The 269,906-nt window shown below is 41.2% G+C and overlaps 4 protein-coding genes across 11 annotated transcripts; 1 reads left to right on the top strand and 3 right to left on the bottom strand.

The window, feature by feature from the left end:
• Positions 1-2,812: 2,812 nt before the first annotated feature.
• Positions 2,813-53,051, bottom strand: LOC146392006 (uncharacterized). Of its 7 annotated transcripts, none has more exons than XM_084940182.1 (16): positions 52,748-53,051; positions 23,617-23,696; positions 20,077-20,251; positions 18,134-18,260; positions 15,362-15,496; positions 15,203-15,262; positions 11,865-12,014; positions 11,269-11,356; positions 10,408-10,690; positions 9,828-10,320; positions 6,365-7,658; positions 6,033-6,136; positions 5,735-5,897; positions 5,346-5,464; positions 5,155-5,248; positions 2,813-4,751 (listed from the first exon to the last, which is right to left on the bottom strand). In XM_084940182.1, the coding sequence occupies exons 1-16, from the start codon at positions 52,810-52,812 to the stop codon at positions 4,303-4,305; spliced, it is 3,879 nt and encodes a 1,292-aa protein (XP_084796308.1). In that variant the 5' UTR covers positions 52,813-53,051; the 3' UTR covers positions 2,813-4,302. The 7 variants fall into 7 exon arrangements, with proteins under 7 accessions (XP_084796308.1, XP_084796302.1, XP_084796330.1 ...); XM_084940176.1 differs by having other exon boundaries at positions 23,617-23,699; positions 52,748-53,050; XM_084940204.1 differs by lacking the exon at positions 52,748-53,051 and adding an exon at positions 47,272-49,510 and having other exon boundaries at positions 23,617-23,699.
• A 1,793-nt stretch (positions 53,052-54,844) lies between these two features.
• Positions 54,845-58,646, bottom strand: dcps (decapping enzyme, scavenger). The gene is made up of 6 exons (XM_084940166.1): positions 58,406-58,646; positions 57,988-58,138; positions 57,761-57,906; positions 57,562-57,675; positions 56,269-56,379; positions 54,845-56,157 (listed from the first exon to the last, which is right to left on the bottom strand). The coding sequence occupies exons 1-6, from the start codon at positions 58,607-58,609 to the stop codon at positions 55,891-55,893; spliced, it is 993 nt and encodes a 330-aa protein (XP_084796292.1). The 5' UTR covers positions 58,610-58,646; the 3' UTR covers positions 54,845-55,890.
• A 1,276-nt stretch (positions 58,647-59,922) lies between these two features.
• On the top strand, positions 59,923-70,091 carry ids (iduronate 2-sulfatase). Its single transcript, XM_084940157.1, has 13 exons — positions 59,923-60,117; positions 60,491-60,627; positions 60,709-60,886; positions 60,997-61,085; positions 61,722-61,922; positions 63,892-64,062; positions 64,162-64,288; positions 64,842-65,000; positions 65,272-65,378; positions 67,263-67,379; positions 67,800-67,910; positions 68,113-68,238; positions 68,314-70,091. Exons 1-13 carry the CDS (start codon positions 60,042-60,044, stop codon positions 68,392-68,394), a joined length of 1,680 nt encoding a protein of 559 aa, XP_084796283.1. The 5' UTR covers positions 59,923-60,041; the 3' UTR covers positions 68,395-70,091.
• An 8,334-nt stretch (positions 70,092-78,425) lies between these two features.
• On the bottom strand, positions 78,426-268,359 carry aff2 (AF4/FMR2 family, member 2). 2 transcript variants are annotated; one of them, XM_084940141.1, is made up of 26 exons: positions 268,115-268,359; positions 213,532-213,652; positions 204,612-205,275; positions 202,962-203,395; positions 165,383-165,427; positions 161,617-161,703; positions 159,073-159,109; positions 156,388-156,448; positions 150,728-150,782; positions 138,354-138,391; positions 121,479-121,596; positions 119,627-119,732; positions 119,349-119,499; positions 118,986-119,201; positions 117,480-117,684; positions 108,483-109,559; positions 108,268-108,383; positions 102,200-102,440; positions 101,765-101,898; positions 98,468-98,531; positions 97,747-97,883; positions 96,398-96,469; positions 93,966-94,059; positions 91,207-91,259; positions 88,762-88,982; positions 78,426-86,959 (listed from the first exon to the last, which is right to left on the bottom strand). In XM_084940141.1, exons 1-26 carry the CDS (start codon positions 268,165-268,167, stop codon positions 86,838-86,840), a joined length of 4,722 nt encoding a protein of 1,573 aa, XP_084796267.1. In that variant the 5' UTR covers positions 268,168-268,359; the 3' UTR covers positions 78,426-86,837. The 2 variants fall into 2 exon arrangements, with proteins under 2 accessions (XP_084796267.1, XP_084796274.1); XM_084940148.1 differs by having other exon boundaries at positions 102,200-102,437.
• Between the last annotated feature and the right edge of the window lie 1,547 nt (positions 268,360-269,906).

Raw genomic sequence — 269,906 nt, 5'->3', positions numbered from 1 at the left:
ACAGCTTCATTTCACGTTCAGCTTTCTCATCACTACAACAATGAGTACAACATCACCATCACTGGTTCACAGGAAAGGATGGTTCAGTAGTGGAAACCTCTGCCCACGGCTTGTCTGTCTACCTGCAGAGAGCATCTGTTGTCAGATGGGGCAGTGATCACTCTGTCCACCAATCAGCATTGGATCGATGCACAATGACGCTCATGTCGAGGATCGTGCAGTCGGGATCATGGAGCACTGCATGGAAGCATGTTTACACTGGCTGAAAATTTCTCTCTTTAGGCACATATATACACAAAAGAACAATCGCAGCACCAGATATTAACCATTATGCAACACCAGTCTGTCAGCCTCATGCTCCACTGAGATACTTAAACTCTTCCACATGGAGCAGGAACTCGGAGTGGACGCTCCACCCTTTTCCTACTGAGAACTACGACGTGAGACTTTTAGTCAGAAAATATTTATGTTTAAATCTTTGCACATTTATAATATTTGAAGTAATTTTATGATCCAGTTCAACAGACCAACTTACATCACGCTCTGTTGCCCAGAGATCAACTTGGCCACACAATATAAAGTTACACTAGTCAATAAAACACTTTTAAAGGCTTTGTTGTGTTCTACTTATCACTCCTCTGTAAATGAAAGTCCAAATTTATGATGATATCTTTATAGCAGTAAGAGTTTCAGAGCAGGAGGATTTTTCGGTGACTTCTTAGAAACTGTAGTTCCCCGAGTCAACCTCAGTACCACTGCCCCTCTACCCACCTCCTCACCTCTGTGCCTCTGACTCCTGCCAACCCTGTTGGTTATATAACCTGTAAATGAGAAGGTCAGCACCCAGCTGTCATCACTATGGATACCTGGCATGGACTCACACACGCACTGTACATCTTGGCGGGTCCACTTTAGGCGCCACATGTGCATGTGTGCTGTAGTGTGTGTATCAGAAGTAGGGCAGCCGCAGCGTTACCTAACTCGCCCAGAAAAGACATCTGGGGAATTGATTACAGCTTCCTGTGCGCAAACACAAGGCAACCATCAATCATACGCATGCAAGCGGCCCGCTCACACCCGTTCATGCGAGCAGGCGCGCACAAACATTTGGCTCACATTTTGGCCACACACATGGAGAAAGGTACACAAACAAATAAAGGCCGCATGTTTGCAGGCATGTGTACACGCCAAGACGTTCAAGTGAGTCCATGAGGCCGCGTTTGGGAGAAATGAAAGAAAAGTTTCTGCTTGAAAAATGAGCCTAAGCTTCACTTAAACAATGCAGGGAAAAAAATATGTTACCCTACTGTACAGATCGACGTCTCGAGTGTTTGATCAGTCCACTCTGCCATAAATCACCCACAGTGGGATCGACTCGCTTGTGTTTTCTGGACTAATTTTCACATTAAGCTATTTTCCATCTGCAATAATTCCACTAGTTTAGAATCTAATCCCATTTCTTTGCTTGTTTGATGCTTACAGTAAGAGGATTGATAGTTAGGAAGGCATCAGTCTGTTACAAGAAGCACATCTGAGTCGTCTGTGTGCAGCTGAATAATAATAATGAATCATATTTGTTGGCATCTTACAAAATTAACAATAACAACGGCATTAAAAGCAATTGAAAATAAAATGATAGTAAATATGTGAAACATGTTTTTAGCTGGCGTGCTGATGTAAACAGATGTGTTTTGAGCTTCTGATATGAGCCAACAAGTCTGAAGTGAGGCGCTGTCAGGAGAGCAGCTGAAGCTGAGCGGAGGAAAGATGATGTTGTGCCAAGTCAGACAGCTTTCAAAGGCAGAGGAGCAAAATCTTGGATATGTTGAGAATGTGGAGCTGGATGAGAACTGGCTTAATATGGTCAGCAGACTCTATACCAGTGAGGACTCATTTTATCTCTGTTTCGTTGCCAATATTTTAAAACTCATACTTGGTTTTCATTCATATTTTAAACATTAAATGAATTTTTTTTCCCCACTTTTTTTAAATTTCTGTGATCTTGAGCCTTAAAGGGACACTGAGATAGTGCTCCTGATGCAGTTCAGTAAGGAAGCAGTCACTGTAAACATGCAGCCCATCAAACAACCTGACAAAACACCGACTCAGTCAGTCCTGAGCAGCACTTACATCCCAGTTAAAGACTAGAACCAGCTGCACACCTGCCTCGACTGCCTTCGAGTCCGGAGACCACACTGTCAGCTAACCTTGACCTTCATTGTGTGTTTTTTATCTTCGACTACAAACCTGTAAAGGCGTCGTTGGTGTGTATGCACGGTTCTGATTTTATTGACATGCCATCATCTGTCTACAAACACAAACCAGCCAAAGTTAAAACCTGCTTATGATTCACTTCCTGTTTTTGCTTGAAAAGGTTTAAATGTGATGACACATGGAGAGAGTGAATTCAATTCAATTCAATTCAATTTTATTTATATAGCGCCAAATCACAACAAAAGTCGCCTCAAGGCGCTTCATAGATACAGAGAAAAACCCAACAATCATATGACCCCCTATGAGCAAGCACTTTGGCGACAGTGGGAAGGAAAAACTCCCTTTTAACAGGAAGAAACCTCCAGCAGAACCAGGCTCAGGGAGGGGCGGCCATCTGCTGCGACCGGTTGGGGTGAGAGAAGGAAGACAGGATAAAAGACATGCTGTGGAAGAAGAAGACGAAGAAAAAAAGCTACCAAAACTACTACTGAAACTCACAAACACGCCTCCTGCTTCCAGAACCATTAGGAGGTGTGGCTGATCCGCAACTATATGGCTGCCATAGTGAAATGTGAGGATGTGATGGAGGTTAAGAAAATACACACAACCAAACTGAAGTTTTATTCTACATGAAATAAAGAACAACAGGTCACACATCCTTTGTTTTAAGATCAAATCTGCAAAGTTAAAGAGTTAGGGATTAGCAGTGGACCAAACCACTATTAGGCCTGTGGGGGTGGTAGGGTGTCTGTTTTAAAGCCTAAAACATTATGTGAAGGTGAAAACACAACCAGGCCGGGGAAAAGAATCCCGATAATGTCACAAAGTCCGGGGAATGAAAATGCTGTACCGGTGTGTCCAGCCTGCGAGCGTCGGACACACCGGTCATATTTGTGTTAAAGGGTTCAAATCAAACTAAAGTTTCACAGTTAAGACATCACATTTCCGACTGTGCTCCACTCCTGAGGTACAAACAAACAAACACAGAAACATGCTTTATAATTTGTTCTTTACTGCGCATTATTATGTACAAGACAAATTCTCAAAAGGCAATACAAAACGAGTATCACATATCTGCATATGCTTACTGCCAGACACACTGAAATGACACAGACGACGCATCCCGCAGCAAACCCAGCTCTAAGTGCCTAAGTAGCTTTATACTTATGTTTCATTTACACTGGAAAAGGATTCATAGTCGACAACACTCTGCAACGCAGCGATGCATTAAACAATTTCAAACAGATGACTGTGAACGCAGCGGCAGCGCTCACTGATTATCAGCTTTTTGGGGGCGGGGTTTGGGAGATTTCTGCAGGATGCTTGGAGTTGATCAAAATATCAAAAAGAGAATTCAAAAATATCAAAAGTGAAAATGAAAAAATATAATTTACACGGACGAGCCTGAAACAGGAGTGTCCACGGACCTGACTGGACGTGCTTCTCTAAAAGTAGATCTGATTAAAAACAAAGAACAGCTCTGGATGTAATCCTCATCTCACTCTCAGACCACGAACTATTCCATTTTCCTCAAATATATCAGCATTTATACCTGCCTTATAATAAACACACACACACACACACACACACACACAGGCCGGCAGCATCGTGTAGGTCCATTCTTAAGAAAGAACAGAAGATTTTTTCTGTTACTTTATCATCGTTCTGGGTAAATGAAGTGTTCTCATATAAAATAACATCTCTGTGCTCCCTTTCCTGAAATGTTTAGTGATGTGAAGTGGATTCATCCGAGTTAAAGTTAAAACGTACTGGTGTGAGGCTGCAGGTGTCTCATTCCGGAACCTCATCCCAAACTACAAATCTTTAAAAGCAACCAAACAAACAAACAAACAAATATCCTCCTCGAGTAAGACGCGTTAACTTTCAGGGTCCTACTGTGTCATTTAGAAAACAGAAATGAAGGAGTAAAAAAGAGCCTGCCTTCAGCTGTGGAGCTGGGCATTTTACACCAATCTAAAGCCTGAAGCTCAGGATTAAAAGATATTTGTGTGCAAACCGGTTCTGCTCCATCCTGGAGCCTTTCAGGTCCCACGGGGGGCGTGGTTTCTCTAAATCTGACCTGGCCTGTCACTGGACTATCTGGGGCATCTCGCTCCAGGCTTTGGCTTTCTTCTTGGCCAGCGCCATCCAGGGGGGCTCGTCCTGGGCCAGAGTCGTGGGAGGCAGGTTTCGCTGGGAGGGCGGCGTCTGTCCAGGAAGCCCCGGCGCTCTCAGGACGGGCTTTTCCGAGGCGGTCCTCGATGGAAATGGGGAGCAGGTGAGCGGGGGCGGAGTTTTAGAGGGAGATGACGGAGTAGCAGGAGATTTTGGAGCGTCTGGTGTTGACAGGGATCGCTGGGGAGGGTTAGGTTGTGGTGGGTACTTTGCTTGGGGTGGAGGGACGTAGGGTTTGGGGGCAACACAGGGGAGGGGCTGGGATTTTAAAGGCTGAGGCGGCACTGGAGTCGGAGGAGAGAAAGGCCTTCTGGCCTCCTTGTCTGGAGACACTGACGGCTTGCTCATCTCCAAATGAGCCCCTGCGAGAAAACACACACACACGTAAACAACAAACCCGAGGAGAGACTTTGACAGAAATGTATTTTAAAGTTAAAGCTCACAGACTATTTACTTCTGACCTCTGTAAATAGTCTGAAAGACTTCAATACTAACTTCAGGCTGTTGTGCAACACCACCTTTAACCCTACACCACCCACGTGAGGCCAAAATAGTGTCTAGTGTTTTCTACACTGTATTGTTTATGTGTGGATTTCCGCTAAATTGTTATGCACAATCATTACAATCAGCCTCCAACACAAAGTGTTAATTATTTATCTAGTGTAGTAGCAGAGGCTGACCAGACGAGGGCAGCAGTGCATAGTGAAACAGACATTTGCTGAGGTTCTGCACAAATAAGGAGAATGGACTGTGTGTGTGTTTGACCTTTGCCTTTGGTTTCAGCTGTTTTGCTGCCTTGCTCCTTGCTTGCAGCTGAGCAGACGTATGTTGGAAGTGAAGACTTTCTCTCTTGGTCCTCCTGAAAGAGCAGCAGCAGAACAGTCACATACAGATCACGTGGTGGCGGCGTACTCTGCACGCATGCATCCTGTTTTTGTGCGTCTCTGTAAGTCTACCTTCTTGACAGTGATCTCCTCCAGTGAGTTTTCCTTATAGATCTTCTGCTTCTGTTTGGCCACAGAGATCCAGCTGGGAGGATCAGATCCAGCAGAAACAGCGCGGCCCGCAACTGAATCTAAATTAACAACACACACAGTTGTTACGCCACAGGCTGGCTCGCGAGCTGCTTTCTTACACTTGTCGAGTTCAGGATTGTTACGCTCAAGCAGATTAATACGGCGAGGCTGCGCAGCACTCGTGTGATCTTGTCCGTGAGCAGTTCGAGCGGTCTTTAGTCTGAGCCGTGGCCATGTGAACATCCACCACTGACACAGTGTATACATGACAGAAGCAAAGAAGAAGCATGATAATTCCTCTTTAAGTAAAGATGAACGTGGACACACACCTGAGACGCGCTTCAGTTTCCCTCCACTGTCAGCTTGAACCTCTGGCTTCTTAGGCAGCGCAGGTTTGATGCTGACCGGTGGACAGATGGAGGGCTTAACACTGACTGGCTGCGGGGAGTCAACTTTAGAGCTGGGTGGCTGAGTTTGTGACTCAGTCGGAGGCTAAAGGATAATAAATAAAACACAAATAATACATTTGACATGAATTTAAGCTTAAAGTTTCAGGTTTCCTGCATCATGTTTGAGAGGTAAGAAGTTCAGAGTGTCCTAGAAACCCTTAAAAAGCTTTTCAATCACCTCTGTGTTTTCCTCCTCTGAGCTGAAGCGCAGCAGAGCCGACGTCTTCCTCAGCCGAACTCCGAAGGGATTGTCCGGGTTTCCTTCTACAATCGCTGAGCTCTCTGCAGGTGGCAGCGTAGGAAAAAGTGGTTATAATTTACCCTCCTGTGATACAGATTAGGACACTTCAGACAGCAAACATCCAGTGTTTGCAAGGCTCACTTTAAAGCATACACAGCATGCACGTGCTAGTCCAGTAAATCAGCCTCGTCTAAACACAACCAAAGTGGATCCTGTCCCTGCAGAAAACGGCTTCATCATCTACCATCACACATGTTCAGCACTCTTACCTTCAATGCTCGCAGAAGTAGAGATCTTGGGTGGAGCCGGTGTCACACTGCTTTGTGGTTTGGCGGTTTTCACCCTACTGGGGCTCAGCACCAACTCGACCTTTGGTGAAGTCGCCGGTTCTGCTTTCGTGACCGAATCCTCGGTCACAGTCTCCGGCTCCTCGCAGCTGGATGGTGCGACAGCGAAGGGGGAGGAGACAGAAGCGGGTGGGGAAGGAGGAGGGTTCAGACTTTGTGATCTCTGCCAGGCGGGAGCGATCGTGAAGCGGACTTTAGTCTGATCGGGGCTGCAGGGCGGCTGGCTTGTCTCTTCCTCAGCAGGTGCAGGAGATGCAGCGTCTTGATGCGTTTCTTCTTCTTCTTCCTCCTCCACACCGTCAGCTTCCTCTTTATCTGCAGAGGTGGACTCTGTGTCATGTGAAGCCGCCTCACTGGCGCTGTCACTGGAATCTGCAGCAGCTGGAGGCAGCTGGAATAAAGACGTGGCTTTTTCTGAGCTGGGAGAAACTAGATTTATGTGGACGATCGCTGTGCTGGTCTTGGTGGGACTCCTGGCCTCGCTCTTTGGTGACTGCAGGGACAAAGGAGAAGGCTCGGGGGAGCCGTCATCTTGTTCTGCGGCTTCACTCGGACCCTCCTCCATCTGTTTGGTGTCTGACTGCGGCGTTGCTTCCTCACTCTCCAGCTCCTGTTCGCTTTGATCTGCATCACTCTGGCTCGCTCCCACGCCTTTCTCCGATTGGTCTAACCCCACGCTGAGGTCAGCCCCCCCCTCTACTGTGTCTTCTCCCTCTTCAGTCTTGTCTCCAGAGTTTTGGTTGAAATCTTGCTCCTTCTGCTCCTGAGTGAGTCCTTGATCGCTCATCTCTGCCGGGATTTGATCATCATCTTTGAGTTTTACAGCGCACACGGCGTCACCTTCAAGCGCCACACCTTCATCCGCCTCCTGCGCCACCACCTGAACTTCTTCACCCGGCGTATCCGGAAGCATCTCAGGCATCTCTTCTGCGCCTCTCTCCTCTCCTTCCACTGCTTCCTCTGCCTCCTCCACTTCTGTCCTTTCAGTCGTCTCGACTTCCTCATCCTCTTCCCTCATCTCCCGCCCTTCCTCCTCCTCCTCCATTTCAGACTTCTTCTCCAGCTTGATTACCTCCTCCTCGTCCCCTCCCTCACTCTCCCCATCTTCTTGTTCCACGTTGTCGTCACCTGCCTGGCTGATAGTTTGGCATGAGAGCACGCTGTCGTCCTCTTCAGGCTTGACTTCTACTGCCTGCTCTTCTCCTTCCTCCTCATCCTAGCAAGTGAAAAAAAAGGAAAAAAAAGGGAATGTGACTGTGGCTAAATGGCATGAAAGAGATTTAAGAAAACACGATCACATCCATCCATCCATCCATCCATTCGCTTCCGCTTATCCTTTTTAAGGGTCACGAGGGGCGCTGGAGCCTATCCCAGCTGCCTTAAGGCGAGAGGCAGGATACACCCTGGACAGGTCGCCAGTCTGTCGCAGGGCTAACACACAAACACAGACAACCATTCACACTCACATTCATACCTATGGGCAATTTAGAATTTCCAATTAACCTATCCCAACTAATTGCATGTCTTTGGACTGTGGGAGGAAGCCAGAGGACCCAGAGAGAACCCACGCAAACACAGGGAGAACATACACAGAAAGACCCCGGCCTGATGGTGGAATTGAACTCAGAACCTTCACATCATATGCTTCCCTTTATTCCTGCCACAGTGCGCGTTTATGGGCTCAAAATGTGGTCATAAATATTTTGTACTTGTAAAAAAGATTTGTGTGTGCGTAAAAAAGATTTGTGTGTGCGTAAAAAAGATTTGTGTGTGTAAAAAGAATTTGTGTGTGTGTAAAAAAGATTTGTGTGTGTAAAAAGAATTTGTGTGTGTAAAAAAGATTTGTGTGTGTAAAAAAGAATTTGTGTGTGTGTAAAAAAGATTTGTGTGTGTAAAAAGAATTTGTGTGTGTAAAAAAGATTTGTGTGTGTAAAAAAGAATTTGTGTGTGTAAAAAAGATTTGTGTGTGTAAAAAGAATTTGTGTGTGTGTAAAAAAGATTTGTGTGTGTAAAAAGAATTTGTGTGCGTAAAAAAGATTTGTGTATGCGTAAAAAAGATTTGTGTGTGGACTTAGCCCAAAAAACCCCCTGCAAGTTACAAGTACGAATTTTGACCCTATTTTTCTTCCTTTCATCTGATTGGTCAATGTCATGTCAATCACAAATGTAACAATCCAATCAGAGAACAGATGGGTTTGGCTGTCGGAGGGGCGCTTTTTTGAACTGCAGGTCCTTGAAGGGTAATACAGTTTGAAGCTGGAGGATCTCTATATAAATATCCGAGAGCAGCTAGGTCCCCTAACTTTCAGCAGCTGTTGAAAGGATAAAGTTGTGCTATATCAGTGGTTAGAAACACCATTATTACTTTAGGATTAGTTTAACACAAAGTCAGGGCTGACCCAGGACCATTGCTGTGAGTCACAGTGCGCAGCATAAAGGTCCTTTCACATCGGACGCAGGATGTGCTGCTAATGCTAACTGCTAACTAAAAGCAAAGGATCCAGAATTTGTTGCGCTGGCTGCTGAGCTCTGTGGGTTTTTGCAGCAGCTCTACCTGTACTAGATGCACCTGCTCCTTGTCTTTTCTATCTCTGACTTTATGTCCTCTACAAGAGTTTGTTTTTTTTGCTGGTTCTTCAAATGTTCAATAAAAACATGTATGCTAATTCATAACGAAGAAAGCTTTGTAATGAAGACTGTCATTTCCAAAACACTGCCCGCCCCCACCCCGCGGTCCGCAGCGCTGTTGAAAAGGCTGTGGAAGTCCCTATATTAAACACATAGACCTGTGACACAAAAATCACCAAACTCGGACGACCACAGACTGTTTTCCTTCGTGGTGATGAAGGAAAACGCTGGGTTGGCATGTAAAAGGGCATTTATTCCCTTCAAAGACCTGCAGTTCAAAAAAAGCGCCCCTCCGACAGCCAAACCCATCTGTTCTCTGATTGGATTGTTACATTTGTGATTGACATGACATTGACCAATCAGATGAAAGGAAGAAAAATAGGGTCAAAATTCGTACTTGTAACTTGCAGGGGTTTTTTTGGGCTAAGTCCACACACAAATCTTTTTTACGCACACACAAATCTTTTTTACACATACAAATCTTTTTTACGCACACACAAATCTTTTTTACGCACACACAAAAATTCTTTTTACACATACAAATCTTTTTTACGCACACACAAATCTTTTTTACAAGTACAAAATATTTATGACCACATTTTGAGCCCATACGCGTTGGCTGACATATAAACTGCCTAATATATGGAGACACTCATGAAGCAGCGTCAGAGGAGTTTAGGGTAAGTGAGGAAGGCATGGGGCCTTTTATCTTCCACACAAAATCCATTTAAAATGTCAAATAACCAAAGATTCATACATCAGATCGAATAAATCTCTCCACAGCTGGTTCTTCGTCCTCTTCCTCCTCCTCTGTTTCTTCCTCAGCATCCACTCCTCCTTCTTCTTCCTGCCACAAGGAAGTGACAACCTGCTCCTCTTCCTTTGTGGTCTGATCTGACAGCATGGAGCACGAGGGAGCAGCCTGAGAACTGAGGGACTCATCCACCTCTTCCTCTTCTTCCTTAACCTCCTTTCCTTCTTCCATTTCTACCTCTTCTTCCTCCTTTTCTTTGACCTCTTCCTCCTTCATCTCCAGGACGGCGCCCTCAGTTTTCATATCGAGCGAGGCAGACACGAGGGGCGTCTTCAAAGAGCTCAGCACCTCCTGTAAGAAGGAGTTCTCCTCCTCCCCGTGGTTCTGGACCCCATCTTCTTCACTTTCAGATGCAGAGTCACTTACATCCTTACTCTCCGCTGCACTGGAAGCCATGCTTGTGTCCGTCAAGCCAGAAGGGGGCTCTGGTGTGGCCCTAGAAGCAGAAATCAAGAGATAAGATAAAACAAACCAAGCTACACTCCTGGGAGGGGAAAACCAAAAGGAAACCATTTCTATTCACCTGGGACTATCCAGAGAGGAGGCGCTCGAGCTGAGCTTGGAGGAGGGCAGGGGCTGGCTGTCGGAGTCTTCTTCCTCCGAGTGACTTGGCTCAGGAGGACAGGAAGTGTCCGGGCCGTGAGAAACATCCTGTTCAGCTTCGGACTCATCTTCTCCCTCCTCCTCATCTCGCAACAGGGATTGTATGGAATGTTGTGGTTGATCCTTCTCCTCGCTCTCCTCGCTCTCCTCCTCCTCATTTTCCTCCCTCTCAACTTCTGGTTTCAGCAGAACATCAGCCACTTCTGAATCAAACACAAAAAAGTGTCATCTTATCATCAGACTTATAAGTAACAAGTATATGGAAGCTGATGGCAGCCAATATAAAACGTAACCACTTCATTATTATTTGTGTGAATTAGCTATAAAAAAATAATAATAATTATAAATAAATATAATGAATATTAAATAACTTTGTAAAAGAAATAAAAAAGTAAAGTTATATTCATGACTGATTTTGTATTATTCAACTGTTGCAATTAAAATTATTTACACTAAAATGTGTGTCTGGTTTCTTGTAAGGTTATGCAGTAGTTAAAATTACTCACATTAGAAGTATATCTTTGTTTCCTGTAAAAACCTGATTTGTTCTCCCCTTATTCTTGTGTTTAAGTGTACGTAAATATAATTGCATTGTAATTTCACATAAAATACAGTGATATTCCATTTAATTACAGTGTTACCAAAATAACTTAAACAAATACATACATGTATCTTTCGCACTCATGTGGACTATAACCCTTCTATTTGATTAAATACTTTTGTTTTAATATTGGCATTCACAGGCTTCCATACTGGCAAACTAGGGGCTTTGTGCGCACACCTTCTGCCTCCTGCTGGTCCTGCAGTGGTATGGAGGTTGTCAGCTTCGCCTCCACCTCAGACTCTTGCCCTGCTTTCTCCTCTGTTCGCTGCACAGAAACAAGACATTTGTGGTGACATCAGCATCATCAATCGGCAATGAACAGTCAGCTAAGCAGTCCTAGAAAACCGTAGCAGCATACATGTGATAACATCCAATACAGCAACAGGTCTCATGAATTTGTATCAGTAAAATCACTTTTTTTCTCAGCATAACTTCTTTGAAAAGTTTGAATGACTGAGAAGGACAAACGCCTGTGCAGACAGGACCACCTGACCCATTCTCTGGCTGCTGTACTTTTCTGCACTGACTTTCAGTTTAACCTCCATATAAAAAGGTTTTTAGATAATGTGGGGAAACTATTGACTAATCACTTTGATTGTCCCACTGTTTATGTTTCTTTTTTATAGTTGGGGGAATTACTTTGTTAGGTCCAGTTTTATCACAAAACAGACTCTATGCAGTGAGAGGCACGCCATGAAAAGCTATAAAGATCCATTTAAAGTAATGGGAGTATTAGTGTTTATTCATGCTAGAGCTTTTGTCCCCCCTCTTACACTGGCAGGTCTCCTCCTGGCTTTTTGCCTCAGGGCCAGCTTGTGCTTGGCTGCAGAGTTATCCAGACAGACAAAAGGACTGGCCGGCTGGCTGAAGTCTCCTGGAACCACCAGGGGGCTCACTGCTCTGCTGGAGGCTGCGCAGGACAGCTGGGAAGACAGGAAACACTCATTTAGCATTTAGCAACACTCAACCAGGAGAGATCTCTGGGGACAGAATTTGACCATCCATCCAATTGTCCACCCCCCCAAGTGGGACGGCTCCAAATAGAGGTGGTCAACTCTCAGACATCAGCCACACTTGTAAGAAGCTTAAAAGCACAAACATTCAGAAATCCCCCAAGGATGCAAACAAGTAGCCAGAGACTGAGCAAGAGAGGGGGAGTCCAGCTGTACAAACATGAGCAGTCCTTATCTGCAGAACCAACACTAGTCTGTCATCACAGAAACTTACCTCTCTCACCTCTCACAAACTCACATTTTCACTTATTTCAAGACAAAACTCACAAAAACACTGCTCTTCTTCCACTAAACACACACACACACACACACACACACACACACACACACACACACACACACACAGTTTAACACTGCAACACACGCTACATGCTAATGTCTGTCTGCATCTGTTAGACTGTAAAATACCATTTCAGAGTTTTCATTCTGCATCTAAACCAAAAACTGTGTTGTGTTGTATGAACACATGGTTTGTTTTATGATCTAACTGAAATTACCCTTAAAACATATTCATGAAATATCGCATAACACAGTACTTCTTTAACAATATATAGGTTTCCCTGTGTGTGTGTGTGTGTGTGTGTGTGTGTGTGTGTTGGAGAGGCAAACTCTTAATGCTTTAACTACAAGCAGACATGCTGACTGCCAAAGAAACCATTGGAATGCACTCTGAACACTCAACACACACACACACACACACACACACACACACACACAGGGTCCGTGGAATAATATGTACTGTGGCTGGAGAAAAGAAAAAGAAGGTCAGAGAGAAGGAAAGGGGGAAAGCAACATACAGAGGAAGAAGAGGTCAAGCTGCAGACTTCCATTTAAGGTTTGAAGAGAAGCTGGAGGATTGGTTATGACCACACCCAGACAGACAGACAGACAGACACACACACACAGAAGCCCATCTTCCACTATCACACACGGCACATGACAACTATTTCCTGTGCTGCAGATATGTGTTGAACATAAACCTCTCCATTTATGTCCGCACAGGATTTAAAAACACGACACTGTTACTGAAAGAATTAAACAGCCAATCACGTTCCAGTCTCCATGGTGAGAAAGGATGCTGAGCCAATGTTATGTCTGAAGCACTGTTTCATCACCGAATCTCAAACAGTGACTCACAATTAAAAAAACACTGATTCCTTAAACCTGCAATAAGTGTTACACTGTAACCTTATATGTTAGTATCCATTCGTCTCCAATTGGCCACCTGATGTTATATCCAGTATTGAGTCTCCTTTTAATTCATCAAGATCTCATCTAATAACAATAAAGATTATGCTGTTAATCAGCTGGTTGCTAACTCTGTCAGTGTTCACTTACATAATAGATGGCTTCATATACATGGCACTAATGGAACCTTTGAGGATGCTGGGAAACCTTGGGTCCTGCTTTGACACGAACCGCCTAACTAAGCACTGCTGCAGACCATGTGCAGCCTTTCATGCAAACAGTTATTCCCTGATGGCTGTGAGCCCTTTCAGCGGGATAAAGGACCCTGCCACGAAGCAAAAATAGTTCAGGAATGGTTTAAGAAGTACAACGACGAGTTTGAGGTGTTGATTTTGCCTCTAAATCCACTTAAGCAACTGTGGGATGTGCTGGACAAACGAGTTCGTCGTGGTGCCAGATACCACAGCACAGTTTCAGGGGTCTAGTGGTTCCTCGATGGGTTAGGACTGTTTTGGAAGAGAACAGGGGACCAAAACAATATTAGACAGGTGATTATGATGTTATGTCTGATCTATGGACAATCTGGCTTCTTTATGCAACTAGCAGAGTCGCCCCCTGCTGAGATCTGGAAGTATTACAGGCATTTGTGTGCCGGCTTCACTTTACAACACAATGGAAACAATAGACTCAGGAGATCATCTCATTCTCAAACGATGTTCTTTGCCTTACACAGTTTGGTCATCCACTGCTAATAGAAACAGGCAGTCTGAACTCCTCTAATGACCAACTTATATCCACAAACTACAGACAAGTATGTGTGAAAAGATGACAAAGTCTGCACTCTTTATATTTACTGTAAATGCATTTAACACTGGCTGACCTAGACCCAAGTCTCCACAGTGACGTATGCTGACAGCGATGGTGTGAGTCAAAGCTTGGATTGTTGCAAATAAATCAAATTCATTTTCTAAATAAAGCCTGGGGGGAAAAACAAAACAAAAGAAAACAAAAAAAAAAAAATCCACAATCAAGTAAACAATTGATGTCTTAGTGAATTCTCAGTGGATGGATAAACTGCACAAAGTGCCACTGTAAGTGCAGTCTATCCTTGACCACATTCCTGTGTGTGGAATTGACTTTAAAGGGGATATTTTCAGGGTTTTGTGTGCTTGTCATTGTAGCCAGCCATTTGTGGCTCTTTCCAGTGGGAGAATGACCAAAACCAGCCTGAAACTGCTAAAAGTACACTATCATTAAAGGCTCCTTTGTCATAGTTTGCTGACTGTGCTTCTAGGCCATATTATAGTCAGTGAGAGTAATTGGATAGCTGATGTTCTCGGGACATTTGCCTTATCGTGAACTGGCACTGTGATTCTCTGGATCCATAAAAAGGACTCAATTGAAATTATTGTTAGGGAGAATATGAGGCATTCTGGGTAACACTGGTTAAACCGCAGATTTATACGCAGGGTCAGGAGGACGACAATTTAAGGATACAAAAAAGAGAAAGCTGTAACAAAAAGACTAAAAGCAACAGAGGGGAAAAAAGAGCGACAAAGAGAGGGAACATAGGGAAAGATGTCACTTTGCATGAAGGGGCTTTTATTTAGAACCAAGAGCAGCGTTTTAGTGATTAGACGGGATCATGAGATTTGTTCTCCGCCACAGTCACATGAGGAGCAATCGCACACAGCTCCAACACATCCACAAAGATTCCTCCTGGCTTTTACAAATCGCATCGATCTTACTTGAATCGCTGTTTTGGTTGTAATGCCACACGCAGGACACGGTGCAGATCGTAAAGCATCGCAGCGTGGAAGTTCACTCGTCGGTAAATGTGTCGGTTGTGAATGGAACAAAGCATGAAATAAACAATGCAGTATCTTAGTTTTCGTTGCACTGACGCTTACCCGGTCCTCATCGCTGTCTATTCCCTCCAGACTGATGGAACTGTTCGCCTGAGCCTGATTCTGGGAGACGCACCAAGAACAAGGAGAAGAATGTTAGCAGCCAAACTCAGGGGCACTAACAGAAGGAAGGCATCATTGAAAGCATGTCTTTATCGAGACCGTGTGAACTGTTGTGTATTCTGGTGGGCTGCAGGGTAGGCCGTCATCCTCAGACATGGTCGCAGGATCTTCTGCCCTCTTCACACACATCAGAGACGGTGGAGAGCCCAGTTTGATGGCCTGCTTCAGCTGAAGCTGCAGAGGAGAAAAAAAGAGCACATTTATGCCAGCAGGGTTAGTGCCTGCACGTTTCAGGCATGTGCTCACGTGTTTGTTTTACAAGGAAGTGAAGGTGTTTATCATTACTTACAGTTGAGGAAACACCATATCTGAGACCCTGTTTAATAAACTACAGCTCTGTATGAAAGGCTAACAATGGCGTGTTTGAGTACACGTTTATTGAGCATTACAGCTGTTTGCAGGGGAAAAAGATCTTTACTGTGGTGGAATATGACTAACAGGGAATGACCAGTGAGGACTCATAGCTGGGCACTCGACAGAGAAGCGAAAGCCCTTTGAAAGTGATTGTGTATCTGTGTGTGTAGCTGGTATCGCAGAAACTCAAACAGTCTTTATCTGCGTGCTTCCCTGTAACAGTCAGTCAAGGACTCATTTACTCAGTTTCACAGCACAGGACAATACAGCTTTTCTGTAGCAGGGCTGGACACTGACACGCACCAACACACACAGACACACACGGACACACAATACAAGTTTCTTGATAAAGTCACAAAGAATCTGCTGTTCTAAATGTTTCTATTTTAACATCGTCAGCTTATATACTGGAAGCTGTTTGTGGGTGGAAGTGAAAATTAATCTCAAATGTAGTTTTTTAATTTAAATGTGTGTGAAAATGTGTCTAAAGGGAGGGTTCACCTCAAAAACCACATTCATGCATTTCTCCCTTTTAGCACTGGTTTGCCCATATCAGCTGTACACATGTCTGCTCCCTATTGAATATAATGGAACTAACTGACACTTGCACAAAGATTCTTGTGAGCATTTACCCTTCTATTAAACTGCACCTGCCAATCATATCACTCTGCTCATGATGCTAGCTGCGGTGTGACAGGGTGGACATCCTCAAATTCATCCTCTAATAGTGCACTGGTAGTCTATAGGTCCAACGCAGAGCACAGCAGAGCTCCACCTGTAGTAGCTGTGTACTGTCACCAGGGGGCAGCATCAAAAATATGTTGAACCAGTGGTTAGTGTGTTACAGTTGTTAGTGTTTGCCCTTTAGCCACGGTCCCACAGAAGACAAAAGTCTTTGTAGTGGAGTGAAAATTGTCCACTTGTCGGGCCACAGTGTAAAAGATGGAGACACTGTAGCTGCAAAGTTGCATTCTCTTTAACGGCCACCAGGGGGTGATAGCTGTGGTTGCTCCTGTATACACCAATGAGAAATCGGCTGTCAGCCGTGACCACAGTAAACGATTTCCTGATAGGTTTATGGACCAGGTTACTAGTTTTGGGTAAGAGTGAGCAAAATTTTAAACTCACTGACAGAAAGGAAGATGATCCAACGTTAATGACTTCTGATAGACTTCCCGGTCAGATTTACCCCTCGACTGCAACATCCAGCTTCAAAACACCAAAGAAGGCAACGTTGAAACATAACACAACTTCATAAAGCAGTGGCTGACCTCACAGCAGCTACACCTGTCTTTTATATCATCTCAGTTGGCTGGTGTCCTGTTTTTGTGTGTTTTTTGTGGTAGGACAGGATGCAATTGCATCTTTGTAGCTTCTGTATTGTCTGAATTCCTATACTTAAAGAGCTATACTACTGGACAACAAACACAGGCCCAAAAACGCCATCAAATGGAATTTTTTCTATCTGAAGCTTTCTGGACCCCTCACAGTGGCAACACCCTTGTTTAGTGAGTTACTACATGACAGTCACTCTCCTGTGCATCATGTTAATGGCCTTGTAGTGTATCGATCCTTACATAATGTGCTTATTTTTGGCTCTGGAATGGCCTCATTCTGCTTATCAAACAGGCAGCACAGCTCACAGCGAGGATTAAGGTCAGGAAATCTCCATCAGATTGTTTTTCCACAGTAAATTCACTTTATGGAAATCAATCTATTAGCAACTTGCATCTCGCCAACATATCTGTGGCTGTTTTGCCTGAAAACTCTCTTGGATTTGATTATCAGGCACTCTGCCCGTGTCCGTTACACACTTTCTGATCTACAAAGAAGCCCAAATCAAACACTTCCTCGGTTTTATTTTAGCTTACAGGAGAAAGTGTTTCTTTTTAGCAAAAATTGCTTAAAGGAGTTGTTTGAGTCTCACTCCTCTGTAGCTCAGCGGAGCCGTTTCACTGGAGGTCAGCACGTCCGTCTGGGTCTCATGTCTTCCCCTTTTAGCCCACTGTTGTGACAGATACTCTTTCTATCTGTCTGCAGTTCTTCTCATCACGCGGTCCTTTCATTTTGCTTTGACAGAACTTTAATCTCTATTTGTGAAACGCATCAGTTCCGCCTGTCCAAACCGCTGCGTTTATCACATTACACATGGATCAAAACTTGTGTGTAAAAAGTCAAAGCTTATTTAATGCCACTTATTACTCGTAATCCCACAGGCTTAATATATAGCAGATCTGCTGGCAGCACTTTGTTCACAGTGCCCTGGGGCATAGAAGTGCTCACTCCCAAACACACTTAAATGTGTCAGACTGTGAATCTTTATTTGTTTATTATTCCTTAATAACCCCTGTAGTCAAAGGTCAAGGGGTCGGGGGTCTCTGGTGTACTAGACCTGAGAGGACTTTAACTTTAACGTGGTTTATCTTTGATCCGGTAACTGCGTTTGTGTGTGCATACCTGGAGTGATTTCACCTTCCCATGAATGCTGTCTTGCGATGCCCCCAGAGCCTCGTTCGCCTCCGATGAGTCAGAAACAAACACGGAGTCATGTGACAAAGCCTTGCCTCCCAGACTGATCTTCGACCTTTGGGAAACAGGAAGACGAAGAAATAAACACAGCACAGAGTGACGTTTCGCAGCTTCTATAACAAGACAGGTAGAAGAAAAAAAGAACCAGATGGTGGATCGCGACATAAAACAAATACCATAAACTACCCATGCAGAGTGTTTGGAATGTGTTCGCCTCGCTTCTGTCGTATAAAAATATATATCAACTGAAAAGACACTTGTAGTTTTTTAAGTGATGGTTTGTTGTCTCCCAGTAATTAGGATGATGATCAGAGAAATCAGTAAAATGTAACTAGATATTTCCTGTGACAGACTGAGACAAAGCAGGAAGTGGCACCGCTTAGGAAAACAAAGAAATTCAGGACTTTTCCACAGGAAAACACACATTCTTCTAATTGTTACAAAAACAGGAAGCGCTGAGCCTTCGCTGAGGTGAGTTTGACAGAACAGGAGATGGATGTTAAAACACAACCTTCCTTTTTTAAATGAACTCATGAGAGACGTTATTGACCTGAATGGATGGAGGAGCTCCAACAACGTGAGCAGAAATATATCATTTGGCTACAGAACGGTGCGGTTTCTTGATGAATCCCTTAAACATGGCAGTAAGGTAATGATATAATATTCTAGATTCATATTTTGCTGGGCTCAATTAAACCCCATAATAAGAGCTAGCATTTTAGATGCTTTACATTTGAAAGGGAAATGGGAGGAAAATTGTTTTGCTTAAAAACACACCGTTTATGTAGTTTTAGTTCCATTCCACTTCCTTCAAATCGATTTTTGTCTTATTGTCCTGTCCCTCACAAACAGAAGGTTTGATCAACAGGTCGGTGGGCTAGTCACAGCCCGAGATGTGTGCTACAGATGACCAGTTTTTAGATATCTCTTCTCTCTGACATCACACACAGCCAGGAGTAGAAAAAACTGTCTAAAACTGAGTGTTCGGAGCATTCTGAAGCCTTTCGGCTCACAGGCTTTACTTACTTAGGTTGACCTAATTATTTGAAATGTTGGTCCATGCTTAAAGGTAAAGTGTGTAAAATCTCACCATTGGATGTCATTAGACTAAAAATCGCAATCAACTGAATTTTGTCTTTATCCTGTCTTCCTTCTCTCACCCCAACCAATCACAGCAGATGGCCCCGCCCCTCCCTGAGCCTGGTTCTGTTGGAGGTTTCTTCCTGTTAAAAGGGAGTTTTTCCTTCCCACTGTCGCCAAAGTGCTTGCTCATAGGGGGTCATATGATTGTTGGGTTTTTCTCTGTATGTATTATTGAAGGGTCTACCTTACAATACAAAGCGCCTTGAGGCGACTGTTGTGATTTGGCGCCGTATAAATAAAACTGAATTTTATTTTCCTACTCCTTCCAGTTCTCCCAGTTCATGGAGAGAAATTTGCCTCAAAAGGGTTGCAAATGATTATGATATGATCCACAAGCATAAAGTAAGATTTAGAAATGTGTACAATGATTTGTGCGTAAGGACTCACATCCACACACAAATATGAAGCAGTCTGAGGACACGTAAAACTATTTTACAAATGCGTCCATCCAAACCTGAAAAAACACTGAACATTTATGCACGATTTATCAAGTTCATGAATCCGGAACAGATTAATCCAAGTTTATCGATTTGTTGGAAGATATATGATACACACTACTCAATGTATATTTACGAGTATTTACAACCGACTGTAGCTTTAATACGAAGATATGACAAAATGAGCATATAATAAATAAGTAGAGGCGTGACAGGTCTTAGTTGAGCACTGTGTACTTTTGTCAGATTGTAAATAAAAGCATTTCATTCAGCACACTTGTGCGATCTTACCCAGAGCCTTTATCCTTCTCTGCTCGAGTGAGTGTGTTGCTCTCTGATGCTTTGCTGACATTGTCACTCGACTGGCTGGCTTTAAGGCTCGCGTCCGCTCCTGCAGCTGATGGATCCTTTCTCTTCTTCCTGGCGAAGAACCTTTTAAACGTTTGGAACTTGGACTTTTTCTTTCCTGAGAAGACAGAATAAGGAATCATTGCATGGTGGTGCACAGTTACATGCTGATGAGAACATTACACACACAGCATCTTTACACACTGCCCCAGTGTGAACTCAAGTTATAAAGCAATTAGTCCTGCGGTGGCTGTAAAGACACAGGTAGGCAGCCCAGAGGGAACCACACAGAGCGAACGATGTGAGCGTGTGTTTGCAGAGGCCAACATGAAAACTGAAAATACACATATGCATAAACACACACCAACTCAAGCTTGTAAACCTACCCCCACAGTGGGTCCGTGTCTATTAGCACCACAGAGGAAAAACTCAACAGCTCTTTTATAACTTCTTAAACAGCTGTCATCAAGAACCTGAAATGGTCCTCGCTCCATCTCACATGCAACAGGGATGTGGGCTGGCTCAGCACTTATACACTACGCATTTGTCTTCAAACCACATGATCAGTATAAAGAGTAGCGCAGAGTTGGTCTTTTTTTTTTATTCATCTGCATAGTAACAATGGTAACATGAATAGCACTTACAATGTTTACTATGTTCATTAGCTTAGCCAATATTTACTGGGTCAAACCAGAGACTGTATATAAAAGATGAACACAGCCTGTGGTTTTGAAAAACAAGGCCATTTTAGAAGTGCACATTGTTTCTAACGGCCAGCAGGGGGCAGTGCTTCTTGTTTCAAAAAGAAGCCAGAATGACAACGTGGTGTAAGACAGCAGTTCATAAACCAGTGTGCAATGCATTGATTGCAATGGTAGAGGTGTAGACCTGTATACCGCTGAGGATGATGGGAAAAAAACAAAATCTGAATGTAGCTAGGCTTTCCACACTGTCAGTGGTTGAGGAGCATTGTAGGTAATGTAGGTTTTGTAAGGTGGGGAGAAAAAAAAAAGCAAAAAGCATTATTGTTGTATATTTTGAGTAAACTGAAGTAGCCATCAAATAGAAACACTTGTAATCATACAAAAGTCATCACAAAGTGCAACATCTTTCATTGTTTTTACAGCTAGACAGAAACAGGATTTTAACAGCAGTAACAACATTTGGAGATTTAGATTTTCCAATATATTTCTTTCAGACACACTAAACATAAACAGATTTCTAACATTAAGTTTATGTAGTTTCTTTACTCGTCCACATTCAGCCCGACTCTGCTAAGATCAGCTGGCTGCTGTGTTTGTAGCATCCCAAACAGAGAAGAGTGCCCTCTGGCTGGCAAACTATGTAAGACCCATAAAATGTTTGAACAGTGTTTTTTAATGTTTCTACTCTACTTTTTAAATTTTCATTTTGTGGCCTTTAAAATCCTGATGCCCATAGGAGTGGCAAATAGCTAATATCACCTGATAATATCGGCCAACCTATAAATCGGGTGGACTATTTGTTACACGCACCACAGGAGGCACTTAAAACATCCCCAGAGAAAGGAAACAGAAGCTGAGTTGCAAGAAAGAGAAACAACAATGAGAAAGAAGACGTCGGGAGCAAACAGAACAACTGTAGTCAAACTATTTTGAGGACTCCCACCCCTGAGCCATCCACAGACATTCTTCAGTAGAGATTTCAAAATAAGATGCATTTTTGTTCCACGAGCTGTGTCATTTTCGTCCTCCTCCCTGTGGGGAATCCTTGAGCATTCCTTCTTTTCTAAAAATACACTTTCTGGTTGGAGCTAAATCCCAACTGAAAAATGTTTGGAATCCAAACCTGGTGCTGAGGCCACGATGCTTTAAATCTCTGGGTCACTCACTCAAGATCATGTTAAGCACATGCGGTGCATTTTCTTTTGGGATTTTTTGTGTAACACAGAAACCCAAAGACGTCACTAAAATAAAAGTCTGTCAAAATATAATGAAAACCAATTTTAGCGTCTTAATGAGATGCCATTAAACCGCACACAGAACAAGTTATTGTTGGATAACTGCAGTCCACAAAGTGCTGTCTTTACTTGAGGAGGTTCCAACCTGCTTTTTGATGAAGCTTCAGAGGCCTTTCTGCATGGCCAAGATGAACTATCAGGGGGAAGCACCACCCAACAGTACCATTTATTGTGCTATTTTAGGCACAATACTCTATTAAAGCCAAAAGGTCTGCCTAGAAAAAGGCAGCTGATTCAGTGGAAGGTCAGCGTAGAGCTGAGATATTATAGTTTCTCCATATGCATTCTGTTAAGACTAACAGGACCTATACACAGTCCTGAGCTCAAAATTAGGGGCAACTCAGCTGAACTGTGAGAGGATGGTGACCTTTGAAAGGGAAACAATATCAGGGCTGGGATCTCTCTCCATAAAAACAAAACTACCAGAAAAATTAGAGACTGTTCATTTCTTGTGAAAAGCGAGTGAGCAAACTTGAAAATTCAGCAGGATTATTGCACCAGCATTAGCCCAAGATTCAAAACCGAGAGCTTCCTGAAAACAAACTTCTGCCTGTTATTCACTCACATTATCTTGGACCTCAAGCCTGGGCACGAAAGACCAGTTTCATCACGTCTGCTTAAGTCACTCTGTTCACAAGAAGCTCACAACTTAACCTTTCCACGTCGACACACATCTACATTCTGGTTCCCACTCTGTTTGTTGTTAATCTGTGTGCACGTTTGTGTGGGACAGCCTTGTGTTTTCCTCCATTTCCTGCCACAACCTGCAAGGAGATATTTGTGTGCGATCGTTCGAGCTGATTGGATCTTTGCTGGGAGTGAGTAGAAAATCTCATTGCTGATATCGCTGGCAAGTACCAGCATCCAACCACCTCTGAAACAACATGTATTGTCATCAGAGCTGAAAGCACCAGGAGTTTCTGTGTGTGTTCGCACTAAATGAGACCTCAGAGATTTACAAAACATGCACTGATAAGATTCTACTGATTTGGAAAAAACATGTATTTTCTTTCAGTTGTTGCAAACTTTCAAAATAAAATTAAGCAAAGTAAGCAAAAAGTACAACGTTTGTATTAACACAATCTTTTCATGCAGAAGACTTTCATCTAGAAAACTGCCAAAGTGCCTGGATTATCTGGTTTTCACTGCTCTGTACTGTGAAATTAAAGCAAGGAAGCCTCGTTAGCTACAGCCCGAATGATTACAGGATGGACAGTAACTCATTAGCTGTGCAATCCATAGAAAGTATGAACCATCTGCCGAATAGAAACAGTTGAAAGGTCATTTTCACATTCTCCCTGTGTGTCGATGACCTTGCAAACTCCGAGTTGAAGCTGAAAAGAAAAAAGGTCGAAACGATGCAAATTACAGACACGACCTTTTCATGCGATTACAGCGAAGACAGCCACTCAGCATACATTAATACTGAATATTCCTGGATTCCCAATCAAACATTTACAGAAAACACTTAATCAAACTGTTACCTGAGCACTCTTCCTGGACTTCAGCAGGCTCCTGATTGGTCGTCACGTCTGGAGTTCCTGATGCCATGGCAGCACTGTCACTGCTGGGAGGGAGACAGATGATGAGTTTGATGATTATAAAGTCTTTCATAAGTTTCATGAACAAGACCAGAATCAGGCTGGCTGCTATAAATCAGTAGAAAAAAAAAAAAAAATAGAAAAAAAATAAATAAATGTCTGCATTTATCTAAACCTGCTTCTGCCTTCTCATTTGACTCATATGGCAGCTACCTAGTTGCAATGTGATCAGATTAAAAAGTGATTAAAGTCCTACTTAGAAGTGTCATGACTGCTGGTAAAAGTGGCTTGGCGTGGTCGGACCGAATGGACAGGCGACTGTTGGGGCGGATTACATCCATAACAAGTCATCACCTTATAAAATCCCCCCAAAGCTCATTATGCAACTCCTGGATGCATTAACGGTGATGTAGTTGTTCATTCATTAAACACGTGGAAACGTGTGAAAAGTGCTTCTCTTTGCTATTTAAACTTTAATCTCCGTCTGATGTGTCTCCACAATCCAAACAGTCCTAGCGGAGGCTATGTTTCCAGTGTACTGCTGCGCCATTAACTCAAGTGTTCATCACGTCAACAGCAGGTGCCCGGCAACCGCCGAACACAACCTTAAACAGATATGAAATCACATTATGAGCTGGTGCCTTGTTAAGGCTCTGTGTGCAGCAGGACTGAGGGCTTCACATTCGGGCTGCGTGTCAGCCCTCACTCTACAGTACAGTAGGTTCATTTGCAAGTCATCATTTTATCATTATTCTTATTATTTTAAATCACTCTTTGCACTGCACAGAGCTCTCTCGAGCCCACAGGACGTCTGAGGCCAGGTGAGTGCAGTTCCAGCATGCTGAACCAGTTAGACGAGCCTGTATAAAAGTTTTACTCTAGTGTCAAATCTAATTAGCCATGCACTGTGCTGTGTGTTGAGGATTTCCTGAGCCGTTTGGCAGGAAGTGGACTCATTGCTGATATGGTTTTCAGCAAACATGTCTAATTGTAGCTGTGCCACCATTTATTTCAGGTTGGCGGAATCTGTGGAGGTCAGTTTGTCAATGCATCACCGGACCGAAAACAGAAACTCGATGATGTATCAGCGTGAAATTTCATAAGGATGTTTACAGTTTCCAGAGATAAATCCCAAAGATTCTGGAGATCCCCTGGCTGTTTGACAGCTAACCCCATGATCTGACTCAATACAGAATAAACTACATTAACATGATGTATTCATTGTGAACAAGTGCAGGTTGTCTAACCAAAGTAAAATAACAATAAATGAACGAATCTCCTTTGGTTTAAAGGTTTCTATGGAAACTGTGATATGTTGTTTTGGTTGAACCCAAAATTGGTGGGAAACGGGCACTATTCAAAACCCCTTTTTGTTAATCACAATAGTTTCATTTATTATGCATATAAAACCTTAAACTTGATTTCTTGTGCATCCAGAACCTCCAAATTTTTAGTTTAGCAAAATCAAAGACAAGTCACATAGTTGGATTTTATCACGGATCAACTTTAACCTTTACCCCAAACTATCTATCTATTATCTAAACGTGTGATTTCTGGCTTTTGAAATTAGTTTTCCCAAGTCCGTATTCCTCAAGCTCTTTCCAACTCAGATTCCCAGAAGTCCACGGCTCACACAAATATTTCTAAAACCAGTCACTAACAATAAAAAAGATTCATGTTTAATTTTGTACAAATAAAATAAAGGTCAGCATGATGTTTTTCCCCTGGTGATCCACGCTCAAACTGCAGTCCCGATCGTGGCTTTACCACCTTTTTAAGTCTCGTCAATCAGCAAACAACAAACACTCAGAACCTATTTGTACTTTTCAAATGGTCCTTTAATGCTTCTCTAAAGCATAGAGTTTACTTAGGGATTAGGGTTACTGATGCCTGATCCCCGGTCTGATGATTCACAGTGTCAATGAAAAGCACCCATGAAATAAAAAAAATAACAGGAAATTAAAGAGGCTGAATGTTTATTCATTTTAATTATGAGGCACACCCGTAAAACTGCTCATTAACACAGCTATCTAAATCAGCCAATCACATCGCAGCAACTCAGTGCAATTAGATTATATAGACATGACAACCTGCTGAAGTTCAAACCAGCAACAAAGTTGCTTCAAGGGACTTAACAATTACCATGGTTACAGCCAAAGGATACAGAACAGCATCTCTGAATGCACAGCGGCCTGAACCTTTAAGCTGAAAGGCTACAACATGCTAAGAACAGGAAATTAAGGCTACAGTTTGCGCATGCTCACCAAAACCTGAACATACAAGACTCGACAAACGCTGACTGGTCTGATGGTTTTTCATTTCTGTTGTGAAATAAGGATGGTAGGGTCCGAACTTTGCATAAACAACATGAAAGCATGGATCCATCCTGCTTTGTACCAACAGTTCAGGCTGCTGCTGACGTAACAGTGAAGAGGATATTTTGTGGCACACTGTGGGCTCCTTAGTTCCAACTGAGCATCATTTAATCACCACAGTGTACACACCTTCTGATGGAGGATACCGTGTTATGTCATAAAGCTCAATCATCTCAAACTGGTTTCTTGAACATGACAATTGAGTTCACTGTACTGAAATGGCCCCAAGAATCACAGGATCTCAACCCACCGGTCCATGAGTCTGTTGGTACCAGGCCGCGGGAGTTGAGACTCGGGTGTGAAATTTATGGTTTTCAGGGTTTTTATCGGTTTTATCATTAACTCAGTTTCCCTGGGTCTATTCCCGTGTGTTATGAATAAATCTTCCCTTTTTTTGGTACTGGTACTGGTTTTATTTGTTGTATTTATCCGCGGCACCTTAAAGGCCGGTCCGTGAAAATATTGTTGAACATAAGCCGGTCCGTAGCACAAAAAAGGTTGGGGACCGCTGCAATAGAGCAGCTTTGGGATGTGGTGGAACGGGAGATTTTTGTCACAGCAGCTGACAAATCTGCAGAAACTATGTGATGATCTTTTGTCAGTATGGCCCCAAATCTCTGAAACAGTGCCTTGTTTAATCTATGCACAAAGAATTAAGGCAGTTCTGAAGTCAAAAGGGAGTCAAAACTGCTACTAGAAAGGTCTACTTAGAATCTATATCCATAAATAATATTGCAGTTAATCTTAAACCTCACGTTATGTAAGCGAGGATCATGGGAAAAGTCAAACCATGAACACAGTTTACTTAACAGCAAGCCAACAAAGAAGAGAAGTCCTTAAAGAACTATAAATACAATCACAATAGGCATCAAGTTCTTTTTATCAGCACCCCGTGTCCATGACTACAACTGACCAATGTCCATCTGCTTATGAAGGGTGTGTCGTGACTGCTCCAGGTAAGAGCTAACAGGTTAACACTGTGATAGAATCGTTTGTGCTAAAAAAAATTTAAGGTGGAGAAACCGCCACTGTTTTTTTCCCCAATCGTGTTGTTAGTGTGAGAAGACTCTCTCTCTGTTAAGGAAGCAGCTGGAGAACTTCTTGTCAACTGTGTTTACAGTGAGCTGTGTGTTAAAGAAACAGAGAACATTCCAGAGGGTCTGTTGACGTACTGAGGGCCTTTCACCAGTATTACTATTATATAATCATAAGCTATTATTGGTTTGTTAAAGTCGTGTGAATCATCATCTTATACAGACTCTGGAGTCTAACACCTAGTCTTATCAGAATTTATTTCAAAGCCACAAACGACTGAACCCCACTGATTTGTATTAAACACACGGTGGTTGTATTGTTTTGCTATATACATTATTTTTATACTTGAAGTATTTTATTTAAATGCCATGGTTACAAACTGGTATATGCCAATGTTGTTATCAGGTGAGTTAACTGCATACACACTTACATAGACTCAAGCGTATCTAGAAAGCAGCTACACGAGCAGAAATGAGCATAGACACTCATACAGTGTTGTGATATGAATAAAATCAATACCAGGTAGAGGTAAGAAACAACATCAATGTTTACAGGTGAGGGCCAAGGTATTGATGTTTAAGAATTAAATGATGGGGTCCAAACTGCTGCTCTCATGTCTGGGTATTAAGGATTTAATAGAGCACCATGTAGTTAGCATAGAAAAATCTAGCATTGTTTTCTGCAAAAGACTCATGAATGCACATATTGTATCCCAATATGTATCTCAGGGCTTCATGACAGGACATTCTTAACCAGTGAATGATGTCATGGTGGCTACAGCCATCTTCATCTTTTTTATACAGTCGGTGTACTAAAAACATAGAAATTTATATAGGATCTTTGAATTCCTGGCAGGCTGATATGTTAAAGCTCAACTTTCATTTTAAAGAATGAGCAACAGAGCTTAAATCCTGCACCTCCAAGGGACGGATCCAACAAAGTAAAAAAAAAAAAAACTCTTTTACAGTGAAGCACACGTGTTAGGATGAAGATCAGATGGTCAGGAGTCACAGTGACTGACCTGTGCCCATTTCCAAAGCCGGATCCCCATGGTGACATCCTCCGCTTCATTAGAAGTACAGATAGACGACGAAGGCAGGCGAGACAGAAGGATGGATTTGCAAACTCAATGAAAAGTGCAGATGAGACGAACACAAAAAGCGAGAGGGAGTGAGAGAAAAGAGCGAGAAAACCAGAGGAAGGGACAAACACAAGAAAGCGGGAGGGGACGGGGTCAGAGAGAGGGGCTGTGGGAAAGAGCAGCATGAAAGGAAAGATGAGTTGGTTAGATAAACACAAGAATACTGGGACGAAGAGAGAGACAAAAGGGAAAACAGACTTACAGTAAACACAGAGGCTTCGCAGTGGAAACAAAACACTGAGACTTGCAACCAAAGATGGTAAGAAGAGCCTGGACAAAGTTTTCCCTCACAGAGACATTTTAGTAAATAAACAAAAGGCCTTAAATCACCATTTTAAACAGATAATCTAGGAGATCACGACCTTAATGCAAAAACTTTTTATCCAACCATATTCAGAACAAACAACAGGACTTTTTCCATGGCTACTGTCTCTGCACTGAACTTGCCTGTGTTCTTTATGTAACCTTAATTTGAGTTTACAATGAAGGACTTTTTTCACAGTCTATATCAAAGAGTTGTTGGGGTCAGCTTTGGGGTTGTAGTAAAACCACATGATTGTAACTGACTTATTGCATTTCACTTTGAAGCCAAGTCTGTGGCACACAGAGCCAAGGTGGCAGTGGTGCAGCTAAGATCATCTCTGGGGCTTCAACCAGTGGATTCAGAATATAACCCAGTACTTCTTAATACACACCATACACCTAAAAAAAACAAAAAAACAAAACAAAACAATAATGCAGGCTTCACATGTCCATCAAGATTCTTTCTCCACAACAGGCTGTTTCACTGTACACTGATTTAAATGAAAAGAGCTGCTTCTGCCCACTCTCCTTTTAACAAAGAGTGCTGTGGCTTTTCTTGTGTTGCCATGGATATCCTACTGGAAAATAAGGAAGGGAAAAGGATAGTGACTGGAGGTTCCTCCAGTAATATAAGTGGAAATAAATATTAAAAAAAAACCCCAACCAAACAAAGAAAAACTCCTGCTAAAGTTTTAACAGCAAACACAGTTACCATTTTTAAACTGACCATTTATTAAAAAAAAAACCCAAAAAAACCAAAAACAATCTAGGTCCTGTCCTTGTTTATTGCTGTCAAAGTCTGTGTTAACATTTCCAGAATTTCTGACTAGATTAGAACAGCGGTCCCCAACCCCCGGGCCTCGGACCGGTACCAGTCCGTGAGTCGTTTGGTACCGGGCCGCGAGAGTTGAGGCTCAGGTGTAAAATGTATGGTTTTCAGGGTTTTTATCGGTTTTCAGCGTCATTTTGCTATCGTTTTTATCGTTAACTCGGTTTTTCTGGGTCTTTTCACGTGTGTTATGAATAAATCTCCTTTTTTCTGTACCGGTACTAGTTTTATTTTGTTGTATTTATCCGCGACACCTTAAAGGTCGGTCCGTGAAAATATTGTCGGGCATAAACCGGTCCGTGGCGCCAAAAAGGTTGGGGACCGCTGGATTAGAACAGTTAGCTCTGGAAGCTAACGGTCATGTTAGCCACATTAGCCACATGGCATGCTAACGCTAAAGATTTTGGCATAACAACAAAAATGTGAGTGCTCCGCTGGGTCTTTCTCAGATGCCAGGAGAGCATCAAAACTCCTCTGCTCGCAGAGAGGAACAAGTGGGCTCGTAGCAGGGACATGTAGAGCAAAAGATAAACAGGCTGTAGCGACGGGGTAATGCTGGACTGTTAGGCAGGTGCTTATTTGGAAGAAGTGGGCCATGCCTGAGGTGGTAACTGTGTAGCTTTTATACTAAAGAGGGCATAAAGACTGTTATGAGTCTAAGCAGAGTGTAATCTCAGAACACAAAACTTATATTTCACAGCAATATTTACCCAGCAATGCCACAGGAGCCATCATAAAGCCTTAATTGCTACTTTTGGTTTACCGTATTTGAGGCTTTGTTTCCTTTCAGATTAGTTAGATGTTACGGGCTTTTCCCCCAAGGTTGCACTGCTTCATGAGAATCTTCTGGCAGCTGTTTATTAACTTATTCTTGTTTCATACTTATCCTTCAGCAGCCTGACTTTCATGCAGTGCAAACACTCTCAAATATATAATTAGCTTTATTTGGAAGTGCATGACTCTATGGATGGTTGACAAGGAGTGTGTGTGTGTGTGTGTGTGTGTGTGTGTGTGTGTGTACCTTATTACATAACAATGGATTAGCATGAAGAGGTATTCAGACCAGCAGGGAGTTTGCCTTTATTAGACACCTGAAATAACCTTATTAGCACCCACATAGAGTGAGCACGCACACAGTAAACATGTCCACATTTGTCTGTCATTAGATTGTTTCTAAAAACACACACAAGAACACTTTAAAGCCATACTGTAAACTGCTGGTGTGGACGAACACTGACCAAATTCAGCCATGACAACGGGATTGAACAGAGCCCAGATTACACAGCAAAAACACTTCATCTAGGAGCTGTGCGGAGACCATAGTGTCACTGTAAGCTATACAGAAGTAACTAAATATAGATAACTGTGGAGAGTGGTGCCCACAGAGTTCAACAGTAAGCTCCGATGACTCCAGCCGGGTGTTGTCCATGTGGCTTCTGTCCTTCTGACGTAAAGCAAATCCAATATCGCCCAGCTTTAATCTCTCAATGGATCCAGTGTTACGAGACTCATTACACTACAGGCTTATGGCGCTGACTAATTGGCTACTGTCAACAATGACATTCAATGGTACTGACTCAGAAAATAAGCTTCTGATGTGATTAATAACCCACTCATGATTCCGAAGTTGTTTGTCCGTGTTAGAGCCTCTCATTTATCTGAAAGGACTAATCTAATCTGTAAGTTGCTGTAGGTCTTACATAAAACAAATCCACCCTGCTCTGGGCCCAGTTGTTGTGAATCAGCAGTTAAACTGGCTAATATCAGCCTGATTACATTACAAACAGCAATTACGCTCTGCAGAGTGAAGGGACGGAGCCCAGAAGCTTAGCAAAGTGTAGCGTTTCAAAGCTAAACACTACTGAAACCAGGCTTCTGTCATTGCAACTGTGTCTGTTCGAGGGACTCTTGTAATGGTCCGTCTCCACAGACTTAAAGCAGGGACTTCCATTAGCCTCAAACAGAACAACCCCCTTAGCTGTGTGGCTGTACGTAGCAAAAGCAGAGCTAAACCAGAGTCACGCGGCGGCTGTTAGAGCTGAATGAGTTAACAGTGTCTATGAATGAAAATTTGTTTTCTGCCTTACATTCCAGCCCCTGAAGTAGACGCGTTCATTCACAGAGCATCAGCAGAGGGCTGGTATTTCCTCCTGAATTCAGCATTTCTGAATTCTTTTTATTTATTTTTAAGGAAGGCAATATAGACCAACTCTTAAATAACAATTCAAATTGATAAAGAGACTACTCAAAATGATTGCAGTGATTTTTGGAGCAAGTTTCAATATCTGTGATCGATTCTTAGCACGATATTCAGGCTTCTGACTTGAGCAGGATCACCACCGACCCAACACAGCGTGGAATCCGTCACGAAAAGCTAAAGAAAAGAAAAAAGAAAAAGAAAAAAGAAAGAGCTATTTTTAGGTGCTTAGCCAGCAAATCTAAAAAAGGACATTCCCTATACTGTATGAGACACAAAGCGAGCCTTAGGAGAAGATGAAAGGCTTGAGTGGAGGAAGCTGGCCGAGGGAATAAGATGTTAGTGGGTCTGTGACGAGCCGAAAGCCTTCAATTTCCACAAAGAGAAAAAAAAAAAAAAAAAAAAAAGAGACAGATGCAGGAATGAATCAAGGCAGAACGGCGAAGGAAGAGAAGGACTTTTTTTCCTTTTCCAGGCAGCTGAAACGATAAACTTGGCCGAGTGGATGAAGCGCTCTGCGCAGAAAAAGTTGCAGACTGCCATGTTGTATACACAGATAGAAGCAGCATGGGAACTTCACTGTGTTTGCACAAAATAAAGCATGCAATCTGTGGTGGTGTACATTTACCGCTTTTTTAAAACTAGAATTACTGCCTTGTGGTTATACGCTAACCAACAAGATGCATATTACATCCCTGTCTGTCCTGACTTGACCTTTGACCTTTCTGATGTTTTCACTTAATCATGTTATGCTCGTTTTATCCTAAACCTACAGCTAAAAATGTGGTTTTCTTGAGGTCATGGTGATCTTAACCTTTGACCACCAAAATCTAGTCAGTTCATTCTTGAGTCCTTGCAGCTTTTAAAGAGATAAATGGTCCATGGCAATGGTCATGGCTGTCATCAGCATGGAGTTATAATGACCTGTAATCGTGTTGACGTGGTTTAGACAGACATGCACATACTCACTGTGGAGAATTATAATATCTGAGGTTTAAATCAGGCTAATGCCTGTGGCTAAATCTGCCTTTTCCTTTATTTTTCTCTTCTGTGCACATGCAAAAAGAATCATAGCATTTTGCTTTAAATGAAAAGTAATGATGAGGTCAAATTATAGAGACTGTAGTAAACAATGTTCTTTTATTGGAAACAGCTGGAGAGGGTTCCAGCATTGTAGAGAAAATACGTCGTTTTACACAGAACTCTGTACTCACAAAGCTTTGTCATTGAGCTCTATACACTCGTCACTAACCGAGCAGAACCAGTTTCAACAACGCAAGTGTTTTCACTGAGGACAATGACTTGTAGAAGACAATGCAACTGAAACAAAATAGAAAATCAAACGCAAATTATGATGTTTAGCCTAATGCAAAAGTCTTGTGGAGCAAAACCGAAGTCAAGTCCACTGCTTACAACAGCAATTAATCTAAATACTTAAATGGAAGTGCTAAAGCAAAGGCCCAGCCACTCTGCTCATTGAACTGAGTGAATGTTTATATCTGTACAGTAAACACGAAGCAACAGCCAACACACGATAGCTCAGCTTAGTATGAAGACTGCAAAGATGGATGAACTGCTAAAAAAGGTTAGAAAATGAGCCTGCCAGCACCTCTAAAGCCCAGGAAACATGCTGTATCTTGTCTTTTGGCAGGGACCACATGAAGTCATGCTGTCAGTCTAGTCTTTATGCTTACAATAACCTTACTGTCTACAGGTTCTACAATTCTAGAGTTTTCTCATTTATCTTACAAAGGACTACATTTATTAAGTGTCTGAAGGCCTGGTGAGTTTGTGCTGCTCAGACTTTAATATCTTTACGGGATAGATAAAGCAGTAGTTCTTCCTGGGTCTGATGCCCCATCCAACACTGCACAGGGTCCAGTCTGGCTGTTTGATCTGCCATCTTGTCACATGCCTTTGTCTGCATTATTTAATAAAAGATTAATGGGGGAACAGCACGGAAAAAAGGCAACGTCCTCGCAGGATAAACATCTTCCATTCTCCCACTGCTCTCTTCCCAGATGTTAAAGAGCTTTTACATGACTTTTGTTATTGTCTAACCCATCTCTGTTACACGAAGGCGCTCAATGCGAGCCAAAGGGCCATAAAAGGACATGAAAAATGTATAAAGAATGCATCCAGATAACACAGCTCCACATCATCAATGCATTACCCCTCCTTTCTCCTCATTCTTTTTACCTCTCATCTCATTATCTCGCCATCCCTTCCTTTCTCCATCTTTGTGCGATTCCCAGTCTCTTGTCCAGCTGCGCATACCTAACTGGGAACATGGCCTTTAAAACTGTGGTATTTCCTCTTGACCCATTCAGCCAGTCCACGCCTGCGCGAACAGCAGGAGAAGGTGACCGAGAAGGAAATTAGTCATGAATTTTTACTCCTGAACTCCAAAGAATGTGGCTGTGACCTACCCTTGCAATGCAAAACAATTTGAGAATGTTTCAGAGCCGTGAAAGGCAGCATTATTTGAATTTCTGGTTTAAAGGTGTTGGGCGACAGATGTTAAAACAAGTTTAGGAAAACCATTGAGAAAAAATGTCACAGAGTTATTCAGTACTCATTAAAGTCAAGCTCAAAACTGAACAACGTACCTACACCTTTTATGAAGAAGCTAGCATTAGCGCAAATGCTCGGCATGCTGTGAAAAGCAGCAAAACAAAATGCAACAAACTTGATTCAAATAAATTCCTCAAGAGTTTATCTGTCTCCAGCCCAACTGCACCTGCCGAGTGACTTGGCAGGACTGTTGTGAAAAGTGATTCTAGAAATAGATGCAGCTACTGTATAATGAATCCATTAGCCATTAAGCATACAGATTGCTTTCAGTAGCATGTCAATGAATGGGAAGAGAGCCACAATAACCATGCCTTTAACCATAGCGGTGTACCATTTACTATTCATCAAGTTCAAAACCAGTATACTGCAACACCTCTATGCATATGGTCTCAGGTTACCGTGCTGTTTACTACTGGAAATCCATGCCACATTAGCTAGCCAGTGCTAACACGCTGATACCGCCGCGTATTAGCCCGTCAGCTACTAAGAAAATAACAGCTTTAAATAGTATCTTGACTGGTCTCCAGCACAAAATAGACAAAAAAATATTGCTGTTGGTTGGTTGTCAGTGGGAAACCCTATTAAAGATAATGAAAACAGTCTGTCTAACTTTATCTGCCCCCAAACACAAACCTTGAAATTCCCAGCAATGCATTTAGTATTCAAGTAGTCACAATTTAATCCCATCAAGCATTATAACAAGCCGTCGAACTACAATGACCTTTAACACTCAATATGATGCTGCACTGCTCTGCGTGCTTATATAACAGAGGAGCACCAACATAATGTCTGATATTCCCAAGCCTTCAGTTTATGTAAACTTAGAGCCTGAAAAATAAGTTACTGGGAGACAGTGCAGATGAAGCATGAAGTGGCAGTTACAAAATGTGGTTTCATTTGAAATGACTGAAATAAAACAAGACACTGCTTGTTGCAAAGCAATTCAGAGTCCCAGATAAGTCAGAATAGACAGCTAAGCTTTTTATTCCAACATTGCATTCATCTGAAACAAAGTGATCAAGCAGAAGATAAACATTGGTGACAAGACATTGGTGTTTGAATCCATTCACCAGTCACTAAAAGGCAGCTGAATGTTGATCAGTTATTTATTGCTACAGAACATATATGCTCGTCCCTGTTTTGCTACTAACACAACTACAACGCAAGTCTTTGTAAAAATAAATAAACTGGACCTGCGATCACGTCCAGGTCACTTCATAACTCTGACTGTTACCAAATTAAAGGCCGGTGCATAAAATGTAGGGATATTGATTTTATGTAACTTTGAGTTTGAGTGGTTCAGACTTAAAATAACCTTTTAAACAACAAACTGCAAAATGTTTTTCATCCTGAGGTTTGGTTCAAATTGAGAAACCACTCCTTTGCATTTGGAGGTTCCTGTCAACATCCGGCTCTCGTTTTCTTTGCCACATTCTCTCCTCCATCTCCTTTCCTCGTCTGTCAGTGCTGTTAGCAACAAGCCTTACATGGACTCAAGACAGCAACTGACCAAACACTTTCAGTCACTCTACACAGTCTACATTCATTTCCAGCTGCATCACCATTTCTTCTATACAAACTCAACCTACAGTAGTTGCATAATCAGTCTTGGACCAGAAAATCCCAGTGGGGACTGGTGGGAAAATGAGAATATAACTTATCATCAGCTTTGATACTTTTATTGTGGAGTTCTACTCTACTGCTGAGCCAAACTGAAAAATGACATCAGATTTAAACAAAAAACTATCTGGGTTAGGGAGATTTAAACATTAGCTTTGCTTCACTTACTAACCGCAGAGATATATTTACCACAAAAAGGTTTCTGGTTTGACAGACAGGGTGCTTCGCCTCCGTGCTAGGGCTCTGGCTGGGCCTTGGGGGCTTAGGTCCTTGTTAGTGTGTCGCTGAGGTTGTGGGCGGGTGGGGGCACGGGGGCTCAGCCCTGGCGCAGGCGGCCTCTGGCGCATCGGCCTAACTAGGGGGCTCTTGAACTGACAGGGAGTTTGTTCCATCCTTGCAGGAGTCCACTCTGCAGGTGGGGGAGAGTCACAGGAGAGGTGGAGAATAAACTTAACCTGGGTGTCTACTATCTTGTGCAGTCTGGGAGATGATTGCATGTTAGGGTGGGTACAGTTTCCTCTGCGGTGCGGTCGGGTGGGCTGCCCCGGGTCCTGTGGGGCTGGGCGGTCCTGCTGCCGTAGGCCCCGTTCTGGATAGGCCTGGGCTCCCTTGCCTTGGTGGGTGCCAAAGGACGGGGGTGCCTACTGGGGTCAGCGGGGGAGCTGAAAGCCCATAGAAGTCGGAAACATTTAAAATGTTTAAAATATACAGGGCATCCCATAGTACTCCAACTATAATGCTCTTGTAGCCACTTAAATACCAAATGCTTCAGTTTGCCCTGACTGAAATAATAATCTCATGACTTCAATTTAAACGCAGGCTCAGGCTTAATTTAGTGCATTCTGCCAAAATGCACTTGAATAAAATATAGTACAAAAGTCTTTTCTCATTTTTCCCCATTTCTAAGTTGTAAGTGATCTTTAACAAAAGCTACGAATTCATTAATATGGATGAAGGAGGTCAGAAGAGAGACAAAGTGAGTATCTACAGTCATCTGTACAACACAATAGAGCCTCTGTCATGGTTTGGTGGTTCAGCCAGTGGTGGAGATATTGATGGGATTATAAACAGAAAATATTTAACCATCCTGTAATGCAATCTAGAAAGTGTCTGATTGGCAACGGTTTCAGTTTTCAACATGACAAGAACTCCAAACACACGGCCAAGGGGCTAAAAGCATACTTGACAGCAAAAAGCTTCTCCCCGGAGCCCAGACATCAACATTATTGAAGCAGCGTGGCATCATGTTAGCAAAGAACAGAACAAAAAGGCAGAAACATCCAAAGAAGAGCTTGTCCTTCAAGAAGCCTGGAGAACTATTTTCAAAGACTACTCAAAGAAATAACAAGAAAGTTTGCCTAAGAGAGTTCAGGTTGTTGAAGAATAAAAAGGTACCCAGACTAAATATCGGCAAGCTTGTTAAAATTGTACAAACACTGTTTTTGCCTTTTATACTGTTGTTACATGTATGTTTACCCGAGGTGGGAAGTAACAAAGTATTTCTACTTCGTTACTCTACTTCACTTGAGTAGTCATTTTTCTGACCAATTTTTACCTGCTAAAAACCAAACTGAGGTAGACTGTGTTATTTGAAGTTTGCATGAAAACAATGTTTAGTACAGGATAAACAGGTTACTTTGCTGTACTGTGATGGATTTAAAGCATGTGAGTGATGCACAGAGGCTGTAGTGCTGATGGTCAGAGTTAGGTTACATAAAAGGGTTGCAGAGATGAATTTGAAGTTAAACTGATGACCCTTAGATTCATTTACTGAATTCCACCTTCATATGAACCTTATACCATCTAGAACAGGGGTGGGGAACTCCAGGCCTCAAGGGCCATGGTCCTTGATTCAGCACAGCTGATTCAAATGGCTAAATGACCTCCTCAAAATGTCTTGCAGTTCTCCAGAGGCCTGGTAATGAACTAATCATTTGATCCAGGTGTGTTGGCCCAGGGTGAGATCTAAAACCTGCAGGACTCCGGCCCTCGAGGCCTGGAGTTCGATGCCTCTGGTGTAGAGGGTGGAAATCGGATGGAAATCAGCCAGGACCACTCATGAAACAGCTTTTGACACAAAGAGAAGTAAAACTCAGCGCAGCAGTAGCAGCAGGTCAGCTGACCACAGCCTGTACATGAGAATCTAATGAGCCATTACAATTGATTTTAGGGTTCCTCCACCTGCTGAATCCACTGTAAACGCTTTCCTACACATTTTCATGTTGAGAGGCAAAGTCACCCTCTACAATGGAGACAACAGAAAATAGAGCTTTTTGTTCTGTTTCCCTTCTTTTTCCCTGCTCATGTTCTACTTACCTGAGTGAAAATTTAGACTGAAATAAAGTTCGTTTCCCATCTACTTATTTTATTTAATACTTTAATATAGCCCAAGGTTCAGTTTGCTTTTCATAAAAATAAGAGGTAGAAACGTTCTTCGAGGAGCTACCTTTACTTTCTTTGAGTACGTTTCAGAGCCTGTGCTTTTTACTTTTACATGAAGTTGAATCTGTACTTTAACTTTCTTAACACTAGTATCTGTACTTCTACTTAATTACAGGATGCTTTTGCCACCTCTGATGTTTACACACCTTTCATCAAGCTGGATGCACTCATTTCCCATTTTCCCGGCAAAACACAAGAAAAGAGGAGAGACTCAAGACTTTTGCTCAGTGTTGTATGTATGTGGCAGTCATTCAGCTCATCTCCACTTCTTCTAGTTCATTTTATGTGTGTGTCTCTCTCTCTCACACACACTATATTTGTTCAAGCTCCACTCAGGTGGCTGTAAAAGCTTTCACTGTTCAACTGTCATGAGGCTGGGAGGACAAAGAAAGTTGAAGGGGGTATCAGTGTAACCAGCACCACATCTACACAGCTCTGTTACAAAAAAAAGACACTTTACTGTAGTCACAAAGCTAAAGGCACTCATTATGCTGAGCCTCTGTGGTCCAATCACACTGCCAAGCCCAGCGTCCTATATTTAGCCAATTCAAAGCATTAAAATCACAGAGGACTTCAATCAGCAAGAACAGAAACATGCATCCAAATTTAAATGAGGAAAAAACTCTTAACACAGCCACAGCTATGCAGCATCAAACCTTAATGAGCAACACCATGAACTGATCCTGTTCCAGGAAAACATACAGGAAATCATGCTCATCCACCTGATTGTAGTGTACAGCACACATGACAAAAGCGAGTTTGACTCAGAGATTTACGGACTAATCACTGACTTCCAGTCAAAACCCGTCTTGCGAGTTACTCAGTTGACCGTTTGTTCCTAAGCGAGTCACTAACTGTAGTGACAAAAAGAATACAGACTGATTTGACCACTGCATTAAAAGACGGTGTGCAGGATGCAAATGCAGGTCAGTGCACTCTAAGAGTTTTTATTTTTCTTGCTGCACTTGTAGTCATACTGTGGAAAGCAGAAAATGTGTAGAGCGCAACAAAGACAACACATTTTGTGGTACTAGCAGCACTCAGCGGTCTGCATTATGATTGAGTTTTACACTGAAAATGACAAATCCCGTGAAAAGGGCCGACACCACCCATATCCTGTGACACAGGTTTGCAGAGACTGTGTTGATGACCTGAGTGAGCAGTTTGATGAAGCAATATCTGTGAGCAATACAGTTTTTTTTTCCTCATGTGATGCAAGAACAAGGTGTTGCAATCTTCAGGTAATATTTTACAACTGAAACTTACTTGCGACCCTTAAAGCATCCATACATCCCGGCCATGGTGTAACGATGAGATGAAGCCAAAACGTGATTTGTGCGTTTTCCTGATGATGCCCCGTTTCTTCTGGTCTATGAATTTAAAGCTCTCAAACCCCAAAACTTGAGGTTTTTGTCTTCCTTTGCCCCCTGTATACTGAAGACTTCTCGCTCTTCGCAATAGAAAAGCTGCCACTCCACAAGAGAAGATCGCCTTCCTCCAAGTCAAACCATCCTCTGAGGTTCCTCCCACTTTTGAGTTCCACTGAAGTCAAATTTCATACTGACCTCTCTCCTTTCATAAATCTGGCAGGAAAAGCACCAAAGCTAGCCAGTCTAAACCACTCCAAGACTCGCATTCAACTGCAGCCAAAGTGGGACGATCATAATATCGTGCAAGCAGCACAAAAATAGAGTTAGAAAAACTGAATCGCCCTTTAAAAATGAACAATTCACCAGAGAGAGAGGAAAACGTCTCTTCCCCCAACGACCACGTCCCACAAAAGAAGAACAAATTCTTTGAGTGGTACAATGCAGTGATGAAAACAATGAACTATAAATGACTGACTGGCTGCTGCATGCTTTGCTCCTCTCCTCCCAGTCACCACGACTGGTAATGCTGCTGAAGCACAGAGGGAGGAAAGATAAAGAGGGAGGAGAGAGGGAGGGAGGAGGCATGTGTGAACAAGATACTCCCCCCACGACCTTATCCTTCACTGTCTCTTTCTACTGTTTAGATGTAATTAACCAGTGAGTGCCAAGTCGTTTATTGTTAATGTTTACTTTTACTAATATTACCTCAGATGTTTCCCCATAAAGACAGTGAGCAAAAAAGTATAAAGTGTGTTGTTACTTGCAGTAACAGCACACTTTATATCCAATATAGCCTTCATAGTTAACCCTAAAGACAAATGATTACAAATCACTGTCAGTTGTTATATTGATACAGCCGGTTAAGACCAAACCTAAAGAAATGTTTAAACTGGGCACAGACATGCCACTGTCCTGTCTGTCCAATATGAAGCTGGAGCCAGCTAGTTCTCTTAAAAAAGTAAGAAAATCTACTAGTCTTCACTGCTGAACCTCATTAGTCACCATGTAAATTCCAAGCAGCAAGCTCCAGGACTGGAAAAAGAAAAACAGAAATCAATCTGAAGAGGAAGTGATGGAAACTGTGGTTTTGTAAATGGCCGATTTACTCCCTTTTTATAACAGTTTTGGTTCTTTTTGGTAATTATATCCACAAATAATAAAAAATATATTTAAAACAAGTAAGTGCCTTAACCTGCATTCTTTTTAATAGCCACCAACAGATGATAGTGGTGGTTGCAAAAAAACAAAACAAAAAAAAACTCTGGCCCTCAAACTTGATTTCAGTAAACTCTTTCCTGGTGAGCCATTCAATTTTACTAATTAAAATATTAAGTCGATTTTGTATATTTTTTTTGTCATTTTGCATTTCAGAAAAGTAGACTTCCCTAGCTCAAGAACTAGAGCATCTACGAATCAGAAGTTTGGTGATTTGATCCCTGATCCATGCCAAAGTTTCTTGGGCAAGATACTGAAGTTAGTGTGTGTGCGAATGTTAGATAAAGACACTTAGAACAGAAAAAAGTGCTTCTACGAATGGGTGTAAATGACGCATAAAGCGTCTTGAATATACTAGAGTAGAAAAGCGGTACATTTCTATTTACCATTTAGCTGTGACGGACAAATTGTTAGCTGGTGAGCATGCAGGTTCACGGTCTCTTATCAAGACAGCAATAATAAAAAATGGTCATCTTTAAAACCAGACTTCCCGACTAAAACCTGTCACAGAAATTGCAAGGCTCAGTGTTTTGAATTAGCAGGGTTTGGCTTCTTCAGCAATAGCTTTAGCTGCTAGCTATCTACGGGGCTTCACCTATGCCAATTCCAACCATGTTTGCTACCTTTAGAGCCATTTAAATACAATTATCAGACAAATAACAAGACTTTGAGCACAGTTAAATTCAATAAAAAACCGACCAATGCTTGCTTTAGTTTTCTTGCTTTAGTGAATGAAAATGCTGCTTATCATAAACACAGAGACATTGCTAATCCTAAAAAAGCCTTCAAAACAGAACTGTACCATCACAGTAGGCACACCCATGTTTAGCACATCGTCTGTGGTCATTTACACACAATGATGATGTCCTGACTTCATATCCTGGGCTACTTTAGTGCTTTTACTAAGCTATTTGTTTCTAGTTTTTATGCTAAGTTATGCTAGCAGTCTGGCATCACCTGGAATTAAACCATAAACTCTCCCGTTACAATACATTTGACCACATGTCAGGGTTAAAAATTAGTGGAGCATTTCAGTGTCCTTCAAATACAAAAGGACAGAGCCCAGTGTTCTCTCCATCTCAGTAGGAGGCCTAGCGGTCGCGCAACAGCCTGTCGCAGCTAATCGCTATAAGTAGGAAGCTTAACCACCAACAGCCACTACAGCTCAGAGCGCTTACACTGTGTGTGAGTGGCTGTGAAGTGACTAGGGGCTGATCCTGAGATTTCCTGCTACAACACTGAGTCAATTTTAGCTAAGTGGCCAATTTTTTAAAATGATTATTAGAAGATCACTATATATCAAAACAACTAGGAGCTGTATGCCGTTATCTGTAACAGAGCATGTGTTTACATGTTTAAACAGTTAAAAATGTTGTCGCAGTGATAAGAGTGAAAGTATAAAGTCTTGCTTTTGTCACACTACAGACAGTTTTATCTTAGTGATCTTATAGAGACACAAACACACAAATCACATGAATCATCAGGGTGTTGACATAGTAATGCTGTTAGTGGAATGGATTTCTCAATCCCAACATGCCCAGACTGAATACTGTCTGTGTGATTCAGTATTCACTTCAGACATGTCAAAGCTTTAAAAGTCACTCTGTGTGTGTGTGTGTGTGTGTGTGTGTGTGTGTGTGTGTGTGCGTGTGTGGCAACGCTGTATCAGTTCCAGAGCTCAACAGCTCCATTTCAACACAATAATACACAAACACACAGATCAGTTTTAGCATGCTGGGATTGTTGGGAAATGTCTTCACTCATGCGTACACACCCCTAGCATAAAGTCCTACCACATGACAATGTCAATGAACCATCACGAAGGACCCTATCAGGCTGAAGTTGTGTAGACGGAGGATTTCCACCGATTTAATCTACGGGTTAATCGGCGTTTCCACCAATAAATTCACTGCTGAATTGGCTTTAGTTGAGATTAATGCCTGAAGCAGGCTCTTGGGATTTCCCATCCTGGTATAGTCTGTGCATTTGTTCATTTCTAGTCTGTTTGCTTTGAATCGTGTCTCTCCCTGACACATTTGTTGTACAAAACATAATTCGTAGAACAATAATTCTATCACCTGCATTTTTTTCATATTTTAAGTCTTTCGAGGAACTTCAAAGTGCCGTTGGATGATTCAGTAGTGAAATAGAAAGAAAAGGCTCAAAATTTAAAGAAATCTAAAGTCTGCTTCCTGTCAAAAAAAACTGGGTCAAACCAATTAGACAAGTTAAGTTGGTGCTCGGCTGCCAGGCAGCAGGAAAGGAAGTGATGTACAATTTTGATTAGGCAATACACCAAACGCTGCACAGACAGCACTGTAGTAATTAGGAGGCTATCAAGCTGTGTAGGGCCCCAATGTTTATGTGTTTTCTTATTCATCTTCTCTTTTTCAGGCCATTCATACTCATAGCCCCTCAAACTAAACAGCAAAAGTTTAGAAAATAGCACGCTTATTGGTAATACTCTCCTGGTGTTTTTCACCAGTTTTCGTGACTGTACCTCGAGTCTCGCACCACCGAAAGGTCAAAGGTTAGAGATGCCATCGTTAGGCTTGGGTGCCGAACTCTGTGATTTTTAGGGTAATAACCAAATTATGTCCATACTGAGTGTCAACAACCATAAAACTACTAATCATCCAAGTTAACAATGACCAATTTGAGATTTGAACCTTCATAGTGCCCTAATGCACTGGTTGTTCATAGTTGGAACAACCAGTGCATTACTTTTAGCTTTTATGAGTCATGTAATCCAAGGATGTCAAACTTAAGGTACAGGGGCCAAAATTGGCCCGACAAAGACTTCAATCAGGTCCACTGGAATGCTTTGGAAAATGTAAACGAGTATATTTTTAGAACTTTTACAGCTTTTCTTGCCAATAAAGACCTTTTTAAAAACTTTTTGAACAAACAAAAGCAAAAACAGTCAGTCCGTGGTTAGAAAGAAATTAAAAAAGAAAAATTCTGTGAATAACCAAAAACGTTATCTTTTACAAATACAGGACTATCTGAACAATGAGCTGTCAGGACTTTTTCTGTAATTTTACACATTTATCATGCAGAAAAACTGAGATTTACTGTTGAAATTTGTTGTTTGCATCTCAGGAATTCAATGTTTAGCTAAATGTCTTCACTCGACCCACTTAAGACCAAAGTGGGCTGTATGTGGCCCATGAAGTTTTATAGCGGTCACAGAACAACATCAGCATTTATGACCTCCGCTAAAGTTTGGCAGCGTTTGCCTGCATGTCATTCAGTCTGTAAACACAATAGATCAAAAAGTTTTGAATGATTCTGATAAAACTTTGTCGGGGTGTAGAGTGGGGTCGTGTTAACGAGCCATTCAAATGTAACTTTCTCTACCGAGGTCTTCAAGCTCAACCTAATGATTTATTGGGTGAAAGCTGATTACAAGCCTTAAAACTTAGAAACTGTGATTCTTACAAGTGCAGTGTAACAACATATAGAAAGTAACGCATAAAGATTTGAAATATCATGTCACATTTGAGCTCCGACCTTTCTTCAAAGTCAGTGATACCAATACTATTTAAATCTGTGTTACTTACTGCCATTGTGTTTATCGATAGCATATAGACATAATTATTTATATATTATCTAATTATCACATTACAGTTTGCATCCAAATATGATGCCATTGTGTCATTTACATTTCAAATCTGTCTTTCAAGTTAACTCCACAATGTGTTACATTTTTAAAGAAAGTACCATCAAGAGAAAGAGCTGCATCGTTAGTTATAATAATACTATATAATATTTCTAAGCTCAGGTTACTCACGTCCAGTTATTTACAAATCAACACCTGTTATGTGTAACCAGAGTAGACATCGGTCATGTTACCCTCATCTAATTTTTACTGCACTACAAACTTCTTAAAGTACCTTCTAAGAAGAATAAAGAAAACAAACTTAATATATACAACATACATACTATTCCCTTCAAAGTAAATACTGCCCTGAGTGAGGCGCTTTGATGGAGGTTTGCACTCTGAGTGTTTCTTGTTTAGAAATGCATCTCTGACTATTTGACGTATCCAAGTCCAATATTCACTCTTCCTTTAGCTCTGTGTTGCTTTCCACCAGGTCCTGAAAGTGATAACGTGTTCAGGTTTTGTGATGTATGAAGCTGCTGAGTTTTTATTTAAAGTCTGGTGCTAAACTATTAGTACACAGTAGGTCTATAAGTTACATTAATATAAACAAAACTGGAATAAAGGCAATTAAAGTGATCAACAGGCCATAAAACCAAAATATTAATGAGAGCAGCTTTAACTCTACAGGGAGTGCAGAATTATTAGGCAAGTTGTATTTTTGAGGAATAATTTTATTATTGAACAACAACCATGTTCTCAATGAACCCAAAAAACTCATTAATATCAAAGCTGAATGTTTTTGGAAGTAGTTTTTAGTTTGTTTTTAGTTTTAGCTATTTTAGGGGGATATCTGTGTGTGCAGGTGACTATTACTGTGCATAATTATTAGGCAACTTAACAAAAAACAAATATATACCCATTTCAATGATTTATTTTTACCAGTGAAACCAATATAACATCTCCACATTCACAAATATACATTTCTGACATTCAAAAACAAAACAAAAACAAATCAGCGACCAATATAGCCACCTTTCTTTGCAAGGACACTCAAAAGCCTGCCATCCATGGATTCTGTCAGTGTTTTGATCTGTTCACCATCAACATTGCGTGCAGCAGCAACCACAGCCTCCCAGACACTGTTCAGAGAGGTGTACTGTTTTCCCTCCTTGTAAATCTCACATTTGATGATGGACCACAGGTTCTCAATGGGGTTCAGATCAGGTGAACAAGGAGGCCATGTCATTAGTTTTTCTTCTTTTATACCCTTTCTTGCCAGCCACGCTGTGGAGTACTTGGACACGTGTGATGGAGCATTGTCCTGCATGAAAATCATGTTTTTCTTGAAGGATGCAGACTTCTTCCTGTACCACTGCTTGAAGAAGGTGTCTTCCAGAAACTGGCAGTAGGACTGGGAGTTGAGCTTGACTCCATCCTCAACCCGAAAAGGCCCCACAAGCTCATCTTTGATGATACCAGCCCAAACCAGTACTCCACCTCCACCTTGCTGGCGTCTGAGTCGGACTGGAGCTCTCTGCCCTTTACCAATCCAGCCACGGGCCCATCCATCTGGCCCATCAAGACTCACTCTCATTTCATCAGTCCATAAAACCTTAGAAAAATCAGTCTTGAGATATTTCTTGGCCCAGTCTTGACGTTTCAGCTTGTGTGTCTTGTTCAGTGGTGGTCGTCTTTCAGCCTTTCTTACCTTGGCCATGTCTCTGAGTATTGCACACCTTGTGCTTTTGGGCACTCCAGTGATGTTGCAGCTCTGAAATATGTCCAAACTGGTGGCAAGTGGCATCTTGGCAGCTGCACGCTTGACTTTTCTCAGTTCATGGGCAGTTATTTTGTGCCTTGGTTTTTCCACACGCTTCTTGCGACCCTGTTGACTATTTTGAATGAAACGCTTGATTGTTCGATGATCACGCTTCAGAAGCTTTGCAATTTTGAGACTGCTGCATCCCTCTGCAAGATATCTCACTATTTTTGACTTTTCTGAGCCTGTCAAGTCCTTCTTTTGACCCATTTTGCCAAAGGAAAGGAAGTTGCCTAATAATTATGCACACCTGATATAGGGTGTTGATGTCATTAGACCACACCCCTTCTCATTACAGAGATGCACATCACCTAATATGCTTAATTGGTAGTAGGCTTTCGAGCCTATACAGCTTGGAGTAAGACAACATGCATGAAGAGGATGATGTGGACAAAATACTCATTTGCCTAATAATTCTGCACTCCCTGTACATGTGGGGTCTGTCTGTTTTCAGGTATCAGTAACACATCCAACTGAGGCAGCTTTTAAAATGAACTCAACTCATTAAATCTCTGAGGAAAAATAGACTCCAGCCAAAGGAGATTTGAGTAGGTTTCCAGAGTCTCTGTGTACACAAATTTCTCAGTGCAACTCATCATGGCATGGCGAGTGTATGCTGCGCATGTTCGTATGTGAACAAGCATGTGTGAATCAGACAGCTTTCTGTTTATAGAGGCACAAGGAATGTCGGTCAGTTTCCCCTGGAAGAGGGGGGAAAAAAGTGGATACTGGTATTTCCTGAAACGACCCCGAGTCTGGACCCACAGCGAGAGAGACTGAAACAGTGACGGAGAGAACGGACGACTCGCAAAGAAACTAAGAGATATGAAAATGTGTCATCTGGATCCATCGGGGATGAAATACATTGATAGAAGTGAGCAAATTATAAGTTCAGCATGTTTTCAAACCAAAGTCTAAAAATAAAACTAATCTTTTTTAATTTAATGAAACTTAACATAATCAGTGATGGACACCTCCATTCATTAAGCTGGAGCCACCCTCGGCACAGCTATGGCGTCTTCACTGAAATGACTGATGGTTTTTCATGCAGTGCTTGTCCCTCCTACCTACCGTGTTGCCAGAAAAGCCTCCACTCGGCTGAAATGCCCCAAGTTAGATCTCTGGACTTGTGGTCAACCCGGAGGCCTTGCTTCTCTTCTCTATTCTTTCCATCCCCTTCCTCATCTCCACCTCCTTTTCCCTCGGCTGGCTCCGGTTCTGCTTCCTCACTCACCCTCAGCACAATGCATTCTCCTTCCCCTCCGGTTTGTGGTTTCTGCGCGTCGCCTATTCTCTCCAACACAACGCACACAAGCTGATCTAGATATCTCTCCCTGTATAGAGGAAGAGGAGGGGAATCACATTGCTCTGAATTCCACCTCACATCTGGAAACCATCTTCTTCCTCTCCCTCTTTTTTTCCCTTTTCTTGCCAGTCTCTCTCCCCCCCCTTCTCCATTGCTCTATGCTGTAATGTAAATAGGCCTGTAATCATACTCCTGCCCTTAGCCCGCCGTGCTGGGTGGTGGTGTGTGTGAGAGAAATCTTACACAGAACACACTTCGCCAACAAGCGGAGAACCCCGTCTTCCTTCTCTCTATCTCAGGCCCCAGCTGAGCTTTATGGGGTGATAAAAACAAAACCCTATTCTTCAACTCTATTTGCATCAATTGCATGCGTGTGTGTCTTTGAGTACTAAAGCAACTGGAGGCCCCTTAGCCACCAATACAAAGTATATAACTGAATGCCGATGACCTAATGACCCGAGAGTGAAGATTTTAAGAGCGTCATCTCATTGCTCCATAAACTGAACTCAAGGAGAAGCAAAGGTACCTTTGTTTAACTGAAGCAGTGAGGGTTTATTCGTGGGGTACAACACACTGTTTTTCCCCTAAAACTGTTAAAGAAGGTTTTGTTTGGGTACAGTTGTCATGGCAAAGTGAAGTGCTTCTTGGTTTCCCAGCAAAACCTGGCAAGTCCATCATTAACACTACACGTTTTACTTTCTTAAAGGACCAAACCAAAGTTTGCTCATTACTGCCTGTATGTAACCAACACTTTAATTGAACACAGACTGCTAAATGCTGCCAAAGATATCAGTATTTAGCAACTACTGTGCTCATCAGCTAAAAACTTAATGAATCCCATTCGGTTTGAGAGACAAATTACATTGAACTTAGAAATTCTTCCACAATCTCAATAAGCTTTATGGGATAGCTGCTCATGTAGTCGCTCAATACTGTAGCGGTTCACACATTCGCCCAACAAGTTAAAGAAGCCGGTAAAAGACCTACCAAATCCAACCGATGGAGCTATTTATAGTGTAGCTGTCCATTAATAGAAAGTTTTGATGATGACATTTAAATTTCCATCATTTCTATTCCCTCCACACGACACCAGCCCAGTGTGCAGCGGCATTCAGTGCGAAAACAACCTGAAAGTTTCAACAACTATAGTTCCTCTAATGACCACTTGAGGTGATCGATCCCCAGGGTACAGAAAAGTTTATCACTGAAGCTCCCAGTGAGCACAGTGGCCTTCATCATTGATAAATGGAAGAGGTTTTGAACCACCAGGACTCTTCCTATAGCTAGCCGCTCAGCCAGTCTCAGTGATCGGGGATAGAAGGGCCTAACACTGACACAGCTTCAGCACTGCTCTGTCGGCGTTAGACGAACATCCCAGAAGGACAACCATTTTTGCAGTGCTCCACCAATCAGGCCTGTATGGAGGAGTGGCCAGATGGAAGTCACTCTTCAGTCAAAAGATGAGGAGACAGCCAGAAAATCTGCCTGGAGTTTGCAAAAAGATACCTGAATGTTGAAACAAAATTCTCCGGTCTGATAAAACAAATATTGAATTCTTTTGCCTGAATGCTAAGCATCATGTCTTTAGAAAACCAGGCACTGCTCATCACCTGCCCAATACCGTCCCTACAGGGAAGCATGGTGGTGGCAGCATCATGCTGCAGGGATGTTTTGTGACAGGGAGATTAGTCAGGGTCCAAAGTTAAATGGAGCAATGTACAGAGACACCCCTGATGACATCCTGCTCTAGAGTGCTCTGGACCTCGGACTGGGTGAAGATTCATCTTCCAACAAGACACAAACCCTAAACCCACAGCCAAGATAACAAAAGGACCGGCTTCGGGACAACTCTCAATTTTGGGTTCTGGCTAAGACATTCAACCTGAACATCCCTGCAGAGATCGGAAAATATCTGTGCACTGATGCTCTCCATCCAGCCTGATGGAGCTTAAAGGTTCTGCAAAGACAAACGGGAAAAACTGCTCAAAAACAGGCGTGCTAACTCCTGCCACAACCGCTCAGTAAACTACTGAGTAAAGGCTGTGAATACTTATGTGCATGTTATATATATATATAAACACCCATCTTGCCCCTGCGGGCGGTTTATCCTTCAAGCTCGGGTCCTCTACCAGAGGCCTGGGAGCTTGAGGGTCCTGCGCAGTATCTTAGCTGTTCCTAGGACTGCGCTCTTCTGGACAGAGATCTCCGATGTTGTTCCCGGGATCTGCTGGAGCCACTCGCCTAGCTTGGGAGTCACCGCACCTAGTGCTCCGATTACCACAGGGACCACCGTCACCTTCACCCTCCACATCCTCTCGAGCTCTTCTCTGAGCCCTTGGTATTTCTCCAGCTTCTCGTGTTCCTTCTTCCTGATGTTGCTGTCATTCGGAACCGCTACATCGATCACTACGGCCGTCTTCTTCTGTTTGTCTACCACCACTATGTCCGGTTGGTTAGCCACCACCATTTTGTCCGTCTGTATCTGGAAGTCCCACAGGATCTTAGCTCGGTCATTCTCCACCACCCTTGGGGGCATCTCCCATTTTGACCTCGGGACTTCCAGGTTATACTCGGCACAGATGTTCCTGTACACTATGCCGGCCACTTGGTTATGGCGTTCCATGTATGCCTTGCCTGCTAGCATCTTGCACCCTGCTGTTATGTGCTGGATTGTCTCTGGAGCATCTTTACACAGCCTGCACCTGGGGTCTTGCCTGGTGTGATAGACCCCAGCCTCTATGGATCTTGTACTCAGAGCTTGTTCTTGTGCTGCCATGATTAGTGCCTCTGTGCTGTCTTTCAGTCCAGCTTTGTCCAGCCACTGGTAGGATTTCTGGATATCAGCCACCTCCTCTATCTGCCGGTGGTACATACCGTGCAGGGCCCTGTCCTTCCATGATGGTTCCTCGGCTCCCTCCTCTTTCTTGGGTTTCTGCTGCCTGAGGTATTCACTGAGCACTCGGTCAGTTGGGGCCATCTTCCCAATGTATTCTTGGATGTTCGTTGTCTCATCCTGGACTGTGGTGCTGACACTCACCAGTCCCCGGCCCCCTTCCTTCCGCTTAGCGTACAGCCTCAGGGTGCTGGACTTGGGGTGAAACCCTCCATGCATGGTAAGGAGCTTTCTTGTCTTTATGTCAGTGGCTTCTATCTCCTCCTTTGGCCAGCCTATTACCCCAGCAGGGTACCTGATCACGGGCAGGACGTAGGTGTTGATGGCCCGGATCTTGTTCTTACCGTTCAGCTGACTCCTCAGGACTTGCCTGACCCTCTGCAGGTACTTGGTGGTTGCAGCTTTCCTAGCGGCCTCTTCATGGTTCCCATTCGCCTGCGGGATCCCCAGGTACTTGTAACTGTCCTCTATGTCTGCAATGTTGCCTTCTGGTAGTTCAATCCCCTCAGTTCTGACTACCTTCCCTCTCTTCGTTACCATTCGACTACACTTCTCCTGGTATATATATATATATATATAATGAATTTTTTAATAGGTTTGCAAGAATTTTAGGCAAACCCTTTTCCCATTAGCATTATGGGTATTATTTTGTGTGTAAAGTTTTGAGGTAAAAAATGAATTTAATCTATTTTGGGAGACTGTAACACAACGAAATGAGGAACAAGCAAAGTCCTGTGAATGCTTGATTGAATAGGCTGTCTCAATGCTAAAGAGGTTTTCCAGGACTTTAACTGACACGGACTTGTTTTTCCTGACTTTGATGAGCAGGGTGGCAGATGAAACCATCCAAAAAGATTTCGTGCCTCCGAAGTATAATCGATATGAAAAGATAACGCTCACTCAGGCAGCACAGGAAGCAAGAAGTTAGGTTTTAAAGACCATCCAGTTACACTCCGAGTCAGACACACAGGAGCATGTTCTGTCAAATTATGAATGACTGAATTGTCATGACAGCACTCCCTCGCAAAGACAAACTGTTTTTTTTAAAGTGACCTAGTGATGGACGACCTAATCAGACCTTTAATAAAGAAGACTTTGACAGTTGACAGGCCACACACACTCTCACAAAAGCCTATTTCTCCAAGCTTCTCAATCCGACAACCAGCAGACAAACTCGTGCATCTTCATTCAGTGTGATCATGCTAACTGGATTTACTGCCAAGTATTGAGTGATACCACGTCATTATTCATCAAGATCTCAGAGCGCTTTGACGTGTAATGGGAATCTGCTTTGTCGTCACTTCCAGAACAAAGAAACGACGCAGTCAGAAGTCAACATCGTTCTGCTGCACGTCAGCCTGTGGATCAGATCAGCTGATCTCAGATCAATAGTGTCATTTATTCAGTCACACTGACAGACAGCATGACTCTGTTCTGAATCAGTCAGTGTCTGTGTTCAGGATTACGGTGGTGAAACGCAGCGAAAGATAACTGTTTAATCTGGACTGTCCTTGACCTGCCTCCACCAAACACTGAGCTCACACGCATGCACTGTGTGTGTGTGTGTGTGTGTGTGTTTTCTCACTAAGTCTACAGGGTTGTAGAGAGTGACTGATCAGGACAATAGGCCTAATATGCCTTTAAAGGCTACAGTAAATGAATTATATGGAAACCTTGCATGAGAGGTGGTGCATGGATGAATCACAGGCACTGAGCTGCTGAAGGAGAAAAGATCAGCTGCTGCTTATAACCAGGGTCCTTTTGACAGGTTAGCCAATTAAAACTAGTTCACTGAAAACTTACTTGGAGAATAGATTAAAACCTCAAATGCATCTTAATGGTCCCCGAATGTTTCACAATAGATAACAACAAGTGGCAATCTTTGAAAGAACCAGAACAGCTTTGCTGGTGTTAAATCATGTGATGGAAAAAGTGCCTGACCAAAGTTGATTTTTGAGGGGGATTACCACCAACCTACTTCCAGTTTAGCCAACGTTACACACTAATCCAAAACAGAATGTAGTGGAAACACCAGCAAAAAACAAAAAGTACATAAAAACTAACTAAAAGGACTTCAGGAACTCCAAAGAATAGTTACAGCCCACCTACAGTGCTGTCTGCAAATCAGAGCCCAAAGAGAAAAAAACTAAAATAAAACGTTTTATCCCCTCAACTAATTCAGTTCACACACAAACAAGCACAGCAGCGTGTCCGGCACACTGTAACAAGCACATGTATCGATTACTACCAGTCAGACATCTCCATCTCCGGGCAAAACAAAGCTAAAGAGTCCCAGAGATGACACACAGTTGGCCGGGAAAGCTTGTAGCCGTTGCGGGGATACTCACTGTGTCTGCTGAATCTCAAACGGCCTCAGGGTGAAGTCATCCCTCAGATACTGAAACCAAGACATCTGCACCGTCACTGGACTAATGATTGGATTATTTGTCTCAGTCGTGCGCTGGCGTCCTCAGCTCCGTGATGCTGCGTTCAGGAGACGCCCACGGAAACTCCGCTATCCCGTCTCACCAACAAATCATTAGTGTTTAGGTTTACACTCCAATCCTATTTTTTTAATATATAAATATATATATAGTTTAATAGCGACCTACACTACCGTGATATCTTCCTGCTAATGCTATCCTAGGTTGGGTTCAGGAAATAAAGAGGCGTTAACCGGTTCTCGGGGTATTTAATTAGCGGGTTTTGATGCCTTTGTGGAAGATTTCCTCTGGGTGTTCTCAATGTGGAAAATGCTCTAATTGCACTTACACAAAAGCAGAAACATGCACTCTGCTGGATATATCGTAATACGTCCATTCAGCAGCGATCCTTGTGCTTTTTCCAGGATAGGTGTTTACTGAACAAAACAAGAGTACACACACTCCAGCGTGCCTGTGGTTAATAACGTTAAAACCAACTCAAGCATGTAACCCATGAATCCTATTAGTATACTTAAAAGAAAAAAACCTGGAAAAGCTTTCGAAACAGACAGTTAGACGATAATGAGAGGATTAGGATCAAGTTACATTAAACAGCTTCCCCTTCAAGTTTCTATTAAGCACAGGTTGTAACTTATTAAGGCTGAACAAACCACTAAATGGTCTTTGACGTGGGTCCCAGTAGACTGGTTGCTAGGCTAAGGAACAAATCACAGGACGGTGTAGTATCGTTCCTGTTGATCAATTCGCATTTTTCCAAGGGACACTTGAACGCACCTTAAGCACGAACTGAACACCGCCCAGCTGACTTTAGATCAGATAAGAAAATTATGTCTGCAAGAAATGATCTTTTAACAAAGTCACAGCAGCTCAGAGAGGCAAACTGAGGTGTGTGTGTACAAACTCGCAGTATACAGCTCCGACTGTCAGCGGGGGTGAAGGGGAGACACAGGTGTAGCTACGAGGCACAGGTTCAAATGAGCGCAGTACTTCAGATCCAAAAGTATGTATGTGGTGTTAAGTTAAAGAGAACCTGCTATGCTTATTGCTAGCTCCATTTTTCATTGTGTGTGTATTATTTTTATTCTCGGAATGCTACAGCAGCTTTGTATGACAATTCGATATAATCCTTATTTGTCTCATACTGACCCCCCCCCCCCCCAGTTCATGGAGCCTCCTCTGACTGGCTGCTCCTCTCAAACAGAAGGTTCGGTCGCTTTAAACTGAGAGTTTCGAGCAGTCTAAAGCCTGACCTTCAGGATTACTTCTACTGTACATGCACTGACCTCACCACTTGAAACACTGTTTAATATGGACATCAACACTGTTAAAGTGTATATATGACAGAAAATGAACGAAGTGCAACTTCATTGCGTATTTTGGTTAAAAGTGGTTGTGTTTATATGCAAAAGAAGGTTTTATAATTTGCTTTCTTTTATGACAAAGCGAGAAAAAAGTGAGACTCATGATATTACCCAGACTGGAGATTTAGTTTTACAGTCTAGCACATGCACAAGAATGTCTTATCATCGTAGGATTTATACTACCATCTAGTCCAGCAGCTGAGGAACTGTGGCTTTGGCTTCTCTGCTGTTATACATGTATTCCAGTTTTATGATAAAGAAGCATGTCCAAACACGCTGCCAACAGTGAAGCTATAGAGTGCCCCCTGTTGGACAAAATGTGCAACATCAACCATCACAACATGCTTGCATGGGTTTCTTCAAAGGCTTCTTTGCATTTTAATTTTTGACATATCAGTCATTATAAATGCAGATACAGATGCAGCAGCTAACAGCTAATTTTGGTTGTTGGTATTAGTTGGGCTCTTGGACTGTACCAGTTTAGCTTTCCATGATTCACAGTTTAAAATTGTCCGTATAGATCTTATCCCGGAGCTTGGTGTAACCCCCTCTGTTCATTATGTCAGAAAATAAGGCAAGGATAATAGGCCTGGTTATAATAAACCCAATTATGTCTTTGAGGGATTATTGAAACCAACACTGCAAACTTAATACATTTTATTAAATTGTTAGAAAACAAACGTACTTTAATTTAGTTGACAACATTCAGTCAAAAAGCACATCAAACACACTGATTAAAAATGCTTCATCTACTGTTGTGTTTTTTGATAGGTTTGTAGCTTGAACCTATTCGCTGGAACGTTGAAGACAATATAATTACACAGCAAGCAAGACATGAAGTAGGCAAAGTTCTTCATGTTTCTCGTGCACGGGAGAGAACCGGACAAACGCCGTTCCTTCGCTTGACCCCAGTTGCTCTCGTCCGCTCCCCCGTAACACTGCTCTCTTATTGAGGTTACATGAATATGCATAGGTTCATTAACATATGACGTCTACATACAAACAAAGAGTACCTTGCCTGTGTGTGTGTGTGTGTGTGGGGTCAGAGTGTGACCCCATAAATGACTTCCCTAAACCTGCTGGTCTGGAAGTCCAGCAGTTCATCTAAACAAAAGGCACTTAGACTAAAACAGATATAGATACGTTTATCCTACCATAAAACAATAAGAGAAGGTACGACCTCTTCCCATGCTCCCAGGATGTAGGTGTTTGCAGACTATTAAGGATCAAACCTCTACCAATCTAAAACTAATTATAAAACTCTAAGCATATATAAGTAGATATTTCTAAGCATAAATGACAATCAACAATACAAAACCTAACATTTTTAATCACAAAAAGACTAATAACAATTTCTGACACGACTACAAAAAAACATCAGAAATATACAAATTACTTTTGAAAAAACAGAAAAGTCATAAAAACAGACTACAAACCGGATCAGATGGGAACAGAGCGTCAATAACGTTGTTCTACAACATGATGAACAGAGCTGTGAACTAAGGATGATCCAGTTTACAGAGACAATATTTGATATGGATTAAAAGTTATGGGCTGGAGTAGCGTGAACATTAGCATGTCAAGCCAACTGATAGCATTCAAAAACAAAAACAAAAAAAAAAGCTGTAAAGCTCACGGTTTGGATGGAGAGAGAGAAGCGGTGGATGGTGCTCTGAGTTTAGTTCATTACAGCCTCCCTGTCTCCTTGAACTTACTGAGCAGTCCATCATCTGCCCTCAGGGGGAAGTAGAGTGTCCGGGTTTTGTAATACTGGGGGTCTGACTGGAGGTTCTGGATGACATCAGCGATGAGATGGGCTCGCTCCACACCGCAGCCCGGCGCGTCATAGCCCAGCTTGGTGAAGTGGACGTGCAGGTGGTAATAGGAGGGCTGGTAGTGCAGGTAGACTCTCAGCTTACTGGCTGGAAGGTTGTAGCGCTGGAGGATGACTTCCTAATTTACACAGATATCATCGCAGAGAATGAATGAAGCCACATTGAGTAAAGATGATTGATATGCATATAGCTCTCTTTAACTGAGACCTGAGGATCACTTTAATCCCACCTTTCCTTTCTGGAAGATGTTCTGCAGCAGCGGGACATGCTCTGATGTCAGATCTCGAAGGCTCTTGATGTCTCTCTGATGTGCTATTGCAATGAGGTACAAATCATCCACCTGAAAGAAGACAGATGTGCTGAGGCTGTTAAGTGGTCTAAAAATCCAAGAACTCGCCATCCAGTAAGCTTTTGAGTAAAAAGCTCCAGGGGCTGAAAAATGAAGCTTATACTTCTTTGAATGGCTGCTTGAAGCTGGCTCACTAAGGAGTTAATCCACAGTGACCCCATGTTAGAGAATACAATTTCAGAGCAAGGGAGTGAATTTCTATATAGCTAACCAGTTTAAATTGCATTAAGGGTTGTATTAAGTTATGCAGTATTGGTGCTGTGGCAACTTTAATTGACAGGCAGATGCTTTTTCCAGTATATTCGCTGTACTGTATCGTACGAGTACATTCTAGGGAAGTTTTTCACTAGCAAAACTTGCCTTGCTAACCAAGCTAGCCAGTCCCATGGTTTAGTTACTATGACCTGAAAAAAGCGACTCAGCCCAAAAATGTCATTAGGAAGGTTTTTCTGAGGTCACAGAAGTGGGAACTTAGGGCCATTTTTCCATAGATTTCTATGAAGTTGCCCTCTGCTGGCCAGTATATGTGCAGGTTTAATCACACCTGCACATATACTGTGTAAATTTACACTCTTAACATGAAGCCTTAAGCCAAAAGACTTACTATATCAGTTACACTGTGTGTCCTCTTCATGAACTGTAACCAGTGTAGGGCAAGTTCATCATAAAACTCAAATAAGTTACTTTGTCCAAAGTTTCATTTTCAAAAGACACATCAGGTTTGGGATATTACCATTTATCACAATCATTAAGGAAAACTGTAGATCGATCAGTCTAATTGTGTTAATCATACAAATAATGGCAGACTGTGATTTATTTACTTATTTTTCAATAAAGGGAATATTGCATGAAGATGTTCCATAAGCACATTGGTGCACTCCATTTTGGGTTTTTGTGCTCAAGCACATTCTTTCCAATCTTACCACTTTGCATCTAAATGTGTATTATAGCGTTAAAATGCTCCAGCCTGGAGTTGTCATGCAATGCTAAATGAAATATTACAGAGGTACAGAAGAATAGTGTTTGTGCCACTGTAAATATATGATTGTGTGCATAGAAATGAGGTCTGCAAAACATGCCAGAGCTTTAGTGTAAAATCATGTTCTAGTTTATTCTGGTTGATCAAGAGGTTTTAAAGTCAGTGAAGCAGTGTCAACATTAGTGGCCTCTGACCTGTTTTTGGTCCCACTTGAAATCCGGAAGGAGGACAAAGCCGACGTCAGGATCTGGATCTTCATAAACGATCCGTTCAGCCTCTGCCTTCTTCTCCAAGATGTTGTAAACCCACTGGAAGGTAAAAATCAGGGAAAAGTGAGCAGAGTGCACTCCAAAGAGCAGGCTGGAGCAGAAGAGGTACTCCAAAGAGACTGACCTGCACACTAAAACTCTGCTTCAGAATGTGGGGTAGAGTAATATTCTTATAGTCTTCCTCCGTTTCCTCGACCAGGAAACTCTCCTTACGCTGGTATTTCTTTATATGCTTCTCGGTGGCTGGACACACCACTGTGGTCTTAATCTCTGTATAACAGAAACAGGCAGGTTATCTGACTGACATCACATAACATAACATTCAGACAGTTTACTAGCGGGGGACCATACCATTGAGATGAGGGGGAGCTTGGAGCCGATATGTGCTGTAGATGTCGTTTTTCATCTCCAGTTTGAGTGTGGAACCACTAAAGAGCTCAGCCAGTGAGTCTTCTCTGATCGGGGTCTTTTCAAGAATAACCACAGCATCCTGATCTGCAACCTTAAGATCATAGTAAGATACCATAAGATCAAAGTTCCTATCGGGCCTGGTTTGCAAAAAACAAAAACAAAACAAAGGACTATTATTTTGAAAAGTCAAACCGGAAGCTAGTGTGGTACAGTTCCTTACAAATCATTCAAAAACCACTTTCAAAAACGGCTTCCTTTAAAACGCCGCTTGCAACTCTGTAACAATAGTTACAAGTAACAAATAGCTGCATATGGTCTGCACACTGAACAACGGTAGCTAACTTTGCAACAACGCTACCTTTCCGTGGATAAAGATGTTTTTCTCTCGGGCGGAGTCACTCAACACGCTTGAGGTTTTGAACCCAGACAGGACATTTTCCTGGACCGACTCATTTCCATCTTCTCGCCCATTCTCATTGTCAGTTTTCCCCCTCTTGACGTCTGGAGCTGGTTCACCAGTTTTATCGCTGTCGAGTAGACGTTTGGCGCTCGTGTCCGCCATGTTCAGTGTCGCTGCTTCGAAGATCGTGTATTGTAGACGATGTTTTCACCCCGACTCAAAAATAAATAATATTAAATAACAAATATGCTATTAAATGCATGTAAGATAATATTAAGAATGTATATTAACATTGTTTTCATTTTATTATCTGTAAAATGTAATAAATTGATATTTGTATTTGTACTTATTGACTTTAGTATTAATTCTCCTGTTTATATAGTTTCCAGTTGGTTTATTTATTTATGTAGTTAGTTTTTTTTTATTATTTTGGATTTATGATTATTATTATTATTTATTTTTAACATCAGACTTCAGGTGATTCGAGTGGTGGTTAGCTAATATATCTGAAAAAAACCCCAAACAAAACAAAAATATGTAAAGTAAAAAAATAGATCTGGTTATTTTTAATAATAATAATAATAATAATAATAATAATAATAATAATAACAATAATAGATTGCATTTATATAGCGCTTTTCGAGACCCTCAAAGCGCTTTACAATTCCACTATTCATTCACTCTCACACTCACACACTGGTGTAGGCAGCTACAGTTGTAGCTACAGCTGCCCTAGCTGTGGCTACAACTTTTTATAGTAACTCTCATGTTTGTTTGTTTTTTGAGTTGTTTATTCAATAATTAAATGACTGTAACGTCAAAACAATGACTTTGGGCGTTTTTTTTCTCTCACACTTAGCAAACAGTAGCTTTCAGGGAATGTTCCCTATAGATTTTGCAAAATAAATCAATCAATATATTTGAAATTATTTTTTCCCGCAACACTGCAAACACTTCAGCTTTCGTTCTGTTTGTAGGCAGATCTTTCTTCTTTGGCTCTGGTACCATCAACAGCAGTTTCTTTCTTTCTGTTGGTAATTCGGTTAATTTCAACAATGTCAACAATGTGCGGAGTGAGACCTCTCACTCGCCTCCTATTTTTCAGTTTCGGATAGAGATCATCGCCCCTACTTATTCTATGAAAATGAAAGCTGTGAATTTCTTCTATCTCTTTTAGGGCTACCTACTCCTCAGTTGTTTTCACGGCTCTGTAATTAAACTGTATTTTCTTTATTCTGAGCCTGTTGTACAAATGAAGCTACACGGAGGCTGACTGGCAGATACTCGGGATGTAACTGATTTGTTCCAACGCAAAAGTTTCATTAGACTGCGGCTATCATCTCATTTTAATTAGACTGGGTGCTGGTATTCAGCGGGACATTTAATATGACTGACACGTGACTGAACTCATCAAATGAGCCGCGGGCGCCGAGGCCGTAGCCAATGAAGAGTGACAGCTGGTTAATCAGGAAGTAATTAAATCACTCAAACGGGCACGCTGTTTTGTTTTGACGGGAGTGCGCAGGACGGAAGTTTGAACAGCAGGAGGCTAACGTCAGGATATCGCGCTATAGCCGTTTTTGGCTCCTCTAAAATGGACATATTTGTCCTGAAGTGTTTTTTCCTGCTGGTCCTTCACACGTCGACGTATCCTGCTGCCGCGGGGAGAGGTAGGTGGGGTTTGGACTTCAGGTGTAATCTGATTGCTGCTAGCAAAACTTCATAGACTTTCTAATGACTGTAACTTGGTTAACTTATATTGGCTGTAATGAGTGCAGAATATTTATTGACTCAGTGGCTGGTGCTACTGTTGGCTGTTAGTTTAATTTAATTTACCAACTGAATGGCGCTTTGTTTGGTATGTTTTTACGCGTCCAGCTTATTTTCAGGTGCAATTTTTAAGTTTCTGTTCTTGGATGTTTAAATGCGCTTACTTTAAGGTTACTTTAGTGTGACTCTTTCCTGGAAACTGTGCCATAGCGCTCCGTGGCTGATTTGAGGGCGTGGAGAGAAAGAGAGTAATCTGTGATTGTTTGCTTTCAGAGAGGAAAAATGTCCTTTTCATCATGGCAGATGATTTGCGGACATCTCTGGGGTGCTATGGGGATCCGGTGGCTAAATCGCCCAACATTGACCAGCTGGCATCCAGAGGCCAAGTCTTTCTCAATGCCTTTGCGCAGGTCAGTTGCATTGTTCGTGTTAGCTGTGGTGAATTGAACTGCATTGCTTAACCTCACTGGATCTCTCTTTTCCTCTCTCAGCAAGCTGTGTGCGGTCCCAGTCGGGTATCCATGTTAACCAGTCGCAGACCGGACACAACCAGGCTCTATGACTTCAACTCCTACTGGAGAGTCCATTCTGGAAACTACACGACCCTGCCACAGTACTTTAAATCTCAAGGGTACTTCACTATGTCTGTGGGCAAGGTGTTTCACCCAGGTAGGTTTAACCAGGTGCATTTTGAATAGAAACCCACAAAGAACTGCACATGCACCACTTTCCAGTAGAATAGCTGTGAAAATAATGGTTGTTTTTTTTCCACTCTGTAGGCATTGCCTCCAACAATACTGAGGACTATCCTTACAGCTGGTCCATCCCAGCCTATCACCCACCTTCATTCACATATGAGAAAAAAAAGGTACGACTTTCACCGTGTTGATTATAAAAGGAGCCTTTCAAATGGAGAGCCTGTTTCTCAATGTTAATGATCCTTTAGCACACCGTGATTCATCAGTTTTCGAGAGGTACCCCCTCAGGGAATAATTCACCTGTGTCAGAATACACGCTACCAACCAGTTACCTCCTGGGCTACACATGCAGTGTCATGTCCCATTGTCTGGGGCAGCTGGAGAAGTTTTAGCATCCCCGAGCGTGTTATTTACTTATTTTCTGTTGTCGACTTAAACCTGGGAATATCTAAAGTCTGTGCTGAGCACAGACCTTATTTCATCCATCTAACCAAAATTCCAGGGATCTAAATTGGTTTAGAAAAAAGGAACTGGGAGTATAAAGTGCAACTCATTTCCTTGTGACTCTTTTCTGTGGCAGAACTTTGATTCTATTTATGACTGAAAACTGTTTTCAACAAAACCTCTAAACGCATCATCTACACTGGGTATCAAACTGCTTCTAGCAGCTAAAGATGTCACTTGTGAACTGATGGAAAGTACAGCAGAGCCCAAAGACATTGGTACATAAGCAAGTCGATTCTGGAGTCTTTGTGGCCACAACACAACTTCAGATGTCACATAATTTTCATAAACGTTGTTTCCAGATGTGTAAAGGGAAGGATGGGAAACTCCACGTCAACTTGCTCTGTGCTGTGAATGTGACCGAGCAGCCTGGGGGAACCCTCCCTGACCTGGAGAGCACAGAGGAGGCGGTGAGGTTACTGAAGAGTCGAGTCAACGATGACGATCCTTTCTTCTTGGCTGTGGGTTTTCATAAGCCGCATATACCTTTTAGGATTCCACAGGTTTGTCACTTGTTATCCTTTCCTACTGTTCCTCTGGACTGCTTGAACTCTACTGTACATGTTGGTTAGCTACATCACTACAGTTACAAAGTATTGATATGACTTCCCGGTGACTCTTCTTCAGTCCAGTCACTTAATACTTGCAGGTTTCGCATAACTCAGTTTCTGACTTGAACTAAGACTTTATAAGTCAGATGAATCCTCTTATATTAAGCACTGAGGAGTAGAGCTGCACCATTATGGCCAACATGATTATCCCCATTACTTTGATCTATATTGAGATCCTGAATATTTATTATGATTATTCTTTTATTTTTAGTGACAAATAGCACTTTTACAATGTTGCTGTGCTGCATTCCTGCTAATGTGCAAATGCTAAATTCAGTCAATCCCTGAAGGAAAATATAAATAAAAAAATTGCACAAAGTGAAATAAACAGGTCACTGCTTTCATTTTTGCACTGTGGTGTTTAAACATGTTTCTAAATAAAGTTGCAAACGCACTCAGGCCGAGTGAAACAAATCTTTTGTTCTGTGAGTTGACCGTTTCCCTGAAGCCTTCAGATTCACCGCGTTTAGTGGACGTGATTGCGGCGGTGATTTCCGTGGGTCTTTGTGAGGTCGATGGAGTGACGAGCTGTCCGGCTTGTGTTTATGAACACAGCCATAAGCAACCACTGCACTGGTGGCAGTTTGATTGGTGTTTGTTGCTGTGTGTTGCAGACGCAACTCTGCAGCTTTCTTTATGTGATTTGTTGTTGGTTAGTAACGCTTGCCCTAAATCTGAAGTATTTCCAAACGGTGGATAATGAGCCGCTGTGTGCAAGAATGGTCCTCGTCAGTGAACTCGCCGAATGATGCGGTTTGATTGAAAGGCTCATTGTCCTTATAAAAACATGCACAATCGTGTCAACTTTAATGTCAAGGATCAGATTTGAGTCTTTGCCTACAGTCCACGGGTAAAACTGCAGTTCACTGAGCCTGAAGGAGATGCATCGGCTCAGGAGAAGCATGAAGCATGCCTGGTGTTTTTGACATTCACATGGTTGTGCACCATGAATTCGCCCTCGAGGGTCAGGCAATTCTGATCTAAGCTGTCAAAGGGAAAAGGTTTGTGCAGACGACCTGAACTGTAGCAACCTGCTGTTCAAACAAAGGATCTCGCTGCTGTCCTTGACACAGTGAAGGAGCACGTCACAAATATGTTAGATATGGTCTGTAGCAGCAGGAGAGCTGGGACTGCTGTATAGCTTCACGAGACGATAACCCTGAAGAAGATAAAAGGGACATCAGAAGCATTTTGAATAAGTGTGGAGCTTATTGATTGCACTTTATATCACTATTGTAGCTCTAACTTTGAATGAGTTGACCAAGATCAACATGATGTAGTGAACCTCGACTCAGAGCAGTGTTTTTAACAAGATGCTACTAATTTTATTTCAGTTGCTTAATATTTTATTACTCTAATACTTGCTAAGTCTTGGAGTTTTGTAAGACCTGACTACAGAAAGCATTCAGTTGAATATTTCGCTCATACTGACGGAGTTATGAGTTTGCACAGTCCTGGAGTGAGCACTACAAGTCTGATTGGCAGCACTGAAAAGAAACGCAACGACTGCTGATGGAATCTGGGTTATTCACACCACAAACAGTAACTCACTGATGGTATACTCTATGCAATTCAGTTAGTCCTCAGCCCCTCAGGGAACAGCCTGTCCTTAGCACAAAGGTGGCTCAGTGTGTGAAGAGTGGAAGATATTGTTCTGCTGCTTAACAGTAATGTTCGTTTGGACAAAAGAAGCCTATAAGAATATTGAAAACAATAAAGTACAACTGTAACGCAATAAAAACCAATGAGATCGATGTCTTGTGGTGGGTCAAAGGCCAGGGAGTGTAAATTTGTTGAGACGAGTTTTAAAAAGAGGAATACGTCTAGACCCGAATCAAATAATTCTGAGATTTTTCCACAGGAATACCTGACCCTGTATCCTCTAGACCAAATGACTCTGGCCCCCGACCCAGATGTCCCTGAACGCCTTCCCACTGTGGCCTACAACCCCTGGACAGATATAAGGAAGAGAGACGATGTGCAAAAACTCAACATTAGCTTCCCCTACGGATCTATACCGAAAGACTTCCAGGTATGAACCAGCTGCTCTCAGCACCTCCAGTTTGGTTACCCTGGTTGTTCTTCCTGAAGCGAACAGCAACACTGTAGTGTTTTATATCCTGTGTTCCAGCTGCGTATCCGTCAGCACTACTATGCTGCAGTTTCATATATGGATGCTCAAGTTGGTCGGCTGCTCAGTGCACTGGAAGAGCTGGGGCTGGCAGACAACACTATGGTGGTGTTCACCTCTGATCATGGTGAGGAGACGCGTAGCTGGATGAGATGTAGGCAGCTAATGTTAATCAGTTTGTTTTGTTTCTTTCTTTTTAAGCGTTTAGAAAAATAAGTTGCTAAAATATCTTTTATCAGGCGTTCTGTGCAAATTAAACAAAATATGGTTTATTGAGCTTGTCATGTTTATCTTGCACCACCAGATGGCACTGTTGTAACAGCAAATTGTGCCATGATTTGTTCCCATAAGTGTTTTTTCTACTCTCTCTACCCTCAGCTCTTTCTCTGCACCACTTACCTTTTTTGTTTTTTTTCAGCTTTGTGACTGGAAAACTCTGTTCTCTTTTAATGTCTCATTCAGTTGAGAGCACTAGACTGAATCCTCTGTGTGACTGTTTGATGAATCACTGCGTAAAGCCCAGTCAAATGCCATCATTTTCATGACTGGGACAAACATCAGTCAAATGTGTTGCCTTAAATGAAAAGTATTATTTGTATGACTGAGACTGATCAATTTCTTTGTCTCCGGTTTGCCCGAGTCTTAATGAACTGTGTGCTACTGGGTTTCTGTTGCTGCAGGTTGGTCACTGGGTGAGCATGGTGAATGGGCTAAATACTCGAATTTTGATGTCGCAACACGCGTACCTCTGATCTTCTTTGTTCCTGGTGGCAATGAAGCCGGTACATCAACCTTCCCGTTTATAGACGTCTTAAGGGAATCTGTGCACAGCATCAAAAGTAAGACCCCCCCCCCCCCCCCCCCCCCCCCCATATTATTAATAATATGCTTGTTTAACATTAATACAGTCTTTGATTTCCATATAGAGCTTAAAAATGATTTACACAGGGATACACTTTGATATTTTGCCTCCACAGAGCTTTTACTTCAAATGCAAGTGATGCAATAATCATGAAATTTAAGTGGAGGATGTTTAGGAAATGGTAGTGGAGATCTTGACTGGCTTCGTTTTTAAGGCGTCTGTAATTGGGTGACTTTTATCTGTCTTAGGTGGCAAAGTCAGAAGTAGGCTGGTGGAGCTGGTGGATGTCTTTCCTACTGTGTCCTACCTGGCCGGCCTCGAAGTTCCCGTGCAGTGCCCTGACATTTCTTTCCAGGTATCAGGATATGAACATCAATCTGTTTCTAATCACAAGAACAAATTGTAATCTGTCTGCAGCTTTGACCTGGTTACCTGCAAAACGGATGATATTCCCATCAGCCTTGAAGGCCAGTGTGCTCGGGACAGCACCTTTGTGCTGTCAATGCGACTTTAGTTGGATATGAGCGCCTGAAGTGTTCATGTCGAGCTAGATTTTTCTTCAAAGTAGAAAATACCACAGCTGGTAGAAGTTCCTGATGCCTATAAGTCTTTAAAAAAAACTGAGGTTTATTAAAACTGAAAATAAATTGATGCTGTGAATGTCTGCTGAATGCTAACATGTTAATTGTTGCAGTAAGTGTGGCTGTAATCAGACAAACCTCTGCATCACTGCTGCAACAGAAGAACTCTGAACTCTGTTTTCTCCGGGTTGCAGCAGCTCCGTCTGCGTAATCTGTGCTTCTGCATTCATATCACTGAAATGGCCTCAGATTTTTCTCACCATTGTTGTTGCGCACTGCAAAAGTGACAGCGTTCCCACTCCCAGGCTGTACAGTTCGTCGGCACATATGCGAAACAGCTGAAATGGTTCACACGAGTCCATTAGCAGCCTCACTACGAACACGCCGGACTACTACAATCGGCTTTCATTGATCTTCAGACTGTGTTCATACTACACTCTCTGCCTAACGAGACCAGAAGAGAACTCCATCCATCTATCTTCTTAACTGCTTATCCACGCAGGGCTGCAGAAGGCTGGAGGCTCTCGGAGCTGACAGGGTGTGCCCTATCATTCGGATAGGTCGCCGTTCCATCTGGACTCTAACACAGAGAGGCAGATAATCAGGCAGCCAATTAAGAACCATGAGTGGGCCTAACATGCTCGTCTAAAGAGCGTGGGGAAAGCACAGCACCTTCTCTCAAGCAAGTGTCTGCTGTTGTGAGGTCTAGTTTTAATCAGCTGCGCCTCATTTCTAAGGCTAAGCGCTATATTCCGCACATTGACCTGGAAAAACTCATTCACGCATTCGTGACTTCCAGGTTGGACTACTGCAACTCTCTTTACATTGGCCTTTCCTCCACCCTTCTCGTTAGATTGCAGACTGTCCAGAATGCGGCGGCACGCCTTTTGACAGGTAGCAGGAAGTTTTCTTCCATCACTCCTGTTCTTGCTGGCTTGCACTGGCTTCCAATTAAATACTGTATTCAATTTAAAATATTACTTTTCACCTACAAAACCATTAATAACTTGGCGCCGAGCTACCTCAATGAGCTTCTCAGGTTACACACTCCTGTCAGAGCACTTAGATCCGCTACCCAAATTCTTCTGCAGCAACCTCGTTCTCGGCTGAAGTCTCGCGGTGACCGCGCGTTTGCTGTAGCTGCCCCAGTCTTATGGAACAACCTTCCTGTTGCTATCCGGACGTCTGACTCTATGCCACTGTTTAAATCACGGCTGAAGACTTATTTGTTTAATCTTGCCTTTCCACCTAGTTAACACTTGGTGTGCGTTGGTACATTTTTATCTGTTATGCTTGTGAACTACTTTTATATCTTATGATTGTCAAGGTTTTTATAATTGATACGTGCCAGGTCCTTTCTCTTTTCCCTCCCATCTCCCTTTGCCTATTTTCTTCTTGTCAAGCACCTTGGTATACCCTTGGCTGCTGCTGCTGCTGCTGCTGCTGCTTCTTCTTCTCCTTCTTCCTTCTTCCTTCTTCTTCTCTTCCTTTCTTCCTTTCTTCTTCCTTCTTCCTTCCTTTCTTCTTCCTCCAATCGGAGTTCAAATGACGTTGCGTTAATATGACAAAGGAAGCCAAAAGACAGCAGGCATTAATGTGATCCAACTACCCCTGATATCGCCTCCCTTCACCTGTTTAGCCCGTTTTCTTGCCTTCAGGTGGAGTTGTGTACTGAAGGAGAAAACCGTGCCTACGCTGCGCCACAAGGGCGACGCGAGAGGACTCCAGAAGATGTAGCTTTCAGCCAATATCCTCGCCCTGCTGATGCACCACAGGTAGGTAGTTTGTTTCAAAAAGGGGGAAAAAAAGCTCTCATTAGCCAGCTAAGGTTAACTCATTATTTTTGTATCAGTGTGGAAGTAATTGCAGAGCAGAAGGCAGGCATGTTATTAATACAGACGTGTCTTGATGCTGCTTTAATAAGTTGATTATGAATTTGCAGTTAAATGTCTGCATTTGCAGAGGTCAGCCACTGACGTGTGTGTGTGGGGGGGGACTGGAGCCGCCATCAAGCAGTCGTTGTATTAAAGTATCCAGGCCAGTGCTGCTCCTGCTGTAGGTTAATCTCTGTATGCAGGAGTTTGGCAGTCTGTCTGCAGCTGGCTCGCAGTTTGAGCTGGCAGCTGCAGATCTGACAGCGCTGCATGAGATTTCTCCAGCTCAAAGATGCTTTAAACTCCAAATTCTTCCCTTAGGAGAACTCTGACCTCCCTGACCTCAAAGACATAAAGATCATGGGTTACTCTCTGCGCACCTGGGACTACAGGTACACTCTGTGGCTGGGCTTCAACCCCAAAACATTTCAGGTAGGTAACCACAAACTCATCCCGCGTAACGGTCGTCTTCCTTTCATCAGCATCGGCCTCTTTATTCTCCCCCGAGTGAGCGCGTTAGGCTCAGCCTGGGGAGTTGAACGTGATGGATCCATCCATCTTGTCTCACAATATGTTGGAGACGGAGAGAAGCAGATTAAATTTGTCTGTATCATCCATCCCGCTCTCCATCCAGGTGAATGTGTCTGACGTCCATGCTGGGGAGTTGTACATGTCAGCAGACGACCCCGGTCAGGACAAGAACATCTTCAATAACTCTGATTACAGTGAGATAATGAGGAAGACTGCCAGCCTTCCTCAGGTAAGTTGGATTTTATAGACGTTTCTCCTCTTAGACATTCATTTACTCACTTCCTGACCCGTGGTTGTCGTCCAGACTGTTGGTTTGCAGATGAGAATGAAGCTGCAGTTCCACTACCTCACAGCGGGGATGAAAACGAGCAGAGGGAAGCCATGAGGACGGGAACGAAGCACAACAGATGGGGACGAGTAAAAAGGGACGATGGCGTGAAAGGGAAAAAGGCTTGAACATGTAATTTGTGTGCACTTGGTTCTTCAGGCTGATGTTTGTGCTTGAGAACTCGTTGGAAGGCAGATCTCATGCTTTGACTTAGAAAACATTTCAGAGTGGAGTCCATGCTTAGCAGAATAGTTTGACGCTAACAAAAAGAAACGCGCCTGTTTGCAGAAACTTGTAATTCATACATGATATGAATGCAGATACTTTATTTTAACCAAGCTCACCATATTTGTGTTACCAGTTAACCCCAGAGCTGGCTTGGTTAGTAAGGTACATCCTTACATGATTCACTGACACGTGTGGTTGGAGGAAAACTGGGCTTAGAACAAAATGTACTCAGTGGAGAAATGAACATTTGACTCAAAGCTGCAGTTTGAAGCCTTAATGAAATGTCATCGTGTGAGTCACGTTAGGATTGAGCCACCATACTGTGGGCAGAAGCAGGGACACCGGTTACCAAACCTTTTTTCTTTTTTGGTATCAGCGTGTGAACATGTTTTTTTTCTTAAAGTTGGGCATTTTAACACGGGAATCTGTGGCAACAGACACAACCTTTGGAGCCGGCCACAAGTGCATTTTTGGTATTTGCTTGTTTGCTTCATTTTCCCCCCATACAGCTGTGTAGAGTTGTGTAGAGGAAGTGTAACCTTTGGAGCTCGAGCTGACTTAGTCACCATACTAAGAGTGTCCCGGTTATTCAATCCAACTCTATTTTCCCTGGAAAAACAAAAGCAAACCATCATTCCTTTAACACGTCCCATTAAACCCACAGGTGTCTGTGCAGCTGGACCACTGACGGGTTTCTGTGGAAATCTCCACCTCAGACTAGATAAACGTGGCATCTGGAAGTGTTTTCATTTAAAGGAATATTGAGGAAACTAGCAGAACTCCTTTTAATCAATGTTGACACCCATGTTTGACTTCAGTGTACTGGTAAACTGCTTTAAGGGGAAGTCTCTCAGAATAGCAGCCGATAGGGACTTTTGTACTGTAGTGTTAAACAATATGACATTTCTATTTGCACTTGATGTTACTTGCAGCTATTTGCCCCCACCCCCCCACCCCCACTCGTAAACAGTCAGTTCAGATCAATTCAGAGACCTGGAATGAAGGGAGTAAAAGCCACCCATAATTAAATGCAAATGAAACAGACTGTAGCTACATTTACTGTGGTTCCAGTGCGTGAACACTGTGCCGTGATAATTTAGAAGAAAGCAATTTCAGCTTGAACTTCAGGTCCAACAATGAATGGAAGGGATTTGCTCTGTCGACTTGTATTGTTGGCTGCACCGGCGTCATGTTAATGAGATCTAAATGAATCTTTTATCATCAGCTGGCTTCTGACAGGAGTGAGGATGTGGAAGAAATCTTAAGGTGGTTGCAGTGATTCGTCTGTCCTGGTTTCCTGTGTGCTGTAACACGCCAAATCTCAGGAACAGTAATAATCTGTCAGTGCAGACTCTCATTAGCATTAGAGCATCCTGAAGAGTTCTTTCTGACGGGGGGGGGGGCACAGGATTAACCATATTTCAGGTTTTGCGAGAACACACTGTGTGTATATTTGTTTATTTTGATTATTAAAAATAAGAATAAAAAAAATTGTTGTGCGTGAGAATTAAAAGTTTGTGATCACAGCTCCTGTGTGCGTGTTTGTCCTGCAGAAACACTTTGCTGCCTGTCCACGCGCCCCGCTGCTCTGTAATGCGTTTTGTGTTCACTCACAGCAGAAGTGTAAAGCTGCAGGCTAGTGAAGCAGCTCCTCGGGGACCTCACCAGTCTATTCTGTGTGCTCGCTCTCTTTACAGAATGAACGCTGCTCTGTGGCACTGGGTTTTGTTTTTTTTTGGGTTTTTTTTTTGGCTTGAGCCGAACATCTGCTAATTTGTGTGTGATGCCACCGAGTCGATCTGTCTGCGTGACACAAACGGTTAAAAGCCTTGTAATTGTGTTTTGAGATATCGAGTAAATTCAGTCCCAGACTTTTTTTTTTTTTTTTTTTTTTTTTCCTGCCGTTTTCAATTTTCAAGCAATCATGCAGAACAATTTGTGGAACTCGGTTTGAAGTGAAGTCTGTACGCTACACATGAAAATCAAAAACCTCTGCAAAGAAGGCCAGGAAGGCACTTCACATGTATCCCCTGCCAATTTCACACATGCTCTGATCATTTCCACTCCTTTTCATTTCATTTACTTCTCTTCATACCTGGTGAGTGTATTTTTTTTTTTTTCCCCCATTATGAGCCTCCATCTGATCACCTGTTGAATGATAGTTAATTGTTGCACTCTGAACAGCTTACCTTTGTTTCCCGTATCAATGAGTCTGATTTTTGGTGCCTCGCTCAGCAGCAGCTCACTATCCACTCTCCACTATGACGAGCTTCACGCTCATACTCTGAAAATAGGAATTAGGTGTGAGTGAGTGAGAGCAGCTGCAACTGCTCTCCTCCACTCTTTGTATTCATCACAGCTCATATTTCTGCCTCAGCGGTTTTATCAGATCAATATTTATCATCACAAGCGGTGATCTCTGACCACCATCAAATTGATCTAATGGCAGTTACACTGTTTACCTGGTTCTTTGTTTTGGTATTTTTCCTCTACCTCTCCCGCTGCCCTCTTTCCCTCTCACTCCATCTTACCTGCTCCTTCTCTCCAATCCACTCAGTCTTTGTCTCGCTCTCATCGTCTATCATTATGTTTCATACGCTGGTAATCGCGTCACCGCTACGGGCTCGTATTTTGGCAGGTCACACTGCCTTTCTGTTAATGGTGGCGACATGCACAATTACATTAGCGAGAGGGAGAGGGTGTGCACGCGTGCAGAAAGCGCTTAGCTCAGCTGCATTAAGACAAGAGTTCGTCTCAAGGGTGTGTGAATGAATCCAGGAACAGTAAACAAACTGTACTGTACTCCATCTCCCAATTACTTGATGAAGTGGACCTGAAGAGTACTTTGTCAGAGGAGCTGTTTTTCAGAACTGCCTGCTAATTAGCTGCTCTGCTGCTGCATGCAATACTGCAACTAAAACTAACTGCAGAGTCACTTACATGTTGGTCCTTTAGTGGTCAGTACCACTGCTAATGACACTGTTCACCCGTCACCTGTACAGTAATGTGAAGCCATTAAATATGTGGAAAAGAAAAAGAAGCAAAATGTTTTGCCTCTGTTCATATCGAAGATTAATTTTAAATAAATCACAACACCCTTTGTGCCACTTTAATATTTTTGATGTTGGATTGTTTGGTGTTTTAACACTTAAAAGGTGCTGTATGTGTTAGTGTGTATTTATATCTTCCAACATATTTATGCATTCTCTTGTGCTTAATTTGTCCATTTAAAAACACACAGGAGCAGGTTTCTGGTAGCCGCCACGCTGCGCCGCCATCTTGAGTACAATGGCTGAGAAAGACGTCGCCTAATTGCATTTTATGTAGTAATCTAGAGAACGACCACATCTGTAGCGTGGCTCATAAGTTACTTTTACATCAAAGATCACAAATAGCTGAATACTCTGCTATAACCAGAGATGGGCAGTAACGGGCTACTGTAATCAGATTGCTTTTTTTTTTTCAAGTAATGAGTAATGTAAGGGATTACTATTGTAAAAGAAGTAATTGGATTACTGTTACTTTCCCGTAAGCACGCTGCGTACTTAAAGTGTGGACGTAATCACATTACTTTGAGTTTGAATCCGTAAAAAGTGACACAAACATTAGCGTCAGCTGTTCACTCTGCGTGGGAAGAAAACTTCTTTCTACAGCGAAAAGTTAATCTTCAAATCTGAGCGAGCAGCGAGCACGCTGCCACGGGAATGTCACATTCACAGAGAAACCCCCGGATCCCCCCACTGACATGACCGCTGTGGGCAAACCTCCACCCGCCCCACTCCTGATAAACAGGTGACAATAGATTTAAGAGCTGCTGAGTCTTTGATTTTATTTATTTCTGCTGTGTTTTACTTTCATCTGTTTGAAAGAGTTTAAACACAAAACATTTTATTTTATATGCTGGAATATGCAGACAGTAGATTTAAATGTTAAACAATTTCATTAAGTCAAAGACTGTTACATATGATTTAATTTTTGCTTGATACAATGTGCATAAAGTTAAAAGATTAAAACAACTGTTTAAAAAGTTTCAATTTTATATGATGGGTTATGCATAAAAATTAGAATTGGGCTGAAAGGTGTGTTGCTTTATTATGTATTCAGGTTGTGTATCATGTTTTTGAAAAGTAACTACTTAATTTTGAAAATAAGTCATCAGTAAAGTAATGGGATTACTTTTTGGAGAAGTAATCAGTAATTAGTTACTAATTACTTTTTTCAAATAACTTGACTAACACTGGCTATAATTTTATTATAATTATTATGTCTAATTATAATTAATTATACTCATATTGTATATAGCATTTGTATTCTGTTTTATTCGATTGTGTATACAGTATTTTATTTTTATTTTATTCTATTCTGTGTACAGTATCTTATGGATATATTATTCCAGTGTTTTTTTCTTCTAATTTTTCTATGCAACTTTGCACTGTCCGCTGCTGTAACAAAACAAATTTCCCACGCGTGGGACTAATAAAGGTTATCTTGTCGTATAACACACAAAAGCGTATGTAAATAGCAGCTAGCTATAAGCTAATGTTATGCTAGGCCAAAGTGTCTTAAAACCTTTCACGTCCCGCATGATAAACGGCTTCATTACATTTTCACTTTGTATGAGAGTTTGTTCACTAAGTGTAAAACAGTGTTAGATGCACTTCAAAGACTAATGTTGGCTTAGAGAAGCTAATAAAAACTAACGGAGACAGAAACAGCAGCGCCTACTGACAAAATATCTGCGACAACTCGCCTCAGTATCACAAGTTTTACAGCCTAGTCCAGAGTAAAGAGAGGTGGACACACAGTATACTGATAACTGAGGTAAACAGCAGACTGACGGCCTGCACTCACTACAGGTGAATGGTGGCCGGAGTTATTTGTCCTACAGCGGCCACTGTAGCTGGGATTATACACTTGAATTGGGAGGGGTAAGAAAACAGAATTCAGGTAACAGCAAACTGCAAAAAAACTGCAGTTTTTGGGCGTCTACCACTAGGCTAATTTTTCAGCCCTGTTGAGCAAGCTAAAATTTGCATCAGGATAACTAGACAGGGCTGCGCTACCTTTTAAATATGGCAGGGTTTAGATAGACCAGCGGTCCCCAACCCCTGGGTCACGGACCGGTACCGGGCCGCAAGAGTTGAGGCTTGGGTGTGAAATTTATGGTTTACAGGTTTTTTTTTTTGTCAGGTTTTTAAAGTTAGTTTTTATCATTTTTAACGTTAACTCGGTTTCCCTGGGTCTTTTCCCTGTGTGGTTTTTTTGGTATCGGTACTTGTTTTATTTTGTTGTATTTATCCGCCACACCTTAAAGGCTACTACTTCTCTGTTTGTATTTCAGGGTTTAAAACATTTCTAACATGCAATGTGAGACTTTAACTGGTTTTCCGAAGATCTTTTCAGACCAGAGTAAGTGAACAGTTGCAATGTAACAAACACTTTCACCAAGGAAACTGGGGTCTGCAGGACAAGCACTTTAAATGTGGCTTCATGTTCAATTGTTCTTCTAAGACAGTCATGAGATAAGTAACCTGAATGAATATTGCCTGAAATCTTATATTGTTGATTTTAGACTCACAAAATGTTACAGCTAGTGTAAAGTAATAAAGTAAAATTCTTTCTTGACATTCCACTTATTTGGGGCTTTTGGTAAATTAAAATGCACACTGTCGTCATTAAAATAAACAAAGCATTATCCTGGACCACAGCCTTTCCTGACCCTGAACGCAGACATCTGCATGGAGCATTGCGGAAGCAGCTGATTAGAAGTTGGACAAGATGCAATATGTTGCCTGTCAGTGTGAAACTAGTTTAATCAGGAGTCATTCAATTACAGCTGACGAGCTCTTACCTCGTTAGCGCCTCTGGAGCTGCGAACCACAGAGCTAAATAGAAAAACTCTCAGTTTTAACAAAATCACTTGGCAAAGAATGAGGGGGAGGGGCGGCCTATTAAAACTGCCACTCTGCAGATTGAGACGGAGGGAATGGATTAGTGAGTGGGTTTCTGTAATGAAACTGAATGGCTGTAATCAGATCTTTGGTGGTGACTGGTTGGTGGCTTTAACAAAAAGGGAAAAATATATTTTGAGTAAGATGTTAGAGCAATGTCAGACTGTTGTTTGGAACATGAAATCAATAAATATGAGAGAAAAAAAGAATTCAAGATGTTATATCAGTGATTCAGGAATGCAGCAGGAATTTGTTCATTTATGGTATTGAAAAAGGAAAAAATTATGTTTTGATAGCACAAAAGCTACTTTCTTCTGTCGTGATCGGGGTTAGGGTGGGTGGGTAGAGAAAGGCAGCTACTAGTCATTTCTACGAAACGTTGAATTCCCATTAGCATGAAATCACTCAAAGCAGTTGTTCACTTTGTTCAGCATAACCATTAGAGAGTCTGTCAGCTGGTAAGGAAGCCGCGGAGGTGCAGTATCTGTGGGTGCCGTATCAACACATAACAGCAATTTAAGAACATGTGCCGAGTCATTCTAGTGGCCAACGAACCCTGAGGTGTGATACAGCAGATCAAAGCTTACTGTTGCTATGCGGCACATACAGTAACATTTTTGATGAATTATTAGGAATTCTGGTGGGTGATGGGCTCCACCAGGGCTGCCCTTTGTCACCGATTCTGTTCATAATTTTTATGAACAGCATTTCTAGGCATAGCCAAGTGGCGGAAGGCTTTCACTTGTTTGGTCTCAGAATCTCATCTCTGCTTTTCACGGATGATGTGGCTCTGTTGGCTTCTTTGGGTGATGGCCTCCAGCTCACACTGGAACGGTTTGCAGCTGAGCGTGAAGTGGTGGGAGAATCAGCATCTTCAAATCGGAGGTCATGGTCCTCAGCGGGAAAAGGGTGGAGTGCCCACTCTGGTTCAGGGACCAGTTCATGCCCCAAGTGGAAGAGTTTAAGTATCTCGGAGTCTTGTTCTCGAGTGACGGGAGAAGGTCTGTTTTGGTGAAGAGAAAACTGAGTGTAAAAGCAAAGCTCTCAATTTAACGGTCTATCTACGTCCCTACCCTCGCCTATGGTCACGAGTGATCGCGGATACAAGCGGCGGAAATAGGCTTCCTCCGAAGGGTGGCTGGTCTCTCCCTTAGAGTTAGGGTGAGAAGTTCAACCATCCGGGAGGGGCTCGGATTACTGTGGAGAGTCCTCCACATCGAAAGGAGCCAGTTGAGGTGGTTTGGGCATCTGACATGGATGCCTCCTGGGTGAGGTGTCCGACCGGGAGGAGGCCCCAGGGCAGACCCAGGACACGCTGGAGAGTTTATATCTCTCGGCTGGCCTGGGAACGCCTTGGTGTTTCCCCGGACAAGCTGGAGGAGGTTGCTGGGGAGAGGGAGGGCTGGGCTTCTCTGCTTAGGCTGCTGCCCCCGCGACCCGGCCCCGGATAAGCGGAAGAAGATGGATATTAGGAAGACTAATGGCGCAAACTTAAGACTCCGACCTTTTCTACATATAAAGTTGGTCACTAGTAGATGTTCTAGGCTCCAGTTGCATAGGTACCTGTTTGTATGTATGTCTTACCACCCTGCTATTTGCACAGTAATGTGAAGTTTCATCTGGACTCTGCAGTCCTGTGGAAAAGCCTTCCACATCATTTTGGAGGACTTTTTCATTTTATTGATTTATGTTGTTTTACAACATTGTTTGAGGTTTCCAGGCGTTTGATTATGCACAGCTCCCTCACTGGTCCCACTGCAGCATTTTAATTGGTTGAAGTCTGAACTTTGGGCCATTTCAACGTGCTGCTGCTGTCCTGCGGATCAATGTTGGCCTCACATTTGAATCTAGAATCCAGTTCGTAGTCAATTCAATAACTGCAAGGTGCCCAAGTCCTGTTGCTTCAAACCAAACCATCACCCCTGCACCAGTGGGCTTGTGAGCTGATATGCTGTGTTTGTTTTTCTCTACTTATGTCTCGTCTGTCCAAAGGACATTGTTTCAGGAGTCCTTCAGTCTGTTAGCCCTTTCAAACCTCAGCTGTGCTGCCAGGTTCTGTTTAGAGAGAGAAGAGGCTTTCTCCTGGTGACCCTTCCAAACAAGCTTGTTCAGTGTTTTTATAATTATGCATGAACTTTAGTATTTAACATGCTAACTGAGGCTGACTGTCTGACCTTGGGGTGAATGTGCTCAGACAGAAGATTGTGGTATTGTGTTAACACACACCTGAACTGGCGCTAACACTTATTGATGATCAGTTAGTCAAGTGCATGTCATCAGCAGCACCTGGCTGCTACCTAGCTCCTTAATCCCTATGGAAGTAGAAAGAAAGTGCTCAGTTTTTCACAGTGCTGCAGAGTCCTGTGAAACATTTCCAGAAAATTTTCACTATAAATCTCTGTATGTATGTCTTTACTATCCTGTCATCTCTCTATCAGGGGTATGCTTCACTGCCATTGGTATTTCATGGTTATTTCATGTGGGACATGCCCACATGAAATAACCATTAGTGACCTTGCTGTCACAGCAGGTCACTGACTTTCACTTTTTCTGGTGTCTGGTTGCTCAATTGTTGCTAGACTCTTCCTTGACTTGTTTAGCTGAAAGTTTCCTGTAAACCCACAGAGCTGGCCTATTACTGCTGTTAGAAACAGGGGGAAAAAAATTATTTCTGAAACGTACAGATCTCATCTACTAATATTTATTCTTCTCTCCACTTACAATCTAGGCATTGTTTTTCAAAAAGCCTGCATTTGAATATACATTTAAAATGGGCCGTCTGCTTCTCAAAGTCAAGTCTAGCATTCTTTGATGCCAGGCTTTTATTCACACAGTCTGTAAGAATATAACATAGGAATGGATAATGAGCTTTCACAACTCGTCTGTGCTTTGGGACCGCTCACAAAGGGGGTGGAGGCGGGTGGGGGTTTGCACATCGGCTATCTTGATCACAGCGCCAGTCCACATGTAAAAGTCGATAGCAGCAGCGCGCATCAAGATTCCAGTGCTCATGCCCCATTAGCTGTGTTTCTAACCAACTGTCTCAACACCCTACGGAAACATCACAGAGAATAAATCCAAGGAGTTTTTGGTAAACACATAGGTGGACTTGTGCTGCCTTCCATTACTTAAACTAATTAATAAATGATGTGTTAAAGATATTGTGATCCTTGGCGGCGCTCGTTCGATCGTGCATTTTTGTCTTCTATTCAAATCATGGCTACTTCTTAAATGTAAGTCTGTTTCTAAGCCGTATCTGAGAGCCTATTTGACTGCATGGTTACCTGTGGCAATTAAAGCTATAAATCTAAGCTGTCAGTGTTTTGCCTCTGCACCAAGGACATGCACATGCACTGAGAGCAGGATATCTGAAGGCCTGAAAATAGTTTCCACCTCCTTATTCATTTATGGAAACACCAAATTAGACGGGATTTACGTCTCTGAGAAAATAGACTTTTTTTGTCCTTGGTTCTTTTCATTTCTCTCTCACACTCTAAGGTCCATCTCTCTTTTCCGCCATCACGCACATGGCCCGCTTATTCCCTCTTGAATTCTAATGCGCGGCTACATTCAATGAATTAATCATGCATGGTGAAGTAGGCTAATAGTTGCTATGATGTAGGGTAAGAGTTCATTAGTGCTAATAAGAAGACTAGCTTGGCTCTTAAAATCTACGTCAGTGCCGCTCTTTTATTTATAAAAGAATCTTGAGTGTAAAATTTGGCTGATTTGGTTCATTAGGGAAAAAAAACACACTTGCTGGAACCTTTGGAAATGTCTCAGCCTTCTGCTGTTGCCTCTACATGCAATGTCAAAGGGAGGTTCAGCACATCCTTGCAAGGCAACTTTAAAGACCTCAGCCCGAATGCAATAAAAAAAGACGGAAAGAAGACAGTGAGTACGGCAGGATGGCTGCTTCAAACAGATTTTAATCCATATTTTAGAGACATTAAATATTTAAAAACAATGGAACTGCATCACAACTTTTGATCATCACATAGAACAACTTCATTATAAAAAGAACCATAGAAAAGGCCAAAAGATAGCACTGATAGAAACAGAAAAAACTGTGCAACACATTTAGAAATACAATGCAATCCGTGTTGGACAGAACTTTTATTTCGTTCTTTACAATGTTTCGTTATGCCAGTGATGTGCATCAGATTCACAGACAGATTAGTCAGGCTGGATCAGAGGCACTGTGCTGCTGCTGTACCACCAGTGTCAGGCTTCAGATACACAGTCTTAAACTTATTTGGTTGCCTAACTAACACGTCACAGTTTGGATTTAAGCATTTTAACGTCACTGAATACCACACGTGGCGTACGCTGTATTCATGCGGCGGGAATTCAGCCATGTGCTTTATTGCACTAATCAGGACGATGGCGCTATTCTTCCACCGCAACAAAGATGAAAGAGAAAAAGTCTAGACGAGCTGATGACAATTTTTCACCAATGAATCTTGAGCAATTACACTGTTATAGTTTAAAAGCTGCTGCCCTTCTCGAGATTAATTTGGACATTATTAAGAGTCGCGGAGCAGAAACGAGCTTATTCGAGCAACAGTTTTTCACCGCAGGGAACAGAGTGACTGAAAACCTTAAAGAAACTTCCTGTTAAATGGGTCGGTTACACTTGGACCGTTTTGATTTCCCACATGATTTACCACTGTTATGTTCCAGGAAGAAAAGCAAAATAGCAATCACAGAAATGCTACACACAAGGCAGTGAAGGCTTCATGGTAGAAGGTCACGTGATCGTAGAAGGAATATCATGGACTATTTGGAAATATGATTTGCTTTTTCTTTTTTCCACTTTTCCAATTTACTGTAAAATAGAGAACATGATACAACTGAAGTGCTGATGAAAGTATTAATAGAAATTTTATTTTAGAATAGTCAGTGTTTTATTTATCCTCGTCAATTAATAAAACACAAGTGCTAATTTACAGAAATAAAAGGGCATTATAGGAAATGTTCTTGTTGCTTTTCTTTTCAGGACACCACTTTCATGCCAGATGTTTAATATGGGCTCAGAACCATAAGCTCATTAGCCTAGCCTAGCTAAAATGTTAAAAGTGGGGTTAATCTTCTAAAATGGGCTAACGATACAGCCACTTAGAACTGCTGGACAGAGACTCCGCCCTCTCTCTCCTGGGGTGTCTCTACTTTCCACTATGAATACACTAATTTTAACTCAATTGCAGAGTGTCTCCAAGAGATGGCGCGTTCTTTACTTCTATATTTTTCAAATATTTTGCTATTAACAAAAAGTGGCTAAGTATCGTACTGCAGAGATATTATCTGAAATCGCAGCATGTTTGTGGCCGCCCATGTTTTTAAGGGCTCTGGTTTCAGACAGGACTTTCCCACTTCCACAAATTCAAGCCTTGAACAAAATGCTTGAATGTTTATTCGAGCCTTGAACCAAGCAACACAGATATGAAGTGAATCATGACTATGCAGAAGTAGCAGACTGTGTACATAAATACTTTTATTGGTGAACTACCCATCCCATAACTCAAGGCAGGCGACTTTAAGGCCCCTCAAATGTAATCCTTTTCTTTTAGTGTTGTATAATAATAATTGTGAATATTATGTTGTAGTTTGTGTTGTATGTCCACAAGATGGTGCAGAATGTCAGTATTCGTATATGACTTAGAAATTGTACCAAGATATTCATTTATTGTATTTTTCGGACCATAAGGCGCACCGGATTATAAGGCGCATTAAGCGAAACAAAACAGTCAGATATGTCAAACTTTACTCAACTCATTCTTCTTGCTTCCTCCACTGCTGTACCATTGATTCATTACTGCTGAATTCTCTGGCAGCTGCTCTATTCCCATGTTGTTGCAGTATATTAATGACTAACCTCGTATTGTGGATGGATTATCTCAGTTGTTCTCCTGACTGAAGTTTGGTCCGTTTACAGCATCCTGCCATGCGATTGCATTTGTCCCTAACCATCGGGAACCCTCATGTTAACTTTTATCCAGTGGAGAAAAGTTAGCATTATGCTAACATAGCACATCATTATATACCAGCTAGCCCAACTCCAGTAACCTTACAAACGTCACTGCTGTTTAGTTTTCTGTCTTCATTTATGTTGGAAGTGATAGCAGAGCTGTACGTATTAGTTTTAGAGGCGCAGTTTTTAGACTTTGAATAGAGATATGGATGTAGTTTTCCACTGCTTTCTAGCTTAATGCCAAGCTAGGCTAACTTACACTGATGTGAGAGTGGTGCTGATGTATTCATCACTTTGTAAGGCAAATCAGAACATTTCCAGAAATGCCAACTTTTCTTTACTAAAGAACAGTCAGAGAGATGCTTGTTGGTTATCTCTTGATTATCGATCATATTTCTTGTTTTTGTGAAGAGCATATTAACGTCTCCTTCCACTAACCTCAACAAATTCTTATTTATTGGATAATTCTTATTTGTAACACTGCTGCATGACTCTGACAGTAGAACGAATGAGGACGAACACAAAAGAAAAGAAAACATCTCTCTGGTAGATTACAGGAATTTGAGAAGAAAAAATCAAACCCTTTATTATCCTTTTAAATCCTGCTAGTTCATTTACTGTATGAGACAGTTTTGGCAATCAAAGCGAATCTGTGATTTTGTGAAATGCAAACAAATATTAGAGACACTCGTCACTACTGGAGAGATTATCAGTGTATTATCGGCTTGCTACCATCTGCTGTCAAAAAATAAATCAGTGTGTTTAGCTCTATTGTAATCACAACAGCAGTGATGATGTTTCTGCCTTCGATAAACAAGTTGACAACTGTAATAATGCAACAGGAGCTAATGGGATATTTAATAAGATGCCAGCAGAATAAAAGGCCATGCTGAGAAAAGTCTGTCTTCAAAATGTTTCAGAATATACCCACATATTGACATTGCATATAAATAAACTGTTGCATGAATTCAACATTTACCATAGCTGTCATGTGACATGTAGCATAGTGGAATGAAACTGATATTTCCCATGTCACAAATGCAATGTTTCTGACTTTTTACAGCATATTATTGTATATTGTACCGCTGCATACAAGAAGAATAAGGGACCATTAAGTGAACTTAACAATAACCATATAGTAACATCACAGTTTCACCATAAAACAAAACAACACCAAACATCATTGAATTGGACTGAGCAACACTGCGGACCAACTATCGACTTGAAACGACTGAGGTCAGAGAGAAACGGTTTGCGGGTAGTGTTTACAGGTTGTTGTAGAAGTTCAGTGGCTCGCTGGGACAATCCTAATTTGGCTTCAAGACCTCAAATAAATACAAAAAACAACTGTAAAAAGCGTTAATGTTAAGCAACAGAAAGTGGAGCTTGGACAGCTGTCTAAATGGTGATTAGTAAGCATTTTAGTCGTTCAGATGAAGAACCATGAGTCCATTTTAAAGGAACAGTTTGACATTTTGGGAAATAGTCTTATTTCCAATGTTTAAACAGTAAAACGCTAGATGTAGCTAGCATCAGCATACACGTATAAAACATGAACGTAGCTTCTAGGTCAAAAAATTAAGCCTTAAACCTGCATTCTCTCTGAAGGCCACCAGGTGGCACTAGCTGTGGTTACTGTTACCGTATGGTGTATTATGTAAGCAGTTAGCGACTTTGTCGCTATATTTAGCGAGTTTTCAGACACCCTTAACGACTTTTTTTCTAAAAAGCGACTAGCGACAAATCTGGCGACTTTTTCTGGTGTTATTGGAGACTTATTTATGACGACTTTTTGACGTGAAAACGCGTATCGCTCTTATTCTCAACAAGCAGCGGTGATGCCATGGGCACCTCACCCGTGCCAAAGCGCTCACAGGCGGAGGATAGTCCTCCCCTCCGCTGCTATCAGGGCAGCAGATGTTCACACCTGTGCGTCCAAACTGCAAATGAATCGCGCATGAGCGAAGCCGCTGCTCCCGCACTGACTGTAACGCAGTCAGTTTGTCTTTTACTCTTATGCCGTTTTGTGGATCACAAGGTTTAAAATTACTTATAAACACACACCCACTCACACAAAGTAACTCCACCAGAGTGCCATTTTCGGGTTACTTTTGCCGGTCCAAGCCCGGATAAAGGAGTAGGGTTGGAATTGTGACATTAAAAAAAACAATAATTGCTAAAATAAATGTAATTTGTAGTTCTAAATGAATTCTAAATGCAATTTTTACTCACTTTGTCTCTTCCACGATGTTGTTTCTCTCTCCAACAACGTAGGTTACAATTACATTAGCATGACCAATTATGCAAATTAGGCAATGACGTCATTTAGCGACTTCTAGCAACTTTTAGGACAGCCAATAGTGATTTTCCTTACTGAGGAGTTGGCAACACTGTAAGTCTTGGTTATACTACGTTTGGATGTGTAGGATAATTTGGTTCCTTAGCTAACTTACTTAGCTAACTAATTTATGATTAACAAGTAGTTCACCAGTGAGCAAGTGGTTTCACGTTTAAACTCACCTGTCCTTGTGACATCTGGTATTTTGAAACTAAAATCGTGAAAATGGTAATGTTTAGGATCTAAAATGGGATATCATGTTAGCTACGTCCATCTTTTATACCGTTTAAAAAGCATAAATTTAGCGTACAACAAAAATAGAGATGCCTTTTATTCAAATGTAAACCATTTAATTTTTATTTGTTGTATTAAAGCAAGTTATGTATAGGGTGCATAACCACTTGTTTGATATGGTTTTCGCCTACTTTGTTTTAAGCTAGTAGCAATAGCTAGTATTAGCTTCCCAGTTATATCAGTGAATTGTCGATATAGCTCGCTAAAAAGGCTAGCTTGTAACTACACAAGCTAGCTTAGCCTCTTCTTTTTTAAAACATAGTCACATCTGATTCAAAAACAAAGAAAGATATAAAGCTTCAAAACTGTAGTTTTTGAAGACTGTTGGATGGTTACGTCAATCTTTTATATACATTCACTGAGCTTAAATTTTTTACTAATTTACATAAACTAGCTGCTAGTTATAGGTTCTATATTTCATATACAAATATGAGTTTTTATTCTCAGAAAGAAGTAAGAAAAATATTCCCAAAATGTCCACTTATTTCTTTAAGGTTTAATGTTCTTGAGGTTTCAGACTGTTAGCTGTAGCGTTGTGCATTTAAATGGCTGTGTATTTTCATGAGACGTCGACCTTTTCAACACTGCATGTGACTTATGTAACAAGAAATATACTTTTTTTTTCTTTGTCAAAATGGACACAAGTAGTTCTTGGTCTGAAGCTATCATTTATTGCATGCGATGACTTAAAATTTTCAGGCATTTCAGACAAACCTATACTTGCTCAAACCGTCAAAAAGAGAAAACACAGCAACAGATGCTAATTTGGCACATTATCACACGTTTGTTTGTTTGTTTTTTTCTTCTTTTTTTTTTAAAGCCAAACCCTGGTGTCTTCATAAACGCCAGTAAAAAGCTTATGGAAACATTTGATTTTACGAAAAACAATCTCATATTTATACCAATATGGTATGGAAAATCATTTAGATTCATTCTTTGTTTTAAATAAATAGAGCAATTCCCACCGGACACAAATAGAGGCACTTGAGTTTCCTTTTTTTTTTTTTCCTTTTTTGTTTTTGTCAAAGTGAAAATTACATTTCACATCCGCATTGTCTTCCATACACATTCAGCGATGGTCAAATGATCCAAAACTTAAAAATTCATGCTTAATGTGCTGGATTTACAAAGACCATAATAAACTGATTTGGAGTCTTGATGGCGAACGTGAAAACGTGGAAACAGCGTGGTCTCTTGTTTTTAATGCGCCACGATGACTTCAAAATCACTTTGGCGCTTTGTAAATGCAGCTATAGCCTGCGCGCTGGCACACACACGTAGATGCCCCATTTACCTGCTGCACTTCCTCATTCGCTCACATTGAATCATTCACAAGACACAAGAAACACTGTTTTCAGGAGTCACAGTCTGTACATTATTGTACACAAACATCGTTATTGTTCGGTCAGGTAATGATTTTAAACAGACTTCACAATAAGCTGTACACGTATACACACTAACGACACAGCACAACAAATGTGGGGAAACGACTATAAGACACCCGGCAGTTGATTTGATCTCATTACGTGCTGTACAAAGTCACAGATATAGTTTTTGTTTCTGACATCAGGGCAGAAAAGCCGACGTGACAGTTTCACCCTGTTTACTTGCTCTGCATGTGGGTGGGGGCTTAATTAGAGCCAAATCATACTGAATCTTGTAGTTTTTTCCCCCCAGTAAGTGTTTGACGCCTTAGTTGGTGGGTTACTATGGGAACTAGAACTGAGTGGAATTTCACAAAAGCTCATAACCAGCAAGAGAAGAACCAGACAGATGCTTTATGTGATGGAAGAAAGCCCTTATTTGTAGGTCCAGCAAACTGGATGTTTGTTCTGGTAGCCCACAAAACTGAAACTTCACCCTATACTACAAGACTTTAGATATTTTTGAAGCTTTGCCCTATCGTACCTTTAATGTAGTTTACAATTTTATTTGGTCAAAATATCCTCATTTAAATACAAAAATCTCATTAGCAAAGATTGCCTTTTTGCTAGTGCTCGTTTGTTTAAACTGTGTGAATCTCGGGCTTTGTCGGGTGGGAGTGGGGTAGACTGTGTGTGTGATACTGAGGAGAAACACAAAACCCAACTGCACTGTGTGCTTTTCAGAAATTAAATGTGGCATAAAGGTTCTTCCTGAACTGCCAATAAGTTAATTTTGCCATTGTTGAGAGTAACAGTTTAACTTCGTTACTCCCAAATTAAACCAGAGTAATAGATATTTTTACTAAACCGAAATGTCATCACGTCACACTACAGTCACACTAGGGAAACTCTGAAACGGTTGCTCTGAAGATGGCGACCAGGTGTCCGACTGCTCAGTCTCCTACTTTGGTGCAATACGATGGTGAAAAACAGGGAGTCACTTTGCGATTGTGAACGGGGTCAAGCTGGCAAATACGTGCAATCTGTTTGTGATAATACAGGGATTAATGGCAATAAATCGGTGAAAATATCAAATCTGTTGCCATCTGTCACAAATATGTTGCCGTCTACAGGCACAGAAATTGACATGAACTGCAGAAGATCATAGACTGGAAACTCAGAAATTCCTCCAGCAAAAGTCACGTAGCTCGGCAGTCTTGCTTTGATGTAGGAATATCACCAGAACGCAACAACCATTTGAGCCGAGTTCCCTGTCGCAAATATGTCAAGTTGTGCTCATCTGTGCAGACTGATTGCAATAATCGAATCTGTCTGAGAGCGACTGCAGTCAGTCTGAGTTGGACTCTGTTTGGAGACAGGTTGCTGCTCGACGGGCAACCTGTCAACTTGTGCAACTGCCTTGCAACTGGAAGTGGTGAAGCAGAGGTTGAGTGCTGCTCAATCTCTGGGCAACCAGCTGATTGCACCGACTCACTGTAAGTGGAACAAGTTCAGTGCAGTCACCGATCAACAGCTGATCCCCCCCGTCACAAACAGATAGCTGTCCTGTTTTTTTTCTCTAGTGTGACTGAGGCTTTAAATGTAATAAAGTAACTCTGTACTAACTAATAACTGCAGTAACAAGTCAGGCATAACTGTGTTTTAGACTTTATACACAGTACTAGCAGGTTCTAGCTTTTGGTTGGTTGTTGAGGATCCCACTTTAAAGACTGAAGATGGAGTGAAATAAAAGAAGTGCAATGAATTTAGCCTCCATTAGTGGTTGTAGCTGAGCCTCTTTACCAGTGTGGTCCCTAACTAATAGATTGGACTGGTACTCTTCCACTTGGATCAATATCAGCCTAAAGCTTTAATTCTTTCCTAATCATTGACACATTTCTGGTCCACTGCTGGAGGAGATGAGCCTCTGTTGAGCTCTTTCCCTACATTCAGCCTCACACCTGTCTGTTGGAGAATGAACCCATCTCAGTGAAACTGGGAGATGAGGTTGGGAACATGTGCAGTCCCTTCAGGAGTTAAAGCTACAATCACTTGTATACTGTTGCTCCCCCCCAAAAAAGCAGCATCAGCCAAATTGTTAATATGATCATTTGTATTCTGTGGTTCACAGCTGAAATTCCCAAACTTAGTTACTGTTCACTCCTAATCAAAGGTGATTTCAGCCCAATTAATCCACCTGGTGTAAGCCATTATATTACCATGCATGGTGTTAAGACATTCAAAGGATCCCAGTGGGAACTGAAGCATCGTTCTGGGTCTCATCTCACTTGTTACCCGAGTTCTAGCTCCCAGCCCATTTCTTCTTTTTCTTAATGTTGGCTCTAGTCCAGTCTTCACAGCAGGTGAGCCTCTATGCGGAGCCAGTGCAGTCCCTGCCTTACGTAGCGAACCAGCTCTGTCATGCTGCTCTGCTGACTCAACGGCTCCATCACAGAATCCAGCTCCTGGAAGAAATCTACAGGAGGGAAGGAGGGAGACAGTGTTACTGAGAGCGCCTCTGTGCTTAAATGAAACACACAAACTACAGCTGGTGTTTTTCCAGTGGAGCTGTGGGCAACATGGGGCAAAAGTCAGGCTCGTTCTTTATTCATTGCTGGTCCTACAAGCCACGCCTGGCGTCTGTTTTCACTAGTCGACTAGTGAACATTTCTCTGCAAAGGTTTTAAGAGCTTTAACATTCACTTTCATACAGCTCATGTTTATACGGGCGACCACACAGGAAGCAACTCATCACAAATCGGTTTGGCGCTGGTTGGTTGGTAACTGGTAGACGTTACAGACCCTGGTTGCCACGGTAACCTAACATATTAACCACTCTCTCATTTGCCAATCAGTGGTATCCTTCACTCTAATTGGTAGTTGCTTCAAACACACGTCTGTGAGCTGAGGAAAATTTAATTTGGGATTATTTTGCCCGTCAACACTTTAAATCACCAAATGTCACTTTCTGTGGTTGCTGCTTACGACATCAGCTCAAGTTGTTTTTTGTGGACACCAGTGTAGACTAGCTTTTAGTCTTAAGGTCGTTGCAAATGGAGAAATTCAGAATTACACCGAACACGTTGTATTTTTGTCCTCAAAACCAAAACCAAAAAAACCCGCACTATGACAAAAGATGAAGTTGACATCGAGCGATGATGAGCTGGTTCTTATATTTCTAAAAAGAAAAGGAAGAAACTGAGATGATTTTGGGTTCATTTAATTCTCAAGAGAAGGCAGCAGGGGGAGGATTTCATGGTTTGATCCAGGAGTGCTTTGGTTCATATTTCAGGATATCAGTGGTGCAGCTGAGCTGATCTGATGGGGCAGAAAAGTCATTTCTGAGAATCGACTGGCCCGGAGCAGCATCTAGCTGTGTGTCTGAATAAAACAGTATTATTTTACTATTTGTATATTTAGTACTGGTGCAAGTTCTGAGCTACGAGTGCACTTGTTACCAAACGCAGCGACCTGATTGGTCTGATCTGTTTACTCGCATCCTAAAAATCTGAAAAATCAAGCTTGGTCCAAAAAAATAAATGCTGCAAGTTCGACCATTCGGTGTGAATGGCTCCATTAAGAATAGCCAAATCCGAAAAAACAACTTTAACACATAAAATATTTGGACAGGTTTTAGGTTTCCGGTGTGTAAAGGCCTTTAGTCTAAAAAATACAACAAAAAAACCTCCACAATAAGTTGGATATAAATGAAAAATGAGTACTTCCACTCAGCGCTCCAGCATGGTAGTAACTGTTTGTGATCCTTCATTGACCTTTGTGACTTTAATGGAAACCATAATTTACACAAAGTCTTTACAGAGGTCGTAGACCAAGTAGAAGCAGGGGGGTGTTCTCATAGAACCACACCTACAACCATGCAGTCGCCCCCTGCTGGCCGACACTGGCTTCACTGTTGGTACCCATTTTTGATATACAGTCTATGGCTAAAACCTCTGCAAAGAGCTCACAGAGAGGATCAAATACATAATAAGAAATAAATAAGAAATAAAAACAAAAACTCCTGCTGAAAGTTTTTACGTGTTCAGCAGTCTTTCTCAGTATCTTCAACACGTGAGTAAAGCTGTTTTACTCAAACTGACTCCTTTACCACATGTATGAGTCACATGTACATGGCATACTTTGCATGCCTGTCATGTTAATCATCATGTATCCAGATGTTAGAGATATGAACTTGCGGTGGTGACAGTAAATATTCAGCAGCGTATTGGCGCCCATGTGAAAATACATCCAGCAGTACGCGCTCTTGTGCCGTCCTACCTTGGCTCTCAGCGGCCAGTCTGTCAGCCGTCTCCCAGTGTTCGTAGCTCCGCAGGATGTTGTTTGTGATGTTAACGTGACTGGCAGCCATGTGGTGAATCCGCTGGGGGATTGCCACGCTGCCCGATGACCCCGGTGCACCTCCGGATCCTCCTCCCGCTCCTCCTCCGTTGCTGGCTGGAGAAGGGCTAAGCGACAGAGGAGACGGAGTCCCGTTGACCCTGAAAATATGGAAATGCAATAAGTCCCAGTGACATCACAGGGAGCCCCTGTATGCCATAAAAAAGACCTGTTCACTGTTTTTACCTCAGTTTAATAATTATTACAGTGTCTGTGCTGTTTGTATAATTTATATGTCAGGCGGTCAACAAGTGACCGGCTTGTGATCTTAACTCAAGTTAGATGTGATAGGTGCTGTAGTTGCAGTCGAGCAGTTTTGCTACAGACAGTATAAAAGATGAATGTTTCCATCGTGACATCTCTCATGGAGAAGTCCTGTTTTGAAGGCTTGAGCTGGAGATTTTCCCCCTTGCCTTCTTGCTGCTTTAAAACCAGCTGTGATGAGTGAGAGTTTGACTTTGAAAGCCAGGACAGCGAGCGCCCATTGGCATGACTAACAGACACACACTGGATAATCCAGCCTTCAGATTCTAATAAAGACCACGGTTTTAAAAACGAAATTATACAATTACTTAATACATTTTATTCTATTATACCAGGAAGTGGTTAGCACATTTGTTTGATAAGGAAAAGGTTTGATTCCAGCAGGACACACAAATCCTCTTTGGGGTTGTTTTAGGACGTGGATGTGGTGTGGAGCTTCCTGCTGTGGTGCGAAAAGGGACCAGCTGAAAGTAGCTTAACTATAATACTGGAAACCAGTGAATGAGCCAAATCAGGAAAAAGTTTACTAAACTCAATGATGTCTTCTTTTTTGCAACCAGGGGAGGCGCCCCCTGCTGGACATTAGATTAAAAGCACTTCGCTTGTTGGACCGGAACTACTTCCATCTTTTAAACCGTCTCTAGGTTTTGCAAGAAAAGTCAAATATTGTCACATTACAGAAGGCAGCAGGGAATAAGAAGGAAGCTATTTGCAACAATACTGTCAATGTGATTTTTAAAGCTGCTCTTATTATGTTTTTCTGGCCATTTGTTGTCAGTGTGGTGTTTATAGCTTGTTCCACTGCCCGCAGAGCAGCATTATCATTGATTTGCAGCTGTGCTGCTGGTCACCAGATGAATGTAGGTCTAAAATTCTTTCTCCCTTTAGCTCTGTCATCAACAACTCTAAGCGAAAGTCTGACTTTTTATCCGTTGGTTGCCAATGTTGTGTGTTTACAGCTGGAACGGCGAAAACAGCAACAGATGAGACCAAACCAAATCATTTTTTAAGTGTGGCCTCACATCCAAAACAATCAGCTGAAAGATGCTGATGGACCTCCTGAGTAAGTAAAACAAGACACACAGAAATCCATATCAAATATCCGACCTCAGCACACAGACACGTTTGCTTACATGAGACAGACGCGTACATATAAGGGGACGGATGCAAGGAGCTAAACGAAGGTTAAAGCAGGATTTTTGTACTTATGCCTCTGTACTCCACCACGATGGATTTAAGTGCAGACTTAAATCCTTGTAAAACACCTTGTTTTACAAGGATTTTGCATAAACTGATTTTGCATAAACCTTGTTTTACAAGGATTTTGCATAAACTGTTTTGAGTTTGAGGGTGAGCATAAATAGAGAGACGTTATCTTTTCTTTTTTCTTCATGTGGAGCTGTTAGCATGCTCGAAGGAGGTGGGTTCTTTACCCCCCTGTGACTCACGGTCAATGTAAAGAGTAACAACTCATTACATTGACCGTGTAGGAAATTAGATTAACAGTGTTTTGTTATTGGCATTACAGCAAACTATAGAAACGGTGACAGAGAGCTTTGACGTGGATACATTAGTGCAAACTGCTCCCTGTCTGTGTGTGTGTGTGCTCCTGACATGATGTAATGTCTGTGATGTGGCCTTGACCATTGCTGACCCACAACTTGTGCCTGATTCAGTGCCCCCCCCCCACTCACACACACACACACACACACACACACACACACACACTGAGCCCAGTCCTGCTGCTGTGCAGCGTCATAGCTGTCCAAACTCATTAGCTTCACATCCGCTGCTCCTCCACGCCTCTCCTCCTCCATCCATCATCACTCTCTCCATCACTCCTTCTCACCCAACACCCGGCAGCCCTTCCAGTCTTCTCCCTCTCACATCTACAACAAATCAGTCCCTTTATTTGCTTCCTGAAGGTTTGTTTGAGCAAGTGGCTGTCAGGGTCGACACGGTATTCTGCAGCAGAGCTCTGGTGAATTATAAATTCTCAATTATCAAGGTGAAGGGGTGGGGGTACTGCGTGTGTGTGTGTGCCTGTGTATGTATACTCACTTTCCATTGGTCCTCCAGGGAGAGGGTGCTTGGTGGGAACTCTTGGCTGAATTCTGAATAACAAAAACAGAAATGTATTAAACCGTGTTGTTTACAGCGCTCCAGCTGCAGAGGAAGGAGTCAGCTCATTCACTCCAGTAAATACAACAAAACAAATTACAGGTGCAGTCCTACCTCCAAAACACTGCACTATTAATAATACGAGGAAAATGCTGGTGAATTTTAAGAATTCAAATTAGTTGGTTTCACAGAAAAATAAAAGGAGCGTGAAGAAAAAAAGTAACAATATTTTGTTTTTTTGTGAAATAGTTAACAACTTGACCTCTTTATGCAAATAAACTTAGAAGATCTGTACTCCAAGTTTTTAAATGTAAATCTTTAATTGTAAACTAATGAGTAGCCACAGCTGTGTGATTAGGAATAGACTAGAAAAACAAACTTGTGCTGAAGTGCACTTTAAGTAAACGTTCCTCCACTGTTAGAATAAAATGCCATTTTGCATACAGCAAAACACTATGACATGAAGAATGAAAAATGATAACATGGATTAGAAAAACAACACATTTGTCTCTGTGTACTACAATAACAGTACACACTTAGCTTAACCTCCTAAGACCCGAACTCTTCCATGGCATGAATTTTTAATTTCTCTTTGATATTTGGGCTGATTGGGACCCGATGAATGTAAAAACAAAGAATCACCAGATTTCTTTTTTACACAATTTTTGTTTCTAAGAAAAATGAGATCCACATATGAGGATATTTGTTTTAAATTGTGATAAAACAGAGGCAGTATAATGTCCTCGTAAGTGGATATCAGGCTCTTGTAGAGCAAAATCTAGTATTTTGGTCTAGACAACCCAAAATGTGATGTCCACATATGTGGACGCCAGGTCCTAGGAGGTTAACTAGAACCCCTACAGCTCAGTAATTATTGCACAATATCCTGTTTATTTAATTCACACAAAAGTGAGAGTGTAAAAAAAAAAAATTCTGGTTTCATGGGGATTATGTACTTTTTACTCACAATTCATTTAGACATGGATCCCAACAGAAATCTGTTCATTTGACTATAATGCAAAAAAATAGTCAAATAGTTTGCCTGCAGTCTCCTCCTACACAGTCAGGAGTTGAGCTGCTAGACCCGGTACTGCGGCACAGCTTAGCCCGCTCATTGCTCTTAACTATATTAGATAAAATGATGCCAACATTTTGCCTAGCAGCCACATAACATCGCTAAATGTTACATTTGTAACACAATACGAAAATGATCCATTTGTTGCACTTACGCACCTGTAACACTTTAAACATTGTATCACTTTAAGTTTGTTACAGAAAGATCAAATGTAGCAAATACTGAATATACCTATTTTTGATAGCTCTACATTGTGATGTTTATTTATATTTTATTTATGTTTATTTATTTATAGTATATTTACATGTTTACATTACATTTATAGTTACATTGAGATAATATCAAAAGTTTAATATCAGATAAATAACTGTTGATATGTGTGGCTGTGTATTCAATCAAACAGAAGTTTGCATATCAATGTTTTATTATACACTACAGGGTGAACAGTGTGTGGCTGATCAGTATAAGATCATACTTATTTTTTCATACAATAACTGACTGACATGTTGTCTTAATCCATTTACATTTTTCTATCCATTCGCACTCACATTCACACCTTTGAATTAACCTGACCCCGCTAACTGCATGTCTTTGGACTGTGATAGGGAGTACCCGGGGAGAACCCACGCAAACACGGGGAGAACATACAAACTCCACACAGAAAGGTGTGGTTGTTAATGTATGTAGCTGTATCAGTTTGCTAACAGCACAAACAGGATGAGCACGTACTAGCACTAAAAATACACAAAGGTTATATATTGCATTCTTCTTACTTTAGTAAACAATCCAGCAAATATAATTTTAACTTTATGCATCCAATATAGTTTTGTTTTTGTCAACTTTTCAGTTCATGGATGAAGGATGACAGATCAAGAAAAATATTAATTTAGTTATTAAGAATAAAAATCTTCGGTTTGATAGATGACAGGCTGCCAGACTGAAGTATTAGACTTAAATGAATTAAGTTTGAGGCAATTAATCAGATCAAATCACATTTTCTAATCATGTAAAAGGTATTTTGTAATAAAACCCTTCAGTCTGGCAAAAGCAACGCTAAAACGATGTGAGCCTCTGCTGAACTTCTGGACAATAGATAGGTCGTAATGTTAGTGAATTTTGAAAATGCTAAATGAATGTGTCATGCAGATAAGTGTATTACAGAAACGGTTAGACTGTTGTTGTGTAGCATTTCCTTTTTAAAATGAACTGCTCCAACTTTATGTCAACACTTACTGAATGTACACAGACTGCGCACACATGCACAGATAAACCCCCCAGTCGGTCGCTTCCCAGAAATCCAATCCCATCACTGCAAATGCAGCACTGTGATAATGACATCCTCAGTAATTAATTAAACTAAACATAATTAATCAAAACAAGCACATTAAACCCTAACAATCCACGGTGATGATTGATGGAGCTAATTAATACATTAATATCAAAGAGAAAGAATGGAATTTAATAACGCCATGCAAAATTAATGCACAGGCACCATGAAAATGAATATGAAATGTATTTGAGGGATTGTAATTGGCTTTGTGTGTTTTCCACAGAGAGTGAGAGAGAGAGAGAGCAAAGAGGGAAATGGAGTCTGTGTCCAAGTATGTGTGCGCGTGTGTGTTACCTTGAAGTACTCCATGAGCGACCGCGAGTACTTGACAGCGTGGTCTTTCTTCAGATGGAACATCCTCAGATATAGCAGAGACAGACAGCGGTTACTATGGAAACAAAAGCATTAGAAGGCAGATGAGTCCTCTGTACAAATTCCCTTTAAAGATCTATCCTCAATATTATTTTCAAGTCATCCGCACAGAATGCACCCGGACTTCAAACGTGCCCCTCAAATCCTTGTGGATTAGGAAGAACTTCAATGAAATAAGGAATGTGGGAAATATATAATACTGTGAATGGCGAAAAAAAACAAAACAGCGGCTGTGTGTCACGGGAAGCTCACACAGTCACAAAAATACAAAAAACACTGCAAAAAACACTATTTTTGGGGGGAAATCAAGCCTCCACATTCACTGGGCCTCATGGCTAACAAACCTGAACACATTTAGTGTAATGTGGTAGGATGTGTCAAATACCACATCTTATTTTATTTGTCATGAAAATACTAGGAGTGCAACGATACACAAAATTCACGGTTCGGTTCGGTTCGATACTTTGGTGTCACAGTTCGGTTTTTTTTTGATACAAAAAAATGTTCATGCCTTTTTAATTTGTCATTTATTAAAATTATAAATATATATTTTAACTCAAACGTACAGTTTTTAAATTGAATGTTGCTGAAACAACAAAGGGATAAAATAATAAATCTATCTGATGGAGGAATCACTCATCTTTGGAAAAGAGAGTTTATTACAGAGAAATGTCTCTTTCCAAAATAAAAGCTATACTATAGCTTCTTCTGGGCTATATTCTCAGCAGCATATTAAACATATCAGGTCCCCATAAGGAGAATCCTGTGCTAACGGCTGTCTAAATGACTCAGGTAAAGTTTGTAGCATGCGTGCTTGTTGTTTTTGTCTGCTTCCACTTGTCTTTGCACTAGGATGATGTCGGAGTAAATGTGCAGTCATATTCATTGTGTTCCCACTAGTGCTGTCAGCGTTAATCTCGTTGAAATGACTTAACGCCACAACACGGCAAATCTCCGTTAACGAGCTACCGCGGATCGCCCCGTGCGTGGGGCTGGACGGCATCAGCACGTTAACGAGCAAACTGCGCTAACACAGTAGTTCCCACCCATGTAATTGAGCATTGCGTGGCACATCTGACATACTGTTTTACTTTTGTCCATGACGCGCTTACCATCAGGGTCATGCTTCACATGAAAACCAAGATAGTACCAAGGCCAGATCTGAATGAGGGTGGGGGAGGTTCAATTTGCCATGTTGCAACGAGCTTGGCTTCTGTCTTGCTAGCTTTCGCTGCGCTCAGTGGATCTGCGCTCGACAGTGCAGCCTAGGCGGAATAGTCGAACGCAGATCCTCTGAGCATCGTTAGAAGAAAAGTTGATCAAATAAATTAAAAATTTTGTATTGTTCGATACATGTGTACCGAACCGAAAGCACTGTATCGAACGGTTCAATATTGATACCAGTATCGTTGCACCCCTAGAAAATACATGTGACATGTGGTGCAGTAGCTAGCACTGATGCCTCACAGCAAGACGTAGATCAGTAGATCACTACTCTCAGTACAAATCAGTGTCGTCTGCAAACATCATAATCCACAAAAACTCCTGCCTGTCCACCAAAATGTTATCATTTAAATCTCAATTGTTTGTTCATTTTAGTGACACCATATTTTTTTATTGTCACGTAAGTATTACAGTACTTTCACGTCCATGATGTAACACATTCTTGCTACTGAATACCTTTTTGCATATGCGACATTCCTCTTTGTTAAACCGTCGTTGCAGACAAATAAAGTATAAGTACATCTAAAAAAAAACACCAAGCTGTGTGTTGCAGGGAACAGCTGTGATTGGCACGCCATCACGCAGTGATTTGGGGAGCGCTTGATTTGCTTTTACTTTTTGCGTGCTATTGGTCAAGTACTGACCAATAGAACGTGATCGAGATTAACATGAGACTGATTGTGCAGTCCCCTTAATTTTTTTGAGTGTACCGTATTTTCTGCACTATAAGGCGCACTTAAAATCCTTAAATTTTCTCAAAAATCGACAGTGCGCCTTATAATCCGGTGCATCTTATGGTCTGAAAAATACGGTAGTTGTCACAACGCCGACTTAAAAAGTAGCCAGCGTGCTCTTTTCTTACAAAAACATGGCCAGATGCAGTCAAATGACCAAACAAGGAGTGCATGACTGAAAGGGGCTTAAGTCAGATAATATGTTTGATACGGTGCTTTGATACTGTTTAGTTTCGCTTAATGTGCCTTATGGTCTGAAAAATACGGTATATACTTTTTCAGGCAACTGTAATTTTTTTAAACATTTTTCTAAATATATTTATTTTAGACAGCAGACATACTTTACATGATTCATTACACACACACACACGCACAGACAGTGAAAGTGTATCGTACCACAACACGGCGAGTTTCTTCTCAGGGATGGTGGCTAAATGGCTGGTGAAGTTCTTCAGCCTCATGGCATACCTGCAGTGGAGAGATGCTCATTACTCATCTGTGGGCATTTGGGAGAACCGAATGTCAAAACAGAACTCTGAATTTTACAAAAAGTAGATGCATATATACCCAAGTGCTGCTCTTCACTTAGTGATCAATTCTTCCAGTTTACCAGCAGCCAACTGAAACGCTCTGAATTGTTTGTAGGCAAAACAAAGTTAACTTTCTCTAACGCTGTGGGAGATACAATGCTCCTTTGGCCAGCCCTCTCTGTTCAGCACAACACTTTATCAGTCAAAATCAAATTCAGCCGTCATGATTGAGAGTTCATTGATCCCTGAAGGGAAACTCCATCCTTTCCTTCTCTCAGGGAGATCAGAGGTCAGAGTGACTGCAGCTGCTAAAAAGTCTGTGTTTTGCTCAAGGACCCTACAGCAGAATAGATGAGCGAAGGCAAGCAGATCTTGAACCTGAGCACTTGAGTTAAAAGACTCTGTCCCACTACACCATCCTCCTCACAACAAGTCAACCTTCAGACTTAGCAGTCATCAGTTATTCTCAGTTTGCTCTCTTATAGTTACACTCAGCAACTCTCCAAAGATGAAAACCTGCAGAGATCCTGCCAGGCAACAGATAACACGTCTGTGGATGTTTTTATTTACAAATGTTGGACTTTTTGACAGACAAAAAGGCGACGATACACCACCTTCGATACACTCACAAATCACGTATCCTTGAATCGAGGTACCTCAGAGTAGACCGAGCCTATAGTCCACATTTTTTAGAGTGTATAGTCATAAACACTAGCTATAGTCAAATCTAAGGTTAGAGTTTATGAGAACATACAGCTGCTGCGGTATGGTTTACGTTATAGTTATAGTTACGTTCGGCACCTATCACATCAGTGGCTTTACATCAGGGATGTCAAAATCATTTTGGAGTCTTTGCTGGGCCAATTCTAGCCCCCAAGCCTTATATTTGACATCCCCTCTTTATATAATAATGCTGTGAGGTCAAAGCTGGTGATGACCCTAATCCTTACTCAGTTGTGTCAGAATATGTAACTTTGTTCAGGATTGTTCTCCTTACTCTTGGCAATCATGGGACAAAGAAAATAATCACTCTGACTGAAACACGTGAAAAACTAGTAACATTTTTTCTCAAACAGTCCTCGCTTTTCTCCCAATCACAGGGTTTCACCAGGTGCTACACTGCTTTGAATGAAGCTTTTCAAAATAAAATCACTGATCAATTCTGTTCTACTAACCTGTTAAGAAACTAATTGATGTTTTTCTGTCCATCCCTACCTGATTAGTTCCACAGTCTCAGAGTACATTGTATATGGTGATTTGGCCTCTAGTGGATCTCGCTCCATAGCATTTCCACACTCTATGAAAGACAGAGCGCCGTCTGCGTAGTTCACTGCTTTCCCAAATTTGTCCATCTGCAGAGGACAGGAAAGGAAAGAAAACAGGAAACAAATGTGAAATGAAAGGAGATGTAACAGAGAGAGAGAGAGGAAGGAAATGTGAATAAGCGGTAGAATAAGCAACGTCTTGACGGCATTGTGGCAGAAGCACGGCAGCCTCTTTGAATAATCTCCCACTAAGATGCAAATCCCCAGATAAATCTGAGGAAACAACTCGTAAACATAAGATAAATACCAAGTTAAATAAATCTCATTTCATTGTTTGTTTGTGGGGTGGGGTGGGGTGGGGTGGGGGGTGGGGGGTGGGTGGGGTCCGATAATTCTTTTGATATTGTATAATCTTGCAGACATCATCAGTCCTTGAATGCAATGTCCCCTTAGAGACAAATGGTGCAATAAATAACACAAATTATACAGTACGGTCCTTGGTACCAAATAGATTTTCATTCTACTGAGACTTACAGTGCAGACATAATTGCAGTCTAGACTGTAGATGTTAACATTGTGTGTTTCTGCTTTCACTGTCTGTCTGCCTCGTGTCGTTAGCACAGAGTGCTGAAGGTGTGCGTCTACCTGAACTGGGTCACGCAACATCTTACCAAAGCATCAGCCTTGTGCTTCAGTCTCTTGGCCTCCTGCATGTAGTAGTCAGCACTGTGGACCCTGCAAACATAATGGTGACAAATAATACAGACCATAAAGAGCATGTGTGCGCTGACATGTTGTTTAACAAAACCTGAAAATAACACCCTGCATCACTGAGACAGATTTGCATAATCACGGACTACAAGTAGCTCGCAGTGAGCTACACACAGTCATCTACTTAGGTATACATACCTCAGGCTTAGTGTAACCTTAGTATAACAACAAGACATTTTGTTTCATGAATAATGCAGAAGCCTTTTGGGACGAATATCCAAGATGATGTATCATCTTTCAACGTTAACACACATCTGGACAAATGATAAGGCTGCTACAGTTTTCCCCATCCACATACACTAACAGGCGAGTGTCTAGCCTTTAGCTGAAGTTGTAGTAAATAAGGCAAGTTTTGTTACAACAGAGGGTCGCACGACCAGAGAACCAAATCAGGGTTGAGCAGCAAAGACTGAAGATATTCAGTAAAGAGCTATGAAGAGCAGTTATGCGTGGCCGATAAAGTTGATTGTGACAGGACACTCGGTCGTAGCCATGACGGTAAACAAAATACACATGAAAGAATGATCAGAAACTTCATGAACTTTTTATACAATCATCACAAACTTACCAGCTGACTCTCCAAGTAAATGTGTAAAAAGATCACAATGTCCCCTCCTGTTCCTGAGTTATGGCATTGATTAGTGATCAGAAAAGTGCTCCTGATTTATTGCCAGTATTTTTTTCGTGAGTGTAACAGAGTCATAAATCACATTGTTATAATTACACAAAATGTGTCCTAAACCCCCAAACTGCTCCTTTTATACCTGACTTTTAGGACCTCCAAGCCTGCAGTTATGTTCATTATCAGTTAGAGCCCCTCCTCATTCTTTTCTTCTTCTTCTTTGGTGCAATACTATAAATACAGTGTACCCCTTTTGCCTCTCCCCTTTTTCTACAATTCCCCTGTGGGAGAGGTGGGTGTCATTTCTTTCCAACACCTTAAAACACACATAATTCATATTTAGCCACCCTGATGTTTATGATTGCGATTTTAGTTCAGTTATTGTCATTATTAAGCCTGTTTTTGTTCGATGTTATAAGTGTGTAGTATGTGTGTATCATAAATGTGTTTTAGGCGCCATAAATGCTAGCATGAATATATACCCTTGCTAGCTTGGGAGCTGTGGTGGGTTGAGCTAACCCTCTTCCCCACTGTTTGTATTTGGTCGTAGGAGCTGGAGTGGGCAAATTATTTACTTGGAGGTCTTTCTTTCTTTTACCTTTTTTTATCAGGTATGTCGGATTTCATGTTGTTGTTTTTGTTTTATCTTATGTAGAATATGTTACGTGTAAATGCATATTTTATGTTTAATGTAAAAAGAAATGCCAGCCCCTTTTTCTACAATTCCCCTGTGGGAGAGGAGCTGGAGTGGGCAAATTATTTACTTGGAGGTCTTTCTTTCTTTTACCTTTTTTTATCAGACACAACGCAGAATCACACCGGTTACATGAGGTCACTATGACCTTAACCCTTGAGCATGAAATACTAATAGGTGCAACTGAAGGTTTGGGCCAATGTGTTTCTGAGACATCAAGGCCATGAGAACCAGAGAGCAGGATTGCAACTGCCGCCTCTGGCATGCAGGCATGAACAGACTTCCCAAGTAGCACAGCTAAGAACTGCACTGCAGCTAACATGATGTAGCAATAACTTACAGTTAGGCCTATGGAGTTTTTAATGCCTTTCAGTTTAAATACAAAATTGTTATAAACATGTAATAACAGCCGTTGCCTTGTGATCCCATTCTTATCTGTTATAAGTTTCCTGCTGTTCAACAGTCCTGGATCTTTTTGCCATTTCATGATGTGTCAGATGTTTTCAGTTGATGATATATCTGGACTGGAGGCTGGCCAGTTCACTACAATGAAATCATACTGTTGTAATAGATGCAGTTGGGGGTGTTTAAGTTTAAACACTTAATATGTTTCTTTGTTCTCCTTGCTTTGTTGAGAAACCTTTGCAAGAAACCTGATGTCTAGAATCCATGGTCCTCACCAAAGAGTGTGTTTCCTCCTTTAATAATGGTTTGTCTGGCTTTTACTACAGCTGTCTTCAACTGTTGTTTTTGTTTTTCTGGACTGAACTTTGCCTTTCTTTACACTCTAAAACTGGGTTGCTTTGTTGCTGGTATCTGGCAGGTTATTGCTCATTTGTCCTGCTTATCACCATCTAGTCAGCACTGCCTCATTTGGCAGAATCTGAGCTGAAAATAAAACTTTACCTGCCTGCTTCTGTGTTCTGTCACTTCATCAACACAAACACTCATGGCCCAGTACCATTTGGAGCCATGCTCATGTCTCATACTGCCTCCACAGTCCAATCTATCTTTTCTATTGCTGAGGCTTATGAATGGTTTGCACCTTGTAATGAACCCTCTGTATTTGCTTTTGTGAAGTCTCTGCTTTATTACAGACTTGGATAATATTACTCACTCCTACCTCCTAGGCAGTGTTCTTCATTTGGATGTGTGTTGTTTTCTTTACAATATAAAGAATCCTGTAATCACACAGTAACAGTGTCCACTTTTTATATCGTCAAGCTCATGAGTGCGTTATCCTTTTTATCAGAACCTACAACACAGTGCGTCCTGATTTTAACACTCCTAGTGTTCCCGGTATTTCTGAGATGGATTAGTTTTGTTTTTGGAGACAGCCTGTTCCTCATCTGATCATGGGATCAGTGTTAATAGACCTCTCTGCACTGAATCATACTTGTTATTAATCTCAGTCTCTCTTCCGCAGCATGTCTTTATCCTGTCTTCCTTCTCTCACCCCAACCAATCACAGCAGATGGCCCCGCCCCTCCCTGAGCCTGGTTCTGCTGGAGGTTTCTTCCTGTTAAAAGGGAGTTTTTCCTTCCCACTGTCGCCAAAGTGCTGCTCATAGGGGGTCATATGATTGTTGGGTTTTCTCTGTATGTATTATTGTAGGATCTACCATACAATATAAAGCACCTTGAGGCGACTGTTGTTGTGATTTGGCGTGGGGAAATTCCTCTCTGCATTTAACCCACTCACTCAGTGAAGCAGTGAAAGTCTAAACTTTATGCTCATATTCATCAGAAACTATAATTCGGATATTTTTTGTAAAACAGCTAAAATGACAAAAAATATGTTAAAAAAATAAAAAATATGGATCCAACTGTATAAACAATCAAATGTTTGTAAGTGCACATCGTGGTGTGTGCTTTTACTTACGTGTCACTGAATGAGAGTTTGGGCCTGCGGGGTTCTGCGGGGTCCATCAGGGGTTCCGACCAAACCTCCGAGTCTGAATGACCGTTGGTATGGTAACCGTCTCCACAGGGCTTCTCGCCATGGGAATCCATTTCCTGTAGTAGAGAGGTTTTTGAAGTATATGCTTCCAACAGTCTTAATTAAGTTTATATTGTGTGGCTTTCAGTGACCACCTACTTAAACTTGAGCACTGGCGTCTGATTCACACTGACAGATTTAAATTTGCTATTAACCCATAGCAGCTGTATTGAGCAGGAATGAGATGTGGTCACCCTTTCTTACAGTCTTCCTTAGATATAGCATCGTCATAATCTACTATGACACATCGGTGTTCATCATCAAAAGCTGACCACCAGGTCTGTGTCCACAGGACTGTATATATATATAAGCACTTACACTGCCATTTCTCACATGCGCTGATGTTTTTCCTTCACCTCTCCGGTGTCTGTGTGAGGAAGAGGAGGTGGAAGCAGCGGAGGCGGCGCAGGGCAGCATCCCAGCGGCGCTGGCCTCCTGGCTGAGAGAGGAGCTGCTGTCGCAGGGCCGTTTGCGAGGCGGATCATCAGACAGAGGGGACAGGAGCGGCGGGAGCAGCTTCTCATCGTGCCGTCGGGACTGCTTCCTGTTCAGAGAGCTACTGAACACGCACGCACAAACACACACATACACGCACACACATATATAGAGACAGAAAAGAAGTGAGATTATTTGTTTACTTGTGCAGAGGCACTGAATGCTGTGTTTTTACTTTGTTCTGTGTTGTATCTGTGCTATACGTGGGTTGCTCATGGTATGCTAGTCTCAGTGTAGCTCGTCCTGGCACTGTTAATTTTGCTCCAAAGACACAGACCAAGTGCAAGGGACCTGAAGCCCTCATGTGGGGCTTTTTGCTACCTTTAAAAATTAAGTGAGTGATACTGAAACCAATCCCACGATGACTGAGGACTCCTCTTGTATCTACATTCAGTTTATTACTGGGTTCAGGACTGTTAGTGGCAAAAAGAACACAAGACAGAATTTAGGGACTAATGAATGAATTTACCTTATTTTTAAATCTGTGAACGATATTTTTTTCCCTGTAAAATTATTGGAATTCTGCCTTCCCCCGTAGCACCTCAACAATTATTCCCTCAGCCGCCTTATTGTAGCTCCTGTGACTCATATTGTTTGCAGCACAACAGATAATATTTTTATGTTTTTCCTCTCCCTGGAAACTCTGGGGGTTTGATGTGGTGAGGAAGTTGCTGAGCTCGCAGAACAAGGCCCCAGGCACCGACATTAGCAATAATAGACAAAATCATGGAGACAAAGACTAATTAGCTGCTGTGGAGTGTGTGTATGCGGAGCGCGAGTGTGTGCTTTTGTGTCTGCGCACGGCATAATTGATGTGTCTGCGGCTGTTTGTGTGCGTGCATATGCTAATTTGCGTGTAGTGGCGTGTGTCTGTCTTTAAGTGGACACTGATGTGTGTGCAGGGAAGTAGGTGAGAGCACTCAGACTTCTTTTAAAGGCATGATAAGTTAACAAATTGAGAGGCTCTTAGAATAAAATGACCACAGTATATCTGCCAAATCATTTCCTGTAATGCATTTGCAGTGACTCAGTGAGAAGATTTATATTCCAACTGAAATGAGATTTCTCCTTTTTTTGGTACACTACAGCATTCATATCAGTCTTTAAATCACTTGTCGTGTGTTCGGCTTTGTCATACGAATTAAGAACCAAACAGCAGAATGCCACTTATGAGATTTTTTCCAGTGACCCTGCCGGTTTGTTGGGTTGACACAGACGGGAGCCGTCTCTTCCACACAGAGCGAGACACGACGGAGTAGGAGCCCAGCATTAAACACCTATGTCAGCACCTTATCAAAAGTATTATCTGACTTAAGCCCCTTTCAGTCATGCACTCCTTGTTTGGTCATTTGACTGCATCTGGCCAGGTTTTTGTAAGAAAAGAGCACGCTGGCTACTTTTTAAGTCGGCGTTGTGACAACTCCCATATTTTTCATACATAAGGTGCACTGGATTATAAGGTGCACTGTCGATTTTTGAGAAAATTAAAGGATTTTAAGTGTACCTTATAGTGCCGAAAATACGGGATGTATTACTTTCAGTATGACATGCTGTTACACCACGGGGCGATCTCTGGAGCTGAAAAATGAAGCCGATACAGAACTAGCAAAAGCTGCAGTTCCTGTAGGTGCCAATCCCACTTTTCTTTAGTTGTGACAAGAACTTCTTCAAAATCACTAAACATCTTTTGTATATTCTGAGATTTTACTTCGTTCTGTAGTTCTACATCTAAAACAGACTGAAATATTTACAGAAAGTACAAGTTGACTGTAGAGCACCTAGAACAATGCAGATAAAAGTCTGTGACGGGTCAGATTACAGATGAAAAGGAAAATGTTCACAGAAGGTAAATTCATCTGGTTGCTTCCAGCTGTTTCCAGAAGTCTTCTCTCAAAGCTTCTGACACACTAACAACAGCATAACGTGACAAAAACACTTCATGAGTAACTTATGATAAATTACCCATAAAACTGAGACGGGATCAGTCAGGATCAAACAGAAAATGATGTTGATTAAAGGTTTTACTGAAGTTTGTGCGGGTGCATCCACAAAAATTCAGATAGGAGCCTCACTAATAATCCAAGAGGCTATTAAAATACATTCCCCATGGTAAGAAACGTTTTTTTCCTAAACATGGCTAAACCACCACGGTAAATTATGCTGAACACATAACCTGGCTGCGAGTCGGGAATTGGTTGTGTTTAAAATTGACTGTGAGCGCCGTGTTTTCACTGAGCCTATTATTAAAAGTTTTAAGTGAAATATAGATTTTCTGCTGAGGGAATAGGTTTTATATGTCCAAGTTGTTAAGCCCTACCTGACTAAAACCTCTGAATGAAGCGTGTGTCACAATGACACAGGGATGTACATGCATTAATACAGAAAATGTTTAAATGTTATACTTGATTCTAATCTGCTGCTAATCCTCTTTCACACTGATGGAACTGCAGCTACTAGAACACAGAATACACACCAAGAATATCAGTTCAATCAAAAAATTAATTTCACTTTGATCTGCCAACAAACTAAAGTAATTTCAAGGCGTCCTTTATTAGGTTCTGGGATGTTAACCTTTAATGTTTAAATGTATCCAGTTTAAAGTTTCAGAGCTCTAATGTGCAGCTGTCAGAAATAAAGCAGCACTGGGAGCAACTCAGCCATAAAATAATTAACTGGAATTAAAAAATGTATTTTACCGCCCTGTGCGCTAAATCACCAGATTAACGATTTTCTGCAGCATTAATTTCTTGTCTTATTTGCAACTGTTTGCAATTTTTCTGTTATATTTTTAGATTCTTTACAGATTTTTAATCACCTTTTTATCTTTAAGAGCATCTGATATGTGTCTAATTGCAGTAGGGGGCACTCATAGGGATCATTTTTTGCAGAAGAAGTTATACGACAGGTGCGGCATGACGCAGGAAGCCCGGTTTAAGAGAAAGCTGATAACCAGCACTGCGATAGCTGTAAAGTCTTACTTGGGTCAAATCGGCCAACCCAAAGAAAACCTGGTTCTGTTAAACTTTATTTCACTGAGGATTCCCCTCAGAGCTCAGCCTGCCATGGCTTAAACTTACTCAGCACCAGAAGGCTGTTCTGACCCAGTGTTTGTGTTGTTGTTTCTCTTGCAGTAAAAATAATGTATTATATGGACCACAACTGGGCCAATGTGGATCCAGTGACTTACTGACCAAGACTAAATGTGATTTCTGTGCTGTTCTGGGGTCAAATCTCAGTCACATGTGGTCATCGCTGATTATCTGCTATCAAAATATGACCCAGCTGATTAAAACAGGTGGGATGATAACTGTCAAAAGTCACAGGAAACTGCCAACTGGATCTGAGGCAGATGATCACATTTCAGAGTTTCCGTAAAAAGCCTCCCGGATGATAAACGGGCTGCGACAACTACGCCAGTGTCACAGGTTCAACTCCAGGTCACTCCCTCTTTTCTCTGCCACCTCTCGCTGCCGTGCATGCTTCGATAAAGCCGAGATGCTATAAAAATATTTCCTCTGTAGCTGTCACGTTGAGGCTTATTTATAGCGACAGCCCGCTTAGGCTGTTTTTAAATAATTCACACGGAAAGCCGAGATTCATGGTTTGTCATTCCCGTGTCACCGTGTGAATTGAACTCGCCTGTCTAGTGGCTCCGTCGCGACATTCAAAATTTTAATCCTTCCTAAAAATACCCAGTCTCTAGTAAAGTTGCCTGATTACCTCTACTAGTGTCTAAGACAGTCACATGAGGATGAGGAGCATAGCAGGGATTCAGGGAAGGATGAATCAGTGGAGGGAAAGCTGAGCCTTTTCCACGTTTCTGGAATTTCTTAACTCATTTTAATAGAGTATCTAAAATTTTCATTCACAGGTTTCTTGGGATGATTTAGACATAATTTATTAATGAAACGAGGCTTCATTGACTGTTTTTCATCATGTGGTTCTTTATTTTTTTCCTCACCTGCTCTGGAAAGGGTATTTGCAATGACCCTGAACTTTTGGTTTCAGACACTTTTTACCACTGTTGGCTCGGTATGATGTCACTATGAGCTGATATCCATGTTGCAAGTCAAGGTCAATGAAGTTATCATATATGGTTCCACATTAATGAGTTAGATTTCTCATTGGATCACCATATAGTGTTATATGGAGTTGGGGCAACAATTAATATAAAACTGACTACCGTTGTTCTACATTTATGATGTAGAACAACATCATAAATGTTGTTCTACATCATAAATGTAGAACAACATTTAAAAAATACTAAATGACATTTAGTATTGTTTTTTTCATCGCTGCTCACTACACATATCTGGTGCATGTCTAAAACTGGAGTTACCATCACTTGCACTAGTTTTACATGAGCAGGGTATATGAATAAATATGGTGCCTTCACATTACGGCACCAATTTTTAGAAACCAAAGACAAACAACACCTGTTTCAACATTTAGAACAACTCTTGATACATATGATGTCTGGGTTGTATCGGCTTGCCACAGCTAGTTTTGATGTTACGATAAGTTTGGCAGTTTGGGTGAAAAACCCGATTTCCCTGAAAAAAACGCTGATGTTTGAAATGCTCCAAGCCATTACTGATTGGTCAAATGCAATAGCATCACTATCTGTCACATGACCTGATTGGCTGGGAGAATTAAGCCCATTTAAGGAACCAAATATAGTTCCTCGTACATGTAAAATAAAGGATGAATGGAGCTAAAACAGCTTCTCTCAGACAGAGGATGAACTAATAAGGTCCAGCATAAGATAAACAAGGATTATATTGAACTGAAAACATGCAAAGCTAGCTGTGTTTTTATTAGCTGTGCGAGTACATCCAGGTAAAGCTGTGACTAAATCCTCTTTCGATTTCAGTAAACTAATGTGTAAGAAACTGAGCTGATGTTTCTTGTGGTTTTTGTGCTGAGTCTGTGTATCTGTTAAACAGCATACCAGCTGCTTTGAATTTGTTTGTGATGAAAGATTCCTTCAGTAATATTTTCTCAGAAAAAAAGAGTGTATTGTTGCATGAGCCGGAGAGAGTAATGCTTGCTTTCATATCCAGGACCAGGAGGAGTGCGAGCACATTATCTTTTGTATTGAATTTAACAGACTTACTTGTCTTTAAAGCACTTTGTGTTCTTGCACCAGCCTGTTTGTCTGGAATACCTCTAATCTATGAAAAAGGAGAGCACCTCGTGCCCTCTGGCAGGACTCTTATTTATTTCATTTTTTAAGTGCAGAAAAAAGTTTTTTTGTTGGGCAGGTTTTACTACATTGACTGAGGACGTGTGGACAGCTCTAACCGATGGTAGATCTGCCTTTAAAAAAGTGATCGGACTCCTAATAGATCAGATTTGCATGATTCACAGATGACTTTTGTTCAGCCTCTCGGTTCATCCACCACCTTCTTTTGGTTGGCTGTCGTTTGTAAACAGAAGCACTGAACAGTAGGTGGGCGGGGCCAGAGATGACCACATCATAACCAGGCGTAAAAGAAGTAGAACTAGAGGAACAGAGGGTTCAGAGCTACTCGCACATATGTTAATCTCATCACTCGACACTTTGGCCACGTTTACGCTGGCATCCACCATTGTACCAATGTATGTGTGACAGAAAATAAGAAGCAGCACAATAGGATGACACTTTGCACAACATGTCTTCAGGCTGTGCTGCATTCTGATCTATCGATGCTACTGTTTGTGGATTGGTATCAGCACAATTAGTGAAAAACCCCTTGGACATCTGGCTCGTTGATAATGAGGGAGTGATGCCAAAACTTGATCTATGTAGTGTTTCGGGCTTTCATTACAGTACAATCTCTTCCTCATCCCGCTGAGTCCTTTCCCAGAGCTAATCTGCCGGGTGGCTCGTGTGCACTGTTAATGCTTACTCTGCCGTGCTGCTCTTATGGTTGTGTATTGGAGAGATGCAGGGTGGGAGGAGCAGACAGTCTTTGTCCAATCGCAGCTTCTTATTGCAGTTCACTGATGAGTCTCCGTGGTCCGACTAGGAACAGAGAAATCAGAATTCACAGATGCGAAGGAGTGAAATAAACAGCCAGCAGAACAGTTAAGGCGGTATATGTGAACAAACGCTGCTTCACACCTTGTGTTTCCTCTTGCTCTTGCTTGTGTGTTTCTCGGGTGGAACCACCATGTTTGCAGCCGCCTGCCTTCTGTGTTTACCTCCGTTCTCTGCTCTCTCCGTCCTCCCAGCCAGCCTGGGATTAGTCTGCTCTTGCACGGGGTTGTTGTCCGGGACCCCCAGACCCTGGCACATCTTCTCTCTGTCCCTCACCGCCGTCCTCTCTCTCTCCCCGAGTCCGAATCTTTCCCTGTCCTCTCTGTCCATCGGCCTCTCTCTCTCTGTTAATCGCTCTCTGTCACCTTGCCTCTCTCTGTCCTGCACTAATCGCTCATTTTCTTCCTCCTGTCTCTCCCCTTTCATCAGCTTCTGTCTCTCTCTGAGCCCCGGCCACTCTCTGTCTTCCTGCTTCTGTCTCTCCCTCTCTGCCACACCTATCCTCTCCCTCTCCCCTTGTCTCTCTCTGTCTCTCCCCTCACTCCCATCCCTTTCTGAAATTCCCACCCTTGATCTTTCCCCCGCGGCCTGGCCGGGCACCCTGCTGAGCAGACTCAGGTCAATTTTCACCCATAAACTCTGGATCTCATGGTATTCCCTCAAGGGTGAGAGAGGCACCTCGTGTCCCAGATTGGAAGGCGGTGACATGGGCTCCAGGTCTTTGCTTTGCCCTCCTAACCCTCCAGGATCGGGAACAGAGGTGCCAAATGAACCACTTATGTTGCTAATGCTCAGGGAGTTACAGCTACTACTGCTGCCGTTACTACTGCTGCCGATGCTACCGTTGCTACTGCTGCTGCTACCGTTAGTGGGCACGTTGCTACCATCTTTGACTCGAAGTCCCTTCCCTCCAAATGTTCCCAGACTCCCCACACCGCCAGCAGAGCCAAGGCATGGGAGAAGAGGCGCGTGCATGTGTGCGTTGGACAGAGTCTGCGTGTTAATCGCAGAGCGTGTCGTCTGTGGCGGTAAAGCTGGGATTTTGACGGCTTCCTCCGTATCCGACTGGCATTCTGACGAAGAGGAGGAGGAATCTGTTTCGATGAATTCTCTGGACTTGGGTGTGATCCTGGTGCTGGGACCTCTGTGTTTCCGCTTGTCCTGATGAAAATATATGTAAACGTATGAAAAGGAGCAACAAAATACAAGATACAAGTCAAGAAAAAACGGCACATATAACACACACAAAGGAAGCTTCTCATCTTTAACCATCTCTTATATCCCGTCCACTAATGCACTTTTAAACCCCGACGAAGAAAAAAACCCTGGTGTAGACAAACGTTATAATCAAAAGCAAAGCACATACAGCACATTACTGAATGTGATAATATCATGCAAATTAGGCAGCACGAGTTGCCAGCTTGTTCCACTAATCTGTGAAGCAAAAAGAAACATGTTTGACTGTCTCGTTTTGAATGTCACTGATATTCGCTGCACACAAGTCACACAGTTGAGCGCAGGCGGTCTGTTTGTCACATGCAAATTAAAAGATGCGTCTCACATTTCTTAGTTGAGTTCTTTCTAAGATGCGAGGGCACAGTTTCATAAACAAGTGCATCTTTATTATAGAAACTTTTCCAGTTTTCTCTTTAAAGATCCCGTTTCGATGCACTTCTGGATTGCTTCTGGTAAAGCAGGAATTTTTCCTGAGCTTCCTGGGAGCCGTGTCCTGACCACCTTCACTTAGCGGTCCTCAGACTTGACCAGAGAGAAAACTTCTCAATGTCCCAAATTTCACATGGAATAATGTGTTTGATGAGCACAGTTCTCAGCACGTCGTCGTTCTCTTCATCTTTGTGCACAGTTAATTTGTCTTCCACGGTGAGGCGCAGAACTTTTTTTTAGCTGTGCAAACACAATATTCACTTCCTACCACACTACTTACATGATTTGGCACCCTGCGACTTTTTTCACTTCCCCCAAAATGAAAAATCAGATTGCAGCATCACCATTTTGACATAGTGAAGGAGCTCCAACACTCATTGTGGAGGAATTACCAGCAAGGGACAGAGCGGCTCTTCTGGGGAGCGATGCATATAAAGTGGTCTGGAAGATGAACATCATGAAGCTTTCGGTTTCTAGAGTCGTGACTCACATAGCAGATCATTGAGTGTCCACTAAAGAAATATCCTCTTTGATGGTAACAGTGATATTCAGTCTTGATAGCATTATCATTAATTCTTTTAAGTTTTTAAAATATGTGGCTTCATATTCAAGTGCATCTAAAATCCATGAAGAATAGGAAGAAATCGTTTGGAAAAACTTTACTGTCTTACTGTTTTTCTCACAGACTGTATATAAAAGATGGACATAGCCTCCATAGTAGCAGAATCCAGATGTGAAACTTAAACTGAGTGTTTGTGCTGTTGTCATGTTAGTGTTTGAAACCTCAAAAAACGAACACGCAGGTTTAACCAGTGCAGGTGTAAGTGCTAGCTTATAGCCTAGCACAGTGGCTCCCAAAGTTGGGGCCATTGCAGGGGGGCACGGTATGAATAAAAAATAGAACGCTTGAACACTGCTAGCATAATGGACAGGTTTTCAACGGGGCTGCCACACAAACGCAAAGCAGAAGATGAAGCATCGCCACATGTGCTTCCAAACCAACTTCATTCCAAGCCAAAGACTTGAACATATGATGAAGGATATCTTGCCTTTGGCTTCACCTGCACAACGGTGGTGCCAAGGTAGGTCTCCCCGGCAGAATTAGTTTCTCCTGCTTCGGGAGCACACGCTGTCCAAATCATGGACACACAGTATCCCACAGTTGTTTATGTTTTTAAATCCATTTTGCACAGAGACGCATTTTTTGAAAAGTGTATTGATAGCAATGTTGAATATTCTTACATAGTAAAAAAAAACAAAAGACAACTACACACAAAATAACTACACCATAAAGATGGTTTGTTTTTCTGTTATTTAAAAGAGGTAGTGGTTTATTTTATTGCAACCTGTAATTTATTGCAGTTTACTTTTATTTGTTTAATTGTTTGAGGTGCAAAATAAACTGCAATGAAGTTTGAAAACAAAATATGTGTGTGTGTGGTTGGAGGATGTGTTTGTGTGGGGAGGGGGGCCTAGCTCATTTTCTTTCATGTAGTGAAGCTGCATTAGTACATCAGCTACATAGTCTGCTATTATTAATTTAATGGTGATAATTTACAAAACAAACATGTTGTATTTAGCATGACCTGACACTAGCATGGACATGGATGCTTCCTTACTGTTGCCTGTAGACTCTGTGTATCTACTAGCAGGAGCATCATTGTAATTTCAGTTTGGTTAAATGGATTTTAGTTACATGATGCTGATGTTACCTGAATAAACATTAGTATTAGTAGATATTAGACTTAGTATTTTGTCCTTTCTTTAATCCTTGGAATCGCACAGTACACGATGACACAATAATGTGACATTTTGATTTAAATTGGGGAAATCCAGAAATCATCAAAGTCATTAGCTTACACTCTGTAAGCAGTCTACATTTGAAATGGAAATAATGTGACAGGACAGAATAACTTCCAATTAAATTTTAATAGTTTTTCTCCTGTTTTCCTACCTAAATATGAGTGTGTAATATTCTGTTTTTACAGATGGATAAAGAAAACCAGTGATTGGTTAACCTGGCTCCTTTACTCTGTCTGTGGATCTCAGCCTCAAGCTTAGTTTATATCTCCTACAGACCAAACTCTTTGCAAACAGGTCACATCTACACAGTTTATGCCTGAAGCTGCACCGCAGGGCACAGTCGTTTTAACCAAATTTTACTTAAACAGGTTAAAATGGTTATTTTGTTGTGGGCTGTCTTCTGTTGTAGTTAGTATAGACATGCCGAACTATTCCATGTTTTTGGATAACAAAGGTGAAGGATATGGGCTTTGGCCTTATTGTAGGTTTGATTAGTGTTCTTGTTCTTTTGATTATTTTTTAACAATAGGAAAATAAATGTATATATAAATATATACGAGTGAAAACTAGAGATGGCACGATACCACTTTTTTATGTCCGATACTGATATCATAAATTTGGATATCTGCCGATACCGATATGAATCCGATATAGTGTTTTTTAATCACTAAAACTTTTTTAATATATTGCTGCATTTTGTATGAGTTCATACTCAAGTTTAAATAAACAACAACACTAAAGCTATTCTGTTATACCTGTATGTAAAAAAATATACTGCACCCAAAATATTTCATAGTTCAGCAAAACTGATCAATCTAATAAACTTAAACCTGCACCATCCTCCCTATTCTGGTATTTTAAAGAGTAAGCAACCTAACTAATAGGGTTGCAAACTCCCAGCAAAAAATAAAAAATAGGGAACCCCCCCCCCTCTGCCTCATGATGCTTAATCGACGTAATCAACTTTAATTTGATGCAGGGGGAAAAAAATGCACAAAATGAAATAATTTTTCTACAATAATTAAATAGATTCAACATCTTTCTTCAACAGAACTGCAGACTGCACAGATGGTACCTTCCCAAAGGAAAAAGTACTATAGCTTACTAGGGTATATTAGACTTAATAGTTACTATATACAGTAATGGACTTCTATACATTTACATCAGATTAAAACTTTGGGTGTAAGATTCAGATAAATATTTATTAAAAGCTCGACATTTTAAATGAGAATAAGAAAGAAAAGTATGTCTTTGTGCCCCCTTTTCCCTGTTCATGCCCTATCGGCCCCCCTGGCTAAACTTTGCTAGATCCGCCCCTGCACAGTTACCAGCCGTCAGCTACGTAGAAAAAGATCCTGGTGTAGAAAGTAATATTAAATAAATTCTAACAACAGCTTATCAAGCTTAAACGTGCTGCTGTTGTTCAGCCGCTGGTTTCCTCTTTCTGGCGCGAAGTGAGCAATAAACAAACAAGAGAGACGGACTCGCGACAGAAAAGCCGATCAGCTGATCATTGATCAGTTTCATGATTGAAGTAGCAGCAGGAGAGGGAGAGAGAGAGAGGCAGTCGCTCCATATATCGGTTGTTAAGCTTAACGCTGGAATGCTTTACAAACATTCAGAGATGAACTTACACACTTGCTTTACTTCTCTCTGGGATAACTTCCTCGGAGATGAAATGCTGGATTGCTAGCAAGGCTACAAATACACACAGCCGCTCTATCACGTGATGCATACTGCTCCGACGTGCTACGGTTATGAGCCGAGTTACGCCGTGTCGCAAGTTTTGTGAGGTGCTTTTTTGATATTTAATGGATCGGATTACATTTTTTTTATTTCTCTTTGATATCCGATCCAGGAATTTACGTCAGTATCGGACCGATACCGATACGTAATATCGGATCGGTCCATCTCTAGTGAAAACTGGCTTCTAGCTGTTTGTGTATCATCAGTTTGACTTTCTGACAAGCCTTCTTTCTTCTTCTGTAAATAATGTGTGCCAGCTGGCAGACGCAGCCACAATCCACTCAGTTTATTTTCATTTTTAGTGCTGTGTAGCTACACCTGCATCGCTGCCCTTGTCTTGTTCCCAATCAAAATTGACCCTGTGATGTTGAATGCTTAATTTTAGACATGTACTGATCAATTATCCTCAACTGAAACAAAGGCGAGCGAGGAGCAGCGATGTGTGTGCAACAGCAACACGAGAAAGCAACTACAGAGGCAGATGCAGAGAAGAAAACACCACTAATGTTCCCAGTCGTCAGTATAAACCCACTCGCTTGGCAGACGCAGCCCTCTGGAATCTTTCCAATGCGTGTTGCCATCTGCAAAATCCATTCTCAGTAAATGCCATGTAGTGTTTTGCTGAAATAGAAAAACGGGGGAAACTGTCCCTTGCACAGAGCTTATTTGCACTGCCGGCAAAAGCTTTTCCTTTCTTGAACAAAACTCCTCTGGCCTGTTTTCTCCATAGTTCACCTCTCCTCACTGTTGACATTAGCCGTCTTGCCAGCTGCTCTGCGCAACTAAAACAGGCAGAAGATCAAATGTTGCGACAGCACTTACGGCACCGATTGCACATGTTAGCGTTCATCTCCATTCTCAGGTAATTTAACCCTGGAGAACCCATGGGGTCAGAGCCGACCCCATTGGTTTTCTAGGGAAATGGGTTTCTCCAGGGTTAAGAAAGGTTATATCTCTTTAGTAAAACAAGGACATTTTCACCTGCGTACACTTGACAGGAGAGGCACATCTGTATGTATACCATGAAATATAACGACAGCCCGTTGGATTTAATTATATAGCATCGTTAGCTTTGATCTGTGTACGTACAAGAGAGCCAAAATCTCAGACTTCAGACTGAAAGGCTCACGTGTAGATTTTTATTAAACTTTTGGATTTTAAGGAATTGTGCAAGGAATTTGAAGTAGTGGAGGACTGATTTTAGAGCATCACTTCATGTGTTTTACAGCAAAGACGACACAAATCATACTGTAAGTAGAGAAAATCAAAACTGGCCGGCATGTGTGACCTTGTAATGGAGGAACCAAGTCTAACTTAATTTATCGACTTTTATTTATAATCAAAAACAATATTGAACACAACAGAATTAGCAATAAATCAAATAAAGATATAAAGATGCAAAAAAATAAAGACCTAAAAATGTAAGCTTCCACAGTACGACCCCTGTCCCAAAAAATAATTTACGATGTAAGATGTTCGTTTTTCCAAATATGACCACTGCACACTGTTTAAACTTACATTATATATATTTTTGTGTTGCTTTATTTCTATAAAATATATGAAGTTATGCAATTCTTAAAATCACTTACGCATTACTTAAAATTACCTTCAGAAAACTTAAATTTACTTACAATATAATTCTATCTTATTCTAGTGTATCTACCTTTAAGTGTTTATAGGTAAATATAATGATCTAATTTCAGGTAAAATACATTGAAACTCCATTTAATTACAGGGGAGCCATTAGTCGTGGACGCCATTATTAAGTGTTACCATGAAAAGTTGTTGTATATGTGGGGCAACCAATCAGAAAACAGCAAGGCTGTAAAGGGCTTGCTTCAGACAGTTGGTAAATTGCAAGGATTCACTAACGTCTGGCATAAAATAAACGATGGTTATTCTGAAATAAGAATATTAGGTCCCCTTTCAGTTCATGCTCAGTACTGTGGGTAAATCCTTGCAGTGGGATACGTGGAAAAGTATTCGAACTTTTATGTTGTCTCCCTGAAGTCGATGAAAACAAAAGAGAACATGATGATAATTAGGCATTAAGTAATTAGTTGTTAAATTAATTCTAAGTACTGTGTGAGCGAATTAAAGTTTGGAGCTCTGAGGGGCTGTCGGGGCGCCTGTAGCTCCGGCTGCTGACGCAGAGGTGGCAGTTGTCAGAGTCGGGCACGTCATGCTGCCGGGTCACTTCTTCAAGTCTTCTCTGTGGGCTGTAACAGCTCAGCTGCTGTTTGCTGGTTACTGCAGTTTTCCTCAGTGTAATCTTGTTGTAACATCGCTGACAGCTGCTAACGTGTTAGTTGCTAATTTGTCAGCAGATGAGTTTTAGGAGAACAATTTCCACAACCTGACAGCAGAACAACGGAGGGGAAATTTGTTCTCAAAGAAAAACAAGTAATGACGAAAGACACCAGCATCACAGAGATCAGCCAACATGAAAACATCTGAAAAGAAAATCATCAGCGTTATTTGTTTACGTTATTTGCTTCTTATTCACTCACTGTTCAGCCTCACTGCAACGTTAAAGTTACATTAGGTCAACATTGTCATGATTTCCTTTTAGCATTTTGAACGTTTGTTGCTGTTTAACCATTTAAATCCAGTTCTTCCACTTGAGTTAAAAACACTCCGATAAGTGTAGAGTTACAATGTAACACTACCACCAATGTCATTAGGTACCCCCTGCTAGTACCAGGTTGGACCCCCCTTTTGCCCTAATTCTTTAAGGCATCACACAGTTGCTGTAGATCTACAGTGAGCTCACTGTCATGAAGAAAGCGGTTTGAGCTTTTGTGATATTGAACATTATCCTGCTGCATGCAGTCATCAGCAGATGGGTGCACTGTGGTCATAAAGAGATGCTCAGGTAGGCTAACCTTGCCGCTGGCGTCACACAGATGTTTTTTTAAACATCTGTAACTTCCTAAACTCCTAAACCCTTTGCTAAACTGAAAGAATTCCCACGCTTCCTGAAAGCAGCGTCTCTGTGCTTTTCAGTGATATTAGGGTCGCTGCAGCCCTGCTAAGGTTGCAGCTGTTGGTACCCAATGTGTGCCAAGAAAATATCCTCCACACCACTGCATCACCAGCAGCCTGAACTGTTGATGAGACATCCTGACCATCCACCATCTATCTGAGTGAGTCTGTGCAAATGATATCCTTAGTTTGCTGTTTTTAGCTGAAGGAAATGGCATCATGCGTGGTCTTCTGCTGCTGCGAGGTTTGCTGTGTTGTGCTGCGGTGTCAGGGATGCTCTTCTACATTCATATGTTGTAACGAGCAGTTACTTTAGTTACTGTTGTTCTCGATATCTTTGTAAATCCTTTTTGAGACCATTCTCTGAAAATCCCAGTAGATCAGCAGAAACACTCAGCCGAGCAGCCCATCTGGCACCAACAACCATGCATTTCAAAGTCACTTTAATCATCTTTCTTCTCCAATCTGATGCTCACTTTGATCATGTATAGAGCATGTATGCCTAATTTCACTGAGTTGCTGCCTAGTGAGCAGTTCAACAGATGTACCTAACAAAGTGTTCATCTTTTGGTGTTTTAATATAAATATGTAGCATTACGTGTATGTATTTAACAAAAACCGATTTCCCTTTTTCATTAATGAGCATACAATAGCTGTATATATTCATATATATTCACACACAGCTGAGACTGGATTACAAACAGGAACCTTTCAGGGAAGGAACCACGAGTCAGTACATTTGCTGTAGAGTTGCATAAAGCGATAAGTATAGGGTACAGTCTGATACATCTGTACTTGGTGTTCAGCCCTATTCCAAATGTCTGCAACCTTCCTGCAGTACACACACACACACACACACACACACACACATCTAAAACTAACCTGGTTTACACTGACAGCAGGTACTGGCAGTGGGGTTTGCTGTAGCGCTGCTGGTGGAGTGGCTGTGTTAGTGTTTGAGTTGGTAGCACTGCGAGGTTCTTTCCTTGGGGCTGTTTTCCCACCGGGAGGTTTACTACGCGGCCTCGGGGGGTTCTGATGCTCCAGGGAGGGGGGAGGCAACAGGTCCTTCTCCCTCGCTGCGGGGCTAATGGGAGAAACAATAAGAGGAAGGCTCACTACTGGAACTAGATTCACCCTTGAGCAAGGCAGTGAAGCCCAAGCTACATGATAAACAATAGAAGGTAATGCTTGCCATTGCTTGGTCTTGTGACAGCATGAAATAATTGAAAACAGCATGCATTCAGTCAAACTTGGACGTAGGAAGCTTAAAATGGAACGAAGAAAAGGAAGAGGTGATTGAGGGAGAGGAAAATGAAAAACAGGAAAAACAATCAATGTTATTTTTTTTCCTAATTAGGCCAACGTCAAGCTGCGCACAGAGTCTGACATGGCTTCTACTCAGTCTCAGCACTGTTCAGCTCAGAGGGAGCGACAGTCTTCAGTGGCCATGTGCCAGACAGCTCAGTGATCCACGGGAACCTCTGTTAGCTCTAAGCTGCAGTGTGAAGCAGGTGGTAAAGTTCCTAATAGTAATTGTAATAGTTTAGTCAATAGCAAGCACTGTATCAGTTATAGAGCCAGTTACACATCAGAATATAGGCTGCTGTGGATTTTTATCTCAAACTGTCAGGCTTATGTTGAAATGATGAAAGTGCACCAGTGTCTTCTTCATGTGCTGCTTTACAGAGACAGCTAAGATGGAAATATCTGGCTCAATTTTATTGATTAAAAGAGATATCACTATAGTCAGATGCACACAAACCCTGCCCTTGTACATTATGGCGCAGCCCACATAGTAACAAAGTGTAGTGTAGAATGTGCTCAGCTCGAGTAGGTCAATACGGCTTAAGACAGTTGTTGCTTTTTAGGTAACTGGCTCTCAGAGGAGCTCGAGACATTCACCTGGGAGATGAAAATAAGACTTTTGTAGCTCTAGCTTAAAAATTTTATATATGTATATATATATATATATATATATATATATATATGGTGAACTTTGAACTTTATATCACTTGGCCTTGTGACCAAATACCTGAAAAGGTTGTTTATCAGACTCAGCTTCACTTTGAGTCATTGATTCAAACAGATGTGACAGATGTGAGCATGCCAGCTGAACTCAGTGGTTATATATTATATTACATTATTATATATATTATATTCAGCCATTAGAGGGAATATATGCTATGGTGAGGATTTTACAGCACTATATTTATCTTATAAGAATCTGTCCTGCCAGTGTTACATATCTATTTTGAAGAGCTACTTTTCTGTGTCTACAATGAAAAAACGTTGTTAACAACAACAAACAATTACTACTCCAACAAAGCTTCTACTATATTAGAAGTAAAACACAAGCAGCTCCTCATCATTTTCTTTATTTCTTACCTGTGCTGGTTTGCTCTGTTCCATGTCTGGTTCTGATTATCCTCCACGCTGTTTGACCTCTCTGTCCGTCTGGGCTGTTTCTTCCCTGTGGTGTTCCTCCTTGGGGTCGTGACCTCAGGCCCCGACAACAGGCCCAGCGACAGCCTCATCTTAGACCTCTGGCCCTCCCCCGAGGCCTTCTGGCTCAGCTTGGCCTTTGCCTTCTCTCTGCCCGGGCTGAAGAAAACAAAACACATTTTTGTCATATATATATGGTTAAGACACATTTTTGCCAGCTGCAACCTACAATTAGTCTTTCATTGTCTTTCATTCAGCAGATGCTGTTTTGAAGAGCTACTTTAGCAATATTCTAAACAAACCTACCAGAAAGCTGCCCTCGTGTCCTTGTGCTCCACTGTAGGTGCAGCTGGAACAGGCGTACTGCTCGATCCACAGGGCTTGGTCTTGGCAGCCGTACCCACTCCCGGTGCTTCATTGCCTGGGGAGAATGTCTCTGGACCCTGGTTGATGGAGCCTAAGCAGTGGATCATTTGACTAGAATAGGTAATTGTAACCTAACCAAGATATGTTTATCTAGGCTAAATAGCACATCCTGCAGTTCTTCGTGGACAGAATGGCTTTAACCTTCCATGTCTACCAACCTGTGCCATGATGTTCTTGTTGTGGGGGAACCAGGGGTTTGGTCTGAGCTTGGACCTTATTCAACCAGCTGTCCAGCTGCCACTTGTTGGTTGACGGAGGCTCGGGCTAATAGGAGGAAAAAGACAACTTTTTATTTTGTTTGTGCTGTGATTTTTTTACTGCTTTGTCTCTTTACATCAGTTTCTTCCAGTGTGTTTGACGGCACACGCCTATAAACCCAAGCAGCGTCGAGGCGTTGAAATAATGCGATAAATATTGTCGCAATTTGTTTTTTCTGCAGATGGAGTTTTATGACTTTCAGAGCACTGACAAGACAGAGTGGGAAGAGTTCGTTTAATTTACAGACAGTAAGATTTACAGTAAAGTGAGAAGCTGTGAATAGCAGTGAAAGGGGATCTGTCTCTTATAAAATGTAAATAAAATTGGAGAGATTTGTCAGAGCTGAAGATATTCACAGCCTCAGTGTTTGTATTGGTGTGTTGTTGACAGTACTGTGTAAAAATCTCGAGTGACCCCTCATTTCTTTATCTTTATATATAAGGAGCCAGGCTTTCTTTCTTACCATTTTTAAATTAATCTTAGGGAATAATTCTCCAAGTTTTCTGAGAACGGCTTTTTCACTCAGTTCCGTCCTTACACCTGACTTTTTCAGACGAATGTTATTTTGTTTGTTAAGCCACTTTACACTGACCTATGAGTCATTCAGACATAAAGTAGGTGCCTAACTGAAAGGATGGATTTGTAGACAAATAACAGACAACTTGGAAAAGAACCAACTTTCAATAGTATTTTAGCCACATTGTTTTTAGCAGCAACACATGATTTGTTCCGGTTTCTTTAAGTGAACCTACACAAATGCCAAAGAGAAGTTTGACAGATATAAAATAGAACCAACGAGGTGATTCCCAGGAAAAAACATGGCTGCCAATAAACCATTTTTAAGGAAAAGTAAAGGCGAGAAAAAGCCAAATTACACAGGAACTGAAAACTGGTGAAATGTTTTGTACATCAGTGCATCTACAGCCATGTAAAACCTCTGTTACAGCGTCTGATTGGAGGAGTCCTTTTTCATCACGACAACGATCCCACCCACAGTCATTGATCAGCCTCCCCATAGCCTGGACTTTAACATCATTAAAGAAGTGTGGGAAGGTGCTCAGTCATCCAGGTCACCGTAGTCTAAGGAGCTTGGAAAGAAAAGCGTCTGGACTTCTTTAAGTTGCTTGAGGACGTTTCACCTCTCATCTGGAGAGTCGCAGATTTAAGCCCTGTGGGAGTTTCCCCCCAAGAGGGACAATGGACCCCCTATTGATCCTCTACCTAACCACACAAGCCAAGGTGTAAAGACAGGTGTAGGTCACAATCAGCCAAGGTTTTGGGTGAACTCATTGTGAAACCTAGCCCCACCCTATCATGTGATTTGTGAGGTCGGATGGCGCTCATATCAGCTGACTTTCAGACTTTTTTAACCTATTAGGTACTGTATTTCCATTTATTTTTGCATGTTTCAATAAATCCCAGGACCATTCCTAGAAAAATCTAAAGAATCGAAGGGTGGCTCAAGACTGTATCACATTACTGCATGTGATACAGAAAAAAACTGGCTAAATGAGATCTAACAGCTGAGAAAAAGGATCACCTTTCATGACTCTTCATGTATTTTACAATACATTAAACATAAGGGAATATAATATTTACTTATTTATATTTAACCATTGTAACAATGGTTAGCATTTTCTCCCAATAAATGTGTTTACCCAGTTGGTACCCACTGTGTGCACACAGTTACCAGGAAATCTGCATAAATACACACACACACACACACACACACACACCGAGTTGTCATCCTACCTCTGGAGTGTTTGTGCGGGAGGCCTGATTATACTCGCTGTCACTGGAGCTGCTCTCAGACTCGTCGGTGTCAGACTCTGAGCTGCTTTCTGATTCACTGCTGCTCCCTGATGCACCACTAAAAAAGAAAGACAGACAGAATGGGGGGTAGATGGGGTGTGTGTGTGTGGGGGGGAATCAACATGTCACAATGGAACAAAACAAAATCAGTTTCACTGGATGCTGAGAAAGCACAGCGACGGACACTGTCACCGCTAATGAGGTTACACCAAAAAGTTTCAGCACAAAGTTTCACACTTTGCGGGATGACACGGATGTCCACTCGCTGCTTTGCTTTTTGCTTTTGTTATGACTGTCAGCACTGCCTGTCAGAAACAAAGGTTTACACTTTCAGAACATTAGATGGTTTTTATCCAGATGATACTTAATCTTCAATCATCCATAAATTTAACTTTAATTTTTAAAGAATCATGGCTTAAACATCTGCATGTCCTCTTCCTTTCTCTCTAAACAACATGACATCCACTATAAAAGACCTCTCATTCGCCAGCTCAAGTCAATTATGTCTTTTATTGATTTCAAATGTTGCACAGCCAAGAGGACTCTATCACCAAAGTCACCTCTCTGCTGGCATGAACTCAAATCTTTTTGTCTGTTTAAATCCAACTTTCAAACTCAGGAAGTAAATTACCCTTAACTGGACATGAATTTGAACACGCACATTAAAAACGTATCAGAAGTGCCCTTCTTATATAAATATACTTTAATTTATGCACGACGTGTGTGGGTGCAAACAGCCTTTGTTCACTGCTACTGGATGAAGCCCTACAGTGTTTACTGACTCATCCTGCCACTTAGTCTCAATCAGTGTCAGGGCTGTTTAAAGTACCTGCTGGGTCGTGACTTTCACTCTTGCTTGTACTGCTTCTCTGGCTTTAGTGTCAAGACCGTAGCTCCCTATCAGACTGGTTCGAATGAGATGAGCCAACGTGTTTGTTGCGTTAAATGGTAAATGGTAAATGGCCTGTATTTGTATAGCGCTTTACTAGTCCCTAAGGACCCCAAAGCGCTTTACACATTCAGTCATTCACACACTGGTGATGGCAGCTACATTGTAGCCACAGCCACCCTGTGGCGCACTGACAGAGGCGAGGCTGCCGGACACTGGCGCCACTGGGCCCTCTGACCACCACCAGTAGGCAACGGGTGAAGTGTCTCGCCCAAGGACACAACGACCGAGACTGTCCAAGCCGGGGCTCGAACCGGCAACCTTCCGATTACAAGGCGAACTGTAAAACATGTAAAATAAAGACAAAGAAAAATGCATTTTCCCTCAAAAAGCAAATGGTTTGTTTATTAGTCTAACGGGGTGTTCTGTTGGATGTTTTTTTTTATATTATTTTTTGGCATTTTGCCTTTTTTGGATAGAGACAGCAAAGAGGGGAGAGTGAGGGGGAAGACATGTAGCAAAGGCCTGTGGGTTAGACTATAACCCGGACCGCTGCTCTCTCGCCTCGTGGGATGTGAGCTTAATCAGCACCCAACAACGGTTCTCATTTAAATAAAAGCAGAGGTAGTTGACTTTCCACGTTTCGATTGACTGGATAGCCATTTAATTCATCAATCAGTGGTATTCTTACCTCAGGTTTGAGAAAAGTTTGACTTTGAGGGTCTTGTCCCAAAATCCCTGATGCTAAAGCAGCGGTCCCCAACCTTTTTTGCGCCACAGACCGGTTTATGTCTGACAATATTTTCACAGACCGACCTTTAAGGTGTTGCGGATAAATACAACAAAATAAAACCAGTACTGGTACCGAAAAAAAAGATTTATTCATAACACACGGGAAAAGACCCAAGGAAACCGAGTTAACGATAAAAACCAATAAAAACCATTAAAAACCATAAATTTCACACCCGAGCCTCAAATCTTGTGGCCCGGTACCAAACGACCACGGTCCGTGCCGCGGGGCTTGGGGACATCTGCGCTAAATGATCGCTATGATAACTTACCAGCAGTTTTGGCGGGAAATTTAAATGATTTACATTTTATCCCTTTTTCCAGTTTATATTTGCTTTTGTGTGTGTATGTATGCAACATTCAAATAATCTGCAATATCGTTACATTATCAATGTTTTATTACAAATTCTGGGCTTGCCTCCATTTTTAAAATGAACAAATTTAAAAAAAATTTGTGTCACCACAACCCCTACCCAAGTACAACATATGACAATTTAATTTCATCGCTTTATACTCAAAATGAAGAAAGAAACACAAAAGAAGGTGTAAATATCAACACCTTCTTTTGTGTCCAGATCGCCCAATCTGTCTTCCTCAGCCTCCTATTGGAATCCCGGACGAGCCCCCAATTGTAAATATCAACACTTCACAGAGTTCTTTTGATTTCTCAGAGGCGTCCGATGGAAGACAAAACACTGCTCAGTAGACCATTTAACACTTTATTACTTCTAGAAGGGAGAAGCGTCCTGCATGACACGCTGCCGTGGATCTCAAAATGGTGGCGTGCCCCTAACAGTTTTATTATAGAAGCTCTCTCATTCTAGTCTAAACAACACTGTCTCAGTAACTTTCCACTACAGATGATCCCATTCATTCAATGGTCATTCAGTTTTTAACCAATGTGTTTCATTCTTTAATCAAGGGTGTCAAATTAAATCACACTAAGAGCCACAGAAGGAAATAAGAATCACATAAAGAGACATACATATACAGATTATTGACACACTTTAATTTAATTGAACATATATGTCCAATATAGCTACTTTTACATACAATTTATTGTCCTCAGCGTCTCCATAGGGAATTCACAGCTACCTGTTTCAAACACCTGATGTCAGCTAATGATCGTATGTGGCATTTAATAAAAACTCATATATCCTGATGGAACTGGGGAGAAATGAGTGTGAGGTAAAGTAGTTTTTGTGTAAGACAGAATCTTTTCTCAGGCTCCGTCGTTATTGGTGGATTTATAGATGGTGTCGTTGAACGTTCATTTCTTTCTTCCTGCTATCCCTGTTTAGACCAAACATGGGAACAAAACACAAATCTTCACAACTTTCAAGACCAAACTATTTGTCCACCTCTCATTTTTGTCATCAGGGAGGAGTTAACAAGACCTGGATGAACTATGATCCCAGCCTATCATCAGAGTAACTGGAAAACTGAGCTCAGGAAGCGGCTCTGAGATCCTTCAGGACGTTTAAACTAATCCCTGTTTTCTCTTCACTTCAAAAACATTTCACACACTTTTTTGAACAAAAGATAATAATCAGAGGAGTCGACTGCTTTATGACTGATTTGCTAAAAACTTACGCACCTATCAGTGGGTAAAAAAAAGCCTAGCTACTAATAAATGCATAAACACAGCATTTTGAACCTGTTCAATTGTCTCATCTTCTCTGGTGCTTCGGCTGGCCTTGTGTTCATCCATCCTTCCACAGAGCTTTAAATGGCCTCCTGGAGGCAACACGCCCGCTCGCCCCAACTTAAGAATACACACAAATACACTCGTGCGCGCACACAGTTTTTTTGCAATTATGTGTAGTTCCCTTTGTGTATGTGAGAGTGTGCACATAATTTCAGTTCAAGGCTGCCATCACAGCAGGCACCAATCTGTGTGAGCAGTCAAGCAGCAAATCCATCAACTGTTCCTCGGGCAACACACACACACACACACACACACACACACACACACACACACACACACAGTGACAGAGACTGTATGAATGCAGTCTCTGTCCTGTTTTTCTTCTATCTTTACTCATCTATTCTCTGTCTTCCCTCTCTTTCAGTTTCAATTAAATTTTCACCTCACTTTGCTCTAATAGCAAACCAGTTGAAACAATATTGGCAAAGCACTGTGTTAAACCCTCGTATACATGTTTGTGTGCGCCCCTATGCATACCCTACATCGTGCAGTCTCTGCCAGTTGTGTGTTTGGAAGACATACGAAGGCACCCTCGGAAAGTATTTTTAACAAACGCAGGAAAGCTTCATGTATGTGTGTTGGTTTTCTTTGCCTGGCTGGTGAATCAGCATCACAGTAACACAGGAAATGAGTCAGTGATATGATTCCCAATTATTTCTCTCTCTCTTTTTTTCCTGTAACAGGGGACTTTGATTTTCTTCATGTGCTGTGATGGTTATGTATATACTGCTTAATGTCAGTGCTGCTTAAATGTCATTAGGTAACCTTTCCTATGCCTGGGGGAAATTTATTGATGAGGCCAAATGCATCCAGATGAGAAGCGGATGTATTAATTCATCTTCTGTTAACCCCTGGGAGGCGCCATGATACACTACAAACTAACTGACATGCTGACGCCCTAAAAGCTGATATAGTGAATATATGTCATCTGAACACATCGAGCAGAACGAGGGAAACTTGATTCAAGAATTCTGAGTCATAGTTCTGATTATTTAACAGATTTAAGTGAAATATTAATGCAACTTTTATCTTTTTACTTTTACAAAGACGATATCCAGTTCATGACAACAATGAGAAGTGTTACTCAACATGATAACTGAGTCAGCGCTGGCTGATCGGTGTCTCGGCACAGGCGACTGGACCGGATTGAGTCTGCTAGGCCTTACCCGCTACTTTGATATACAGCGCCCCCTCGTTTATCGCGAGAGTTACGTTCTAAAAATAATCCACGGTAGGTGAAATCAGTAGTCGGCTTTATTTTTTACAATGATTATAATTACATTAATGTTTCCAGACTACAGTTATAGTGCTGTTTCCCACTAATTTATTTTTCATATTTGCAGTACATATGAAAAATAACTTCTGTTTCTAGTTTCTTAATACTGCTTTTTACTGTTCACTGTCAATCTGATTAAAACAAATAATGGATTATATGTAAAATAATAATAATACAGAAAATCCTCAGACAATGATCTTTTAAACACTTGTTGCTCCTTCAGTTCTCTTTAGTCAGAATCTGAGATGTTATACAGCTTGGCCCAATATCACTGTTTAAAGTCTAGTATGTGTTTATGTTGGAGTGGTGAGTGTTGTGTCCGTCAGATACCTGATAAGGAAATGGGAGGCAATGTGACGAATGATGTGAACATTAACTGAGAAACTGCATTTCTGGATTGTTTCAGCATGAAAGTGAAAACAAGGACTGTCAGGTTTTTTAGTGACGATCCTGCTTATGCTCAGATTAATGAAGAAATGAGTTGAGATGCCAGACAGATGGTAACAGCAGACATAACCTGGACTTCAGTCCAAGCCTACGTTTTTATGTCCCTTACTGCCTTTAAAGATCTTTTGATGTATAACCAAAGAGAACCAAGTGTGTGTGAGTCAGCAGCAGATCTCTCTTGCAGAGGAGGCTCATTAATATTATTGATTCAAGTCCAAAAGACCCAGACTGTGGCGCGACTACAGTATGCCACTCTTTCTTTTCCATCTAACTTTTGATCAATTGAGGCTTAAATTAGTGCTACAAGAGGACGTTAACTGATGCATCTCTTCAAGAGAATTATTAAGTAGTTATCATTTAGTTTACATAAAGCTCCAAAACCAAACTGATTGTCCACTACTGTGCAAAAAGATCTGACAAAGTTCAAAGTTCACCCCCAAATATCCCAAAATATGACACTGGACTTGACGTGACCCCGATGGCAGGCAGAAGTCTTTTGGTCAGCAGTTTTTTCTTAAGCCGGATTACAATCTGCTTCTGTTGTTGCTCCAGGAAAAACTGGAGCTTGCTTTCATATAAAGCACCGTCTTATTTAATGAGTGTCTACTTTCTAACTCTCCTCGGTGGGCAGCTAGCCCACAGTGCCGATAAGACATCTGGCAAGAAATCAAGGTGAGAACAAACATCAGCTGAGCATCTGCTGCATCGAAGTCGGCTGCACTCGTTTGTCATTAGTGCTGGAAAGACTTGTACGAGTGCCGGGCTCCCTCTACAGAACTGTTTAAGTGGACCTGGGTGATGTTAGTTTTTTAAATTATTCATTATGTTGCTATCAGACGTTTGCAACATAAAATGTCTTTTTTTACACCACAATAGAAACATTATGGGCAAACGGTGCAAAGGGCATTTAATGCATCTGATGGGAGGCTTTTTTAGTTCAGCTCGTCATTCGTCAAAAAAGACAAAAACTGCCCGACACGAGTTTACGTTTCCCGCTCTGATGTGTTTCGTTTTTGTTTAAAGAGCGCCGAGTGAAGTTAAAGGAGGAGCGTGAGCGTCTTTTACTCTCAATGGGATTTTCAGTTGAGTGCTCTCTAGCCTATTTTATTCTGGCAACATAAACAGTATGTGTTGAAAGAAGGAGATGAAAGGAGATGAGTATGCGTGTGAAAGCATTACATCTGGCTTGCTTTCCTCCTCTTTCCTCAGGAATCAGCCATCAAGCCGTCAGAAATAAATTAATGCCGCCGTTGTTGCCAAATTAAAATGCGGCGCCAGCTGGTGCAGACTGACGGAGCAGCTTTTAAGTGGACGTTTCGTGTACATGCCTCAGATGTTTAGCTCAAGTTAAGACATACAAACTTCATCTAGGAGTGCATTAGTGTGTCTGAGCCGATGACTTGATGGACACTGAGTTACTAGTTTTTCCAAACACATTCCCCTTGTTGTCAGTTAGAAACGGTGAAACATATGTCACTTATCTCTGAGTGAGCTTGAGATATTAGCTCTTATTTCATTATTAAATCCCTATTGTTGATATCCTGTCTCATAATATCTTATATTACCTCGTTCATGTATTTATAATCACTCAGCTCAGTCTGTGTTACAAGGCTGTATATAAAGGAAGTGACAGGACATATGTTTCCTGTATACAAACTACCCAAAAGACAATTTCCTCTTCAGTGCTTCCAATTAGTGTTTCTGTCCTTGTTTATGTCGTAAGCATCAAACCTGTTTGCTTATTTAGGACAAAGAGGCTTCGCTCTGGGTTTTTTCCTGTGTATTCCTGTGTCAACGTTGCATAAGTAACACAGATAAGACTTACAAAATAGCCTTTGTCAGATCTTCAGGCTCCAGCAGAAGCTTCGGTGTCTGTTTATTTGTGTGATAAAATCACAACAGGGGAAATGAAAGCCTTACAGCCTTGACAAAGTGATCCGTTGGTTTGATATGTCCAGTGGGCCTCACAAGATCCACACGACACCCACATATTTAAAGGCTGCAGCCTTTAAATAGTGACTCAACAAAGTATTCGTGGTTGGAACTATCAACAGGGTCAAGGGGGAGAGCTCGGTAGAAGTAATTCCTGGTTTTTGGAGGTTTTGTTTTTTCATCATACCAGTGAGACGTGTGGAAAATGTGTGTGTGGGTCACAGTCCTGTGCTACAGCAAGCTGCAACGCTGCACATAATGCTGGTAACAAAGTCGGGAGGTAACAAAGTAACTGTACTGAAGTGGAGCTTTCGGGTATCTGTACTTTACCTGAGTAGTTTTTTTACTTTTACTCCCTGAATGTTCAAACAAATATCTGTACTTTGTACTCCTTACATTTTCAAAACAGGCTCGTTATTTTAGGTTTAACGCTCTGAGGAGTTTTTATTTCACATCACGGCGGGCTTCAAACATCAAAGTGATTTGAGCCCAAACTGAAACACATGAAATGCATTTATCACCAGGAGATGTGGCACAAAAAGACATGAAAGATGCAAAAAAAACCCAAAATACCCAAAACCCTGTGTGGCATAGTTGAAGGGGTTAAATTGGGTGTTTTTATTTATTTATTTTTTTGGCACAACACCCGAAAAACTGCAGGTGGTACTTCAGCCTCTAGCCATACAGAAGACGAGCGAGCATAAAGGGAGTTACATTGTTTTAAGTGTCAGGTAATTTCAAATGGAACCTTTCTATCAGTTCAACAAACAACTAAAGGTCCAGCTGCTGTATTTCACAGAAAAGGAAGAGAGCTGACTTCACTCAGAGATGGAGAAAGATAAGAAAGGCAGGAGAGGAAGAACAGAGGGTAGATTTAATAGTAAGGACGCTGTTTGATGAACTGGAAATGTAAAGTACATGTGGCATTAGGGGTTTTTCATATTGTGAAATGTGCTACAAACCAAACTGAGGTTGTTATTTAAGGTTGCATGAAAATCCTCTGCAGTTCAGTGCAGGACAAACAGGTTAGTTTGCTGCACTGTGATGGATTTAAAGTAAAGAACAGTGTGACTGGTGCACAGCGGCCGTGGTTTCATGGGCAGAGTTTGGTTACATCGAGGGGAGCAGAGATTCATATGATTTTTAGCTGATGATGCTGAGATCCACTGACCGAATTCTACCTTCATACCAACTGCATACTGTCTAATACAAAGCCAGCATAGACCATGTAGTGTCAGTGTCGAGGATGAAAATCAGCTCATGAAACTTCTGTTAAATTCAGGTAAATCCACAAAGAGCAGTAAACCTCAGAGCAGCAGCTGATCACAGCCTGAGCTATAATAATCTGCTGGAGCTCTGAACAGAAATGATCATGAGCTGTGATTCTTTCCCACACAATGAGCCACTACTACTGATTTCTAGGATTCCTCCACCTGCTGAATCTACTTGAACCTCTTCCCTACACATGTTTTCTATTTCGAGGCAAAGTCACCCTCAACAATGGAGGCAACAGAAACTAAACATGTTTTTTTCCTTCTTTTTCTCTTTCCTGATTCCAGCTGAGTAACTTTATTATTCCCATCTACTAATTTTATTTTATTGTTAAATGAATGTAGCACAAGGTTCAGCCTGCTTTGCATAAAAATAGGTGATAGAAAATCAGCTACTTTTACTTTTTTACTCTGAGTACATTTCAGAGCCGGTACTTTTTCACTTTTACTGGGGTAAAGAAGTTGAATGAGTACTTCAACTTTTACTGGAGTATTTTTTAACACTAGTATCTGTATTTCTACTCAAGTACAGAATGTCTGTACTTTTGCCACCTCTGTCCTTTAGTCTCATGATGCCTCATTGTTTGTGGGTCCAGCCTGACCACAAAAACACAGCAGTGGTTACAGAGTGTGTTTACACAGCCAAACACATGTGGTAGTCTGAGTGCATGTAAAATGTCTGACCTTAGAGCGGGGAAGAAAGCGTCACTATAGAAACATGAGGAGGTGTGTACACTGTGAAAGGGCCTTGTTTAAAAACTGAAGTCATTGTCTCCTCCTAAACTTAAACTATACTTTTTTTTTAGCTAAATCTGACTAGACTTGTATGATTGTTATTATAGTTCAACCTCAGGTTTTATGACTCATCATGATTTGAAGCAGACCATTTCAAAAACAAGCTTAAGATTACTTTTACATTCAGATTGATTTGTGCTTAAATTAAGGATACTTTAGTTAAAATAGCAACATGCTCTCACTCCCAAAGCGTAACATTTTACACCAGGTGACAAAACGTCAGTATATTACGCTTCCGGGCACCCAGCACGTCCCTATATTACCAGATCGGAAAATGAGGAAACATGAGTTTGGAATAAATCTACACATGTACGTTCGTTTTACTTAAATTGCTTTGGAAAACACTATCTAACGTCTGGTTAAGGTTAGGGATAAGGTTACAGGGTTAGGGATACATGGCTGGAACGTGTATGACCGCGGGAGCATCATTCTACTGGATTTCATCCACAACCCAGCGCGTAGCATAAGAATGCTGAAGGTCACCTTTTGCGTTCCTCAATAATGCCTCCGGACGTGTCAAATCGGCACTATATTGTTGTGAGAACAGGCTGAAAGTCTATATCTATATCAAACTCTGCACGCTGTCTATAATGCCCCTCCCTGACCCTGGTTCAGCTGAAATTTTCTTCCTGACAAAAAGGGAGTTCTTCCTTCCCACTATCACTAATTCCTGGGGTTTTCTGTATTATTGTATCAATATAAAGCAGCTGGAAGCAACTGTTGTTTGATTCGGTGCTTTAACTGAATAGATGTGCGGTCCTATGGAAAACAAAGTCGACCCTTACAGCTTCCGTAGAAGTTAAGAGGGTAACAAGGCCTTTGGAAACAGTAAAGGTGCACTTAGTTTTTCACATGACTGCACAAAGTCCTGTAAAAACTATAGTTAATCCTGTCTATGGTTAAGTTATACTTTCATCGTATAGAGTGATATTTACATCTGATTTTCAGAAAGGTTTTGTTTTCTGGTCTTTCTCCAGGGTCCGTCAGCTTTACACTGTACTGTTCACTCTGGACTTGGTCACCATTAATTAACCAGCAGGTATTGAACGCAAGGAGGACAATCAAGAGACAATAGACAGCTGCTGATATTGTTTTTTCATGTTCCATTTGCCTCTGCTGTTAAACTGAATTGATCAGGCTCTTTAGACAAGAGAGCGCATGGCTTTGAGCCAGACAGGCCACCGCTCAGATAAACTGCTGCCAGCGGAGACACGATGCAACAGAGGCTGCAGGAAAAGTGATCATGCTGAACAGGTAACTACAGGTTCTTCAAATAACCGGAGAAGGGAGTGAAAATATGCACAATTACAACAGCATTATGGGACTGTGAAGTGAAGATGTGGAGGCCATCTGGGCTCAGTTCATCTGTCATCTTATCATCTGCCGTCAGCTCGCTGGTTCTGCCCTTCACTTGGCAGAGCTTCCTGCCGCACAGCTGGCTTTATAATCTCTCTCCATCTCCCTCTCAATCACGCGTGTGTGCACGCTCCAGCATGTGTGCTTGTTTACCTAACGCATGTCTGTGTAGGATAGAAAGTGAAAATGTGACATGATTTATGAAATTGTTGCTGTTACTTTGTTGTGGGACACCAGTGTACACATCTATCAATAATTATTGGAAATACAAATTCCTTGTTGGTAAGAAGATTATTAGTCGGGTGAGTAACTCAATAAATTCTAACAATAAAACTCAATCAAACAAAATCAGCAGCATTTATTAAGCATTTATTAAGCACGGTTGCATGAAAACTAAAATCTGCAGAATATAACCTTTTGTTTTCACCTTCACGTTGCTTCTCTCGGCTTCCAGGATTCAGCGATACGTGCATCTGTGTATTTGCGGGGTGTGTGAGAGTGTGTTTGCCCCGGGCGCTACTGTGGGGAAGGCTATAATGGGTTTCCATTTCTACATATGTAGCATAATGTTCCCTGGCAGCAGCAGGGGTGACACTGTTTGAAAAGGTGTTTTTACATTTGAACTTGCACCAAGCTGCACGATACTGCTTAACCTGTCTGTTTAACTTGCCAACATGATTGCATTATTTATCACCAACGTCAGTGCGTTCACGTCTGGTTACATTACAACAGAAATGAAACACGACTACTTAAAGTACAGTTAAGGTAATCACGTAGACATCTTAGTTTAACAGGTGTGTCTAACAAAGTGGCTGGTGAGTGTATTACCTGTCACATCAGTCGAGGTATTTCTTTACTCCCACTAGCTTCAGTCACTAGTCTTAACTTTGAGATGATCTATTTCAGCACACAAATTAATATATGAGCACGTGACTGTGCAAGTGGTTTTACAGCCTTTTTAAAAACCTCTTCTGTGTGTTTCATTTGATATATCACAATAAGCACTAAGTCTTTCTTTTAAACTCAGCTAATGCTGGTTTATGTAAATTTTTTAAAGTAATGTTTCACTGAAAGTGCCACGGTTAATTGGCCCTGTAGCTGAACGTCTTATTATGTTAAATACTCCTAAATTATCTGGGTGCTGGATTCTCTTTTACTACAATTAACTGAAACATATACTTGAGTTGTAGCTACATAAGCATCCACATATGTATTATAGATATAGTTGTAGGCTTTGTAACAAATCAAACTTGATTATAATGATATTATGAGTTATGATAGTGTATAGACCTCTGCCTCCCTAGAGGCCGGCCTGCCCGTGAGCAACATGGTGGCTGTGTTCAAGCATCGCCACGATGACGAACAGCGAGCGATGCAGCGTCTGTGTTAATATATCTGCAGGACACCCTTAATGAGCTCGATCGACTGACGAGCTCTACAATGTTTTCAGGTGACTTATTAACAGCTCGGCCACCGGCTACAGTGTAACAACACAATCACAGCGTTGTTGCTCTCAGGTGTCACCAGTGAAGTAACCAGAGCTACCTGGTAACATTCAGCCAATCACGTGAGTGAGTGCCGAGTATTTGAGATAGTGTTTTGACTTATTCTGTATTTGGTTCTTTCTTTGTGTTATCATGACATTTAATAACTTACAGTTTAGTCTTGAGTTTATTTCTGTCTTTGTCTCATCCCCATGTCTCCTGTGAGAGTCTGTCATGTCCTCTGTGTATGTCTCTCGCCCTACGTGTCACAAGTTCCTACATCTTCGTCACGGTCTCAGTGTTGTACTTCCTGTTTTATTTTGACAGCGTCTCGTCCTGTGTTCAGTGTGTTCACTTTTCCTATCCCTGTCTCGTCACGTCTAATTCATTCCTGCTGCGTTCCCCATGTGTTACCATGTCTGTCCTCATGTGTATATATTGTGTCAGTTTCCCGTTGTCCCATGTTGATGCGTGTTAACCTTCCCATGTGTCTGCATGTCTCAAGTGTTCAGGTGTTTCGTTTGGATTCTTCTCTCATTTGGTTAATGTTTTGTAATCTCCCATAATTATTTCTTGCTCACGTCAGAAGTTTTTAAGCGTTTACGTTTACATAAATATACCGCCCGTGGTTAACGTCCGTCTCCATCCTGACTTTCCATATAATCACAAACACTGAACACCTTTAGGATACAACAAGTGAAAGAAAAGCTGCTATTCGAGATAAAAGTAGGTTCTTCTTCTGTGTCAAAGCATTCTGCTCAACTTCCTGAACACAACACACTGACCCGACAGCCTGAACGAGCAGCCTGTTTTCATTACTGCTCATGCAAGCACATCCATCATTGTTGAGCTTTACTATATCAGCATATTGATTTGCCCGTGTCTGAATGGTTTTGAGTTATTGCTGTCCCCAGTTATGAATACAGAGGACCTGTACATCAAAGAGCTCTCAGTAAAACCCATTCAACACCATTCACAGCACCGCTAACTAAAATAACACTAGGACTACCCACCCAGAACTACTCGAACGCTATTACTATTAAAATAATCACAAAAAAAAGACCAGTTCATATCACTGGGGGCGATTTTCCTCACCAGTGTGATGAAAGATGTGAACGGGATATAACGCACAAAACAGAAGCAGCTAGCAGAGATTGTGAAGATTACAGAGAAGTAATAAAAGAATGATACAGTCTAATATACACTGTGGTGGGATGATAAGGTGGGTGGTAGTGTGTGTGTGTGGTACAATAACGATTGGTATGTGGGTAACGCTGTTAGAGCAAGGATTAAAAAAATATGCGTGTCTGTATGGATGGTGTGAGGAGTGTGGGTGAGACAGCGAGTGTTGCTTTCCACGGGGGGATATAGCCAGTGGATCGCTCACAGCATCTCTAGTCCCAGCGTCCCCACAGATATCTGTGTGTGTGTGTGTGTGTGTGTGTGTGTGTGTGTGGTGTTCAGTAGATTGGGCTGCAGAGTGAATGGGCTCATTAGCGTTAGCAGAGTAACACATGGCCTGGGGCACACACAGACACACACTCTCTTTCTCTCTTGCTTTGCTGTCTGTCTCTCTCTCTCTCTCTCTCTCACACACACACACACACACACACACACACCAGACTTGAATACTAATGCCCTCAGATTGTGAACACAACGAGCCTCATTTATAAAAGATTCTTATATCCTAATGCACCAGTCTGGGCTTCACAACACATTGCAAGTAAAAGATGAACTTATGAAAAATTGATCCCGGTGCCAAAATCAGCTGTTTACATGGATTCTTTCCAATGTTCTGTGATGTTAAAAATGCATCTAACATTGTTTTTTATTCTAATGATTAAGTAGGTGATATGTTCCCCAAAGATGTTAACACTTAGCAAGAAGACAAACCGGGGAGCCCACACAGCCCTGGAAGATAAATGGAAACATGTCTTAAAATAATGAAAATGGGCTTTAACACCTTCAGAAAACTTATCACTGATGACAATGTTACATCCGCAGTGTCTCTGCCTATTAGATATATGTTCAGTGAAGAATGCAATTAGTGGCAACAACAGAAGCACAATTAAATACATAAAAAAAGATGAACCAGGTGATCTTACCGAGCTTGTCTTGGAAAAGCAAATATGTTTGGCACAACAGTGCAGATCATAATTCTGATTGCAAAAGCTGCCAGACACGACAGACTACAAAAAAATCATGAATTCATTAATTATTACAAAAAGAACAACACCAACAAATATGCAGTCCTCTGGAGAAAGCTAGACTCATCATCGATGACTAAAACATTTGTTTAATCAGCCCTAAACCTGAACTTCTGATATCACAATGCTCTTTATGACTGCTGGCCAATAAACAGCTTCAACTGTGAAAACAGAAATGGAAACTGAAAACACTGACAGTCTTCAAGAGATTGTTTTTGGACCCATCCATCCACCCCAACATCCTGCCATGGTGGAGCATCGCTCGGCAACATCATCTCTCACCTTCTCCTTTGCTCCCGTTATTATACAACCCCTAGATGGTTGCAGCTGTTATAATAAAACTATGTTTTATAATCAACTGCTTCCATAATTGCTCAGTCACACTGGGGTAAAAACAGTACAGGAACATCGGTGCATCTCGGAAAAATTCATGGCTGCCCTGAACATGCAACACCCTCAGCTTCAGTCTGTGGGTGACAACTTTAGACGGTTAGTCCAGTACACAGGAGGCGAGAGGCGACCTGTTTCGACTGAAATGTTTCTCATTATTCTCAGACAGACTGGCAAAGATTTGCTAATCATTTCTGTCTAATTTATAAATGCTATCCCAGTTTGTTCCACTATGAATGCAATAAATGCAACTTGTCTACGGTGTCTTTTCGCAGTAAGCGATACAACTCAGCTGGTTGCCGACTTGTAGTACTTTGGTTATATTCTTATATGAAGCAGCCGTGTCACTCTGCAGTTAAACTGCCATCCTGCAGCAACTATGTCACTATTTATGGAGGAGTTTCTGTTTCAAATCTACGAGGCTGGTTGGAAACTGAATGTAACCAGTTAAGTTTCTCTTTAATGTGAATTTATGCATACAGATTTGACATTTTTACCAATTTCTTACAGCTAATCACCACATTAACAGACACAGGTCGCATGTAATTGTTAATTTAACCCCATCCAGTGTCAATCTGATAACAGTGGACTAGTGCAGACCTGGTCCCTGTCTTCAAAGCCACCATTACAAAATGCAAGAAGATCACGAGTACATTGCACATGGCCACAATAATTTGATCATGCAACCACAGTTTTCCATAGTGTGACTGTGATACTAACAACCTATTATATGGGAGGAAAGTATCCAAACTCTGATACACTCAGAGGTAACGGAGCCACAGCGGTGCAGCTCTTTCACCTCACAACAGAAGAATCTTTTCCTCCCACAGTCCAAAGACATCCATGTTCGGTTAACTAGCTATTCTAAATTGGCCGTGATTGTGAAAGTTTGCCTGTTTGACTAGAAAACCTGTCCAGAGTGACCCCAGCTTCTCACCCTAAGACTGCTGGGATATGCTCCAGACCCCGACCCCCAGTGGTTGACAACCTTAGCACAAGAGCTGCTGAGGCTGGGAGGTCCCTCGCTGCAGAGTAATGATTAACAATGTGGTGGAAAAAAAATAATGAATTGAAAAGAAAACAAATCAGGAACAACGTGTTCATTAATTATGCAGGTCTTAAATCATTTGTACATGTGCCACTTAACCAGCTGAATCAAGAATAAGCTGTTCATTTACTACAACATACCGCAGGACGATTATTACTGATGCTTGATCTACAGTAACAACTAGCAGAAATAAGATTACGCTAATGCACAATGCATTACACCCCATAACCCAGGATAATAAACAAAAAAGGAAACGCTGGAAACTCAAAAAGCATCGATAACAAGGTGCCCTACACTCGAACGAACAACAGAAGCATCTAAATGTTAAATGTGTGTTAAGCTGTAACGAGACCACATTTATTAAAAAAAGAGCCTGAGGAAATGTTAGTCGCTGACCTTCAAACATAACGCATGCATGCGTGTAGGCAGGGTTTTATGTTTCCTCCTCAGAGCCACAGTCTACACGCAGAGTCCCTGCAAAGTCTCCCTGCGATACAAATAGCGAGTCTGCTGCCTAAATCTGAATGTTAGAGCTGAAGCGTGCGGGCCGCTGACTCTCCTTATCAAGTGGACACCTGTTGCCGCAGATGTTTCGGTGAATTAGAGGCGCAACACCTGCAGAAGACTTAATAGCGGCTGCATTTGCGATTAACTTCATATAGCAAAAAAAGCCTAAAAATCAAACAACGTCCCGCTAAAACGTTGGATATTTACTGAAGCGAGACGTGTTAGACGCTGAGGGTTGTGTGAGCCGGCTCTGCACTCCTAAACCGTGCTTTCAAAAACAAGTACACAAAGACAGACACTGACCACAGCTACCTCAATTGCCTGTTTCAGGGCAAGAACAGTTATTTATAGCTTGTTGTTTGGCTGATATTGAAAGTCACACACTCCATTAACCTCACACCCTCTGCCAAAGACTCGCTGGCTGCCACACCATATAGAAGCATGATGCCCTGGCTACTTGACTTAATGCAGGCCATATGTGGATCTGCCTTATTCCTCTCTGCCAAAACAACAAGTAATACACGACATCTGACTGCGGTCTTACTTAGCCCAGGTTGCTCTCGGTGGCAGAAGAGCAGCTTGCACGCCAGCTCTATTGTGAGTGCTATTTTCTGTGAGGATAAAAACGAGGCTGCAGAGTGCAGTCCATCCGCTACGTGGAATTAAGACGAGCAAATCACCTCGTTACAAATACAGCGTTTGGTTATTTGTCTTACCTCAGGGCTGCGGCTCTGGCTTTAGGCTTGTCGGACACCTGTCGCAAAAAGAAACAACAACAAAAAGAAAAAATCAGAAGTCATGTTCATAGATTACGTTTAACTATCGAGACAGTGATGATGGTGAGAACACGACGTGTGATAAACGTCACTGACTTTACTCGCCGTCTGATTAATGTTCTTATTAAGAAACAAATGAAAGCTTGTTCATTTTTTAAAACTCCAGAGTGTGACGGATGCAGTTATTCCACAATCGGAGGACGAGCGAGGAGCGACGTGCCTCTATCGATCACCTAATGGTTCGATTCAAATCAATTCCAGACAGCGCTGATAAATTGATCAATGCGCTCATTTGGTTGGATTAAATGATACTAGGCACTGTGTCAAAAAAGAGAAATAAAATCAACCCAAATCGTCACAGTCTGTGTAACTATGTATCTCTAAAACATCTTTTAGTAAACATCAGAAACAGGGTTGTAATATTCGTTACATTTATTGAGCACAAAAAACCCACCAAAAAATACGACACAGCCGAGCTCGCTCTCAGGGCAGCATTTACTTTTAAAGCAATAGTATCTTATTTTGTTTTGCTTTCTTTGTTCTTTTTAAATACTTTAAATAGCAAAAGCTGCTCTTTGCACGTGTTAGACTGCACTACAGATGTCTTACCATTCCCTTAAAAGTAAATGCTGCTCAGAGAGCGAGCTGGCTTGGCACAGGATTATTTTTGTAGATATAAAACATATGTTGCATAGTTTAACTGCATAGTTTTTTCATAGTTTAGTAAAATTTGTTTAAACATTTAATATTAAACATCAGGGAAAAAAGTTGTTGATCACAAGTTTATTTTATTTTCCAACAAAAAGTTAGTCGGGAATGATTAGAACCTGTAACATACACAACAAAGACTCTCCCTATGTCGTTTCCTATTGGTCTGTATGTTTTCAATACAAACAACGGCGATGCTATTCGATGCTTTTAAATAGCGACATAGAGCATTATTGTTGAGAGGTCAAAGGTCAAATGTATGACAGAGTATTTTAAGATTAAATTTGAAATCCTAGTTTGAGAAAAGTTGAGATTACAGTTGTCCTTTCCAGCTGCTGCACTCAGTGTAGATGAGTGAGTGATACGACCCCCTCTGTACTGAGGACGGTGTAACCATGTGTGTGTGTTGCTTTTCTTAATTATTTTCCAGAAAACACAAACTATCTTTTCACCTTCTTAGCCTCACCTTCCCTCGATCAGCTCTCCTCTATTAGAAGAAGAACTTCTTGTCATTAAAATGACAGTAAACCTCGATTTTCTCCTCATCGTCTCTTCCTTTACGCCCTCTCTTCCGTGCTTCCTCCCTGCCCTCTCTCTTCACTCCGAGCCTCTGCTTTATTTCTATTCATACTTTTCCTCCTTTCAGCAAAAAGAATGTGGGGGGGGGGGTGATTAAGCATGCCAGTGAAGCCTTTTCCTAACCTCCACCTTCTCCCCCGTCCTCTCTTCCTCCCTCTGACGCCTCCCAGTCGTTTTTGCGCATGGCTACATCAATTAGAATGACAAAACAAAAACAGTAAACTCAATTCCCACAAATATCAGCCATTAATTTTTCTTCAAGCACTGTAACCCAACAATTAAAATGAATTACTCAAACAAAAACAGGACCTTTTCTTCCCTCCGGCTTGTTGTTGTTTTCCCCCCACTCTCTCTCTCTCTCTCTCTCTAGGAATAAGGTGATTAACTGGACCAGTGAAGTTTCTGATAGATCGATGCGGAGCTGGAGGCTAGAACAACAAACCTCCTCAGATCTTTGGCTTTGGGAGGCTTGCAGGGCTCATGGAGAGGATCTATGTGTGAATATATTTAGCTGGCTGGTGGCTTTACTTGGATTTAAATAAAGAACAAACCAACCAGCATTTATTCACACAATCTCCTCTGTTATAACACGGCTGCGAGCATTGTTCCCGACAAAAAGGGACAAGCTGTTTTACCAAAAGCAACACGATTCAGACCTTAAAGCTTTTCCAGACGTATATGATTATATTTCTAAAATCCCCTCTTCGCTCGCCTTTCTCGTGTGGGTGCGAGACATCTCAATGTTTCACAGCGGGGCCGGCAATACGGTCTTAACAAGGCTTTAAACACCCCCACACCAATTTAAACAGGAAGCGAACAATGAATTCTTTGCTTGTCTTGTACGGTGTCACTTTACTTTCACGTGAGAGACTTTGTAAAAGCATTTCTAACACCTGAACTCAGTTCTCGAATTTATGATGTAACTCTTGCGAGGAGGTTGCGTTACTGAAAATACAGGAGCTGCTGGATTTTCACAAGTGGAACACAAAGAGACTGTATTTTAGCATCTTTCCCTCCGATGCCAGCTGGATTTGACACAGCAAGTCCACCGAACACTTTCCTGTTCGTGAACATTATCAGTCTTTAATCTGTCCTGTTACATACACGAGCATTTCTGCTTGGTTTGATGGCTGTGATCTCAATCATGTCCAACAGACATGTGAACAAGTGTTTTTCTTTGCGATGTGTTAGCCATGATAAGGACTCACGTAGTCACTTTAACACTTTGCATTTACTCGGCAGCCTTTTGAACTCACTGATCGATGCCTTTCTATACTTCTATTTGTTTGTGCTGTCTAGCTTGCTTTGACTCGTTGTTACGCGATATTTCTATTTCAAGGTTCGTTGGTAGCCTCTGCCCTTTCCTTTCTTTTAAACTGCTGCTCTTCTGCAGGAAGTCTGCCAATCTCTGATGGAAGTCGCAGCAGTGGACATGATCTGCGCTCTGAGATCATCTAGCATTACGCCAAAAATGAACAATTGCATTTAGTTGCAAAACTGGTGATTATACAGGCACAAAAAAACCTACCAAGGCTAAAAGTAAACATATTCATTTCAAAAACCCAATTTTGAGCTTTAATTAAAGTTGTAGTGAAAGCGGTGTCCTGACACTTGTCCCGTCGTCCTTGTTCTCTCCATAAACACCCACCGTTCACTTCTTTCAGCTTTTCTTTATTTATGAGGCTGCTTCGCAATTAAACCACCCAGGACTGTGTTTTGAGGTCACCCTGTAACTATGTGCTTTAGATGATTAATAGCATGTTGCCACTGGATAGATAAAAGGTCAGAGCTGCTCACTTGTGCAACACGACATATTTTCTACACGTGTCGATTACACAGACTTAACGGCACCCCGAACACCAGCGTGCGTCTTTTTGTCGTAAAGCTCCGCTAATCAGATTTCCTTTGATGCTCTGGTTTCATGTTTCCTACCTAGTGCACATTCAAATCCTTGAGTACATCACTATGATGTGTACTGGATTTCCAGCAGTTGAAGTGTTTTCTGTGCATTTTGTAGTCTGCATGCTCATTTGCATTCTGCAGTGCACGCCAAGTGCCAAGCTAAACAGAAAGCCATTCACAGAAATACTGCTTCATAGTACTAGAAGCAAATGCTTTACTTCCTTGTTAGCTCCCTTCTTACAATCTGTGATCCGTCCCGAATATAGATGATATAGGAAGCCAATGCAAAGTGTTTTAAGACTATTTTGATAGGAAGATGTGATGTGTCACATAATAGACCTTTTTCTTCATGTAAAGACTCAGTCACAGTAAAATGATTTGGCAACTGGTGATTACACTGACAGACTGATCGATTTCTATATATTTCTTGCAAGTAGCTACAACAATGAAATATTCACCCAGAGGTTGAGTGTGCAACACCCTCAACATCTGGGCAACTTTGATATAAAAGTGACGCCACAGGTCACCTGGTGGGAGGCAACCTGTCTCCAAGCAATCATGGTCCAACTCAGACTGGCTGCAATCACTCGCAGACAGACTAGCAAAGGTTAGAAAATAACTACCATCTAATTTATAAACAATCAGCCTGAGTCAGTCTGAATGGATGAGTGCGACTTGGAGGAGGACTTATGTCATTCTGCTGCAACCTGCAGTAACAACATCACTGTTGGTGAAAAAAATTATGTTTCAAATCTGTGAGAGTTTATTTGGACCTGTGTAGATTTGGGATTTATGCCAATTTGATATTTGCTGTATTAATACAAAAAAAAACTATATTAACCCCATGGAATCACTGACTGATGCACTAACACTGTGCACTAACTGATAGTGAACTGAAAGCAGGTTGGTAGGCTGCTGTTTTATCGCTAGCTCGATGCATCAAAGTTGCTTAAAAACAACAACAAGGCAAACGATTGTGAGTTCATTGCACATGCTCACAGTCACTGTAGTCGTGCCTCAGCCTCTCGTCCCTATTACGATCGTAGTATAACTGAAATTTGTTATAAAATTTGTATTTCCTGCGCTTTCCCTGCTAGCAGAAGTCAAAACGTTTGCCATTACTATCGGCTGAACATTGATTGGCCTTTGATTGGAACGCCAATGGCTTAATCCTTGGGCAATGAACCCCGGTGACTGTAAAGGCATAGATAAAATAATACAGATCACAATGGTAACCAATGTCAGGAAAACTAAACTAAACCAACTTTTCAAACTAAAAAAAGGATATCAGCTTAATTCTATTTAAATGTTCCAGTTTCAAGACTCTTCACGCTAATTCACTGCAGAGCTATTGCTAATGTTTCGACCAACACCTGTGAGTTTCCCATGGAGACAAAGCCAACTCTCTGCTCCATGCAGTGTGCATGCAGCTCAAGTTAGTTCATGCATGCAGCTCTTTTAACCTTTACCAACCAGCTCTGTCAGGCTGGCATGTTTATCTCTTTAGACCTGATTTCCTCCACAGATTCATCCGAAAGCTGCGCAGCTAAAACTGATCTCCTCCAGCTGCATTTTCCTGAATTTAATATTACAGCGTCGTGTAACATTACTCAGCCTACGCACAACAAAACTCGTCTGCATTCAGTATTACTGTAGCTAAGCCACAGTGCAGCAGGCGTGATGTGTTTAAGGCTTCCTTTCTGCTAGACACTTTTCCCAGCTGCAACTGTGCCTTCATACAGAGACGGAACTTTTAAGCCCGACTTTGCTCTGACCAAGGTGATCTGTCATCACGAGCTCGCAGAGAGAAAAAGAGAGAAACACAGGCAGATAGAGACAAAGGACGGTCCTGCAGCGGTAATTGGGTTGCTGTTTTTCTGTCAGTTTCTAAAGTCATTAGGAACATCTCTCTCTTTTCTGCCCTCACTCCTTTCCTCATCTCCCCCTTCCTCTGCTCCTTCTTTCAATTCCCTCCTCTCCTCCATCTCCTTTTGCTCTGTGCCAAAAACATATTCATCATACTCCTCTGCTGCCCTCACAGTGTTGTGCCACGGCATACTAATGACACTGTGCATCCGTGTGTGTGTCTCTCTTACACACACACACACTCTGTCAGCATGTGTTTATATTTATGTGTTTGCTGGTGCAAATGCTTGTGAGGCAACGTCTGCATGAGTACACTGTATGTGCATCACTCTATGTATATGTGCGCAAATGTGTAGTACATGCAAGCATATATGTGTGTGTGTCAGTTATGAATGTGTGCGTGTTGTGTTTTACTTCAGGCTAAGAAAGCTTGATAATACACCGTGCACTCATTTGCCATAAGCCTGTTAAGAGCATGCACGGAAAAATGCCACCAAATACATCTCAGCCTCGCTGTCATCTGGTTTTCTTTCCCTCTTTCTCCGTCTTTTCCTCCTGTCTGTGTTGTTTTCACTCTGTTTGGTCTCTCTCCCTCTAACTTATTCAGTTCCTTTCCTTCTTTCGCACCTCCCTCTCTGTTTATCTAAATCAATCCCAGTGTCTGTCTTGCACACAGGCTGACAACAAAATAAAAAATACAGAGCGTGAGAGAGAAAGAGAGCGACTGAATGTATGGTGAAAACAGTCGAATTAGACTTAATCCTGTGTCCTTTTTTGCATATATTCAATATATCAAAATGTCAAATATCTCTTTCGCTAACACACATAATAAAAAGAAAATTTGCACAGACAAATGAAGCCTGTAGTTTTTGTTACCTACACACGAACAATACAACAAAAAGTCCCTCATACACTGCTGCCTTTCCCCTCGCTCTTTTTAATTCTGCTGGGACAATATGTCAGCCACAAATGGGAGATTGGAGGAAAACCATTTGTGTTTGAAACTTTGCTGCATAAATAAAATCCATAGAGGATGTTTCCAGCCCCTGTCAAGGTGTTGGCTGCTTGGCTTCATCTTCAAATGGTTCAATTAATTCTGAGTAAAACAGGTTTGTGTTTTTTCTTAAATACAGAAAGACGGAAAAATCCAGTTTTAACGTAAAGGCATTCAGACACTTCGTTAAATCACCTTTAGCAGCAACGTCAGCCTCAAATCTTCGTTTCTTGTTAGCTGAGATTTCTTCTGGTGTTTCTTTTATCCCGTCTCCCTCCCATCACCCCCGGCTGGTCGCAGCAGATGGCCCCGCCCCTCCATGACCCTGGTTCTGGCTGGAGGTTTCTTCCTGTTAAAAGGGAGTTTTTCCTTCCCACTGACTGTTGGGGTTTTCTCTGTACAGTTGTAGAGTCTATGCCTTACAAAGCATCTTGAAATGTCTGTTTTCTTTTATTTGGCGCTATATAAATAACATTTTATTTAATTTAATTGAAATTCTTGAGCCTTTTGGGAATCTTCCATACGACTGTCTGTGACCTTCTATAATGCTCTCCCACCTCCACGTCCAGTCAGGAGCTTTTAGAACCGAGGACGTTCTTTAGTACCTTTAGTACCTTTAGTACCTCAAACCGAGTGAACTGCTGATAGCTCCAAACAACTTCAGTTTCAAACATCATACTTTCAGCGCTGCAGAAACATACTTGCAATTTTCCCCAGATTTATGCTTTACACAATTCTCTCTCGCAGGTCTAAAGTCAATTCGCTCATGACTCCCAAGGCTTGTTATTCACTCTGACACACTATCAGCTATGACTGCTATATCCAGTCATTTTGGCACATTTACGTGAAGTCATTGAAGTACCTCAAGAACAGCTGACAAAGACCAAATGTCATGTTAAAGGACCAGAAAACCTTTTCAAAGATGGTGTTTCTTAGTTATTTCTCAGAAATTAATTAAATGATGGTGTCTTACGTGTAGATTGATGATAAAATAAATAATTGAATCTAGTTCAACAAGACAAAATGCTGATGTCACTTATTGGTTCAGGACACTGTAAGTTAAGGCCTCAGTGTGACTGACGCCACATTCATTAGAATTAGCAGACAGTGACTGGGTAGAGCTGCCTGTGTCAGCACAGTCAAAGGGGCCACACATCTTATTTTAACCCATAAGAATATAGAAAGGAATGAGAATATGAAGGAGGAAACCAGCTATAGAACAAACTGTTTTTGTAGCAGGCTTTATTTCTTTATATGGATAAAGCTGTGCATATGGAGACTGAGTGGCCAACAAGAACGGCAGTTTTTGGCGCTTCTACCTTGGCTTCATTTTTCAGCTTTGGCTGAAGGTGGCTTATATGACAAGTAGGACTCGCTAGTTGTTCCAAATCTCATTCGATTGGATAAATATATGCATACAAACTCAGTGCAAACGATGCAAGCAATCAAATGTATGCTACTGACATACAATCATATGAAAAAGAAAGTTTTTCACAGTACTCTGAGGTTTGCAGACAATCGTTCATGGATATCTTATTTATGGTCTCGCTATAATGTTTTGGTTGAGTTCTGGACTTTGACTGAATCATTGTAGATTTGTTGCTGTGTTTGGGATCACTGTCAGACACACGACCTCACATTTGACTCCAGAATACGATGATTACAAGGTGCCCAGGTCCTGTGGCTGCAAAACAAGCCCAAATCATCACCCCTCCAGCACCGTGCTCGACAGGGTGTTTGTGCTGTCGTAGATGGCCAAACATCTCCACTTCTGTCCTGTCTGTCCAAAGGACATTGTTCCATACGTCTTACAGTTGTGTGCAGACCTAAGCTGCGATTCCATTTCTTTTTCTTTTAGAGAGAAGACGTTTTCTCCTGGAAACCTTTCCAAACAAGCCATAGTTGTTCAGTATTTTTCTAATTATACTGCCACTTACTGCAATCCTGAATGCACACATTACACAAACTTAAACCATTATAAATGACCTGCCATCATTTATAATTATAATATCTACCATCATGGTTATTATACAATCAGAAGGCCAGTTAAAATGGGATGAGAGGAATCGGTATCTTCATTAACAGAAAACATCTCACAGACTCTTTGATGAGCGCTGATATCTGTGTGCACAGTGGGGAGGGGGCAGCAGCACGACCCCCACTGACTGCTTTGAACTCATCTCTGGCATCATTAGCGCGTGATGACAGTGATTAGAGGAGAAAGGGCCACCGTGCCAATTTCCATACTGAAAAACAAGACAGGAAGAGCAGGACGACCGCACGCAAATATGCAAAGTTTCCCAGAGTGACAAAGCCGACCTCTTTAGTCAGTGAATAGTGGATAAAAAATGCTGATACACCCCCACAACAGGACACATCACCTCTCCAAGGTTTGTAAACATCAGACCAGTGATGGAGAAGGTACCACCAATACTGACATTCTGACCTTTAATGACTACGCTTGGTGTTTTTTAGCCCCAGAATTAGCATGCGGAGCCACCAGAACACTAACTGACCTACTGTATTTAATTACAAACACTTAATAAATTGAACAATTTAAAAAGCTATTACAGAATGATGAATTAAATTAGCATCTAAATGATTCATTACAAAACTTAAAGTAAAAACCAAAAGATCGCCAGTAATTAGTCACTCAATAAAGTCAATAAATAAAGTACGGGAGGAGCCTTCACTTTCTTTTCTCCGTGTCTGCTTGTTACTGGAACATCTCACTTTCCTGCATGTCTGTGTTTGGTTTATTGCATTTTAATAGGAAAAAATAAACAATCTCACCAGAAATTACATGTATTAGTTTTCCTGAAGCTTTTGATCATATTGCACATTTTCTTCAGCATGAAGTTGCACAATGTTAGTCTTGATGTGTAGTGTGAGATAAATGTCAGGTTAAACTTACAGTTATTATGTAATAATAACAACTAACTGACTCTTCTAAAGTGTAAATGTCAGTCAGTATTTATACTGTAAAACCGGAGTCGTTCCCCCTGCACCCTGCATGACTTCAGTATAAACCTGTAGCCAGCTTTGTTGTACTTTGATTTCCAGCTGTTTGTGACATCACAGTGAGGGGGCAGCTTGCAATCAGATTTAGTCTTCCTTAGCGCCTCGTCCCTGAGCCTGGCCCGTCAGATCTGACCCAGCGTTTTGTGTATTGTTGATTTCTTATGTTAATATTATGTTAAAATCACGTGTTCTCCATAAGAAAGGGTAGACTTAAGTTATTTTGTAATACTCATCAGCAGTGTTGTTCAAGTTACTTGAAAAAGTAATTAGTTACTTATTACTGATTACTTCTCCAACAAAGTAATCCTGTTACATTACTGATTACTTATTTTCAAAAGTAATTAGTTACATAGTTTCTTAGTTATTTTTCAAAAACATGATACACAACCTGAATACGTAATAAACCAACAGACCAATTCTATTTTTTATCCATCATATAAAATTGAATCAAATGGAAAATTCTCTTTTTAAAATAATTAGTTTACATTTTTTAATGTTATGCACATTGCATCAAGTAAAAATTGAATTATATGCAACAGTCTTTGACTTGAAGAAATTCTTTAACATTTAAACCTATTTTCTGAATATTCCAGCATATAAGATTTGAAGTTACATTTTTCACTGTAGAAGGAAGTTTGTGTACGGCGGACACTAATGTTTTTGTCACTTTTTACGCAATAAAATGTAAAGTAATATAAGTCCGTCCCATTTTTAATGCTGTGTGGTCGTACTCTCTCCTGCACTCCATATTATCCATTGTTGATCTGCACACGTCCGTCGCTGCCATGGACGTCGCACGCTCGAACGTCACCATCATGAGACGCTCTCACGAACAAAATCACGGTTTGGTAACGTAGCGTGCTTACAGGAAAGTAACAGTAATCTAACTTATTTTGCAATAGTAATCCATAACATTAATTGTTACTTGAAAAAAGTAATCAGATTACAGTTAATTGTAAAACGTTACTGCCCATCTCTGCTCATGAGATAATGCTAAGTTTGGGTTACGTTTCCACTCAGGCCTTCTGTGTTAGTTGTCGTGTGTTTCTTGTCTGCGTGTTTCATGCTGTCAAGCCTGAGTTGTCATGTCTGCGTCTCTCAGTGTTTCCTGTTTTATTTTGAAGAGTCAGGTGTCTCTTGTTTTACTTCCCCTGCGGTGTCATTATGCTGATTTGTGTCAGCTGTGTCCCCAGGTCTTTCCACTTTCCCTGATCACCTCCTGTGTGTATTTAGTCTGTGTGGTCCATTCAGTCTTTGTCAGGTCGTCTGTTTTCTTCCCTTCATGTCAAGTTTCAGGTCATTCATGATTCTGTTCAGGTCGTGCTCAAGTTTCGTGTTCGTGTTTATTCTCATAGTTTCCTCCTCTGAGTCATATTCATGTTTTTGTCACAGTCATCATAGTTAGGGATGGGTACCGGTATCCGGTGCCATCATGGCACCGGTTCTGACATAAACTGTAGTAACCAGACCGAAAAGCAGCGCACATTTCGGTGCTTCATTTCGGTGCTTTGTTTTTCCTGAGCTGTGATACACTTTAGATTCTAGCCAATCATTTTACGTTTCCGAGGATAGTAGGCGGGTCCAGGTACGTACGTTCTTTTAGAGCAGAGCTACAGATTAAAAACGCCCAAGGCGAAGCGGTCAAAAGTCTGGCTGTACTTCACAGCAAAATATGCAAACTCAGCAGCCTGCAACAAGTGCTTTAAGCTGATACTGTGATACTGTCAAAGAAGGTAACACCTCAAATCCGACGAAACACCTGGCGACGCATAGCGTTTTTTTTTTAAAAGCCGAGAAATGCTCCGTATTTGATAGCTTGCTGCGAGACCTCACACCGAGCACATCTACTGCGGGTGTGGTGCCTGTTATCGGACCCAGAGTTTGGAACATCCCCCAAGAACCCGAAGAGGAGAGTCCTGGCCCCTAGCCCTGCCAGTGTAGCAGGAATGATGAGGATGATGATGGCAGCAGCCGTTCTTCTCTGCGTGAGTAGCTTAATGTTGTTCGTGTGTAATTTACGTTGAGTAGGCTAACCACGTTATTACATTAATGCATGTAAGGTGAACTAGCAAACACCGTCGTAGTTACATGCGGCTGTCTTCTTGTTTGATGGCAGATGCTCCCTTCACCCTGGCCAAAAAGGCTAAAACGACCAAAGAAAAAGAGGGAAACAGTTAAACATGAGAGGTTTTTGGACAAAGTTGGTGTTTTTTCCATTGATTAAGCACTGCTTCCAGCCAAGAGTGATGCCATATATACCCCATAGCTGCAGAAAAGACTAACATTGTTATCTTTTTACAAAAAAAAACAGCTGAACATGAGAGGTTTTTGGACCAATTTTGTGTTCTCCATTCTTTAAGCACCGGTTCGAGCACCGTTTAAGCACCGGCGCCGTTTCAAAAGTACCGGTTTGGCACCGGTATCGGATAAAACCTAAACGATACCCATCCCTAATCATAGTTTATTTTTTTCCAGTATAGGTTTTAGTTTACTTTCCGCCCCAGTTCGCCTTTTGCTTCTTTTGTTTTGTATTCATGCTAATCAGCCACAATAAACGTCTCGCCCTTTGTTTAAACTTGTGTTTTTTCTCCCTCCGTGTCCAGATGACATGACCCGACTTTGCCGTGTCATTCATGAAGAACAAAATACCTTTGGGTACGGCACTGACATCCAGCACCTATAAACAGTGTTACTCCTGATTTTTATTTAATGCTTCATAAACAGGAAGCAATCGTTTTGAGGAAAATGCAACTGAAATATATAAACTCAAAGGTTCATTTATCCATATAATGAATCGTTAAAGAAAAGCGCTTGATATAAACTGAATGCAGTCAATTCCATTAAATCTAACATTTTGCAGTGTACTCATGTAACTCATAGGAAGATTTACATGTGATCCTATTACTTAAAGTAAGTCTTCGAGTATGTGGGCACTTTGGGGGCTCAGTATCCTTCACATGGAGTCCACAGTCAAAGCTGATGCAAGTTTCTAAGTATCTATCTTTTAAGCTACTGTAATACAAGACATTAAGTGACAAATGGAAGGAAAAATGAGGACGAATTATGCTTTCAGAAACACTGACAACTCCCAGATGAATGAATTAACAAATGTGACACAACCACAGCTGAATTTACTGCGTGCTATGCTAGTAGATGAAACGCTGACGGACAGATGGAGAAGAAGCCGGAGCGAGGGATCATATGCAGCAGCTGAATAAGAGGACGGACAGCAGAGGGAGCTCACCTGTTGTTCGGCCTCTTCCTCGTCGCTGCTGATCTTCAGGTCATCCTCCAACATTCTGCACAGAGACACAGAGACATGTGTTATTGCTGCCGTGACCTCCTGTCTGCTTGCATTAGTTCGATTATGGCAAGTTGTGATCTGCGATTCCCTTTCAAGAGCCTTTTTTTTTGGTCAACGGATTAATTACACAGCAAAAAAAAGCAGCAAGCTGGTGGTTCATGTTGGGGAATGAGGAAGCGGACATTCACAGCTAAAAACCTACCAGATGTTCAGCTTTTAGAGCTCAGGGATTGTTTTTTCACCTGGAAACTTTCTGTCTGACAACTGCTGACCTACGGCCAAGAATTTCTTGGAAACAAAAGAGGAGGTACTCGGCAGACACGGGCCCTTCATCACGATTGCACGCTGATTTTTTAAAGAGGTTTCTAATTGGAAAAAGAACCTGGTCGTTGCCCCGTTTCTCCTATTCTCGTGTTTGTTTTGCTCTCCCTGTGCGAGAGATCAACTGCTAACAATACAGCTCCAATGAAAGAGATATATAAGGCGCAGTCGATAACATGACCTCCCTCACAGCATCACCTGCTCCTTACCACACAAATTATTCAGTATTTATGTGCTGTGGATTGGCAAGTTCCCATGTTTTATTGCTTTATATAAACCCTCCACACAAACTACTGTTATTTTAAGCTTGCACTGCTATTGTTATGACAGGAGAATCCCCTAAAGGGATTTTTACTGCCTCACGAACCACTCTTGTCAGTGCTTGCACCACTGAAAAATACTCCCCAGTGTTGTGGTGTTTTCAGATGGGGCTGTATGAGTCGTGAATAACCGAAGCACAATAAGAAAAAGCTTTGCAGATAAGGGGCACGGTGCTGCACACGGCGATGATAGATATGTTTGAATGAATGAATAATGGATTCATATTTTATTTCATAAGAAGGGACAGATGGAGAGAGAGAGATAGTGAGTGAGATGGAGATGATAATGATGGGGAAGTGAAGGGGAGCGAGTGGTGGTGGCAGCGACTGAAAGAGAGGGAGATGTAGGCTGAATAGAGAGAGAGGGAGAGAGAGCGAGGAAGGGAAGCATGGCAGGGAAATGAATAAAATGCACAAGAGAGAATAAGGAGGACAGACGCACTCAGATATAAATGAGTTATGGACTAAAGCATCCATGACATGCAGAGCTTAGAAAGCAGAACATCACATTTCTGCTAGGTGCAGATGCTCTTAATTGCCTTTATAAAATTGAGTCCTTTTATTGGTAAAAGTTCAGCGCTACCAGAGCTCCATCACTCGAGGAGGAGCCACAATCAAAGCCACGCTAAGCTAATTACTCAATACTTCCACATGTGCATCTGCTCACCCTGCAAATCTAAATGTACACACGGTTGCCTGGACACTCGTCTCCCTGGAGCACAGCGTAGTGCTCAGCAGATAAAGAGCCACGGTTTTCCCTTCGGAGACCAAAACAGTGCGTAAAGTGGAAGTTGGATGGAGTGGACGGATAACGGTATGCTAACGTGTTCATCGTCTTAGCATAAGTTCACTGTCAGAGTTAAGTTTACGTCTTCTTCATCACATTCGCAAGACTTTCAGAAAACTTGACCTCTGACCTGGAGGTCGAGGTCCCTGAGATTCAAAATCCGAGGTTTATACAGCTGATCACTGAAACTGTAAACTAATTTGGGTCATAGTTTGTTGTCTTTTGAATAAGATTTTTTAAGCAAAACATTAGCTGTGAATGATTAACACCGTGATTACTTACTGTACATGGTAGAAAAAAAATCTCTACCACGTAATGCAACAACACCTGCTTCATTTTAGCTTTAAGCTACTTCCTGTATCAGGTTTAGATTTATGAATTCACTTTTTTGCATTTTCTATCTGATCGAGTGTCTTCTTTGGTATAATCTTTTATATTTCTGAACTATTTTGTTTTCTGATATTGATATTAGATAATTTTTTAATCTTGTTTTTAATGTTTTGACTGCGATAAAGTATTTTTTCTTATTATTATTAATAACTGCATTTTGAAAACAAATGTTGAGGAAAGTTTTGGCAGGCTGCTATTTTAGACTTTACCTGCGTAGTAATACCACCACCTGGACCCCAGTTTTATGGTTAATGATTGCTGGACACCAAAGGTAGCACTTTTCCAATGATAATGTTGGGGTTTGTGTTCTACCTGTAAGGAAACTGGTAATGATTTTTGGTGTAAACTTATTTAACTGGCATCTTTGGCACTTCAGAGTTCCTCCTCCTATTTGGGATTCTTCAAGTGGTTTGTTTATCCTTTCTAATGTCTCTGGCTTTGTAAACCTGAAATGACAAGCTTTTATTAGCTCTCGCTAACTAGCTAGCTAGCTTAGCTCAAAATGTATTTGGCAAAATGGCTAAAGTTAGCGTAGCTGGGGTTCAACTGTGTCTGTGACTTATTTTTTAAGTGTCAGACAACTTTACTTAAAGTGTACTGCAGTAAAAAGTCTTTAAGTATTAGTGTCACGAGCTTTTTAGCATTATATTTTATTTTATACAAAGCGCTTTTTGTTGACAAATGCACCCTAACCAAGGTGTTATCTGTGTTTCTGAGCCAGCAACGCTCAAACACTGGCTTCACTAAAGGAGGGTTTTTCATACATTTGCCTAAATGAATATCATGTGATTGGATCACAGTGTCACAAAACTCCTTACTCACTGCTCTATCGACTATAATGAAACAGTAGAATTCACTGTGTTTTTCTTATTGGGCGTTAAGGTACTGAGCCTGTTGGAGAGGGATTACAGCTGGATGAGTTTTCTGTAAAGCCAGACATAGTAAACATTCAGCAAAGAATATAGCAATTAGCCTAAACAGCTCATTTACTGTTGAATAAGACGAGGTAGGCCTATTCATTATCGAGAACATTTTACGCCTGTTGAGCATCACAGTGAAAACAGAGAATGGCCTAATGGCAGCAGTAAACTAGGCATTGTTTTTAACCAATAACAATTATTTCACCCTAATAAACAACGCAGCATTTATGTTTGAATACAAGATTGGGGGGAAAAAATGCGCTGTGGGGTATACATGAGTAATCAACAGGAAAGGGCTTATCAGCTTTGAAAGCTTAGCATAAAACGGCACAGAAAGCACTGCAGCTCCCACAGACTTCATCCTAATGGAGATATAATTAACTATTTAACTGCATATCTAAAGTGAAGGAAATGAGAACTTACATTTTGACCTGGGACTTTAATCAAACCATCCAGCTGAATTACCGCTAACTTACAAGACTGCCTTGACTTTTTCTTAAGTTGCAGGATTTTTGCATCATCTCCTACCCATCAAGTCTTTTTTAGGAGAGTGCTTTTTGACGCCATCCTCACCAAATACTCTCTAACCCTTAAATGAGGTTTTTAATAAAGTGTATAAATAATGCATCACACTTGACACTTAAAAACTCTCATTACATGTAGTAACACGAGAGTTGTACTACTTTATATGATATGGTGTGACAGCAGATCAAAATCCTCTTCCTTAGATACTGAAATATCTTTAACAAGGAGACTAGCGTTTGCAGGACAGCAACCATTAAAGACAGCAACAGGTCAGCACGGTCGCAGACCTGGTCCCTGACTTCAAAGCCACCATTTCAAAGGCTACGAGACAGCGAGCACGCTGTTGCAATAATTTTATTTGTGGCTCAGTCTTCAAACACTGTTTTTCCTGGTGTTATAGTAGCACTACAGAGATTAGACTTTTAGGGAATAGGACAGAAAAAATATGGGTCATAGTATTATCATCTTTGGCACTACAGAGTTCCTCCTCCTATTTGGGATTCTTCAAGTGGTTTGTTTATCCTTTCTAATGTCTCTGGCTTTGTAAAGCTGAAATGACAAGCTTTCATTAGCTCTCGCTAACTAATTAGCTAGCTAGCTTAGCTCAAAATGTATTTGGCAAAATGGCTAAAGTTAGCATAGCTGGCGTTCAACTGTGTCTGTGATTATTTTTAAGTGTTAGACAACTTTATTTAAAGTGTACTGCAGTAAAAAGTGTTGAAAAACTACAAACATTCCACAGCTTTGTTCTTTGTTCTGCAAAAAGCAGCTTGCTACATTGTTACAGCATTATACTGTATATAATAAAGACTGATTTAAAAAGAAACTTCTGTGTAATTAAACAGTTTGTGGCTGCTGATAAACATTACATGCAAGCTATTTTAAAGAATTATGAAACCCTGATATGAATAAGCAAAAGAGAAGAGATGGATACATATATAGACGGAGTTTAATTTTAACTTGTTTAATTAGTTAAGAAACAACTTTCAGGATAAAGTCTAAGTATATTTAGCAGATGTATTGCTGACTCATTTACTGACCACCCCTTCTTCTCACATTTTAGGTTACCAGGTAGCCAGTTAGTGTCGTTTTCCATGATTGAAAGAACAATGGAGAGGATGGAGAGGCAGGTAAGGTGGTAGCTGGTATACAAGTCACATGACTTCTGACTCCTATCTGGTTCCACAGTTTTCAGAATTTCTTGTGTGTCACTTTTCAGTTAGAGTTAGGGAAACTGCTGCTATTTGCAACAAGCTTCTCCACCAATTTCTTGACACAATTACAGACATGGAATAGCCAGTAACACAGCACAGAGGTCCAGCTTAATGACTCAAAGCAACAGATGAGCAGGTGCTAGCAAGTGGATGAGTTATTAAAAAAATCATATAATCACAGCTGGTATGACAGGGGAAAAACTCTCCATAGAAGTCAAAACCGTCTTTGTACCCAGCTGTAAATATGTTGGACATTTTTAACATGGGAGTCTGTGGGGACTTATCTGGAGCCAACCTCAAGCAGCACCTAGTGGAACTGCAGTTTTTGCCATCTGGGACACCTTTCAAGCCTTTCAAAGCGTCAGTCATAAAAGGGGAAAAAGTCACCCCGTATGTAGTTGTCATAAAATGAGGAAATTCACTTTCAAGGTTAAAAACTGATTTTTTTGTACCAGGCTGTAAACATGTCAGTTTCATCTGTGAAGTTGGGGATTGATTCGCCTCTGGAGAGCCTAAAGGGGTGTCTGGAGAAACTGACGTTTTTTACACTTTACGTTAGCTTGATGTTTCATGCCCAGAGGTTAGCGCTTGGCTTGAGATGAGCTGAGAGACGCAGCAGTTTGATCTTACTGACATTGTTAAAATATGAACCGCCTCAAATCCAGATCAGGGTAAGTTGGGTTAAGTTACCACTGCAGGAGCTAAGCTGGCTAGCTAGCGTAATGACACTCAGTTTTATCCTTCCTTTCTCACTTGCTCTTGCGTTTTTGACTCGTTAAGCTCGTCGCGCGCAAACGTGCAGTGCAAACCGGGGTCATAACGCGGCGTTATGAGTCGAGATTTGCGCCTTTCCACTCTCATCCTGCCGTACAGCTCTGTGAGTGATGTGTGGAGTGGGTTGCAGCCAGAGATGTTGTAATATGCTCCTGGCTCACGTTAAATTAATGTGCTGCACTTTCCCGCTCTGATCCACACAATCTTTTTTTTCTCCTCCTACCACCAGTGAATTTCATCCAAGAGTCAAGTTTAATTTTACCTTGAGGCAAACGCAGCAGAAGCAGCAGGTCAGAAATTCTCAGTTTCTGTGTGTGTGTGTCAGAGAAAAAGAGAGAGATATACTCACGACTTCTGCGGTGCAGTTGGTGGTTTAGCAGCAGGCTTGTTAGCTGATACAGTACATCGCTCTGCAACACAACAGAGGACATTCAATCACTGTATCACAGTTTTGCATGTGTCAAGACTTGTGTCTGTGTGTGTTGATTAGTGTTTGACAGGAAGCCAAACTCACATCACTGTAGACCAGCAGTACTGTCACATTGGAAAATACGACACTCTGTTCCAGTGTGTATCTGTTTGCTTTGGTAACAGGATTGTGGGGTAAAAACAGTAAGTAAATGTCCTTTTGCAATAAAAGTCAAACTGAAACACTCTGACAAAAACGAGGAGATTATTTATTTTCCAAGTGGATATACAGAGGAGTCTGTGAACAGAATCCTTTTTGCTGTATTTCATATTCCAGTCAGTCGTATTTCTTCTTTTCTTACACAGAGAGGAAAAACCTGCCAGTGGGGAAATGCTTGAGCTTTATATACGGCACAAATAACTCAAAACACTACAAGATGGATTTAACAAAGAGCAACAACCTCAGAAAAGCTTTTCATGATCTGATCAACCCTGGGAGTCGGAAATACTGTAAGGTACTACATGCAGTACTGGGTGAAGTTTGCATAGAGTCCTGTGAAAAAGGAAAGTTTCCACAGGACTGTGAATAACTAAATGCATCCCATGATTCAGTAGCTTGTAGAACCACCTTTTCCACCTTTTCCAGCAATAACCTGAAGTAATCGCTTTTTGTATGACTTTATCAACCTGTGGCAAAACAGTTTTTCCTCTCTGCTTGATAGTATGTTAAAAACGGATGCAATGGATGACCAGCTGGACTCAACTATGGAGCTTTTTGACAGTGGTATGGCGTGTTGCTTTATTCTGACTGATTCATAATGACCTATTTTGTGGTTTCAGAGGTGTCTCCACACACAAACACAGGAGCCCAGAGGCCACCGGTGAAATAGACTGTATTTAAGGTGTTTTTCAACCTCTAACACCATCACCATTAACCAGACGTGTTATCTGTAAATATGCGGTATATCCATAAGGTCTTAGGAATCAAACCTTTTTACACCTGGTTCTGATATGCAATCTGCATTTGGACGCATTATCTACATAATCACATCTGATTGTTAGCATTAACACCTTGTTTTAATTATTGTCTCATTATCTCAAATCAGCCTGGAATGTAAAAAAGGTAAATGGCCTGTATTTGTATAGCGCTTTACTAGTCCCTAAGGACTCCAAAGTGCTTTACACATCCAGTCATCCACCCATTCACACACACATTCACACACTGGTGATGGCAGCTACATTATAGCCACAGCCTGGGGCGCACTGACAGAGGCGAGGCTGCCGGACACTGGCGCCACCGGGCCCTCTGACCACCACCAGTAGGCGGTAGGTGAAGTGTCTTGCCTAAGGACACAATGACCGAGACTGTCCAAGCCGGGGCTCGAACCAGCAACCTTCCAATTACAGGACGAACTCCCAACTCTTGAGCCACAATCGCCCCAGATCTAGATATGTAAATTACTCCGGCCCAGCTGGCTGACTTATCAACAATTTAATCCATTACTTTGTGCAACCTCCAACACCAACACAGGTTTTTAGATATCTAATTGTATAAACATCTTTATAGGGGCCTGTTATCCTTATTTCCAGCTCTGTATTTTTCTTCCTAAATCATACTAGAGGAGCTTTGCATGATTCACAGTTTAAAATAAGCCATATTTATGTTATACAACAGCCCCGATTGCCCAGGTCCCACAGGTTGGTTAGCAGCCAACTGACAACCACCTCTCGCTAGGGGACCTCCGTATTCCCCAGACGGTTGTGAGTGGATGTTGAAGGTTGCTGACAGTTGCTGTGGAGGATCTGGGAGCAGCACAGTCTTCTCACAGTGCCTGATTTAAGCGAGTGACAGCCAGCAACCACTTGCCAATCACTTACAGAATACCTGTGGTTGCCAGGGGGGGTTGTCAACATGTTTGTGTCACTGAGCTCACTGGCTAAAAGAATGACCTTAACTTAAAACATCTTTCTTCTGACTGGCTCAGTCATTCATTTGAGAAATGAATGACAAAGCAGCAGGTGGGTGGGGCTTCAGTTTTGTTAGCTAGAGCTGTGCTATGACCATATAAGGCCATCCCTGCTTCCTGACATCACACAGAGCCAATAATAGGGGGAAGAAACCTCAAACTCAGCATTTAAAGTGAGTCTGAAGAGCTTTTAAAGCAACATGATTGTTTGTGCATATGTTGACCTCACTATCTAAACTTCGGTTGAGGTTAACATCAATCCTCTAACAGTATTTATATGACAGAAAACGCAGGAGATCATACAACTGCTGCCGTGTGCACGCATTTTCAAGAAAGAGCTACTTTTTAAATGTTATGCATGAATTCATATACACTGTGACAGAACCTTTTACCCTCATTAATCTACTCTAATGTGATGCTGTCAGTTCAAACACAAGCCCCCGATTTCCACTCATCACGTTTGTCTGATTACTTGTTCAGATGAACCCAGGAAGATAAAAGCAAAGGTTTTTCCGACTACCCTCCTCCCGTGGCAATGATTTCATTTCAACGTCAGCTGCCTTTCTCACGTTCCTCCTGGGTGGCGTTGCCTTTAATGGCCTCGGCAGCATTAATTATGGCAGAGCTCATACGTGAGTGTTTACGCTGGGAAAACTTACTCTGGGTGTTGTAGCCCGAGGTCACATGCTGTGACTCCTAGAGAGCGGGAGAGAAGGAAAGAGAAAGCCAGAGGGAGATGAGTTGAATGAATAAACCAACAGATGTCATTATTGATTTCACAGCAGCACAAGGATGCCATTACACAGAATTCAGAGCCTCTCATCTCCCCGCGTCGACGCTCCTCCTCATTCTTAAAACTCACTGTGACGCAGGATCAGTGTGAGGCTGGAGGCTGAAGGCGCCACAACAGTCCTTCCTAATTCATTAAGTACTCGGTCAGACTTACTGCCTCTGTGTTTACATTCCTACTTCACCTCACACCAACACCAACGAGGCGCTTTGCATATTAAGAGTAATTCATAAAAGCATGAGGCAAAAAAAATCAGCCTGCTGTTTCAGGGAGAATTGTTATCGTCACCTCAGAGATAAATGTTCAATACAGCATTGCTGCTTCTTTTAATGTGACAAATCTTCTAGATATTTATATTACAAGGCGTCGTAAATCTTCTCTTTTTTGTAGCGGCAGGTGAAACTTTGAACATCGATCTTCTGAACTCTTCAGTCTGCTTTTATTGTGCCTGAACGTCACTTTTCAAACATGACAGACAAACAGTGCAGGTGAGGATACGGAGTTATTTTGCTGATGACATTTCTGTAGGTGATCTTTGTTTCCTTGACTCTTCAGCTGTGGCTGTTATCACTGTTCCTGTTAAATACACACTCAGTTTTCTTGTTTTTGATGAACGATTAAACGATAAAGTGGAAAAGCGTTCAACTTGAAGTAGTTTTTATCTTATTTATTTATTTCTAAAGCCTAAGTGATCTGCAGATCCTCAACTTTTTTCTTTTTTTATTCGACGGATGAATTTGTTCTGTTGATTACAGGCTGGCTGTCTTGAGCTCTGAGAGATAATTGAACTGGTGAGTCAAACACAGAGGACGCTGTTGGTGCTTATTAGCGGTGTTCACCTGCGGTCCTCTGCTTCACAAAGTAAGGAAGACCACGCCGTGTCAGCGGTGGAAAGAAGTCTTCTCAGACTGTTTTGTCCTTTTCCTGACTGAGCGATTAAACATGTTAAGGGACAGTAAGAATAGATGGTAATAGCTACGTTAATAAGAAAGTCTTTTGCTGCTGAGTGAACTGTCAGTAAGTTTAATTCCACTGATTAGGTGGAAACTTTGAAATCTGCCTGATTTGCTGACGTTACTTGACAATAGTTTTTTTATTACTGCTGCCAACGAGGTCATGATTTTGGTAGACTTTGCGTTTCAGTCTGTCTGTAAACATGATAGCTCCAAAACTTTTGAATTAATTATGATAAAACTTTGTAGGGGTGTAGAGCGGGGTCACGTTAGCAATCCATTAAAATTTGCCTTTCATCCACAACTTGTGCATCAACTTAATGATTTATTGGTAAAAATCTGACAAAAAGCCGAAAAAAATGAGAAACTTTTATACCAACAACAACCAAAGGTGTTGTTTAACATGTGGAAACCTTTTTTTTTTTTATTATGGCTGATATGACAACTTGATAGATGATTTTAAATATAAATAAATAAATAAACAAATAAATAAATATCTCTACTTTTAAGATTAGGCTTCAAACTTTCCTTTTTGATAAAGCATATAGTTAGGGCTGGACCAGGTGACCCTGAATCCTCCCTTAGTTATGCTGCAACAGGTGTAGGCTGCTGGGGGATTCCCATGATGCATTGGGGGTTTTTCCTTCACTCACTATGTGTTAACAGACCTCTCTGCACTGAATCATATCTGTTATTAACCTCTGTCTCTCTTCCACAGCATGTCTTTATCCTGTCTTCCTTCTCTCACCCCAACTGGTCGCAGCAGATGGCCCCGCCCCTCCCTGAGCTTGGTTCTGCTGGAGGTTTCTTCCTGTTAAAAGGGAGTTTTTCCTTCCCACTGTCGCCAAAGTGCTTGCTCATAGGGGGTCATATGATTGTTGGGTTTTTCTCTGTATGTATTATTGTAGGGTCTACCTTACAATACAAAGCACCTTGAGTTTGACTGTTATTGTGATTTGGCGCTGTATAAATAAAATATACAAGTAGTGAAATCTACTGATGGTGCCTGTTTAAATTTTCCTACCTATGTGAATCAAACAGGCAGTATTTAACACAGTAATTTCATTGGCTGTCATTTGTGCCACTGTGCAGAATGAGCCAACAGTAATGTGATTCTATCACAGCATCACTGCTGCAGTAAATTTGTGAATCAGAGCTAATGAGCAGACTGAAGATTTTCAGTGACAGACTGCAGTTAGTGTTACTGCGCCCCTCCAATAAGTGTCACAGTATAAGTAAAGGTTTTTCACGACTGTATCGCATCTTCTTCCACCGCTCGCTGACTCACGCAGTAAAGTGAAAATGATCAAGGCCCAAGAACATGATAACAACTTTGAAGGAAGCATGCATCAGCAGGCGTGTCATTCGGAGAGGATGTACACTATTACGGATTAATGTGAGCCACTTTGATTTTAGTGATGAAAGGTTTTGGGTGTAGTAGAAAGAAAAAGCATACTAACCTTGTTTGGGATGGGAAATTTGGTCTGATCAGCTTTCCCAGGAGTGTGTATGGCTGTTAGTGGAGGAGGCCAGGAATGGGTCATCTCCTGAACACACAAACACATTTTTAAATATATTATTTTAAACAAATATTCATAAGTAGCAGAATTTCTGTCATTATAACCAGCTAAATAAAGGATACACCGCTTGCACTTGTGTTGCCTTTACCTGGTGTCTAATCATGATAAAGTTTAGCCCACTGGAACAAAGGGGTTTGCTTATGCAACATCTTTCGTGCAGTGGAGTGGAGTCAGCATTCAGTCAAGGTTGTGCTGCACCAGCACCCAATCAGGGTGGGTTCAGTATAAGTTTTAGTATAAACTGGAAGGCGCTTAGGGAGTTAGTGACCCACCAGGGATTGGTGCAAATGCAGAGTTGGTGATTTACCAAAATAAAAGCTGACTCCAGTCGGCTGCATTTCAACAGAGCTGCACAAGGCAGCAGCAGAAGCAGCAGCATCCCCTTTCAATTATTCTAATCACACCGTTTTCTCAGCTGAATTCCAATCTCAGTATGTAGAAGCATCAATTAGTTAACAAGATAAACATATGTGCATGAGTGGGTGGGTGTGTTGGAGCTTTATAATCTGTTAGGTACTGGCTGTTTTTATTTCTCACAAACATTGGAAAGGAGGCACATAGAAGGCTGAATATGGAAAATTACCAGATAGATTTTCTTAAAGCTTTGATTCCCTCTTTGACGTCCTTTGTAACCAGCATCACCTGAAAACTGAATTCTTGGTAAATGTGTTTTAATGACCAATAACTTCTTTTTCTGTGACATGTGTTTAAAATGGTTGGTAAAGTCATTAAATCTATTTTTTTACATGCTCATTTCCACTCACACAGCTGCCGTGCAGCAGGTCACGATGTCAAAGGGCCTGAATTTTCCCATCATCCATCTCTTCACCCCCCCTTGGTAGATGAATGCTATTCATCAGATGACACATGAGTCTGGGAGGACGTATGTGTGTGGGTAAGGTTGTGTGTATAACTGAGCTACACATTAATGACGATACTTGAGCATGAGTGTGTGGCTGTGTTTTCCCTCTTTATAATCGTAACGCACTTGGCCTGACGACATATGGTGTGTTGCTAGGTAACCGCTCTCTGACATCATTAACATCATTGAGTCCATCCTTGAAGAGTTCCTGTGCTTTCACAGACAGGACAGCTGTTTTCTCCTGAATTTGTGTTTGCATGTGTCTGTAAATGTGATACTGCAGCCACTGCGCGTGAGTTACTCAGTCTGTCATAGTTAAACGCAAATGGTTTCCCAGTTATTATCAATTTGTCATATTCTCCATTATCTACATCTATTACGCCCCGACACAGGCATGCAAAATGTACATTTATCCACCACCGTGCACTGAAAACACGACCGACCTCGCTCTCTCCTTTCGCTCCTTCTCTGTTTTTTAATAAAGAAGCAGAACAGGGCACGCTGCGTGCTCCGTGTTAGACGGATAATGTGGTGTGCTTCACATCACCAGCTGTTTCTCTCTTTTGCCTTTTTTTCTCTTCCCATCTTTCTGTTAATCTTTCAAGTTATTCTTAAATTCATCTTTCCAAAGAGCCTCTTTTAGATGTTTTCTGGCAAACATTTTCTAATCTGACCTTTTTATTCATCGGTGTAACCAGAGGTTTGCACCTTGGTATAAATCTTTTAAATTTCCATTCATGAAGGCGTCTCTCGATTGTAGACTTTATGCATGTACCTCCTTGATAATATCCCTTTTGTTGTTTTCTGTGGTCTTTCAGGCCTTTTGCTGTCGATGAGCTACTCTGCCCTTCTTTTTAAGAACATATTATATATACACATCTCAATTGATTTTTCCCAAGTTTTCTCTAATTGGTTAACTTTGTTTCTTGTCCAAAAATATGCCAACTGTAAATTACAACAAGCTAGCTAATTTTCTTGGCTTGCATCATTCCAAGTTAAAGCTAGCTAGCTTCTGACTCACAGTACACATGTAGCAATGTAGATATGGTAGGAACAAAGAGGGAAAATGCAGCCATTAAATGTAAAAATGTAATTATCTACATACACATATATCGTCATAATCATGGCTTCTTGATATTAGTTTACTTTTCTAATTGGCTAGGTTTAGGTTAATGTTAAAATCAGATAGCTCAAATATCCGGTCTTTAAGTCTGACGTCATTAGCCGTTTCCGGGTCCAAACTCCGCTTCAGGTCCCAAAGTCAAACGAACACTGGCGCAACACTGAGAGTTACAAACTGTCCAAATTCTTTCATCTGTAATAAAATGATCAGTGTGGCTGCTCTACCAGGTGTAACAATTAAGTTCAACATCCAGATATCCATGAAAACAGAATTTATCAAATTTAACCAAGTTTGAAGTTAGCTCGCTAGTTTCTCCCTAAACATGATGTTCTGACTGAGGAATTTCCGAAAAAATGAAGACGTACAGCTCTGCTATCACTTCCAACATAAATTAAGACAGAAAACTAAACCGCAGTGACGTTTGTAGGGTTACTGAAGTTTGGCTAGCTGGTATATAATGATGTGCTACGTGGTGGCTAGCTACACAGCTATGTTAGCATAATATAAACACATTAGCACTTTTTTCCACTGATAAAAGTTAAGGTGAGGGTTCCCGATGGTTAGGGACAAATGCAATCATTATACAAATCATTTAAACATTTTAATGGCAGGAATAGCCGGTTTTCCTACAGTCCCCTTTTGGCTCATTAATGATGTATCTTTAGATAATGCTTCTTGTTTATAGTGAACTTACCATAAGCTAAAACATTAGCATGGATATCATAGAGCTTGGTGCTCCAGTGGTTCAAACACTGTAAAAAGTTAATACTCCTCAGAAGGATTGACTTTACTGTACAATATCTCTGATGCACACCGTTACCTTGAATTGTGCAAACATCCATGACAACAATGTTCCTGTGACAAACATCTTGTAGCCGTGTCATTACAGAGAGAGAAAAATGAAGTGCAGGCCCCGTGCTCCGATTCACCTCACCTCACATTTTGAACTCCTTGATCTTTCCACTTGACACAGCTAAAAACCACAGACTGAATTCAATAGAGCACCAATATTATCGACAAAGGCATTTCATGCAGCTCACAGCAGCCTATCTGTCACACAGCCTGTTGACCAGCCTATTGATTTGTGGAGGGGAAGGAGAGGGAGGGGGCTGAATGACAGAGAGGAATGAAGAGGGAGGAAGACAGACACTGAGGAAGAAAGAGAGGGCGCACCAAGTGCAAGAGAGGAGAGACGGCGAGAAGTGAAAGCGGTAACTTGACATAAAGAAGTCAAAGACGGTCCTCGTCCTAATCTTCTGACTGGCAGTGAGGGAAGATTAGCGAGGGAAACATTTTTGTTTTGACATCACTCCCAGGAAGAGACAGCAGAGAGAAACTGTGGGAAAATGTATTGCTGTGTGATCATGCAGCTAGAAAGGGGGAAGAAAGAATGGGTAAAGGAGATGATAGGTCTGTGGAAAAGATGTCTGTATGATGTCATCCAAAAAAAAGGACTTGTGTAATCATTGACCTAAGCCAACAGATTGCTTTGTCTTCTCCCTCCCTGCCTTATAGTCCCCTTTCTTTTCCCTGTCCTTCCTTTGCAAAATCAGACTCTGGAGAGGGACCAAGCTCCTTGTGAGCAAACAGAAAACAGCTGATAATCAGTGCAATTACTGTGCATGCGTGTGTGTGTTTGTGTGTGTACCCAAGCAACGTACCCGCAGAATCTCTTCAACACAGCTGGAGTCGTTTGGTAGGCTGACCTGGAGAAAACAAAGGAAGACAGAGAGATTGACTTCAGCACTATTTATAGCGACATTTCATTGCACGGGACACAGCGGGGGTACAGAGGTTTAAGCACCAAAAACAAATAAAGCGGATCCATCCGCAGCGCAATTACGAATCGCCGCGGACTCGCACGGCACATGCTACAATGACACCTGTGGCCGATTTACCATTCAGACTCAACGAGAAGGACTTCTGAAACAATAGCTCACTGATTTCACAAAGATGTAAACAAACAATGCATTCTCATTTCTAGCTGCAATAGATGCTGTTGGGTTTTTTTTAATTGTTTTGATTTTATTGTTAGTTAGCCAATTTAGCTAACATTTTGAAAATAAATAATTTATCCTCACTGGTTAATGCAATATTACTCTTGCAGGGTTATACGTTGCCATGATGTCTCCCCACAACCTTCAGTAATGTACATAATGTTTGTACTGTAGTGAAAATTCTTCGTTATCATTATCCAGTATCGTTTTCACTGCAGCTTCTTCAGCGCTCTGTAAATTGTTAGAAGATGATTATTCTTGGTTGACAAAGTGTAAGAGTGCTCTGATGGATTGATGTTTTCAGCTTATTTGATCAGCAGCAGCTGGCGGCTGCTTTCCCTCAGAAGCAGTAAGGGTCGACTCAGTTTTTCACACGCTGCTTCATTTTTGATTGGCTTTTGTCGACTCAGTAATAATGGTGCTATATGTCACACACTGGTGTTCATGTGACGGTCAAGGAAGTTTTTTTGGTTTTTAAAAAAAATATGTCCTGATATATAAAACTACAGTAACAAAACACCAGAATATAGAAAAACATTGCAAAGGACACAAAAACAACACAGGAGTGTTTTTGGGGAGACAATAACAGGATGGAGCAGCTGTGGAAGTGACAGAAAACTAAACATGCGAAGGACTAACATGGTGCAGGGTAGTGTATGTTTTAATCACATGATTTAAATAACACAGTAGGTGCATGTTTGTTAGCTGTTCAGCTGTTATCGTGTCACTTCTGCAGCTGTTTCCTGTCATTACTGTGAGTAACACTTGTAACATTTTTGTGTGTGTGTTTCTATTTGCTGGTGTTTTCTTAAATTGCAATGTGTTTGACCTCTTAAGACTGCCTGTCGCTCACATGGTGGCTCAGGTCACCTACTAACTGGAAGGTTGGTGGTTTGATCCCAGTCTTCTCCAGTCTCCATGCCAAATATCATTGGGCAAGATGCTGACCCCGTGTTGCTCTTGTGTGAATGAGGCAAGTTGTGTAAAGTGCTTTGAGTGCTCAGATAAGTGTCAGTCTCACAGTGAAAATAAAACCTTAACATCTCCTGTTTTATGAGGTTTCCTCAAATTGGTAAATTCCTAATTTAGTGAATGTTTGAGTCCACTGAATACAAACATCTTGACTCTAAGGCAGAGAGTGGGGTATCGCTGAGTGGATGGTGGATGAGAAGGCAGATGGTGTGACACACTTCCACAGTTCTACTTTTAGAAAACGAGTTTATAAGAACGTGTTTATTTTGTTGTAGGCAGTTATGTGGCCCTGTTCACAGTGAGTGCTTTGTTTTTATACCTTCTTCATTTTAATGTAACTAATACGAGGCATTTAAAATCCATCCTAACTTTCCATTAACAGTGTGACTCTAAAGGGGATTTGGTATGTGGGTGGTTCAGGTGATAAAACCTAAAATCAGGAAACGCATGAATTAAAGAGCTGTTGTCAGATTTCCAGGTGATCATTTGGGTGTTGTCCAAACAGCACTTTTGCTATAGATTTTTAAAGAGCTGTTGACAGCACATGTCTAGCTACCACTGAGTTTTAATATTTGGAAACTCGCCCCAGTGCATAGAATTTATGACTCTTGGCATTCATAAAGTCTAGAGGCCAACCTGTGGGCCAAAACATTATTGTACATATGCACTAGGCTGCAAAAGAGCAAAATGAGACCCCAGAGACAGAAAAGGTTTTGGCTGAAACGCTAGGCAAGATCAAATTTAGACCTTTATCAAAAGCAACATGTTTGAGTCTTGCTGCAGCAGAGGAAACAACACAGAAGGACTCTGAGTACAGCCTTACTTTCTAGCGTGTGAACTGGTATGCAGCTTTGGTATGTATGTAATCAAGCTGGTTAATTATGTTCTTTTTGGTCTTGGATGGAAAAATCAGTAATTAGCGTATTTGGCTAACAAGCTTGCTACTTATGTTTGAAATCAACATTTTTAAACTATTTGTTCTTTTTGTAAGTACATATTTTTGAAAAAAAAAATTAGAGTAGACACCATAAACAGACTTTTTAACTTCCAAGAAGGGCTTTTATGATTGTATACAAATGCCTTCAGTGTCTGGTTATGGTTATTCCACCCACTGTGGTTCAATCGCTTTCAAAACATTCATAATTTTCGGAGCATTCATTTAAAATTCTCTCATTGCAGATGTAATTTTCAATGAGTCTTAATAAAGTCAGAGGCAAACCATTTGTGCACCGTTTGTCTAAAACAATGTGATGCACTGTAGTCGTCCACCCTCCTCGTTATGAGCGACTAACTTGTGCAGAGGGTAGAGAAAAGATGTTTTGAAAAATGAGTTATTTCAGTTTTAAAATTCAGAAACAGCCATTAAATAGCCGTGGTTTGGCCTGCATCGTGTGAACCACGGGGCCATTTTAGCTCCACGATTCACTGGACTGCTTCGAGGTTTGAGGATAAAGAAAGAGGCTGTTTGAGCTTAGACATACGCACACTCTGATTAACCAGTTCAGTGGCTGCGCGCTGCTAATCTATGTTAACATGCGTCCTTGTCAATAAAGTCGTCCTTTGTTAACAGGAGTCATCTGCACTGAGCACTAAAGCAACATTGCAGCAGATGCCTGGGATATCACTGCAGACAGGTCTGGCATTTCAGAACGCTCCTAAAAACCTAAATAAAGTATTCGTGTCAAACCACACACAAATATTTCTGAAGCTAGAAGTCTTTGCTTTTTCAGATAAGCCAGCCCTACTAAGAGGTTTTTTCACTGCTCATTCCAAACAAATTATTATTGTCGCTTTTGGAAAAACACAACTTTGTTTGCTAAAAAAGACACAAGAAAAAAAAAAGTCCACTGCCAAATTATTGCCTCACAAACGGTAATTGAAAAGAAAATCTGTCTGGGTCGGATCTGGGCTCAGATCAGTCCAGCAGACGGGCTCATTAAAGCAGAAAGATGAAGGCAGAAAGACTGAAAAGCTCAGAAACTCTGAGGCAAATTCACTGCAGAGCTCTAACATATTACATCAACATAACCTCTGTTACACACCATTACTAATAGCACTAACACGAAAAGAGGAGCAATTTAGTATAACCGTGATGAGAAGGATGACATCATACTCTGCCTTAAATCACTGACTGTTAAAACAACAAAAGGGACTCTGGGCCGACAGGCTGGTTGAGCTCACCAACGAAGTATCCGTTTATTTGTATGTTTTCTAGACATGAGCTGTTCATCTACATCGACATGTTAATTCAACAGTGAGTCAAGAGGAAACCAGAGTGGGAGGATGAAGATCTGTTTTTCCCCCAACAAAAGTCCAAAGGCCACTTTTTACTAAAAGAAATCTTACAGACTTCTAGAAAATACGAAGCAGATGTGCTACATTTGTATCATGCGATAAAAAGCCAACAGCTGGATTATTTAGCTAATGAAACAACGTCATTACCATCAGAAGGGAAGCACACGAGGTCTTGATTTATTGTAGATTACAAAGTAGACACAAGATTTCACTCACAGTGCAACAAACCTGAAGCATCAACATGTCTTGAAATTCTCCAGGGGCCCGGTAACAAACTAATTATTTGACCCAGGGTGATATCTGGCCTGGAGTTGGACAGCCCTGGTCTAGGCCACACACAGGATGGACGCCTTGCAACTACGTGAAATTGCACTGAAATTTTTTGCATTCTGCAACTGATTGCAAATAGTTGTGACAGCTTTCGATTGCAAGGCCTTTGCACTGGTTACCTGATGGGAGGCAGAAAAATCAAATTTTTAAATGCAGACAAATTGTCAGCATGCGGCACTCAATACGAGTGAGTCTATGCCAATGAGCATAACTCATCTGCCACATGACTCGACTCAACTGGCTGCCAAATGTTTGTATGTTGGTTATGTTCATATAAAAGCAAGGTTGCTGAGGATACTCAATGTTTAATTAACTTTAAACACTGAAAATTTGTTTTTCTAAATATTTTAATATGCAATTTTGTCTTCAATCAGTCCTTAGGGAAATATCTGCTTCTCTAACTTGCAAATGCTCAATTTATGTCCAAATGACAGTTTGTGTTCTTTAGTGAGCTTCAGGTAACGTACAGATGGTTGATTAGAGCTGATTGGCAGGCAAAAGTTGCAAACTGCGATGTGGAAATGAAGCTCATTAGATTTGTGAAAGAGAACCAAGAGAGTAACGTCGAGGGTTTCAAAGTTCAGAAAACGAGCTGGAAAACACTAAAACACTTTGCAGAGACGAGAGGAAAAGCACAGTGACTGATAACTGTCAGCATTAATGACCCCTTTCTTTGGTGTTATTATAAAAATAGTATACTCAGAGTGTAATGCAGTAATGGTAGCACAGGTTGAATTTGTGTAATGACTCAAAAAGAATTGCCAGCAAAAAAAACCCAAAACAAAAAAACTGAAAGAAAACAAAGAAAAAGACAGCTGGTTAAAAGAAAGAAAATCTGATAGTTTAGGAAGAATTGATTTAACCACAGTTTTACTTTGCTGTTCAAGATCAGTGGTGTGTTTAGTGTGACAGTACCTGGCTTCCCATATGGAAAACAAATAGGAAAAACTTATAAAAGACTTGCATAGGCTTTAGCTTGCTTCATATAGTGAATAATATAAGGCTTATATGATTTACTCATGAAAGTGGCCACTTTCTCATTACTTTCATATATTGCTTTAGTAAGTATCCAAAACATGCAAGTTTCATTTATATAATTTTTCAAGGGATCTTATATCTGTTTTCACTATTGTATGCTTTTCATACAAGTTTCACACAAGACAGATGCAAACTTTATAAGATTTATATATATCGTTTCCATATGGGATACTTCTGTATATTCTGCTAATGGTTTCACTGTATTTCACCCTGAAATACACCTCACGAATCATTGTCACTGCTTTGCAATTACACAGTTCAAACTGCTAATCACACATTGTCAACTATAAGGATAGAGCTACATTAACAGCAGTTGTGCTTGGGTTATAAGGTGATATCATTTAATATCATTTAATTAGTCATTTTAGTACTACTCATGGTGGCTGCTGCCATGACAAATTGCGATGTTTGCAGGGGAAATTCTGATTCGGAACTCGGAATTTCCTACTTCCCGTTTGAAATTGGACGCAGCATATAATGTAAATGACAAAGCACAGAAAAATTACAAAACAAAAGACAAGTATACACAGAGGGCACAAACACATAAACAGACACAGGGAACACAGATTTACAACCTTCAGTACGATACTTTCAATTCTGTCTTTACTTAACTGACTATGAAATATTTTCAGTTTTAGTTTTTATCACATATTATTACAATATTGTCATTTAAATAGAAGATATTTGTGTTCTTATATTAGATTTTTTGTCCTATTACTTTATTTTTTTTTCTTATTTAGTTTTGTTATACTTTATGCTTTTAAGTTGCCCGCTGTAACGCTGAAATTTCCCAACTTATGATTTTTTTTTTAACCTTAGCTTACCTTACTGTGTTATAACCCTAAAGTATTATCTTATCTTCAACACAGCACTGAAACAAGAATATCACAAAAAACTGCAACATGTCACTACAATAACTCAAAAACTTCAACAAAACTAGAACAGCAATAAAATACAAACACGAGCCAAAATACAAAAACACATAAAAAACTAAAGGTTTAAACGAGAATCCAAGACATACACAAAACACAACAATGCGATGCCACGTATGCCGGATTTTTTGGACCATAAGTCGCACCGGATTATAAGGCACATTAAGTGAAAAAAACACAGTCAGATAAGTCAAACTTTACTCAACTCATTCTTCTTGCTTCCTCCACTTCCCTACAATTGATTCATTAATGTTGAATTCTCTGGCAGCTGCTCTATTCCCATGTTGTTGCAGTACATTAATGACTAACCTCGTATTGTGGATGGATTATCTCAGTTGACTGAAGTTTGGTCCGTTTACAGCATCCTGCCATGCGATTGCATTTGTCCCTAACCATCGGGAACCCTCACATTAACTTTTATTGAGTGGAAAAAAGTTAGCGTTCATCCTCCAGCTTCACTGTGTTTATGCTATGCTAACATAGCTGTGTCGCTAGCGATCACGCAGCACATCATCATATACCAGCTAGCCCAACTTCAGTAACCCTACAAACGTCACTGCTGTTTAGTTTTCTGTCTTCATTTATGTTGGAAGTGATAGCAGAGCTGTACGTTTGAATTTGTTTCAGAAATCTCTCAGTCAGAACATGCTACATCATGTTTAGGTGGAAGCTAGCGAGCTAACTTCCTGCTAACTTCTAACTCTGTTAAATTTTATGAATCCTGTTTTCATGGATGCCTGGATGTTAAACTTAATTGTTACACCTGGTAAAGCAGCAACGCTGATCATTTTATTACAGATGAAAGAGTTTGTAACTCTCAGTGATGCCGCAGTGTTCGTTTGACTTTGGGACCTGAAAAACGGAGTTTAGGACCCAGATTCCTCCACGAGGCTCCTGACTACGGTAGCCGTAATGCTCCGACAATCCATCAAGCGGTGCGACGTCGTAGCTTACAAAAGTTTTACTAAAACATTTTTGACAGATTTTTGAGCGCCGTGTACCACATAAAATTGGTTTGAGGTCAGTAAGCACAACCAGAATTCATACATAAGACGCACTGTCGATTTTTGAGAAAATTAAAGGATTTTAAGTGCACCTTATAGTGCGGAAAATACGTTACTTAAACTTTAAGCTACTTTCCTAAACAAAGTAACAAACACAAAGTAAGTCGGTGTAAGAGACACGTTTCAGTACCATTTCTGAGAGAAGTGCATCACTTATGCAACAAACAATGCTCCCTTGTGTTATTTTCCCAACACTTCCACACTTGTCACAGCTGATGGATACAAACAAGTGCATTTAAATGTGATTTTCTACAGTGGTCTAAAATACAACTGACAGGCAAAAATGGAAACACTCATATGATTTCAGGCCCGCCCGGTCTGTTTACGTCCGTCTCCATCCATCTCGCTATACATCTGAAAGGAGAGAACCTTTCATCACTTTAACCATCCCTGTCCATCACCATTGTGATGTAGCTCACCGAAGCACAATACTGACACTGCCAGGGTTTGGTGTTTGTTTTGGAGGATGTGCCTCTAAAACAGACGGCGTACTCTGTGTATTATCATAAATATACCAGTTAATCATTTGAAGGAAGTCTATTATGAGTTTACTGAATGGAAACAGGCTTTAATGGATTTTAATGGACAGGTGACTTACTTGTAAATGTGTGCATGTCTGTTTCCCTAATTGATCTTACTGTGAGATCACAGTTGATGTCAAGGACTGAGAGATGGAGGGAACATAAAAGAGAGCTGAAAGATGAGTGAGAGCCACAGAGCAAGTCTGCAGGAAGAGGAAGGACCAAACTCAGAGAGAAAATAGATACAAAGAAAAATGAGAGCGAGAGAGATTCAGGGGGAAAATATAGCCGAGGCAATTACTGAGGCAGAAATCCTTTCTCTCTGAAATAGCTGCTCAGATAGATAGACACACACACACACACAGAATACCCACATCAATCACAAAGGTACATGTGGATACACGAGCACACACACTTACATTACCACACTCACAGTTACTAAAACATCATTATCCATTACTATTATAAATACTGCCTTAATGTAACCAGTTTTTTTTAGACAGAAAAAAATCTGAGCCTGCGAGGTCGTCTCAGATGTTGTCAAAATGTTGTACTCTGAGTCACCAACAGCCCAAAACCTGAACATGTTTCAGCTCACAAGCATAAACATCCAATAGAAAAAGAGATACAAGTAAACAAGATGACATGCTCGAAAAATAATGCAGTTTACAAATCATGTGCGATTGTGCCATACACACTGCGAGCAAAGATCCAGTTACATCCAGTGAAAAAAGTATTTTGTCTAACGTCTACAGTACTGTAGACTCTACTCTTTAGACATTTTACTCAAGAACAGATACATTATCCAGTATATATTACATTAACTTCCCAAAGAATCAACAGAAATGACATATTACTGAAAGCATCGACACCTCCTGCAGGGTGCAAAAGTGACACTGCTCATCCCAAATAAACCAAGAGGAAGAAACCTGAAGTCACACAGACTGACAGGCAGCTCGCTCACCGGACAGCTCGGGTCACGGCATCACCGGCAGTCAGGCCTCTGCTGTGTGCAACAAAGAGCTCAACAAGAAAGAGCTGACAATGAGCATTATTAATTAGTTCCAGCTGGAACTGGGCCTTGTGCGATGTATAATGACAAACATGTAGAAACAGTATCAAATCGAGGAGGCTGTAAGTGGGGCTCGGGGTTAGTAGCTATGCTACATTATTGTTTGTTTTAATGAAAAAGTGCCAAAATACATACACACACCTCCGCTTCACTTCCTGATGTATTAGGGGAAATCCCTGCTCTCTTGTGTTCCCACTGCTACCAAATACTCACGGATTAAATTTTCCCAGCCTCTTATCCCTCCATTATTCCTTATAAGATCGCTCTCTTCACAGTCTGATCACCCGGTGGATTTAATACCAGTTTATGCTCTATTTTGACTGAATGCTAATACAGGAAAAACACAATCATCCCATATACTGTAAATAAAAGATGGAAATAATCAAAACCCCTTGAGGCAGACGACCACACTGATCTAACAGACTTTTCATGACTAGCTCCTGGTCCACTCTATTTTTGCATAAAGTTTGGACAGGTTGTTCAGTTCCTGTTCGTTTTAGTCTTTTACCAGTGACAGCACCGAGTTCAACATGGACACGGGACGATAGCACAACAACACCCTGGCTATCAAATATCAACATGCCACAAACACTCACTTTCTGTCAGCATCTTTAAATTAAAAAAAAAAACCCAAAATATTACATGAATTATGGCCCAATACTTCATTCTGATCTGCTGAATGGCTGCTTATTACATTCATTTGTCACATTAGCGAGGAGCCCATTTACACTCCACAAGCAGTCACCTATAAAATTACACAACAAACACATTTAGTGTGATTCCATTCAAATGATTTTCTTTTTATATGCCTGTCTTTTCATGTTTCAAATCCACCAGAGTGTCTTGTTTCTTTTATATTGGAATTAAAAATCATTAAGAGGTAATTACAGTAATGTGTTTAAGACTGAACAAACAGGCTTCCCTCTCTGCATTAGTGTGTGTGAGCGTGAGAGAGATGAATGACTCAGTGTATGCATGTGGGAAGACAAATTATGAATTAATAAAAAACACCCCAAAACACACACAGTCTATTCATATTTACAATAACAGAGAGACAGTATCATTTGACTTGGAGATTGGCAGAAACAGAAGATGAAAGAGAAAAAAGAAGAAAGGCTAACGAGGAGAGAAGAGAGAGACGAAGTCAAACAGAATCAAATTTGGAGCCTGATTAATGTAAACACGGTTTCCTGCACTGCCCTCAGAGGGCTATTAACACATCACCGCATATTTCTGCTTTATTTCTGAACTGTTTTCTCAGGATATTTTCTCGGAAAGACGAGAAAGAGGCTCTCTACGTTGGCTAAATTACACAAAGTATCTCGCTTCATCCCTTGAGGCGGCTCTACGAGGCCAGAAATGTGCCACGGAGGGAAAACTATCGCACTGCTGTCATGAAAAATGCCAAAGTCAAATGAAAGCTGTCTATCATCCAGTCGACGCGATTGAACTTCTGAGTCGTGTACAGTTCAGGCTGAGGTCCAACAGGGTTTGGAAAATCTTCAAGGATTTTCTTTTTTTGGTCCGTGGGCTTCTCGTTTATTCAGTTTCATCTGCTCCTTTTATCATCCATATTTCAGCTGTTTACAGAGCTGGAGTGACCGCCGTCGCTGGGATTACCAGCATGCTAGATAGATCACAAGCACTTCCCTCAGAGGAGACATGTATGTGTGTGTGTGTTTTGGTTTGTTCAACAGTTGTGTGCGAGTGATTCACTGAAACGTGTACATGTTTATGTATGAGTCAGCCTGCCTAATAATCCGAGGATCGGTGAAGTAGGTCTTTCACATCATGTGTCCTCTTTGCACATTTATACCTACTTCACCTCTCATATAAGAAAACAGGGGATTTTTTGGGTGTTGCAGTGTCTGGTATTCTCATAAAAACAGATATTTTTATCGGCTGCACAAAATGTCCTGTTCTGCTGCTGCAGCGTTTTCCGCTGTCCCAGAAATACAGCCATTACTGCCTCGTGTTGTGCTATCAGCCTCCTTGAGGCCATATCCTGGTAACGCTGTAATTGCGGGGAACATACTGAGCGTACAGATGGACAAAGAAGATTTTGCTAAGAAAAAATGGTTTGAAGTTTCTATAAATGCTTTTTCTTCATTACAACTGTCATTATTTCAGTCCGGTGCAAACCATATCAATTTAAGCTGCCATTGCAAATTATTACAACCACTTTTCAAGCCAGCAGGGGGTGATACTCAAAGCCAGAGCTGGAACAATGCAAGAGTTTCAAGGCCAATGCAGACATTCATAACTACAGGAGAAAAAAAAAAAATTAAAAGTAAAGAAATAATGTGTATTTTGATTCATCACATTTGGCCGAGGTTCAGACTACACACACGTTTGTTGTATGATTGTCTAACAATTTAACACGTACAGCAACAGATTAGAGTTATTCAGAAATAAAAACATTTCGATTGATGTACATGATTAATTTACATATATACTTACAAAATAGGAAGTACACAAATTAAAAAATATAGTAGACATAATATATGCTATAATAAATATTATAATGTAATGCTTTGTTTCTGGTTTTCCCACTAGGACATTCAATTACTCCATTAAACATTCCCAAAATTGTGTCTTTTCCCACTGCATCACTGAAAAATCTACAATCTCTTATTAGATGCTCAGTCTAAGCCGGGCATCTTTGTTTAGACCTCAGCAGTCCCCTATTTTTCATTTCAAACGTTTAACTACCAGATACACAAAGTATCTGACTTCTCTGGAAAGTGTCCTCTCCTAGTGATGCCTAAAATACTACTAAATTCAGAGTTTTTGTCCAAGAAATTCTTATATTATTGCCTTGTCCAAGTTTTTTCCTCTGGAATGGCCCTAATATACGAACATAAACGACTTAATGTGAACTACAATCAAGCATTAAATGTCCATAAATTATGCACCACTTACACCTGTTAGTTAAGCCCAGATACTAATGAATTTCATATTAACGGTTTAGTATTTCCCAGTATTTCAACAGTTAGTAACCAGCTTATTGTAAGGTAGACTATGTCAGCTGCTTCTAAGTTATTGCATTAACCAGTGGAGCAGTAAATGGTAGCTGGTTACCTTGTTTTCTGCAGACCACTGACAAAGATCATTTAACACTTAATCCGTGACAGTAAGTAAACTGTGTTTATGATTAAAAGCAAGGAGATTTTTCTCTGGAGACAGATTTAAAAGACAGTAGTAATGCAGCAAATCAATATTTGGAACTCATTAATCAATAACTGTGACTCAGGACCTTAAGTTGGAAAAATCAAGTGTTAAAGTTAGCATGTTCCAGCTAAGGAGCCATAGGTTGTGAAAATAATTACGCTAGGTTAACAAAAATTAAACTTAATTCATTTGGATGCAGCTTCCCATATGGAAAAGAAATAGAAAAAATGCATCAGATTTGACTTGCTTCATATAGAGGATCACATAAGGCTTATGTGATTTACTCATGAAAGTGGCCACTTTCTCATTACTTTCATATATTGTTTTAGTAAGTATCCAAAACATACAAGTTTCATTTATATAATTTTTCAAGGGATCTTATATCTGTTTTCACTCTTGTGTGCTTTTCATACAAGTTTCACACAAGACAGATACAAACTTTATAAGATTTATAAATATCTTTTACCCTGGGAAGGATAAGTGGAAGCGAATGGATGGATGGGTGGATATATATCCTTTCCATATGGGCAGGGCTATCCCCATATTAGATTTTCACTTCATCATCCATCTGTTTTCTTAAGTACAAATCAGGTTAAAAGCCAGGCTGGAATTATCTCAGCTGTTATGGGTCAACAGGCAGGGTATACCCCACCACAGACACAGAGGCACAGGCTGGTGTCTTATCTAGCAATCAATTGTTCAGTTATCGTTCAGCCGCTCCTTATTTCTCTATATTTTTCTTCCAAATAGACACTTTTTGTAATTTCACGTGGGGAATTCTGAAGATCTTTCAAAGGTTTTTTGACACTAGCTTCATTTTCAGTCCAGTCCTTGTACCTGATCTTTTTAGAGGAAAGGTTCTTTTTGTCTGTTAAACCACTTCACACTGACCTGAGTCATCCAGGCACAAAGATGGACCTAATACAAGGGGTGAATCTGAGTTGTGCCTACACATAACAGACAACTTGGTAAAGAACCAACATTAAATGGTATCATCAGGCAATTTGTTACTAGCAGCCTTTTATAAAAACACATCGTTTGTTCTCAGTTCTTAGGCTGAATATAAGAAAAACACCAGAGATCCAGTTTGACAGGCATAAAAATGTATTATAAGTGATTCCCAAAGTCTTTTGGTCCTTGGCAGATCTACAAAACTACCTACAGCAGATCAACAGGATCTGAAAGTCATGTCATTCAGCCAGTGGTGTTCAGGTGGTCTCGTCAAAGCTGAGGGAATTCAGAAATGTGGAGATAAAGCAAAGACCAAATACTCATTTTCAAGCTTTGCCTTACTGTATTTCCACGTTTGCATGTTTTCCCAGTGAGACATGAAGACATTTGAACAGTATAATATTTTAAATGAAATTGAAAAGAGCTGAAAGCTGATGGAAGCTCAAGTTAATTCAGAAACAAAATAAGGAGTTCGCTTGATTAAAACTACATCTGTTCACTAATCCTAAAAATAGATTGTAAATATAAGGTGATATTTTATAATATTCTTACCACAAAAAATCCATTTTTTGACAGAAAACTCACATTTTCACAGCAGACACTGTGAATGGAAACTGCTGTAAAAGCATCTCTGTAATTACTGACATTAATGAGCGCTGCATTTCGTGTACGTGATTCTGTTAGCCTAGTGTCAGGCGTGCTTAGTTTACTGGCAAACATGTGCAGAGCAGAGCCATCGTAATTATTATCCCTGCGCCTTTTTCGTTTAAACTATTAAATGAGAAGAATAAACCAGCTGACCACTGTGTTATGCTATTGATTTGGATTTTCTACACTGCACATCCATCATGCTGCTTCCATTCCTGTGTTGAAGTCTACCACACTAACTGCCTCTTATCAGCTGGCACCACTATGACGTCCCAGAGTTTCACCGTCACGCTGGAGCCCACTAAGGTTACATTAAACTGCTGTGCACATACATACACTCGTACCTCCACCATGTGTCTCTCAGCTCTTTTCATTTGTTTTTCTTTAGCTCGCTCTCTGCGTCCTCCTCTTCCTCTCAGCCATCTCTCTCTCCCACCAAGCTGTGGAGAGGCTGATAAGGAGTTGATTTACCGTCCAATTAAATGTCGTCATTGAAACATTGCTTCAAATAAGCCTGACGTTTTCACGTGCGCTAATTGGCCTTCCACTAACATGTTCACGTGTTGGATATGTGTGAGCTTCTGAGTGCTGTGTGTGCGTTTGGTCCTTCTGTGTGCCCCGTGCAGTGTTTAGACAAGGAAACTCAGGCTGTAGCTGTTCCTCACTTTAAAGAGGGTCATTTTAAGTTCAGACTACGGAGTATGACAGGATGGTTTAGTCTCTCTGTTGTTAACAGCTGAGTCAAGTAGTGATTAAAAATGAATGACAAATTTCTCTTTGAATAATTTTAGCAAGGCACAAAAAATGTCTAAATGCACAAAACAGTTAATTCGAGTCTGACTGTTTTATCAGCTTATATTAGTTATTAGTTATCAGATATATTAGCACTGGCATTTAATAACAGCCACTAAGTGACAAACACAGTTCAGCCATATTATGTTTCAAGGGTCATCGTTTTCTATCCGGTCTTTAAGTCTGATGTCATTAGCCGTGTCTGGGCCCAAACTCCGCTTCAGGTGCCAAAGTCAAACGAACACTGCGGCATCACTGAGAGTTAAAAAACTGTCTAAATTCTTTCAGCTGTAATAAAATGACCAATGTTGCTGCTCGACCAGGTGTAACAACTGAGTTTAACATCCAGGCATCCATGAAAACGTAATTTATGAAATTTAACTCAGTTAGAAGTTAGCAGGAAGTTAGCTCGCTAGTTTCCATCTAAATACAATATATCAAGTTCTGACTGAGAGATTTCTGAAACAAATTAAGTCGTACAGCTCTGTCATCTTCATAAATGAAGACAGAAAACTAAACAGCAGTGACGTTTGTAGGGTTACTGAAGTCTAGCTGATATATAACGATGTGCTACGTGATCGCTAGCGACACAGCTACGTTAGCATAATATAAACGGGGAAGCTGGAGGATGAACGCTAACTTTTTTCCACTCGATAAACGTCAACGTGAGGGTTCTCGATGGTCAGGGACAAATGCAATCGCATGGCAGGATGCTGTAAACGGATTCGCAGGATTCGTCACGTCATCACTTAAAGACCGGATAAACACTATAAAACACAACAAAGTTTTGCACCGTTTTAGTAACACTGAAATTTTAAGACAATTTCCTAACCAACAAAACTTTTCCATTTGGGAATAATGGGAGACATTTTTAATTCCAGACACTCTCTACGTTTTTTTTCTCTCATTCTCTGATTTTCTGACTGTCATCATGGTCAGGAGAAACCACATCCTTCAGACAATCTCTGCTGAGAGCTTTTTACAACACAGTGTCAAGCAGATTTGTGTTATTATCATTTGAACTGAAGTAGATGCATGTTTGTGCTGCAGGGAGAAAATCTGCATCATTCCAAACATCAGCTGCAGTTTTACTCATTCTGTTAACAGTATGTCATTATTTGCTGTCAATTCAACATCAAACAGCTGCTAATATTGTTAGCAACTAGCTGGTGCCAAGCCAAATACCCAGCTAGCAGCTAAGAAGCTACATGATCAGAAACTACAAATAAAAAATAAAGATAAAAAGAGTTAATATGACAATTACTTATGCTTATTGCTTATTTATTTGTTGAATAGTTAAAACACAACATGACTTTTATAAATGGAATTGTTGCTTGGTTTCTAAAAACAGGTCGATATCAGTATAATATTATAATAGTTGATGCTTCTTGTCCATTGGTCTGTTTATCGGTTCTTCTAAAGAATGGTTACGTTTGCTTCTAACTAAAGTATTTGATGTGTATACACACATATCATTTAATAAGTCCACCTTTCTTTTTTTTTCGAACATAAAAAAGAGGTTTTATAGAATTTTAATAAATCCATGGCAAAGTGCTCTCAAAACTCATTTATCAAACATTTAACACCGACTTGGCTATTAAAGGGGGAGAGAGAGGAAGAGAGGAGAATAGATTGAAGAAGAGGAGCTATGATCAATGCCAGTGGACCATATAATTGCACCAGGAGTGGGTTAGCTGAAAACATTAGCCTTGTTTTCTGATGGATCACATCCTGGAGCCGGCTAGCCAAGCTAAACGCTTCAATCTGTATTAGTACAACCCAGAGTCATCCATCTTAAGGAGCCGCGCCACTGAAATTAGCCCAAGTTTTCTGCAGTTGATGAGCTGCTAGCAAAAAAACGCTCTAATGCCATTTTGGAAGAAAGAATAACAGATGGTTGTTATTAACTTTTTTTAAATACTTAGAATCTAGCCTCTTTTTTTTTATTCTTGACCTTTTTCAAGAAAATTACACCAAGTTGTTCAATATCGTGTAGTCTCATCAGATACATGTGTCTCCTCCTGGGATCTTTTCACATCAGCTCCTCAGCAGCAACAATCACAGGCAGTAACCTTCTACTGAATCACCTGTTGTACCATCACACGCGTTCAAATACTGCTTTTTCCTCAGCAGGAGATTGTGCTACTGCATAACTGGTCACTTGGTGTGTCAGTGGTCTTACTGACTTCCTGTTCTTCGTCGTCACATACTCTTCCTCTGTGTTGTGGCTTTGCATTTATTGACTTTGATTTGCATGTGCTTTAAGGCCCTACACTCTCACACAGGTGTTTTTAATTATTCTTATTGATCAGACTGATCAGAGTATTACTGATCAGAGTATTACTGGCAGTGATGGGATTTATCCCACACTGTGATGCAACAACTGAATAGTGCTTTTCTCCACTCTCTCCCTCCTTTCCACTCTACTTTCTATTAAACTGTAAATAAAGGCTAGAAAACATCAGAATTTATTAAAATATTTTTAAGAAAAGACATTGTAAGCATGACAAAGATGCCAGCCTGCCTTAGATGGGGGTATCCTGCGGATGTGAAGGGTCTGGCCATGGGATCTCTCCCTTCTGTGACATATTCTTAGTGGCTTCCCATTACTCCTAACTGTTATCCTTCTTCTTTTTTAATTCCCTTACAACAAGACCAATAGTGGGACTTTATAAAACGATATTTTATGCAAAATTACACCCCCATAGTCATTTTTTAAAAAGTCCACGCAATCCTATACCTTTGACAGTCAGCTACAAAGTGCACTCCCAGGAAAAATACAAACTACACGTTAACACCTACAACTGTCAAAGTCTTGTCAATGGTTTTGCTTCATTTTGTAATTTTTCATATCTTATTTCTCTTTGATTTTTCAGTCTTCACAGTATGTGTAAAGAGGGAGAAAATGTAGTTGTACATGCCCACAGAGAAGAGCAGAGGTGTATTTGATGCCAGACTTAAGACCTGTGTAGGTGGAGTCACTGAACCGCTGTTTTTACAAAGTTTGATAAATGTCAAGCTCTTGGAATTCAGCAGACATGGAAATGACTCCTCTGTTAGCTTACCATGTAGCTTAACTTTTAAGCTAACACGGCTTAAAACAGGGTCTGAACACGAGTGCTCGAATCTGGCTAACTGTTTTAGAGAAATGTGGAGGCTGGAAAATCATCTCTGGTGATTTGGTTTTGTTTAGCTAAAATATAACAAACTACATTGCAGAAATCTAATTTAATGGCAACCACAGGGAACAAATACGCAGTCCAAACACTTTGTCTTTCATCTGCCCCAGCGAGTGTCAACATATGCATGTAACAAATACAAAGAATTCCCTGTCACACTGAGTATTTGTTCCATACTGTTTACAGCACAGTTGTTACACTTTTGCATTTTGCTATTAGGTCTTTGTCTTTTTTGGGTGGAGTGGGCGGAGTTTGTTTAGTTTGTTTTGAATTCCATGTATTTGGCAGTAACTTTGCTCATTTCAGTTCAACTTTCATTGCTTGAGAATGTGCAGTTTCCGTTCAGGTTATATTGTTTTCAGTATTAGTTTGTTATTCAATTTAATTCTATTTTATTTATACGGCGCCAAATCACAAGAACAGTCGCCTCAAGTTGCTTATATGAGGGTATTTTGTCAGAGGAAAAAAAAGAGAAGTTATAACACAAACGCAACACTTTGTGGAAAGAGTTAACACACAATCAGGTAGACATTCTAATTCTTAATGAACATTTACTTTAAATCCTCATCAGATTATGGTGGTTATGGTGTCAAAGGTAACCAAACTGACCATAACTAAAAATAAGAACGTTTCTTTTTTCCCTGTTTTTCTTTTATTCCCTAAGTAGACATTAATATTTTAGTTAACATTTTTGTTTGACTCGTAGTTTGTTTGTTTTAATAAACTACAATTATCTTGGTTTAGAATTCACTTGTCTTTGTATTTAATAAGCACAGCTGTGACACCAGGGGTGCAGTGGGTACCACAATGTCACAAATAGGCCCGCTCATAATGAAGTTCTGTATTGCTCATCCCCGTCGGGGCTAAGTCGCTGTTTGTCACTGTAGTTTGGTTAAAGATAAAAATCACGTGTAAGGATCCCTTTTGATTTTCTGTGAATGTGTTCATTTGAAAATACAGTATGTTACGTTACATGTGGACACCACTAACAGTAAATTGAAATGTAAAAATTAAGTAGGTTTCAAAGTGATTGAAAAGTGATAAAGTTAAACACAGAAAATTACTAATAAAATAATTACTCCTAGCTACCCCTGCCAATCTGTAGAGTGTAGCCCACCCCTCGCCTTATGGTAGCTGGGGTAGGCTCCAGTGCCCCCATGACCCTGATAAGGATAAGCAGATGCATGGATGGATAATTACTGCTAATAAAATGCAGAAATGAAGTTGATGTGAATTTAATGGTAACATAAAAGATAGTTTAAAGCAGTCTTGCATAATTTGAAAAAAACACATCTTTTGAAAGTCCTTGATAAACCTGGGGCAGTTTGATTCAGTGTGTGTAATGTTAAACTATAAAAAATCAAAGATGAGATTAACTTGAGGCGTTTCTTTTCCAAAAAGTTACAATCTGAACTTGTCAGTTGCGTTCTTTTTCTTTTGGCTCCTCCCTTTAGCGGCTGCCACAGCGGATCATCCATCTCAGCCTATCCCCAGTATCCTCCTCTGTCAGACCAGCCATCCTCACATCCTGTTCCTCTGCATCCATTAACCTTCACTGTGGTCTTCCTCTTTGCTTCCCGCCCGACGACTCCATCTTTTGTCATATCCACGATCCTTCTAAATAGTCATCTACATTACGTGGCTCCCAGTTTGTTGCCTCCTGTCACTAGCTCAGTGTTGCTTTGCTCATAAAAGGGTCCCGACAGACGAGCCACTGTTTGACTAACTTTACTAACATCTCTTTGAGCTGTTGAACTACTGCTTCTGTACAAAATGTCTCCTGTTTAACAGCCATTTTCTTCTCTCTGTCCTGCTGTGATTACATCCATGTCTAGAGCCACGACTAGTCTATACAGAGTAAACCACAATTAGAGCCAGGTGATGTGGAGACTGCACTTTCAGTCATTTGCATTTGTACAAAAGGTACAAAAGGCTTTTTCAGTCCTTAGGCAGAACTTTGATGCTGTCACTTCAGGGCTCTGTTTCCTGAATAGCTAAAAAACTGCTGACAGCATCATTCAGTTTGGCGTGTGTTGGTGGGTGACCTATAGCAAAGGTCTTGGCCCTTTGTTAGTCTATCAGCAACCCCTATTATCTCTGCTGTGAAGCTCTCATAGCTCTCCCGATGAGCATAAGTAAACTAAAGCTGCTTAACAACAACCTCTGTAACATTGAATTGAATAGCAGACAAAATAAATAATAACGGTAAAACTCCTTGTGCAGTAGCTGCAGTATGGAGTTACTGCTGTGGATGACATCTATATTATACGACAAGGGGAGGGAGATTCACAACTGTGATTAATTGTGAACAGAACACCTCCCACACACACCCCCACACTCTCTCTTTCTCTCTCTGTCTCATAGACATCCCCCCCTCCCTCCCTTTTATAAATACACACACACAACACATGCACACACTCTGCTATATTAACGGAAAGAAAAGGGCTTTATATAGCCACACACGCACCTCTGTTTTAATTAGCGGAAAAAGGAAACACACACACGCTCAGAGACGGCAGTGTAGCGGGGACAAGGGGATGACTGACAGCTGTATGTGTGTTCGTGTGTGGAGGCAAAATTCAAGCTGAGTATATTTGATTTGTTCTGTTGGCAGGACGTGTTTGAGTGTGTGTGTTTGCACTCGCTGTGTGTGTGGTCTGTCTGTGTGGGGCTCTCAGCGTGATGTCTGCGTGCTAACTAAATAAGTGCCTCTTGAGAGGAGGGGACGGCGGGTGGAAGGTGGAGGGGTCCTTGGCAGTACAATAGGGCATCGAATGTGTGTGTGTTTCTCTATACATTCAAGTTTATCCGTGAACACACGTATAATTCCTGGAGGACTGAATAAATTCCTCTTTGCAGGGAAAACAAATGGCATCTTTTCAGCTAAACATTTGTTCTAACATTGAAGGGATGTTTTTTTTTTAAGAATACTTACAGGCTTCTAATAAAGACTTAAATTTGGAGGTTTTGAGTTTTTGGCTGTAGGGAAAGCACGACAGCAGGCTGGATACGGGGCTTTGCTTTAAAAAGCACTGATGGCATTTTCACAACCTGTGAAAAGTTCACCTTAGATTGTTTAATTTTCAGTAGAGAACAAAGACAAAGCCGTTTGTTTGAACCAGGAGACCAACCCTCCCTATCAGACGTTCAGTTCTTTCTAAAATCCATCTCAAAGCGTCGACTTTGTGTATGAAAACACTGCGGTGGCGTTTCTGTATCAGTTTCAGCAGCGCACAGGTCTGTATGTATGCAGTCAGAGTAACAGAGCAGAAAGGCACTCAGAAGCTGCATGTGTCTCTAACGATGCACCCGCTGAGAAAAGGAACTTGTTGGAATGCTTTTTGTTACAAAATATCAACACCCCTTTGCAATTAGCTTACACCTGCTGGTTACATTGTTCAGAGGCTGCTCACACTACTGTACATTAACCTCTGATGTATTGACTTTGCCTCACTGCTTTGCTAGTTGATCCTGGCAGCATCTCCTCCATCACAGAACCAGGATCATGTCTAATTTCCTCACAGCAACACGTTAACTGTTAAATTGCTAAAGCTGGGTAAGCAAAGCTTCTTTGTACACAAGAAATGTAAACGGTACAGTCTCGTGTTACACTAAAAGAAATCCAGTAATATGATCTGATTGAACAAGTAACTAAATAACTGACTGCTGTGAGTGACACATTACTCAATACAACGAAAGCGTTAACATCGTCTCTTTTGCTTTTGAGCTGCTCGGCTCATTAAAAAAATATGATTGTTTTGAAGAAACAGCAGAAAAAACAACTTTGGGCACAAGATGCTTTTCAGCTTCTATTTCACAATCTTACTCGAATTTATTGCTCCCAAAGTAATCTCATAAAAACCTCAAAGCCACAGATTTTATTAGAAAAAAAGATTTTTTATGGCCGACCAATACAGGATTTTTAAGACAACACCAGTGGCAATATTTGGTGTAGGTATTTTATTTAAGGTGGACATGAAAAACATGTAAATCAGTGTAATAGATTTACACTTTAAAGATATGATATTTAGATCAGTGCTGTCAGCGTTATCTCGTTTAAATGACGTTAAGCGAGTTATTGCGGATCGCCCCACGCAATCCGCGATAGCTCGCTAACAGAAATTTGCCGCGTTAATGCGGTTATGGCGTTAACGTCATTTTAACGAGATTAACGCTGACAGCACTCATTTAGATTTATCTCCTGATAACTTTTTTCTTTCAGACATATGAAACAAACAGATTTCCTTAACATTAGTTCTGTATTATTTATATACTTGTTTACCTTCTGCCTGAATCAGTCTGGGTGTTTCTCCTGTCTCTTCTTTCCTTTTTAACCTGAACCATGAAGTAATTACCAAAAAATTCTAATTCTTTGAAACTTTTGTATTTCTTACACAAAGTCAATCTTACTTTTACTGTTTTTACTCACTTCACTTTTACTTTTCTTTGTTTTTCATCACTTTTATCAGCTCATGCATGTCATAGTGTAAGGCCCTTTTATTTTAACCGTGTTATTTATTTTACACTTTATCATGCTGCTGTCTATCTATCTAATTGAACCTGACAAATTCAAAGTTGTGTGCTTCTTTTTTCGTTCATGGTACAAATGTCAATGAAGTTTTGGTGTTGTGCTGCAAAACAGGATCGATTGTACAGGGTAACTTTGTAGTAGAAGGTAATTTCATATGCAGTGTTTCACAAAGCACAACAAATATTGATAAACACACAAACTGTTCCTGTGGAGTTTGAATGGTATGAAAATACAGTTTAATGTAGTTCAGTGAAGGCTAAACTGGTTAGTCTGTAGTACTGTTGTACAGTTTACATTAATTCACATTGATGGACTGGTGCAGCGCAGGCTGTGGTCTTCATGGTCAACGTTAAACAGAGGCAGAGCAGGGCATCTACTGATCGGAAGGTTGTGGGTTCAACCCCTGGATCGAATATCCTTGGGCAAGATCCTAACCCTAAGTTGCTCTCCGATCAGAAAAATAATAATATTGTTTTCCGTGCTTCGATCTGGCTTAAACTAAATTTGATTGTATTGACAAATAGAAAATGATGTGGAGAGGGAAGTGCTAATCACTTGTTCATAATCTAATTTGATTACTGCTTGAAGACTATTTTGGATGTCCTACATCAGCGGTCCCGCCATTGTAATGTCAGACAATATTTCCACGGACCGGCCTTTAAGGGGTCGCAGATAAATACAACAAAATAAAATGATCCGACCAAGACAAAAACTGTGGTATTTAGTAAATATAATAATAAAAAATGTGAATTCACTGTGTAATTGTGTAACTTCATTAGCAGCGTCCTCCTGAAATGCGGCAACAACACTGACAGTAACATCCTCCCCTCTGCCCCTTAATGCTCTGTGGTTGCTATGGTAACGCCTAAATATTTCTTTCAAAATAAGACACAACTACAACACGGGAAAAGACCCAGGGAAACCGAGTTAACGATAAAAACCCTGAAAACTGAAATTTCACAGCCGAGCCTCAACTCTCGCGTACCAAGCGATTCACGGTACCAGTACCGGTCCGTGGCCCGGGGGTTGGGGACCGCTGTCCTACATGACATCTTTAGTTACAGCTCCTTGTCTCGCTTCCTCTCCTTCTGTCTGTCGCTGCCTGCTACCGTAAAACGTGTTAACGGATAAGCTGCATCTGCACAGGTCGCCCAGCAGAAATGTCTCAGCAGCATCACCGGTGCCAGTGCTGGCCTTCGTCCCGGACGCTGACAACCACAGGGCTATAAAATGAGCAGAGACCTAAGTGACTTCACAGGTAAGCTGTGTGCATTTACACTGCGGCCAAAAGCACCGCTGCAGTGTTTCACACCGCGGTGGCGACGACGAGCGAGCGTGTGACACAAAAACACAAAATCCACAGTGGTGTCGGTCTCTTTGCTTAATCAGAAGATAACAACACCTCAAAGTTTGGTGTGTCTATTTCTCACTCCTCTCTCACCTATTTGCTTGAAGCACTTTGGCTGTTTCTTGTGTTTATTCCCAATAAACACATTCTTCGCTGTGAAGAAAAAGTGTGAAAGCGGCGTAAACCGTAAACGAACACTTTCTTCCACCTCGACACGTCTTCCTGTTGTCTCATCAGGCCAGCCCGGTCATATTTTCCTCCTCATTTTCTTTTTCCTCTCCTCCTCATCCCACATTCTTTGTCTCTCTTGCCTCTCTATGCAGTTTAAGTCTAAATCAGGGGATTTGGGGGTGTTAAGAGCTGAGGTGTAAAACACCGGCTGGCTCTCTGTAAGCTCCTAAGAGGAGAAAATAATCCAACACAAAGTCTTTTTCTCAACAGCAGCTCTCCTCCCCCCTAATCACCCCATTAGCTGCCTCTTCCTCTTCCTATCCCCTCTTTTCCTTGTGGCCTAATGCTCCCTCGTTAATAGTCAGTCATGGTTGTTTGACTGACTTTCTGAGCGTTTGTTTCTTCCTGTATTAATGTCCATTTAAATCATCAGTGATGCAGCGGCCTGCACGGGCAAAAGGAGGAAAAAAAGGACTCGGCATTCTGCTCTGATTGCAGGATGCCTTTTGTTCAATCAACCAATCACGCTTCATGTTTATTGATACTGAGCATTCCCATTAATCTTTGTGCCGCCTGTAATATGAAGGAACAGGAAAACGCTAAACAAATGGCAGCGACAGAGGGAGAGGGACGGATCCTCTGTGTAATCTCTCTGATGCATTCTCCCGTTCACTCGTCCTTAAATAACAAACTGTTGCGCACAGAAACAGAACAGAAAATGTTTCCTCTCACTTTCCTCCCCGGTCATATCTCTCACTCTCTCTCTCTCCATCTGCGCTGCTCTCTCGCCCATCTCTCTCATCTTCCTCCTCTCCTCTTCCACCCTCCTCCCTCTCTCTCTTTTTTATATTCATAGGATTTTAAAATGTCTGTAATGGCCCTGGTAGATCAAAACACTCTTTCTCCCACTGTGTGTATATGTCTGTGCGGGTAAGCTTGTGTGTGTGTGTTTACGTGTGTGTGTGTGAGATTTGCATATCGTGGCTATGCTCTGATTGGCAAACTGGCAATGCAGAGCCCAGCGGGGCATTTTTTATTAAAAGGCCCAACGACACACACACAGATGCACACAGACACACACACGCACACAGACACACAAAGTTAGGAACAGCCACTGGCCTGTATCAGAACCTAATGAATAATACTAAAGACCTAGCAGTAGGGGTTCTCCATGTATTGTTCTGTAATGCGAAGAGCTATAAAGATTTTTTTATTACCATATTTTTATGGGCAACAGACATGAGCTGTTATGGAACAGTCAGATATTTTATTACTTGTTTGGATCAGTTTTTTATTGTACCAAAGAAAGTTGCTCTGTAATTTATTATATTTTACTATTAAAGATGTTTAAAGATTAGCTAAAATGTTTTTTACCCAAATAGCTCGAGCTCAGAAACAGAGCAGCTTTCAGTAACGTGTTAGGAATGTGTTTGGCACAAGAAGGAAGTGGAAATAAGTCCAATTTTTAAAAAATCTCAGCTGTACTTTGGACCAAATACAAAGTTCTGTAGGGTATTATGAGGAGCTGTCTACAGACCTATAATAGATATAAAGGGTGATCCATGCACTACCACTGCAGCAATATAAAATAGCTCTTTTTTATAGTCGAGCAGGCAATCCACTTTATTTGGCACCATGTGGGCACATAAAAGAATGAATGTACTTGCAGAACCAGTGGCTCCAACTAAATCTGATGAAATAATATCCTGAGATATAATGAACAGAAAGTGCTGCCATTAGTCAGCTGACATGTGGGTTTTCACTTGTTTCTAGTCTGTGTATCACGACTGTGAGACATATGAGACGTCGTTAGTTTAACATGTCAGATGTGCAGCAGCAGCTTCAGATGCTCTCTCAGCCTCTGACCTCCACAAACTATTCAACTGTAAGCTGTAGTGGAAACAGCTTTAATGTACCGGCCCTGGAAGTGTATCCACATGGGAGGGATCTTCTCTATCGACTCAGTACAGAAACTCTGGCTCCTCTACTTAAAGCTAACACTGATTGTTTTTGATTCATGTAAACTTGTTTGATAACTAAGTATTTAAAAGTATAATTTCCATTGATTGTGGTTTAGGCTGTGCTTCCCACTCACATATCAGCTTTGTAGTAAAGAAGTGCAATTATAATTCTGTGAATTTGTGGCCGTATTGTTAACTTAACTCCATCAGAGAGCTGAATATAATTAACCTTCCTGTTACGTTTGTTTCTCAGGAGCACCAATGATCTTGACCCAGGGCATGTTTACTTATCCAAAAGGGTCAGAAACGAAAACAATCCCAATAAACATTGTTTATATCTCATTATTAACTCCATTACTAACCATTTCAATCAATAATTGGTGTAATGGTCTTCTTTACCTCTCACAGATCATGGCTCATTGGGGATAATTCACTTGTTTTGCATAAAAAATGTTTTAAATTTTTATTTTATAATTTATTTTTTTCTTTTTATCACAGGGACAAAAGCAATCAGGGTTTTTTTTTTTTATTCTGTCAAATTATTTATGATTAAGATGCTGTACAGTCAGTACACCTGAGCTTTCCATGTGAACTGCCTGCTGCAGTGGAAACAGTAAACTTGCACCAGTGAGGTGAAAGACAGTTAAACGCTCTGTAAAGCCCAGGGAAACTGCAGAGTCAGGTTATAAATGCCTGTGACACCTTTCATATCATACAGTCACCTCATACTGCAATTTAATGCATTGTTAATATCACATTTGAAAGCTTTAAAATAAGGTTTTAGACCAAAAGCTAGCACAGCAGTGTTTGAGGTGAACAATAATATAAGCTGCATGGACACGATTAGCATTTGTTCACAGAAAACTTAACATTATTCTCTTTAAGTCTGGATTACCAGCTGGTCTAAACAGGCACCGGCCCCGAGTCCCCCGGGTCCACAAAGCCTGCATGTTCACCGCCTGTCAGTTTTTGGTGAAATGATTAATTGAACCTCGGGGAATTCACACCATTCAAGTGCATTACAAATGAAGCAGCAGCATGACCTCAGGGTTATGTCAAATACTATTTTTAAAAAGCTTTTATTGATGGCTGCTATTTCTCAGTAAGGCTGTACTCAATCAAATTAGCAAAAGTAACAGTAATTATTCAGTTTTATTCCACATCGGTCTACTGATCACAGTGGATTTACATGAGGTAACCTTTACATTGGCTCTGCATCCCCCTGAATGTTTAGAGCCACGATCCCCTAATAACACATAAAAATCTGTTTTAATAAAATAATAATAGGTCAATATTGATAATTACAGTCTAAAAGGACTCGCTGTTTATTTTGCTTTTTCAAATACGTCTTCCACCACTGCCCATAATTATTTTATTAGAATGTCACACACTCTGGCTTTAGACTATGAATTTCAGTCTTTGACTGTGTGAACCCGTGACACTGGCTACATGCTGCCGCTGGCACTCTAAACCCCCTAAATCACTCTAGCAGAGGCTGTGAAAGTGCAGGGATTGACTGCCTGACCCCCCCCCCCCCGGTCAACGATCGCTAGGAGTTCGCTGTGCGTGTCGAGCGGTCCAGCCTCCACTGACTTGAACTGCGGACCTCGGATTCACCAGCCATGCGTGGCTTGAAACATTTTTGAATTAAAACAGCACTTTTATCTGTCCAGCCTCTTGAAAAGTGCCTAATTTAAATGGTGTGAAGGAGAGAGGGAGTTGGAGGGGGGGTTTACTTAGGGGCGAGATGACTGCACTCTGAGGGGCCATAATACACACCATCAGCCTATTATAGCGCCTGCAGAGATCACTGCAGCTAATCCAGTAAGCAGAGCTATAATGTTAATCCTCGGGGTAAACAGTTCATCTGAAATCATATTCCGTCTCTTATTAACAGCATCTTGAAATGACTAACTACTCATGTGGCATCCACATTAATTCACCCAATACACTGTGTGCGCTCTCTCTTAGATTAAAGCACTCTGTGCAATGTTAAGCATTGCAGCCATGCACTTTATACTGTTCCTGTACATCTCCACATAACATGACGCCGGCGCCTGCTACCTCGTAACAAACCTGACAGCGGTCTCAGCTGTTCTGAGATCCTGCCGCAGTGGCGAGCCCGGGCTGCAGCCCTCTCTCCTCTGTGATCTCCCTTATCACGGGGCGACTATTGCCGTGATGACACCCCGGCAGCGCCATCGTGGTGGGAGACCTCTCCCATGCTATTCGTCTTTAAGTATATTTCTCCCCAAGCACCCTCTTCTCCGTCCCCCTGCAGCCACTCGAGGCGAGTTTGATTCATGGAACTGTGCTCTTTGTTTCTAGAAGATGATTTTTATGATCGTTTTATTATCAGCACAAAGGCTGAATCATTTCATCTTCCCTCTTTTTTTTGCAGAGGCAATTAGTCGGCTTTATGAAACTCAAATAAATTAAAGCGTTAAAAAGCTTCCAGTGAGTCACAGGGAAGCTTTGAAATCACATGACGTGATACGCAGTCGCTACTTTGCAGGGAGAAAAGACAAATATATAGCTACTGATATACTGAAAAGTTGTGTGCGTGCGTGCTCGTGTGTACATACCGCTCGGCCGCGAGTTGACAGGCAGCCTCGGGGAAAGAGGGGCCTGATGGGTATTATGCAAATGAAGCCAGCTGTTTGCTGCATTGGCAGACTCCTCATAACTCTCTTCTAGTTCTGCTGCAAGTGAGGAAATATTTTATCCCCCGCCGCCACTTTCTCCTGCCTCTTCTTTATTTCCTCAGAGAAGGTATTTCTATAGACTGTAATTTTATACACACCCTTCTCCCCACATTTCTCCATTACTCCCCTGCGTCTGCCCGGCCATCCATCTGCACTGTTACAGTAATGAATGTACAAACAGGGAAGGCTTCCTTAAGCATTTGTTGACTTCTGCAGTATAAGTAAAGTAAATTGCTCCTTGGCTTGGAATACATAGCTTACTGAAAAACAAACAATAAACAGTGTTTTTAATGGCTGCTTCTTGTGTCACTTCACACACAAGTGGTGCCTTTCTGCTCACAACAGAAAAGATAAAAGCGCAATTTTCTCTAAAATAAGGTGAAATTCTTGCTAGCTGCTCTCTATTCTTTAAGAGACACTTTGCTGCTTTCTTTTCAACGAGGAAGACGTGATTTAAAAAAATACATTAATGAAAATGTCATGGCCAAATATAGTGGGACGAGTCTTTTGCAGCACACCCCGTTGAGGCAATCACAGCAATCAAGTGTTTCTTGCAGAGAGACTTCTCAGCTTGACTCGTCTTGAGCGAAACTGCTCCACTTCTCTCATGTTTGATGGGCGGCAGACGGGCGCGTAGCCTTTGACTTGACCACGTGTGACAATTATTTCTGTCTTTATCTCCAGGAACAACTCTTCTTTCAAAGTTTTCTCTCTCTCTCTCTTTGGGTTAAACTCTGTCCCAGCAGGGTGGATTCGCTCAAAAAGGCTTCAGGGTTAAAGAAGCCAAACCTTCAACAGTCCAGCAGCCTATAATTTAACCCAACCTTTTAACAGCAGTGTGTACACAGAGCGATTGAAGTGTGACTGCCGAGGTATATTAACAAGTGCCAAAATATAATTGGCGGAATCTTTATTGCTGTTTTAATTTTTTTTGTTCATCCAATCCAAGAACAAGATTCCTCAAACATTTGACATATGGACACCCCTCACTCAACCACACAGCATAAGTAACCTTCTGATATACAGTGGTTCACCTTTCGCGGCCTCGCTGTTTCACTGATTTTTTGTGTGTGTGCAATTTTTGCAATTTTGCATGCTTCTTCTTTTTTTTTTTTTTTTTTAACAGTGCATTGTGTTCTGCGTCCTGATTGGCTGTAGACCATTGTAAGTCAATCTCCTCCGTGTCTCCTGTACAGTACAGAAAGTGTTCAGCTTGTCAAATTTACATAAATCTTCGATCGCTAGCAGAGTGACTCTGAAGTGCTGTACTGTGTGTTTGTAAGTTTTCTCCCCAACAAACACAACAATGTCGATGAAACGTTTTGCACCGTCAAAGGCACCTGTGGTAGCTCCCAGAAGGCAGAGGACGATGCTAACCATCGCACAAAATGTTGGACTTCTGGAGATGCTAAAGGAAGCTAGAAGTTACTGTATTTTTCAGATTAAAAGGCGCATTAAGCAAAACAAAACAGTCAGATAAGTCAAACATTATCCAACTCATTCTTCTTGCTTCCTCTGCTCCCGTATCTTTGATTCATTAATGTTGAATTCTCTCGCAGCTGCTCTATTCCCGTGTTCTGGACCTGAAAACAGGGTTTGATCTTTGGTTTCATTCTATGATACCGGACTTATTTTTTTTAGGTTTGAAAAGTGTATAAAGTGTGTAGTGAGGGGTTTTACAGCCTTAAAACATCTATTATAATTGTAAAAAATAAAGCTGGCTACTTCACAGATTTCACCTATCGCAGGTTATTTTTAGAGCATAACTCCAGCAATAAATGAGGGACCGCTGTATTCACTATCCCATCATTGTTTCAGTCAACGGTCTCCTACACACTCGCTTGTAGTCGCTTCAGTCAGCCGACTAAAAGATGAGCAACCTAATTACTTCACATTGCTGGCAGTTATTTTGCTCATTGTTGCCCAGATGTCACTCATTTTCTGGTCTGTGGATGCCAGTTGCTTCCCGCATACACACACGTGCATACTCTATTTGCCTTTATGTTCACGTTTTAGCTTGCTTTTTTCTTTTTTACCTCTGTTTTGGTCTCCACCCACTCCTGAAGAAAATACTAGGGGCCTTTAACAGCTCCACTGTGTTCAGCAGCCAATCACAGACTCTGTTGTCCTCGTGTTTGAAACACTGGAACAGTCGAGTAATGTGGGTTTATTGTGGAAACTTAATGAGGGCAGTCAGATGTCCCCTTGCTTTAGAGAGGCGGATAAGTGCTGTTCAGATTGGTAAGAGAAGCTACATGTAAACCACCACAGCTAAAGCTTAATGTCGACACAACAACCATTTCTACCCATAGCAGGGGGATTTTAGTGCAATGACTCCACAAACACTTGCTAATAAATCAGCACAGCTGCTGCTGAATCGCACCGGCTTATCTCCCTCAAAGATGCTTAACGTAGCAAATTAATATGCAAATTGGCATATGACAGCAACACACACCAGTTTTACAACACGAGATCCACCAGCGGGGTCATTTTGACCTCATCCTGCAGCAACAGCAGTGATGGCACAGATGTCAATTCTTGAAGAAGTTCAGTTATTAATTTCCATCTAATTGCTATAATTATAAGTAAGATTTGTAAGCAATGTTTTAAATTTTAGGGATTTAATTAGTTTTAAAACGATTTAGATTTCATTACTGATTGTAGAGGTATGTATAGTTTATAATTCAGTAATAAACAAACAACACAGTACCTGACACATGTAGACAATTAAGTTTTAGTAGAAGAAGAAAAGTATGGAATTGTTGTTCTTTTAAAACAATGAGTCATATTCAGTTAAGCTAAATTAAAGAAGGTATTAAAAACAGAGTCTCACTGTGAAACAGATTGAGCCGGTCACGTGCCTACATTTCAGAATCGACTTCACAGTTGGCTACAGCAAAATAAGAAACACGTTAATTTAATTTAATACATTCATTCTTGCAAAAGCACAACAGCAACACTTTATAATTTCGTCCACATCTGCCTGCTCTTTCAGCCACGATTCACACCGCTCTGTCTCAGTCTGCAGCCCTCCTTTACTTTCCTGAACTCTCCTGTTCGAGCCTGAAACCCGTCAAGACATGTTGAGGAGGTCATTTAGACATTTGAATCAGCTGTGTTGGATCAGGGATAGATCTAAAATCTGCAGGACACCGGCCCTCGAGGCCTGGAGTTGCCCACCCTGCTCTATGGGGCCGAAATGATGGTGTCAACATTTTCAAACAGTCACAGTTCTTTTTCGTTTTTTTGGCCAACACCTCAAAGTTCACTATGTGATACATGAACCCATTTTAGGAGCAGTCATGAATTATGACTGTGGGGTTACATAATGTGGTAGATTTGATAAGTTACCAGCAGGATCTAAATGCAGCGTCTAAATGTTCCAGGTTACCTCTCGGGGGATGATTTGACTCTTTTCACTTTGCTGAAAAATATCGTTTTGTTCAAGATTATCAAGAGTTTTGATACGTGAAAGCACGAGTGACAGCATTTTTAGGATAATCATAAACTCCCTGCACTTGTGCTGTGAAGATTGATATTTGGAAATTTAAAAAAATTAAATTTCTGTTATTAAACGCAGAGTATCCCATCTCGATGTGGACTCGATGGCACCCACACTCCTCAACTGCTTTGGATGCGGTGTGAAGCGGCCGTGACCCTTTGCTGTGGCCCATTCAGCGCGAGAGCACATTCGGGTGAGTGTTTTCCTCCAATCGGGAACGAGCTGCTGCAGAAACATAAAGAACGTTGACTGTAGTGCAGAGAGAGAGCGAGGCAGGGATGTCGCAGACGGTCCATCAAAAGTCAGTTTAAGCAGCTTCTCGGGCTGACATCAATTTTTATAAATGTGCATTCCCGCGCTCCTTTTATCAAGCCACTGTGTTATATAAAGGCAGAATCTTTTCATCCAAAAAGGCATAAATGAATGCATTCTCTGAGAGCCGAATTGATTTGGTTGGTGTTAGCCTCGCAGTGATTACTGACTGGAGGTCTTAGTCTACCCTGCTTCTTATTTACCGCTACATTAGCGGCGAGGCGCCGCGTGCACCTCCACACGCGCCTCACGGAAACACCACAGCGGGCCTTCAAATCAGTGTGAAATTACATCAGCGCCATACTTTGAACTACATGTAAATGAAAGTTGTTACAGTGCTGTTGGAAATGTCACCTGTCACCTCCATGTTTACCTTCTTGCAGTCTTGCTTGCAGCGCCTCACAGACGCACTTGTGTATCCACTTGACTTGAACATTGTTTACCCGAACGAGAATGCAGACTGGAAGCAGCTGAATGTCACTAAGAGCGCCCTGACAGCTTGAGTGGTTTTTAAGGACAGAAGACAATTCTTTCCTAAATACGATAGTGTTTTTGTTTAAGGATAGTGAGCCAACGGGAAACTGCACATGCAGGGGAATTATTAAGGACGAAGGTTTTAAAGGTGCCTTTAAATGAAAAGTCAGTGCAATAAATTTTTCTGTTTAGTGTTATCAAAGAAGAATCTGTTGGTTTAAACAAATAAAAATAAACAGCTTTTATGATGGCTGTTTTGTCGCCATCTTGAGGCACCAAATTGCTTCGAAGACAACCGACTGAGCGCTCGCACACCTGCTCCACGTCTTTGAAGCAAGCAGTTCAAAGGAAATATGGCCGCGAGTTCATTGCACACAGTCACTTTGTCACTTTGGTTGTGCTGCTGTCTCCAGTCACTGTTTTTCCTTGCGTGACTGGAGCGTGAACCACCAGATGCTTGTGGTTTAAAATAGGGTGTTTAGCCCTGCAAAGGTGTCCCTGTGTATCACTTTACTGCATTTATTGAGCTGTTTTTTGTGTAAATTTAACAAGTTTCAATCAAAGTTTAGCACAGTTAAGTGGGTGCAGCCATTAGCTTCTTATTTCCCTCCTTATCTCCTGGGACAAGTCAAATCTGTCCCAGCAGAGTAGACTCCCATTAAAGCTGCGTCCATACAGAAAGCCGTTTACTAGCACACAGTCTCAAAAGTTCAGTCTCAGCCAATCAGCTACGCAGCCACCAACCCTTCTCATCTCACGTTTCCCCTCCCGGCAGGCTCGACGCGGTGCCATCGCAGCAGTCTTTGGTATCGTTTAGCTGCCTCTCTGACGCAAACATTCGGGACTGCAGCAGGTGATGTGTCAGCATTTCTGAACGAGCACGTTGTGAGCTTACAGTATGCTTGTTACTGTGCAAACTGCTTCGCAGCCTGTGAAAGTAGCCCAATGTGTAGAGCGATATTTAATATATACAACCTCTGTTTTTGTGGACACAGGTGACAGTTTGAACGCAGGCTCCTCTGTCATAGTTTATTTCCGTGTGAGACGGGACATCAGAGTAGCCCGCAGTCTTTATGCTTAGTAAAAATCTTTCTATGTATGTTTGAAAACCTGTCACATCGTGTGAATCGTAACTTGAACTCTGAGCGGTTTGTTATGTTATTGTTGGCTGTTATTTGGCTGCATGTTTACGTGATGAGGCTACAGCAGTAATGACTCAACGTAACAATATCTCAAAGTGGATCAATCCAAAGTGAAACCATGCAGCGCCTCGCTGTGAGCTGCTGACAACAACTAACAGCGTGTGTGTGTGTGTGCGACCAGAGGTAGATTTAAGCCTACTGTAACTGTTAGGAACAGATCAATAGTGTTATCACTCTCTCCGTCTCTCTCTCCCTCTCTCTGCTTACTCTCTCTCTCTCCCTCTTTCTATCTCTCTCGATCTTTCGCTCGCTCGCAAACACACGCGTGCGCGTCCGAGCGCACTTGGAGATAAAGCGCGCTGATCGATAACTCTATAGTGCTAACAGAACACTTCCAAAGCAGTTTAAAGGTTTATTGCACACACTCAACAACACAGCCATGACTCTAATATCGAGGATTTCCAACACATTCATTACACCTGAACTCATTTGAAAACTGTTCCATGAAAAATCAGCTTTAAGGATCTCTTTCACTGGAAACACATTAAAGATTCTGCTGCTACACTGTAGCCAAAGTTTCGGTTCGTACACCCATCAAAAGGCACCAAAACGGACATCTTTCCCCCCGCTCGCTTGCTGGCATGAAACGAGCAGCGGGATTCTTCGAGTCTTTCATTTGCTTTTTGGTTCAGTCCTCTGATTTGCTGCTATTTTGCTGTTTAAGCTGCAGAACGCATCCAATAACTCATCTAACCAGAACAAATACAGCGATGATAAGGTGCTGTAATCAGTCAGTCATTGTCTTTCTCTATCCCCTCTTTCCTCTTTCTGCCCACCTTCCTTCCCTCCCTCCGCCGCCCCGCGCTTCACATCATCAGTCTCCCCTTTTTTCCTCTTGTGTAACCCCTCACCCCCACTCCCCCCCCCCCCCCACCTCGGTTCGTATTGAGTTTGCATTCTGCTTCCAATAAACTCTCGTCAGGATAAATATGAGAGGAGTGAAAAACAAAAAACAACTAAAAGAAAAAACTAAACAGCGAGCAGGCGTTAACGGAGCATCCATGGATGTGTGGGAGAAAACAAAGTGAAAGAAACACTCATGGCCATGAATGTACTCTCTCTCTCGCTCGCTCGCTCTCTCTCAGCAGCCATAAGAAAGTGTCGAAAGTATATTTTAATTCCCTCCTTCTCTCCCCCTGCTTTCTCCTTCTCTGTGCCATATGCTCAAAGCTCCATCTTGGGCTCATTTGCAGCACTGCGCACACACACAGACACACACACACACACACACACACACACACACACACACACACACACACACTGTTCCTCAGCTCTATCAAAGCAGAGGAACAGCTGGCTTGCTCGATATGGATGACTACTCGCCTGTCAACTACTAGTTTCACATAGCACGCACACACACACACATAGAGACACATGCACATCATCATCAAGTCCCGGTTCTGTTTGGAGAAGGTGAGCGAGCGAGAGATTCTGGCCAGTGTGAATATTCACCGAGATAATATTTAAGGAAATATTACAGGAGACTGGAATGTAATCAAAAATTGCAAACACGCACTCAGGCTCATGACATCAGAAGCAAAATGACAGTATGTGTCGCTGTTAACGGTCTCACACAGATGCTCATGAATAATTTTATGTGTCAAGTTAGGGGGGGGGGGGGTCTATTTTATTACACACTCTCCAGGACAAGTAGTGCTGCGGTATAGAGTCATTAGAGTGATAACTTATTTTACAGTTAGCATCAGTATTTGTCTAATACAGTGGTTCCCAAACTTTTTTTGCTAGGCCCCCCTTTGTTTTACAAGAAAAACACGCCACCCCCCCACCCACCCCCGCGCACACGCAAGCACACGCACAACCACACCCTCCAACCACACACGCCCATATTCATGTCACGCTGTGCGCACGTTATTGATACACATGAGATGAATTGCCGAATGGCAGATAGTCAGATTAACAGTATTTTGTCTCTATCTGCAGTATTTACACGCTTACACACACGCAGTTACTGTCCCTCCATTTACAAAGGCAGAGGCGTCACGGTGTGATTATTTTACGTGTAGTTGTTTTTTTCCTGTGTAATAATGTTCAACATTGCTGTCAATACATTTTTCAAAAATGTCTCTCTGTGCAAAATGGGTTTAAAAACACGAACAGCTGTGGGATCCTGTTTGTCTGTGATTTGAACAGAGGGAACAAACTGTGGCAGGATCAGCCTGATGTTATTTGTATCCCGCTGTAACTTTACTGTATAAAGAGCAAACATCTCCAAAATGTCAGGAGTAGTTAGTCATTACAACAAGTGTTTGTGAACTAAAAATCAAGAATGTGGGATCCTGTTTGTCCGTGATTTAAACAGCCCAGCGCTGCTCCCGACGAAGGGAAAACCAATCCTGCAGGGAGACCTACCTCAGCACTTGTGCAGGTGAAGCCAAAGGGAAGATTTGCTTCATCATATTTTCTAGTCTTTGGCTTAAAATGAAGTTGGTTTGCAAACATATTCAGCGACGCTTCATCTCCTGCTTTGCTTTTGTGTGGGCGCCCCGTGCTAGCAGTGTCCAAGCCTCGGTTTTTTTTCCCTTTTCATGCCGCGCCCCCCCTGCAATGGGCCCCACACTTTGGGAAGATCTGGTCTAATACATGATTAAAGGCATGATTAAATGAAAACTTGTTAAACAGCACTGCATCCATGTGATTTACTAGTTTTAAATTTTAGTATGTTGCTACAAAGTTCAGCATAAACAGGATATGGTCTGCTGGCTTCAGTCGCCCTGACAGCGATTACACGAAGGTGGTTATTAAAGTTGTACATTTTCCAGAAATACAGGGCAAATTTCAAAGATTAAAGATTTAAATTTCTGAGGAAAAAAAGTGACAATTTTATGAGAAATATTTACTGATTTCAAATTTACAAGATTAAAATTGTAAATTTGCATTAAAAATTTGACACATTTAAGAGAAAACGTATTAGGTTAAAGTGATCATTTTAAAAGAAAAAGGGTTGATTAAAACGGCAAAGGTAAGACAGAAACTGTGGACATTTATGGCTTAAAGGGGGAAATGTACGAGATTAAATTGTAAGTTAAGAAAAAAATGAGTTACTGAGTTCAAAAATAGGAATTTCTTTCCATTTTAACCTTGAAAAGTGAAACAATATGACACTGACTGCAAAAAACTATGTTTCCATTCTTTGGCATGAATCTGTCATTCAGACACGTATTTATTTATTTTCTCTGCCTTCTGTGGCCCTAATGCTGCTGTATAGTCACCATGTTGCTGTGAATCACTGTTGTTCAATTAATCTTGTTGTCATTAAGACAACATAACGTTTGACTGTAATTTTAACACCATAATTAGAGCATCAGTGATACGTTTAAGGTTGTGCTGTAGTGACTAAGACCTTTCACCGGTTTTATTTGAGGCGCAGTTAAACGGCAAGAAATTCAAACTGGTAAGAAGGCTAACATAATTTTATAAGACGTTAATATGTAGCAATACTTAGGTGTCCTAAGCATTTCTTTTATACAGCAGTTAAACTCCTTGAACTTGCTTAAAGCCCACACGGGGGAAACAGTTGCTATTCGATCCTACATTTCACATGGATCCTCTTCAGGGAGGAAATTAGGAATACTGACACTTTTTTCCACAAAACTGTTTTTTGTGTTGGTTTGTTATCTTGAACATAACCTGCTCCGGAGCAGGTTAGGTATGCAGAGTGAGTTACCATGACGATGAACCCGAGTAAGGTGAGGACTGAACCAACTTAACATGGGTTAACCCTCAAGTAACCTAGCCCCAAATGCTATGGATTTGTAGAATATGTAAAAAATTACATTTTCTAGTTCTAAGTAAAGTGAACTGATGGCTTATATACTATGATCAGGAATCATTTGAAGGACTGAAATTTTATTTTCTGTTATACTTTTTTTTAAACAAGTTAGACTGAACTTTATTACCTGATTTCTCAAAGAGTTTTCAGTTAAAAACAAAAATGCGATCTCGCACCCTTGGGATCATTTTATCTCATCTTAGACTAATTCAGTGAAGACCATTTATTTCACATTGGTTTAATATAGATATGGAAAACACGTTCCAGTAATTCTTCTCTTACCTCTCCTGTGTGGTTGAGACTCAGCTTGGGCAGTTTATTCTTCGCATTTCCAGAGTTTCCTCCATAAGCCTGACTGCTGTTAAATCCCTCTGTGGCCACTAGAGGGGGTTTAAGTTGGGGAGAGTCACTAGGCGCCTGGTCTTGGCCATCCATTGGTCGAACATACGCCGTAGGCTTCTGCTGTACAGCTATCGGCTTCCCTGATAGGCTACCAGGTGGGAATGTAGGCGTGGTCAATCCAGATGTGGGCGTGGTTAGACCTGGAGTGGGTGTTGTCAGAACTGACGTGGAAGCCAGCGGGGAGGACGATGTACAGAGGTGGGAGCCTGTCTCACTTTCAAATGGGGAGGATTTAAAATATCCACCATTTTCTGCATTAGTGGAAGACTTAAAGTGGCCACCATCCATGGCAGTAGATCGAAAGTTGCCACCATCTGTAAAAAAAAGAAGACAACAATCAAAAGTCAAGACTAACCAAAGAAACACCTGTTATAACACAGCGTTGCTTAACTCTCTGCTGGCAAAACTTAATGAAGGTTGAAATGCTGAACCTCTCCCAGATGGATGTAACCAATCACAATCAAAGCTAATGATGTGTTCAACGTGCTTCTGAAATCAAATGCAAGATGTGGTTATCACAGAATGCAGATGTCAATTTTCATGAATTCCCCAAAAAGGTGACCGAGTGTGTTTGTTGCTGAAATGATTCATTCAAATGATTCATCTGTGCTCATGGCTCAAGCAAATAACAAAGAAACAGATTAAAGAGACGTTTTACCAGATGACACCTGGAATTAAGGACTTTCTGAGAGGTAGGTGAGGTGTGACCCCACTTTCCTATTTAAGCCAAAGATGAAGCTAAACCTAGGATTGTATTAGCTGAGGTTAGCATAAAGGTTGTAGTGGGGGCGAGACAACTAGGCTGAATTTGAACAAAGTGTTTTAACAATTCTCAGCACTACTTTTACCAAATAATACAAACCCATTGGCCTGCTGGGCCTAAGTTAACGAACCATTTAAAAAAAATAAACTCTAACATTAGCTCGTGCATCTTATTAGCCTACCTATTAGCCATTTTTGCATGTAAAATCACAGCTTGAAACAAATGTAAATAAGCTAAAAAAAAAAAAAGACTAAAGAATCAAGTAAATGTTGCCATTTGCATGTACGTGATGGCACCAATACTCCTAAACTACTTTGGATGCAATGTGAAGCGGCCGTGACCCTTTGCAGCCGCCCATTCAGCACAAGCGCATATTAAGGTGAGTGTTTTCCTCCGAACGGGAACGAGCTGCTGCAGAAACATGAATATGTTAAATAAATACGTTGACTGTAGTGCAGAGAGAGAGCGAGGCAGGGATGTCGCAGACGGTCCATCAAAAGTCAGTTTAAGCAGCTGACATCAATTTTTATAAATGTGCATTCCCGCGCTCCTTTTATCAACTAACTGTGACTTGTGTATAATGTCCACTAACTGAGCATCTAGCATTATAGCAGGTGGATACTTATCACCTTCACTGCTAGAAACCTGCTACACATGATATCATGTAGACATGCTAGCGTGTCTACATGATATTTTTCTTAGAGTACAGATGTGAAAGTTAAACAAGCCAAACGTCTTCTTTTACAGCTTTTTTTTTGCCGACTTACCGGCGAGTGGGTGGGTTTTGGCTGGGTGGGATGAGTGCCTTCTAGAAGAAGAGGAAGAGGAAGATGATGAGGAAGAAGAAGGGCTTGAATCTTCTTTTAGACCAAGTTCATCTTTGAGTGAGCTGAACAGCTCGTCATGTCTTTGCTGCTCATCCAACAAAGACATTTTCCCTCTGCTGGTGGTAGCTCCTGCTGTCACCTGCCCCTGCCCATTCTGTCCTAACCCCACAACAAGGCCTGTCCCCTGGGTGCTCTGTCCGTGGCCTCCCCTTGACCAGTCCATGGAGCTCCGGGACTTTTTGGAGTTCTGATGTGGGATTGCTGTTGATGAGGATGTGGTTGAAGGGGGTGGTTGCATTGAAGCTGTAGAGGAAGAGGGTGTATTCCCTGTCTTCTTGTCCCCACCTGTCTCTGCTCCTCCTCCTCCACCTCCTCCACCTGCTCCTCCTCTCAGGGCTTCGTTAAAAAGCTGGGATGGCTCTATGGCGGGTCTCTCTGTCGCTGACGTGGTCGGGGCTTGCTGCAGGTTGCTGTTCGCTGTTGTTCCTTTGGGGATTCCCACCAAGTGGCTCTGGTTGGAATGGCTAGTTAACAGGTCTTTCATTTCTTCATACGAGCCCAGCGTGTTCTGGACACGATTGGCCAATGCATCACCTTTATTAGTCTGAGAGGAGAGAAGGAAGACAAAAAAGACAAGGGGGAAGGGAGATACAGAAGAGTATTAATTAAGCCTTCCATTCTTCCTTTTTTTACAGGTTTGATGAAAAGCCCTCTTTACTCATCTGGAAAAGAACAGTGAGAGATAGATAGGGTGACCACTGACCAGACATCAGGATGAGATGATTAATTAAATACATGCCACCCTTAAGAGGGTCCAGTCCAGGCTGGAGTAGTAAAATTAATGGGGCAGGAATCATTATTAGCCTGACCCCAGATTCTCAGGCATTAATGGCTTGGAGGACAGTGCACGTTTTACTGATATATGAAGGTAAAGCTCTTTAGCTTCTACCTGGTAACATGGAGATGTTCCTCAGAATAGCTCAGCAGTACCTTTGGTTTCAGTCATTGACAGATTCTTTAATGATCAAACTACACGATTTGATCATCTGGCATTTTAAAAAGGACACGGGTAATCAGCAGCGGTTTCAGCGCTTCTATTTTAGGAACCGGATTCTTGCAAAACGTCAGGAAAGAGGAGCAGGGAAAAAGTGAAGGCCAGTAGATTTTTATCCTATCCATTGACATTTCCTTTTTCTACCAGAGTTACAACGTGTGTAGCAAATATTAATCATGAGTCAAGTCTGAATTATGCAAGATCTCCAGCCTATAATTTACGTGTGACATTTCATCATGAGCTGCAGACGAATGATGAACAATGGAAACACTGAATGAGATCAATGTCGAGTGTGGCCCTGTAATTTTATTGTACAACAGTGTTGAGGTTTGCTCAACAGATTTTCTCAGGTAGTTGACAGCCTGCACTCGTTTAATCAGCCCTGTGCTAACATTAAAAGGCAGCGTCAAATAAATGTGAGGTTGAAACGTGAGAGTAAAAAAACAACCTTATTCTAATTTTTGAGCCAAGGTGAAACTGCTTTATTTGAAGAGCTTAATGAATTTGTGAATAATGAATATGTAAGGTGAAGGTCATAGTACCAGTATTGGAGTGCAAAACAAATATATAATTATGTATCTATATCTATATAATCTGTGTGAGGTTTCCTTATATCCTTTATTCTCCTCAGTAATGACAGACTCTTGGCTACATGTTGTGTGGTTTTGTTTTTCCAGTGCTAACAGCTTCAGTCAATAACCACATAATACTGTAATAACATGCAATGATCCATGGAGAGGTCTTATTGCTGAAGAGGGAATTGTAAGTGCTTGTGCGCATGCGTGTGTGCCACTTCACAACATTACAAATTAGTATAACACCACCCCAGTATTTGCTCTAATAGAGAGCCGTGTAAGTACCATTTGATAATAATTGCTATATTGTGGTGCCCCCGTTTTTCTAATCATCACTGGTTTGACAATAGTTTATGAAGCAGGCAGAGCCAACTTTCTCCTTTTTATTCTGACCAGTCACACAAACATCAGGCTAAACTATTACTAACTAAAATCACCAACAATAGGGCTGCCACAAACGATTATTTTGATAGTCGACTAGTCACCGATTATTTTTGCGATTAGTCGACTAATCAGATCATCATCCATTGGATGTAAAACATACAGCTTATTGCACCAGCAGTATCTGCTCTTATATAACTATCATTAGCTTACAGCTTTAAGTGTTTAAGGTATGTGCTAACTAAAAATAAAGACAAGATGACAGTTTGTTAAATTTTAATGAAATTTGCAGATTGTTTTGGTGAAGTTTAATAAACTCCTTGCTATCTAAAATATAACAGGACACCGGAGTATATTCTTGAGCATCTCATACTTCTGATGATCAGCTGTCTGCTTGACGTTTGTTCAGCTGTGTAAAAACTATAACTTTAATCTCAGCCAAACCGATTTACTCAGGAACAAATAAAATACTAAAAAAAAGCCAAACAATAACATTTTGAAGTTATCTAAGTGACTTATATATGTTTAACCTGAGTAGCGAAAGACGGCGGTGGGTTTGAAAACGATTTGCCGGGAGTCCGGTGTTCTCACGGCTCTAGTGAGCCTTGCCCCCGGCTCGCTATCGAGCTAGTGGGTAACAGACGTCTCTGAAAACGTCGGAGTGCTTTTGAAAATATGTGGTGTCTTGATAAACTGAGCAGATATTTGAGGTTTACACAGCTACATTCTCGCCTGAAAATATGTTAAACGTTTATTTTGTGACCCAGAAAGAATAATAAGAGTAATATTAAAACTAACTAGCTGCCGCCATTGTTGGAAACTGAGCTGGGCTGCGCTATGAATTCTGGGACAGAGCTTCTTCTTCTTCGGGGTTTAACGGCAGCTGACATCCTTGTACATGCAGTGCTGCCATCTTCTGTTTCAGTCCGTTATTACACTCTTAAATCCTACTACTTATTCCTGCGTCTTTTGTGATCTTACAAAGCTTAAAATGAGGCGTCGACTATTAAATCAGTCGTCGACGATTTTGATAGTCGACGTAATCGTGACTAGTCGACTAATCGTGGCAGCCCTAACCATCAACAAGAACAGGAAAAGTAAAAACCCAGCGAGGTCCATAATTATCTGGACAATGACATTTTTTGTAAAATCAAACTTTACATATATGATTGAAATGCAGACTGTTTGGGTTTGACAAAAGTATTGCATGGGCTGTTTAGGAATTATAGATATTTTTATACATTTTTGAGAGGCTCAAAAGTGGCTTAAAAATCAGATCATCCAACAAACTCTAAGAGGAGCCAAATAACGCTGGGCTTCTGGAAAATGAAGAAGGTCAGCATCATCAAAAGGCCACAGAAGATAACTTTACCAAATATATCCAGGAACAGCCTCAAAGAGGTAGGTTTATCACTGTCAAAGGCAACAATGTAGACACACCGTCATAAATGGAAGGACAGACAGTTTACAACAAGGTGCAAACTGTTGGTGCAACACTCAAGACCAGATTAGACTTTTGTGAAAAATACATTTAAAGCAATTTCTGAAAAAAGTCTTTGGAAAGATGAAACTGATGCTAACTTGTAGCTTAATGATGGGACAAGAAAAGTATGGAGAAGGAAAGGAACGCTTCACAATCTGAAAGCGCCCCACATCATGTGTCAAACACAGTGGAGTGTGGATCAGAAGTAATTATATGTGCTGTACTGGCAGTTCACCAAAATACCAACAATGTGTAGCCCAGTGGGGATGGTGCTCCGTGGGTAGGTAAAATGCTCATTCGTTGAAAAGCTAGTGGCAGAAAAGGAAAAAGAAAAAACGTGACTTCCATCTTTCCAGATAACACAGGCTCTAAGCGAGCACATTTAAGCATCTTTAAAGTCTAAGCTAACCAGCAACAAGAGTAGCTCATTTACGGTGGTTGCACATATTTTAACACTGTCCCCTGGTGTCACACATGGTACACTCCTACAGCTCTACACAGGACCAATGAATAACCAGCACCCAACCATCTTTACTGAACATCTCTGGTTACACTAATATAGAGGTTAATAGAACTGATTCTTATGATTGTGTGTGTCACAAAAAACGTCAACTCGAACCTATGCGAGTGGAAGGACCATTCATCTCTTCGTCATTTCACTGTATCCTTCAGTTTTAGACTCTAACAAAGCAGGAAAACCATGGAAATACCGAAATTAAACAGGGCAAAGAATCAAGCCTTATTTACAAAAGATTCACGCAAAAAAGGACAGAATTGCATTCAAATAATCTTAACAGATGTAATTTCTGTGTGCGCACACTCACACACTGGCACGCAAACACTACACACCGTGAAGTTAGCTGTGAATAAATTAGCCCATCTCTTCTCCATCTCGGGCTCATGAATAAAAGATCTGGTGGCTGAAGAGGAACAGAAAACACATTTACAGAGAGGCAAAATGGAAAACAGAGGAGAAGGAGAGGATGAATACCTATGTGCGTATGAATGTGTGTGTGTGTATGAATAGATCATCCCAAATAGCTGCTAACGGCATAACACTCTTTAACAGGATTAGAAGAGGGATTAGCTAATAGCTGACAGAGAGAATGAATACTGGAGAGAGGGAGAGAGAAAAGACAGAGGCAGAGTGATGGACAAACGGGAGATACGCAGGTACAGAGAGAAAACAGAGACCGGTGGTGGACAAAAAAAAAGTAAAAATGAAGGCGAGTGGAGCCTGGAATTACTAAAGTTCTACAAATTGTATACGTGATGATCATAAAGTGATGATACCGATCTATAGGCTGCAGTTCAGCACATTCACACAGATGAAGTGCAGCAAGGTCGCGCTGGCGCTGGTTAAGCCAGTACGAAGTAAAGCCGGCATTAAAAAAATTAAATGTTTGTGTGTTAAATAAATCAGAAGAAAAAAGTAGCAAACTGTGCGAAAGCCATTTTCAACTTCAGCAGAGAGACGCAGACCTAAGACACACATGCTTAACATAACATCAGGGAAAATAGAAACAGGAGATGGGACACGGACATAACCAAGAAACAAATACAGAGGGCATGACGGGCTGGGGAGAACACATATGACAGATGGGGAAGACAGAATGAGACACAAGGGGAATTTAATAAACAATGAGCTATAACAGGGGAACCTAGGAAAAACCTCAAGGCTAACTCAATGAACTTAAGCCTAAATAATACAAAATAATATTAAAATACAAGAAAACTCAAATGACCCTGGACCATGACAAATATTTATAGAAAAACGATATTTATAAGAACTTTATTACTTAAAAATTGAATTTTAAGAGTTTTTCTATGCTCGAGCATGAAGATGAAGGTTGGTCACTAGCAGACCTTACAGGCTCAATTTGCTTAGGTAGCCTAACCTGATATGTTAATCAACAGTATCCTTTGCTCGCATTGGTCATCTCTTTAGCTTGAAATTGAGAAAAGTTTAACTCACAACCCGCCCGCTCCGTCACCTATTGTCAGTTGCAGTTTCATTGACTTTCTGTGGTCTCTGATTGATGCTTGTCGTTTACAGTGTGAATGCCCGTTTAGGAGTGAAAGAACGTCTCATTCATATCTATGTCAGCTACCATGCAGTGAATGTGCTGTGCCTCAGCCACTCACTGAACAGAGTGCCAACAATGGCACTGTTCTGGAGAGGGCCACAGGCAGAAGCTGCATATTTAGCTTAAAGCTACAGATAAAAAAAGGAAGAAAGAAAGAAAAGCTACAGACACCAAGACATCTTGGAAAAGAGTCAAATCCAGGGATATCTGTGCAGTATCTTGCACTGAAACTCCAAAGCCATATTCTTGTGGGACCTTTAAAGTGAAGAACTATATATGGCTGATGAAATGTATGGTATCTGGTCATTAAGTGATGACGTGAGGAATCCTACTTCCAGGCCTAAAGTAGTCTGCGTTTAATATGGCTTTTGTGTTGTTAACATGTTTAATGTTTTGTATTTTCTTCTATTTAATCTCAAAAAGCTCCTAAAACAGTCAGTAATCACTGTTGACCTCCCTCGGCTTTTATTACCGCTAATCATTTATTTAAGCTCAGTTTTTAAAACCTTAGGATGTAACTACAGCCCAGCCCACGCAGCAGTATATTAATGACTAACCTCGTATTGTGGATGGATTATCTCAGTTGTTCTCCTGGCTGAAGTTTGGTCCTTTTACAGCATCCTGCCATGCGATTACATTTGTTCCTGACCACCGAGAACACTCACGATAACTTTTATCGAGTGGAAAAAAAGTAATGCCATAGTGATCGTTTGAGCGGAGTTTAGGCCCAGACACGGCTAGTGACGTCAGACTTAACGACCGGATTACTGTTCTGACTTACACTCTTCTACAGTTTAAATCTACCAAATCTAAAACAAAAACATTTCGGATTAAACAGGCTTCCTTTTAACAGGCCGCAAAATTAAAAGTACCTGCAAAAATACAAGCAGGAAGCAGAGCAAGCAAATGCACTGATTAAATTAATCAAATCCCGACACTTTTAACTACTTATTGCAGACAGCAAGGCGGTGTCTAAAATTTCCACCTTCCTTCCCACAGACCAGCCCGCACTGATCTTTGCACTCTCCCCACACATGAATCTTGACCTCACCTCAGCACCATTAATTAGCTGGAAACAATTAGTTGGAGTGTGAAGACAGTTAGGATTGGATTCATTATCAGAACAACCTCTCATTTGCTTTGCACTGGCCCCGAACCGCGAGCGGCGTCTTAGTGAGAAGACCTTGTGTCCTCTGAGTTCAGACGCAGCAGCGCTTAAACACGTTCTGTCAGGATTCAAAGCCAGTCTGTCCCAAGGTCGATACACTTGGCAGCATAACCAAGTGTTGAAGTGCTTGGTGGTAGCAAATGAGAGTTAACAAACCAAAATCAATTTTATACACAGGGGCATTCGAGTGGCCGTGGACTTCATGCGTGGCTGCTTCACTTTCTGCTAAAAAGGAAACAAAAATCTCTGAAGCGCCTCAGAAGATCAGGACCTTATACACAAGGGCGTTAAACTTCATCCCACTGGAGAAGAGCGTGGTTATACTAAAAATGAATGGTACAAAACATCTTTGGATAATTGCTGATTAGCCGTATCAATTCCTTTCAACTGATTGTTTCATATGACGCTAAATCACAGAGCAGTGCTGCTGCTGTAGAGGGGAGTCGCCCGTCCTCATGATTAAGATGTCGTAAATTCACTCCATGCCCAAATGAATTTCTGGTGTCCAGTACATCCACTTCTCCTTCTATGGAGATCAATCAAAAACTTAACAGCGAAGTATTAAAACTGTCTCCGGAACAGCAATGAGGGAGCACTTGGCGCAAAGTCTCAGCTCAGCTACAGCTCAGCTCAGCTCAGCGCCTTACGTTAGTTTTGTTTTTCAGTCTACAAATTTGAACGAATTGCCTTTTAATTTACAATTGAGAAAGTCAGAAGTGTTAATGTTTTCTCACATTTTTTTCACACTTAGTATAGAATAAGTGACACGCAGAGCTGGAGCTCACACGTGCCTAGCTACTGCAGGAGCCATGCTAACGTCTCATTTAGCAACACCTGTACAGAGAAACCTTTACAGTTTAAAAATGTTTATTACAGAAATTGTCATCCCTGTTGGACAACATCTCCCACCCCATGCAGGAGACTCTGACAGCACTGAGCAGCTCCTTCAGTGGCTGCGGCAGCCACGGTGTGGGACGGAGAGACTCTGCAGGTCTTTCTATGGTGGCCCTGAGAGTCCAAATGGACTGCAACTTAAGAAAACACCAGCAATAAGAAAAACGCTACAAAATCACGCAAAACACAACGGGAATAGGAAGAACGAAAACAGAAATAGGAAAAAACAGATTTCCAAAAGCACAAGTGTTTCTGGGGAGACAATAACGCGACGGACCAGTTGCAGGAACCAATATGCTAAGAATTACGCTGGGAGACACGTGAAATAAGTGGAGGATCTATCAGTTTTGTGAGGAAAGAAAAGATGAGAGGTAAGTGTGTTAGCCTAACTATTAGCCTAAATCTGTCATCAGTATTATATGAATCATGAGATTAAAACACACTTACCTAGCATGTTTTGGTTCCTGCAACTGGTCCGTCGGGTTATTGTCTCCCCAGAAACACTTCCCTTGTGCTTTTGCAAATCTGTTTTTTCCTATTTCTGTTTTTGTTTTCCCTATTTCCGTTGTGCTTTGTGTGCTTTTCCAGCATTTTTCTTATTCCTGGTGTTTTCTTAAGTTGCAGTCTGTTTGGCCACTCAGGGCCACCGTATATTTCCTTCCTGCTGCTGTCAGACTTCACAACAAAGATTTTGCAGCTGACCAAACACACACATGTGCAAGTACACTAAGTGCAATTATTGTTTTCTGACAACATTGCATTTTATTATGTTGTATATAGTATTTTATTCTATTCCTTTGTTTACAGTATCTGATACTTATTATTTTATTCTATTCCAGTGTTTTTTCTTAATTTTTGCTACTGTAACGTTGCACTCTCCACTTTCTGCTGTAACAAAACAAATTTCACATGTGTGGAACTAATAAAGGTTATCTTATCTTTAAATATACTTCCTATGGAAAAGTGTATTTAAAAAAAACCCTGAAATTTCTCTCATTTAACATGAAAAACTGTGTTTAACAACAGAAATGACCTTAGATACAGACACTGTGTTTCTGTGACCAGACTTCCCAACACCCTGTCACCCAACAACACAGAGAAAAATTCAACAGTGAACCAAGCTGTTGAGCTTTGTGTGTGATTCTAAAATGGTTAAAATAACATCCCAAAAAGCATAAATGACTAATTATCTACTTGTTAACCATCAGTTAACCTTACTTTATAGGGTTCTCCAAACAGGTTGAATCCAGTAGAGAACAAGTCCTCATCCTGTTGGACCTCCTGGTTCCTCCTCTCCCACTCTCTCCTCTTCAGAGCGCTGCGCTCTGACTCCAGATGACTGGAAAGGCACAAAGAGAAAAGCTAGTTAGCGTCCCCCCTCTGAGGCGACACATGGCCTGCCACAGTGGTTTTTAATGAGTATTGCTTACAAGTAGTATTTGGAGCTGCAAAGAGCATTGGCTGAAATTCTTTGTTTTGAACAGACTAGCGGGGAAGCTGGTAAAGGAAAATAGCAGGCTAAGTCATGTGATTATATCGTGTGAAAATGACTCAAGTTCCAGATAAACGAGGAGGAAAATAAAAAACCTAAACCCTGACATGAGTCTTGAGGTAAGAGTAAAAATGTAACATTCAGAATTGTAAGAAAAAGGTTTTCAAAACTCAGTTTCCCAAGTCGACATGGGAAACGCAGTTTATGATTTACCTAACTATGAACACGTAGCTGTTGTGGATGAAATGTTTGTACTGGCAGTTTTAAAACTGAGGAGTGTGTTCGTTGCCTTTTTGAGCAGCTCACGGGGTTTAAATTGTTATTTTTCCTTAACTTCTGAATGAATTCCAGGAGTCTTTGGGTCGCTTTGCAAACTCTAAAATCTAACAAACCTGACTCACCTGCACCGTTTGGTTCAAAAGGAAAACATTTGATCAGCCAAGGTTATATATGCCAGAACTGTTGTGTGGCAGGTCAAGCACAGCAATTCTTTCTCTTCTTTTAAGTCCATATTTATATATCTGCATATTTACTGCAAAACTTTGAAATCTGAAAGAACTACACTACAAACTCCAGTAGTGTGGGGCTAGGAGGGAATCCTACAACCTGCTTGCCTCCACCTACATAATATATTTTCTAAACAAGCGTGACAATATAGGAAAGTTAGAGTAACGTAACATTAACTGGATGGCACTGGAGGGGCAGTCAGAGATGTTTAGGGAAAATCAGACAAATCTCTAAGAAAAATAAATCATATCTAAAAGTGGTTTAAAATTCATTAGGATACATGGCTGCTTTGTGACAACTTCAAGCAAATGATTATCATGTTTTTGTCTAAGTTTCCAAAGTAAAGCAGTGAGGGAAGTTTGTTGCTTTGCTTATATGTTCATACTGCATGTCAGTGATAATTACGATGATGCTTTGAGGAGGACAGGCCTGTTTTTCCAATTAAAAAAACGATTCAGCCACCCCATCCACCCACCTTTAGCCAAACCCCTGCTGGACATGTTACTCTACATGAATGCTCACTAAGAAATTATGTCATCCTAAAACTACGCGTTGTTTTTTTAAATAGATAAAATAAAGACATAATTAGGTGCTGGAAGATACATTTGCCAACTTTGGACAGAGCTACATGTTCCCCCGACTGTCCAGCTGATGCTGTGCTAATCCAATTACCTCCGGCCGCCTCCAGCTTAATACTTTCAAAGAAATCAAACAGTATTTCCAAAAACATTTAACTCCTCCTTTGTACAGCCTGTGTCATCTTTGTGAAAAGCTTTAGGAACGACTGAGTCAACAATAATAAATAATACAATTAAATGAAATTCTGAGTGACGATCATTATATACAGGCATAAGGCGTAACACACACAGACACTCACAAATAATGAAGGCATGAGCAATAAATAGTCTGCTTCCTCCTCAGTATCAACCCTTTTTTTCAGATTTCTATTTCTAGTGAGTTTAATGCTGTGATGTAACATATGCTTTTAGCTGGCTAGTTTCAATCATGAGTGCATTCATTTTTAACACAGGTGGGCCCAGTGGGGATTGTGCTCCTAATCCAGGCAGTGTTTACGACACGCTATACCCACTGAAGCACTTGAAAGGACGGATACATTTATTTCCTGCTACGGCATCTTTGGATGGCTCCCAATCAAATCAGCTTTTAATCTTCAAACGTTCCCACAGAACGTACGATTGCTGGATTCGTGTGATTTAAAGTATGAAAACATTTAAAAAGGAGACAGCTGACTGTAAACAGGGACAGAAATGATTAGAATCAAAGGGGTTTGGTCGCCGCCGGTGAACCTCAGGTTTTTGGGACATTTTCGTTGCGTAACCATGTATTTTTAGAAAAAAATCTTTTACTGCACAGTTCCCAATTCACTCTGCCTTCCTGAACTTTCTTTAGTCACCAGCCCCCACTGAGAATTCTACAAGCTGGCAGCCAAACTGGAATCCCAGAGGCACAAAGTAATGTGTGAGAGTGTTTGTGAATACATGTTATGCATAAGCCCGTGGCCTGCTGACCCAGGAAAGGGCATCCTGTTTTACCACATCCACTGCAGAGAGATGAGACAGGCTGGCTAATTAGTGATCAACACAATTAAAAGAGACTTTCCTCTTTTTTTTCCACTACCAGGCTTTGCCTTCAACATTGCATCTATCAGCAAGATGTGAGTGGGAGGGAGAAAGAGCAGAGAGGCAATGAGAGGAAAGAGAGAGGGAGAAAAAAAATCAGAGACCCAGGGGAGAGAAAAAGACCCAGTTTCAGGGCAACAGACAGTTTCTTTAAAAGGAAAGAAAAATAAGAGAATGATGAAAGACAGAGCGGAGGGATGGGGAGAGGAAGGTAAGATAGGAAGAAGGGAGGAGCAAAAAGGAAGCTAGAGCAGTGGGAATTTCAGATGAAATGATTGACAGGTTAGGTAGGGGTGTGTGTGAGTGGATTGGGGGATGCAGCGACAGAAATGTACGTAGATGTGATCATTGTGTGAGCTAGCACTGCTGGTTGACATGTAGCGCAGAGAGATAACTGACAGAGCTGTCACGACCACAAACACACACGTATGGAGCACGCACACAGAAGCACACAGCCCCCACGTGACAGATCGCTGTCTCCGTCTGTCACACACCAGACATTCACACGAAGGGAATCGGGTCAGACGAGGTAATTAACACATCCAGGATTTATTTCCCAGCATGTGGCAGGGCTACAGAGCTACCTGTCACATACGGGTTAGCCGAGGCTTTTATGGCTCACACCTTCCTTCCTTCTTACAGGCTGTTTGCATCTTTCCTTCAAGTACAGCTCAAATACAATTTTTCCAAATATGTTTTCTGTCATATTGAGAAGTGATACATGTTCGACTGTTATTTTTCTAACAAATTTGTTTTTCGTGAGTCATTTGTAGCTAGCATGTGTCACCTCTAAAGTAGGCGTGTTGCCAAGGCACCTGTGGATGTTTTGGGGAATTAGATGTAAAAGCTTTGAATCACTGTTTGCTAAATAGAAAATGTTCTTAAGTAAACTGTGCTAGACAATATTCACATTAACAGGGGAGACCTTCGTTTTTTTCTCGAGTAAGTCTGTGCATTCAAGTATTTAGTTATTTAGTAAGTTAATGTTATAGCTAGCAAGCTGAGAGGCATCGATCTGAGTTACAAAGTATAGAGAAGAATAAAAATGACGTGTGCTCTGCAGTCCAAAGGCTTTAAAACATCAGACATGTAAAATCTGTGCAAATATTTAATTCCAAATATTGTAGTCATTCACACCAGCCACGTAATTTTGCTCGTGTGAATTTGCAGTCTCTTAAGCTCTGGACCGAGACATCTCCTGATGTTGACTTCACTTTTTTCACAATGCATTGAGGCTGAAATATCCACAAAAACGAGTTTCAGTGTGTATATATAATTTACACAGGAAGTTCGGATCAGAGAGAATTTGAAATTTTCTTTTGCTTTTTCACAAAACACTCAGTGTATATGGGGCTTGAGCAAGACATGGATAAGTAAGATAAAAAGGAAAGAAAAACTTCCAGAAGAATCTATAGTGACAACTATTCAATTCAATTCAATGCAGTTTTATTTATATAGCGCCAAATCACAACAACAATCACCTCAAGGTGCCCTATATTGTACAGTAGATTGTACAATAATAGATACAGAGAAAAACCCAACAATCATATGACCCCCTATGAGCAAGCACTTTGGCGACAGTGGGAAGGAAAAATTCCCTTTTAACAGGAAGAAACCTCCAGCAGAACCAGGCTCAGGGAGGGGCGGGGCCATCTGCTGTGATTGGTTGGGGTGAGAGACGGAAGACAGGATAAAGACATGCTGTGGAAGAGAGCCAGAAGCTGTGTCCAAATTCATGGGCTGCATCCTCCTGAGGACGCATTTGTAGACCGATTACGTCACAGCGACGCGCCGAAGGCTGTCCCAATTCGTAGACTCCTCTGAATGCAGCCGACAAATGCGTCCTCCTTTTCCCCGAATTTGAAGGATGGGTCGGTGTGTCCCTCGTGGTCCACCATATCCCAGAATTCATAGCGCGGCCCAGCCAAACTCCAGTTTCCAACAATGGCGGCCGCTACTAAGTTTTAAAATTACTCTTATTACTCTTTCTGGGTCACAAAATAAACTTTTAACATATTTTCAGGCGAGAATGTGGGTGTGTAAACTTCAAATATCTGCTCGGTTAATCAAGATATCGCATATTTGCAAAAGTGCTTCGACATTTTCAGAGACGTCTGCTACCCACCAGCTCGATAGCTAGCCGAGAGCTCGAGGGTCACTGAAGCTGCCGAGAACGGCACAACTCCCGGCACATCATTTTCAGATCACAGCGGAGTTTTGCTACTCAGGTTAAACGTAATATATAAGTCACTTAGATAACCTAAAAAAGTTATTGTTTGTCTTTTTTTCAGTGTTTTATTTGTTCGTGAGTAAATCAGTTTGGCTGAGATTAAAGTTATTAGATTAGATTAGATAAAATAAAACTTTATTAATCCATCGGGTGGGTTCCTCCTTGGTTTTCACACAGCTGAATAAACGTCAAACAGAAAACTGACTAAACAGAAGTGTGAGATGGTCGAGAATTTACGCCAGTGTCCTGTTATATTTTAGATAGCAAGGAGCAGACGGCCGAGTTTATTAAACTCCACCGAGACAGCGGTGACGCTAATCAGAGGGCTAGACCGTCCAATTTCCCCACCTGTTTAGTTCCGGCCTACCCGACCTTCTGAGGACCCGGCCTTCGCGGTCTACGTGGGCCGGGTCCTCAGGAGGATGCAGCCCATGAATTTGGGCACAGCTAGAGATTAATAACAGATATGATTCAATGCAGAGAGGTCTATTAACGTTCCGTGTGGAAATGCATTTTGTGCTAGCTAATAATCGTCCAAATAAAATAAATCCAACTTGCACATAAAAACATTTATTCTTGAAAATTGGCTGTGATGATGTTTTCATAAATACGCCCAAAACGGTTTTATCCACACACTTTTATATTTATTCTAATTTAAGCTGCTGAAAATTCAAATAGATTTTTTTGTGCATCTTCGCGCTCGCTTTTTGACCGTATCAGAACACTGTTGTCAGTGCTCTGTTGTTGCTGTTGTCTGCACTTTAGATGAATAACAGTCAACTACAGACTTTTCAAAAAATTAAAGGAAGACTGGAAGAAAGAAAGATGGATGATGGACGTAGAGATTGATTGGATTGGTGGGGATTACTAGCGGTGGAGATATCAGCAGTGGGCATACTGTCGATGTTGATATTTTCTGTGAATGAAAATGTAGTGACGCCAGCTTTCTTTCCAAACACTCCCGATTCCCTTGCGTGAGTGTGTGTGTGCGTGTGTGTGCGTGTGTGTGTGTGTCCTGAAGTAATGCTGATAGTCAGAGTAAGCTCTGGGAATTTAATCTCAGCAGAGCTATGCTGTTCTCCCCTGATAACTGAACATACACACACACCATACACAGACAAATGTCTCTAACTGAGGCTCATCACCCTTTCATTTACTTTTCCAGCAAAGAATTTCAGTATCGCTCTCTCCCTTCTTCAGCAATTTGCCACAGTGCCCTTTAGCAAGGAACTGAACCTGCAACTCAGCAGGCTGTAGGCGCAGGCAGCTGCCCAGTGGAAATGTGCTTTCTCTCCTTGATAAACGAAGGTTAATCACAGGGTTTATCACAGACATTAGGGGATATGCAGCTGTAAGCACTAATAGAATTTATTAGATGAAGAATGAAGCTGACAGATTTGCTGTAACACTGAATTTTACTGAATGTGAAAATGTGCACAAAGATGTTTGGCTTTATTTATCATCTTATATTACTTAATGTGGAACCCGTACTTTAAATGCCAATAAAAACTGAACACTATTTCCAACACACGGCACAGCAGCTGAAGCTGGTCGGTGGTTTGAGTTCAACAGGGGTTGAGGTTTCTGCGTTCTGTCATCAGTAGCAAGAAAAGCTCCAGTCTGCGAATGTCATCAAGAGACTTTCTGGGGCTGCTTCATTGAAAATCAACTGGAGCCCGACTTCGCGGACTCATGCTGCATTTGCGTCTTATGGGAATATCTGTCAGAGCAGTTCAAGGCAGCCGTTTGGAAATATATTCTAACTCATTCGAAGCCATCAAGACATTTTGAGCAAAGCTCTCTGTACATTTCGGTCATGTGCAATCAGCCTTTTCTCCAGTCAGTTTTGTGCAGATGCTGTGGCATTTTATAGTTTACGTCATATCCTTCCTTCCTTTAATTATGTTTTTTTACATTAAATAGTGTCTCGTGTAGCTCAAAGTGTAGAACGGCCACAGTACTGGACAGTACTCAAAGCAGCAGCATACAGTTAGGGTTGTTACAGATGATGACTTCGATCTCGTCTATAGGCTTTTACACTTGACACATTATTTCTCCATTGATTTGTTCAAGTTCACGCAGCCTGCTTAAACCTTCTCCACATGGTATTTGTGGCACTGCTGATTTAACTCTCTGAGGTCCAACTTATCGTCACTGATGACCCTAACGCTAACCCCGTGCTAACAATATGTATAACAGTTGTTCTTTTAAAAATGTTCTCTCAAGTCTTGGGGATAAGGAGACAAAAAAAATAAATAAATAAATAAATAAAAAACAATATTACATAACTAGATTGCATTGAAACGTATACATCCTTCCAAAAAACTACGTTTTGCTTGATTGTCTCCCAAACATAGTTTAGGGATCCAGGACTAACGTTGGGAACATCAGACGATGACGTAGACATCAGAGGGTTAACGATGGTCTATAAGCTGTTTCTACAATTGACAGTCCCTATTATAGTTACCATGATTTGTTCAAGCTGATGCAGCTTGGCTAAACTTGCTCCACATGTTACTTTTAGCATTGTTGATTTAACCCTCTGAGGTCTAACTCAGTGGTCCCCAACCCCCGGGCCGTCCGTGAATCGTTTGGTACCAGGCTGCGAGAGTTGAGGCTCGGGTGTGAAATTTATGGTTTTCAGGGTTTTTATCGTTAACTCAGCTTCCCTGGGTCGTTTCCCGTGTTGCAGTTGTGTGTCTTATTTTAAAAGAAATATTTACGTGTTACCATAGCGACCAGAGAGGAGGATGTTACTCTCAATGTTGTTGGTGCATTTCAGGAGGTCACTGCTAATAAAGTTACACAATTACACAGTGAATTCACGTTTATTATTATATTTACAAAATAGCACAGTTTTTGTCTTGGTCGTATCATTTTATTTTGTTGTCTTTATCCGCGACACCTTAAAGGCCGGTCCATGAAAATATTGTCTGACATTAAACGATCCATGGCGCAAAAAAGGTTATCAATGACGACCCCAACTCCAAACCCATTCTGTCGCTCTTTTAAAAATCTTCATGGGAATCAGGGAACAGAGAAATAGTCATTTGAAGTAAATGTAAACATTTGTCCACAAAAGTACATTTTTCTTTGTCTCACAGGATCAGGGCTACGGTTGGGGACATCAATCCCAATCATGTAGACATCCAGGAAATAATTTTGATGTACGTTTTTAGGCCGAAGTTTCTCCCTCAGCATCATCACAGCAACTTGATAGTTTATTCCAACCAACCTGCAAAAGCTATTCGCTGTAAATGGCAGATTCCTCGACAACCAGCGACTCTCATTGCTTCACCCAGATTGGTTAAACCGAACAGTGCAAGCTCTAAGACATCTTCAGCTTCAGCTGAACTCTATAACAGAAGTGAGCGCTGGAATTTTTTTTGTTCCAGTGAGTGTAAAATCCCCCTGTCACCGTACACAATGGAGCTTTGTTTGTGTTCACAAAAGTGTCGAACACGACTGCAAAACCGGCGAGGGATTCTGTTTTCATTTTACTTCAAAGTTTTAACCCACGCTTTTATCATTGACACCTCTGCGAGTAATGAAGTCATTACGACAATTTGCTTTAAAATAAATCATCGTATTAATCTATCGCTCCTAGAAATTAAATGCCGCCGATAATTACACCTTTAGCTTGAGTGGTGGTGTAAAATGCCCGTCATATTTTTATTCTTTGTATTTTATTTAACCTGCATTTAACCAGGCAGCTCAATTAGGAATAAACCCTTCAATGCATTTGTGGCGTGTGTGGGAGACAGCGAGGGAATGAGGGGGTAGAACGAGTGTTTTGGAATGACAGGGAGAAGTGAGGGGGATAATGAGAGGAGGAGGAAGAGGAGGAGAGGGGGAAGGAGAGAGGAATAGCTGTCAGGCAGCAGACAAAAGCTTTGTTTGAAGTGTCAGTTCAACGACGCATTTTTTTTGTGTGCATGTGTGTGTGTGTTTTCAGGTTTGGGTGCTCATTCAGACGGCATTAGACATCAGAGGAATATCAGCAGGCATTCCTGGATAAATAGAGGAGAAGAAGAACATCCAGGATGCCATCAATGCAAAAATGTACAGCTTTCAGGTTTCTGTATGTGGACAGACAGGAAGAAGGGCGATATCAGAAATCAGTTTTTATTTCATGTTTCTGTGTGTGTTTGATATGAGAGCAGGTATTCTAATGAGACAAAGCCTTAAATGCATTGTTACCTTCTGGGTTTGTTTTCATGCACATCACACGAACCCGTGTACGTGACACTGATGGATAGATAATAGACTAAGAGCAAGGACAGAGCAGGAACATCAGAGGACCCTGCTGCTTTGTTCTTTCGCTCACACAGGCACACAAATGTATAGAAATCACACATTAACTCAAAGAGTTCTCCTATTTACATATGTACACATTTTCAAAGCGTTTCTTCCTTTTCTTTTGTTGTGTGGGTAAAAAAAAAAGTGCCGTCAACTCGCACGTTCTAATCATGTGTTTGTTTCGGAAATAGCAAATAGGACATCTGAGGCTGAAAGTAAAACTGTGTTAATATCAGTTACAATTCCCACAGACTTTGCGTCACAGCTAGCCATTTTAGAAGCCTAGCTCTGTTGCTACCAAAATGTCTCTTTGTTTGGACAAAATGAATAAGAAAAAAGAAGTTCTGGTAGAAAAAACTAGCGGCTACTAGCTACTGTGGTAGCTAGCACTGCTGGTGCACAACAACAAGGTTCCTGGTTTGAAAGCTGCCTGGGCCTTTTTTGTGTGTGGCGCTTGAATGTTTAACCTGTACCTGTGTGGGTTTTCTCTGGGAACGTGTTACAAAGACGTCCATGTTAGATTAATTGGTGAATCTAAATTGGCTATGCAAACAAGCTAGCTAGAATGCTTGATACGCTTTCACCATTGGTTGTGTGGTGTGGCTGTCCCTGCTTGCTGTTAACATGGTCAGAAAATATTAAATTACAAATATGATGTTCTACTTTGCTTGTTTTACTAAGGTGGTTATTTTACTGTCAGTTTGTAATGAGAGGACAGTGATGGCATGTTCACAGTACTCTTTAACGTGTACGTGAGTGTTTCTTCATTAGTGCCCTCTTTTCAAAACAGCATTTTGTGGATTTTATAGCAAAAACTAAAAGTCTCTACTGCATTTCCCAGTCATTTATGGTCAAGCTTTGTGTGTTGTGTATGTGTGCGGCGAGGTGTGTGTGTGTGGAGGCAAAATGGGGAGAAGATAGCGACAGGAGCTGACGACAACTCGTTAGTCTACTTTAAGTGCAGCTTCTCATCGTGCGCACTGGGGGTGGTGTCACCCCTGCCAACCACCTGCAGTTGATCTAACGGAAAAACTGGCATTACTAAAAAAAAGAAAAAAAAAAGAAAGTGTTTTACCTTCTCTTTAGCTGTGGAAACAGAAAAAAATCTACATCTGTAGGACTGATTACTTCATTATTTGCTTATTTTATGATCTGTCATGTTGATTTTACATAGTCTTATGTTCTTAAATTCTTCTCTACAAGCAAACAGCAGCTGAGCTTTTGGGCACATAAATTAAAATTCCTATTGGGAAATCACTGGGAACAAAAGCTGCTGTGCTTTGAATGAATGCTGGATTTTAATCTTTCTGCAAAGGTTTAAATTCTGTTTTCTCTTGAGAATCACAATATATTTTTAAAGGGCAAGTTTTAAATGGAATAACAGAGTTTTTAGTTAGGGTGTTTCCCATTTAGCTCTCAGAGCTGTCACTTAAACACAACTAATAGTGGCCCGTCACTGCAGGGCCTGTGTATTTGGGATCCTTGTGTTTTCTAACCAGCAGTGAACTTGTTTAAAATAAATGAGCATTTCCCCAATGTGAACCTAAAAAGGTGTGTTCTTGGGTATTAAATGGTGTCTCCATCACTGTAGGGACTCTAACATAATGGCTTTCTGGAGCCCAGTGAAACAAAAGATTAAAGCGAGAGAGAGAGGAAGGGAGAGAGGCCGAGAGCGAGCTGTTGAAGTGCGTGTGATACAATGAAAACAGGCCACTCAGGCACATTTCCGAGTGCAAACACTTTTGAGTAGAATCATTGTCAGAGCAAACACAGACTCTAGTGACTCTACAGGCCATTCTCACGCCATCTCATTTCACCTCTCTCCGACCGACACATCCCAGGATTCATTGTAAATGTCCGAAAGGGGCCTCTCGCCGCTCCCGGTACAATAATCAGATTCATGATAACGCGGCCTTTTACAATGTAAAACAATTTGAATTATCTGGCTTTATTTGCGCGAGAGATATTTTCACAGTTTTCCGGTGTTAAAAACACGGAAAGCGATGATTTTGAAAAGGTTCAATTCTCTCCAGAGTCTTTTCATCCTTTTCCAAGTGCACATCAGTGATGATGACCTATTCTTCTTTCAGAATACAAGAGGAGCATTGTCAAAGATGTGTGATAATTCACAGCTCGGCTGTGAAGATTCTTACTGTTTGCATTAATAATGGAACATGTACTCCTTATTAATCGGGTGCTGCTGAATAATGGCCAGATAAAAGGCTGGAAAGCATTTTCACAGGTTTTGTAAAAATGCAGCTCGGTGCACTGGAGAGAGGTGTCTTTAAACAGGACTGATTAACCAGACTTTACCTGTCGATTATTGTGATGCCAACTTATACAACCGGCCAGTTGTGTCACCGGTGTATGAAGATGATTGGCAAAGTTAGCAAATTAACTAACATAACTTTAAATGAAAGCAGGGTTTATTTTTTTTCTATCACAGCTCAATGAAAGGACGCTTTTATCACTCTTTCACAGCCGTGCTTTTGCAGTTACATACAGTAGATCACATGTCTAAGCTGAATATGCCGCCATGCTTTTCTCCTTGAAACCTTAAGTGAGGTTGTTTGGCTTCACAGCAAACATGTTTGCATTCATATCCTGAACCTTCTGATTACACCAGAAGTGAGCAACAAAGTTTCAGATAATTAACAAAGTTTTAACAAAGTAATCATAATTATTCTGCTAAAAACATCTAACAAGTGGACAAAAATTGAGTAATTGATTGGCTGACTGAAAATGAGTTGAATTTTACTTAGTGACTGACTGTTGAAGGACTGCTTGACAATGATTTTTAAGTGTCCCGGTAAAATAAGTGCAGAGCTTGCCAGCTACTGTTTCTATGGCTTTGCTGCCTGTGCAAGTGAATTACAACTGACAGCTGTTGTTAAACTGAATAAAACCCACGCCACGGATGTACATCTCATGTGCGTGCACGATGCAAAGTAAATGGTGACCTAGTGATACAAACATTGTTCAGTAGTGGTAACAGTGGCCACAAACTCCAAAGGGTAAAATCCATTACAGTTATATATCAGAGGATGCTGTAGCCTCACATACAGTCATGTGAAAAGGAAAGCCTTTACTTTCACTAGGAAAAACTAAGTACACCCTTACTGCTTCCATAGAAACTGAAGCGTAAGTAGCTGAAGGATAAAGCCTGGATTATACACGGTTACGGAAATGGACAGCTCCGACGGCCAAGTAGTCATTCGTGTTAAACTTCTGTGAAGCAGGCTGCCTACGCGTGTAGTTAGGGCACCGTAGAGGAGGACTCATACCAGCTGTAAAGCACGGTGGTGGCAGGGTGAGGATTTTGGCTTTTGCTTTGCACCAACAGGACCTGAGCACCTTGTTGTCAAATTCAGAAGAAAGTCACAAGTTGCATTCTTATTTAGCTGAATTACCAGTGGTGGGGTGTGGTTTGTGGCTCAGCTGCACGGGAGGGGTGGAGCAGTGGGTTCAAGGTGTGGCATCGGGGGAGGCTGCCTTACACAGCTGATCTCCGTAATCACATCTCCCCATTTGAGTATGTTGCCGGCACCAGAACACAGGAGTAGGAGGGCAGCAGGTAAGCTGCCGCAAAGACAGTCTGAAAATAAAAACACTCAACCTATAACGCTGTGTGTGTGGGTCCTTTATTGTGTCACAGTGGTGTCAAAACCCACGCCGCGGTGTGGCGGACCTGGTGGCCACGTCATCTAAGGTGTTTGCCCAGATGGTGGCTGAGCTGGCATCTGTGCATCAGGAGTAAAGTTGGTCCACTGCCCCCGGCCTGGACTCCACCGTGACCCTGGCCAACGATTTCCTCTCTGCGCAGCCAAGGGAGGCGGCGGGGCAGCCACAACCATGGGCAGGCAGCCGGCCTGTTCCAGATGTGAAGAGACTCAGGGGCACTTCACCATCATGGCCTGCTGCCACGGAGCAGTGGCCACTGACCCGATTTCCTGTGCTGTCTCTCTTCAGGTCCTGGTGGCTACAGACACCGCACCTCACTCACCAGGAGTCGCATCAGTGTCAGGGCAGGTGTGTTGGAGGTGTGGGTGACCGGGGCACGTCTGCCAGGATTCCCCACTGATGGAGCTGAGACATTTCCGTGTTGCTGGCCCTCCAACATCCTCCCTCAGTCTGAGAGGGAAGTGCAGCATACCTTTAACAAGCCAAGGTAGTATACGCCAGGCTATGGTGGACTCTGGCTCTATGCAGACCCTGGTCCACCAGACCCTGGTTCGGCCCCGGGCATTGCTGAAGGTTGATTGATTGGAAGTTAGTTGCATGAATGCATACATGCACAAATATCCTATAGTGCAGCTGGAAATCAAATACAAGGGCCTTCTCCTGAGCCCAACTGGCTCCAGTAATTCACTCTATGGGCGATTTCCCATTAGAGCAGTCTTGTGATGATACCCTATGCTCAGTCTTTGTCATAAGAACTGATGGTCACATGGTGCATGAAGCAGAGCTGGCCTACCCGCATTATGTATCGATTAAAGATAGGCTTTATAGAGTAAGTCATGACTCTCACAGAAGAGGAGCACACCTAGTTGTTGGTACCTAAGGTTATAAACACAAGGCGAAGCATATGGCATATGATAAAACTCTGAAGTGAATAATGGCCCGATTCTATTGGCCCGGCATTTGGGTGGGTTCGTGTGATAATGGTGCACGTCTTGCCTGGACTGGCCATTGAAGAAATCAATTCCAAAAGCGCCTTTGTGCCCGTTACCATTAATTGAGGTCCCCTTGGAGTGCATTGGCATGGACCTCATTGGGTCATTTCATGAGGTGTGCACGGGGATATCGCTTTGTTTTCGTTCTGGTGGATTATGCAGTGTGTTACTCCGAACCCTTGCTGCTGTGCACAATATCTGCAAAGAGTGTGGTGCAGGTGCTGTTTCAAGTCACCTCCTGAGTCGGACCAGCGTCTACGACCCTCAGGCTGACGGGTTGGTGGAGCAGCTGAATAAGACTTTAAAGCCCATGATTCGTAAGTTGATTCACAAGGATGAACTTGATTGGGATCACTGGTTAGACACTCCGTTGTTTGCAGTGTGGGAGGTGTCCCAGGCCTCTACTGGATTTCTCTCTTTGAATTACTGTTGGAAAAGGCTGGGGGTGTTGGACCTAGTTAAGAAAACTGGGAGGAAGGTCCAAGCACAGGTAACAATGAAATTCAGTACGTCCTGGACCTGAGAGCAAAACTGCACATTTTGGGGTGATTATCACAAGAAAATTTGCTCCAGGCCCAGGAACGCCAGTAGCGCCTATACAACAGTGGGGCTAGACTCAGGCAATTTTCACCGGGAGACAAAGTGCTTGTAAAATTCCCTTCTTCCAGCTCAAAGATACTCCCTAAGTGGCAAGGACACTTTGTGGTCACACAGCGAGTGGGTGGCATAGAATATGAAGTGGACGGATGGCGGGGAGCCGCACAGCTATATCACCTCAACCTCCTTAAAGCATGGAGAGAGGCTGAAACTGCTCATCTAGTGAGCTTGGTGTAGGTGAAAGATCAGTCGGGGGTGCCATATTCCACCGTTCCTGCCTCCCTCCATTGTGATGACCATCTCACACAGGCACAGAGAGCATTGCAATAGTGTTTTTGTAGATATGTTCTCCCCCAGCCGTACCAATCTCATAAAGCAGCATTTCAAAACGTGCCCTTGTGTGACGGTGCATTCACGACCCTATCGGTCACCTGAGCATAAGAGAATTGGCTGAAATGCTAAAGCTGGGATTAATAGAAAAGTCATACCGTGCAGTGTGTGTGTGGCTCCATAGTTTTGTGGTGAAGAAGAGGTCCATAGGATTCTGTATCACAGTCTCATGCTTATGCCGTGCCCCGGGTCGACGAGCTCCTGGACCAGTTTGGGACTGTTTGCTTTTGCAGGATTTAACCAAGAGCTACTGGCAGATGGGTAAAACAGCAGCCATCGCATCCTTTCCACATCCCAAGACCAAAAAAGAGGTGAGGCGGTTCTTGGGGTTGGCTGGTTACTACCACTGTTTTGTGCCCAGCTTTGAGGAGCTAATCAGCCCCTTGATCTGATCTGAAAAGGTGCCCCAGATCTGGTCCAGTGGATGGAGCAGTGCCAAGCAGCGTTCATGCAGGGTTCTCTATGCTAGGCCGGATGGCTCCCAGGGCTAAGTTGGGCGATGGGGGTATGTGGCTGGGTATGGTTTGTGGCTCAGCTGCATGGGAGGGGTGAAGCACAGGGTTCAGAGTGTGGTGTCAGGGTCAGCTGACTCACACAGCTGACCTCCATCATCTGATCATCTCCCCAGCAAGCACTCAACCTACACCGCTGTGTGCGTGGGTCCTTTATCGTGTCACAATTGTCATTAGTGACTCCTTCATTGTGTCTTCTGCACGCTCACAATGAACTCTGATTACCCCGAGATCCGCTAATGTTTTGACACAACAGAGAGGGCTACTTCCCATCATAAGATTTCAAGATTTCTTTCTGTGGTCTGCCTTTGATGTGCAACTCCCAAGTCTGCCTGAAGGATGTTTCCATGTGGGAGCAGACCCAGTGACTTCCAAATCGAACAGACTTCTTCAAAATGAGAAAAAGCACGACATAAATCAACGGAAAGGGGAAGAAAAAACGAGTGTGCAGCGGCAACAATGACACCGTAGCTCCAAACATTCAAACGTGCCAGTGCAATTTTTCAAAGACACAAAAATCACACATGACAGTGTGAAGAAAATGCTAATTGCTCTTGAAAGGAAAACTGATTGTTCCCTGATTAGCCAGATCAACGATTAGAGCTTCCTTTATCTCCTGATTTTCACCTGATAATGAGGGGTTAATAATTTAATACTCACTTAACGAAGAAAAAAAAAAATCACCACTCCTTTCACACACATACGTCCATAGTTAATCTGCACACTTTTAGCTGATGAGAAAGAATTAATGTTTGCTAAATTAGTTAATTAGATAATGACTGAACACAGTTAACTACATCCTGCCTTCTGTAAAATCAGAGTGAGAGAAACAGCGAGTGATCAGATAACAGGTTAGAGAGAAGGACAAAAGATGGGGCGAGCAGACTGAGACAGAGAGGAAAAGACAGAGAGAGAGAGAGTCAGACAGAGGCATCTGGTGATGTTAATGTTTGCCTCCAAATGCTCCGAGAGCTCGGCTCTGGAGACTCAGCGTGGCTAAAACAAACACGCACACACGCGCATGCATGCAGGATCCCTGGCCGTCTTTCTCAAAACATTCATTAGGTGTTCATGCACTCAAACCAAAAAAAAGAGGCATACACACTTGTGTTATAAGCACACATGCACGCAGACACACACACACACACACACACACAGCGATAAGAAAACAATGTTAGACAGGCAGTTTATCATGAGGGCAGGAAGAGACAGAGAAAGATTACAGACCATTCCCGTATTCACATGAACATAAACACTGTGTGTGTGTGTGTGTCTGTGTGTGTGTAGGTGGGGGGGCGTCATGATTTCAAGAAAATGACTCAGAGGGAAACAGGTGCATTTTGGGGAAATTACATTTAATCAGGCTAACATGAACTTCAGAGATATGTGTGTGTAATTGTCGAGAATACACACATATACTACATATATATATATATCTGTGTGTGTTTTGTGTGTGTCTCCATGTCCAATGGCATTATGTTTGTTAATATCTGTATCCTATAATCCCTTACATGCCTGCACACATACACCCTGTTGTGTGTGTGTGGGCCTGTTAATTTCCACAGTGCTGTTTATATGTTAATGAGATCTGTCATCTAAAACATAATAGCTTTACTAATGTAATCACGGCCATTATCACGCTTATGATCTCTGTCTCAGACATTATGTGATGTCACATGCTTGTCAGCGGCGTTGGGACCCTCTGACGGTGTCTCGGGCACTTCGACAGCGCATCGATCGTTCGCACGCCGCTGACATTTCCCAAGCTTCCCGAGTCAAGGTATTATGCGATTCATGAAATTTAATTGAAAAGACAGCCGTGTAATCCTCACGCTTTCATCTTTCACATTTACATGTGCAAACATGAGTGTGCCAGGGCTCTGAATATGTCATACGCTTTTAGCTCATATATGCACATTGATAGAAATACTGTCAGTATTTTTGTGTATGAAGACATAGATTGACCTTTTACTGAACATATGCACGCTTTGATATCATTCTTAAATGGTACTATAGCACATCTGTTGGTATAAAACTTATTAATATTAAAAATCATAAACTCTGTGCTGTAATCATATTAGATGTTAATTTCCATGGCATTTTCCTTTGCAGTGACAGAGCACAGTTTCACTTCTGTCACTCAGAGTGATGACTAACAGGTCCCTCTTTAATTTAAAAAGGTACGGGGAAACACACCCGTGGTGATTACAGGCAGGCACAACCTGCTGGGTCATCAGTGAAGTGTTTCAGATTTTCAACGGTAAAAAAACATATTTTAAGTTTTTTTGGTTACATGAAAGCACAATAAAATAGCATCTTTTGATGGAAACAAATTCTTCATTTCAGTGTTTTACCACAGGGAGAGCAGTCATTCTAAACAGCTGCATTCCCCACAGCTGTGACAGCAGGCCATACCTGGCTTTTGGTAGATTTCCTTTGCAGAAAAACATGGAAATGTATATATTCTTAGACACATACTGTGTATAACAGATGGATGTAATCCCAGTGGTCAGTCAGTGTTTTGTAGACCAGTTTTGTGCTGTTATTGTTTTTAAAAAAAAAAAAATCAATTCTCAGTTCTATACATTTTGATTTATGCCTTTCAGTTTAGTTATCATATATATATATATACACACACACACACACACACACACACACACACATATATATATATATATATATATATATATATATATATATATATATATATAGTATACTATATATATACTCTTTGATCCTACGCCTTAGCTTTTTAGCAGCTAGCAAGTGAGCAGCTTTCTAAACACAACTAAGTAACTTTTATTGTCTACTGTAAACCTGACTGAGTAGTTTCCCGAAAAACCAACAAGAACATCATAATAGGTCAACTCTTGTGGCAGTTTTACAAATAGGTTGCAAATGTACCTGAAATGTTATGTGGGGTCCACTAATGGTCTTCTTTCAGTTCATCGGCAATATTAGCAACACACTAGCTCCCTGTTATAAGACCTATTTTCTTCCATTTCATGATATGAGTAATATGTTCTGTTGGCATTAATTAAAACTACAAAAAAGGAAGTCGAAGTGTGATTTTGTGTAGTATGCAACCAATAACCAGTATGACCGATATTGTTAACTAACTTAAACAGACACTAATTGTCACTGTCATCACTGGACCTGTGACTCTTCTCTGATTTTATGTCATTAGGAATGTCACCAAAACCAGTATTTAAACAATACCTTTCAATACCAAAATTCTGAATATTCTGAGTATATTCGTGATTCAAGAGCTTTATTGACAATACAGCAGTATACACAGTATACAGTGTACCGAAATGCTGTTTCACCCCAAGCTCCCCATGGTGCATTTATAAATATATAAAGGATATATCTCCACGAGATATAAAACTAGGAATTACAAATACATAACATGCTAAGATTTGGTAAAATTAAGGGATAAAATGGTACTAATTACTAAATATACAATACTAAAATGATAATTATACAATACTAACTGTATGATAAACAAAGACAGGACAGAGACAATACAAAGTGGATTGTGCCATAGTATATATATATTTATTTATTTTTACTTTTGGTAAGTACCAATTTTTCCAGAATTAATGGGGGCAGAATATGATTACAAGTGTTTTACCTATCCTTACAGGCCGAAGAAGAACAAGAAGGAAGCCTTCAAGCAAAAATTACATTTGGAAGATGGTGAAATTACCATATTTTTAAAATTGCTCTCATTATTATTGTGAAATCAGCAGCGCGTCAAAGATGAAAATGTTTGCAATGGCTAATGCTATATTAGCACTTAGGCTAATATAAGTTAGCTAACATTATGCAGTCCCTCATACTGTTAGCAGGCTACACTAAGAAACTAACATTTAATTCTGTGTCTTTTGAACAATGTATGATAGTATTTTAAATCAACAGCTGACTTTTTAATAACGAAATTTATGTTTAATTATATGCAAAAACATACAGTTTCATTGGGGATTGAGAATTGTGTACTTCCACTATTACTGATACCAACAACTGCATTTCACAATTGTGATATCTCAGTCATTGCATCATGTTTAGGCATGTCATACATAAACATCAGATAAAAATCTGTTTCCGCCCATGTGCACCATAACAATAACGACAAGTTAACTCTTTGGAGTCATTATTGCAGATATGGTGAGCATGTTGGGAAACAGCTGCCTGTATTCACCCTCCATGTCTCTCAATGGGTGGCAGACATCCAATACACAGCCAGTTTTTGGCTCAGATTCGGTCTTCACCATCTTGTGGAGGAAAATAGCTTGTTTAGCTGCTAAATGCTTCACTGTGTCAACTAGCCACATGCTAAATTTGTCAATCTGAAACCAAGACTGAATGAGATTGAAGTGGTGGCTCTTCTAGCCGTACTCTTCTCTGTAATTCCCCAAACTGTCATCATCACTTTTTCCTTTTTGGTTTCATTTGAATGCTGATCAAACCTAAATTTCTTTGAATAAAAAACTAAAGCTAGATACTTAATATGTTGTGCACTGCGGTCGTGAGTTCTCAGAACCTGCTCTTTGAGCAAAAAGAATGACAACATCACGGAACGTAAGTTTGGATAACATCATAGAAAGCTCACGGCTCTCCAACGGGAGATTGAGAGACCAGTGTTGGACTGTTAGAACAGCTTTGAAATTCATATGAGTTGTTCGCACTAAAGTAAAAACCATCATCACTTCATGCGGATACCCCTTCGGCGCCAACTGCGGCCTCAAGGCTGGAGCTGAACAACAACACCCTGATAACAACTGTGTTTAGACTGTTCCCCCCATTCCATGCAAGGCCATCTGGGTTGGCTGGACGACTGTTCACTTAGCCTGGCGGGGCGAAGGACACTGTCTCAGCTGAACTCTGGACACACACACACATACACTGATATGCACACACTGATCCCCCCTCCCTTTCCAAACGCCTTCGATGCTTGTGCCCTACCGGGGAAGATGGCAGTCAACTGGACCAGCGCAGACATGCTGCAGGACCGGATGCGCTGTCTACACCGGCTCTCTCTTACCCTTTACCCGCCCCTGTTGCTTGTCTTGTGTTTCTATGGTGTATTGATAGTCATGTGCTTTTTGTGCTGTGGTGTTTTTTCTGTTATCAAACTGTTCTCCCACTAGGTGCTCAGTCTGAGTGGAGTTTTATTTCTCCTCCTCTTACCTCATGTTATGTATTTTCGTTGTTTTTTTCCTATCAGCCTACCTTTCTGACATGTCTCCCCAATGTGATGTTTGTGTAAAGTTGGTCAGAAGGTTCCTTTGTAAGTGTGCATGCGCCATTAGCGTGCTGCCTGCTGTAACCCTAATTTCCTTCGGGATTAATAAAGTATTCTGATTCTGATTCTGATTAAATATCATCAGCTAACAACTTGAGTGTAAATATTTAGTCGCAGCTACTGTTGGCTATTATTGTCTCCTGTATAGTATCAATATGTACTAATGAGTACTAATGAGCCACATCACAAAGCCTTTCAAGTGCTTTTCCTTGTTTTATTGTAGTGCCAGCTAACCTTGCTTTATGGCGCCTTGCAGAGTCAGATCCACCTGTTGTACAATAGGCTGACAACTTGAGAAAACACAAGAAATAATGAATAAGTAAAAGCCAATTATCTCCCCACAGTGGCATAAATAAACTATCATGCTGTTCTTACATGACCTCGTCTACTCTGCTGCAACACTCCGCCTGTCCTGCTTTTCCTTCAGCCGATCTCTCTCTTTCTCTGTGTGTGTGTGTGTGTGTGTGTATCTGCATGCTTTTGCCTGCCAGCATGAACAAGCTGTACCGGACACACACAGATAAACACACACACGCACACACACACGACTGCCTGCCAGTTTGTATATGCATAAGATAGACGAAGGAGCAGCATGTGTTTGTGTGTGTGCGTGTGTGTGTGTGTTTGTGTGTGTGTGTCTGTGTGTCCGTGTGTGTGTGTGTGTGTGTGTGTGTGTGTGTGTGTGTGCATGCAAGTGTGTGTCTGAAAAAGATAATACAATTTTTGGGACTCCGGCAGCATTACCTCTTCTTCTATGTTGCTATGGTAACAAGCTCCGGACCAGAGAGTGAGAGCGAGAAAGATGGATAGAGAGACCCCCAAGGACACACACACACACACACACACTGCAAACATGCCTCCACACCACCTTCTTCTTCTCTCTCTCCTCTTTTTCAGACAAAGGCTTTTCCAGCCAATTATCCGTCCCCGGCACATGAAGGGTTAACAGCTGCTCGGTGTCTGTACCACAGAGATTTTACCTCGAGCCATTTGGTCTTGGCTGTAATCGCTGCACACTATTCTGTGGCGTTACACGTATGCCAGCTATGAGAAACAGCATTCTCTCATTGTGGGAAATGTTAATAACCCCCACAAACACACACCCATGAACACACTCTCTAACATATCAGCTGCTGCGACATACACTGGCTAAACAACATGCTGTGGCTAATATAGATGTCTGTGATCCTGGACTTCTGGTGACTTTAAATTAATGTATGCGTGTAACTTTACATAGATTATTTGCAGGATGTTTTTCGTAAGCTGGTAAATCTCTTGATGAATCCTGTTCTAATAACAAAAGAAGCACTTTATAATTAACTGAACTGATAAAAACACAGTGTCTTTACTAAGGTTGGGCGATATGTAAAAATCTTCCAACCGACAATCGACAGTGCAATAATCAGCGATGGGCGATATATTCGCGCATGCGCAGACTTTTTGATGGGCAGAGCAATGTAATCATGCACGGACTGATTTGTGCCTTTACAACACAGAATAAGTCCAAACATGGACGAACTAATTTCCCCCCAAAATTAGAGCTGTCAGTGTCAACACTTTAATGCGGCGTCCCATTTTCAACCCATCTGCAGCACAGAATGAACGAACTTTGGACAAACTGCCCGAAATATGTTGACAGAGACATGTCAGGGATTTTGACTCAGTCTGCGCTCCAGATGGGTTAACTGTTAATCACGTTAGTCATGATGACGCCGCGTTAACGCTGACAGCACTAAAGTTGCCAATTTGGGATTTCTTTGGCTTTAAACCAGATGAAAGAGGGAAACCTAAGGATGTAACGGACGTATAGTGTGAGCAAAGTACTCAAACAAGACTAACTTGCATGAGCATGCACGTGTCCACCATCCGGCTGAGTATGCTAGGCTTTCTGCAGCTTCTGCAGCTCCATCAACAAGCATCTGGGTGCACTCTGAGGAGGGGGCGTTTGCTCGCAGATGAACGAGGGTGCTGTTAAAACAGCGCTATTATTTTGTTTCTGTTGACTGCTTCTCCATCATTATTAACAAATTCTTTCATGGGCAAATAAATAAATAAATCGCCCTTGTCGATATATTCGTCCAGTCGCCCGGCCCTAGTGTTTACTATCTCGATTACATTATCCTGATCAAGTTTTGGAGCAAAACATTTTACAAAGATCTTACTGAACTGTTTTAATTTGAAATGCAATGGGCTTAACAGACATAGACATTTAATAGACATTTACCTGCTCATTACAAGCAGCCAGTGTTTTACCCTAGGATCCATGCATCAGTTTTAATTTGGATTCAAAGCTGAGCAGGAGGCAGTCTGCTGTATCGTATTACACATCACAACAGAAACCAGACGTGATTAACGTCTCTTAAAGAAAGAGACATTCTGTTAAGGTCTATGGGCCATAGTTAAAATGCATCGTCTATATGTCAATGTACAGTTATACACCTTAAACGCAGTTATACTGTAAACATTTAAAAGTATGTTTCCCCTATGTTCAAATAGCATTGCCATAACAGAGTGAACCTTTTTTTTCAAGCTCTGAAAACACTGACATGATATGATCTTAGTGATACTGCAGGCTGTGTATAAATGTTTAATTACACATCCGTAAGCATTGATTTGGAGTTACATGTTCTGGACACCTGAAAGTTGTAATTTTAATATTCTCTCACCTTTAAGCTCCACTGTGGTCGCCATAACAACAAATGCAGTCTTTGAGCTGGCTAGATGCTAACTCTTTCTGCTGTTTCACGATGGATTAAAGCAGTTAATGCTGAAGGAAAATTATAAAGGCGTAGAACATCAACACAAAACACATGAAGCTGAAAGAAGCCCATGCAGCATTAGCTGTAGTATTAGCTCCATACAGCTTAGAGGTACTGCAGAGCAGCATCATAATTCACTGTGGTTCCATCTCATGTTTTACTCTCATATGCACTGCATGTTCAGTGTATACAGTACTGTGCAAAAGACTTGATGCAATCATCATCATCACCTCGGTGTTGCAAAAACATAATTTCTTGCCTGTAAAACTGTTTTAGCTTTGGACTCTTTCATAGATTCATTTAAAGAATTGGGAACAAATTATGTGTTTTTTCGACAGGTTGCTATTGGAGACACAACAGTGGTTCATCCCTTGACCTAGTTGCCTCTTTTACGCTTCAGCGATTCATAGATCAGTGCTAAGTGACTTAGCTCCCCAACAAACTCAAACTGTTCCTTTGAAAATGGTCAGGTACAAAAAGAAAGAAAGAAAGAAAGTCGGGCTCCTTGAACCAAAGTACAAAACACTGAGAAGAGGTTTGAGACATTTGCACTGTATATAAAACAATGTTGAAATGTATTTTCTGCTTATATTATGTTAATGTACTGTTTAAAGGCAATTCCAGATTAAGTACGGTTTATCTGTACCCTGCCACTGCCGACCTCCCAATTTCCCTCAGATCACCATGCACACAAATCAATAACTCAATACTTGAGTATGTTTACATAGTCAAGTATTAAAACTAATTATTAAAAAGTATTTAAACAATCAGTTTGATATCAGTGCTAGTGGTGACAGCTGAGCAGTGTTTACGTAGCCTCATCAGCAATTTTGATTTCCCACCTGATGCGTGCTGCACCTGAATCTGCCAAACAGACCTGATGTGATGTGCAACATTCACACTTATCATATGCAAATAAATTAAATGCAATGTACGATTAATATAGTTTGCAGTTGACATACACAGGGCTGTTAGTACCACAGCAGGCCAAATTGAATTAGTGCATCCTGAATTAGTGTAGCAATATAAGCAGTCCATGCATCAGTGCAATGGGGAAACAAGTAGAGGGCTCAACAGAGCGGCAGGAAGAAATGACCTTTCTAGGAACTTTTATTTATTTATTTTATCCCCTACACCACAGAGTGTAATTTATAGAGAAAGTGCAGAGACATTTCAAACACAAAAACCACGGTGAAGCGCACAGACCAGCGACGCTGACCAGGCAGCTGCTGGGGGTCTAATACAGACAGCTGTCAGGGATCTTCTGTGAGCACGTTAATCTCTCACTGCAGGTGTATGGAAATTTTTTGTCATTTATCTTATCCCTGATGGCTCTACCTTCAGCAGGTATGAACTTCTTTAAGAGGCTACAGTACAAAGCTGGTGGCTTCATGAACCCACTTCAGTGTGCTTACGGCTAAGACAGGTGCAGGTGACACAGGTATCACCCTCACTCATTCACTCAAATAAAAGCCGGGCTGGGCTGCCATTTGTTGACTTCTCAAGTGGTGGAAGTCTATTGTGCCTACAGCTCTTAGGCTGAATGTAAACCCTCTGCTGATCCAGTGGATTCAGTCTTTTCTAACAGCGGGTCAGATTCAATGGGCACTTTACACACTGTACCGCTATCACATCTGTCACTACAGAAAAACCCTCAGGGTTCTGTACTATCATCGCCACTGTTTACTTTGCATACAGATGACTGCAGGAGCACAGAGCCCGATATGTCGTCTGAAAGACTGTGATGACAGCGTAATCCTGAACGCATTTAAGAGGCTCCTGAGTGCCAGTGGTGCTTTGGCTTCCTGGTGGAAAAGCAATCACCTCAATCTCAAAGTGTCTAAAACAAAAGGCACGGTTATTGAGTTCCTGTGTAACCTTACACTCCCATCGAATTTGACAGTGGAAAGCAAGACGATTCAGCAGAGATATGTATGAGCACTTGAGCTGTGTAACTGTCTACGGGCTCTACTTTTAAGAGCAATGATGAACAGATGCTCTTAAAATGCCAAAAGAGACTCTTCTTGAGAAAATGAAGATATCTGTTATTGCAAAAGTCTCTGCCACAGGCCTTTTACAGATGTTTTACTGAGTTAATGTTGAGGTTTGAGATCATAGCCTGGTTTGGATCTGTGTCTGAGCCCCAAACAGGGCTGTTAGTGGAAAAACCATCATCCAAGATCTGCCCAGCTTCACAATGATTTACATGAAATGGCTCTTCGGAAAGTCTGAACAATACCTGCAGACTCAGACCACATGCTTCACATTAGGTTTAAACTAGAGCCAGCGGGGCATGATTTTTAGAACTAATGCTGCAACAGGGCCTGGCAGAGTCCCTCACAATCTCACAACCTCTGTCAACAGACACAGGACACTATATGCTGGACAGCTTGACCCATCAAAGGTTGTCCTGCTGCTTGTCCCTGTTCCTTACACTTGAGGTGTGTAAGGAAAACTCAAGAACTATAAGCCCATTTATTAATAGCCTACAACATGTTTGCTATGTTTAAGTTCATTGTTACCCAACTTAAGAAAAATTATATCTTATCTCTATCTTATTTGTTTAGGTTTAGGCAAAGAAAAAAAGGTTGCATTTAAGATTCAGTTAAAAAAAATGAAACTATCCAGTCTTTAAGTCATTAGCCGTTTCCAGGTCCAAACTCTGTTTCAGGTCCCAAAGTCAAACGAACACTGGCGCAACACTGAGAGTTAAAAACTGTCTAAAATCTTTCATCTTAATAAAATGATCAGCGTTGCTGCTTTACCAGGTGTAACAATTAAGTTTAACATCCAGGCATCCATGAAAACAGAATTTATTAAATTCAACAGAGTTAGAAGTTAGCAGGAAGTTAGCTCGCTAGCTTCCACCTAAACATGATATAGCATGTTCTGACTGAGAGATTTCAAACGTGCAGCTCTGCTATCACTTCCAACATAAATGAAGACAGAAAACTAAACAGCAGTGACGTTTGTAGGGTTACTGAAGTTGGACTAGCTGGTATATAATGATGTGCTACGTGATCGCTAGCGACACAGCTATGTTAGCATAACATAAACACAGTGAAGCTGGAGGATGAATGCTAACTTTTTTCCACTCGATAAAAATTCACGTGAGGGTTCCTGATGGTTAGGGACAAATGCAATCACATGGCAGGATGCTGTAAACGGACCAAACTTCAGTCAGGAGAACAGCTGAGATAATCCATCTACAATACGAGGTTAGTCATTAATTTACTGCTGCATGGGCTGGGCTGTAGTTAAAACCTGAGCTTTAAAATGAACAGTGGTAATAAAAACCGAGAGAGGCCGACAGTGATCGCTGACTGTTTTTAGGGGCTTATTTAGACTAAATAGAGCAAGATACAAAACATTAAAATATGTTAAAAACACAACAGCCTTAATAAACACAGAGTAGTTTGGATCCAGAAGCAGAGTTCATACGTCATCACTTACAGATCGGAGTCAGTTAGAAGCAGGCAATAAAAGATTCAAATATGGTTGCCCCAAGTTCAAAACTCACTTTTTTGTAGTCGTGCCTATAATGAAAACAAGACTATTTGTTTCCATGTACACTGTTTTAGGTCTGCCACAAGACTGAGCTGGCCATTATCAAGTTGATGCAGCGTAGTCACATCTACATACAATAAAGCTACTGTTTATGCATCAGTCTGTCACCGTCTTATCTGCAGACTTTACTGCTGCCTCCATGAGCTCATGGAAGCAAGTCGGTAGAGTTTTCTGTTGGAGAGATCTACTGCTACAATAGAGACTTACTACAATCTCTTTAATTAGTTAACTACTATGTCTAAAAATATAAGCAGTACAAATACAGTAGCCATGCCAATAGCATTAAATAGCTTCAATTATATAAGCCTGTTGTAGTGTACTGTAATTTATTTCAGAGTCTTCCCACGCAAGGCAGGTTTGGAAGAAAGTGAATGTATGAAGCTCAAAATGTGTTTTATTGACCTGAAGAAAAAGGCATTAAGCAATAGTGTCATTAAAAAACCCCTAACAATAAAAAAAGATTTGATATGTGACTATGAGCTGCGCTGAGGGCATGTCAACTTAGATATGTGACTCATCCCATCAAAAACATTTAATTGATAAATCTCAGGGGGTAAGCATCCATTTTTTTTATCTGCTTTTGTTTTGTTTTCTTCGCCCGTCTGCCGTACCTGTGGGCCCCGGGAAAAGGGCCTGACAGGACAGCTGTTGTTTTCTAGGTCAGCTCTTCCTGCATGGCAGACCATCAAGGCCACCCACGTACCTGGTCGCTACACTGGGGATATGATGTCTTAAGAAGCTTTGTTCTTCAACAGATTCAGACAGACAAGGACTTTGTGTTCTGTCAGTGTGAAAACGTCAGACAGGACCTGGAATCTGTTTTCCGTTGTTATCCCTTCACAGGCACAGGCTGGCTCGTGGTGATGTGGCGTTACACACTGACACAGTGAGGTCTGGGTTAAATATATATAAAAAATCCACTAGTCTAGAGTCAGACTGAGGGATCACTTTGTCAATACAGTGGCCAGACGCTGGGATACTGCTACAAGGAGGGCATTGTCAAGGAATAACCTACTTGACAATCCATTCAGACATAGTTACAAGGGAAGCTCTTGAACCTTAAGGAATAACTAAACCATATGAAAAATACCTCCGTTTGCTTTCTTTCAAAAAAGACAAAGATCGATACGATTGCTGTGGTATTTAAGTTTCACTTTCAGACACTGGGCAAAACAGCGGAACTACGAAAAATCATTAAGTAGTTTACAACTGAATGCTTTCAAGCTGGCAACGACATGCAGTCCATTGGTAACAATAACAGTTAACTGTGATAAATTGGCAAACTCTGTTGCCATCTATATACACACAAATTCACATTAAACAGAAATTCATTCAGTCCAGTAAGAACTTCATAGTTGCTGTAGGACTCATGTTACTGCAGTATGACATAGGGCTTTGCTAACATTGCTTTTATACAGGATTATATAACCAGAATGGAACCACCTGAGTCAAGTCCGCTGACTGACTCAGTTTGATTGTAATGATTTTCATTTATGACAAGAGTCAGTGTAGCTGATTAATCTCGCTTCACTCTAGCTTTAGATTTAATGTAAAAATGTAACATTGGCATCAACATTCTGATCTTCACTTAAGAAAGAGAGAAAATAGTTGCAATGTCTTTCTAATAGGACATTAATGAGTGTTGTAGCAGTGTAAATGAACACATAGTCTGATTCTATTTTTAACATCTCTTGGGCCAGGCAGCGGGTAACCCATCAGGTCTCGCCCAAGGACACTCTGACATGCGGACAGGAGGAGCAGGGATCAGGCCGCCAACCCTGCGATTATTGCTCGACCTGCTCTATCACCTGAGCCGCAGGGCACAGCCGCCCCAAATAAATGTCACTCAGACAAGCCAGTCAACAAGTGAGCTGGAAAGAAGCAAGTATTCCGCATATCTCAGGGGTTACCGAGGGGCTACGAAGCTGCAGTGAATCAGGCAGCTGCTAAACAACAGCCCTGGCCTTTTCAAGGAGCTGGCTATGAGTCGAGGCTTCTGAAGGAGCAACACTGCAGCAACACTGACAACATGTATTTTTATTTATTGTGGATTTAGCACCAATTACACCAAATGAAGCTTCATGTTAATATATATAGCACTCTACTTTTTTTAGGGATCTACTTACAACTTCTAAAAATCTGCAAAGATGAAAAAGACAAAAAAAATCAGAAAGCAAATCCAGCTGCAGTCTCACCAGAGCGCTTTGTAACATTATAGAAATCCCCTTTAGTCTCTAGAAATAGGAAAGTCGAACATTATCTCTGACTAAAATAACTAAAGCATGATATTGTGAAATAAATTAGGAAAATATTACAAATCCCTGTGAAGCCAAAAGACTTCAGTCTGAAGGATTTACTCAGATAACATGGTGATTATACTCAGAGAACGAGAGCAATAGAAGAAGAAAACCTGAGAGAAACATATTAAGACGGAGGAATGAAAAAAAAGAGTCAACGAAGATAAAGAGCAAAGGAAGGAGGATTGAATTAGCAGCGTACGGAGGGACAGTGGGAATTATGTGTTTATGTGCGAGACCTATTGGGAGGAGGTCTGGGCATTAGGCTTTGTGTTTATCTGTTATTTACAGTAACATTAACAATTTGACCTGGTTTACTTCTTTCTATCTTTTGCGGTTCCAGCCCTGCGGGGTCTGCGACTATTGTTTTTTTTTGCTCAGGTTTATTATTTTTATTATTCTCCATCTGCTGTTTCACAGCCTCCCCCTGAGAACCTGTAAACTTGTGCATAACAACATATCTAATGATGTGCAAATGCTTCATAACAACAGTGCTTCTGTTTGCCTAATGGTGGCGCTAAAAATAATATCCAGCACCATAAACAGCCGTTGCTGTTAACTCCTTACATACTAATTTACTGAATTTCATTTAGTGCTAATGTCTGAAAATGAAGGAACTGACAGGAACTGTCGATGGACTGTAGTAAAACTATAGCTGGACTATTGATTTTAATTTGTGGCAGCATTTCAGAAATCTACAGTCTTTGTTTTAGTCTAAGAGATGATGAGGTTTCTCTTTCTTTATTAACACGGGAAACATGAGATTCAACCCTCATCCACACAAAATAGTAATAAAACTAGAACACTAAATCCTAAGACCACAAATCGACTGAACGTTGCCCACGCCAGCGTTCTCCAAACTTGCTTTGCTTGTGGCAACTTAAAATAAAGCAAAAACGACCTGAGAGGCTTTTTTACAGGCTTTGGAGGGAATATTTCCACCAGCAGAAGGAACTTAAACGCACCTCGTGACAATACAACATATAAAACAATTTAATATTCTGCAAACATAAACATGGTCTGCATGGCTCTTGAACTCTGATGGACAGATTTGCAGTAAGATGCTACTTAGATTGTAGGTAAATAATATGCAGATGTTTGTCTTGCTCCACTGGTATGAGGACACAGTGTCGCTGTTGCAGGCTGGTGGAGATGCAAACTAGCTGCACAGTTTCCTGGTTCCTGAACACAACCTGACCTACTTTTAATAACAAACTGCTTAGCAGATCGCTGCCTGCCATAGCAAACTCAACTCTGCCTGAGATAAGATAAGATAAGATAGGTGTGAAAAAAAGGTGTGAGCAACAAAGCGTTTACAAAAACAGAACCTATCCAAATATGTAAAAACAAGCTTTTAAATTCTGCAAAGTTAGTCTTTTTTTACATGGAAGTCTATGGGACTGACCCACATTTGAAGCCAGCCTCAAGTGGGCATTAGAAGAACTGCAGTTTTTTGGCACTTCTGTGTTGACTTTATTTTTAGACACAGACGTTAGAGCTAGGTATTTAACTGGTATCCATAGACAGTGTAAAACATGGACGTAGCTTCCAGCTCAGAAAAATGAAATTTAGCGGAAGGCCTCCAGCTGGCAATAGTTGTGGTCGCAAAAAGATTTCTGGTCCGTCAGACTTTTATGGGAAAACAGCTTTCTGACTTGACTGCTGCAAACACTTTCCTGATGAGTTAATGGGCTCAGTCACTTGTTTTGTATCATACTGAATGGAAAAGTAAGCTTTGTAAATCTTGAGTGTCTGTAGTATAAAACTATGCATTCATTAGCTAATGAGGTTTCAATCACGAATCGTCAACCAGTGAGTGTCCGACTTCACGTGCACTTTCTTGTCACATCCGTTGTTTTGCACCATAGCTCATCTCAAGGTTTAAAAAGGGGATTTCAGTCAGTGGGTATCTATGTCCCTCGTTTATGTCCTGTATTCCAGCATCACACAAGAAAAAAATAAAACAGGTGCAGGCCGTGCACAACAGTTATAGACTAAGAATTACAACCTGTCTAATTTATTCAGCGATTTAAATGATTTCGATTGATTTTGTTCTATAATCTTTTTGTCAGTAGGAAAGCGTAACCACCAAATATCAAGCTTATCTCGGAAGACTGAGTTTAAAGATCTATAAATGGTTTTCCAACAAGGGGAAAATGAAAACATCGAAACAGCAAACATTAAAAAACTTCCTCCCTCTAGTCCAATCATCTTTTGAATAGCAAAATAAAAGCTACATGAGAGGAAAGTAATGATGAGAGCACATCAAAGGGATGATCTGAAAGGCAAACGTCGAAACAGCAGTGAAGAGATGCGGGATTATGGACAACAGTAAACACAAACAGCAGGACCAACTGAGTGTATATTTGTATATGTGCTCAAGGATAAAGCAAGTGAATCTCTGTTGGATACGAGCATCCAATGCATGTACATTGTGATGCTTCGTCTGTCTCTCCGTCTCTGCTTCGTCGTGCGAGTGAGGTCGCGAGGCTCAGAGATGACAAGGACCGGGAGTAGGGAACTGCTCACGCACTCTCCAAAATGCATCAGGGTCTAATTCCCGGCAGCTAAAAGATGTCCTGAGGCAACTTTTAAAATCGTGCTGATAAATCAAGCTTCAGCTGACTTCATCAGTCATCATTTGTGTGTGTGTCGCACTTAATGAAACTAAAACAAGGCAGACCATCAATTACACAAAACAACACCTCAGGATCGATATGCATTTAGACAGCCTGTGCGTGGTTAGAGATGTGCACGCACGGACACCCATAATGCAAATGCACACACGTGCTCTAGTAGAAGTCAGACACACACACACACACACACACACACACACACACACACACACACACACATAGCCTATTGATTGAGCTCCCTGTTAGCCATTTTCTCCACTGGCTGTATGGGCAAACTGAAGGGTTACAGCTTGCAGTCTGTTCCCACTAAACCACTGTCATCTATCTACAGGTTAATGAGGCTCAACCAAGGTTATTTTTTTCTCTCATCTTTACTGTGCTTAGCAGCAGCGTCAGAATTACACACAGTTATAAAGACTATCCCAGAGATGGTAGAACTACATGTAACTAATGTTTATTTGTGATACAAATCTGTGTATACACCGTTAGACAACTGCAAAATAAGATAAAAACATGATTAAGACACAGTATACATATTGGATGTACTGAGATATTCCTGTTGCACGACTTGTAGACACTGAGTGAGCGCTCTAAAAGATTAATTTGCAAAAATACATAAACAATCTACGTGTTTCGTGGGTGATCGTGGCTCAGGAGTTGGCAGGTCGTCTTGTAATTGGAAGGTTGCTGGTTCGAGCCCCGGCTCGGACAGTCTTGGCCATTGTGTCCTTGGGCAAGACACTTCACCCGATGCCTGCTGGTGGTGGTCAGAGGGCCCGGTGGCGCCAGTGTCCAGTGACTCTGTCAGTGCGCCCCAGGGAGGCTGTGGCTACAATGTAGCTGCCATCACCAGTATGTGAATGTGTGGATGACTGAATGTAGTGTAAAGTGCTTTGGGGTCCTTAGGGACTAAGTAAAGCGCTATACAAGTACAGGCCATTTAGCATTCTCATTAGAATTTACTGCTGCATGTGTTCCCACCGTAGGAAACTCGGTTTCTTTCGTAGTCACAATATGCAAGAAAAGTCTTTGCCTGCTACAAGATTCATCGGATATTACTGCTGATCAAATAGATGAAACCGAGATTTAAATATGCACCATCCTCTCTATAGACTGTATATAAACGATAGAAACAACCACGACGTCACCCACTGGTTAGCAATCATTTCTGTTCTGCTTCTTTTTTGAAGTCTGCTTGAACTTTGCTGATCAGACAGTTTTTAATCAGCATGAAATAAACTGAGTGAATAAAGACCATGAACTCAGCAGGAAACTGTTTACACAGGTTAACACAGAAAGCAACAGTCCCACAGACTTCTATAGGACCTTTCTGCATCTACAGTTATCGCCATCTGGTGCTTTTAGACAGAATGCAGGCTTAAAGCACTTCCACATTGGCTTATTTTTCCAACTGGGAAGCTACATCCATCTCTCTTACTGCCTGTGAGGGTAAAGCATACTCTGCTTTATCTTCTTTTTTTACTGTAATGTGTGATTGATACTTCTGTGCATATTTTATATCCTCTACTTGTGCGGGTTGTGCCTGCATTGCATCATGCATTTTCAGTAGATCACGCTATTTGGAGCTTCTCACTTCGAGTTGATCCAGTACTACTGAAGGAGAGTGAACATTATGTTACGGCATGAATTGCGGCATAGGGTTGCGGTCACGACGTCTACATTTAATGCATAAGAATAAGTAGCAAAGACGATAACTTACACATTGGAGATCATCATTGATAAGACTTGACAAGTTACTGACACCATAAACTCATTAGGAAAGCTCATAGAGCAACGGAGCTGAAGAACAGTTTTCCTGAGAGATTCATTTTGGATCTATATAAGTTGTCCCTGCTGGCTATTAGGAACAAAACGCAGACACATTTGTTTTAATCATCTGTGTCCATCATTTATATACAGTTCATAGTCCTATCTCTTGATCTAGATTGAACCATGTGACATAAAGTTTCTATAGCTGTAATAGCTATTATTGGTGTTACAAATGTGGCTTTGAACATGATAGCTTTGATTTTATGCTGAGCAAGCGTATCGACCGAAACAGCAGAATGTTAAATAAAAATCCAAAAATCCATGGGATGGCTGTAATGGTACCAGTACCAATGGCACTGGTGAGAAGACATATGGTTGAGGAAGTCTGCTTTGACGATATGAGATGAGATGAAATTGAATTAGATAACAGATACATAGATGAATACTGTATTGATCCCACAGGGGAAATCACTGCGTTACAGCAGCAGGATAAAGAATAAAAATAGTAGAGCCTATAAAAAATAAACCCTGTTGTTAAAGTCAAATTGGCACAGGTGGATAGTAAGAGCCTTACCCTGTGAGGAAAATGTTTGTAACTGTGATAAAAATAAATGCATTCATAGATATTATGTACATTATAAATTATAAGAAATAGCGACAAAAAAATAAAGAAATATGTGTGTGGAATTTCTTTTATTTATTTATTTTTTTTTCCTGGACCCATTTTGTGCTGTTAAATTTCTTTAAAAACTCTCATCTCCGTCTGAATGTTTTCCTGTACCCTTTCCTGACATGTCATGTTTCCACTTCATTTAGCTGAGTTAATTAGAGCGGCCAACCTGACTTTCGCTGGCACAAAAAGCGTTACGCAACGCAGCGGCAGTCCAGTTCACGACCGCAGACAAAACAAATGCGAGCCCGCACGGCTTCATTCGAACTTATTGTCTTGGCAGAAACATTCAGATTTAGCTCGGGGTGAAATCGACGACAAACGCAAACAAGTCTGCTGTACAGATGAGATTACTTTTTATACCACTGTTCGCTGTGCTTGAAAAGCAGGGGAAATTTCTATTGAGGGGGTGTGTGGGCATATTTGGAAGTGCTGAAAAGGAAGAAAAAATCAGGCGCAGCAAATGTTACATGAAGTCTGCTGTAAGATGTGCCCCGTGTCAAATGTACAAAACAAATGAGCTGTTTCTTTCTTTTCAAGCATAGATGCAGCACCTTCAGAGCAGCTCTGCTGAGGAGGAGATGTTACAGGGCAACATGGAAAGCAAATGCTAATGGCTATCACACAGACACCCTGTGAACCCAGCATGGGAGCCTGCCAAGGACTCCTAAACCGCAGCTTGAAAACCACTAGGGTTACACACACACAGCGCAGGCATACCGAGACACGACGCTGAAGCAAAGGAAGCTCAGAGCAAATGAGATACACAAGCTCACACCTTCACACAGAAAATGGATCTCTGAGTCCTGCTGGCTTTCAGACAGACAAATTGTCTGTCTGCAGATAATGGAGCCTCAGAAGTGAGGATGAGGAGCCATCCTGAAATTCATATATTAAAAAAAAAGAGAGAGCGAGACTGAAGAAGATGCGTGACAAAGAAAAAGTAGAATGAAATAGGAGAGCGCAAAAGAAGACATCTGGACGGAGTAATAGAGATAGGAGCGACTCAGACAGAGAGGGGGCATGTTAATTAGGGACTAGGTTGATAACAAATGTATTAGCGGGCCTCTGAGGGAAGGCATATGGAGAGGCAGGGAGAGGAAGCGGGGTGAGAGAGATAGGAAAAGGTTAACAGAAAGAGGAAAGAGAGGGGAGACACCAAAGAGAAAGGCACAGAGAGACGCAGGATAATTATGAATTAGTTGATAAAGAGGTAATAAATGTCCTGAAGGGGAGCAGGAGTGACAGAGGACACAGAAGTGCAATGAAGGAGAAAATGAAGACTGGGATCCGTTTGATAATAAACTTTGAGCGCTGAATGAAAAGTTATTACCTCGCTTATTTATTAAGTTTGATGGATAACACTTCCTGCTGGGAAATAAGCAGAGGGGTGCCCTTTGGAACGCCTTGATGGCATTCTTCGCTAAAACAGAAGCACCTAGTACCACAACTCAATGGCCACAGCACAGCGGAGCCTCACGGGAGCATGTTTCTACCTTTTTCACTCATTTAAATATTATGTCCTTGCAAATATTTTGATATTAAACCAGATTTGCTTGGTCATCCATTCAGTTCAAAAAGAGCTTGAAAGTGAAAGTCCCCGTGCCTGTGACATTTCTCAGCCGCATGGTTCGTGTCCTTCATGAAAGTCAAGTTTTTCTATGGTGTGCTTTTATTACTGAGAACATGACAAAGCAAAAAAGAATCTAGCTCATGGGAGGAAGAAGAATAGAATTTATGCTTCACACAGAGACATCGTTCCCAGACCTCTCATTCTTAACCATCAAATCTTATCTCACTGAACACACTGGTGAACGTATTACTGATATACACTCTACAGGCTTTATATTGCCTACAATGGCAGTATAGAGGAACTAATTTTATGCATCGTGAGAGTCCAGAGCCCTGCACATATAAGCTCACCATGCAACGTATCGTGAGAAAGAATTTACATCTAGATAAAGATAAATGTTAAAAATGAGTTTTAAGAAAAAGGGAGTCCTGTACGTGCAGCAGGCAATGTGTGTGTATGTATAAGTTGTCAATCAAATGTCAGTGTAATAAACAAACAGACATCTTCTTTTTCATTGCAGTAATATGAACGGATTTTCCTGGTTTCTAAAAGAGGGTGTGTCACCAGGGTCACCCTCTGACTGTCTGCAATCTGATACATGCTTCCTGTAAATATCCACAAGTTCTCTTATTATTGAGGTTTGTTTAAAGATTGCACGCTTTAAGGTACAATATGTATTTTTTTAGGTTATTTAATAGAAGAAAAAGATTGTTGTACTCATAAATAAACACAGATTATTGTGTAATTAAATCTTCCAACAAACTGATGCATTTTCATAAACATAATCTATTAAAAATACACAAGAGGAGAGGTTTGTGGAAGCGGCCATATTGGATAAATGGACACTGGTGTTCCACTTAATTTTATTGATGTGGCGAGAGACTGGCCACATACATAATTTCAAATTATTTCAAATTATTTATGACGATTTAACATTTGTACATACATTTTTTCATCGTCTATTTCTCATTATGTTTTTCTCCACCACTGCTCTTTCCTCCCTTCACCCTCGCTGCAGGAAGGAGCGCTTTCGCAGATCATTCATCCCAACAGCAGTTAGACTCTATAACTCCTCAATCATGATGTCATAAGTCACTGGACACTGTGATCATCCACGGTCACCACTTCATGCATAATGGACCTTCCATGTGTATGGACATGTGCAGGTATATATGTATGTATATGTATAGATATGTATAATTAGTGTGTACATGTGTGTGTGTGTACATGTCTATACATAGGAATAGTGGTGGTACAATAGTTATGTCAAGCTATATAGTTTATGTCTTGCATATTTCCAACCATATTCATAATCACATACTGTGTATGCTACCATTGTATATAGTGTATTATCTTACTTTTTTTTTTTCATTGATTGTACTTATTTTTATTTTTGTATTTCCTTCTGATACCTGTACCTGAGCTGAGGTAACACAAAAATTTATCTTATCTTATCTTATTTCCCCTCATCCTCTTCCTCCTCATCTCAGGCCTGAACTGGAGTCAGGGCTCTAACATCAAAACGTGCATAAACATACTAATTTATACCTGGTATTGTAACAATTGCTTACTGTTAACTGATTAGACATGTGACATCTGTCTGGATAGCGGAAAACAGGTAGACTAAACAACAACTGGTTATATGCTAACATTATCCCAGCTAAAAACACTCCCCCTCTAATAAACAGTTTGATTATATTCTCACATGTATGAGACTCTAAGTCCACTCCCCCGTTCACTAACACTGGCTAACAGAGGCTAACAGCAGCTAACAGAGGCTAATATATGCTATCAGAGGTAACAGAAGCTAACAGCAGCTAACAGCAGCTAACAGAGGCTAACAGCAGCTAACAGAGACTAACATATGCTATCAGCAGCTAACAGAGGCGAACAGCAGCTAACAGAGGCTAACAACAGCTAAAAGAAGGCTAACATATGCTATCAGCAGCTAACAGAGGCAAAAAAGCAGTGATTATTGAGAGAAAGGTTTAGGATATCCTCATCAACTCGCCTCAAAGTTGTTGTCATCAGACAGAAGTGAGCTTCTCTGAATCGCTGACAGGTATTTGACTCCTTTCATAAAGTTTTATACTCTCCTCCAGACTAAATAGATGTGGACAGCCGATATAAACAGCGACTGTACCTAGCATTATGCACTTGAATTGGGACAGATATGAAAACAGAATTTCGTTGATCGCAATCTGCAGTCTACTGACATCTAGCGGCACTTTACACACTGACATGTGACCCATTTTTAGAAAATGCCTAAGTGGTGGCATTGATTCAAGAAGGTGCTTTAAACATTCCTCATCTATTTTTAGCCATATTGACATTACAGCATAACACTGTTGCTGCACATTCATTATGTGAATCTCCCATTCCAACACATCCCAAAGGGGGGCTATTGGACTTAGATCTGATGACTGTGGAAGCAGTGAAAATAACGGCATGTTCAAGAAACCAGTTAAAGATGATTTGGGCTCTGTGATGTAACACATTATCCTGCTGGAAGACGATATCAGAAAATGCACTGTGGTTATAAAGGGATGGACGTGATAATCAACAATACAAATACAATAATCTACAACAATCCACAGTTCAATTTATATCATTTCAAGGAACTTGCCATGCATAAACAAATTAAATACAAAGTGCATTTTTGTGGGCACTTCCGAGAACCAGTTAAGGAGCTGTTAAATATTATGCTGTATTAATTCAAGATATTTACACAAAAAAACTTAAATCTAAATATTAATATTTCTGTTCTTACCCAAATCCCAAACCATTAACTACTAATCCCGTTGGCGGTTCCCTCTCTGGATAGCCCAAGGGACACCCTGACACACACACACACACAGTAAGCTGGTCTTTGGGGAGCTGAATCCGCCGCTTCAGGGGAAATAAGAAAAATTTCTTATTCTATTTAACGTAATAAAAATAATGACACAAAAGGAATTATCATTATGTAGTACAAGTTAATACATCGCCTTATCGTCCTCACTGCATAATGATACAACAACAGATTCTGGAAGCATCTGAGGAATTGCGGGGTTCGTTGTGGGTTTGTCCTTTTCTTCCTCATCTTTGGCATTTGCCAGACATCACCTGCCAATCAAACAGTTTCTGTACAGCATTTTCCAGACATTGCTTGTCAATCAAAAAGTGCAAGTGGTATCTTTTTCTTCAGGTGTTCTCTTAGAGTGAGTTTTGTCCATCCATGCAGCTGATGCTAATTATTACCCACTTTTTTTTTTTTTTTTATCTCTTCAGGCTAAAATAATAGGAGACATCAAACATACTGCTTCCTCAGCTCCACAGGGGCTTTCCCTGAATGAAGGCTTGTCTGCATGACCTCGTGTTTAAAGCAGTAAATAAAACAGGTTTAATAAAGTGGCAGCCAGCGTAAAGCTGTGAATCTGAAAAAAGAAAAGTGAAAGAGGTAGTTGGGTATGCTTCAGGCAGTTTCAGAAAATTATCAATTTAACGCAACAGCAGTGCATGGCTGCTCTAAATATAAAGTCCGACCTGCATCCAAAATGAAAGAATTAAAATAGCACAGTGATAGATCTGATCACATCGGGCGTAGCAGTTCTGTGTCAGAAACACGGACACTGCGTCTTGATAAAAGCATCATTAGGGGCATTTGCGAATGTCTTCAGGGTTCTTGTGTTAACACTGCAGACCAATTACAATCAAATCAAACATGCAAGGACTGTCTTCCTATATTTCTCTGTCCGCTTTTTATTTTTTCTTTAAATTCTGAGTTTCTCTGGGCTCCGCTACCTCTTTCTACCCAGTGTAAATAATGTAATTTGTCACAGACAGGCCTCCGTGTAGGAGATGACCTTTCGAAACCTCACAGTAAATTGGCCCCGGCTAGCAAAGCTACGTCATTAGCCCTCTCTGTCTCTGTCTCGCTCTCACTTCCTCTATATCGCCCTGCTTTCAAATTCACTTTTATTACTTCTGTTTAATTTAAAAGTCAGTGTTTAATCTACTGTCCTGTGAGGCTAACTAGCTCTCTCTGTCTTTCTTTCTCCGCTATATCCCACAGTCACACACATAAAACCAAATCATAAAGCCCTGCCAGTGGGTCATTTTAAAGTCATATTAACTCTCTCGTTTGTTTAATATACATCAAATGTATTATAAATTCACTCTTGCACTAGATCAGGCAAACTACAAAAAAGGCTTTGGTCTGTATTGTGTACTGTACACTTACAACTTTGCTTGTATTGTGTATTGTCAAATTGACACATAATAAGATATTTTGTCTGAGAGTTGTGCGGGCCTTCTGTAAAATGAATCAAATATTATATTGGCTGAACTACATTAAACATATGTTAAAGTATACAGTTGCATATCTGGAAAAAGAGCACACATAAATGATAATATAGCTAGCTAATATCTAGCTAGCCGCGATGTATAAGAATCATAAACAATATAGAACTTTTATTTGCAGAGAAAAATTAATTAAATAGCAGTCGTTGCTGATTGTTGACAGAATCAAAAGACTTATTTAATGATCGTAGAGATCAGGGCTACTCTAAAGAATTTAACAAAATAAAAAATTGTAGCCTTCCTGATACTTGCATTCCTAGCCCTTTGAAAAATGTGAAACCATATCAAAATATCTTTAAAATGTTTTTTGGATTTCTGGATTTTTTCTGAGTTTCCAAGCCTTCTCTCCAAGGCCATAACCAGCCTGTAAACATGGTGGATGGATTTTAATCTATTTTTTATTTGTGTAGATGGAAAGCAGTAGGAGAACTAGCACTAACTAAAATCAGCCAATTAAAAACCTGACCACCCACCCACACAATCCTGAGCTAAACATTGATAAAACACGGAGGGGATTTTTTCCCCCTCTACTTTCTGCCTAAATAAATAACAGACCTACTCATTACAGGTGCAGAGCAGGTTTGGGTTTACAGAAATAAACTTCTGCCAGAAACATCGCAACATTTTGGCATTTTCACCTTAATGATGTTGAACAAAATGAACCTGCTGAAACATTTAAGTTCAGAGGGTGAAAATGCACCACTAACACACAGCCAGACAGGATTCCAGTACATCTGCACATACCTGGATGTAAGTCGGCTTTCTGCCACCATAAAATACTCGCACAGACTTTTGGACAGACACAAAATGGGTATCAGCAGTATCACAAGTGCCAACTACAGCAGAGCAGAGAACTACTAGAGCACTGGGTTCAAGGCAGACTGAGTGTGTGCCTGCAAAGAAAGAGAGTGTGTGTGTGTGCGTGTGTGTGTGCGTGTGTGTGTTATCATTCCTCAGCACCATGCTCCTCTTGGCAGATGGCTGTGCCAACCCCGGGACCTGGCGTGTGTGTGTGTGTGTGTGTGTGTGTGTGTGTGTGTGTGTGTGTGTGTGTGTGTGTGTGTGTCTTGTCTTGGTATCTTGGGGGCACAAGGGCAGAAGCTACCTGGTGTTGACTGCCAAGTCTCTCGTTCTCTTGTGCGCTCTCTTTTTATAAACCCTACACACACTCTCTCTCTCTCTCTCTCTCTCTCTCTCTCTATTACACACACACACACACACACACTTCTACTGAAATGCCGTGCCCAGTCACGACTTTTATTGCATATGTGGTTGAATTTAGTTTTTAAGAAGGTCCAGCCATGGAAAACTGTGTAAAAGATACTGTAGATAGAGGTAGTACAATTTCCCCTTTATGCATTATTAAAGGGACAATTCACCAACAAACCTAATTTGTAGATTTTCCCTTGTCTGCAATGCTTTTTGTCTAACCAATGGAAGTGTGCAGCTAGCTAACAGCTAACTCGACTGAGAGGGAGAATCCGTGATTGTGTCAGAAATCCCTCACTGACTGATAAACCTGTAGATGGATTTATGTGTAGAAGATTATTTTGTGAGCTCAAACAAACAAAAATCCTTGCTGATGTTATTCGGTTAAGGAGCCATATGTGCAGATTGGAAGTTTCACTGTTTTTATATATTCTGACCACATGCAGAAGAATCAAACACATGAAGACAGTTTCAAAGCCACACTTCATATCTCTGCTGTCGAACATTAACGGAGCTTAATTAAGAAAATTATTTGGGTTTGTTTTGGTTTTATGTTATTCTTTTCTTTTTAACCCTCTCGAGGGCAGGCGTTGCCGATTTGCAACAGTTAAAAACTAACAACCTGATTACCCCACATACATATTTTATGAGGTTTTTTTTACTCAGAAGTACCACTGCAGGACTTGGTTGTGCATTAGCAACAAAAAGTTTAATTTGAGCCTGAGAGGGTTAAAACCTTAATATTAAAATGTGTTATTCGTAAATAAATAACACATTTTAGGCAGAGGTTAAAATCAATACTACAGTCTAAATATCAGGAGAGCAAATCAATATTTATAGGAAAATTTTATAAATACAGAAATAATAAATAGTAAATAATAATACAGTCACATATCGTGATACAAATTTAGAAGCATAGCATCCACCACTACGAACATTTATTTTTAATATTTCTGTAACAAATACATATTGTACTGAGCATATTTTCTCTTTTTTGAAACTCTAGTGAAACGCCCAAAGGTCTTCTGTTCTTGAACAGTGAGAGGTAATGTAGGATACTCTGAACAGTCTGTACAGGGTATATTAAATCCATTTGGCAGTGCTAAAAAATGGCAAACTCATTATTTAGTCCACTATGCTGGATGTTTCTTCCTGTTAAAAGGGAGTTTTTCCTTCCCACGGTCACCAAGTACTTTAACATAAAGAGTCACTGGATTGTCGGGGCTTTCTCTGTTTTCTCTGCATTATTGTCCGGTCTTTACATAACAATATAAAGAGCCTTGAGGCAACTGTTGTAATTTGGCGCTATATAAATAAACTGAATTAAATATGTAGTAAGCATGAGTGAGCGATTGTGGACAGAGCTAACGCTTACATCCTGCTTCCTTCTGCATCATCATAGAGACGGAGTACTCTGATGACCATACACAAAACTGCTCACAACATGAATAAATGAATGAATGAATTATTGGTACTTTGAGAACCAGACACATCTACAAAATTCCTTCGAAACAAGGAACTCCTGCCAAAACAGTTCAGATGGGAAAAAATGCATAAATGAAATTTAATTAGTAGCAGTGACTGTTGTTGTAGCACTGAATGCATCGCTCTCTACATAAAATGTTAAGCTCAGGTTAAGCGTGTACTCCAAGTTGTAACTAATAAGTCAATGTTATCACATATTCCTGATAATGTAACGTAATAACAATATTGTCCTGCTATCATGACACATCATTCTCCTGCCTGAATTAGTGTTACGGAGCAAACACTGCTTACTAATTCCAATAATTACTAATGAGAATTTCCCAACAAATTAGTGAACGTTACTCCAAGCAAATACTTGATCAACTAATTAAACAAATTCTTAATTAGCTTTAACAACAAACTGGGGGATGTAATTTCAAGCAAGCTCTCTAACTAATCTGACCCATTCCACCAAATTCCACCGAATATTATCTTAAGCAAATAGTGAGATAATTAAATAAAGTCACTACTAAATAAACACGTACACTTTATAGAACCAGAAAGTGCTATGCCACAGTTTTCAGATATATGCAACACTCAGGTTATTTCCTGATGAGTTATGCTCCCCTGCTTAGATGTGTTTCAGAAATTCCGCCGCAGCTCATGCTTCCTTTATCTCTCCTCTGTGCGTTGTCTGATAAAGAAACTACCACAAAACTCATCTTTAAAAAGACATAAAAAACGACTCGTGGCAATAGAAACGTAGGTAAGTACGAGCATTAAGAGGTGGGAAACACTCTAAGACAATGACTATGCCGATAACAGAAGAGCAGCTACAGCACAACAGATCTGATCCCAGGGGAGAGATTTGTTTCAGTTCTGTACAGTTATGCTCAGCTTTATAGTCTAATTAACAGTTACAGGGCTTTTAGTATTGGCAATTGTGATTTTGGCGCAGCATTAACAGAACGATGTGAAACTACCTGTTTATTTCATAAGCCTCTTCACCTACGTGTTAACACTGTTTGCTTTTTTTAATAACAGTATTGCCGCTCAGAGAGAGATATCTCCGTCTAAGTACTTCGGCTGCACTCATGAGTGACTTTACCGCACCTCATTGAGCCACTCAGTGCCTTTTGGGTGTTACCATCTGAGGCTTGTCGTGGTAATTTGTTGTGTGAACTCTCTTTATTTATGATAACTGACTAAAAAGGTTTGGAGGGGTCTCAATGCATTTTTTCACTCCACAACTGAACACTTATTGGATTTATTCAAAGATTTGATGCAATTGAAAAAAAAGTTTGTGCACCTTACTGAGTATGGCGTCCTTTGGGCTAATTTTCTGTGGCATCGTACAAAATAGAGTGCGCAGCAGTAGAGGGAGGCCAATAGTATGCTTACACTGATCAAGATAAATGTTCTGCTGAGGATTTTTATATCCCATCCAGATGGTTACTCTTAATTTTCTTATAAGGCACTAAAGAAAGTGAACAGATGGTTTAGCTCTTTATATGGAGCGTGTGCAAATCCTACAATGTCTATACTCCAACCCTCAACTGAGCCTCAGTTTACCTGCTAGTAAAGTTTCAACAGCTGACCTCTGTCTTTGTACGAGTTCTGTAATGTGATAACATAATTGGATTGTGTGTCAAACTGTTAATTCAAAGGCTTCATCAACTTAATTATGTTTCTTAAGAATCATGCAATTAAGTTTTCTCTTTCAGTACTTCAATGAAAAACAGCAGCGTCGTTTTTCAAGGCTGTAAGATCTTTAAAGACTAAAACAGAGTGTAAACTGTGAGTAGAAAGTGATAATAATATCTGGAACACAAGTAAAACACTCGAACTCTTCAGTTAATGTAGCTTTATGTTATCATTTTGGATCCTAATACATCACATATGTTGTATTATCTGTTTACAGCTCGCAGTGTGGAGCACTAAATCCTAAAAGCTAAGCTAAGACAATATTTCGAGTTAATTTGGAGATTCTGATCATTGCTTCCTTGTTGAAATGTAAACACAGCCACAAAGACACATCTGTATAATTTTACATCAAAGTCTCCAATGGATCAACTCCTCACAATTGACTCTTTGGCAGAAATGTAGTAAGATTTCTGGTGTACATCAAATCAGACAAGTTCTTTCAAATCTGGAAACAATGTCTTATAACAGCTCTAATCAAACATATTTGATCAGCAGTGCTTCTTAATGGCCCTGCGTATAGTGAAAAATGTCAATTGTTTCCATGAGACCCACAAAGAAGTATGACTTCTGCAGAACTTTGAAGAACATTTTAAACTCATTCTTGGGTTGTTTTAACTTTTTGGTTCAGCCTCTGGTCAATCACATGCTTCATTTGCAGCGTTTAGTAGGTGGAGACCAAAAAATAGCTAAAAGAGCAGATTGTTGAAGATTTTTCTGCAGGTTTTTGAATTCCTAGCAATTCCCCCTGTTAGTCTAAGCAACTATCTCTGATAAGCCTTGATAAAAGGTGCCGCCCACCCCCAATACACACACACACACACACACACACACACGTGTGTATTTATATCCTTGTGGGGACATCTCATTGACATAATGCTTTCCCTAGCCGCTTACCGTAAAAAATGAATGCCTAACCCTGACCCTTACCCTAAACCTAACCATAACATTTAGGTCTCAAAAATGCCTTCAAACTCGTAGGGACCGGGATTTTGGTCCCTATGAGGGCTGTTTGTCCCCACAAGTATAGTAAACTATCAATTTTTGGTCCCCATGAAGATGTTAATACCCATACACACACACACACACACACACACACACGCACGCACGCACACACACACACGCACACACACACACGCGCGCACACACACACACACACTTTAATGACAGAGAAGTTAGTTCTAAAGACACAAACCTTTATTTCTGCTGCTATGCTGGAGAATTACAACAGAATAAAATGTATTTAAGATTAGCTCAGCCTTAAACATCTGCAGGAGTAATATTGATCCATGTAACACAGATGAGGAACATTTTTGCAGAATATGTTTTATAATATTTTAGGGACCATTTGCCAGTAATACAGTTTTATGTGTGTTTTCACAGTGTTCAAGTGTTCTAAAAAGTCCTCCAGCACTCGTCATTATCAGGTCATGGTGAATATTTTGATAAATAACTATAGAAGTAATAATATTTGACAAGTCTTCAGCCAGGAGGGAGTGCTTGTTTATCGCCAATATTTTTTGAATAATAATTAATTCTGAGTAATATTAATAATGTTAATATTAATTACTAGTGACAGTTTCTTACCTTTCTGTTGTTTTCTCTTGTTCACTAACTGTGATGTCTTTGTTTTAAATGTGCTGTAGAAATAAAACTGACATTGACATTATCAATTATATAAGTTATAATTATAGTTACAATTATATCTTATCCCATATAAGATTATTTGATTGGTAGATTGTTAATGAAATTAATGCTGCCTTATTTATGGTTAGAGTAAAATTTATAAAACACTTTTGAAAGAGCAAAGTTTCCTTTTATAACCTTGAGTTGCTTCCTTTTTCTTCATCTCTGCTTTTATTATCAGAGCAGATTTGTTGTGAACCTTAGATTTGACTTTGACTTGCATGAGGGTATCTGGTTTTTTGTGTAGCTTTGAATAAAAATAATAAAGCTAAAAAAATTTTTTTTTTCTTTGTTTGTTTGTTTTTTCAGCACCACGGACAGTGACTGTTTCCTCCCAGATGGAGTCCAGGTGATCTGGCTACTTTTACCAGCTTCTTCACACCTGCTGACAGAGCTGGCGCTTCACAGCCCTGTGGGATAACTGTACTGCCAGTATGGGATAAAATGGATTTTTTTTTCCCAGTTAGAAGATTTCCTTCAGTGTTATCTGCTGTCAGGTTGAAGCATTTGTTTGTGAATTCTTGGCAGTTTGGGATGAGACACAGCTTCCTTTCGCAGCCTCTGAGTTGCTGATGATGTGGGTGTGAAGTATCATCAAGTGGAGCTGGTTTGGCAAGCCTAGGCCGATCACACAGCAAGGATGGAAATTTCAGTGTGTGATGAATGATTTTGCACTTATTGAGCTTGCACGTGTGAGTGAGCTGACTGAGAGCTTGGGAGGATTGATGGCAGATTGAATACCAGACTGTGAGAATGAACATCGAATGCATTGACTCTGTCACCTCCTTTCCCCAAAGATTCCATCACCGCTTCTTGTAGGTTTTCAAGAGCCGGACCTGAGTATTCAACTTTCTGAATATTTGATGGCTTGGTGGGTATTTAATCATCTACTGTGGGATTCAGTTTTTTGGAATCCACAAATCTAGCACCTTTGTGGACAAACAGTTGCCACTACTCCACTGCGACACACAAGGACAAGGAATTACTCACAGCCTCCTTGGCCAAGTTATTAAACCCCCAAATTGTCTCTGATTCACTCCTCAGTCTGTCTCTCTGTGCATGTATGTGTGAGAGATAAAGCGTTTTAAGTTCATAGAATAATCTGCCACGTGAATGTGTGTGTGTGATTGTAGGAATGCTACTTATAATCTTTGTAATCCTTCAATAGTCAGTAAGACTAGAAAATTACCAAATACCATTCATCACTTTGTGATAAAATAGCTGAAATAACAACATAGACTATACATTAAAGATGGACATGGCCACCATGACATCACCCATTAGTTTGTAAACAACTGGTTTAAAGCCTTGAGTTCAGCATTTGTGTTTTAGTTTTAGAAGTTTTGGAATAATAAGCGATGATATTTTGGATGAGACGGTGGAGTGGGGAGGCAATCAGCTCATGTTAATTAGGCTGGTGAACTGAATTGTGCATCCATACAGTTGGTGCATCACATAGGTACAGACAACCTGCTAATTATTTTTAACAAATAAATAGAATAAACATATAATTTCTGTCATCAGTGTTCTTCTGCAATCTGGTAGAAGGTTCCGCATCATCCGGGCAAGGACAGAGAGACTCAAGAGGAGCTTCTATCCCCAAGCCATCCGGGCCCTAAACACACACACACCTGCCCTCTCACATCATCTATAATTGACTGAGACAGGACTCTCTTCCAGACACTCTAAACCAAGGCACAATGTACATTCCAAATTCCTTTAATTTCAAATATGTTTATATTGTCTATTCTGTAAAATAGTCAGATGTCTATTCATATTAATGTACAGAATTCACCTGCTTGCTGCTACTACTGCACATTCACCCAATGTATATACTATATATATATATATAATGTTCTTCCTCTACCCCCCCCCCCTTTTTTTGCACATGTCGAGGAGCGTGTCAGGCTACATTTCACTGTGTGTTATACTTGTATGACTATGCATGTGACAAATAAAGAACCTTGAACCTTGAACCTTCAATGGATCAGTCTGGATCTCAGTGGGCAAGCAAGGAAAGCAGTGCTTGCCCAGTAAGTTTAACCTGCAGTTAAATAATATTAAGGCATTAAAATTGTTCAACCCTCCGGTAAAAGTCACCACAGACCACTCGTCTATACCAATAACCATTTGTCAGTCAGCACAGGTGGTTGATAACAAACAGGCGTAAACCTTCATGTAACTTAAAATGGAGATGTAAACACACACTATTATCATAAACAGGGAACAGGGAAGTATCCAACTTCTATCACATTATAAACATGTTTAATTCTGATGTAAAGAGGGGATTTAAGCAGGCGAGCCTATGTGGACTGACTTGCTTTTGTGTTGTGTTGGCTTCATTTTACAGCCCCGCAGTTTGACTATCAGCAAACCTGTTTAATTTAACTTTACATGTATGATGATTTTAAATAAAATTAGCTGTAGCTGTAAAAAGATCTTTAATTATTAAATGCAAAAGACAAATTACTTTACAGAGTCATCCCCCTCCCCCGCCCAGCTGAAGACTCAATAATTTGGTTGTTATTACAAAAAAAGAGAAACACGATATTTGGGACAGCCATGGTGTATTTTCCCCTGGATTGTTCTGAAAAGAGAGCTTTGATTACACCTTTGAACAACAATCTTTTCTTTGTCTTGCAGCATTTAAACAACAATAATAAAAAAAGAATAATAATCGGTGTTTCTTCCCGCAGATGTGAACTTTTAGGCTCCAAAACACACAGCTGGAAACTTATCATTGCATGCTGAGGATATGTGTAATCAATTCTCTAATTAACTACTTAAATGGTTCAACCAATCACCATCAGCATCAATTAACATTCAAAGCGATCTCCCCCAGATTCCACTGCCATGATTAGCCGGCTACATGATGGGCAATTACAGTGAGGAGCACGCGACGCTCAATGCAAGCCATATTACAATCATACAAAAGCCTTCAGATCTCCAAGCGAGAGAACGAAACAAGAGGCAAGATGGGAGGAGGAGGGAGAAAGAGCAACAAAGAGGAGAAGAGATGAAAGGGTATTTCTTCAGGAGGAGGAGGAGGAGACCTACAGTGTTCGTTCAGATTTAACAAAGGGGGGAGCTTCAAGATTGTTTTCTCTTTCTCAGCTTTTTTTTTCTTAAAGGGAAAATCTACTGTCAAACACCAGCCACACATCAATGGCGCGTGACAGACTTTTAACTCCAATCTGAGTGATTTTCGTGGTTTCTATTGAAGGTGCGTTTTCGTCTTTTATGCCTGTAAAATCCATTGTAAAATTTCAGGAGGAAGATCTATTTGAAAATAACTCGCTGCATTCTGGTTCTCATCTTCCAGCGGTGCCGTTATCTTTGTTATCATCTTGGACAGCTGAGCCCATTTGAACATTTATTAGCACAGAGTCGCCAGCAACATCAAAAGTGGCCTTTAGAGATGTTGGTACAAGCCGATGGTTAAGAGACGACATCGGACAAGAAAAGCATAAAAAAGTCGGCCTCCATTCTCAACTGAAATATGCTTCAATTGAATTTCAGCTGAATTTATTTAGCTGTTTTTATTGATTTAAGGTTGTTTGGGGTTTGGGATGTTTAAAGTGGGGGAAAACATGTGTAAGGCAAATGATCAGTTGGCCAATGAAATGGTGCTGCAGTGATCTCCTCCTCTGATTACACCGTATTTATTCCACAATCTTCCATAAGCCAGATTGTGGAATAATTGGATCTTTGGCACGGTCATGTAGCCTCAACACAAAAAACTGCAAAAACTCTGTTAACGGTGCTTTTGGATGGTCTTTACTTAACCCTCTGAGGTCTAAGCCGTCATTGGTGATGAGCCCTCTCCAACCCTAACCCTAATTCTAACCCAGGGCTAGCTGAATCTTTTTGTATTGACCTGTTCTTCCAAGGCTTGTAAATCAGGAAAGAATCATTCTCATCGAAAGCTATTCACATTTTTTCCCCCAAATCTCCAAAATAAAGGATAATGGTTACCACCTGTGATGACTTAGACTTCACCAGGTTAAGGTCTTCTATGGTTTTCCACCTGTCATAAGTTCATAAATTGAAGAGTTAACAAACTAAGAGCACGTGGGTGGGGTATTGTTAAATCTGACAATCTGACATTGATTAAGTCCTTTAAACTTGATTTTGAATTATCTTGTGTCTTCCAAACTGACGACATTGAAATGTCAGGTACATTTCATACACACTCTTATTTTTAAATAGATACATTTAACACATGAAGGGATTCGGCTTTTTCAAGACACCAGGATGGATTGTGCTCTTCTACTGATTGGAAAACTTTGCCTGTTTTGCTTATGATGAAAAATAATTAGCCTGAATATTTTCTGTTGCAATATGTTGACTATGATGGCTGATGTGATTGAACAAACATATAGGACCATTTTTATCATTACATTTTGATTTTATTTTAATCATTTAGGGGCCTCCCTGTTTGGGAATCACAGTCGGTACTTGTAAAGGGTTGAACGGCCCCATGAGGAGAGTCTCCTTCCTGTTGTGTTGAGTTAGAGCTGAGACTTCAACACTGATGGTGTCTGAGATTCTTATCAGTACAGCTAGTGAACGTAGTGAGGCAGAGACCTGTTGTGCAGTTGATGTCGAGTACGACAGGAAAAAAACGCAAGTGTGCAAGACTCTGTTTTCCTGTCCGATAAACTCTTGAGCTAACATGCTGGCCCGTGCTAAATATGCTGGGCTAGCATAGCGCGTGCTGCTCCCACCGGTTTGTTAATGTAGAATCTCTGAGAATTACTCAACGTTTGCTTCCTTCTGCTGCTTTTTGAATTGGAAATGTGAATATGACGCCTTTCTATTTAGGTTCATTCAGTTTTTATGTTCATTAGGAATTGTTCAAAATACAGATTTGATTCAAATTCTTCAATATACTGACGATCTGCAGGTTTAAATAAGCCAACTCTACTGACTTCTGTGAGAAGCAGGAAATTAACACGCCCTGCCAAAGTGCCACACTTTAACAACATGACCAGCACTGCGAAGGAAATATATGACTGGCAAATCCTGGTGCTTCAACCCTACGTAGGGCTTCTCATAAATAAAATCATTGCTTACACTGTGGACCCCAGTGCTCCATTTTTCTTCTTCTACAAACATAAAAGATTAGGATCACATCTGACACGTTAATATGATTTGTTATAGAAGAAAGCATTTTTCTTCCAGCTTCTTGTGACTCCCTCAAGGGCACTTGGATGAGTCCAGACCCCTAAGGTGGCACCTGCTGGCTGTAATACACCCACAGACAGCTACATAAACAGAGCTGGCGTGATGTTTCCAGATTGTGACTGTTTAATTCTAAATGAGGGAGAAGCTGATCGACACACATAAGCTGCCTTCATTGTTCTGCAGTTTCCTAAAAACATTTTCTTGTATTTTCTTCATATTCTTTCTGGCCTAAAAGCCGTTTTAGTGTGAGCCCAATTTCCCATCAGGACCACCTGACAGCTCTGGCGTGATGGAGTGGTGGCAGGGGGAGGGTTACATGTGTAGACACCCCGAGCTTGTTGTTGAGCCCTGAGCAGCTCCACTCCAGCAGCGGGGGGTTAAGTACCTTGCTCCAGGGCCCTTCCACGGTGGCTGCTGAGGGACAGCAGTGTGTGTCACTTTCCCCGCTCAGACTCTCCCTGCTGGAATACGCATTCAAAACAGCAGCGTGGTTGCCAAGTTATTGTGCTCCCTCTGTAATACACAGTTAGACTGGAAAGGCTGACTGTTATATACCTTACTTCCTACAGTCCTGCTGAATGTTTCCACCAAGTGACAAGAAATATGCAGCATGAAGTGAGACACTTGATAATCTTTTAATAAAAGCTGATATTTTAAAAATGCTGTTAATCCAGAAGAATAAAATCATATATATATTTATATAGATATGACATGCATACATGACGCCATGTATGAAGCATTCTGCCTGCATTGTTTCTGATCGTGCACATGACTCTGCATCAGATTGCTGAATCGGTAAGTGGAGCAATTATTTAAAAAGAATTCCAGGGTTGATGATAAATGGCTGATTGAAAGGCAAAATTAACTACTTTGAATTAAAAAAAATTGTAATATGAATTGCAGGTGAGGCTGTGACCTCAACAGGAAGCTGCCCACCAGTACAACCAGAGCCTGACAAAGTGTTCTGAAAGATTCAAATTGCCCCTCCATTACTTTCCACACGCCCAGTTTCTGCACAAATGAGTGCGAGAATAAATTCCAAATCACGCTGAGAGACTGAATTATGTTTAACTTCTTGCAGATTCCAGCCTCTCTATCATCTTTTTGAAAACCCCAACATCTTTTTAGGCCTCCATAGAGTTAAAAGACTTAAAAAGCACTTCTCCCCATGTGGCTCTTTGTTCTTATGTCCTCTACTGCATAGAAAATGACTTCACAGAGGCATGCAGGAGGAGCAGAATCCACAAGAATGACTTTCATTATAGATGATAGTACCACTGATACTGATTAATAGTATAATACAGATTTTAGAGTTTTATAAAGGGGCAGCGTGGTGGTGCAGTGATCGGTGCCTGTTGCCTCCCATACAATTATACTGCACTGCACACCCATGCCTTTTAATGCATAAATAATACCATATATACTTAGTGACAGTATCCAATAGAGCAACAGGAGACTTCAGTTCCAGTGTCTTGGACTACAGCTGGTGACAGTAGTCCTTGTGGTCTCTGGGAACCCAGCAAGATCTGCTTTATGTGGCCTTCCAAGTCACAGCACATCTCCAGACACCAGGAGGAATCGGACACATTCAAGGACTGTCACGACAACAACCAGACCAGCCCGCCTATGTGGAAACACTGTACTGTAAAGCCTGGAGCAGCAACTGGATTTTCAAAATAAGCAACCGGACCATCCAGACGTAAGTCAACAGTCTTAGACAGATGAAAAAGTAAAAATAAGCCTCAAAATATAAATGTGTGGGATTCAGTGCAGGAAGGTTCTGGTGGAGATTGTAAATTGTAGTTTCGCTTGTGTTAACCCTGTGATGGGTGACCTGTCGCCCTATGACCAGCAGAGATATAATTAATAACATCATCTTAAATGTTTTTCTTTATTGGTGAACTATAACATTTTCCAAACATGTCCTGAAATGAATCTACTTTATGCAGCTATTCAAGTTAGAAAGCATCACCTCAATGCGCTTTTCTAGTCTCGACCTAACATTTAAGCCTTTGGAAGCTCCCACGCAGACGGTACATGCAAACTCCAAACAGAACGGTCCCAGGAAGGGACGAACCCAGAACCTTCCTGCTGTGAGACAGCAGTATTAACCGCTTCACCACTGTGCCACTCGTGTGCTGCACTTTAACAGGATGGCAGGAGGTAGAGCAGGTCATCTATTATTCATGAAGGTTGGCGGTTCGATCCTTGGCTGCTCTGGTCTATGTGCCAAATTCTCCTCAGGCAAGATACTTTCTCTCGATGCATTCATCAGAGTGTGTGTGTGTGTGAAAGAAAGCACTTAGATGTAGAACAAAGTGCTTTGAGTGCTACATAAGAACCAGTCCATTTAATGTCTTGCCATAGATATCAGGTCCTGATATATAAACAGCGAGCAGATACCAGCTGACTTATGTGCTGATTTTCACTGAGGATCATTTTCAGTGAGAGTGGATGGATCCAGAAGAATGTTTACTGCTTTTAAAATTACAGTCAAGTGTTCGTCCTGACTGTCAACTAATGAGTTCAGCTCTGAATCAACAACAACAACAAAAAAAGGACCAAGTGTGCCAAACAACACGAGGCTGAGACAGACCTCTCAATGCTGTCAACAGTACTGGATTTAACGATGGGGATGATCTACCTTAAGCGTTTACAGTAACAACCACTTTGCAGTGATGCTCAGTCAACACACGGCCAAACACTGACTGAGCGTCATCACTCCATCGCTATGCATCCATGGATGTGACGCTGCGCCTTTACACCTGCGCTGCACCAGGTGAGCTGAACTGAAATGTCACCAGGACACGTGATTCTTTAGGGACTGAAATGGAGCAAACACTAAACTGCCCAAACTTGTGGGGACGCAGTTCATTCACGTTTTTCCGATCCCTCCCTGCTCAGCGCTCCGCCACACTCCCCGGTGTCCGGTCTCACGTTTACGCCGAACGTTTTATTTTTATTTATTATTATTATTAATTTCACAACGAAACAGTAAAAAGCCGGCGTTGCACTGGCTGCCTATAGTGTGTGTGTGTGTGTGTGCAGACTGCGTGTGCATGCCTCCCGGTTCATCTCCAGCAACAACGGCAGCTTTACGGTGACAAAGAAAGACGGTGTGCGCGATTTCTCCGAGACTCAGTTTGGCTGCATCTCCAGACAAAAATACAAGAATCTTTATTTATACCCCAGAAAGCATGTCCGGCCATCCCTCCACAATAAACACACACATGCATGCATTTTATAAACACACACACACACACATAACAATATAAAGCTGCGCGCACAGGACTTACCATGGTTGTTCAAGCTCCCAGTCTCTGAAAAAGTCGAATTCAAAGAGATCCATTGCCGCTTGGGCTGGTGCTGTTGGTGGTTAAAATCCAAAGGTGGTGCTACGTGGTTCTACATAGGCTACTGACACTGAGTGTGTGTGTGTCAGAGAGAGAGAGCGAGGGAGAGTAGACACAAGCTGCTGCCGCTGCCAGGAAGCTGCTACGTGGTCGAGGCAAGCTGACAGCCAGGCAGAGGTGGAGGGAGGGAGCGCTCTCTCACACACACAGACACACACACACTCATGCTGTGGGAGACAAGTCACTGCAAAAATGTTCTTCATAACAAGCAGAGCTATTTATATTGCACATTTGACCAAAATAAATGTGTGAATCAGTCACTTGACAGCAGCTGGAAAATGGTTTAAATGCCGCCCTTAAAAAAAGTGCCGTGTAATTGTGCAAGGTGTTGACATGTGAGGTTTTTAATCTTCATCGGGCAGGAAGCCACACATATGACACCACACCTCTGATCTGACCACAAGGTGCCCCGATACCTCTAAACTTGACAGTCACCCCGTGTACACAACACAAAAGATTTCTTTTTGTGTGTTTTCACACTCCTTGAAATGGAAAATTACATTAGACTTTCTTCTGTGAAAAGCCTTTGTGCACACGGCAATGCATACATACACTGTGCACCATAAAATGCTACAACCAGGATTTTCAGAGACACAGAGGTTGTTAGCTAAGATCTGAACCTGTTCATGCATTTAACTTTAATTCAATTCCTTTTTGTGTAGATCTCAGCACCCTAATGTCTAATAGGCCAGTATAACTTGAGGTTAATTCAAACTAGGCTTTCACAACGGACCTAGCATGATTTGTGCTTTTATGATGAGTGAAAAATCCTTGTAAGCTGATTCCCAAATCCCCCAAATATACAGAGGGCTTAACCTAATGACCCCATGACCTCTTTGTGAAAAAACAACAAATTCTTACCAACTACGACTCTGCCCAAGACGTCTTTTTCAAAGACTCAAGAAGGGTTGTAGCAAAAATGTTCGTCCGTGATACAAAACAACCCTAACCTCTACGTTTTGGAGAAAACAAACAGTTTCTCTGTTCTCGGTCTTCTGATTCCCAGTTTTTTGACAACATAGATTTGAGGTTAGGATGACCTCGGGGTTAAATGTGTCTACATATTGGATTATCTCAGAACAGCTTGATCCAGATTGGAGTTTTGGGAAAAAAATACACACACACACACACACACACACACACACACACACACACACATATATATGTGTGTGTGTGTGTGTGTACAGGCAAATAAACTTACAAAGAAGCAAACACTCTTTATTGGTAAGCATTAGAACAATATATCAGCTGATAATGGCAGATCTGCTTCAGCTCCCAGCAGCACATGTAGCAGAGCAGCATCACAGCTGTGCACACGGTGAAGCTACAACCAGAGATTTCAAAGTATGTAAATAAATATAAAATATATCAGCCGATGCTGTAGAAATCCAGTGTATTTCTACAGCAGCCTACAGCTGACAGACAGCACTGGCGTGGCTGGTTGGCACTGTCTTTGTGATAAATGATTTGTACCAATGAGCTGGAGACACAAATCCCTCAGGAGGGGCATCTGGTGTGGAATCATGCTAAAAACAAACGTGTGAAGCTACATGCTGTGATGACCCGTTTGTGGATAAGGGAGCAGGGAACGAAACTTTTTTGGACGTCTTCACCTGAATGCATATTTGTAGCCAGCAGAGTCTGAATCCTGTGGAGTCTTGTTATGCTAAGCTTA

The sequence above is a fragment of the Perissodus microlepis genome, chromosome 2, assembly GCF_051167445.1.
Source record: "Perissodus microlepis isolate ML-2025 ecotype Zambia chromosome 2, ASM5116744v1, whole genome shotgun sequence".
Lineage (NCBI taxonomy): Eukaryota > Metazoa > Chordata > Actinopteri > Cichliformes > Cichlidae > Perissodus > Perissodus microlepis.
This window is presented reverse-complemented; position numbering and strand designations above follow the sequence as displayed.

What these genes read in the sequence shown, in the direction of transcription:
- aff2 (XM_084940141.1), bottom strand. Translation starts at nt 268,167, where the DNA reads ATGGATCTCTTTGAATTCGACTTTTTCAGAGACTGGGAGCTTGAACAA. An exon ending in GCCAGAGCCGCAGCCCTGAG is followed by an intron (nt 121,597 to 138,353) that starts GTAAGACAAATA and finishes TTTCTTTTTTAG; the next exon opens with TGGTGCATCAGGGAGCAGCA. An exon ending in CTGCTGTCAGTGTAAACCAG is followed by an intron (nt 109,560 to 117,479) that starts GTTAGTTTTAGA and finishes TATTTTCATCAG; the next exon opens with GACAAGCGGAAACACAGAGG.
- LOC146392006 (XM_084940176.1), bottom strand. Translation starts at nt 52,812, where the DNA reads ATGTCTTGGTTTCAGTATCTGAGGGATGACTTCACCCTGAGGCCGTTT. An exon ending in TAGACAGCGATGAGGACCGG is followed by an intron (nt 12,015 to 15,202) that starts GTAAGCGTCAGT and finishes CTGTCTTCCCAG; the next exon opens with CTGTCCTGCGCAGCCTCCAG. An exon ending in GAAACTGAAGCGCGTCTCAG is followed by an intron (nt 5,465 to 5,734) that starts GTGTGTGTCCAC and finishes TTGTTAATTTAG; the next exon opens with ATTCAGTTGCGGGCCGCGCT.
- dcps (XM_084940166.1), bottom strand. Translation starts at nt 58,609, where the DNA reads ATGGCGGACACGAGCGCCAAACGTCTACTCGACAGCGATAAAACTGGT. An exon ending in AGCTCCCCCTCATCTCAATG is followed by an intron (nt 57,907 to 57,987) that starts GTATGGTCCCCC and finishes TCTGTTATACAG; the next exon opens with AGATTAAGACCACAGTGGTG. An exon ending in TCAAGTGGGACCAAAAACAG is followed by an intron (nt 56,380 to 57,561) that starts GTCAGAGGCCAC and finishes GTCTTCTTTCAG; the next exon opens with GTGGATGATTTGTACCTCAT.
- ids (XM_084940157.1), top strand. Translation starts at nt 60,042, where the DNA reads ATGGACATATTTGTCCTGAAGTGTTTTTTCCTGCTGGTCCTTCACACG. An exon ending in GGGCAAGGTGTTTCACCCAG is followed by an intron (nt 60,887 to 60,996) that starts GTAGGTTTAACC and finishes TCCACTCTGTAG; the next exon opens with GCATTGCCTCCAACAATACT. An exon ending in GGTGTTCACCTCTGATCATG is followed by an intron (nt 64,289 to 64,841) that starts GTGAGGAGACGC and finishes CTGTTGCTGCAG; the next exon opens with GTTGGTCACTGGGTGAGCAT.